At 42.3% G+C, this 288,358-nt stretch overlaps 2 protein-coding genes across 2 annotated transcripts; one reads left to right on the forward strand and one right to left on the reverse strand.

The window, feature by feature from the left end:
* Positions 1–18,978: 18,978 nt before the first annotated feature.
* Positions 18,979–199,890, reverse strand: ergic1 (endoplasmic reticulum-golgi intermediate compartment 1). The gene is made up of 10 exons (XM_028813127.2): positions 199,703–199,890; positions 162,424–162,485; positions 117,272–117,344; positions 101,494–101,588; positions 86,325–86,449; positions 77,667–77,771; positions 75,490–75,550; positions 62,865–62,965; positions 39,678–39,800; positions 18,979–21,753 (listed from the first exon to the last, which is right to left on the reverse strand). Exons 1-10 carry the CDS (start codon positions 199,720–199,722, stop codon positions 21,646–21,648), a joined length of 873 nt encoding a protein of 290 aa, XP_028668960.1. The 5' UTR covers positions 199,723–199,890; the 3' UTR covers positions 18,979–21,645.
* A 54,365-nt stretch (positions 199,891–254,255) lies between these two features.
* Positions 254,256–260,532, forward strand: dusp1 (dual specificity phosphatase 1). The gene is made up of 4 exons (XM_028813128.2): positions 254,256–254,900; positions 255,033–255,181; positions 258,304–258,523; positions 259,238–260,532. Exons 1-4 carry the CDS (start codon positions 254,531–254,533, stop codon positions 259,591–259,593), a joined length of 1,095 nt encoding a protein of 364 aa, XP_028668961.1. The 5' UTR covers positions 254,256–254,530; the 3' UTR covers positions 259,594–260,532.
* Positions 260,533–288,358: the final 27,826 nt, after the last annotated feature.

A 288,358-nucleotide genomic window follows, 5' to 3' on the forward strand; every position in this document is an offset into this window, starting at 1 on the left:
TCAATGGGGGGGGGGGGGTGCTTGAGTGCGAGGGTTGATTGGGGTGCTTGGCTGATCGCGTATACACACACAAAGTGTCTCATTCAGACCTCTGAGATAGCAACAATCAGGCCGATAAAAGAGGAGCCCACCTGACAGACAGGAGGGCCACAGAAATTGAAAGGAAGAACAGAGAGAGAGCCGAAGGAAAAGAGGAGCCCGCATGGCAGAGGGGAACGAGAAATGGGACAGAGGAGGAAAACAAAGGGAACAGAGAAATGGAAAAGCAAAAATGAGACAAAAAACGGAGAGAGAGAGAACAAGAAAAAGAGCCCATGGAATAGAAACAGAGGCAGGTGCTCGGGTGCGAGTCTCGGGGCTCCTAGTGAGCAATGCTGGGGAGTAGGAGCAGAGTCTCCTGTGAATGCCGATGGACTGGTGGCAGGAAACGTGTGTGCGGCTTGGCGTGGCGCCCCAGGAATGCCAACGGACCAGCAATGGGGACCCCAGGCAGGTACTGATGGCTGACTGTCTCCTCTGCCGCAGGGTAAAAGCCGAGGGGACGTCGCGTTTAAGAGGAAGCATTGGGACTGTCTCTGGATTTGCACTTTTCAACCTCAATTTTAAACGATGTATTTATCGAACTGTTTTTAACCTCCATGGTTTTGACCGATTTAGATAGATAGATAGATAGATAGATAGATAGATAGATAGATAGATAGATAGATAGATAGATAGATAGATAGATAGATAGATAGAATGGTGTGAAAAACTATTTGCCCCCTTCCTGATTTCTTATTCTTTTGCATGTTTGTCACACAAAATGTTTCTGATCATCAAACACATTTAACCATTAGTCAAATATAACACAAGTAAACACAAAATGCAGTTTGTAAATGGTGGTTTTTATTATTTAGGGAGAAAAAAAAATCCAAAACCTACATGGCCCTGTGTGAAAAAGTAATTGCCCCCTGAACCTAATAACTGGTTGGGCCACCCTTAGCAGCAATAACTGCAATCAAGCGTTTGCGATAACTTGCAATGAGTCTTTTACAGCGCTCTGGAGGAATTTTGGCCCACTCATCTTTGCAAAATTGTTGTAATTCAGCTTTATTTGAGGGTTTTTCTAGCATGAACCACCTTTTTAAGGTCATGCCATAGCATCTCAATTGGATTCAGGTCAGGACTTTGACTAGGCCACTCCAAAGTCTTCATTTTGTTTTTTCTTCAGCCATTCAGAGGTGGATTTGCTGGTGTGTTTTGGGTCATTGTCCTGTTGCAGCACCCAAGATCGCTTCAGCTTGAGTTGACGAACAGATGGCCGGACATTCTCCTTCAGGATTTTTTGGTAGACAGTACAATTCATGGTGCCATCTATCACAGCAAGCCTTCCAGGTCCTGAAGCAGCAAAACAACCCCAGACCATCACACTACCACCACCATATTTTACTGTTGGTATGATGTTCTTTTTCTGAAATGCTGTGTTCCTTTTACGCCAGATGTAACGGGACATTTGCCTTCCAAAAAGTTCACTTTTGTCTCATCAGTCCACAAGGTATTTTCCCAAAAGTCTTGGCAATCATTGAGATGTTTCTTAGCAAAATTGAGACGAGCCCTAATGTTCTTTTTGCTTAACAGTGGTTTGCGTCTTGGACATCTGCCATGCAGGCCGTTTTTGCCCAGTCTCTTTCTTATGGTGGAGTTGTGAACACTGACCTTAATTGAGGCAAGTGAGGCCTGCAGTTCTTTAGACGTTGTCCTGGGGTCTTTTGTGACCTCTCGGATGAGTCGTCTCTGCGCTCTTGGGGTAATTTTGGTCGGCCGGCCACTCCTGGGAAGGTTCACCACTGTTTCCATGTTTTTGCCATTTGTGGATAATGGCTCTCACTGTGGTTCGCTGGAGTCCCAAAGCTTTAGAAATGGCTTTATAACCTTTACCAGACTGATAGATCTCAATTACTTCTGTTCTCATTTGTTCCTGAATTTCTTTGGATCTTGGCATGATGTCTAGCTTTTGAGGTGCTTTTGGTCTACTTCTCTGTGTCAGGCAGCTCCTATTTAAGTGATTTCTTGATTGAAACAGGTGTGGCAGTAATCAGGCCTGGGGGGTGGCTACGGAAATTGAACTCAGGTGTGATACACCACAGTTAGGTTATTTTTTAACAAGGGGGCAATTACTTTTTCACACAGGGCCATGTAGGTTTGGATTTTTTTTCTCCCTAAATAATAAAAACCATCATTTAAAAACTGCATTTTGTGTTTACTTGTGTTATATTTGACTAATGGTTAAATGTGTTTGATGATCAGAAACATTTTGTGTGACAAACATGCAAAAGAATAGGAAATCAGGAAGGGGGCAAATAGTTTTTCACACCACTGTAGATAGATAGATAGATAGATAGATAGATAGATAGATAGATAGATAGATACTTTATTAATCCCAAGGGGAAATTCACAAATGGATTTAATGGATTATTTATTTATTAATTGGAATGATGTACTTCACTTTTTGATCACTGTTTGGTTTGTTTTTGAAGGACTGTGACTCCTCGCTGCATGTCCTCATTTGCCAGGCTCATCTCGGTTCATGACTATCGACGGTTCAGGTTCAAGAGGCTCCCAGACGTAACAGGGAACATGGTGCCAACCCGGACGGTCACTGTGGTCCATCAGGGGGGGCTGGAGTAAGTTGAGGGGTTTTTTGGAGTGCTCCGTTATTTGCTTCGGAACTGTTTTGGTACCGGTACTAAGTGAAAAGTACTGATCCAACATTACGACAGCATCGCACTCAGTAATGGCTCCTACTGGAAATATTTGTGTTTAAATTAGAATTGTGACGAGGCGGTGCCCTTATACTGCCAAGCAGCAAGCTAAGAAGGAGTCTGCCGGTGTGTTTGTGACTCAGGCGCCGCCGAGAGTGGCAGCCTTTTCAGCAGCTCTGTGTACGATTTTATTTTTCTACTTTTATTTTTCTGTTTTTTATTGATCACTCCTATCATTTTATTTTATCAATCTTTAATTTAATATTGTTTTTTTGTATCAGTATGCTGCTACTGGAGTATGTGAATTTCCCCTTGGGATTAAAAAAGTATCTATCTATCTATCTATCTATCTATCTATCTATCTATCTATCTATCTATCTATCTATCTATCTATCTATCTATCTATCTATCTATCTATCTATCTATCTATCAATCATATAGTGCCTCTCACTCTATCTATCTATCTATAATAATAAAAGGCAAAGCCCTCACTGACTGACTGACTGACTCACTCACTGACTGACTGACTGACTCACTCATCACTAATTCTCCAACTTCCCGTGTAGGTGGAAGGCTGAAATTTGGCAGGCTCATTCCTTACAGCTTACTTACAAAAGTTAGGCAGGTTTCATTTCGAAATTCAACGCGTAATGGTCATAACTGGAACCTCTTTTTTGACAATATACTGTAATGGACAGCAGCTCGATAGCCGTGGGAGGCGGAGTTGAGTGTCACGTCATCACGCCTCCCACGTAATCACGTGAAAAGACTGTGAACGCAGTAGGGAGAAATGAAGGAAGAGCCGCAAACAGAGAAGAACAAAAAATTCATTAAACAATTGAGAAGGGAGCGAAACAATAAGAAGCGAGCAACTGAAGCATACAAGCATCTTCATAAGGGAAACAAAGCACGGTGTAAAATGTAAGTTTAAATTAAGTTTATAGAAACGCTCCCGCTGCGGATTGCAATAATATATTCGCGAGATAAAAGTTTAATGAGAAGACACGAGGTATAAACGAACCACATGCCGTTGCGCAACGTTAGGGGCTTCACCTCTGGCGCTGACGTTCAAGATTCGATTCCCGAGAGGGGATGCAATGAGTGTGTACACATGAAGAGCACAGAATTAGATCGAAACATGTGTAGCATACTCTTTGCATAATTTGAAAGTAAACAATTTCAACCATTCTATGATCTGCTTCTCGCAACTGAAAGACGGCACATGGCGGATGTTAGCCGACTTGCTGACCGCAACGTTAGTGGCTTCAACTCTGGCGCTGACGATAGAGATTCGATTCCCGAGAGGGGATGCAGTGAGTGTGTACGCCTGATGAGCCCAGAATTAGGGCGAAACACGTGTTGCATAGTCTTTGCATTATTTGAAAGTAAACTATTAAAACCATTCTATGATCTGCTTCTGGGAACAGAAAGAGGGCACATGGCGGACGTAAGGCGACTTGCTCACCAACCACAAGCGTAATCTGGCAGGTAACCACCCATCCAATCAGATTGTGATTCAGAAAACGAATGCCATGAATGTAATTACCACGAACTACATACTGTCAAATAAACGAAACACACGGCGTAGCGCGACAGCTGTGAAAAGGGAGGTTCACAAAAAAAAACAGATCCTTAACAAATTGTTATTGGTATATTTTCGATCCGTTTAAAAAGGTTTTCTTTTCTTCTTAATAAAAAATTAAAAGCAGTACTTTGCCGCAACGAACCGCGAGAATTTGGCTATATATATCTGCTTCTCGCAATTAAAAGAGGGCACGTGGCGGATGTTAGACGACTTGATGACCAAGCATAAGCGTTACCTGCCAGGTAACCACCCATACAATCAGATTGTGATTCAGACTAGGAATGCAATGAATGTAATTACCCCGATCTACATACAAGGCGAAAGTCTTGCAACATTCAAAGATGATGGTTTGGGATAAGTACACCATAGAACATAAAAGAGCTTATGAAGCCTTGAACCGAAAAAAGCAAGATCTCAGAGATCGTAAAAAAATAAATAGGAGGTAATGTCGTTTTACTCGCTGTAGATTTTAGTGAAAAATTACCAGTTATTCCACGAGGGAGACCAGCAGATGAACTCAACGCGTGTTTAAAATCCATGCTTCTCCCACGCTCGGTTATATGTCGCGTGTTCTCGGGTGGGTACACCAAAAAATGTATACATTTAAGCATGTAATGGGCAAACAAAAAATGAGGTATACCCGAAGGCACTGCAGTAGTACTTAATGTAACTTTACTTCTTAAATGTTAATGTTTTACTGTTTAATAATTTATATTTATATGAAATGTGCTTCTTATATATTACTTCATATTCTCATAAGATAATGATGTTAATGTTGTTTATATTGATTTCTATGTTATTGTAAGTGCATGTATGTGTGTATATTATATATATATAAAAGACAGCAACACTCATAACAATGACAACACAATTACATTGACAATCATGTTACGTTATTTTTAAAATGTTTCCTTTACTTTTTCATAACCTCTTTAACACATTACACATATATATAGATATAGATAGAGATATAGATAGATAGAGATATATATATATATATATATATATATAGATAGATAGATAGATAGATAGATAGATAGATAGATAGATAGATAGATAGATAGATAGATAGATAGATATATAGATATATATATATAGATATATAATATAGATAGATATATGTGTATGTATGTAGATATGTATATATGTGTATATATATATATATATATATATATATATATATATATATATATATATATATATATAATGAATGCATATATGTGTGTGTATGTATGTGGATGTGTATATATATGTTTACATAACCTCTTTAACACACTACTTCTCCGCTGCGAAGCACGGGTATTTTGCTAGTCATTTATATAGTGCCTTTCATTATCTATCTATCTATCTATCTATCTATCTATCTATCTATCTATCTATCTATCTATCTATCTATCTATCTATCTATCTATCTATCATATAGTGCCTTTCACTCTATCTATCTGTCACCAGTCGTCACCTCACTCCTTGTACCACACTGACAGTTGTAATCTTCAGCATCGTCTGATTTCAGTCACGATTCACAATCTTACGTTTCTGTGGCACCGGCCTACAGGTTGGGCCCAAGTTTTGTTTTTTTTTTTTTTTTTGTGTGAGAGTCGTGCCAGTTGCATTGGCAGCTAATCTCAAAGCAAAGAAATCCAATCAGCTCTAGAAAGTGTGGGTGTTCTTTTTGCATGAGTTTTAAAAATGGATTTCAGTTGAATTGATTTTTCAGGCTGGCAGAAGCAGCACCCGAGGTTTCCTAGATTGGCAGGCAAAGTGGCTTTGAAATCTCAGAGAGTTAAAAAAAAACTGAAAAGGGGAGACAAGAAAGCCACCAGGATAGGAAAGATCAGGTCAGGGAAATGTGACACCCTGTAACCGCAGCAGCAACTCCTAATCGAGGAGCAGGGACACCAGAAAGACTCTGAAAGTCAGGGGGGCGGCTGATTGTTTCCATGTTTGTGAATCGACCCCTTGACTGGATCATAAAAGTGATACCAGAGAGAATCTCTGAGGATTACGGTGACAGCCCAGGAGATGAAAATGTGAGATAAAAAAAAAAAAAACAAACAAAATGGCCGTCAGTGCCTGGCATAAGTGACAAAACTAGAGCACAAAAAGAAGAGTGGGAGTGTTAACTGGAGGGTCTTTCGGTCGCTGGAAAGGGGTGTGTGGCACTCCCGATATCTGTAAAAGGACGAAGGTCCGAGTCTTTAGAGTCCTGGTGCTTCCTGTTTGTGAGACATGGCCGCTATCCAGTGACCTGAGACGAAGACTGGACTACTCAGTTCTGTGTCTCTTCAGAGAATCCTTGTGTCCCGCTGGTTTGACTTTGTGTTGCTCACGGAGCCCCGAATGAGGCGCATGACCTGCATTGTGAAGGAGCGTCAATTACGGCCATGTGGCGCCATTACCCGAGGGTGATCCTCGTTGTTGAGGACCCAAGCGGATGTACGAAGGCCCACATAACACCTGGCTGTGGCAGGTGGACGGTTATTTCCAGAGGGTGGGACTGGACTGGTGGGTTGCCAACCGGGATCCGGTGCTGTGTCATCACGTGGTGGGTGCGGTAACATGCTGTACCAGTGCACACTCCCCAACCTGACCTGATCTGGACTGTCTTACATTCGAGGACTACAATTTAAATGCCATTCTACACAAATGACTATACAGTGGAACCTCGGGTCACAACCGTAATTCGTTCCAAAACTCTGGTCGCAACCCGATTTGGTCGTGACCCGAACTAATTTCCCCCATAGAATTGTATGTAAATATATAGATACTGTATATATATATATATATATTTTTAAAGACTTTTAAGCACAAAAATAGTTAATTACTAGCAAAATACCTGCGCTTCGCAGCGGAGAAGTAGTGTGTTAAAGAGGTTATGTAAACATAGATATACATATACACATCCACATATATATACATATATATATATATACACATATCAACATATATATACACATACATATACACACATACATAGTGCGTTGTAACACGGGCTGTGATTGTTACATGGGAGGGAGACGACAAATCACAGCTTACCGCTTTCTAATCGGGCCTATGATTGGTGCTTTGACTGATGCCCAGATCCCACAGTATGTCCCCTTAGGAGAGGCGTTAGGCGAGTGTAATTGAATAGCGGTGCTGCAAGTTTAGCTTTACACCTGTTTTTAAGGCTTATTGACTGAAAGGGGCTTTCATGAAAAAACTTAGGGCTTTGCTACAGGATACACCCTCCACAAGTTAAGGAAGTAAAAATAAAGGTATATATTTCTGTTTTATTTATATTGACAATAAGCTACGCAAACCAACCAAGAAATGGAATTGTTTAAATCAAGGCGTGAGTTGAAAAACATCATCCCATACTACTGTATTAGATAACGATTAACACATTTCTATATGTATTGTAAGCATACAATACAACTGATAATATGTTGCGCTTATTTATGTGGTGTACCGACATTTTTGCGCGTTTAATGGCTGAAATCCAACGTGGTTTGTGCCCTTCAGAATGAAAACAGTTTGTATTTACCTTTTTAATAAAAGGCGAGCTTTTAAGCCTGAGAAATCACCCCGTAAATGCACACGTTTAATTGCACATGTGTTAATATGTATGCTTACACAGTATTAAAAGACACTCAACGTCATTTACCTTTGTTCCCGCGTTTGATAAAAGGCGAGCTTTTAAGCCAGAGAAATCACCCCATAAATGTATTAAAAGACACTCAACAATTAGCGTCATTTACCTTCGTTCCCGCATTTGACTCGTGCTGTAAATCTCTTCCTTGTTTTTAGTTCACGTGATTACGTAGGAGGCGTGATGACGCGATACGTAACTCCGCCTCCTCCATTACAGTATATGGACAAAAAACAGGTTCCAGTTATGACCATTACGCGTAGAATTTCGAAATGAAACCTGCCTAACTTTTGTAAGTAAGCTGTAAGGAATGAGCCTGCCAAATTTCAGCCTTCTACCTACACGGGAAGTTGGAGAATTAGTGATGAGTGAGTGAGTGAGTGAGTCAGTCAGTCAGTCAGTCAGTGAGGGCTTTGCCTTTTATTAGTATAGATACCGTAGAATGCACATTGTAATAGTAAACTAAATGTAAAAACATTGAATAACGCTGAGAAAACCTTGAACAACAGAGAAAACTTAACATTGCAAGAGTTCACGCTACAGCCACCACTCGCTGTAAACACTTTTTTTTTAATGAGTTTTAAGCACAGGGAAAAAATGAACATTTGAAAAATTCTTAATTTATACAAAAACTAAACAAGAAAACTAATCTTGCATGAGTCGAGTTCTGGCAGTCAGGAGGAAGAACTAGCCACTCGTAGAAGGAGAGTTTTGCAGCAAATCGCCGTGAATCTTCCTGGCTTGCACTATCCCCTGCAAGTTGCTTCTCGTTCAGCCACACTAGCAGCAGTTTTTCCACCTTTTCCAGCACTTGAGTCCTCTGCTTGGTTAACACTGTAACTCCTTTTGCAACATCAGCTGCTTTAATGGCCTCTTTCTGCTTTATCTACGATTTCGACTTCTTGTACTCGGCGGCAAGATCAGTAAGACGAACGCCACACTCATACTTTTCAATAGTTTCTTTCTTTAATTCGATTTCAATTTTCTTCGAACCTTTCTTCTCACCAACACTACCACTCTTCGCTTGCTTACAGGCCATGGTTAACTGCAAAATTAATGCAAAAGCACACGAAATAGAGTACAAAGAGTTCACAGCGTACGCACGCACGTCTGACCGAGAACAATGTACAACGAGAGACTGAACACGTGGGGAAATCATCGGCACGTACGAACCGGAAGGGAAACTGGCTTGTTCGTCACCCAAGTGTGTGGTCGTGAATAGATGCAAAAGTTTGGTGAATGTTTTTGGTCGTAACCCGATCTGTACGTGGTCCGAGACGTTTGTGACCCGATGTTCCACTGTACATCGTGTGAATTATCCACCACCTGACTGAAGTGAGTCAGAGAGAATGATGGGGAAAACGAGACACAATTTAAATTAAAAAACTGATTGAAAGATCAAGGAAGTTAAGATTGGTGAGGAGTCCTGAGGCTCATTTTAAGATTACGGTGATTAATGAGATGCAGTGCACTCGTCCCAACACGTCTCCCGCTCCCTTGTGATGGGTGGCCACAGCCATTACACGCCCGGGACGCCAACTGGATGGAAAGACCGGGTTAGAGAGCATCTTCAAGACACTACCTCTCCCAGAGTGCTAGAGGGCAGACTTCCTGGGTGGCTGTGGCACCATGGATTCCCGCAGGGTATGCTGGGAGTTGGAGTGTGGAACAGCCCTGTTGGGTTCCATGGGGGCCACCAGGGGGAGCTGTAGAGCCCTACATGAGGTTTTCCCCACACTTGTGATTCCAGGTCTGATTAATGAGCCACCTGGATCACTCCCAGGGTCTGTTTAAAAGGAGCCGCCTCACTCCATTTGGGGAGCCAGAGTCGGGAGGAAGAGGGGCGAAGCTTGCCAAGAGGAGGAGTGGTCTCAGCGCCCGTCGCTCTGCCACGGATGTCAAACTGTCCAGCTCCATGCCTACAATAGAGCCTGCCTTTCTCATGCACTGACTGGTCACATAAACGGCAGGCACCATGCTTCATAACTGGGCAGCAAATCTCTTCACTGCCAGTGTGCCAGACAGAAGGACAAGCCACCAATCCACGATGACGATTAACTTGCAGATGGCCCTCGTTAAAAACTGATCATGAGTGATGTGTCACATTTCAATGGCCGGGACACCTGCAGCAACACAAGCCCTCCGGCGTAGCATGGCGCAGCCCCCCAATGCAGTTCTGGGTCCCTCGGCCTCGCAAGATCAGTTTCCTATCTCGTGCCACTTAAGTTACTCTTACTCATGACGGTCACCGCCATTGCCCCCAGTGCCAATGCTATTGTTGCAGAAGAGCTCCTCCATCATGCAACTTTTATTGTATATAGCGCCTTTAACAATGAAGGCAATTACGATAAAAAAAAGAGCAATTTTCAAGCTCATTAATCAATTAACAGTATAGAGTGCCTTTGCACATACAGATTTAGCTGATATTTTTATCCAAAGTGATTTATAATCACATGGGTGTTCGTATTTCTGTCACATGCAATTCAAAGTCGTAGCCACTAAGCTTCTCTCATTTGATCAAACAGACAACATAACTTTATAGCGCCTTTCCATCGTGAGCATCATTGGCACTGATTTGGGGGGCTTTGAACTCTCTTAAAAAAAGGGCCTGAATATTTGTGTCAGTTTTGGTTATTTTTCCATAAAAATTCAAAAAATCTCTCAAATCCGGTTGTCGCTTTGTCATTCCAGGGTATTGACTGTTGGTTGACGAGGAAAGAAGTGAAGCGTTGTGTCTGCCTGCTGTTTCTGGCACACAAGATCTTTCCTTTAATTATTACTTGTTTTATTCTTGCTATGGGTTTTGTTTTCTTGTGTTTATAAGATTTCCTTCTGAATGTTTTCAAGTCACTTCCGTTTTTCTTTGGTCTGGTGCCTCCCGACTCATTGATACGAGAAAAACCCAACATCTGATGTGTCGTTGGACTCGTTTTGATGTCTACTTAGGCACGATATGGAGCAATGTTCTTTTGGGTTAACTCCATTTTTGGCCCTGTAGACCCTCGCTTTTAGCCACCCATCTTTATATTATTTCAAGAACAAGAAAATACAAAGACATAACTCCAGTTCTTAAATCCTTACACTGGCTCCCGGTTAAGTTTAGGGCAGATTTCAAAATCCTTCTTTTAACATATAAAGCATTAAATGGCCGAGGTCCGGCTTACTTGTCTGAACTTATCATGACTTACAAACCAGAGCGCACATTAAGATCTCAAGATGCCGGTCTGCTTAAGATTCCAAGGATTAATAAAATAACAGTGAGAGGTTGAGCTTTTAGTTACAGGACCCTAAACTGTGGAGTGGTCTGCCTGCTACTATAAGAGATGCCCCTTCGGTCTCAGCTTTTAAATCCCGGCTGAAGACTCACTACTTCAGTTTAGCACACCCTGACTAGAGCTGCTGATTAACTGTGCAGACTGCATGTCTGCTGCTAGTCATTAGCACTTAAACATAAGTAACATGAGAGTTAGAATTGGATACTAACCCTCACTTATTCTGTTTCTGTTCTCGGTACTCAAATGTGGCACTTGGTGCCCACGGCCCACCTGCCAAGTTGTTTTGCCAGCCTAAGGTAAAGTCATCTCTGATGGAAGATCACAGGAATCATCGGGTAGAGGGGTCCTTTCATCGGATTGGCTGGCCCAGCGCTGTTTCAGTTGTAGAATGGCCAAATGGGGGAGGCAGCTTGATGGCCGTTGTCTCCAGGACTCTAAATATATCCAAATCATATTATGGGATATCATCTACTGTTAAATTCTGCTCCGTACTTCTAAAATTTTTATTTTTATACTGTATTGAGGGTTTGTTCTGGTCTGTGTATTGTATTGACCCCCTTATTCTTTTTGACACCCACTGCATACCCAACCTACCTGGAAAGGGGTCTCTCTTTGAACTGCCATTCCCGAGGTTTCTTCCATTGTTTTGGGAGTTTTTCTTTGTCTTCTTAGAGAGTTGAGGCTGGGGGGCTGTCAAAAGTTAGGGCCTGTTAAAGCCCATTGCAGCACTTCCTGTGTGATTTTGGGCTATACAAATAAATTGTATCGTATTGTATTGTATATATGATATGCTACCGTGGCTGTCCGTTTGTCTGTCCAGGATTATAAATCACCTGTTAGCTCGCAAACCGTTTGACCAATTGACCTGAAATTTGGTACACATATACCATGTGACGTCTACTGTCCGCTTTTTTTTTTATTCGATTGTAGAATTAACTCTCGGCAGTGGGCAGCAGGGTGGCGCATGCGTATGGGTGCCATTCTCATCCCTACCACCTTTGCTGTCACTTCCCCTCCTTCTTCATATCTTAAATCATTCTTGAGGCAGATTGAAGACATACAGTGCATCCACAAAGTATTCCCAGCGCATCACTTTTTCCACATATTGTTATGTTACAGTCTTATTCCAAAATGGATTAAATTCATTTTTTTCCTCAGAATTCTACACACAACACCCCATAATGACAACATGAAAAAAGTTTACTTGAAGTTTTGCTAATTTATTAAAAATAAAAAAACTGCACCTTTGGCAGCAATTCCAGCCTCAAGTCTTTTTGAATATGATGCCACAAGCTTGGCACACCTATCCTTGGCCAGTTTGGCCCATTCCTCTTTGCAGCACCTCTCAAGCTCCATCAGGTTGGATGGGAAGCGTCGGTGCTCAGTCATTTTAAGATCTCTCCAGAGATGTTCAATGGGATTCAAGTCTGGGCTCTGGTTGGGCCACTCAAGGACATTCACAGAGTTGTCCTGAAGCCACTCCTTTGATATCTTGGCTGTGTGCTTAGGGTCGTTGTCCTGCTGAAAGATGAACCGTCACCCCAGTCTGAGGTCAAGAGCGCTCTGGAGCAGGTTTTCATCCAGGATGTCTCTGTACATTGCTGCAGTCATCTTTCCCTTTATCCTGACTAGTCTCCCAGTTCCCCACAGCATGATGCTGCCACCACCATGCTTCACTGTAGGATGGTATTGGTCTGGTGATGAGCGGTGCCTGGTTTCCTCCAAACGTGACGCCTGGCATTCACACCAAAGAGTTCAATCTTTGTCTCATCAGACCAGAGAATTTTCTTTCTCATGGTCTGACAGTCCTTCAGGTGCCTTTTGGCAAACTCCAGGTGGGCTGCCATGTGCCTTTTACTAAGGAGTGGCTTCTGTCTGGCCACTCTACCATACAGGCCTGATTGGTGGATTGCTGCAGAGATGGTTGTCTTTCTGGAAGGTTCTCCTCTCTCCACAGAGGAGCTCTGACAGAGTGACCATTGGGTTCTTGGTCACCTCCCTGACTAAGGCCCTTCTCCCCCGATCGCTCAGTTTAGATGGCCGGCCAGCTCTAGAAGAGTCCTGGTGGTTTTTGAACGTCTTCCACTTACGGATGATGGAGGCCACTGTGCTCATTGGGACCTTCAAAGCAGCAGAAGTTTTTCTGTAACCTTCCCCAGATTTGTGTCTCGAGACAATCCTGTCTCTGAGGTCTACAGACAATTCCTTTGACTTCATGGTTGGTTTGTGCTCTGACATGAACTGTCAACTGTAGGACCTTCTATAGACAGGTGTGTGTCTTTCCAAATCATGTCCAACCAACTGAATTTACCATAGGTGGACTCCAATGAAGCTGCAGAAACATCTCAAGGATGATCAGTGGAAACAGGAGGCACCTGAGCTCAATTTCGAGCTTCACGGCAAAGGCTGTGAATACTTATGTACATGTGCTTTCTCAGTTTTTTTATTTTTAATAAATTTGCAAAAAACCCTCAAGTAACCTTTTTTCACGTTGTCATTATGGGGTGTTGTGTGTAGAATTCTGAGGAAAAAAATGAATTTAATCCATTTTGGAATAAGGCTGTGACATAACAAAATGTGGAAAAAGTGATGCGCTGTGAATACTTTCCGGATGCACTGTATGTACTGTATATATAATACGCTACCATGGCTGTCCGTTTGCCTGTAAATGATTATAAATCACCTGTTAGCTCACAAACTGTTTGACCAATTGACCTGAAATTTGGTACACATATACCATGTGACATCTACTGTCCACTTTTTTTTATTCTATTGTAGAATTAACTCTCAGCAGTGGGCAGCAGGGTGGCACATGTGTACGGGTGCCGTTCTCATCCCTACCACCTTCGCCATCACTTCCCCTACCTCTTCATATCTTAAATCATTCTTGAGGCAGATTGAAGACTTAAGTGGCAGCTTAAGTGGAAAAATTAAGGAAAACGTACTAAGTAATTGCAACACAAACGCTGACTTAATCAGTTTTAATGCTAAAAGATGCCGACGAAAGAAGAGAAGCAGTGGGCCGCTAGGGTGGAGAAAACAAGAGCTGCTCAGGAAGTAGCAAGTGCATCAACCTCTGAGCAAACGAATGATAAACGTACAGAGAAAGAGGAGGAATACTATGAACGCTCAAGTCGAGTGTATCGTGCAGGGCGCCATTACTGATGGATTATATTTTGTGCAGGAAATGACAACCGTATGATAAGGAGTAAACCAATAGGGGGTCTTCATCAGAAACATTCAGAACAACTTGAAGTTGTGCATCAACCAACCCCAGGGCTTCACCACCTAATGGAATACGAGGGGTCACAGTTACTTTTTACAAAATTTAGAAAAATTGACATTAGTAATATTGGTGTGTGTTGTTTTATGGTTGCTGGTCATGAATAAAGTGACATTTTTGATATCTGATTCTTCACCGGTGGTCCTAGCCCTGTAACAACCAATTCCAGAATGTTACAAATGACAAACTTCAAACATAGACATGTGGGGTCTCGTTTTAGACTATTTCAAGGTTGGTGATTACAAATATGAGGTTACTTTTGATTTTTGACCCTTTACTAGGACTCTAGCCCCCTATGGGCCTTAATCAGAGGGGTACAAATTACAGGTTTCTATTACAATCAAGAATATTTAGACTTTAAACATTTAAACTGAAGCACATATTTTAATATTTCAAATATGATGCACAACTACCTCATGAAGTAAATTATGACATTTCTTATGAACTCCCCAGATTAGGGCAGCTTGCACTAATTCAGACTTTTAGTTGTCTGCTTCTGAAATAAAAAGTTTAAAAAAAGAGACAATTTTATAAACTTATGCTGCACAAGCACAAAGCAAAAAAAGGCTTTGAATTATTAAACTGATTGGAGCACAAATGGCGGTCCTACAAGAACTGATTAGTTGGTCACCTGCTGGCTCGATTTCCAGTGACTGCTGCTTAAAAGGAAAAAAGAAACAATTAAAGAGTTTACTAAACTGATGATTTGACTTGCAGATTTATTTTTTAATTTCTAATTTCAAAAACAAAATGCAACTCAATGAAGTGATGATGAACACCACCTCCTTGGTTTAACTCCCAAATGTGACTTGGGTCCATCCTGTTTGCTTTAATTTTCCTTGAGATGTTTCTAGAAGTTGGCTGGAGTCCTCCTGTGGCCACAAGAACTGATCAGACATCATTTTGACAGGGACACGTGAAACTGTGCATAGAAGGTCCCACAATTCAAACTGCACGGTAGGATAAAAACCAAGCCATGAAGTCCAAGGAACTCTCTGTAGACCTTCATGATCAAATTGTGGCGAGGTGTAGATCAGGACAAGAGGATCAAACCATTCCTAAATCTTTGTGTGTTCCCAGGAGCACCGTAGCCTCAAGAATTGTGAAATGGAAGTTTGGGACAAACAGGACTCTTCCAAGAGCCAAACTGAGTAACCGAGCAAGAAGACCCTTAGTCAGAGAAGTGGCTGAGAACCCAATGGTGACTCTAACAACTCTTCAAAAGTCATCTGCTAAGAGGGGAGAACCTTTTGGAAGAACAGCCACATCAGCAGCACTCCATCAATCAGGTGTTTATGGCAGAGTGGCCAGATGGAAGCCACTCTTGAGTAACTCCTTGGGAAGAACAGAGGTTGGGAGCCACCTGGACTGGGAACCGAGTGCAGAGAGTGACACCACACAGAACAGTGTGAGGTTTTTTTTTTTTACTGTGGCTGGAGTGCCAATCCTGCCACCAACTGCCAAGTTCTCCCTGTAAGTTGGTGCAGCTGCTTGCAGGGCTGGATGAACATTAACGTCACACCCAGGACGGAGCAATGGCAGGTTAAGGGTTCAACGGAGCAGAGTCACTTCTGGCATTTACGGGATTCAAACTGGCAAGCTTCTGATTGATCCCTAGCCTCAGAGCCACCTCTCCACCCAGGGAAGTATACTCCACCCAAAAATGACATTTTTTGATGTGTTACTTATCCATATAATTTGTAGTGACAGCCAAAAAAAAAGTTTCATTTCATGTTTTCGTGCAGAACAGAGGTAATAACAAAGTTTCTCATATAATAGGAGTTGTATGGTGACCAACAGGCAAACATAAAAAAATCACATATAGCTCCACATGTCAAGTTGTCCAGTCGTATGCTCACGATGTCTCAAACGCATGGATTTTTACTACAATATCCTTAAATAAACCACTTTTGGAAGGCGCTTTAGTGAATGGAAATGGAACACACTCAGACCCAGTCTAGCATCTGAATCGAAGACCCCAGCTCCCCGACTTATTCATTGGTCACGAGTCCAGCCCAGCAGCATATTCATTGGCTAACACTGCACTTCAGGCAATATCAACAAAAAAGTGTGCAATGAGGGTCAAGTACAACTCAAGATTAAATGTTAATGAAAGGTGAATGACAACGTCATCAGCCAAAGAGTCTGCCATGTCCTTGTGAGGGGCTTCAACAAGCAGAAGGCCGACTCACCCATGTAGTTCCACAAACTGACACTAAACAATCCAGAGGTACTCAACTTCTGGATAGGAATATAAATATGATGACGGGAGACGGGCCTGCAATTCAAATGCTCTTTCTTGTCTGAACGTCAACGTTGATCACCAGAGTCGATATTCAATCAGAAACTTTGTTATCTCCATTCAACGTGAAAATGTCTGAGCGTGTCTTATTTTCAACAAATAAGCCCACGATTAGCTAGCGAATTGGAAATCCAAGAATGGCAATCAGTTTCTGTTCCGTCCGATATCTGGATGAATGACATATCATGGAGGGTGGGTGCGTCTGGGGAAATGTCATGTAACTACATAAGCATATCTGTAGTAAAGCGGTCTCGTTTTGTGGAGACGTGATTCCGTTGCCTTTGCTGACACCGACCGCTGGCAGAGTGGAGCACAGCAAGTTTAGTTTACAGGTTGTGGTGTTTGTGTGCCAGCCACTGAGTCTGGGAAGCTGCTGGGTTTGAGTCTATGACCGTTATGTGATCTATATTACTGGCACAGTGGATTAGAGCAAGTGTAGTGAACAGGTTGCGTTGTTTGGGCGCCACGTACTGACTCTGGGGCGGGCACCACAGCACATTACGTTGTGTTATTTGGGCGCCACCTACTGACTCTGGGAAGCTGCTGCGTTTGACTCTGGGGCGGGCGCCACGGCGCATTACGTTGTGTTATTTGGGCAGCACCTACTGACTCTGGGAAGCCGCCGCGTTTTGGGAAGTCGCTGCATTTGACTCTGGGGCGGGCGCCACAGCGTTTTGGGACGCTGCTGCTGCGTTTGACTCTGGACTCTGGGGCAGGTGCCAAACTGTCAGAGGTGCAAGTCTAGATCTGGTTTACAACCTTTTTTGTTTTCTCTGTGGCGGGCTTGTTGCAGTGCGCGTGCGCCTCGATGCGCCCTGCGTCCATATCCGGTTTACAACCTTCGGTTGGTAATAGAACAGGTTTAAGAATATTTTATGAAAAATCCATCTGTTTGTGCATTTGTGAGCATACGACTGAATGGCTTGATGTGTGGATTGCACAACACAAGAAATGTGAGATTTTTTGATGGACAGTTCTGTACTGCAGATCATGTAAAAGTAGCTTTTAGTATAGCCATTTACAGCTTATTATCATATAGTAGACATAAAAGTCACCTGTTTTAGCACTCTAGTGAGGGAGAATGCAGTGGCCGGGCAAAGTCGCACCGGCGTTTGGTGACCCCTTGTGAGTCGCCTTACTGATCTGAAGGCTTCTCTGGCCTTGAACAGGCACTACTATTTGTTTTCCCCAAATGGGCTTTTGAATTGGAGTGGCCTGACAGTAATGCATCACTGCCGGTGTCTCCATTGTCCTATCCCCTGGTTGTCCGGTTAAGGGATGTCTAGGTGCCGGGAGTCTGAAACTGTACAACGGTGCCTTGGCATGGGGCACCACATTTTCTGACGCTGGTTTTTTTGTTGTCCAGCGTTGGTCACCAGGGCCACCGATTCAATCAGAAACTTTATCGCCGTTCTGCATGGAAACACAAGAGTAAGTTCTACAAACTACATAGGGGAACATAGAAAAAAATATCATTTTAAGTGGAGTACTACGTTAGCATAAAGTTAACTTTGTAAGAATTAAGTACAGGAGGTCCTTGGGTTACGACTCAGTTCTGTTCCTACAACAGTGATGTAACCCGAATTTTGGTGTAAGTTGAAACACACCCTCGCCTAAGTCACTTACCTATCCTAACACATTTGCAAAATCATAATCTAGAACATAAAAACACAACTAAGCCACAGGAAAAGGAAAAGGACATAAATATACTGTACACTGTACTGTAGTAACAGAAAAAATTTATTCCTTCTGATCTCTTTACAATGTCTAATTTCACTTCCATCGTGATGGCTTTCCTCTTCTTCTAAACAAGACTCTCTTTCATTTAAGAGTCATGATAAGGGACAAGAAGTCGGCAAACAAAGCAACACAAACGGAACACTCCTCCGCGCGCAACCAAACTAGTTCGCCAACTCCCTCACTCATACGCCACGTTACTGCGTATTCTTACGCTGCGCGCAACCAAACTAGTTCACCCACATAGTCTGTAAGTACAACGCTAATGGCATAAGCCGAAACACTAGCGTCTCAATTTTTTCAAGTTTTTTATGGAAGTGAGTGTTGTAAACTTGAAGCGTCGTATGTCGAGACGTTGTAACCCGAGGACCTCCTGTATAACACTGGAAAGAACAGAAACAAACAAATACATACATATATACAATTTCCAGTTGAAAACAGGTTTATTTTTCCTGAAAAATATAACAAGGACCTACATTTGTAACAAAACTCCTGCTAGAACCAGAACACTGGGGGTCTCACTGGCACCACAAACAGATTAATTAACAAGAACTGGGATGAACAAGAACCAGTTTATAAAGTACAGCATTCCCTTACCAGTCGTCAACTTGAGACAAATTATTGTTGCATATTTTCATTTCTTTTCTCGCTCCACATGCACTGCTGTGTTTGGCACAGTTTGGCTGTAAATTAGAAGTGAATTTCAACTGCAGTTTAAAATGACGCATTCCCTTGTAAAAGTGACTAGAAATAAAATGGGACAAAAAAGTGTCGTGTGTAAGCAGCCATAACCACCTGGCCATGTGCTGTTACTGCCACATACGGGACACATTTAAAAAATGATACCAACCCACCGGCACCAGCTTAAAACAGATTGTACATAATACAGTATTATTTATTTCACAAATGGACAAATTATTGAAGGAGGGTCTCGAATGTTTCTGACTTGTCACAAAAGGCAGCACGAGGAAACCGAAAAAACAACGGATTATGTGACTTGAGAAAACAGAGTTAATAAGGCAGGACGTGTCAATGCTTAGGCCATTAGGCATACCTTACAGAACAAGGATTAGACGCACGCTTTATGGACAGCAGTCCTAAAATACTAAAAACTGACAAAAGTGAGCGGAGCTGAAAAATGAGTCCATAAATTGACATTACAGTTACCCTTACCATCTACAAGACTGGACCTCTAACAGTCATCTTCCAGAGGGACCGTATTGCAGCAGCAGTCATCTTGACACGAAAAAACGAAACTAAGAGAAATCAGCACTGTAGGAAACAGTTAAGATGTTAACAGGCTGCAGTGCATCGGGATACTCAGCAGTTTGCAGGACTGAACAATGTAAGAGTAAATATTTGCATAACGTCATAAACAGATTTGATCATTTTAAATACTGGGTAACTTTTGCCGTTACTCTCTTACACATTCCCCATTCACCTCACAGGGTCCAGGAGCCTCATACTAGACATGTCTTAATCTGAGCACAGCGACGTGTCCTATACGTGACAAACAGTGTGTAGAGTTATTAATAATGCCAGTCATTCACAAAAAACGTTTTTTGATGATGCTGAATAAAACATAATGTATTTTGCAGTTCGTTAAATATGAACTCTGTCCCTTAAAGAAATTGTTTTAGCACTTAACATACAACACATGCCTTACTGCTGTGAAAAAATATTTGCTTTTAGGTTGCTGTCCTCTGCATTGGGAAAATGAAAAAGCCTCAGCTGTGATCTTTTTATACAAATGGAGTATTCATTTGAACACAAATGTTGCTTCTGAGAGACCCTGTAAGAGTCCTCACACCAAGTCAGCGTAGACGCCAGATTTTGGCCTACATGGATTACTTTTAAATTCTATCAAAAGTCTTAAGGAGACGTTTTTATTCTGCCTCTTTAACTGAACGCCATTTGGTTCCCAAACAAGCTTGCCCACTTTTGTGTTTTTATGAGAAATACCTAAAACGTGTTGTGTATTTTTCCAATATGTTCACACACAAGAGTTTTTTTTCCCTTCTTTTCTTCATTAATACTGTATAAAACACAGTTAAGATTATAATGAACACAGGCATATGGCATTACACACCATCCATCCAACCCACTATATCCTAACTATAGGGTCACGGGGGTCTGCTGGAGCCAATCCCAGCTAACACAGGGTGCAAGGCAGGAAACAAAACCCCAGGCACACCTTTTCTAAATATTCTGGAAAATGATCAAAAAATGCATAATATTTTGTTAGTGATCACCAGGGCAATGGAGAGCTCTAACAAAAAAAGCAGCACCAATAATTTCCAAATTTTGAATATATGTGCTATATATGAGACACACACCAAAACACCTTCACTCGTTAAAAAAAAAAAAAAAATTAATTTAATTGAATTTAACTTAACTTTTTCAACATAATGCTGCAATGTATTCATTTGTCATGGTGTTGCCACATTACTTGTGTGGAGTTAAATATTGAACTCCGTATGTTCTCTAAAACGACTTTGTCTACCATAGAGCACCCTCTGCTGTTCAGTCTGTGTACATGCCTATATTACAGGACTTCTTAGAAGGAGCTCAGCACCGTCCTTTGAAATGACATACGATTCCTAAAAGAAGACACAATGTTGATATTCCCTTCAATAAAAAAAAGAAAAAAAAAGTCACTTTTATTGGAAAATATGTCGAATCATAGAGGATTTCAGGCTTCAGTTTATGTTACCTTACCATATAATTAATACGATGAACAGACTGACACTATATAACTAACAAGGATACGACGGTGTGTCATGATTTGCATTTGTTCAGTGTAACTGCAGGGCACTCGCATAGGACTGGGAAACTGAACAGCGTGAGACACTTGACAAAGGCAATGTGAAGTGAAGTGAATTCTCAATTTGGGAATACATTTACCAATGGAATTATGGCTAAAGAACCTAAATATTTATTTCTTTTTGTAAAAAGGAATAGAACTATAGATTGTTTCATTCGGCCCCCTCTGCACAAATTGCCCAGGTTTAAAAAAAAAAAAAAAATCTCGTGCAACTGCTTAGGCACCAACTGTCCCCTTTTGGCAGAGCAGCATGTCACCGATGTGCTTTCAAGACATTTTGCCAAGCTGAATCTTTTTCCAGGCTTCAGAAGCAGTGAAGACGCAGGAGTCGATGATCCCCGCCACTGTGAATGTTCCTCCTATGATTGCGCAGACCTGTAAGGATATTATCATTAGTTACAGTATCAACAATGAAAGTTTGCCTTTACCTTTGAAGTCAAAATAGTAACATTTTTATCAGGCTGAAATAAACACTCTATAGTGCCAGGCAGCACTGCTGACATCTACTCTTAGCATGCAAGTAAGGGCTCGTTTATACTTCATGCTCAGAACGCGCACGTGCCCGCATTATGGCTGTCACACGTTCCCAGCGTTCGTTTGACGCGTCCTTTGAAAAGGTCATGACGCATGCGCGAGTTGCAGTACCAACAAAAAGTCGCGCGGCGCAGTGTGATAAAAAGTCGGAATGTGACGTCAGAGTCTCTGATTACTATCTACATGTGACAGAAAGCTGCTTTGTGGATCCTACGAGATCGAAGTGCGCGCTTCGATGTTTGATGAATGGTTCGATGTGGTGAATCAAAATGCTGACATATAAATGCATTCGGGGTGCTTTTATATTCAAGCGTTGCATATTCCCGATCATTTTAAAAGTCTCACATACCGTCTTTTTTTTCTAGGGCTTCCTCCGGACCTGACAGTAGTGGCAAACAGCAATAGATCACCACACAAAACACACTACATGTATGATATTCCAACTCTCTGCACATTTAGAATCCTAAGATTTATACTTGATATCACTTTCATGATGAAATGCATTAAAGTATGTATATTACATTTTACAGATCAATTGTTCATTTCATTTAAATAATGAATACTCTTAATTACACACATGGGGGTGACACGGTGGCGCAGCATTAGCACTGCTGTCTTACAGGGAGTCACGTCGCTGATATTCTCTGCCTGGAGTTTCCATGTTTTCCTGCTGGGTTTCCACAGTGGGCTCCGGTTTTCTTCCAAAGATATGCAGATTTGGTGACACTAAAATGACGCTAATATACTGTATGTGAGTGCTTGTATTCACCTTGTGATGAGCTGATGCCCATCCAGGGATTGTTTCAGCCTCGTGCCCAATGCTTGCTGGAATGGATAAATCCCTGGATTGATGGATTTAATCATTAAACCTCCTTTTCAGAGATATTGTGGTAAGGTGTCATCAGAATTTAATGGGTGTTCCAGGCAATTCATACCACAGCGAAGCCAAACCTGTTCTTACCATGATGATATCTCACACTGCCACCTGGTGGATTCCTCCAGATTTCCGTAACGTACGCGCGCAAGTATAAACAGTGAAATGCTTGCGTAGCAGGTGCGTCTGCTGCAGCATGCATCGCGTTGCGTGAAGTATAAACCCGGCCTAAGAATTTCACTGTGCTCTGTACACGTGAGAACCTGAATACGAATACTACGTCTACGACTTATTAAAGGTAACCAGCAACACAAGACAGGCAGAGGGCACCACAAAACCGACGTCTTTATGAATATTTTAAAGGAGAAGTTTAGTACTTTAAAGGTGTGGCATATTGCTTCACAATCATCACATATATTAATATAACACAGGAAAAGTTTTCTAAGGTGAAGCAGTTTTTATATTTTTTAATACCTTTTTTGTAATATCGTGTTTATGTATTTTACTGTCATTTTTGAGTTATGTTCCATATTTTTATGCATTTTCTATAATGTCTGTTACTTATTATGTACTGTCTTTTTAACTGAACCTCTGTTCTTTGTGGGTGGAGCCCACATCACCACTCCTGAGCCCTCTGGCAATGTAAGGCAGTGAGAAGGCTCAGGAGCAGGAGATCATTCCATCAGTTCTGCAGTCCTGCATGTATTACTGTTTCTGTTTAGTTTAAACTTTTTTTATTTATTTATTCTCACCTTGTCTTCTTGGATGATTCTTCTGGATGGAGTATTTAGACTTGTTTGCTGTGGATTGCCTTGTTAGGCAAATTGTTTTTGCCTTTGTTATTTTTCAGCCAGGAGTCCTCCCTCGCTTAGGTATAAGTATAAATCTTTTTTTTTTGCCTTTTTTGTTCAGTTTACCCATTAAATATTATCATTTATGTTTATTTGTGTAATTATGTATTGTTTGTTATCTTTGAGTATTATTTATTAATAATAAAAATAATACATTTTATTTATATAGCGCCTTTCCCATGCTCAAGGCACTTCATTTAGTTTCCCTGTTTGCAAGCATGTGCTGCAATGTTCCTTGTGAGTAGTTTGTGGTTCCCTAAGGGCAACCTATCACTGTCGAAGGACTGCTCCCAATTCTATAAAGGCTCATGGGAAATGCAGTCCCTCACAGTACTTTATATGAGCTTGGTGTTAGCGACTTCTCCTCTTTATGATTTTTTCTTTTCAGGCTAACATTTTAGGGCTCTGTTTAAGGATTTTAACTTCTGATTAATGTATTTGGACTTGACGACTGTGGATTTTCTTTTTAGGCTACTCCTTTGTGCCTTGTTTGGCCCTGCTGACCTTTTATACTTTACCTTTGTTTTGTAGTAAATCTTTTATTATTATATTAAGATAATCTGTTAATCTGACCTTTTATACTTTACCTTTGTTTTGTAGTAAATCTTTTATTATTATATTAAGATAATCTGTTTCCCCTTTTTGTGATCAAATTGTAGGTTTATGGTGAACCGCTTCCTTATGGGGCTTTGACTTTATTTTTGTGAGATTTATATTTGTTCTACCAGCTCTGTATTTTTGTGGCTTGCTCCAGCTGAAGTATTTAGTATTTAGGGCCTGGCTGGACTAATGGAGCCTCTACTGGGCAGACCGGTGAAGATCAGTGAAGATCCAAAGACATTCATTCTACCTTTGTGAAGAACCCAATTTCTTGACAATACCAAGCCTGTCCTTGCACTTTAAAATGGAGATAAAAATAAAATGGCCAAGATCCAAACATGAAGACAAAAGCTTTGTATTGTTCTCATAGACACTGATTTGGAGGTACATAGCAAATCGAAATGACTTTTGTTTTACGTGATCATCCATCCATCAGAGAAACAGGCTCTGCAACTTATTTAGGAACAATTATGTGAAGGTACCTTTTCCAGATGGGCTATCAAACTACAATTCTTGCCTTTGTGGTTATGTGCAGGTTATTTCTGATTTTTTTTTTTTTTACTTTAAACTCTCATTTACTGCTTTAGTTTTGCCTCTATGTTTAAACCACTTCCTTTGATTTTGAAACCCTTGGTGTAAAAAAAATTCTGTTCAATAAAGGTCAAATTTTTAACTTTCAGACTTCTAGTGTATGTGTTTGCATGCGAGGATTACAGGACTTTTCTTCCTCCGGTCGTATGCAGAATTGCTGTTTGTTATAATTAGACCATAAAGGAAGCAGAACGTTTGTTGGCTTATTTGGTTCCTAACCAGTCTGCATAAAAGGTGAAAAACATCACTATTTAGGAAATGACCAAATGTTTTATTATAAACAGACAGATTCTATTTCTTTGGATTTGTATTTCCTAGTCTAACCTTCCTGGTTGTACCAATTATTCATCTGGAAGAGAGAACACACATTGCTCAAAGCTCACTAACTGATTGGAATTGTGTAAGCTATAGCTGGCTACTTGCGATCTGGAGACTGGATGACTCCTCCATATCATTCAATGTTTCTAGTCTGTACCGTGGGGTAGGGATGGGAATTGAAAACCCACTGTTTCAATTCCTTGGAATTGTTTGCCATTTTTGCAAACGATTCCCCTATCGATTCCAGTCGCCTCGAATGACGTCACCACGTTGCGTAGCGTCATTTACCCAGCAGGAAACATGGCGCATAAGCGGCACAAATGCTCAGAAGTTTGGTTATACTTTACGAGAAAGGATGACAACAGGGCAACTTGCAATATTTGCAAAGTAGGTATTTCATCAAAGGGAGGAAACACTACGAATATGCAAAAGCATTTGCTCACAAAACACGCGACAACCTTAAATGAATGTCGTGTTTTTGATCCGCTCCGGACTAGTGAATCTCAACCCAGCAGCAGCAGTAACGTTTGCACGTCCTCTCCCGTTAATACGGCAGGTAACTAATCAACTAACATTGCACATTATGTTAGCGCGATTTGCCTTATTACAAAACCGGCTATTACTGTGCATTGCATTTAGATGACCACGACGAGAGAGACAGACAGAGTGTGGCTGTCTCAGATGCTGGCAGTTCTTGCTGCAGTCTACCGGTAGCTTCTCCTTTCACAGAGGTGGGGAAAAGTAAAATTTCCTTCCTGAAAAAGCAGATATGCTTATATTTCTGCAAAAGAATTGTTAATTCTCCATAGTTGATGGTTGCAGAATTGCACAGTGCACAGTTCCATTGGACTTGAGTTGATTGTATTTGTTTGCTGGCTGATGTAGTTTTATTTTTGAGTGCTCAGCTCATATATACTTTTAAAAAGGAGAGTGTAAATGTTACTGGACATTCTTGTGTAATTGCCACAGAATAATTTATGTTATACTTTGTTATTGCTACAGAAGAATATTTATTTTATTATTATTTTACATTTACAAATTTTTTTCTGGGGACCCCGTGGCACCCCATCGAGGAGCCGTAGGCTGTGGATCTCTTAAGATCTCACTGTTGGGTTTGTAAGGTCATGCTACTCCTAAATTTCTATCTTGTTCAAAGATAAGATATAAAACAAAGTTCTAAGCTAATCGACCTGTGTGTTCTCCTTTTTTAAAAAGAAGAATCGATAGGAGAATCGATAAAGAATCGAATTGTTAAACAGAATCGAAAATGGAATCGGAATCGTGAAAATCTTATCAATTCCCATCCCTACCGTGGGGATTATTATCTGCCAGAGGTTTATGTATTACTATCATGGAAAATCCTTGCAAATAATATGCTGATTTCCTTAGTGTTTCTAGTGCAAAATACAAAGCCAGATTCAAAAACATTGATAATGTCTTCATTAATAATAATAATAATTCTTTGCATTTATATAGCGCTTTTCTCACTACTTAAAGCGCTCAGCAATTGCAGGTTAAGCACCTTGCTCAAGGGCCCAACAGAGCAGAGTCCCTTTTGGCATTTTACGGGATTCGAACCGGCAACCTTCTGATTGCCAGTGCAGATCCCCATCCTCAGAGCCACCACTCCACCCATTGATGATACAGCTGTTGGCAAATGTGGAGGAAACACCCTTCACTCTTTAGCTGGCAGGTAAATCAGAGATTAGTTGTAAGCTTGCACTTGGAGAAATACAGAAGCGCAGTCACAATCTTGAGTTTTGTCAGCTTTTGTAGGAGATGCCTGGCTGACTACATCACAAGAACGGTGGCGTACAGATTTTTTACAGACCACACAGCTAAAGCCAAGTAATTTTATTTGTGGTGTGCTACCAGAATAGTTTTCTAAAATGAATTAACAGTCACCCTGCTCTGAAGAGGATGCTGATTCATACTTGCCTTGCTACTTGCCAGGCAGAAGTGGCAAATTTCAGCTTTGACTCAGCAGCAGTACTAGGAAAATCACTCAAATTCAAGGAATATGATTTGAGTATTAAATCATTTAAATTATTGCAATCATTTTATACACTATAAAGTTTTTTCAACACTGGGATCTTGAAATGATGCACTCTTCATGTCAGAGCTTTTGTGGGGCCAGCTTTCCTAATTTGAGGAAAATACATTAAAATATGACACTGCACTGACTTCATTATCACGGTGTACAACAACAGTGTTTGAAAACCTACAAATGACTTCACATCGCATTACCTACAGCCGTGGCCAAAGGTTTTGAGATTGACACAAGGTTTGCTGCTTCAGTGTTTTCAGATCTTTGTGTCAGATGTTTCTATGGTATACTGAAGTAGAATTACAAGCATTTCATGAGTTTCAAAGGATTTTATTGACAATTACATTATGTTTATGCACATGAGTCAATATTTGCAGTATTGGCCCTTCTTTCTTTTTCAAGACCTCTGCAATTCACCCTGGCATGCTGGCAATCAACGTCTGGGCCAAATCCTGACTGATGGCAGCCCGTTCTTACATAATCAAAGCTTGGAGTTTGTCAGAATTGGTGGGTTTTTGTTTGTCCACCCGTCTTTTGAGGATTCTCAATGGGATTAAGGTCTGGGGAGTTTCCTGACTTCAATGTTTTGTTTCCCGAGCCACTTAGTTGTCACTTTTGCCTTATGGCCTGATGCTCCATCATGCTGGATTGTTCATTGTTGGTCACCACACTGTTCTTGGATGGTTGGGAGAAGTTGTTCTCAGAGGATGTTTTGGTACCATTCATGGCTGTGTTCTTAGGTAAAATCGTGAATGAGCTCACGTATCCCAGTCCTCAGCAGCAGCAAACTCCCCAGACCTTAATCCCACTGAGAACTTGTGGGCAGTCCTCAAGAGGCTGACTGACTCTTTGCATAAAATTAATGTAATTATCAATAAAAGCCTTTGAAACTTATGAACTGCTGGTAATTCAACTTCAGTACACCATAAGAAACAGAGCTAAAAACACTGAAGCAGCAGACTTTGTGAAAATTAATATTTGTGTCATTCTCAAAACTTTTGGCCACGGCCGTACACTTAATACAAACTGAGCTTTCCATCAGGACCGAAGTCCTTAGGTGTTTCTTTCAACTTTATTTTGATTGTCCAGAAAAATATGTTCATTATGATGGGATGGATCTAAAAATCTTCACGATCTGTCCATCACATTTCTTTTGTCACTATTTTTGCCTTCTTTTTTTTTTAGGATCAGTGAGTGTCCACTCTTTTTGTCAGGCAGAATTCCTGTCTTGACGGGACTGCTCAGCATTTCCATAAATGCACTTCTATGTTCTCTAATTTCAAGAAGCTGCAGGAAATGTGTGTCTGTGAGCAGTGATGACAGGCGTCTTTATTTAGCAAACCTGCTTTCTCTTAATTCTTTCTTTGAGTCAAAAATATACTTCTGTGTCTCTTAGCAACACAGACTCTGCTCTTGTTGCTGTTCAAAATAACTACACTTGACCATCACTAATTCTAAGAAAACAACGTACTGAATTAAGTGGAGATGGAAAATGAGTGTGAATTCTGGTAACATGCACAGTACACCGTAAAGGTTTTCTGATCCTTTCTGCATATTATTACATTGTGTGGTAGGTTAATTTTAAATGGATACATTTTCCATTTTTGCCCATTAATCTACATTCAATAACCCATGACGACAAAGTGGAAACCCCCCTGACCAAGGTCCATCTTACAAGGTTACTCAGTCTGACCAAAGGGCTGATTTTCACAATTTTGAGCCCACTGTGCTCCTGTGAATGCTCAGAGGTTTAGAAATGGTTTGATCCTCTGGCATAGATCTACAGTGGGTATAGAAAAGAATCCGCCCTTCGAAATATTCCCATTTTTTTTTGCTTTACAGCCTCAAATGAAAACACACAAACTAATATTTTTTCCAGCTTTACTTACTCAATGCAACCTCTAACATCCAAGTGCAAGATATCACAGCTACAGTTCAGAAGAACTTTAAAAAATAAAAAACAAGAAATCCTGAGATTAATAAAGGACCCCCCCAAACTCCATCAGGTGTAAGTGCCCACCATTTCCATTGCGGTTACTGGCCGCCTTCCACCTGTGATCAATTGTAATGAATGTGATTAGTGAAGCAGTTCCTGGAGCATTCATTCCCTTGCCTGGTAGTGCAACTGACAGCACACAACTGACTACAGGTGGCAGGCCACTTTCAAAAGATCTCAGGGATAGAGTTGTGGACAGACATGAGGCAGGAGATGGAGACAAAAACATCTCAAAGGCTTTATCAACCCCAAGGAGCACAGTAAAGTCCATAATAAAGAAGTGGGAAGTGTTTGGTACTACTAGGACCCTCCCTGGATCTGGCTGTCCCTCCAAATTGGATGGAAGAGCAAGGAGGAAACTGTTAAGAGAGGCCACCAAGAGGCCAATGGTCACTTTGAAGGAGTTACAGGATTTTATGACAAAGAGTGGTCATTAATGGTGTGCATGTGTCAACAATTTCACAAGCGCTCCACAATTGTGGCTTGTTCGGGAGGGTCGCAAGGAAAAAGCCACTTCTCCAGAAAGGCCACATTAAGGCTCATTTGAGCTTTGCCAGAATGCACTGTGAAGATTCTGATGCCAAGTAGAAAAAGGTCAGACTAAAATCAAACTATTTGGCCTCAATACCAAAAGGTCCACCAGTGCAGCTCACCAGCCACAACACACCATACCTACAGTAAAGCATGGAGGGGGCAACATCCTGTTGTGAGGGGCCTGTGGCTCTCGTTAGGGTAGAAGGAAAAATGTATGGGGCAAAATACTGTCAAATTCTTGAGGAAAACCTGCTACTCTCTGCCAGAAAGATGAAGATGGGCAGAATGTTCACCTTTCAACACGACAACGACCCAAAGCACACAGCAAAATTGACCACACAGTGGCTGAAGGAGAAAAAAGTGAATATCCTCATGTGGACCAATCAGAGCCCAGACCTAAATCACATTGAAAATCTGTGGAAAGATCTGAAGATAGCAGACCACCAACGCTCACCATCCAAACTGACCGAACTTGAACAGTTCTGTAAAGAAGAGTGGGGGACAAATATTGAGTGGGCTCAATCTAGATGTGCAAAGCTGATAGAGAAGAATCAACAGACATTGACGTGGATGGGGGGGTGATCCTTTATTAATCTCAGTAGGTCTTGTTTTTGATTTTTTATAATTCTTCTGAACTGTAGCTGTGATATCTTTCACTTTGATGTTAGAGGTTGCATTGAGTAAGCAAAGCTGGGAAGAAATATTAGTTTGTGTGTTTTCATTTAGGGCTGAAAAGCAAAAAAAATGGGAATATTTTGAAGGGGGGGATTCTTTTCTATACCCACTGTATGCCTTTCTAAACGATGGCAAATCAATTCAGTTTGCCACAGGTGGATTCCAATTAAGCTCCAGAAACAGCTAAAGAATTAAAGCAAACAGGAGCCGCCTGAGCGTAATTTTTAGCGCCTCAGCAAAGGGTCTGAATACTTCTAGAAATGAGAGATCTCAGTTGTCGATTTTTAATAAATTTGCAGACATTCCTGAAAACATGTTTTCACTTTGTCGTTACGGGTAATTAAGTATATGGGCAAAAAAGGCAAATTTATCCATTTACAATGTAATTCACAATACAATAAAGTGTGCAGAAAAGGAAAGGGGTCTGAATACTTAAAACTAGAATTACCAGAGCCTACGAGCCCACCTTAAATCCCATCGCACCTCTCCGTCAGCGTCTTTTGTCCTGTAAATGTGCCGATAAAGACAAGCAGGAAGCAGCCTGCTATTCCATCCCCCCACCGCCGCAGAACGTGCGCAAAGTTCTCCCAGCTCATGCCTTGATTATCTAGGAGTGAAGTTCTGGAGTTTTAGAGTGAAAATAATACATCGTTATTTGGAACAAATGCATTTCATGTGTGTTCCGTTTCTATAATAATCTGTGTGAACACAATGTTAAAACATCCATCCATCCATCCATTTTCCAACCCGCTGAATCCGAACACAGGGTCACGCGGGTCTGCTGGAGCCAATCCCAGCCAACACAGGGCACAAGGCAGGAAACAATCCTGGGCAGGGTGCCAACCCACCGCAGGACACACACAAACACACCCACACACCAAGCACACACTAAGGCCAATTTAGAATCACCAATCCACCTAACCTGCATGTCTTTGGACTGTTGGAGGAAACCGGAGTGCCCGGAGGAAACCCACGCAGACATGGGGAGAACATGCAAACTCCACGCAGGCAGGACCCGGGAAGTGAACCCGGGTCCCCAGATCACCCAACTGCGAGGCAGCAGCGCTACCCACTGCGCCACCGTGCCGCCCCAATGTTAAAACAGAAACGTTTTTTATATTTTAGTAGTAAATGACAAAATGTTGGCACAAACTATATAATGTGTGAAGCCTGTGTGTTAATGAATCCACTGAATGCACAATGTATAAAAATAATTCAAATTTAATTATCATCATTTTTCTGTACTGCCCAATATTCAAATCCTTACTGAAGATCCATTTGTCCTCCGTGGGTTTTAAACTGTTGCCCCTGTACTCAGAAGTTCCAAAGGTCTCTCCAATTCTCAATCATAGTAATGATACCACCATACTAGTAATCTCTTTTAGATTGCTAAGTGTGAACACTGTACCCAAAGTTTATCTTTTACTACGACTTCGTATTTCTTTTATTATGTGTCTTTCTGTGTAATTTTATACAATGACTATGTTTCATTTGTAAATCTCATGTTGATGGTGGTGGCACGGTGGCACAGTGGGTAGCGCTGCTGCCTCGCAGTTGGGAGACCTGGGGACCCGGGTTCGCTTCCCGGGTCCTCCCTGCTTGGAGTTTGCATGTTCTCCCCGTGTCTGCGTGGGTTTCCTCCCACAGTCCAAAGACATGCAGGTTAGGTGGACTGACGATTCTAAATTGGCCCTAGTGTGTGCTTGGTGTGTGGGTGTGTTTGTGTGTGTCCTGCGGTGGGTTGGCACCCTGCCCGGGATTGGTTCCTGCCTTGTGCCCTGTGTTGGCTGGGATTGGCTCCAGCAGACCCCCGTGACCCTGTGTTCGGATTCAGCGGGTTGGAAAATGGATGGATGGATGGATGTTGATGATATCTGCAGTTAAAATTTGAAATTTATGGTTTCGCAATCCTCTTGTGTTCTGACACACATTTTTTTTTTTTTGCCATTTTTGTTTTTTTTATTTTATTGATTAATTTCAATAGTGAAGGTTTCAATTTTGTTTGTTCTGTAATGTACCTTTCGATGTCAATGGCTTTGTATTAAATAAAAACAGTACAACTGCTGAACTGTGGTACAAGGCTTCGACAGAGATGCCCTGAAGGAGATATCTGAAAAAGGCTCTGGTCCCTTTTTCTTAAGAGTGTGTGTTTAGCTTTTCAGAGACACCACACCCTTATTATACACAACACCAAAGAGGTGCATTAACTAAAGGTTGGGAGCACGTGCCGATTACAGCGTGTTGCCGCACCCACCATGCAACAAACCACCCAGATTGAGATCCGAGTTCAGCCGTGCAACGGGTGACACCTCAGCACCACACTGAAGAGGGTCAGGCTTTTTTTTTTTTTTTACAGTGACTGGAGTGCCAGGTTTTCTTTCCCTGCAAGTTGGAGGACTTGCTTGCAGGGCTGGTTGCAGATTAACGTCACACGCAGGACGGAGCAATTGCAGGTTAAGGGCCTTGCTCAGGGGCCCAACAGAGTAGAGTCACTTCTGTCGTTTTTTACAGGATTCGGACCGACAATCGCTAGCCTCAGAGCCACCACTCAGCCTAGTAGTGGGCAATAATTAACCCACCCCAATAACATCTTCAGCATTTTGACTCATTTCAAACATACACTAAGTGTTGACAGGACAATCTCCACATACTTTAGGTCTCCCAGTGATAACCAGTTGACACCTTGGTCATTTATGCCACCTCATCTGTAAATGGTGATGATCCCTTAACAGCTCACCAAATTACCCAGATGCATTTCCAAAAGCAAGTTCTCAGATTAAGATGGCTCAGTAACTAAACTGAAAACTGACCAGTAGCTCAAGGCACTCTGGAAACAGTTCCATGTACAGTGGGTACGGAAAGTATTCAGACCCCCTTCAATTTTTCACTCTTTGTCATATTGCAGCCATTTGCTAAAATCATTTAAATTAATTTTTTCCCTCATTAATGTGCACACAGCACCCCATATTGACAGACAAAAAAAGAATTTTTGAAATTGTTGCAGATTTATTAAAAAAGAAAAACTGAACTATCACATGGTCCTAAGTATTCAGACCCTTTGCTCAGTATTTAGTAGAAGCCCCCTTTTCAGCTAATACAGCCATGAGTCTTCTTGGGAAAGATGCAACAAGTTTTTCACACCTGGATTTGGGGATCCTCTGCCATTCCTCCTTGCAGATCCTCTCCAGTTCTGTCAAGTTGGATGGTAAACGTTGGTGGACAGCCATTTTTAGGTCTCTCCAGAGATGCTCAACTGGGTTTAAGTCAGGGCTCTGGCTGGGCCATTCAAGAACAGTCACAGAGTTGTTGTGAAGCCACTCCTTCGTTATTTTAGCTGTGTGCTTAGGGTCGTTGTCTTGTTGGAAGGTAAACCTTCAGCCCAGTCTGAGGTCCTTAGCACTCTGGAGAACGTTTTTGTCCAGGATATCCCTGTACTTGGCCGCATTCATCTTTCCCTCAATTGCAACCAGTCGTCCTGTCCCTGCAGCTGAAAAACACCCCCACAGCATGATGCTGCCACCGCCATGCTTCACTGTGGGGACTGTATTGGACAAGTGATGAGCAGTGCCTGGTTGTCTCCACACATACCGCTTAGAATTAAGGCCAAAAAGTTCTATCTTGGTCTCATCAGACCAGAGAATCTTATTTCTCAACATCTCAGAGTCCTTCAGGTGTCTTTTAGCAAACTCCATGCGGGCTGTCATGTGTCTTGCACTGAGGAGAGGCTTCCGACAGGCCACTCTGCCATAAAGCCCTGACTGGTGGAGGGCTGCAGTGATGGTTGACTTTCTACAACTTTCTCCCATCTCCTGACTGCATCTCTGGAGCTCAGCCAAAGTGATCTTTGGGTTCTTCTTTACCTCTCTCACCAAGGCTCTTCTCCCCCGGTAGCTCAGCTTGGCCGGACGGCCAGCTCTAGGAAGGGTTCTGGTCGTCCCAAACGTCTTCCATTTAAGGATTATGGAGGCCACTGTGCTCTTGGGAACCTTAAGTGCAGCAGAAATTTGTTTGTAACCTTGGCCAGATCTGTGCCTTGCCACAATTCTGTCTCTGAGCTCTTCAGGCAGTTCCTTTGACCTCATGATTCTCATTTGCTCTGACATGCATTGTGAGCTGTAAGGTCTTATATATACGGGTGTGTGGCTTTCCTAATCAAGTCCAATCAGTATCATCAAACACAGCTGGACTCAAATGAAGGTGATCTCAAGGATGATCAGAAGAAATGGAAAGCACCTGAGTTAAATATATGAGTGTCACAGCAAAGGGTCTGAATACTTAGGACCATGTGATATTTCAGTTTTTCTTTTTTAATAAATCTGCAACAATTTCAAAAATTCTTTTTTTTGTCTGTCAATATGGGGTACTGTGTGTACATTAATGAGGGAAAAAATTAATTTACATGATTTTAGCAAATGGCTGCAATATAACAAAGAGTGAAAAATTGAAGGGGGTCTGAATACTTTCCGTACCCACTGTATCAGTAATCTAGTGCTTGAAAGTGGGGGACTTGTAAGGGACAATCCAGAACTAATGAAGAATCCCAAAAAAACAATTTTACATTTTGCGTAACACTGAGCAGGCAGTTTAATCTGATCTGCAAAAATCACAGAATCAACAGCGGGTATTTATTTCATGACCTGCACCAACCATCTGTAAGAATTCAACTGCCCTGAATACAGTAACTAACTGTTAGACACTTACACAAAAGAAAGTTTTCCAGACTTCATAGTCAATTGTGCACAAGCACAAAGCCCGACTGCATGGCCCTCTGCTCAATGACCTCTTCCTAGGAGCAGGGCAGGGATCACACATGGAGAACAAATCTGGTGTCCAAGTGAGGTTGTGTGTAGTTCAACGTGCACAGGCGTCTCTTCAGTTGTACTGTGAATGTAGTGACTGACACTCCAGCACTTCCACTATCAAGGTCTGGGCTGTCTGGGTCTCTCACGTACATGCTTGTCATCACTCTGACCTCTGTTTTATTGGCCTTGCTTCTGGTGAGCTCTCTAAACAGCCATTCCAAATAATTCAGAAGAAGTAATGTGAGTCACCAGGCACTCACTGACAAACAGTTCTCGTTTTCGAAGATCGTTCTCTCATCTTAGACCATTTCACCAATGGTGACCCTTCCAGGGGCACAAAACATGTTGAAGATGTAAAATTGTTATCTGTTAATGTGTATTTAGTTGTTTTTTAATTATTTTTCACATTTTTATTTCTTTGGTCTGTCTAATATTTACTGAGTGCCCTGTAACTTTACTTATTCTGATAATTTGTGGGTGGAGACCCAGGAGGTGGGGCCACCCTGATGTCATTGTTCCAGAGCCCTCCGCATGGCTATTTAAGTCAGCTGAGAAGGTGTTAAAAAAATCATTCATTTTGTGTAGATTGTTTGTAAGTATTGCTATTTTTGTTAGATTCTCTAGGTTTTGAGTACTTTTTGCTGTTGTTCTTGTATATTGCTTTTGGACTGTGTTTTTTGGGGATTGTTCACTTAGGGTTGACATTTAGGCAATTCCATTTTTGCATTTCGCTGTATTTGTCTATTTTGTTAATATAATTCTTTCACTTACAACCAACTGTTCCACCTTTCTAAGACAAGCTGAAATCGTAGTATTCAATGTAGACCTCAGCATTAATGTTTGCAGCGCAGCATGCAATGTATATGTCTCTGTTATATGCCATTTGGTATAGGACTTGTAAAAGCAGTGTTAACGTTTGTAGTGCACCATCTGTTGGTTAATCGGCAAGAGAAAAAGAGTACAAATAAGAGGAGAATGCTCCACATGGAGCAAGGTCATCATTGAAGTCCCACAGGGGTCTGTCATTGGGACCCTTATTACTCTTTCTGATGTATAGTGGAACCTCGTTTTGCGAGTAACTTGGCTTACGAGTGTTTTGCAAGACGAGCAAAAATGTTTAATAAATTTTGACTTGATAAACGAGCGAGGTCTTGCAGTACGAGTAGTATGTATATGCTTTGTCTGCTGAGCGTCATGTGATTACAACTGAGCTGATGGTTCTTCTCTCTCTCTCGCTGCGGGATTATGGGCAATCGTCTCCTATTCTCTGTCTGAGTCGGCGTGACTCACTCATAGTAAACATCCATACGAGCGTATACTGTTTACTGCAGCATTAGCATTGTGACTGTGTGCGCGCGCGTGTGTGTGTGTGTGCTCGCTCGCGTGTGTACTGTGACATGCGAGTCCCCGTCTTGCACCCTAAAAACACAAAGCTGAGTCTCAGTACTTTAGCAACACCAGCTTTATTCAGCTTGAAACAGCGCGGTTATCTATTGTAGCGGGATCTGCCGCTCTCCTATACACAGACACAGCAGTCAGGCAGGGCCCTGTGCATTTATAATGTTCCTTGTTCCTTGTATTACCCAGTGACGGCAGGCGGTTATAGCATGTCCGCGTTCTTTTCGGATTCGCTTTTACGGCGAACTGCTACAGTGCTGGGAGACTGAGATTGCTTTGGGACGCTCTTCCACGTGTCGTACCGTTGGGTGCAATCCCACAAGAGTTTAGAAACTCACTCACACCAGCCATGATTCTTTTCAAAGGTGAAGTGCAGGTTAATTTGTTTGATGTATTTTTACTTTATATTTTGTATTAATCATTTTTATATGAATATTTTTGGGTTGTGGAACAAATCATCTGAGTTTTCATTACTTCTTATGGGGAAATTCGCTTTGATACACGAGTACTTTGGACTACGAGCACGTTTCCGGAACGAATTATGCTCGCAAACCGAGGTTCCACTGTATGTCTGGTGTAGTTAGTAAAATTGTGAAATTCACAGATGACACTAGAGTCGGAGGGATGGCAGACAGTGAAGAGGCAGCAAAAAGAATTCAAAAAGACTTGGACAACATTCAGAACTGGGTGAACACTTGGAAGATGAAGTGTAATGTAGAAAAGTACGAAGTTCTGCACATGGGCAAAAGGAACATCTAATATATAAAGCACAGTCTATGTATGTGTGTATGTATGTATGTATGTTTTTTTTTCCGCCATACAAATCTGCACCAGTCTTCCGATCGCCACCAAACTGGGGATGTGGCTCCTTTGTGACCAGGAGGAGGTCATGGGGTATGTTTGGTTGGGAAAAATGTTCGTGGTGAAGCGCATGGCACCTTTTCACCGACAAAACGTTCGGCACACGTCCCCGTACTTATCATCGACAAGATGGCCGCACATTGCAACAGATGTTAACAGCGGCACCATCTAGCGGCATGTTTGGTTCCTGTGCGTCGCTCTTTACCAATGTTTCTTTAAATTGCCAAGTGATGGCGGAAGTGTCCAAGTATGAGAAGGCCAACTGCTTTCATCAGGTGAAGGGGAATTGCCGTATGGATGTAAAACGTGAACGACCCAGTGTGTGTGACTGGCTTTCTGTATTTGTGGTGCTATTTGCTCGCTTTCCGACTCACAGTACGATTTCAGTCTTGGTCTTTCTGACTGACTGGTGCTATTTGTTCGCTTTCCGACATATTGTAAATAACGTACATTCACCTTACTGTGGTGCTTATTCCGTTCGTAATACAATATAACACATTATAATTGTCCTGCTTTTCGCTAATATACCCATGCCACCGAAAAAAAGACGTAAAATTAGAAAGTCCACTTCCGATGCCAGAAAAAAGTCTATTTCAAGGGCGTCTGAAAAACTGCACAAGACGGGAAGATGTTTTCATACCAGGAATTCCGCTAATTCCGAATGATTTGCCCTCTGATTTCAAACGGCTACAATTTCATGTTCGTTTGGCTTTTCCTATGTCAATTAATAAGGCTCAAGGGCAATCACTGCAAGTTAAACGCATCAATTTGGAAAATCCATGCTTTTCACATGGACAACTCTACGTAGCATGTTCTACAGTGGGCAAACCTCAGAATTTGTTCATTTTCGCACCACAAGGCAAAACAAAAAATACAGTGTATCCAAAGGCTCTGGAATGAGCACTTATATTACCTATGACAATAAAATGTCAATCAGAAAACTGTTTGTTCTATTTCTACAAGGGGGCTCCGCCCCCTGCTCGCTTCGCTCGCCTACGTGTGAGGATGACGGACGTTTAATACGAAGCGTTCGCCCGTGTCACTCTGGGGCCCCCCACTGTTAATACGGAGCTCCACCCATACTATTATGCGGTGCATTGTGGACTACTGCGGACCCCGTAGTGTTTCCCGTTTCAGTTTGTATCTTGGTTAGTCGAGCTTTTGTTTTTGAAGCTTTTGAATTCCGGTCTTCATTATCTGTAACCTGCTGTCCATGTGTTTGGCCCCCTCGTTTAACCTGTTTATGACGTTTTACTTTGCTTTCTACTCTGTCTTTCATTTCTGATCTCGCTTTATTCTGCTTTTGTTTCAATGACACCTGGTCCGTGGTGAATATATTTTCCCTTTTTCGAGTAATAATTTTCATTTGTTTGCGATACTGTGATGTTTATCGTACTGTTAATAATGCATCACTGTAATGTGATTCACCTGTGTTTGTCCCTGTTCTTTAACCTCTTTATGACGTTTTACTTTGTTTCCTACTCTGACGGTTCGTAGTCTCTCCCGTTTTGCTCTGGTGCTTTGGGTTTGTGTGGCGCCTGCGCACGTGCGTAGTCTCTCCTGTTTCACTCTGGAGGGGGGGCTTTGTGTGGCACTTGCGCACTTGTCTTTTGCATCCACGGGCAGGTCCCTGCGTCCATATCCGGTTTACCATTCTCGTTTAGTAATATGGATGTTCTGTTTCTTTCACTTAGGAAATTCACCGGTTATAGAATCCCGGGCAATGCCAGGTACTCCTGCTAGTAAATTATAAATATAAGATGGGAGACGCTGTCATGCAGGAAGCAGCCTCTGAAAAGGATGACGGGGTTTCATGTTGACACAACATTTTCATCGACTAAGCAATGCACAGAAGCAATTAAAAAGGCAAATAAAATGCTAGGTTATACTATAAAAACTGTTGAACTAAAGTCAAGGGAGATTATCCTTAAACTACATAATGCACTAGTAAGACCACATCTGGAGTACTGTGTGCAGTTCTGGTCACCACGGTACAAGAAAGACATAGCAGCACTTGAAGCTGTCCTGAAGAGAGCAACCAAGTGCACCCCAGGACTTAAGAACACGCCCTACTGTGACATTGTCTTAACTGCTTGTCCTGGTGAAGGTCACAGCATAATCTGAAATCTCACCTTTATTTATAAGGCTCGGCTTTCACTGTTTTTCCGCTTTTCTCATATTTAGTGTGAGACAATTGGACTTTGCAGAATAAACTTACCGTGGTAATGAAGCGGTACAGAGGCTGCCGTCTCTCAGTGTACTTTACAGTGATAGGACTCAGGTCATAGCGGAACCAGATGGCTGGGATAATTCGTCCTGTGTGACTATAGGCCACATATTCCTGTTAAAGTAACCCAGAGAACAGAACATGTCAGTTGTCCATGTATGACTAAATGATAAAAAAGACAGACTTTGGAATTTTATATGTGAACCCGCTGCTGTAGCAGGACTACAACAACAAAAAAAAAATATATTGTGACAATGTGGAAAACAAGACAAAAAAATAATCAGGTTATAAATGCTATATGGAAGCACAAATATTATTACAGAAAGGTTACAGTTAATTACTATATCACTAAATGCAAATACTTGAAAGCAGTAAGCAACTTTGGGGCTTTATGAAACACTAATAAACTAGAAAGGTTTATAGTTTCACTCTGCAAGGGAATATCGACCTTTGTATTATTTGTAATCTTGTGAGTGCATATTTATCATTTATGCAATATTCACACTCATAAGATGAGAAGCATGACTGAAATGAATATTTAGTGATAATCGAAAAAGAACCGCCAATACATTAGGGTCGTGTCAATAGGCAATATGATCAGGAATTGGCCACTGATTACTTACATCACTGATGCACGTTCTTTTGATCCTTTGGACGCTGATGGTTTGAACGACGTGATTAAAGGTCAGGTCAGTTTGGAGAACATACACTGGTACAGCACTTTGCTGCACCCACCGCACAACGAAACACCTCGGGATCCCAGTAGGCAACCTCCCAGGCAGACACGCGGTCCAGTCCCACCCTCCAGAAATGACCATCTATCTGCCGCAGCCAGGTGTTACGTGGGCGTCCCCTTGGCCTGGTCCAGCCACTCAAGTCTACAACAATAAGGATCTCCATTGCGCCTCATGGCTGGAGTGCTGTAACTGACGCTCCCTCACAATGCAGGTCACAGTACTGAAGGAGTCCAGTCTTCATCTCAGGTCACTGGATAGCGTCCATGTCACACTCTCACTCACTCTAAAGACTTGGACCTTTGTCCTTTAGCAGAGATATCAGGAGCGCCACACACCCCTTTCCCGCGACCTCATGACCCCCCCATGCCCTCCCAATCCGTCTATTGACTTCATAGGAAGAGTCACATGAATGTCACTGTTGAGGTAAGTAAACCTCTCGACGAGGACAACACTGTCTTTGCAGGCAGACACACTGCTGATGGCCGTGTGCAAGAGGTCATTAAAGGCCTGGATCTTGGTTTATATCAGGACCCTCACAAGTCCAGACACTCAGACTCCTCGCTCAGTCTCTCGAGACCCCCGATCACAGCCTTCATGACTCCACGAAGATAACAGCATCACTGGCAAAGTCAAGATTAATGAATCTCTCTCCACCAACAGAAGCCTCACAGCCACTGTACCCCTCGACCTTGTCCAGCACTCAGCCCATGCAAGCCCTGAACAGAGTAGGAGCAAAAACACATACCTGATGACGCAGAGGTTCTGCCTCCACTCTGCACAGCAGGCACAGTACCAGTGTACTGGGTGGCCATGACATTCAGCAATTTCTGGGGGATCTTGGGATGTCCCACAGTGCAACTCAATCAACTGAGTCGAATGCATTATGAAAATTGACAAAAGGCTGCAATGATACTCTGCAATTGCTCTAGCCAGAGTTGCAACTTTACTGCAGTCAGTCTGAATGCGTGGACCAAGACTGGTGAGATAAAATCCTGCTTAAAGTGTTTAATGACCACAATGGCTGTCTGTGTCCGCATGCATCATTCACGTGCTTCTATATTTTCAAAAGACTTGCACCTTTTAGGCTGCTTAGAAGACATTAGCTTTTGAAAATATAGAGTTGTCAGAAAGTGTGTTGCAGTTGATGGTTGGTATAATTGCTGCTGTTACTGGCTATAATGTCTTATCCAATCTTTTTGGAATAAATAAACCATCAGTGCGCCAATGCATTAGGAAGATGTTGGAAGTCTGATCTTCAGTTCTGCAGGAGACGAGTACATCAGGCTCCAACAGTGAAAGCGACTTAGTGCAGCAGTGCAATCCATAGCCTACATACAGTTAGGTCCATAAATATTTGGACAGAGACAACTTTTTTCTAATTTTGGTTCTGTATATTACCACAATGAATTTGAATTGAAACAACTCAGATGCAATTGAAGTGCAGACTTTCAGCTTTAATTCAGTGGGGTGAACAGAATGATTGTATAAAAATGTGAGGCAACTAAAGCATTTTTTGAACACAATCCCTTCATTTCAGGGGCTCAAAAGTAATTGGACAATTGACTCAAAGGCTATTTCATGGGCAGGTGTAGGCAAGTCTGTCGTTATGTCATATTGAATTAAGCAGATAAAAGGCCTGGAGTTGATTTGAGGTGTGGTGCTTGCATGTGGAAGATTTTGCTGTGAACAGACAACATGCGGTCAAAGGAGCTCTCCATGCAGGTGAAAGAAGCCATCCTTAAGCTGCGAAAACAGAAAACACCCATCGGAGAAATTGCTACAATATTACGAGTGGCAAAATCTACAGTTTGGTCCATCCTGAGAAAGAAAGCAAGCACTGGTGAACTCAGCAACGCAAAAAGACCTGGACGTCCACGGAAGACAACAGTGGTGGATGATCATAGAATCATTTCCATGGTGAAAAGAAAACCCCTTCACAACAGCCAACCAAGTGAACACCACTCTCCAGGGGGTAGGCGGGCGTATCGATATTCAAGTCTACCATAAAGAGAAGACTGCATGAAATTAAATACAGAGGGTGCACTGCAAGGTGCCAGCCACTCATAAGCCTCATGAATAGAAAGGCTAGATTGGACTTTGCTAAAGAACATCTAAAAAAGCCAACACAGTTCTGCAAAAACATTCTTTGGACAGATGAAACCAAGATCAACCTCTACCAGAATGATGGCAAGAAAAAAGTATGGAGAAGGCGTGGAACAGCTCATTATCCAAAGCATAGCACATCATCTGTACAACACGGTGGAGGCAGTGTGATGGCTTGGGCGTGCATGGCTGCCAGTGGCACTGGGACACTAGTGTTTATTGATGATGTGACACAGGACAGAAGCAGCCGAATGAATTCTGAGGTGTTCAGAGACATACTGTCTGCTCAAAGCCAGCTAAATACAGCAGTCAAATTGATTCATGATACAGATGGACAATGACCCAAAACATACAGCCAAAGCAACCCAGGAGTTTATTAAAGAAAAGAAGTGGAAAATTCTTGAATGGCCAAGTCAGTCACCTGATCTTAACCCAACTGAGCAGGCATTTCACTTGTTGAAGACTAAACTTCAGACAGAAAGGCCCACAAACAAACAGCAACTGAAAGCCGCTGCAGTAAAGGCCTGGCAGAGCATTAAAAAGGAGGAAACCCAACATCTGGTGATGTCTACGAGTTCAAGACTTCAGGCTGTCATTGCTAGCAAAGGGTTTTCAACCAAGTATTAGAAATGAACATTTTATTTCCAGTTATTTAATTTGTCCAATTACTTTTGAGCCCCTGAAATGAAGGGATTGTGTTCAAAAATGCTTTAGTTGCCTCACATTTTTTATGCAATCGTTTTGTTCACCCCACTGAATTAAAGCTGAAAGTCTGCACTTCAACTGCATCGGAGTTGTTTCATTTAAAATTCATTGTGGTAAATGTACAGAACCAAAATTAGACTAAAGTTGTCTCTGTCCAAATATTTATGGACCTAACTGTGTATACTGATCAAATGGTGGGTGTAAATGGGTGGGCGATGGAACACACAGAACGCACTTGGAGTTGGTCAGAAACAGATGGCAATCACTTGTAACATGAATAAAAATGAAAATGCGTTTTCTGTCGACAAACAATAATCAGGTCAGCAAAAAAAGGACAAAAGAATCATGTAGGGCAGTGGCAGCAGGCCAACCCCACCACTGGTGCAGCTTTAAAAAGTGAGCAGAGGTGTGTGTATGGTCGAGCTACCACTTCCTTCGTGAGACTGTCACATCTTTGGTATCATGCTAAAAAGCTCATGTTCTTTATAGAAGCGTTAAATGTTCCTTTCTTTTCATTTTTTCATGTTCAGTCATTGTGAGCTGTCAGTTTCCTATTCTTAACTTTACAGTATGTTAATTGCTGCAGTGCACTGTGCAGAAAACGTGAGCAGACACGAGAGACACTTTTAAAATACACGCAAGATGCAAATGTAATCCGGCTAAATTATATACGGATAACATCAAAACAAGAAAATGCGCATTAAAGGGATTCTTTGAGAAAACTAACAGTCATCATGGGTTGTATTTAACAGGCTTTGAATATTGGTGAGGCGGGCTGCTTTTAAAAAGTCCAAGGGCCAGATTGGGCTCACAGTCTTTGAGTCTGACAACCCTGCACTACAGTAATAAAAACACAAATCCAAATATTCTTTTTAGGTTGTAAAGGAAGATGCAGATGGACAGACTTCCTGGTGTGGTTGGTCAGTGGTACCTTTTTTCTGGTTGGGAGTCTGTTACAGTGGAAGGACAGTTAGAAACTGCCTCCCAGGGCCACGTGTTTCCCCCAATACGCTGGGTGGCAGCATTCCTCTGGTATGTCCTCAGAGGTGGCGCAGTGGTAGTGCTGCTACTTTGCAGTAAGGAGACTGTGGAAGATTGTGGGTTCGCTTCCCGGTTCCTCCCTGTGTGAATAGTGCTTTGAGTACTAAGAAAAGTGCTATATAAATGTAACTAGCAAAATACCCGCGCAGCGCAGAAGTAGTGTGTTAAAGAGGTTATGTAAACATATATATACATATATACAGTGGTGTGAAAAACTATTTGCCCCCTTCCTGATTTCTTATTCTTTTGCATGTTTGTCACACAAAATGTTTCTGATCATCAAACACATTTAACCATTAGTCAAATATAACACAAGTAAACACAAAATGCAGTTTGTAAATGGTGGTTTTTATTATTTAGGGAGAAAAAAAAATCCAAACCTACATGGCCCTGTGTAAAAAAGTAATTGCCCCCTGAACCTAATAACTGGTTGGGCCACCCTTAGCAGCAATAACTGCAATCAAGCGTTTGCAATAACTTGCAATGAGTCTTTTACAGCGCTCTGGAGGAATTTTGGCCCACTCATCTTTGCAAAATTGTTATAATTCAGCTTTATTTGAGGGTTTTCTAGCATGAACTGCCTTTTTAAGGTCATGCCATAGCATCTCAATTGGATTCAGGTCAGGACTTTGACTAGGCCACTCCAAAGTCTTCAGTTTGTTTTTCTTCAGCCATTCAGAGGTGGATTTGCTGGTGTGTTTTGGGTCATTGTCCTGTTGCAGCACCCAAGATCGCTTCAGCTTGAGTTGACAAACAGATGGCCGGACATTCTCCTTCAGGATTTTTTGGTAGACAGTAGAATTCATGGTTCCATCTATCACAGCAAGCCTTCCAGGTCCTGAAGCAGCAAAACAACCCCAGACCATCACACTACCACCACCATATTTTACTGTTGGTATGATGTTCTTTTTCTGAAATGCTGTGTTCCTTTTACGCCAGATGTAACGGGACATTTGCCTTCCAAAAAGTTCAACTTTTGTCTCATCAGTCCACAAGGTATTTTCCCAAAAGTCTTGGCAATCATTGAGATGTTTCTTAGCAAAACTGAGACGAGCCCTAATGTTCTTTTTGCTTAACAGTGGTTTGCGTCTTGGAAATCTGCCATGCAGGCCGTTTTTGCCCAGTCTCTTTCTTATGGTGGAGTCGTGAACACTGACCTTAATTGAGGCAAGTGAGGCCTGCAGTTCTTTAGACGTTGTCCTGGGGTCTTTTGTGACCTCTCGGATGAGTCGTCTCTGCACTCTTGTGGTAATTTTGGTCGGCCGGCCACTCCTGGGAAGGTTCACCACTGTTCCATGTTTTTGCCATTTGTGGATAATGGCTCTCACTGTGGTTCGCTGGAGTCCAAAGCTTTAGAAATGGCTTTATAACCTTTACCAGACTGATAGATCTCAATTACTTCTGTTCTCATTTGTTCCTGAATTTCTTTGGATCTTGGCATGATGTCTAGCTTTTGAGGTGCTTTTGGTCTACTTCTCTGTGTCAGGCAGCTCCTATTTAAGTGATTTCTTGATTGAAACAGGTGTGGCAGTAATCAGGCCTGGGGGTGGCTACGGAAATTGAACTCAGGTGTGATACACCACAGTTAGGTTATTTTTTAACAAGGGGGCAATTACTTTTTCACACAGGGCCATGTAGGTTTGGATTTTTTTTCTCCCTAAATAATAAAAACCATCATTTAAAAACTGCATTTTGTGTTTACTTGTGTTATATTTGACTAATGGTTAAATGTGTTTGATGATCAGAAACATTTTGTGTGACAAACATGCAAAAGAATAAGAAATCAGGAAGGGGGCAAATAGTTTTTCACACCACTGTATACACCACAATCTGATTGTATGGGTGGTTACCTACCAGGTAACGCTTATGGTTGGCCAGCAAGTCAGCTAACATCAGCAACGGTGCCCTCAGTTGTGAGAAGCCGATCATAGAATGGTTGAAAATAGTTTACTGTCAAATAATGCAAAGAGTACGCGACACGTGTTTCGCCCTAATTCTTGGCTCATCAGGCGTACACACTCACTGCACTCGCTTACGGGAATCGAACCTCGGACGTCAGCGCTAGAGGGGCTTCGCAGCGGTGAAGTATTGCTTTTAAATTTTAATTAAGAAGAAAAGAAAACCTTTTTAAATTGAGGAAAAATATACCAATAACAATTTGTTAAGGATGTTTTTTTGTGAAGCTGCCTTTACACAGCCTGTCCGCTATTTTATAAACGAACACCATATAAGGCCGTCCTTTCTCCTTCACAGTCAGTTCACGTGATTACGTGTGAGGCGTGATGACGCGATACGCAAACCCCGCTTCCCACGGCCAGCGAGCTGCAGTCCATTACTGTATATAGACAAAAAAAGAGGTTCCAGTTATGACCGTTACGCTTTGAATTTCGAAATGAAACCTGCCTAACTTTTGTAAGTAAGCTGTAAGGAATGAGCCTGCCAAATTTCAGCCTTTCACCTACACGGGAAGTTGGAGAATTAGTGATGAGTGAGTGAGTGAGTGAGTAAGTGAGTCAGTGAGGGATTTGCCTTTTATTAGTATAGATGAATGAATTATGGCTCCCATTTGGACTCCCACAGGGCTGCACGGGAGTGGAAGATCTGGTTGGCAGCCCTGCTTAGGTCCTTAGGTTCTTCCAGGTGGCAATCTTGTTGCACTGTAAGTACTCTCAGGTTGAGGTAGAAACCCACTCCAGACTGTCCCCCAGGCGAGTCGGAGTCAGGCAAAGCTCACCTGGGAGGTGTGAGGAGAAGTAAAGTAAATGAGGAGAAAATCATTCTTCTATATTTTGAAAAGAGATGGACCCTGTTTCAGGTATTTTTAACAAAAAAAAAAACTTTATCTTGAACCTGGGACTTGTCTGTGAAGTTGTGTCTGGAGTTTGGAGCTCAGTTGCGCCCCCTACAGGCCACAAGGCACCACATATCCATGCAACTCTGTCTAATTTCCAACTTTACATAAGCAACTGAAAAGCTCAGCATGAACAAAGGGGTCTAAATACTTTCTGAATCAACTGTACATATCTTATACAGTATATGTATTATAGATCTACTGCAACAATTCTGTTCAACATCTAAAAGCTTCTAGCATTTAAAACACTAGTAACGGTGCGGAGTTCCACTTGGGTCAAGTGATTTTTGAGTTACTGTTTTTATATGCTCTAGTACACAGACATTGCAAGTGGATAAACTGCCTAAACCATTTAAATCCAATCAGTTGAAATTTTGACCCCATCACAATACTTTCCTTGCATACATACAGTATCCATTAAAAAAATATATATATGTCCTTAACTTGTATACGTTGTCTTCCATAATGTTTGGTGCAAAGACATATTGTTCCCTGATTTACTCTGTTCCACAGTTTAAATTTATAAATGAATACAGACATCGTGATTAATGTACACATGGCAGACCTTCATTTCAGGGGATTTGTATACATTTTGGTCACACAACACTTTGTCTACATGACCCCCTCCCCATTTCAGGGAACCCTAATGTTTGGTACAAATTGGTGTCACAGGTGTTTGTGATTTCTCAGGTGAGTTTCATTTCTTTATTAGATACCTTGGCTTGCTTCTACCCTTTGGGGTCTGTAATTGCCATTGTTCAACATGAGAACCAGAGCTGTACCCATGAAAGTCAAAGGAGCCATTGTGAGGCTGAAAAATCAAATAATCAATCCATTTGAGACATCATTATAACCTTAGGGTGACCTACATGAACTGTATGGAATATCATGAAGAAGAAAGAATGCACTGGCGAGCTCATAATAGGCCATGGAAAACCTCCACTGCTGATGGTAGAAGAATCTTCACTATGGGAAAGAAAAAACCCTAAATGCCTGTCTGACAATTAAGATACAGTCTTCAGGAGACAGAGGTGGAGGTGTCAGAGACAACTATCCGCAGAAGACTTCATGAATAGAAACTGCAAGATCCGAACCACTAGTTAGCCACAAAAACAGGACGGCCAGATTACAGTTTGGGAAAAAGGACTGAAAAAATGTGTTTTTGTACCAAATATTATGTAGGGCACCGTATGTAGTGTTTACTGATCTTATAGCTGTAGGACAAAGTAAGCATTTGTTTGAAGGAGTTAGCTAAACACGTTAATAACCAAAACATTTCAGAAAGATTAATGTTTACAGTGCTAGAAATTGGAACGCTGCCAAAACCTCCCAATTTCTATACATAAAACAACATGGTCACAAAGAAAACAATTTTTCTTTACATTCCTTTTTGATTATACGCCTATGAGCAAAAAAGATGAGGTCACACTCCTTAATCTAAGAGAAATCACTCCAAGCAGAAGTGTGCGTCAGCATGCTCTCAGGTGCAAAGCATTTATGAGGCAGACATGTAGCGACTAGATTCTGGATTTCATTATCTTTTCTTGGAGAGATCCACATGCCTTTGTGTGATGGGTTTTGGCTGTACACACAGTTCCACAGCACATTCCACAGACATGGTTTCCTGACTACGCCACTGTGTATTTTAGCAGTTCTAGTCATAGGATGCTATAGTGGAGGATGACTTTTATATTATTTGTGTGAGAATGTTTCTATTGATGACAGACACTTGTGAGTAATGTGACTTTTGTTTCTCATTTTTGACTTGTCTATTCACTCACAACACTTCATTTAATAGGCATGGAAAATACTCTGGCAGAGACCTTTATGAAAGAGCACAAACATAAAAGAATGTCTAAATTACACCCTTATGGTTCAATTTAAGTGTGCATATCTGTCATTCCAGTACTGTTACTAACCACAAGCCTGTGTTTTTCTCAAGATGCCCATGAGCTTTCAGTTTTAAATTAGGGCATGGCTTGCTTGATCAAAGAGGATTTTCAAATGATTATCTTAGAGCAGGGGTCTCCAACATGTCGCTCGCAAGCTAACGGTAGCTCGCAACCCCTTTCCAAGTAGCTCGCCAAAGGGTTAATGAATCCTACATAACTTTGAAAACTTGATTAGTCATATTAGGAGTGAGTGATCTTTCCAAAAATCATATCACAATCCTTTTAACACAAAATCACGATCCACAATCTGAACTGCAATCTATCTTTTCAATGTAGCAGACACTTAAGAGAATATCCGGACTCAAACTCATCAAGACCTAAGTAACACTTGATTTTAAATATCAAACAAAGTTGAATTCAATTGTTCTCTCGTTCGCTAGCTAAGCGGAGTTAAGGCACGCGCCCCGAAGCTGGCGAGTGAGTGAGGAAGGCCCCGCCTCACTTCCCTTGGCCCGCAGTGTGTTTCTTGGATAAACGCTAATAAATCGTCACCGCAAGCGAACTCTGATACATAGCAAAATGAGAGAAGTCGCAAAATCATCCGGAATGTTCAAGCAAATTATAGAAAAAAACCTGATCTAAATCCGTTAAGTAGTTCTCTCGTGAAAAGCGGACAGACAGACATTGGATTTTATATATTATATATTAGTAAACCTTTAAAATAATGTGCAGTTCAAGTCTCAACAGCATTCTCAGAATTTCTGGAGTTTAGTAGAGCCAGATAACTAAAAGAATCTTCACCAAGCAGCTCTGAAAATGTCTGCTTTGTTTGGGTCTCCATACCTCTGTGAGTCTGACATGAATGTCATGAAATCAAAGTTCAGAACACGACTGACAGACGAACATTGAAATGACTCCAGAAGAGTGAACCTGAGGGGCACCACTCCACCATACACCTGCCTCTCTTGTTGACTCCATGCAGTGCCAGTCATCTCACTAACTAAAAACACATCACACATGCAACTGGACCTGTGAATACTCTTGTGAAGTGAAACAGTGACATGGAACACAATGACAAATGAATAAGTCATATCTGTATATTTGGAACTGCATTGTGTTTTTTTTTTGACAACATTCATGTTTTAATTCAATAGTGTGAGAGACACTAGAAAATGCATACAGACGTACAAAATGCATATTTTTTTTCTGATGTTTTAATGCAAAATGTGAGTTATGGACACCAACATTTTGTAAATGTTCAGGCAAAACAAGCATATTCAGTTTGTTAGGGTTGAAATAAGCGATGAGAATAAATGTTAGAAAACTTGAGCACCGCTGGCGCCCTACCCGGGGTTTGTTTCCTGCCTTGCACCCTGTGTTGGCTGGGATTGGCTCCAGCAGACCCCCCGTGACCCTGTAGTTAGGATATAGTGGGTTGGATAATGAATGGATGGATGAAGCATGAGGAGCTCTCGGCCATTTTCATTTTGTAAAAGTAGCTCTCAGGGGAAAAAAGGTTTAGAGGACTCTGAGTGTGTCTGGCTTGTCTGACTCCTTTTCTATAAGCTGGCCGTGGTTCTACAATGAGCAGATGGACAGATGTGGTTGTTTTTCTTTTATGTTAATTAGTTTCTACTTTGTTTTGATGTACATGAACAAATCTGTATCCTCATATGTGATAGTTTTGTATTTAGTGAGTGATTTCTATTCGTGCACTTTATCTTGGGAGTTATAGTGGTGCTCAGCACCTGTATGTGATGATGAGTGCTGTGCAAGAACAAAGTTGTTCATACTGTTGTGTTGCATTTCTGAGGCCATGACAGGATTACTTGCGTTCTGCTTTGTGTGTTGTAGTTACCTCATTGTTGACACAACTGCACACCTAACCTACCTGGATTTCTTCCATTTTATTTGCGATTTTTCTTGTCTTCTTAGAGAGTCAACAGGGTGGGGGGCTGTCAAAAAACAGGGCATGATAAAGCCCATTCAGGCATTCCTTGAGTGATTTTGGGCTATATAAGAAATAAATTGTTGTTTTGGATTGGAACTAAAATTGTGACTTTAATATCAATACCAGCTTTTTACACACAGTATCGGAACTGAAGGAAATAAGAGTCCCACAGCAGCCTCCCTGCCTTGCTGCATTTGGCAAATAAATACAATGAGATGGGAAAAGTGGTGGGGGAAATGGGTAGGGTTTCTCTTGGAGTCTCCAGTACATCTGAATTAATACAGACACTGAAGAGTGGACGGGGGACGCCCCTAGGTCAGTTGAGCAAGATGTAATAATACAAAATTAAGACAAATTATAAATAACTGAGGTGCTTGAAAACTATCATTTACTTGTAGTGACAAAATTAACTAAATACTGGTATGGTATCCTTTCCAAAATTGGATTTTTTGATACTTTTTCAGTAACGGTGCATCACACAACACTAGTGTCTACCCTTTGTCAACAGACCAAGTTAACCTGTTGAGCTTCGTTTATGATGAAGAAATGTGATTGCATTTATTCTCCATTAACAAATGTCATGATGCATAGAAGCAACTGATTAAAAAGAAAATGAAAAGAGAAAAAAAACAACACAACTTCATACTCTGAAGAGTGTCTTTGTGACGATGCGGGTTCTGCTCCATGCTTCCATCTGGCTTCTGGGGAACTCTCGAACCCGACACCGTCGGTAATGTCACTGATGAGCTAGACAGTGAAGACATCAACAACGAAGCAAGGGGATGATGAAAAAAGGGCAGAGTGCTTTCATTTAAAAACAAAACCAAAAACAGTGTCCAAATAAATAAGTGCAGTGTCTCAAATAGTTCTTAAATAAAACAAGTGAAATGTGGAGGTTAAAATCCAATAAATAAATCCTTTTTAAAACAAGTTTAAAACTCCGGTGCTTTCTTCTTTCTACTGGCAGCTCCCCTGCTTCTCCCCTACAGGCTCCGCAACAGGGGAGTCGTCCTACCAGCAAATGCAGCTCCTTCCTATACTGGTCCGGTAGCCTTACGATCCCCAGCTACGTAAGGCTACAGCCTGACCGAGACTTGGGTTCCCTCCCCAGCGGCCAGGGCGCTCACGCTGGGGCTCAACACGCCCAAAGCCTCCTCGACTGCCATTCCCTCCAACAGTACGTCATCTCCTCTGCCGGTCACTCCAGCTCCTCAAAACTGCTCAGCTGGAGCAAGCGCTTCAATCTGCCCCCACGAGAGTTGGCCAAACACTCCTCTGGGGTTCTCCTACATGCTGCATTCAAGCTTCAACAAGCCTGCTCTTGCTCGTGCTCCCACTCGCTTGCTTTCTCCTTTCTGCCGCCTTCTTCTCCTTTAACCTCCGTTCCCATTCTTTTCTTTTTTCTCACTCCTCCCCTTTCTGCCTTTTGCGCTTGTACTATATATTACGGGGATGTGGATCAGGTGTGGCGATTAGCAGCTCCCAGCTTCAATCATGGATGGGCCCAGGAACTGCTCCGGTCACAGTACTACGCCCCCTCTTTAAGGTGTATTATCTATTTAAAACTGGCCTTTTCAATTTGAGCTGTGGACCTGCTATACCACACTCTTCTTCTTCCTCTCCATCTTTTCCCACTTCTATGCGGGGTCAATGTGCTTGATCAATCTTCACCATACAGTTCAGTCCTGCACCTCCTCTCCACTCAGATCCTTTTCATTCAGGTGATCTTTTAATTTATCCATCCACCTGCCCTTTGGCCTCCTCCACTTTCTCTTCCCCTGAACTTCCATTCCCATCATTCTTTTGCCCACATATTCCTTGTCTCTCCTCATCACATGTCCATAATACTTCAATATAATTTTCTATCCTTTCTTAGATATCTCTCCCACTTGTGTTGTACCTCTGGTGGTCTAATTCTGTACTTTTTTGTAACTCCTGACATCCATTTCAACATTCTTATTTCTGCTGCATCCAAATTCTTCTTCTGTGCTCCCTTTCCTGCCCATGTCTCAGCTCAATACATCATTGCCGGTCTTAGCGCAGTCTTAAAAACCTAACCATTAACCTTCACCTTAATACTTCAGTCACACAATACTCCCGACACCTTCTTCCAATTGTTCCATCCACACTGCACTCTATGCGTCATCTTTGCATCTCATTTTAAATCTTGGGCTTGGAAAATTCAAATGTCTCAAAAAATGGATAGTAAAGATCACATTAGCACAAACAAACGGAATTTATTACTCGGTAAAATAATGGAACAGCGAAAAGAGATCAAATATATTGTTTCAGGGGGAAGGGGGGGGTGATTCTTTGAAAGTACAACTATGTATCATTCATTGTTAAATAAATGTGTTTGTTATCATTCTTTACTCTAATTCTGTGTGTGTGTCGGCCTTACAATCATGGTGCTTGTTACAGTGTTATTCTCGGTGTTGTTATGAACTGGCAACAATTTCATGCTGCTTAGTGCAACGTCCTACCTTATTACACTACTGGTCAAAAGTTTTAAAACACCCCCATTTTTCCAGGTCTTATTAAAATGCAAGCATTTCAAGTACAGTGAACAATCTGAAATGGTATAAAGGTAACAGTAAACCTGCTAGAGGTAAGAAAAAAAAAAGTTTAAGCAAACAAAAACTAAAGAAATGATACATTTCAGTTACACAAAAATGTCATCTTCAGAGAAGTAGAATTGGGTTAACAACTTACAGAATTTCTGCAGCAATGGAAGCCGATGCAGACAATTCCTACAGCTTCATGTTGATTACTTATAAACCTCTGTATAAAAGCAGGGCTAGAACAAACTGTGTTGCTACACCATCTGAAGTATTCTATTGCACTGTACATTGCTATCATAATGGGAAGAATAAAGCAGTTAACAAAGGTGTCTATCATGGAAGCTGTTGACTCTCAGAAACTTGCGGCTTTGGGTCTGCTAGACCTGTTCCTGTCAGTTTCCATGTCCCTTTTAAAGGTGTAGGACACTGTACCTGCTTGACATTTTGGCTTTCTTTGTACTTTTAAGGGATATACTGGTCTGCCTCTCTTCCTTTGTTAACTACTTTTTCCTTGCTTTCATGGAAACAATGTACACAGCAGTATTGTTCAAATACAGTGAATGCTTCGGAGGGTGTAGCAACACTGTTTGTTCTGTTACTGCTTTTTTCAGACAGAAGGTTTTGTAAGTAATTAACAAAAGTTGGGATACCTGAAGAAACTGTTTGCATCAACTTTCATGACTTAATTAACTTCCATTGCTGCAGAAAAGCTATATGTTGTTAACCCTGTAAGGCTTATGTATACTTCTGCGACAAGCCAACACTGTCTGTATACTTCTGTAACACACTGTGTTGCAGGCACATATCTGATTGCTAATTGGCAGAAAAGCAAATGATTTGCCCAATCAGAGTTGTAGGGATCTGTGTAGGGCCTATGTCAACGAAAAGTGCAGTCACATTTTTGAGGAGGTGTTTGTCAAGCTATGTAGGTTATGGCACGGGCTCAATGCAGAAATATAAATCAGCCACATTACTTGTTCTGTGAAATGGCATCATTGTATTACTCTGAAAATCACATTTGGTAACCTAAACTTTTTTTTTTTTTTTTTTTTATAAACTACTTGCAGTTTACCACTTACCTTTGTACCATTTCAGGTTGATTACTGGACTTGGAATGTTTAAATTTTAATAAAATCAGGAAAAATGAGGGTGTTCTAAAACATTTGACTTGTAGTGTATGTTTTCATCCTTCTTCTTCTTCTCCTACTAATATTTTGATTATTACTCTTCTTCTTATTATTACTTTTATATTTGTGTTGAAACTTTTAACGTTCATGAGTGCCATTTTGAGGCTTGGGGCACCATAAAATCGTGACTCTGTTCATTCTCAAACATGAAGGTAGGAGGTGTAGGATGCTTCATAACTACTGCTCATGACCTACACTATGACAGGACAAATTTTTATCCTAGACAAACGTTTAGTGAATTGCTAGGAGTAAATTTGAGATGGTTGTTAACTACGGACATGGATATTTAGTTAAAATGTAATATGCGCAAAGCATAGAATTATTCAACTAAAAATTATATATCGAGCTCATCTGTCTCGCTTAAAACTGTCCAAAATGTTTCCAGGGCAAGATCCAACCTGCGAACGCTGCAACCAAGCTCCTGCCTCACTGGGTCACATGTTCTGGGCCTGCACCAAACTAACATCATTTTGGACCAAAATTTTTAAGTGCCTTTCAGACAGCCTTGGGGTCACAATCCCTCCTAACCCATTAACAGCTGTGTTCGGTGTTCTTCCAGATGGACTTGAAGTGGAGAAGGACAAGCAAACGGTGATTGCATTCACTACACTTTTGGCACGCAGACTTATTCTGTTAAATTGGAAGAATCCTAACTCTCCTCTGATAAGTCCGTGGGAAACCGATGTTTTATATTATTTGAAATTGGAAAAAATTTTGGTACAAAATTTTTTAAAAACCTGGCAGGATCTAATCAATATTATTTTAGAATAAGAGATATAACTATTACCGCATTTAATTCCCTTCTCCATTTTTTTATTTACCTATATATATTTCTTCCTTTCTTCTGTTTATTGTTGCCTTATTAAAAAGCCCTAAGCAATTCTCCTTTGGCTAAGCTCTCCTTCTCAGGGGTGGGGTTTGATTTGTGTTCAATTTTTTTTTTGTTATAAATTGATCTATTTGTATGGAATGATTACAATAAAATGAATAAATAAATAAATAAATAAATTATAAGTGAAAACCCAGTACAGTTTCTACATCATTATTTTTTTTTTCCAAGGAACAAAGTTATCAAACACCTCTATCACCCATGTGAAAAAAGCAATACAGTGATCCCCTGCCTATCGCGAAAGTTACGTTCCAGACCGATCAGCGATAGGTGAAAATCCATGATATAGAAAGACCATATAAATAAACATCTTTTTATAGTTTAAGCCTTAAAATACCCCTCCCACACGCTTTAAACATATGTAAACTTATTAAAACACACTTTGTAAACACATATGATATGTGGATGTCGGGCTAATGATATGAGTAACATAATAATAATAATAACATGATGTACCGTCGATTCATTCAAGCCGTAATGGCGAGCGACGTCCGTGTAACGCTTTCCTTCCCTTCTTAGAAGATGCAGGATGCTTGGGAGCCATCATAGGGCTTAAAACAAAACGAAAAGTTTACTCACAACAATCGGACCACAAGCAAGGTACGCGATACACAGAGAACTGAGATGTGTCAGGGATCCACGCTTGCTGTTCTTGCAAGATTACACCACGCTAGCAGCAGCCAATCAGAGCTTGGTTGAGTCTCCTCTTTCAGCCAGTAACGGGCCTTGTAAGAAATCATCTGGGTACTTTAATGCAAAACTCTTTGTCTACTGTAGTGACTGCTGAAAACCGTATGATTTGTTATGAACTGGCTGCAAAGTACACTACAGGTAGGATGTACTTATTGAATTTTTCTGCAATATAGTGGGGGCGTGATAGCTGAATCGCGATATAGCAGGATCACTGTATAACACTACATAAATATTTCAAAAAGTTAGACTTTGTACTGAACTTCAGTTTGGATATTCATGGTACACAAATACAAATGACAAAAGAAAGAGGAACTCCACCACAAAACATGTGACTCAAGGCAAAAAAGGAAATAAAAACAACTATAAAATATGGATAAGCACAACAACCATCAGAGAATACTGTATATCACACCATATAATTCTCCAAACTGCTTACTGCAAATACAGGATTGCAGGAGGGCAGAGCCTATCCTGGCAATAATTGGAGCAAAACGGCAAGCGGTCCTGGAGAGGGCGCCAGTCCATCACAAGTCCAGCTCATACACACACTGACACAGGAGCGTGATTGGAGTGGCCAATTTATAATATAATAATAATAATGCATTTTATTTATAGGGGCACTTTACATTAGCAGTAAATCTCAAAGTGCAACATAAAAGATTAAACAAAGGCAAGGCAAGATAAAAACAGAGATAAAACAACAATAATTATAGCATTCTTGTTAATATGCTTTCCTAAATAGAAAAGTCGTTACCTGTTTTTTAAAACAGCCCACAATCTGCTGTGTAAACAAGTACCTGTATGAAGTCTGCCACTCTTGGTCTTGAACGGCCAGATAGAAAAAGAGCAAACAGACAGTGAATAGTGTGGAGAGGGTCAGTGAATAGTGTGGAGAAGGTCAGATAAGCTAATAACGTCTTTGTGACAGCCAAGGATTTTAGAAATGGTGTACACCATTCTCTCTGACTGCTCCCTGTCCTCTGTATTTTTGAAAAAGAGACCAATAGGAAAACCTAATTACTATCTATGCCACACTGGACTTCTTTAACTCACTTAAAGAACAGTACAGACTCTGTAGAAATCATTCATTACCTCTTCTCCCCCTCTTTAGCCCACAGAAAAGGGTGGTTGTTTTTTTTTTTCAAAAAAACTATTTGAATGGTTGACTCTTTAGACCACAAAATACAATTCCACCGTGCTACTTTCCACCACAGATGAGACCTAGGCCAGAGAAGTCAGTGGTGCTTCAGGACAGTGTTGAGGTATGGCTTCTGCTTTAGCATAATAAATCCACAACTTGTATTTGTAGGTGCCGTGAGCAAATGGAGTTGACTGACATATATATATACTGAAGTATATCCAAGCCCATGCCATGATACACATTACTGACACATGATGATTTTTAAGACCTTGACGTCTGAGGGATCAGAAATTACATGCTTTTGGAAGTGGTATTTGGCCTTGCCCTTTATGCACTGAGATCTGACCAGATTCCTTCAATCATTTAAGTACACTGTGCACTATAGAAGGTGAAATGCCCAAAATCCTACAGATATGTATTTGAGGAATGTTGTTGTCAAAGTGCTGGATTGTTCTCTGATGTATTTGTTGGCAAAGTAGCAAGCCTAGACCCATCCTTGCTCTTGAAGGCTCCAGTTTCATGTCACCTTGTTATTTCAACTTGTCATTTGCTCTACGTTACGCCTGTCTCAACTTTTTTGGAACATGATGCAGGCATTAACTTCAGAATAATTGTCGTCTTCAGTCATTTTCTAAACCGCTTAGTCTTGAACAGGGCAGCGGGGGGTGCTGGAGCCTATCCCAGGTAGCACAAGGCAGGAACAAACCCTGGATAGGGCACCAGACCATCTTCAGGCGAACACACTAACCACACACACCCACCCACGACACACTAGGGCCATAAATGTATATACAGGGAGTCCTCGGGTTACAACGTCTCGACATACAACGTTTCGAGTTTACAACACTCACTCCCATAAAACTTAAAAAAATGGAGACATGAGTGTTTCAGCTTACGCCGTTAGCGTCATACATACAGACTATGTGGGCAAACCAGTTTAGTTGCGCGCAGCGGAAGAATACGCAGTAACGTGGCGTATGAGTGAGGGAGTTGGCAAACTGGTTTTGTTGCATGTGGAGGAAGTGTTCTGTTTGTGTGGCTTTGTTTGGCGACTTTGTGGCCCTTATCATGGCTCCTACAGTGGGTATGGAAAGTATTCAGACCCCCTTCAATTTTTCACTCTTTGTCATATTGCAGCCATTTGCTAAAATCATTTAAATTAATTTTTTCCCTCATTAATGTACACACAGCACCCCATATTGACAGACAAAAAAAGAATTTTTGAAATTGTTGCAGATTTATTAAAAAAGAAAAATTGAACTATCACATGGTCCTAAGTATTCAGACCCTTTGCTCAGTATTTAGTAGAAGCACCCTTTTGAGCTAATACAGCCATGAGTCTTCTTGGGAAAGATGCAACAAGTTTTTCACACCTGGATTTGGGGATCCTCTGCCATTCCTCCTTGCAGATCCTCTCCAGTTCTGTCAGGTTGAATGGTAAACGTTGGTGGACAGCCATTTTTAGGTCTCTCCAGAGATGCTCAATTGGGTTTAAGTCAGGGCTCTGGCTGGGCCATTCAAGAACAGTCACAGAGTTGTTGTGAAGCCACTCCTTTGTTATTTTAGCTGTGTGATTAGGGTCATTGTCTTGTTGGAAGGTAAACCTTCGGCCCAGTCTGAGGTCCTTAGCACTCTGGAGAAGGTTTTTGTCCAGGATATCCCTGTACTTGGCCGCATTCATCTTTCCCTCGATTGCAACCAGTCGTCCTGTCCCTGCAGCTGAAAAACACCCCCACAGCATGATGCTGCCACCGCCATGCTTCACTGTGGGGACTGTATTGGACAAGTGATGAGCAGTGCCTGGTTGTCTCTGAATACTTAGGACCATGTGATATTTCAGTTTTTCTTTTTTAATAAATCTGCAACAATTTCAAAAATTCTTTTTTTTGTCTGTCAATATGGGGTGCTGTGTGTACATTAATGAGGGAAAAAATTAATTTAAATGATTTTAGCAAATGGCTGCAATATGTCAAAGAGTGAAAAATTGAAGGGGGTCTGAATACTTTCCGTACCCACTGTAAATGAAAGTCAGAGTATGAGTGAGGGCAGTGCTTTGAAGAAGAGGAAAGCCATCATGATGGAAGTGAAATTAGACATTATAAAGAGATCAGATCAAATTTTTTTGTCATTTTTTTCTGTTATATTACACTGTACAGTACAGTATATTTATGTCATTTTCCTTTTCCTGTGGCTTAGTTGTGTTTTTGTGTTCTAGATTATCCATCCATCCATCCATTCTCCAACCCGCTGAATCCGAACACAGGGTCACGGGGGTCCGCTGGAGCCAATCCCAGCCAACACAGGGCACAAGGCAGGAACCAATCCTGGGCAGGGTGCCAACCCACCGCAGTGTTCTAGATTATGATTTTGCAAATGTGTTAGGATAGGTAAGTGACTTAGGCTAAGGTGTGTTTCAACTTACACCAAAATTTGGGTTACATCACTGTTGTAGGAACAGAACTGTGTCGTAACCCGAGGACCCCCCGTATTTAAAAAAAAAAAAAAACAATGCATTTGATTAGGTCAAACATAAAACACCTTGTCTTTGCACTTTTTTGGTTTGAATGCAAGTCAAAATGAATTTACAAATAATTCCAGTTTGTTTTTATTAGCATTTCCCATATTTTCCAGGATTTTTTGGAATTCAGGTTGTATATAATTTTTTGCTGCTAGGTTTGAACAAATATATTTGGAGACTCTTCAGGTAAGGAAGACAGAGATGTATGAGGTAAGGTAGATGCACTCACTAATCATTCTGCTAGAAAGTGGCACATTTGTGTTTGCAGGTTGATTAGCACATGCAAGTAAAGATTTCACTACACTCCATACACTTGAAGGTGATGGCCCTATAACAAATATAAGGTACACCATTTGTATGTAGATCAGGGCTGTGTGGTTGTGGTGTAGTGGGTCCGCGACTCTGAATGAATGGCCAGTTTTTAAATAATCCATTTGGCCGTGTCAGTCTCCGTGGGCGCGATCGTGCACCTGTGGGGAGTTGATGAGGTAATTGGGGTGAGTCGCACCTGCTCGTGAGGGTACGATCATTCTCAATTGCTTAATCGGCTTCCTGCGGGGCGTGATTGAGGCGCTGTGCCCACAGAACTGTATAAGTACGCACAGGCACAGTAGATTGGAAGAAAAAAAGGGAAGAAAGGCTTGGAGGGTGAGAGTGCGGCACTGGGGCAGTGAGAGTGGACAAGCAAGCCAGCCAGCTTAAAGAGAGAGGTCAGTGTGTTCGGATGTCCCATGTAGAGCAAAGGATTGGCGCTCAAGGGACGGCTCGCACCCACTGAATGGGAGGAGTTGGTTCGATCGAGGTGGAGTCCTCCCCCTAGGGATCTGAGGGATAGCTAAGTGTGCGAGAAGGAAGATGGGAAGACGACCGACCTGAGCGGTCTGGCAGACGCCGGCAGAGGTAACCTAGACGGGGGTCGGTAGTGTGAGGCCTGTGGTGGCTGAAGTCTCATCAGCTGAGAAAACCTTAGGTGAGCTGGAGAGACTGGAAAGGAGCTGTGCTTGGCTGGTGTGGCCCCAATGACAGCTGCAGGTTTTAATTTTCATTTTAGCCTTGTTTTAAACATTTCAGATTTTTACCTGATTTTATGGATTATTTATTTATGGACATTTTGGAGCATTGCATTTTCTCTATGAACACTGTTTTGATTTTTTTTTTGGGGGGTTATGATTTTTAATAAAAGCACTTGCACCTTTTTCCATCATCCTCTTGCTCAGTTTGATTTGTCCCCATCAGACCAGCTCATTCGGTAACATTACCAATGGTCTTAAAAGGGAAGATGGAGGATGGAGCAGGACCCGCACCGTCACAGTGGTATACTGATACTTAAAATGCACCAAAAAACACAATTTTTAATATGGTATGATATCAGCAATTCTGTATTTTCAGTACCAGTAGTAAGTGGTAGTTTTCAAGCACCTCATGCTCAGTTGTTTATTTGTGCGGTCAAAACTCCAAGGGACACTCTGCTTTTCCATGATTAACTGGAATATATGTATTTCATCTCAAATCACCAAGTGGTACCACCCCACCCGTCTTCAAACATATATAAACGACCGAGACTTCAAGGAGCAGCCTCACCTCTGGAAAGTATTTATGTTATGCGGTGTTGTAAGGAGACATGCGAATGTGTGGTGGAGTAGAGAGATGTGCAGGTTTACAGGCTTGAGGAATGAAGCAGCTGTTAGACTGGGGAAGGGGCATCCACTATTTGCTTCTAAACTGTTTTGGGTACCAGTAGTCCAGTATGGAGGGGCAAAAGCTGGTATGGATACCCAAGTCAAAATTTTAGAATCAATTCAACACTTATACAGACTTATCTTCATTTTTGATAGAACCCACAAGAGTTACAAACACGCTGCTGGCCAAACATGTAGGCCACATAACACTCACTGCCTGCCTCCACATCTTCAGATTCTGGCATGAGATCAATTTTAAAATACTGATATTAAGGGCATACAAATATAGTTATTAACAACTTTCAGGACTTGGCTTCAACTCCTCTTTAGGTGGCATATTAACTTTACACTAAATATAACGCATCAATGCATGCCTACAATAAAATATAAAACAGTCACCAACCACATATGCCATCTTTAGTAGTGACAAGAACAGGAAAATGTTGCTGCAATCAGCAGACCATACAAGAGAGGATACACTAACGGTGACTGCTCTGGTTCAGTCCCCAAACAGACTACTATGGAATTCTCAACCTAACCTAGTGGACAGTGCTGCACACAGTGCTAAAGAAAACTTGAATATATATCTTAGAAACTAAAGAACAACATTAACACAAGCAAAAGATGTAGCCTGTGACAGGAAAAGAGGCTCAGACATGACATCAGAACATTTGAACAATCTAAACGAGAACAGGCCATTCATCCCAACAAAAGTCACCTGTCCTATCCATTTAATTCTTCCAAAAAAAACGTTGTCGAAATTGTCTACCACACTACTTGGTAGCTTATTTCAAGTGTCTATGGTTCTCTGTGTAAAGAAAAAGCCCTAATGTTTGTGCAAAATTTACCCTTAAGTTTCCAACTCTGTCCCCTTGTTCTTGATGAACTCATTTTAAAATAAAGATCCACAGGACTAATTCCCTTCATAATTTTAAACACTTCAGTCACGTCATCTCTTAATCTTCTTTTGCTTAAACTGTAAAGGCTCAGCTGTTTTAATCTTTCCTCATAACTCATCACCGGCAGCCCTTGAATGAGCCTAGTTGGACAATCCGGTCGGCAGACAATACCAAAGAATATGCACAGTTACTAAGTTAAGTCATTCCTTAAATTGATGTGCTCAATTGAATGTGTGTTACTTTTCTTAAAAAAAAAAAAAAAAAAAAAAGAACATTTATATATATAAAATTATACATAAAAGTAAATAACACTTTAGGGGAAAACACCCACCTTATTTGCAACAGTATATTGATAGGAGAATCTTTGCTTGCCCCCCATGTCTTCATAAACTGTAGGAACTATTTTTAAAATATAATCATGAGATGCCAGAGCTAAAGAAAAGAGACAAGAAAAAATAATTGGAAGTTATCCAAGTAAAGCGACCCCTTAACTTAGGTTTTTCTATTGTTAATATTTTACACTGTAAACAATACTCCAGCAACAATGAATTTATTTTAGTAGAAAATTACATCAATATTATAACACTGGTTATGCAGTGTCCAGCTTGTATAAGACACTTCAATAATAATAAATTTAAAAAAAACACCTCTCTACATATATACATATATATGTGTGTGTGTGTGTGTGTGTGTATATCGTGTATATTATATATATTAACAGATGGCCGGGATGCCAACTGCATGGAAGACCAGAGGAGAGAACATCAACAATGCAATACCTTCTCTGGGACGCTAGAGGGCAGCTCTCCTGGGCAGCTGTGGCACAATGGATTCCCAGAGGGTATGCTGGGACTTGGATATATATACAGTCATATGAAAAAGTTTGGAAACCCCTCTTAATTCTTTGGATTTTTGTTTCTCATTGGCTGAGCTTTCAAAGTAGCAACTTCCTTTTAATACATGACATGCCTTATGGAAACAGTAGGATTTCAGCAGTGTCATTAAGTTTATTGGATTAACAGAAAATAGATAGATAGATAGATAGATAGATAGATAGATAGATAGATAGATAGATAGATACTTTATTAATCCCGATGGGAAATTCACATTCTTCAGCAGCAGCATACTGATACAATAAATAATATTAAATTAAAGAATGATAATAATACAGGTGAAAAAAACAGACAATAACTATGTATAATGTTAAATATTAACGTTTACTCCCCCTGGTGGAATTAAAGAGTCGCATAGTTTGGGGGAGGAACAATCTCCTCAATCTGTCTGTGGAGCAGGACAGTGACAGCAGTCTGTCGCTGAAGCTGCTCTTCTGTCTGGAGATGACATTATTTAGTGGATGCAGTGGATTCTCCATAATTGATAGGAGCCTGCTGAGCGCCCTTCGCTCTGCCACAGATGTTAAACTGTCCAGCTCCATGCCAACAATAGAGCCTGCCTTCCTCACCAGTTTGTCCAGGCGTGAGGCGTCTTTCCTCTTAATGCTGCCTCCCCAGCACACCACTGCGTAGAAGAGGGCGCTCGCCACAACTGTTTGATAGAACATCTGCAGCATCTTATTGCAGATGTTGAAGGAAGCCAGCCTTCTAAGGAAGTATAACCGGCTTTGTCCTTTCTTGCACAGCGCATCAGTATTGGCAGTCCAGTCTAATTTATCATCCAGCTGCACTCCCAGATATTTATAGGTCTGCACCATCTGCACACAGTCACCTTTGATGATCACTGGGTCTATGAGGGGTCTGGGCCTCCTAAAATCCACCACCAGCTCCTTGGTTTTGCTGGTGTTCAGGTGTAGGTGGTTTGAGTCGGACCATTTAACAAAGTCATTGATTAGGTCCCTATACTCCTCCTCCAGCCCATTATTGATACAGCCCACGATAGCAGTGTCATCAGCGAACTTTTGCACATGGCAGGACTCCGAGTTGTATTGGAAGTCCGATGTATATAGGCTGAACAGGACCGGAGAAAGTACAGTCCCTTGTGGCACTCCTGTGTTGCTGACCACAATGTCAGACGTGCAGTTCCCAAGACGCACATACTGAGGTCTGTCTTTAAGATAGTCCACGATCCATGCCACTAGGTATGAATCTAATCCCATCTCTGTCAGCTTGTCCCTAAGGAGCAGAGGTTGGATTGTGTTGAAGGCGCTAGAGAAGTCTAGAAACATAATTCTTACAGCACCACTGCCTCTGTCCAAGTGAGAGAGGGATCGGTGTAGCATATAGATGATGGCATCTTCCGCTCCCACCTTCTCCTGATATGCAAACTGCAGAGGGTCAAGGGCGTGTTGAACCTGTGGCCTAAGGTGGTGAAGCAGCAGCCTCTCCATGGTCTTCATCACATGTGATGTCAGAGCAACAGGCCGAAAGTCATTCAGCTCACTAGGACGTGATACCTTTGGGACTGGGGTGATACAAGATGTTTTCCAAAGCCTCGGGACTCTCCCCTGTTCCAGGCTCAGGTTGAAGATGCGCTGTAGAGGACCCCCCAGCTCCGATGCACAGACCTTCAGCAGTCGTGGCGATACTCCATCTGGACCCGCTGCTTTGCTGGCACAAAGTCTCCTCAGCTCTCTGCTCACTTGCACTGTTGTTATTATGGGTGGGGATGTTTTTCCTATGCTGGTATCAGCAGAAGGATGTGTGGAGGGTGCAGTACTCCGAGGTGAGAGTGAGAGTGGGTTAGGGTGGTCAAACCTGTTAAAAAAGTTGTTCATTTGGTTTGCTCTCTTCACGTCTCTCTCAAAGGTGGTACCCCGCTTCGAGCTGCAGCCAGTGATGATCTTCATCCCATCCCACACTTCCTTCATGCTGTTATTCTGCAACTTCTGCTCCAGCTTTCTCCTGTACTGCTCCTTTGCCGCCCTGAGTTGGACTCGGAGTTCCTTCTGCACACGCTTGAGCTCATGCTGATCACCGTCTTTAAAAGCCCTTTTCTTCTGATTCAAAAGGCCCTTGATGTCACTTGTAATCCATGGCTTGTTGTTAGCATAGCAGCGTACTGTTCTTACTGGAACTACAATGTCCATACAGAAGTTGATGTAGTCAGTAGTGCAGTCAACAACTTCCTCAATGTTCTCATTATGAGATCCCTGCAGGATATCCCAGTCTGTAGTTCCAAAAAGTTCTCTCAGAGTATTCTCAGCCTCCAGGGTCCACTTCCTGAATGATCGTGTGGTTGTAGGTAGGACAAAGGAAAAATATGCAATGTGAATAATAATAAAATTAGACAGGAGCATAAATGTGGGCACCCCAACAGAGATATGACATTAATACTTAGTTGAGCCTCCTTTTCAAATCTAACAGCCTCTAGACGCTGTCCTCCTATAGCCTTTGATGAGTGTCTGATTCTGGATGGAGGTATTGTTCACCATTCTTCATACCAAATCTCTCCAGTTCAGTTCAATTTGATGGACAGCCTGCTTCAAATCATCCCATAGATTTTCGATGATATTCAAGTCAGGGGACTGTGACGGCCATTCCAGAACATTGTACTTCTCTGCATGAATGCCTTTGTAGATTTCAAACTGTGTTTTGGGTCATTGTCTTGTTGGAATATCCAACCTCAGCGAAACTTCAACTTTGTGACTGATGCTTGAACATTATCCTGAAGAATTTGTTGATATTGGGTTGAATTTATCCAACCCTCGACTTTAACAAGGGCCCCAGTCCCTGAACTAGCCACACAGCCCCACAGCATGATGGAACCTCCACCAAATGTGACAGTAGGTAGCAGGTGTTTTTCTTGGAATGCAGTGGAGTTCTTCTGCCATGCAAAGCGCTTTTTGTTCTGACCAAATAACTCAATTTTTGTCTCATCAGTCCAAAGCACTTTGTTCCAAAATGAATCTGGCTTGTCTAAATGAGCATTGGCACACAACAAGTGTTGTTTTTTAAATACTTGAGCATTGTTTTTGCTCCAATTCTTCTTTAAAGGACTCGGGTCCACAGTAGACATGTTTTCTATTGTATATGAATCATGTTACTTGGATACTTGGACGTTTTTTGTGGTATCCTCACATTAAAAAAGTTGTTTTAAACCTGCTTTGAAAAAAAAAAAAAAAAAAAAAAAAAGAAAGCATACAACAAGTGACTCTGTTTGTGGCGTGAGTGCAGAAAGGGCTTCTTTCTCATCACCCTGCCATACAGATGTTCTTTGTGCAAATTGCGCTGAATTGTAGAACGATGTACAGATACACCATCTTCAGCCAGATGTTCTTGCAGGTCTTTGGAGATGATCTGTGGGTTGTCTGTCACCATTTTCACAATCCTGCTCATATGCTGCTCTTGTATTTTTCTTGGCCTGCCAGACCTGCTGGGTTTAACAACAACTGTGCCTGTGGCCTTCCATTTCCTGATTCCATTCCTTACAGTTGACTGACAGTTTAAACCTCTGAGATGGCTTTTTGTAGCCTTCCCCTAAACCATGAGACTCAACAATCTCTGTTTTCAGATCTTTGGAGAGTTGCTTTGAGGATCCCATGCTGTCACTTATCAGAGGAGAGTCAAAGGGAAGGAAGCCCAACTTGTAATTGACCACCTTAAATACCTTTATATCTCATGACTGGACACACCTGTCTATGAAGTTCAAGGCTTAACGAGCTCATCAACCAAGTAATCAGCATTGAGCAGTGACAGGCATTCAAGTCAGCACAATGACAAGGGGACCCACATTTGTGCACAGCCAGTTTTTCACATTTGATTTAATTTCATACAACTAAATACTGCGTCACTAAAAATCTTTGTCCGGAAAACACCGCAGTACTCAGATGTTCCTAGGAAATGAAAGACATACCACTGTTATCTTTATTGTTGAAAGGAGAGTCAATTATTATGCAGGCTGAGAGGGGTTCACAAACCTTTTCATATGACTATATTTATATTTATATATATATATATATATATATATATATATATATATATATATATATATATATATATATATATATATCTCGCAACTGAAAGAGGGCACCGTGGTGGATTTTAGCCGACTTGCTGACTAACCACAAGCGTTACCTGGTAGGTAACCACCCATACAATCAGATTGTGATTCAGACTACGAATGCCATGAATATATATATATATATATATATATATATATATATATATATATATATATATATATATATATATATATATATACACAGATATATATTTTTGTGTGCGTCAGATTGTGTCCACTAGGTGGCAAAATTGCTTTTTTAGATTCTTTTTTAATGCAACTAAAAATTATATTTAAAACCTGAGAACAATATATTATAATATAATCCTGTTTTCTTTATATTGTATTGAAAGTGCAACTTGCCATTAATATCTGGATAATTCATAATTATTTTCTTCTCAGAAAAAGATCATTTGTAATTTTTTGTATGTGTTTTATACTCTATCATGAAGTTTCTTTTTAATTTAAAGTTATATTCACAGCCCAAAGCTGCAAAGTACAACATCATTGCTATGGTTTTACAGTTTAAATTAGCAGAATGTTCCTCCATCAAACCCACAGGCCCCCATGTTTTATGCAAAATTAGCCAAAACATGATCTGCAACCCGGGGTCCATCACGAAATATGTGAAAATAAAGAAAGGTGAAGGTCTCATGTTGATCTGCTCGGGTCCACAAAACATTGGTGGTGTTATTATAAAAAAAAAAAAGGAACACCAACAAGCCAAGGAATTAAATAACAGGTAATAATAAGAATCTGCTTCTAATTAAGAAACTGGTTGATGTTTGTGGAACCAACTTAGCTGATCATCTGCTGCCTCATTTCGCTTCACATTTCTGTTTGTCTGCTGTTTAAGGAACAAAAGAAGCAATTCAGGGGATTGAATCTTTAAAAAAAAAAAAACGAGTCAATTAAAATGAAAGGAAATGAAGTTAATGACTGGCAAAAACTGACGACTAATTAAGGGTTAGGATGAAAACCTGCACCTACAGTAGCGGTCCAGGGCTGGACTTGGAGACCCCTGACTTTAAACACTGAAATGTTAAGATGTGTGCTTCAATTTCAAATATCTGACGCAACTATTCTCGCTTATTATCTACTTCTACCTCATGAAGTAAATCATCACATTTCTTACGAACACCCTGAATTAGGGCAGCTAACGCTATTTCAGACTTTCATAAATTTAAATAAATACAGTAAATGAAAATGAAAAAAATATAAAAAAGGCTGGCAGTATTAGCATATATCTGAAAGGTCACTCTGCAATTCTGAATTAAAAAAAAGATCAGTACAAAATATGGTACTAATCAATCTTAGTATATCTACATCCATGGCATATCTTTATCTGTATTTTTCTTTTTAATTTTCTTCCTTTTTACTCAGTCTGGTGTACATTTGTGGCTAAGTGTGTTCTTTGTCATAATATAATGAAGTTTATTTTTGTTGAGAAGTTGTAAAAAGGCAAACTTCCCCCTGGGGAAAAATAAAGTGCTATCAATCAAAAGAAAATACATTCCATTTATAAAACAGAGTGCCATTTGGAATAATGCTGCACATCCTCTCTGTGACACACCAACACGGAGGATCATCAGCCAACAAATTTTTCAGCAGAAGTGTGTCAAGAAACGTGACGGGGGCTCCTTTATGCCACCACCAATGCGTCTGTATAGAGCAGGGGTGTCAAACTCCGGTCCTGGAGGACCAAGGTGGGTGCAGGTTTTCATTCTAACCATCTCCTTAATTAGTGATCAGCTTTTGCTGCTAATTAACTTCTTTTGCCTTTGTTTTGATTGACGTGACTCAGACCCCTTAGTTGTTTCTTTGTCCTCAATTAGCAGCCAAACAATAATGAGACACAAAACAAGCAGCCACATGACCAGCTAACCTGTGCCCATCACACAATATCTGAAAATAAAGAAGGGTGAAGGTCTTAGTACAACAGACAGTCAACAGTTTTGGAAATGTCTGCTGTGGCAGAATGAGAGCAGCAACAAGCCATGGAATTAAATGACGGGTTCAATTAACAGCAAGAATCAGCATCTCATTAAGAAACTGGTTGGAGTTTGAATCCCCAGTTTAATTGGTAATCTGTTGGCTCGTTTCACGTCTAATTTCTTTTTGGCTGTCATTTAATGAAGAAAAGAACCAATTCAGGGGACTGAATCCTTAAAACAGGGCTACAGAAAAGAAGTTAATTAGCAGTGAAAACTGGTCACTTATTATGAAAAAGGTTAGAATGAAAACCTGCAGTCACTGCGGTCCTCCAGGCCTGGAGTTTGACACCTGTGGTATAGAGCCTCACTGGGACTGCCAAGTCAGAAGTTTTCTTTCTTTTTAATGTTCTTCCTTTTAAGTCATTCTGGCGTGTGTTCATACCATTGTATGTGTTTATATATATTTATGTATTTATGGATTCATTTATTTAAAGAGCTTCTGTAAAAAGGCAAATAAACTGAATTCTTTCTATTTATCTTTTATTTAGTGCCTTTCACACCTATCTGTTGTGGCGGATGGCTGGGGATCCTGCCCAGCCAGGACGCCTGGAAGGAGGAAGGACCAGGAGAGGGACAATACCTACCCCGGGCAATGAGAGGGCAGCTGCCCTAGTCTGCATCGAGGCCATGGGATCAGAGCTTAGAAGCTCAACCCTGTTGGAGCCCGTGGCCACTGTCAGGGGGTGCCAGGAGGATGATTATAGAGCCCTGGACTGCAGCACTTCTGCCACACCCAGAAGTGCTGCCGGAAGAAAATCCAGGCACACCCGGAGTGCTACCAGGTGCTCATAGAGCACTTCCGCCACACCAGGAAGTGCTGCTGAAAGATCATTACGGAGCACCTGGAGCACATCCAGGGCATTATAAAAGGGGCTTCCTCACTCCAGTAGATGAGCCAGAGTCAGGAGAAAGAGGATGGAACTTGCGAGGAGAGGAGTAGAGGCGGAAAAAGAGTTGAGAAGAGCTGAAAGGAAAGAAGGGACTGTGAGGAATTGTGGCTGTTTACGGCATTGTGTGGTGTTGTAAAGGCAGAGGAAAAATAAACGTGTGTGTTTATGGACATTTAGACAGACAGACAGACAGACAGACAGACAGACAGACAGACAGACAGACAGACAGACAGACAGACAGACAGACAGACAGACAGACAGACAGACAGATAGATAGATAGATAGATAGATAGATAGATAGATAGATAGATAGATAGATAGATAGATAGATAGATAGATAGATAGATAGATAGATAGATAGATAGATAGATACTTTATTAATCCCAATGGGAAATTCACATTCTCCAGCAGCAGCATACTGATACAATAAATAATATTAAATTAAAGAATGATAATAATGCAGGTGAAAAACAGACAATAACTATGTATAATGTTGAATGTTAACGTTTACCCCCCCCGGGTGGAATTAAAGAGTCGCATAGTTTGGGGGGGGGTCTGTCTATCTGTGTTCGGGGGCTGAACTTCCACACTATCTTATCTATCTTACGTAGCACCTTTACATGCTTAAAGTGCTATATACACACACACACTTAATATGTTGCTACAAATAATTGAGGTTTAACTAACTTCAACAAACGACTAACAGTGAAATATACACAGATGTGTAATTTCAAAAGCAGTAAAATGATATTGAAGAAAGGCGATACTTGTTAGTACACCACTTACACTGAAGAGCACATGAATGAATAACAGAGTTAAACCTACACCTTCATGTTTGTATCAGAACTAAATTAGCATCCTTTCTATTTTTACCGAATCCACTTTCAGAGGCAGACAAAATGTGAAAGGTTTGACACTAGTTCAGCCCTGCACAGCTAAGATGGCAAATGCAACTCGGAAATATAAGGCTGTAAAAGCCTACTTTAAGCAATTATACTTAATAAACAACACATCTCTGGCAGAATACTCTTATTTGTGCTCAGTCGGTCTTACAAATCGCTCTACTCATACACCTGAATGTATTTTCTTTAGTTTACTTCATGGGATTATGGGAATGGCAAATCCAGGACTGGATCTCTTTCCTACTCTTTTTCAAAATGATAGAAATAAGCCTTGTGGCACGCGGCTGGGGGTGGCACCTAGCCGGGCCGCCCAAGAAGACAGGAGGAGGGCTCATGCCTCCTCCAGCCCACGAAGGGGCAACCGCCCTGGTTCCTTTGGGGGCCACGGGTGCAGGGTTTGGAAGCCCAACCCTGTAGGGGCCCGTGGTCTCCGCCAGGGGGCGCCCCCATGCCTGAAGGACCCGGAACCCCAACACTTCCGCCACACCAGGAAGTGCTGGGGGGAAGAAGACTGGGAACACCCGGAGGGCTTCCGGGAACACAGCCGGCACTTCTGCCACACAGGGGAGTGTCTAGGGAGTGTCGGGGATCACCTAGAGCCCATCCGGGTACTTATAAAAGGGGCCGCCTCCCTGCAAAGGAGGACTGGAGTCGGGTGAGGAGTGGACAAGGTTTCGAGGCAGGAGAGAGGAGGCGGCCTGACAAGTAGGCAAAGACTGAATGAGAGCCTGGACTTTGGGGACATTGGTGCTGGAGGCACTGGGTCTGTGCATTGGGACTTGTAAATATGGAAAATAAACGTGTGGTGAACTTTAAAAGGGTGTCCGTCTGTCTGTGTCCGGGCTACTTCTCACAGCCTTTAAAACACACTAAACAAACTACAAAATGAACTGAATGACCCAATGATTACTTTCTATTTATTAAAGAATAAACGTTTGAAAAGGTGGTGAGGAAAAAAAATCACTACCAAGTAATGTTTTGTTGGCTGATATTCAGCCTTATCTTAAGCCTTAGCCCAAGGATCAATAGGGTTTATGTCCAAAAACACACACTAGTTTGTTATTTAGATTTTTTTATTCTGTGTTGCTTTCCTCTCAGGATCTCATTAATAATAGGGCCTTGTTTTTAAACAGAGGTAACTTGCTATTTTTGGCCTTGTTGATTTTCATATTCAAATGTTTACCTTCATAAAAGTGTCAGCCTTTGAACTAACCGACCTAACATCTGTATGTATTTAAAACCACCAAATAATAAGACTGCCATTTATAATACCTCCCTTTGTCTTTACAGTTTGTTCTGTTAAACGCGTAGGTGGATATTATTGGTGGAGCGTTTGATGCCTGGACTAAATGGACAGACTCCAAGTAATTAATACAAATAAAATAAGTCACTGGGTATCATTTAAAACCCACCTGAACAAAAACACCATGTAAACTGAAAAAGGGCACCTGATTAGATAATCATGAGCCGCTCTTAAATATCTCCATCAATAATTAAAGAACTACACTTGATAATCTATTTTAATTACATTTTCAGTTCACATGAAAATGAAAGATAAATATTTAAAGACTGTTTAGTCTGTTAATTCTCAACCTTAAGTAGCTTTGAACCTAGAGTTAGAAAAATAAACCTCTATATATTAACCAGATACTAACTGCAGTGTTACTTTTAGAAAAAATGGATGGTAACTTATTAAATGACACATCTTGTATACCAGCTTGATGTCTTATTAAAACAATACTTTTGGGCTCTTGCTCAAAAAGCAGACGCCACTTGTTTTTTAAGATTAGACACCCTTACATTATTTTAAGATTAGGCACCTACTCTGAATTTTTAAGATTAGGGACTCTGGCCTTACCCCCACAAGCCTTAAGTTCAGGGTTTGTAGTAGGGGTAGGCCAGTCGAAAACAAACAAGAAGGAGATGACGTCCGCTTTTTGAACAAGACTCTACTTTTACTTTGATAAAATTAATTGCACCATGTTTGTCTTGCATAAAATGTTTTTTTTTGTTTTAATTGAAAGACTATACTGCATAATTTTCTTCTGTATAAAATATAATGAGACTACAGCTTTAACTTTACAAATCTTTTCATTATTTTTCTTCTTTAATATTGAGATTGTGACATTAACATTATCATGGATCAACTTGGGAACTGCAGGTCTGACATTGTGGTCAGCAACACAGGAGCGCCGCAGGGGACTGTACTTTCTCCGGTCTTGTTCAGCCTACTGTATATATATCGGACTTCCAATACAACTCGGAGTCCTGTCACATGCAAAAGTTCGCTGACGACACTGCTATTGTGGGCTGCATCAGGAGTGGGCAGGAGAAAGAGTATAGGAACCTCATCAAGGACTTTGTTAAATGGTGCGACTCAAACCACCTACAACTGAACACCAGCAAAACTAAAGAGCTGGTGGTGGATTTTAGGAGGCCCAGACCCCTCATGGACCCCGTGATCATCAGAGGTGACTGTGTGCAGAGGGTACAGACCTATAAATACCTGGGAGTGCAGCTGGATGATAAATTAGACTGGACTGCCAATACTGATGCTCTGTGCAAGAGAGGACAGAGCCGACTATACTTCTTTAGAAGGCTGGCGTCCTTCAACATCTGCAATAAGATGCTGCAGATGTTCTATCAGACGGTTGTGGCGAGCGCCCTCTTCTACGCGGTGGTGTGCTGGGGAGGCAGCATAAAGAAGAGGGACGCCTCACGCCTGGACAAACTGGTGAGGAAGGCAGGCTCTATTGTAGGCATGGAGCTGGACAGTTTGACTTCCGTGGCAGAGCGACGGGCACTGAGCAGACTCCTGTCAATCATGGAGGATCCACTGCATCCACTGAACAGGATCATCTCCAGACAGAGGAGCAGCTTCAGAGACAGACTGCTGTCACCGTCCTGCTCCACTGACAGACTGAGGAGATCGTTCCTCCATCACACTATGTGACTCTTCAATTTCACCCGGGGGGGGTAAACGTTAACATCACACAAAGTTACTGTCTGTTATACCTGCATTGTTATCACTCTTTAATTTAATATTGTTTTTTATCAGTATGCTGCTGCTGGAGTATGGGAATTTCCCCTTGGGATTAATAAAGTATCTATCTATCTATCTATCTATCTATCTATCTATCTATCTATCTATCTATCTATCTATCTATCTATCTATCTATCTATCTATCTATCTATCTATCTATCTATCTAGCCTAATAATTCAGGTTTACACATGATAGTCAAACAAATTAAAAAACATAATTTTAAACAAAGTACTGTACAATAAGTTGATGCAAAATTTCACTTAACAATTTTAGTGTTTTATTTACAGTTATTAACTAATGCAGGGAGATTCACTTGAAAGAGGTCCCATATACTCTGTAAGAACTCTTGCTAAGGACGAAGCAATCTGAACAAAACAACATGCAATGTGCTCCACCATATACAGAGCTTCAAACAAGCCGGGATGCCCCTGTGTCAGAGTGATGAGGTAGGCGCTGCACAGCCATCACAACGTTTAAGCTCCGTTTGCATCTTCTGGGTGCATACCGCTCATACCCCTTGACTGAGTCACTTGACTTCTCATCGGGATGGTGGCGTACAGTATTGAGCAGCGTGTCTTCATGGTGCAAACCGACTGGGTTACCAATTTGTTTAAGCAATGTCATAATCAACTGGATGATCGTGAGTTAACGGAAGGTTACTTTCAAGAAGATGGAGCAACGTGTCGCACATCGGCAAGAAGCACGGCAGAAATTGAGTCCTTCTTCGGCAACAGGGTAATTTCAAAAGGGCTTTGGCCACCACGGTCACCGGATCTGACACCACTAGACTTCTTCCTTTGGGGTATGCTCAAGTCTATCGGAACAAGCCTCGCACTGTGGAAGATTTGAAGGAAAACATCCAACAAGAAATTGCTGCTATTACCCCCCGAGATGCTTGCTGATATGTTCAAGAACATGGAGCGCCACGTCGAAATGTGTCTGCCAGAAAACGGAAACCACTTCCAGCATCGCATGTAATGCAATCGAATACACATATGTCAACGTATATAGTGTATTTTTCTTGGTTCAGATTGCATCATCCTAACAGGAGTTCCAACAGAATATTCGGTGCCTCTTTTGAGTAAATATCCCTGTACAAAGACTGATATAAGAGTAATCTGTTTGTTCACAGATACTTAAACACAACTGGATACAAAACACAATACGTACGGTTTGATGCTAGCCTGTCAGCTCCTGCTAAGGCATTGAAAGCTCCCTGAACATTATCAACCTGTTTAAAAATATAAACACATAAATAAAAAATGCTGACAAACAACAAGAAAACACAGACACACAAAAGCAATAATCTGTGCTACATTGTGAATTTTAGTGTTGTCCTATCTATGTCATCAAGTGTTTTCAAATAGTATCTGGAGATATTTGCTCTGTGTGTGTGTATATATATATATATATATATATATATATATATATATATATATATATATATATATATATATATATGTATACATACACACAGTGCATCCAGAAAGTATTCACAGTGCATCACTTTTTCCACATTTTGTTCTGTTACAGCCTTATTCCAAAATGGATTAAATTCATTTTTCCCCTCAGAATTCTGCACACAACACCCCATAATGACAATGTGAAAAATGTTTACTTGAGGTTTTTGCAAATTTATTAAAAATAAAAAAACTGAGAAATCCCATGTCCATAAGTATTCACAGCCTTTGCTCAATACTTTGTCGATGCCCCTTTGGCAGCAATTACAGCCTCAATTCTTTTTGAATATGATGCCACAAGCTTGGCACACCTATCCTTGGCCAGTTTCGCCCATTCCTCTTTGCAGCACCTCTCAAGCTCCATCAGGTTGGATGGGAAGCGTCGGTGCACAGCCATTTTAAGATCTCTCCAGAGATGTTCAATCAGATTCAAGTCTGGGCTCTGGCTGGGCCACTCAAGGACATTCACAGAGTTGTCCTGAAGCCACTCCTTTGATATCTTGGCTCTGTGCTTAGGGTCGTTGCCCTGCTGAAAGATGAACCGTCGCCCCAGTCTGAGGTCAAGAGCGCCCTGGAGCAGGTTTTCATCCAGGATGTCTCTGTACAATGCTGCAGTCATCTTTCCCTTTATCTTGACTAGTCTCCCAGTCCCTGCCGCTGAAAAACATCCCCACAGCATGATGCTGCCACCACCATGCTTCACTGTAGGGATGGTATTGGCCTGGTGATGAGCGGTGCCAGGTTTCCTCCAAACGTGACGCCTGGCATTCACACCAAAGAGTTCAATCTTTGTTTCATCAGACCAGAGAATTTTCTTTCTCATGGTCTGAGAGTCCTTCAGGTGCCTTTGGCAAACTCCAGGTGGGCTGCCATGTGCCTTTTACTAAGGAGTGGCTTCCGTCTGGCCACTATACCATACAGGCCTGATTGGTGGATTGCTACAGAGATGGTTGTCCTTCTGGAAGGTTCTCCTCTCTCCACAGAGGACGTCTGGAGCTCTGAGAGTGACCATCGGGTTCTTGGTCACCTCCCTGACTAAGGCCCTTCTCCCTCGATCGCTCAGTTTAGATGGCCGGCCAGCTCTAGGAAGAGTCCTGGTGGTTTTGAACTTCTTCCACTTACGGATGATGGAGGCCACTGTGCTCATTGGGACCTTCAAAGCAGCAGAAATGTTTCTGTAACCTTCCCCAGATTTGTGCCTCGAGACAATCCTGTCTCGGAGGTCTACAGACAATTCCTTTGACTTCATGCTTGGTTTGTGCTCTGACATGAACTGTCAACTGTGGGACCTTATATAGACAGGTGTGTGCCTTTCTAGATCATGTCCAATCAACTGAATTTACCACAGGTGGACTCCAATTAAGCTGCAGAAACATCTCAAGGATTATCAGGGGAAACAGGATGCACCTGAGCTCAATTTCCATCACGGTGTTATGTGTAGAATTCTGAGGAAAAAAATGAATTTAATTCATTTTGGAATAAGGCTGTAACATAACAAAATGTGGAAAAAGTGATGCGCTGTGAATACTTTCCGGATGCACTGTATATATATATATATATATATATATATATATATATATATATATATATATATATATATATATATATATATATAAGCGAGTTCTTTCCTCATTCCTTAGTTAAATTATGATGCTGGATGAGGTTCAGGTATAGAAAATGCATAAGTGCAATTCAAGGCACTCTACTGAATTTACTCTAATTAACAAGAAAGGTTTTTAAGACATTTACAGTAATTAACATACTTAATAAATCCCACCAATGTCTTTTGATCAAATATAAATTTGTTTGCCATAAAGGATGACTTTCAAGGACTTCTAAATTTATATATACAAACATGCCTCCTCATTCCAGAAAACAGGAGCGCACCTTCAGCTTGTCCCCAAATGTTAACTTGTGAATAATATGCGTCATATCAGGGTTTTGTGGCTGGGCAGTGGCACTGTGAGTTGATACATGGAAGTTCCCAGGTACCTACAAAGAACGAAAGCCAGAAAGATGTAAATTAGGAAAAAAATAAACAATTAAAATCTGTACTAATTCATTCAAGGTGAGAAAATCAATAAATTACTTTCATATGTTATTTTTTCCATTAAACAATTGCTGGGATCAGAGCAAGTTTTGGCAGCAAGGCAAATGTCAACAGAGGGTGGGATGCTAGCCCATCATGTAATACAGTTAAGCATACATCCACAAAGAGCTAATCTGTAGTCACTAATAAACCTAACATGCACATCTTCATAATGTAAGAGGATTCTGAGCAACTGAATTAAATCCACTCAAACAAGGGAAGAATGTTTTAAGGACATTTCCCAGTTTATGTAAACCTTCTGTATATTTCAGGATATTTTCCTGACAATTCAGCAATATTTTAAAATTATTATTAATGGGAATATTACAGAAAATCTTGTGTCAACTTGAACCAAATAAGCCTATCAGAAAAGTTTTTTTTTTTTGCTTTAATCAAAAACGAAACACGTGGTATAGTATGACAAAGAGCTACAGTGGGTATAGAAAAGAACCCCCCCCCCCCTTCGAAATAGTCCCATTTTTTTGCTTTACACCCTTAAATGAAAACACGCAAGCCAATATTTTTCTAGCTTTACTTACTCAATGCAATCTCTAACATCCAAGTGAAAGACATCACAGCTGCAGTTCAGAAGAATTTTAAAAAATCAAAAACAAGAAATACTGAGATTAATAAAGGACCCCCCGCCCCCATCCAAAACTCAATCAGGTGTCAGTGCCCACCATTTCCATTGCGGTTACTGGCTTCCTTCCACCGGTGATCAATTGTAATGAGTGTGATTAGTGAAGCTGCTCCTGGAGCATTCATTCCCTTCCTTGGTAGTGCAACTGACAGAACACAACTGACTACGGGTGGCAAGCCACTTTCAAAAGATCTCAGGGATAGAGTTGTGGACAGACATGAGGCAGGAGATGGAGACAAAAAAATCTCAAAGGCTTTATCAATCCCAAGGTGCGCAGTAAAGTCCATCATAAAGAAGTGGTAAGTGTTTGGTACTACTAGGACCCTCCCTGGATTCGGCCTGTGTAAACATGACTAAATAAAGAAACCTAACCTAACCTAACCTTCCCTCCAAACTGGATGGAACAGCAAGAAGGAAACTGGAATGGCCAATGGCCACTTTAAACAAGTTCCAGGATTTTATGGCAAAGAGTGGTCATTAATGGTGTGCATGTGACAACAATTTCACAAGCACTCCACAATTGTGGCTTGTTCGGGAGGGTCGCATGGAAAAAGCCACTTCTCAAGAAATGCCACATTAAGGCCTGTTTGAGCTTTGCCAGAATGCACCTTGAAGATTCTGATGCCAAGTGGAAAAAAGTCTTATGGTCAGATGAGACCAAGATCAAACGGTACACCTGGCAGAAATCCAATGCCGCTCACCATCCACAACACACCATACACACAGTAAAGCATGGAGGTGCCAGCATCCTGTTGTGTGGGTGTTTCTCTGCCACAGGGCCTGGGGCTCTCGTTAGGGTAGAAGTAAAAATGGATGGGGCAGAATACCATCAAATTCTTGAGGAAAACCTGCTACCCAATGCCAGAAAGTTGAAGATGGGCAGAACGTTTACCTTTCAACATGACAATGACCCGAAGCACACAGCAAAATTGACCACACAGTGGCTGAAGGAGAACAAAGTGAATGTCCTCATGTGGCCATTCAGAGCCCAGACCTAAATCACACTGAAAATCTGTGGAAAGATCTGAAGATAGCAAACCACCAACACTCACCATCCAAACTGACTGACTTGAACAGTTCTGTAAGGAAGAATGGGGGGGGACAAATTTTGAGTGGGCTCAATCTAGATGTGCAAAGCTGATAGAGAAGAATCCCAACAGACTCGAGGCTGTCATTAAAGTAAAAGGGGGGTCAACAAAATATTGACATTGGGGGGTGATCCTTTATTAATCTCAGTAGGTCTTGTGTTTGATTTTTTATAATTCTTCTGAACTGTAGCTGTGATATCTTTCACTTGGATGTTAGACGTGGCATTGAGTAAGTAAAGCTGGCAAGAAATATTTTTTGTGTGTGTTTTCATTTAAGGCTGTAAAGCAAACAAAAATGGGAATATTTTGAAGGGGGGATTCTTTTCTATACTCACTGTATGTCTCTTCATTTAATTTTTATGTTAAAGGAACTAAATTAAATGCATCATGAAAATTTTGCTATATTGATTTCACTTCATAAAATGAACTAAATTAAATGTTCAATCATCAAAATGACGTTATATTGATTAGACATTATATAGTAGGATCTACTTTACATCAGTAGCCATACTGCCTGCGCTTCAGAACAGGTCATCCAACCTAAAGTTAAGCATGGGAAAGAAACTATATAAACAAAATGTATTTTTCTTTTATTGTTATTTTCATTCCGACTAGTAGTTGAATGAGAGACCGTCCTGGAAATAGTTAGGATTGCTGCTGGAAGAGGTGTTGGCGAGGCCAGCAGGGGGTGCTTAACCTGTGGGCCGTGTGTGGAAGCCAATGTACCTGTGCAGTAATGGGGACACTGTGCTGTAAACATGGCATTACATGTCCATCAGATGACATGTAAAACCGAGGTCCTGACTCTCTGTGGTTATTAAAGATCCCTGGGAATCTTTCGAAAAGAGTAAGGTTTATCCAGATATCCTGGCTAAATTGCCCATCTCAGCCTGGTCATTCTGACCTCCGTATCATCCCTTGTTTCTAACTGGTTCTCTGTCTCATCACTTCACCACCTAATACCAATGTGTGGTGAGTGTGCTGGCGCAGCAATGGCTGCTGTCACATCATTCCGGTGATTGGTACATATTGGAGGTGGTTGTAATGGTTCCCCTCTGTCTACATAAAGCACTTTATATAGCAAGAGAAGCGCTATATAAATGTAGTTATTATTATTATTATTATGGGCCTTAATTCTGTTTATGTTAGCACTTGCAGCTGGGTGATACTCTTGACATCCACAAGGGGAAGCAAAGAGCCATCTGAAAAGATTTGCTCACATTTTGCAGACAGGACAGGCAAGCACTATTTCCTCACAGCTCCAATGTAAAGAACAGAGGACCCAAACCCTATGTGACCTGCACAAATATTGAACATGTCTGTAAAACAGATTGTGATCACTGACATTATACTATATACTTAATGTTCAGTAGTTACATTTGCATATAAGTGCGTGCAGAAGGAACTCCGAGTCCAGCTCAGGGAGGCAAAGGAGCAGCACAGGAGAAAGCTGGAGCAGAAGTTGCAGAATAACAGCATGAAGGAAGTGTGGGATGGGATGAAGATCATCACTGGCTGCAGCTCGAAGCAGGGTGCCACCATCGGGAGAGACGTGGAGAGAGCAAACCAGATGAACAACTTCTTTAACGGATTTGACCACCCTAACCCACTCTCACCTCAGAGTACTGCACCCTCCACCCATCCTTCTGCTGATACCAGCATAGCAGAAAGTTTCCCCCCACCCACAATTACAGCAGACCAGGTAAGCAGAGAGCTGATGAGACTTTGTGCTAGCAAAGCAGCAGGTCCAGATGGAGTATCGCCACCACTGCTGAAGGCCTGTGTGTTGGAGCTGGGGAGTCCTCTACAGCGCATCTTCAACCTGAGCCTGGAACAGGGGAGAGTCCCCAGGCTTTAGAAAACATCTTGCTTCACCCCAGTCCCAAAGGTATCACATCCTAGTGAGCTGAACAACTTCCGGCCTGTCGCTCTGACGTCACATGTGATGAAGACCATGGAGCGGCTGCTGCTTCACCACCTGAGGCCACAGGTCCGCCACGCCCTCGACCCTCTGCAGTTCGCATAGCAGGTGAAGGTGGGAGCGGAGGATGCCATCATCTATATGCTACACAGATCTCTCTCCCACTTGGACAGAGGCAGTGGTGCTGTAAGAATTATGTTTCTGGACTTCTCTAGCGCCTTCAACACCATCCAACCTCTGCTCCTCAGGGACAAGCTGACAGAGATGGGAGGAGATTCATACCTGGTGCCATGGATTGTGGACTGTCTTACAGACAGACCTCAGTATGTGCGTCTCGGGAACTGCAGGTCTGACATTGTGGTCAGCAACACAGGAGCGCCGCAGGGGACTGTACTTTCTCCGGTCCTGTTCAGCCTATATATATCGGACTTCCAATACAACTCAAAGTCCTGCCACGTGCAAATGTTCGCTGACGACACTGCTATCGTGGGCTGCATCAGGAGTGGCAGGAGGAGGAGTACAGGAACCAAATCAAGGACTTTATTAAATGGTGCAACTCAAACCACCTACAACTGAACACCAGCAAAACCAAGGAGCTGGTGGTGGATTTTAGGAGGACCAGACCCCTCATAGACCCAGTGATCATCAGAGGTGACTGTGTGCAGAGGGTACAGACCTATAAATACCTGGGAGTGCAGCTGGATGATAAACTGGACTGGACTGCCAATACTGATGCTCTGAGCAAGAGAGGACAGAGCCGACTATACTTCCTTAGAAGGCTGGCGTCCTTCAACATCTGCAATAAGATGCTGCAGATGTTCTATCAGACGGTTGTGGCGAGCGCCCTCTTCTACTCAGTGGTGTGCTGGGGAGGCAGCATAAAGAAGAGGGACGCCTCACGCCTGGACAAACTGGTGAGGAAGGCAGGCTCTGTTGTAGGCACGGAGCTGGACAGTTTGACATCTGTGGCAGAGCGACAGGCGCTGAGCAGACTCCTATCAGTCATGGAGAATCCACTGCATCCACTGAACAGGATCATCTCCAGACAGAGGAGCAGCTTCAGTGACAGACTGCTGTCACCATCCTGCTCCACTGACAGACTGAGGAGATCGTTCCTTCCCCACACTATGCGACTCTTCAATTCTACCCTGGGGGGTAAACATTAACATTCTACAAAGTTATTGTGTTATACCTGCATTGTTATCACTCTTTAATTTAATATTATTTTTTATCAGTATGCTGCTGCTGGAATAAGTGAATTTCCCCTTGGGATTAATAAAGTATCTATCTATCTATCTATCTATCTATCTATCTATCTATCTATCTATCTATCTATCTATCTATCTATCTATCTATCTATCTATCTATCTAATTTACACAAGAGAAACATAAAATTAAACAAAAAAAAAACACACATATACACAAACCACCACAGTGACGCAACAGCCTGTTTCTCTCAAAACACAGAACACGGAGAAACAGCGTGTTGTTTCTGTACTAAGCCTCTCCTGACTTATGTTGGTTTAATTGGAAAAACAAGCTAAAATGTCAGCAGCACAGATAGTTCTTATCCTCTTACTGAGTAGCAATAGATCACTATTCCTTGTATGGTCACAAGAACATTCACAGACCTAAAGCAAACATGCTAATCTAAAATTGGAAAGGTATACAAGTAACAAGAAATCAAACATGCATTCTAGCTTTTGACCATGGGCACTGTTATAAAACTCTCATGTACGTAAACAGTAAACTTTGGTCTTTAAAAGCATATACAATATGTAGCTTCCATGTATGTTTGTGAAAATTTAATTTTCCACATATTGTTCTATATTTTGAATAATTGATTAGAGCTTCAATTATGAAAAACCTTCCTCCACACTGCACACAAACCAAACTATCACATGTTGTCATTTTGAGTGTACGTGTGATCACTCCAGTGCAAATACTGGCAGGTTAGTCTTGCCAGAATTGTTACTAGCTAACTACTCTGTAGGCTAATTGCTATCACGATCCAGCCGCCTGGCAGTAAGTCACCAGAGCAAGGACAGCACCAGGCTGGCATAGGGCAGAACTAGATGCTGCAAGCAGTCTGCACGGAAAATAAATGATTCAAGAAACAGGCTGGAGCACCAACATATGAGGGAAAGAAAAACAAAATCAGCTTTGAGAGAAGCATTCAGTGTTCCCCGAGTACATCAGATGGTAGCCAACATAGCAGTTGTCAATAGAAGGTGAGATCAGGGAGGAAGTGACAGCACCTCTTGAGCCTATAAAGGAACACAGGGGACCATGATGCTTCACTAAAAGAGGAGACAGCTGGGCAGCAGCCATGAATTAGAATTCGGAGGTGGATAGAGTGCGGAGTGTGTTCTATCTTGAAATAAACCTGGAACAAACTGGGAGGTCTCCCCTGAAACTGAAAGATTTTCTGGCTCTTGCTCGATAGTGACCTATGTATATCGACTGAAAACATTTCCATACCAGGGGACAACTGAGTGCAGATGTGGCAGGATGGTAGTCTGAAGAGGAGGAAGACAAGTCAAGAGAGAGTCCTCCTCCTGTGTACTGCAGTGCATGTGTAAGGGCCTTGTCCTTTCACAATACTTTCACATCATTTGAACTGACAGTAGCTTTCTGGTTATTAAAATTTCATAAATATAGTATGTTAAATTAAAAAAAAATGATTAGAACATCTGTTGCTCATTTTGCAGTGTATGGTATGATTCAACCTATGACATTAGTTTGTATTAGGCCGGGTTTATACTTCATGCGACATGACGCAGGCACCAGCGGACGTTCCTGCTACGCAAGCATTTTACTGTTTATACTCGCGCACGTACTTCATGTAAATCTGGAGGAATCCACCAGGTGGCAGTGCGAGATATCATCACGGTGAGAACAGGTTCAGCTTTGCTGTGTTGTGAATTGCCTGGAACACCCATTAAGTTCTGATGACACCTTACCCCAGTATCTCTGAAAAGGATGTTTAATGCTTAAATCCATCAATCCAGGGATGCGTCCATTCCAGCAGGCATTGGGCATGAAGTTGAAACAATCCCTGGATGGGGCATCAGCTCATCGCAAGGTGAATACAAGCACACACACACACACTAGCATCATTTTAGTGTCACCAAATCTGCATATCTTTGGAAGGAAACCAGAGCACACTGTGGAAACCCAGCAGGAAAACATGCAAACTCCAGGCAGGGAATATCAGCGATGTGACTCCCTACTGTGAGACAGCAGTGCTACCGCTCTGCCACCGTGTCACCCCCATGTGTGTAATTATTAACAGTGCTCATTATTTAAACGAAATTAATGATTTATCTGTAACATACATACAGTAATCCCTCCTCCATCGCGGGGGTTGCGTTCCAGAGCCACCCGCGAAATAAGAAAATCCGCGAAGTAGAAACCATATGTTTATATGGTTATTTTTATATTGTCATGCTTGGGTCACAGATTTGCGCAGAAACACAGGAGGTTGTAGAGAGACAGGAACGTTATTCAAACACTGCAAACAAACATTTATCTCTTTTTCAAAAGTTTAAACTGTGCTCCATGACAAGGCAGAGATGACAGTTCCGTCTCACAATTAAAAGAATGCAAACATATCTTCCTCTTCAAAGGAGTGCTTGTCAGGAGCAGTGACTGTCACAGAGAGAGAGAAAAGCAAACAGATCAATAGGGCTGTTTTTCTTTTAAGTATGTGAAGCACCGCCGGTACAAAGCTGTTGAAGGCGGCAGCTCACACCCCCTCCGTCAGGAGCAGACAAAGTGAGACAGAGTTTGTTTTTCAATCAAAAATCAAATACGTGCCCTTCGAACTTTTAAGTATGCGAAGCTCCGTGCAGCATGTCGTTTCAGAAAGCAGCTGCACAAAAGATCACAACGTGAAGATAATCTTTCAGCATTTTCAGACGAGCGTCCGTATCGTCTAGGTGTGCGAACAGCCCCCCTGCTCAATCCCCCTACATCAGGATCAGAGAAAGTCAGCGCAAAAGAAAGAGAAATGTAAGCTGGGTAGCTTCTCAGCCATCTGCCAATAGCGTCCCTTGTATGAAATCAACTGGGCAAACCAACTGAGGAAGCATGTACCAGAAATTAAAAGACCCATTGTCCGCAGAAACCCGCGAAGCAGCGAAAAATCCGCGATATATATTTAAATATGCTTACATATAAAATCCGCGATGGAGTGAAGCCGCGAAAGGCGAAGTGCGATATAGCAAGGGATTACTGTACTTTAATGCATTTCATCATGAACGTGATATCAAGTATAAATCATAGGATTCTAAATGTGCAGAGAGTTGGAATATCATACATGTAATGTGTTCTGTGTGGCGATTGCTGCTGTCAGATCAGGAGGAAGCTCCAGAAAAAAAGACGGCACAAAAGATGGTATGTGAGACTTTTAAAATTTATCGTGTCATTGCAATCGGGAATATGTGACGCTTGAATATAAAAGCACCACTTTTTTTCATTTGTACAGTATGTCGGCATTTTGCTTACACCACATCGAACCATTCATCAAACATCAAAGTGCACACATCGAACCTACTAGGATCTGCATAGAGGCTTTCTGTCACATGTAGATAGTAAACAGAGACTCTGACGTCATGTTCTGACTTATTACACTGCACCCCCCAACTTTTTGCTGGTACAGCAACTTGCGCATGCATCGCATTAATTTCTGAAGACGCGTCAAATGAATGCTGGGAACGCGTGGCAGCCATGATGCATGCGCGTACGCGTTCTGAGCGTGAAGTATAAACAAGCCCTTAACCATGTAGACGTGCAAACATCTTACCTTGTTAATGCTGAATTTTCCTTCAAACCTGCAGCCATAGTCGTTGTTGAGTGGGATTTTCATGGAGTTGTCTATATGACCCACTTCATGCCTGCCCATTTCATCCTGAATATCTAATCCAACAACTAACAAACAAAATATAACAATTAAAAATTAATTAAAGTATCAGACACTACAAAGGATGTAGATTTCTTAAAAACAAAAGTCTGAGAAAAGAGAAAATGACATAAAGCCTTCAAGGTTGCTTTATTTAGTCAGGTTTACACAAGAAAACATGAAATTTGCCTTCTCAGTTGCATCTAATAACAAGAAATGAAACAAAACAAATCGAGACAAGGCAGGTTAAGGTAAGGCAGTTTGATGATGCATATTTAGACAAAAATTGTTACAGGATACATATCAAACCTTAATCATTTTCTCCGATATTCCTTATTAAAAAGTTGTATGGTACTAGGAAGAAAGGAATTTCTAAAGTGATTTGTGTGCGTTTTCAGAGCGACTCTCCTCCCTGATTTACTGAAGTTATGTTCAACATGTAATAATAATAATAATTCATTACATTTATATAGCGCTTTTCTCAGTACTCAAAGCGCTATCCACATGCATGTGTGTCGTCAGTTGAGATTATTTCTAGTTTCTTTAGCGCTGTCATCTGACACACACTTGCCAGATCATCTACGTCAGTCCCAATAACTTTAGCTGCACGCTAAGTAATTTGCTGGAGCTTTTTTAAATTTTGGTTTGTTAGATCACTAAACCAAGCAAAGAAACTGAAAGTGATAACAGACTGGGTCATACTGCGATAACAGGACAACATGAGGTCCTTGTCTACTTTAAATAGTTTGAGTTTACAGAGGAGAAATAAACGCTGATTACATTTACAGAATATTTTTTTTGTATTTGCATTCTAGTTAAGATTGTTTTCTAAGATAGTTCCTAAGTGTTTCTATTCATTTACTATTTCTACCTCCTCCCCCAAAACAACAATGGGTGAATATTGTCTCTTGAAATCAAATATCATTTCTTGGGTCTTTTTAACATTCAGAGTGAGAAAGTTTTTATTACACCAGTTTACCATACAGTCCACTTTATATTTAGATAGTGGCTTTCATCCTCCCCAGATATGTGTCCTATGAGCATGGTGCCATCCGTATATTTGAGAATGAAGCAGTGCTCATTGTTCTGGCTCAGGTCAAGCCTGTAGTATTTTATTGAGCTGTAAGCATTCAAAAGTGATCTGCTTTTGAGAAAAAAAATCAGATGAAGAATACACAACACAAAATTCTCAAACCCATTTCATTCGGCTTGGGAGTGCAGGGAGGCCACAGTCTATGCTAATAGCATCAGGCACATGGCAGGCATTGACAGTCCATCTAATGCCCAACTCACACACACCTATGCAAACTCTCACACAGGGCAAATATAAAAATGGGACATGCAAGAAGAAAAGAGGATTACCCAGCAGAAAATCCAGGTAGACACGGGCAAAATTTACAGACTTTACACAAACAATGATGGAACGTGGAGTTTGAACCTAAAACACTGACGCCCTGGGGCAGCTGCACTTTAGACCTGCACCACTGTGCCATCCTACTGAAGAACGAAAATGCTGTGAAATCCAGGACAGAGGATGATGTGCTATTTTTGACACATTATAGGCAAATTGTTTTTTTTTCTAATGTGCAAATACTTAGACTTTGATGCTCACTTCAACACAGTCCAAGAGAATTTTGTCAACATTGCCTTCACGGCTACTCGTTAAGATTTGGAGCACATTACCACAAAATACAGAATTTCTTCTGATAAACAGAGTAACCTTTCATGTGATCTACGGTATTATGTAAAAGATTTATAGCTGTATAACTGTTCACAGTGGACTCGGAACATATTCACACCTCTTCACTTTCTGTACACTTTATCGTATTGTAGATTTAAATGGATACATTTGCCATGTTTGGCCATCAATTTACACTCAATAAGCTGTGATAAAGTGAAAACAGGTTTTTGGAGAGGTCTGCAAATTTATTAAAAATCAAAAACAGAAATCTCTCATTCCTGGAAGTATGCAAACCCTTTTCTGTGGCACTCCAAATGGTGCTCCGGTGCATCTTGTTTGCTTGAATTCTCCTCAAGATGTGTCTAGGACTTGACTGGAGTCAAACCCGTTGCAAACTGAATTGATTGGACATTAATTAGAGAGGCTCTCATTTACTTGTCCCACAATTTATACTGGTGCCCTGCCTGGGATTTGTTCCTGCCTTGTGCCCTGTGCTGGCTGGGATTGGCTCCAGCAGACCCCCGTGACCCTGTGTTAGGATATAGCGGGTTGGATAATGACTGACTGACTGACAATTTATTCTTCATGTTAAGGACAAACACAAAGAAATGAAGTCCAAGGAACTCTAGGTAGACCTGAGATGAGACATAGATCAGCTAAAGCTTTGAGTATTTCCAGGAGCATAGTGGCCTCCATAATTCTGAAATGGAAGAAGTTTGGAACCACCAGGTGTCTTCCGAGAGTTGCATGTCCAGCCAAACTGAGTGACCAGATTAGAAAGACCTTGGTCAGGTAAGTAACCAAGAACCTCAATGGTCACTAACAGAGCCTTAGAAGTCCTCTGCGGAGATGGGAGGACCTGTTGGAAGGTTAACCATTTCAGCAGAACTCCATCAAATGGGCGTTTGTGGTAGAGTGGCCAGAGAGAAGTCACTCTTGATTAAGAATCATATGACAACTTGCTTGGAGTTTGCCAAAAAGAACAAGAATTTACTGGTCTGATGGGACAAAAACGTAACTCTTTGGGCAGAAATCCAAATACTATGTCTGGAGGAGATCAGGCACTTCATCACCTACCTAATATAAGCCTTACTGTGAAGTATGGTAATGGCAGCATTATGTTATGGGAGAGTATCTCAGCAGCAAGGATGGGAAGACTGGAGAATGGAAGGAAAGATGAATGCAGCCAAATACAGAGATGCCTTGAACAAAACCTGCTCCAGAGTGCACACCACCTTAGACTGGGGAGATGGTTTACTGTTTGGCATGATGATAACCAGAAGGATACAGCCAAGACAACGCTAGAGTGGCTTTGAGACAAATCTCTGATTATCATTAAGTGGCCCAGCCAAAGCTGAGACTTAAACCACATAGAACATGTGTGGGGAGACCTGAAGATGGCAGCTTACAGATATTTCCCATACAACATAGCGGAGCGTGAGAGGATCTGCCTGGAAGAATGGGATTAACTGTCCAAATCTAGGTGTGCAAAGCCTGTAGAGTCCTTAGTCAAGAGGACTGGAGGTTGGAATTGCTAAAAAAAAAAAAAAAGGGGGGCTTCTATGTAGTACTGAATTAAGACTCTGACTTCTTCTATGAATGAGAAGTTTCAATTTTTGATTTTTAAATAATTTGCAAACCTTTGTCATTATGGGTTATTGAGTGTAGACTTATAGGTAAAAATTGCTAATTTATCCACTTAAAATGAAATCTATAGCACAATAATGTGTGCAGAAAGTGAAGGTGTCTGAGCACTTTCTGAATCCACTGTCCGTCTTATTTCTGTGTGCCCAAAAATAACTTTTCTTATTTATTTCACCCTTCAAAACTACTGTATATACTCGCGTTTAACACTAGAATTACCAGAGCCTAAGCTACGAAAAAACTCGTAAATCCGTCCCACCTTAAATCGCGTCTTAAAGCCGTTTGCACATCTCCGCCAGAGTCTTTTGTCATCTAAATGTGCTGATAAACAAAAGCTACTAGCAGCCAGCTATTCCATCCCCCCACAGACTTAGAATGAACTCCTAGCTCATGCCTTGCCTTGATTTGATTATTTGGGATTGAAGTGGAGTTTTACAGTGGAAATAATTCGAGCATTATTTGGAATACACGCATTTCATGTGTGTTCCGTTTCTACAGTATAGTAGTAGTCTGTGCAAACACATTTTTAAAACAGAAACGTTTTTCATATTCTAATAGTAAATGACAAAATGTAGGCATAAACTGTATAACGTATGAAGCCTGAAGTCCATATATCAAAGAAACACTTTCACAAAAGGTACAAATAAGAGAACACGTGCGCTTTTCTTCAAAAGTATAACTGCACAAAAAAAAAAAAAGCCGCGTTAGCATGCCACATTGACACTCTTACTACAACCGCCGTGGTGGCGTAATGGTATCAGCTCCTGATTGGGGATCAGAGGGTGGCGAGTTCGATCCCGCATGACTCTTATTCTTACATTTTTAGAATAACAACATAAATTTCACTTCAGTCTGTAACAGCTGGTGTAACTTATGATACTGGTAAAGGTTAGCTTTTTTTTTTTTTTTTTTAATTCACCTTTCATTCTCGCAGTCGATGCATACTAACGCCCCCCCCCCCCCCCCCAAAAGGGTTCTGACACATAAATGCTGGCGAAGCTGCCTTCCTTCGTATCTCACCGTCACTTGATTTTCTTTTTATTCAGTGTTATTGAGTGTTCCTGCCAGTCCCCACATGTTGCTGTATGCTGTTTCTTTTGTACTCCAGGACATGCAGAGGAGAGAATGATTTCACATTATTTATGCTGTTTTCACATAAAGACTGCAGTATACTCGTGACTGCATTCTCGTACCAATGCACTTTTTCCATCACCTTTTCCTGTAACAAGCAATGTACTCACTTCTCTCTATGCTGTGGTTTCAATTACACACCTGAAAGAGACAATATATGTGAAAACTTCATCGCACTAATGCAATATTATTTGAAAACGAACAGCATCAGATCAGGTGTGAAAATTTTATGTGAGATACTGGTAAAGGTTAGCTTTTTTTTTTTTTTTGTTTAATTCACTTTTCATTCTCGCAGTCGATGCATACTAACGCCCCCCCCCCCCCCCCCCCCCCCCCAAAGGGTTCTGACACATAAACGCTGGCGAAGCTGCCTTCTTCGTATCTCACATAAAATTTTCACACCTGATCTGACGCTGTTCGTTTTCAAATAATATTGCATTAGTGCGATGAAGTTTTCACATATATTGTCTCTTTCAGGTGTGTAATAGAAACCACAGCATAGAGAGAAGTGAGTACATTGCTTCTTACAGGAAAAGGTGATGGAAAAAGTGCATTGGTACGAGAATGCAGTCACGAGTATACTGCAGTCTTTATGTGAAAACAGCATAAATAATGTGAAATCATTCTCTCCTCTGCATGTCTTGGAGTACAAAAGAAACAGCATACAGCAACATGTGGGGACTGGCAGGAACACTCAATAACACTGAATAAAAAGAAAATCAAGTGACGGTGAGATACGAAGGAAGGCAGCTTCGCCAGCATTTATGTGTCAGAACCCTTTTGGGGGGGGGGGGGGGCGTTAGTATGCATCGACTGCGAGAATGAAAAGTGAATTAAAAAAAAAAAAAAAAAAAAAGCTAACCTTTACCAGTATCATAAGTTACACCGGCTGTTACAGACTGAAATGAAATTTATGTTGTTATTCTAAAAATGTAAGAATAAGAGTCATGCGGGATCGAACTCGCTACCCTCTGATCCCCAATCAGGAGCTGATACCATTACGCCACCGCGGCGGTTGTAGTAAGAGTGTCAATGTGGCATGCTAACGCGGCTTTTTTTTTTTTTTGTGCAGTTATACTTTTGAAGAAAAGCGCACGTGTTCTCTTATTTGTACCTTTTGTGAAAGTGTTTCTTTGATATATGGACTTCAGGCTTCATACGTTATACAGTTTATGCCTACATTTTGTCATTTACTATTAGAATATGAAAAACGTTTCTGTTTTAAAAATGTGTTTGCACAGACTACTACTATACTGTAGAAACGGAACACACATGAAATGCGTGTATTCCAAATAATGCTCGAATTATTTCCACTGTAAAACTCCACTTCAATCCCAAATAATCAAATCAAGGCAAGGCATGAGCTAGGAGTTCATTCTAAGTCTGTGGGGGGATGGAATAGCTGGCTGCTAGTAGCTTTTGTTTATCAGCACATTTAGATGACAAAAGACTCTGGCGGAGATGTGCAAACGGCTTTAAGACGCGATTTAAGGTGGGACAGATTTACGAGTTTTTTCGTAGGCTCTGGTAATTCTAGTGTTAAGTTCTCCTGCAGGTAAGTCAGGGCTTGATTTTACCGTACAATTTCCGGTATTTTACAATGTTGGTCGTACAAGTCGAATGCGGAAAACTGACGCTATTGGTCCAAGAGATTCTGATATGCTAACGCCTGCCTGAGACAGTAACCACAGAGTACACAGCCTTTATTTCTATGTATTGTGCCTATGTGATCACACGGTAATAGCCGAAGTATTCCGAAGTGACGTTTGCACTGTTTTGTGTTTTTTGTATCTCACACCCTCATACACCTTTATTGTAAGAATATTGTGAATTTCCCCTTGGGATAAAGAAAGAAAGAAAGAAAGAAAGAAAGAAAGAAAGAAAGAAAGAAAGAAAGAAAGAAAGAAAGAAAGAAAGAAAGAAAGAAAGAAAGAAAGAAAGAAAGAAAGAAAGAAAGAAAGAAAGAATCTATCTATCTATCTATCTAATCTACGAAGGAGCATTCGATCAGAAGAAAATATGAAGCTGGTTTTAAATTAAAAGTTGTTGAAGTGGCGAAATTAACTGGTAACTGTGCTGCTGCAACAAAATCCGATTTGACTGAGAAACTGGTGAGAGATTGGAGGAGGCAAGAAAATGTAAAAAAAAAATAAAATAAAATAAATTAAGTGTCGTATTTTTGAACGGGCGTATAAGTCGGGGTCTGATTTTATGATCAATTTTTCAGGTTTCAAGACCTGACTTATACGTGAGTATATACGGTATCTTGTTTTATATGGCAGATCAGGACAGAATCACAACAACAACATTCCAGTTTTAAAATCTAAATTTATTGAAATAGCATACAGACAATACTGCTGATGAAAACAGTCAGGGATGACTCCAGCAGATCACTTACACGGAAAGAACAATTAATGGTCATGCGACTGCTGACTGCCCACAAAGACAGAGCCAGCCCATAATGGGAATGAGTGTTTAAGAGTGGTTGGTAATAAAAGTCTAATGGCTCAAAGTACCTGTGGGGGTTCATTATCAGCCTGGTCATTCTTCATGTGGAATTTTCACATTCTCTGCTTAGGCTTTGTCTTTTCCACATTCCAAAGACATCCAAGTTTGCCTAATTGGTGCCCCTATTTTGTATCTTTATGAATTAATAAGAATAATTACATTATATAGCGCTTTTTTAGTTACTCAAAGCTCTTAACATGGACAATGGGCAGCCACTTCGACCATCACATTCTTGCAATTGTACATTAGATGCACATTAGATATTAGGTGATGAAGGGGTGAGAGACATAGGATGATTGGGGGGTCATAATGGACAAGGCTGACATGGGCAGTTTAGCCAGGACATTGAGGGACACCTTTCTCTTTCTGAAGGATGCCCATGAATCCTTCATGACCACAGAGACTCAGGACTTTGGTTTTTACGTTTCATCCAAAGGATGGCACCAATTTATACAGCACAGTGTCCTCATCACTGCACTGGGGCATTGAGATCCAAACACAGACCACAGGGTAAGCAACACCTCTTCCAGAAGCAACCCAAGCTTTCCTGGTTGGTCTCCCATTCAGGAACGAACAAGTTGTTCTATCAGAGTAGTTGAAGAAGAATAAAAAAAAAAGGTTTTAGAATGGCCAAGTCAAAGTACTGACCGTAATCCAATAGAAATGTCGAGGAAGGAAATGAAGCATGCAGTTCATTTGAGAAAACCCAGCAACATCCCTGAGTTGAGGCAATTCTGTATGAAGGAATGGGCTAAAATTCCTCCGAGCCGATCTGCAGGAATGATCAAGACCAACCAGAAATGTTTAGTTGCAGCTATGTCTACAAAAGGGGGTCACACCAAACACTAAAAGCAAAGATTCACATACTTTTGCCACTCACAGATTTGTGACACTGGGTCATTTTTCTCAATAAATAAACAACCAAATATTATATTTTTGTCTCTTTTGTTCAGTTGTGTTCTCTTCACCTACTTTTAGGATAAGTGTGTAAATCTGATAATGTTCTTGGCCTCATTCATGAAGGAATATGGAAAATTCTGAAGGCTTCACTAACATTCGAGCACCACTGTTCATTTACAGAATAACAAGGTCAGCTCTCACCTGTCCAGTATGACCACGTAAGCAAGTGTTAGGGGCTAATATTGTATCAGGCAATAGCGAGGGACTCTAGATGTATAAATTGCTTTTCAAGTATTGGGAATGTCAGCCTCATATTTAAAGCGGACCACAAAATGGACTGTCTTACACCAAAATATAAAATGTTCCTATACTGAAATACACTTTTAAATTAATGTCTCCTATTGAATCTTCAACCCTGAATACTAGCACAAGCAATGCTTCAGCATGACCCACAAATTCCCAGCAAGTCTTTGTTTTCAGGTGATAACGGCTGCATGACGTCACACTGTTGTTTATGTTCCACTAAAGCAGCGCAGAAGAGTGAATGAGCAGCAAGTAAATAAGTATACGTTTTTATCAAAGCCAGCTTATCAGGGCATGACTCAATAGAGCTTGGATCAAATTCTGCTACATGACACTGCCTTAGACTTTCACCGCCTTACATAAAAGAAACATTTGATCCAGGTCTGAAGTAGTAGTGTAAAATACCACAACTAATGCTGGGTATTTCATCATTCTTATAAGAGTACTTCAATACACTGGTGATGTTCAGAGAGACACAGAAAAAGGAGGGTTGCTGTACATCTGTATTGTTATAGTAGTTGAAATGTGGCTTTTCAGTTCCATATGTTCAGAACAAACACAGCATGGGAGAGTTGTGATTGGAATAAAAGAATAAGCAGTTTAAAATAACTAACGTTTACCAAAAGAATTTTGATTTGAAGTTAAAAGTCTCTACTTTGTTATTCCGTCATTGTTATGATGGCATCTGTTAGTGTAAAATAATAGTTGAAGTGTGGCTTTCTAGTCATTTGTACCATATATATTCGCATTTAAGTTCTCCCGCGGATAAGTCTGGGCTTAATTTTACCGTATAATTTCTGGTATCTTATAATGTCGGCCGTACAAGTCAAATGCGGAAAACAGACGCTATTGGTCAAAGAGATTATGATATGCTAACACCCACCTGAGAGAGTAACCACGGAGCACACGGCCTTTCTTTTCTATGTATTGTGCCTACGTGACCACATGGTGATACCCAAACTATTCTGAAGTGACGTTTGCCCTGCTTTGTGTTTTTTGTATCACACACCTTTATCACAAGAGCATCCCTTATCTACGATGGAGCGTTCGATCAGAAGAAAATATGAAGCTGGTTTTAAATTAAGTCACTGAAGTGGCAAAAGAAATTGGGAACTGTGCTCCTGCAACAAAATTCGATGTGTCGTATTTTTTGAACGGGCGTATAAGTCGGGGTCTGATTTTATGATCGATTTTTCAGGTTTCAAGACCCGACGATACGGTAAATTATTTCTATATACCATCCTATATTAGCATGGGGAGTTGGGGTCTATCCCAACTGTACTGGATGTGAGGCAGGAGCCAACTCTAAATGACAGAAAAGTTTACTTTCGAGGAGCACAGCACCACTCAGGAGCTAGCATTGTGCCACTAATGAACCATCATGAATGTTTCTGAGCAGAGGAAATAAAAACATACAAAAGAGTAATGCAGGCAAGATCTTGCTTTTATTCCTCTGAGAATAAATTCAAATGCAAGATATAAAGTGAAAGGTCTGTTGGGCAGAGTGATAGAGTTTAGCTTCATTAAATCTCTAGTCCGTATTGTCATCTTAAACGTGCAGCTTACGTTCATTCTGGTGCTTTTAATTTGTATAATAACCAGGTCAGCACATAACTCTCACCACACCTGTATAACCATTTAAGCCTTGCACTCCATATCATGGGCCATTATTGAATATGGAAAGATCTAGGGACTGTAGATGTCTAAAGTATCAAATACAATACTAAAGCTGATCATGAAATGGACCACAGAGTCAGGAAATTTTGCCTAACCCAAAGTTTGCCTATCAGGCACATATAGGTGTGGAGGATCCTCTCATCCGCATGCTCCACAGAGTCTACTCCCATTTGGACAAATTCGGAACCACAGTCAGGATCGTGTTCTTTGACTTTTCCAGTGCTTCTAACACCATTCTGCCTCATCAACTGGGGAAATGATCAAGGCTTTGAATCTTGATGCCCCCACAATCTTCTTGATCATGGACACATGACCAACAGACAGCAGTTTGTGAGGCTGAGAGACTGTGTGTCAGAAATGGTGGTGTTTAATACTTGAGCAGCTCAGGAAACCGTCCTGTCTCCTTTCCTGTCCACCTTCAACAAAACAGACTTCCAGCACAATACAGAGATTTTCAGATGATTCGTCCATCATAGACTGCATTAATAATGGAGAGGAGTCAGAGTACAGGAAAGTCATGAAGAACTTTGTCTTGTGGTGTAGGAACAACAACCTTCAACTCAACATCAGCAAGAGAAAAGAGCTGGTGGTGGACATAAGACGTGCCAAGAAGCCTCTGAGACCAGTCATCATTGAGGGGGAGGACATGGAAGTAATGCAGAGCTACAAGTACCTGGGGGTTCACTTAAACAACAAACTGGACTGGTCTGACAACACAGTGGCTCTAAATAAGAAGGGCCAGAGCAGACTGAACTTGCTAAGGGAACTCCAGTCTTTTGACGTGTGTAGCAAGCTGCTGGAAATGTTCTACCACTTCATAGTATCCAGTGTGGTGTTCTACACTGTGGTCTCCTGGGGAAGCCACCTGAGCAGTCCTGAACAAACTTATCAAGAAGGTCTACTCCATCACAGGTCAAACCCTAGACACAAATTGTTGTGGAAAAGAGGATGGTGGCAAAATTGGATGCCATCATGAAAAATCCCCTCCAGGAGGCATTCTCTTGGAGTACTCTTAGCCACAGGCTCATCCCACTACAGTGTGCTATGAAGCGCCTCTGGGGGTCTTTTCTGCCCACTGCTATCAGACAATTCAATGTTTCCACCCATGTACGTCTTAAGTTTATTATTGATTGATTGATTAATTAATTGATTGGCTGTATGTTCTGTCCTATGAGTCTGTATCCTTGTGTTTTCTAATGTTTCTGCTGATGTACGCATATGAATTTCCCCTTGGGATTTATAAAGTTTATCTAATCTAATCTGAAATATAAAAAGTTCCTATACTGCAATACATTTTATTTCCTTAATGCCTCCTATTGAATCTTCTACCCACAACACTAGCACAAGCTAATTCATCAGCAAGAACGACACATACCCAGCGAGTCTTTGTCTTTTTGTGACAACAGCTGCATGACTTTAAACAATGTTAATATCTAGAGACTACAGATGTCTGAATTGCTCTTCAAGTATCGAATATGATACTACTATATTTAAGGCTGATCATGAAATGGACAACAAAGAGAGATGAAATTTAAAAAAAATTAAAAAGCAGATGCTCCTATACTGAGATATACTTTTTCCTTAATCCTTCTATTTTATCTTTGCCAATTAAATGTTCTGTTGAGTATTCAATCCAAATAGCCCACAGATTCTGGTTATAGTCAGAGATGACATTTGTGTTATACCAGATGGAGAGCAACTTCAGTGTGGAGTAATTAGACTGCAAAGGAAGCCTCAGAAAATAATTCCCTAAGAGCCCTTAAGGGAGAAGGAAAGAAGTTTTGAAAGCCTGCAGGACAGGCAGAAAATGGCCACCAGGTTTAGAGATAAAACATTTCAAGCTCTATAGGAGATAGTTTGTTTCATGGTATTTAAAAACTACGGGTGGTGGCCATAAAGGGAAGCTGGCCCTTTAAACGTATAGTAAGACTGAGTGGTATTGGGGGGGGGGTTACTTGAAAACGTCTCCCCAGCATTATCGAACAATCAGGAGGAGAATCTGGGGGCTCACCGTGCAGGCAGTGAAACAGACAGTGAGGGATGGGGAAGCAGAGAACGGGAGCTGGGAGTTCTCATACTTCTTTGTGTTGGGTAAGTGGCTGAGCTACTGTAACTTGACCAATAACTGGAAAAACCCTACTTGTGTAAGAAATACTGGTTAGGACAACAATATTTGTTAATGTACCCTCTGTTTCTTTAGTAATATGTGTTTTTTCTCAGATTGTTCCTCCCATTGATTATTGCTTTGATAAATCCAACTATCAACACTTTTGCCTCTCTTTGGAATTTTAAATCTGGTCAGGAGCAGACTGTTATACTGACACAGAATAGACAGTAAGTGTTACCTTATTACTTATAATATAATAATTAGGAATTCCTAATAATAGTGACTGGGATATAGACATGGTCAGGAGTGAGCCATGTTCAATAACAAAAATCACGCCAAGCTGTTATTAGAAGTATAATCAGTAACTAATATTTGAAGTAGCTAATAAACACACCAAAGTTCTAAACCAGGAAGATAATTATCCAAAGAATTTGCACACCAACACAAGAATTTAATCGCTAATCTTGGATGATCCAAAAACGCACCTGCCGACCTTTATATGGTCGCTCTGGTGACATCACACGCACCACACCTACTAAGCCATGCCGGGTAATATCATCATGGAAACTACTGATGCAACTGTTCCGCCATGGTGGTACCCTTAATTAAAACAAAGATGGACTTGCAGCATAAAGCTAACTAAGATATTTCATCTAGCAGCTAATGTGTGGTGTGCAACACTGGCTGCCATCGCATCACCCAGGTGGATGCTACACATTAGTGATGGCTGAAGTGGCTCCCCATTCCGGTGGCATGGATCATGAACTATCTTACAGACAGACCTCAGTATGTGCATCTCAGGAACTGCAGGTCCTGACATTGTGGTCAGCACAGGAGCGCCGCAGGGGACTGTACTTTCTCTGGTCCTGTTCAGCCTATATACATCAGACTTCCAATACAACTCGGAGTCCGCCACGTGCAAAAGTTCGCTGATGACACTGCTATCGTGGGCTGCATCAGAAGTGGGCAGGAGGAGGAGTATAGGAACCTAATCAAGGACTTTGTTAAATGGTGCGACTCAAACCACCTACAACTGAACACCAGCAAAACCAAGGAGCTGGTGGTGGATTTTAGGAGGACCAGGCCCCTCATGGACCTATAAATACCTGGGAGTGCAGCTGGATGATAAATTGGACTGGACTGCCAATACTGATGCTCTGAGCAAGAGAGGACAGAGCCGACTATACTTTCTTAGAAGGCTGGCATCCTTCAACATCTGCAATAAGATGCTACAGATGTTCTATCAGACGGTTGTGGCGAGCGCCATCTTCTACGCAGTGGTGTGCTGGGGATGCAGCATAAAGAAGAGGGACGCCTCACACCTGGACAAACTGGTGAGGAAGGCAGGCTCTATTGTAGGCACGGAGCTGGACAGTTTGACATCCATGGCAGAGCGACGGGCGCTGAGCAGACTCCTGTCAATCATGGAGAATCCACTGCATCCACTGGACAGGATCATCTCCAGACAGAGGAGCAGCTTCAGCGAGAGACTGCTGTCACCATCCTGCTCCACTGACAGACTGAGGAGATCGTTCCTCCCCCACACTATGCGACTCTTCAATTCCACCCTTTAAACGTTAACATTATACAAAGTTACTGTCTGTTATACCTGCATTGTTATCACTCTTTAATTTAATATTGTTTTTTGTATCAGTATGCTGCTGCTGGAGTATGGGAATTTCCCCTTGGGATTAATAAAGTATCCATCTATCATCTATCTATCATTCACTAAAGCACTTTTGGGCAGTGAGAAAAGTGCTATATAAATGTAAATAATAATAATAATAATAATGATAATTATTATTATTATTATTATCTATTTCAAAATGCCTTGTAGTGAAAAGCAGACATAATTTTTATAATCTTTGGGCACTAAATCCCCTAAATAGACATGCTCTAATGCTCTTAAAGAAAACAATTTTAAAAAACATATAAAATTGCTGAACATAACACATGCAGCTTGCATTCTATCATTTAATCAAAAGACAGTTGAAAACCCCAACACAATCTGATCAGAGCCTAGAGTATAGTTAAATTATCAAATTATATCCCCTTCAAAGTGGTTATTAGATGCCGAGTGCTAAAATGTTATAAATAATTAGTATCAAAATAATGAGAGTGATTACAACCCTATATAGCAGAGGTGTCCAACTCCAGGTCTGGTGGGCTGCAGTGGCTGCAGGTTTTCATTCTAACCCTTTTCCTAACCAGTGACCAGTTTTCACTGCTAATTAACTTCTTTTTCCTTCATTTTAATCCTGTTTTTAAGGATTCAGTCCTCTGATTTGATTCTTTTCTTCATTAAATGGCAGCCAAACATAAATGAGACATGAAATGAGCCAACAGATGACCAGCTAAACTGGGGCTTCAAACTCCAACCAATTTCACTCCAACCAGTTTCTTAATGAGGAGCTGATTCTTGTGGTTATTTAAACCCATTATTTAATTGTTGCTGCTCTCATTCTACCACAGCAGACATTTCCAAAACTGTTAATTTTTCTGTTTTTTCTACGGTGCAAAATGTTTTGGTGACCTGAGCAGATCACCCTTACTGAGACCTTCACCTTACTTTATTTTCAGATACTGTGGTTAGTTGGTCATGTGGCAGCTTGTTTTGTGTCTCATTATTGTTTGGCTGCTTATTAAGGAAAAAGGGACAACTAAGAGATCTGAGTCAAGTTAAATAAAACTGAGTAAAAAAAAACGAAATAGCAGCAAAACTGGTCACTAGTTAAGAAGATGGTTAGAATGAAAACCTGCAGCCACTACGGCCCACCAGGACTGGAGTTGGATATACCTACTATATGGACTGTTAGATTTTTTAAATGAAAAATACACTCATAAAGAATCACATTAAGTAAGAAATCATAAATTAACCATTGACTGACATGTAGAGTTTGCATATGTTGTGATATCTTTTGCAGTCCTCTTCATTTTTAGATTATCAAATGCATAAGATACACAAAAGTGAGTACCACAAAGTGCTGTCTTTACAGCAAACTAATGTCAAAGACAGTAACTTTGTGTAGATGTGCACAGTGACAAAGACTGTGGTCAATTCTGGTTAAGAAGTTTAAAATTAAACCTGCAAGCAAAATAGAAAAAAATACTGATATACTTACGATCGCAGTGCAAGTTCGGTAAGCTGATGTTCAGATTGACTTCTATCTTTCCTCCACTGTCTTTATCTGGGTCATCCACATAAAGTTCATTTACGCTGTAAACACAAATTAGCACGATCATGAAAAATGTCGGCACTCATGCCTACACAGTCCCCAGTTTTCCTATCTTCATGATAAAGATTATTACAGTTAAAAGTTATTAAAACAGTGTTGCATTTTTCCTGATAATATATTTTAAATAGGGATGGGAATTGATAAGATTTTCACGATTCAGATTCCGTTTTCGATTCTGTTTAACAATTCGATTCTTTATCGATTCTCCTATCGATTCTTATTTTTAAAAAAGGAGAACACACAGGTCGATTAGCTTAGAACTTTGTTTTATATCTTATCTTTGAACAAGATAGAAATTTAGGAGTAGCATGACCTTACAAACCCAACAGTGAGATCTTAAGAGATCCACAGCCTACGGCTCCTCGATGGGGTGCCACGGGGTCCCCAGAAAAAAATGTGTAAATGTAAAATAATAATAAAATAAATATTCGTCTGTAGCAATAACAAAGTATAACATAAATTATTCTGTGGCAATTACACAAGAATGTCCAGTAACATTTACACTCTCCTTTTTAAAAGTATATATGAGCTGAGCACTCAAAAATAAAACTACATCAGCCAGCAACAAATACAATCAACTCAAGTCCAACTCAACTCCAACTGTGCACTGTGCAATTCTGCAACCATCAACTATTTTGACAGCTACATCCATGTTGGCCGCATTATCAACAGTGGCTGCCACAACCTTGTCTTTGATACCATACTCCTCCAAGATCTCATCAGTCTCCTCTGCTACAGCTGTCCCTGTCTGTGCCTGGTACACTGGTTTGGTTTTGAGGACTTTTTCTTGAGCCTGGCCATTCCTGACATAATGCAGCGTTACTGTGAGGTAATGATCTTGACTAAAACTTGCCCATCCATCTGCAGTGACGGCTGCATTCAACACATGTTTCAGCTCAGAAATGGAAACGGATGAAACATCTGGTAAGAGGAGAACACGCAAATTTGACATTCCCTGACTTAGCCTACAATTAAACACATTCACTTACCGAAAATTGGGGGCATCTACTGTGGCAAATGGGTGCAAGCCTTTTACCACAAACTTAGTCACTGCTCGGTGACATTCGTCTATCCTGGCCTGTGTCATTTTACTTTTCCCCGCCTCTGTGAAAGGAGAAGCTACCGGTAGACTGCAGCGAGAACTGCCAGCATCTGAGACAGCCAGACTCTGTCTGTCTCTCTCGTCATGGTCATCTAAATGCAATGCACAGTAATAGCAGGTTTTGCAATAAGGCAAATCACGCTAACATAATGTGCAATGTTAGTTGATTAGTTACCTGCCGTATTAACGGGAGAGGACCTGCAAACGTTACCGCTGCTGCTGGGTTGAGATTCACTAGTCCGGAGCGGATCAAAACCATAACATTCATTTAAGGTTATCGCGTGTTTTATGTGCAAATGCTTTTGCATATTCATAGTGTTTCCTCCCTTTGATGAAATATCTACTTTGCAAGTATTGCAAGTTGCCCTGTTATCATCCTTTCTCGTAAAGTATAACCAAACTTTTGAGCATTTGTGTCGCTTAGGCGCCATGTTTCCTGCTGGGTAAATGACGCTACGCAACGCGGTGACGTCATTCGAGGCGACTGGAATCGATAGGGGAATCGTTTGCAAAAATGGCAAACAATTCCAAGGAATTGAAACAGTGGGAACCGGTTCTCAACAAGAACCGGTTTTCGATTCCCATCCCTAATTTTAAATGTGTTTGTTTAAGCCTGTTGTATGTTCATTGGGACAATTTCAAAAAACTAAAAACTCATATATTCAGTAACAATTTTATTAGGACCATCTCTCAATTACCAAATAGGACCCTTTTGCCTCCAGAAGAGCCTGAACTCTGAAAGGCATTGATTTATTCATTGTTTTCATGAAACCAGGGAGCCGATTTATGTTTTATGACAAGCTACATTGTCCATTTGAAAAAAGAGAGGACTGTGGCTATAAAAGGATGAAGCACATGGTCAACAATAATGTTTAATGTTTTGCTGCTGGAGTATGTGCATTTCCCCTTTATTAATAAAGTATCTATTTATCTATCTATCTAGATACACAACGGTATTCCAGAAGGAATTAAGAGGCCATCCCATTACAACACCAACACCAGCCTGTGCCAGTGACACCACTGTAGGATGGATTCATGTGGTGTGACCTTCTCATTTGCATGTTGTAGCAGAAACCAAGATTTGCCAGACCAGGTGAAACTCTTCCAATCTTTAATTTTGTGATTTTAGTGATCACATGCCTAGTGTTGGTTCACAAACATTAATAGAACCCAGTGGTGTCATCTACTTCTGCATTCCATCCGCTTCAAGGTCCAACTCGTCATGCATTCAGAGGTGCACTTCTGCACGTCACTGCTGTAAAGAGCTGTTATTTGAGTATCCGTGACCTTTCTGTTGGCGTGAATGAGTCTGGCTGTTTCCCCTTAAATCTATCATTACTTAGGTAATCCTGCCCACACAACTACTCTCACCTTCTTCTTCTGCTTCATCTTCACCCACTTCTATGTGGGGGTAGATGTGCCTGACCAACTTTCTCCATACAGCTCCATCCTGCACCTCCTCTCCAATCAGAACCTTTTTTTCCAAATCTTTTACTTTATCCATCCATCTCCACTTTGGCCACCTTCATTTTCTCTTCCCCTGTACATTCCATTCCCATCAGTCTTTTTCCCACATATCTGTTGTCTCTCCTCATCACATGTCCATACCACTTCAGCCTTCCTTCCAGGACTTTCTTAGAGATCTCTCCTGTTTTTGTTGTGCCCTGATTGTCTCATTTCTTATTCTATCCTTTTTTGAAACTCTACACATCCATCTCCACATGCTCATTTCTGCCAACAGCCATCTTCTTCTCTTGTGCCCCCTTTACTGCCCACGTCTTAGCTTCATACATCATTGCTGGTCCTAACACTGTCTTATAAACCTTACCTTTGACCTGCACCTTAATTCTTCAGTAACAATGCTCCTGATACTTTCTTCCAATTGTTCCATGCACACTGCACTCTGTGGGTTATCTCTGCATGTGGTTCTTTCTCCCTGGAGGATAACTTCTGAATCCTGATCATTGTTAAACATCAGATATTCTGCATTCTTCTTCCTATTTATTTTCAGTCTTCTATCTTACAAAGCACTTCTCCATTCTTCAAACTTCCTCACCACTTTGTCTTTTCTGCTGCCACAAAACACAATGTCATCTGCAAAAAGCCTGCACCAGGGAGAAACCATTGGTCTTTTATCCCAGGAGTCAACACACCCATAACCAGATCAAAGCAGTAAGTGCTTAAAGAAGACCCCTGGTGCAGACCTCCTCTAACTGGGATCTTGTCTGTTATTCCAACCCAAGTCCTCACTCCCTCATACATATCCTGGACAATCCTCACTCCTTCTCTGGTCCTCCCTTCTCTTTCATGCACTTTCAGACCTCTTGACGTGGCACTCTATCATAAGCCTTCTCCAAATCAAAGACCACCCTGTGCAAACCTGGTTTTCTTGATGCTTCTCTATCAGCTGTCTCAATGCAAAGTCGGCATTAGTTGTTCCTCCCCCTGACATAAAACCAAACTGCTCCTCTCCTATGGTGGCCACTTTCCTAAGCCATCTCTTCAGAACTATTCTCCCCATTCTCTGCACTGTACTGTGTTAATGGCAGGAGAGCAGCAGTTTCAGAGATACTGAAGTCGCCATGTTTAGCATAAACAATCATACAAAGAACAAAGTCTCTTCAAGTATCTTGTCTATTTTTATGCTCAGGTGAAAATACAACTAAATATAAATGGAGTCTCAGCCACATGGTTAGGCCTTTGGAGAAGCAGGCAGTTTGTCAATGAGCTGGTTTACCTAATCAAAACACACACAGCAGCCTCTCTATCATCTGTCCACTTAATTTTAAACTCACTTAATGTAGTTAAGGGACATGAATGTGTGTGTACACTACTGGTGAAAAGGTTCAGAACACTTCAGTGTCTCCAGCTTTTCCTACAAATTTAAACAAGTGAAATACAACAAATGACCTAAAATAGTGAAAAGGTAAGCAGTCAACTGCCAGAGGTTTAAATTTAAAGTTTAGGTTAGTACTAGGGTGTTGTACCGTGTTAGCCATTATGAATGTAGTGAGAAGTCAAGCAAAATGACACCTTTTATTAGCTAACTAAAAAGATTACAATATGCAAAGCTTTCGAGGCAACTCAGGCCCCTTCTTCAGGCGAGATGTAATACGGAAACTGGAGTTCCCTGTGTTTATATAGACTAGGGGTCCCCAACTCCGGTCCTGGAGGGCCGCAATGTCTGCAGGTTTTCATTCTAACCCTTTTCTTAATGAGTGACCTGTTTTTGCTGCTAATTAACGTCTTTTGAATTTTTTCTGATTGACTTTTTTTTAAGATCTGTTCCCCTGAATTTCTTCATCGTTCCTCTGAATTTCTTCATTTATTTTCTTAAACAGAAATGAAATATGAAGTGAGTGAGCCCAACAGAAGACCAACTAAGTCTGGGCCTCAAACTCCAGCCAATTTCACTTGAAGCAGATGCTTAATCAGCCTTGTTGTTAATTAAACCCGTTCTTTAATTCCATGGCTTGTTGCTGCTCTCTTTCTGCAATGGCAGACATTTACAAAATTGTTGATTTTCTCTTTACTATGGGCAGCACTGTTAAAATGTTTTGGGGACCTGAGCAGATCAACATTGCTGAACCATTCATCTTTCATTATTTTCAGATATTTTATGATGGACACGGTGTGCTGGTCATTTTGTATCTCGTTATTGTTTGGCTTCTCATTAAGGAAAAAGAAACAATTAAGGGGTCTGTGTCTTCAAGAGCAAGTCAAATAAAATGAATTCAAAACAAGTTAATTAGGAGGAAAAACAGGACACTCATAAACAAAACGGTTAGACTGAAAGCCTGCCGACATTGCATCCCTCCAGGACCGGAGTTGGAGACTCCAAGTCTATATAAACACAGAGAACTCCAGTTTTCGTATTATATCTCATTTGAAGAAGGGGCCAGAGTTGCCTCGAAAGCTTTGCATATTGTAATCTTTTTAGTTAGCCAATAAATGGGGTCATTTTGCTTGACTTCTCACTACATTCATAATGGCTAACACGGTACAACACCCTAGTACTAACCTAAACTTTAAATTTAAACCTCTGGCAGTTGACTGCTTACCTTTGCATAATGTAATCTTTTTAGTTAGCCAATAAAATGTGTAATTTTGCTTGAATTCTCACTAAGCTTAGGTTAGCAAAAAATGAAAAAAGGAAATATCAAATTATTGCAAATGGGCCTTCTTTGGGAAACAAGTAATAGGTTACAACCTACAGATGTTCTGCAGCAATTAAAGTAAATTAAGTGTTGTAAGTTGAGGCAAACAATTTGTACAGGTGTCCTAACTTCTATTGGTTACTTAAAAACCTTAAAGCAGAGTTGGAACAGACTATGTCACTACACCCTCTGAAGAACTACTTGGACAATAAGGTAATGGCAATTAACAAATAAAATGAGATAAAGCATTATTATTACCCTTGGAAGTATTGGCCTATCATTTAGAGAAAATGCAAAAAAAAAAAAAAAAAAATCAGTGTCCGTGAGTCCTACACAATCCGCATTTGGAAAATGGAAGAAACTCTGATAGGAAGAGATTTGACAGAGCCAAAGTCACAAGCCAATCAGAAGACAAGTTTCTGAGGGTCACCAGCTTGTGTGATGGGCGCCTCACAGAACAACAGCTTCCAGCATAGCTTAACAGTGCAGGTCAATAAAAGCAAGTCTCAGTTTCTACTATGAAGAAGAGTCTTTGTGCTGCAGGTTTGACAGGGTGAGTGGCAGGAAGAAAGCCATTCCTTAAAGGACAAAATAGAGACATGGAATACTGGCTGTGGAGTACTGCAGACTGGAAGAAAGTCTTAATGGACCAACGGATCAATATTTTAAATCCTTGGTTCATCACACAGGATGTTTGTATGTCACCGAGTTGGTGACAGGATGGTGTATGACACCAACTGTCAAGCATGGAGGAGGAAGTGTGATGGTCCGGGCTTCTTCTGCTGGAGGCAGAGTTGGTGATCTGTACTGAGTGACTGGTATTCTGAATCAAAAGGGTTACCACAGTTAGGCTGTTATATCAGCAAAAGGGGGCTAATTTGATGAATTAAAACTTATAATAAAATTCTGTACACTTAATGATTCCTTGACTTATTCTTTGTTATTTGCCATTGTTTATTTGTTCTATGACATGATATTAAGACATTAACCTATGTCTATTTCCATAAAAACTGAGGTGTTATAAAACTTTTCACCGGTAGTGTATATATATACACACACACACGCGCACACACACACACATAATGCTGCTTGAATGTTTGTAGTTCTAACACTAACATCTTTTTACTATTATTTTTTTAGATACTACTGTAAAATTTCTTTATTGTTTAAATTTATACAACGACTTTTTAAAAAGATGTCCACTAATTTTGCGTATTCCTAAGGAAAAAAATGGTGCATACAACAGAAACAGAAATAAATACATAAGAATTACATCATGTGAAAAAGTGAGGGAATCAATAAAAGCTGTCATAGCTTTTAACAACTACAAGAGCAACTCAATATTTTCTTTTGTTACTCATCAATATGTCACAGCTGAAGAATGTTTGCCTATTCTTCCTTAGAGAATTGCTTTAGCTGCTCCACATCATGAGGCTATCTTACGCCAGATCTTGCTGTAGCACATCTACTGGGCTGAAACTTAGATTTTGACTTGGGCACTCTGAAGCATAAAACTTTTTCCTCTTATTCCACTCTTTAGTTGATTTGCTGGAATTTTTACAGCCAGTGGCATTTTGGATAACTGATTTTAATTCAGACAGAGGCCCTTAGAATATTCTTGCATGACTTGGAGTTCATAATTCCTTGCTGAGACATCCAAGTTACAAAAGCAGAAGCGCACCTCTATATTATTACACCTCTTCTATGTGGTGGTGTGCTGGCGAGGCAGCATAAAGAAGAGAGACGCCTCATGCCTGGACAAACTGGTGAGGAAGGCATTATTGTACTATTATATTATATATTATATTATACTATTGTAGGCACAGAGCTGGACAGTTTGACATCTGTGGCAGAGCGACGGGCGCTGAGCAGACTCCTGTCAATCATGGAGAATCCACTGCATCCACTGAACAGGATCATCTCCAGACAGAGGAGCAGCTTCAGCGACAGACTGCTGTCACCGTCCTGGTCCACTGACAGACTGAGGAGATCGTTCCTCCACCACACTATGCGACTCTTCAATTCCACCCAGGGGGGTAAACGTTAACATTATACAAAGCTATTGTCTGTTATACCTGCATTGTTATCACTCTTTAATTTAATATTGTTTTTTATCAGTATGCTGCTGCTGGAGTATGTGAATTTCCCTTTGGGATTAATAAAGTATCTATCTATTTATCTATTATTATTATAAATATTAAATATTTGCCAAACATGACTATTTTTTGTTGGGGACAAAATGACCTATTTTACACTAAGTTGAGCAGATTATATTTTCCATTAATTTACATGATTATCAAGATGGCCTTCTGCAAACTTAATAATACCAGTGATGGATGATTGTATTGAGAGTAAAGGTTTTCTCTCAGCACTTGTGACTGTTACTGCAATCCATCTAGCATCATCTACATATATATAGTGTGGCAGGAGGCTGGGAGGCAGACCCAGCCAGGACACCTGGAAGGACTGGGAGGCGGTTTATTCGTTCCCCGAGCCACGAGGGGGCAACTGCCCTGGATAAAGAAGGGACCACGGGGACGAAGCCAGGAGGCTCAAACCCACTGGGGCCCATGGCCGCCACCAGGGGGTGCCCCGGGCGTCGTGGAGCCCGGGAAACCTGCACTTCCGCCACACCTGGGCAGGTGGAGGAAGAACCTTCTGGGGAGCACATCCGGCTGAACATAAAAGGGACCGCCTTCCCACCGTCTGGGAGCTATATTCGGGAGCGGGAGCAGGACAAAGCTCCCGTGAGGAGAGGAAAGGCGGCCCACGGACATTTGACAGGAAGGCCCTTGTTAAGGGTGATTGGTGCTAGGTGGGACTTTAGTATTCAAAATAAATGTGTGTTTTGATAAAGTGCTGGTGTTAGGACCCGTTCTCAAAACATATATATATCTCCAAGATCCATCTATCTGTCTGTCTGTCCACTTTTCATGAGAGAATTACTTAACGGACTTAGATAGTGTTTTTTTTCTAGAATTTGCTGGAACATTCCGGTTGATTTTGCGACTTCTCTCATCACTCTAAGAATCATAGTTCACTTGCAAGAGCGATACATTCGCGCTAATCCGACACAGAGGCTGCAGGCCGAGGGGAGAGGGGTGGAGCCCTCCTCACTCACGTGCCAGCCTAAGGGCGTACCTTACCTCCACTTAGCTAGCGAACGAGAGAACTACTTAACGGATTTAGATCATGTTTCTTTTCTAGAATTTGTTTGAACATTCCGGTTGATTTTGCGACTTCTCTCATCGCGCTAAGAATCATAGTTTGCTTGCAGGAGCGATATATTCACACTAATCTGAGACATAGGCTGCGGGCTGATGGGAGGCAGAAGCGTGATGTCAGGAACAGGGAGCTGGGCAGGGTCCTCCTCGCTGTCCTGTTTCACTAATACATGGGTAGAGCTGCGGGGGCCGGCTAGTTAGGTATAAATGTGTACATCAACTGCTGAAGTAATGTTCTTAACATCATTGGAAGTGGTCCTATGATTATTTTGAAGCAATTCAGTTTATCTGCTAGTTAATTTCCACAGATTTCCATATCTGAAGAGAAAGACTGTTTAGTCTTAAATATTCTTCTTTTGTGGATGAAGGACAGGACCAGAAAACCATAAGATCAAATAATACTTTATTAAGAGAAAGAACCAACTTCTAAATAAGGAATTAGTAACAGCACAGACTAGCAATCACTACAGTCCTCCAGGAAATGAGTCGGACACCTGGAAGTAGACTGATGAATTCTAAAATATTTTGCTATTGTTTAACCACCATTTTCAGACAGAGGAGCATTTCCAACACTTCCTGACGTCCATGGTCTCTTTAGATTGTGCTATGGTGCATTACATTAATCAATATAGTAGAGAATCACATTTTCAGACTTTGTCCAGTGATTGGATCTTCAACTGGCCAATTTAATATCTAATAATTTTAACATTTACTCTGATACGTAAGCTCAATGCTCACAGGTAAGCTGTTAGAAAGGCAATTGTTTTAAATACACAGGACACTCTATAGAGCCAGTAGCCATTCTGATGGTTATTCACCGTGGGGGTCATTCAAGTAAGTTGACATACCAGAGGAGTGACAGAGTGACTTACGGAAAAAGAATGCAGCAGAAAAACAATGAACCAAGAGATTTCATAGCTAATCACCTTTCAAAGACAGGTCAGAGCTTTTTTGGTGGCACGAGTGAAACTTAACACCGTATTAGGCAGGTTGTTTTAATGCTGTGGCTGATCTGTTGTGCGTGTGTGTGTGTGCATTTAAAAAGTATTCAGTCCCCTTCACTTTCTACACACTTTATTGTGCTGTAGATTAGGATTAGAAAGGAGTACATTAGAGGGTCAGCTCAAGTTGGACAGTTGGGAGAGAAAGTCAGAGAGGTGAGATTGCGTTGGTTTGACATGTGCAGAGGAGAGATGAGGGGTATAATGGGAGAAGGGTGCTAAGGATAGAGCTGCCAGACAAGAGGAGAAGAGGAAGGCCCAAGAGGAGGTTTATGGATGTGGTGAGAGAGGACATGCAGGTGATGGGTGTAACAGAACAAGATGACGAGGACAGGAAGATATGGAAGAAGATGATCTGCTGTGGCAAACCCTAACAGGAGTAGCCAAAAGAAGAAGAAGAAGATTTAATTTTAAATGGATAAATTTGCCATTTTTGCCTATTAATCTACATTTATATATTTTTATTTTATTAATTTTCATTGTAATCATTCCATACAAACAGATCAATTTATAACCCAACAAATTTGAAGACTAATCAAACCCCACCCCTGAGAAGGAGAGCTTAGCTAAAGGAAAATTGCTTAAGGCTTTTTAATAAGGCAACATTAAACAAAAGAAAGGGAGAAGTAAATATCTATGTAAATAAGAGATGGAGAACGGAGTTAAATGCGATAATAGTTATTTCTCTTATTCTAAAATAATACTGATTAAATCCTGCCATGTTTTGAAAAAATTTTGTACAGATCCTCTAACTGAAAATTTGATTTTTTCCAATTTCAAATAATATGAAACATCGGTTTCCCACTGACTTATAAGAGGAGAATTAGGATTCTTCCAATTTAACACAATAAGTCTGCGTGCCAAAAATGTAGTGAATGCAATAACAGTTTGCTTGCCCTTCTCCAATTCAAGTCCATCTGGAAGAACACCGAACACGGCTGTTAATGGGTTAGGAGGGATTGTGATACCAAGGCTGTCTGAGAGGCACTTAAAAATTTTTGTCCAAAATGATGTTAGTTTGGTGCAGGCCCAGAACATGTGACCCAGTGAGGCAGGAGCTTGGTTGCAGCGCTCACAGGTTGGATCCTGCCCTGGAAACATTTTGGACAGTTTTAAGCGAGACAGATGAGCTCGATATATAATTTTTAGTTGAATAATTCTATGCTTTGCGGATATAGAACTCAAGTGAATTCTCTGCTTTGCTACCTTCCACTCCTTTTCTGATATATTGATTAAGAGATCTTCCCAATGTCCTCTTGGATCTTTGAAAGGTAGGGACTCTAATAAGATTTTATATATTGCGGAAATAGTGTTTGTTTCCTCGAAATTGAGCAGTATTTTTTCCAGCATTGTGGAGGGTGCAAGGTGGGGGAAATCGGGCAATTTCTGTTTAACAAAATTTCTAATTTGAAGATAGTAAAAGAAATGTGTAGCTGGGAGGTTGAATTTTGAACGTAATTGTTCAAAAGATGTAAATATGTTGTCTATATAAAGATCTCTGAGCATTTTAATCCCAAAACTTTTCCAGGTATTAAAAACTGGATATACTTGCGAAGGTTGAAAGAGGTGGTTCTCTTGCAGAGGTGCCACTGATAAAAGATTTTCCATCTTAAAATGCTTTCTAATTTGGTTCCATATTCTGAGTGAGTAAAGCACAATTAGGTGGCACAGTGGTAGTGCTTCTGCTTTGCAGTAAGGAGACTGTGGAAGATTGTGGGTTCGCTTCCCGGTTCCTCCCTGTGTGGATAGCGCTTTGAGTACTGAGAAAAGCGCTATATAAATGTAATTTATTATTATTAATTGGGTTATTAGTATTTTTGCGATAGCTTTCATTTATTGGAGAGCAGAGCAGGGAATATAAAGAAGTACTACAGGATTTGACTTCTATTGCGGACCAAGCCTGTGTATGTTCATTTATTTGTGTCCAGGTTTTTATGGCTTGTATGTTTGCTGCCCAGTAATAAAACTGAAAATTAGGTAAAGCCATGCCACCTTCTGCCTGAGGTCTTTGTAGGGTCGCTCTTCGGATACGTGGGTGTTTTGAGTTCCAAATGAATGAGGTTATTATTGAATCTAACTGTTTAAAAAAACGATTTATTGATATATATTGGAATGTTTTGAAATAAAATGAGAAGTTTAAGAAGGATATTCATCTTAACAATGTTAATTCTTCCGGCTAGAGTGAGATGAAGGGTTGACCATCTATGCAAGTCTTGCTTAATTTTTTCCATACAGACGCCAAAATTCTGTTGATAAAGAGCTTTATGTTTACTTGTGATATTTACCCCTAGGTATTTAAACTGATCTGCTATGGTAAAAGGTAGGGTGTCTAATCTAATATTATATGCTTGTGAATTCACTGGAAAGAGTATACTTTTATTCAGATTAATTCTAAGACCAGATATCTTTTGAAATTCTGTTAGTGCTGTTAAAACAGCATTTAGTAACCCATTACAACAAAGTGGAAACATGGTTTTAGAAAGGTTTGCAAATTTATTAAAAATCAAAAACTGGAATCTCACATTCCTAGACGCATTCAGACACTTTGCTGTGGCACTCCACATTGTGCTCAGGTGTATCCTGTTTGCTTTAATTCTCCTTGACGTGTTTCTGAAATTTAACTGGAGTCCACCTGTGGCAAAAGGAACTGACTGGACATCATTTAGAAAGGCATGCATGTAACTGCATATATACAAGATCCCACAATTCACAGTGCATGTCAGGACAAAAACCAAGCCATGAAGCAAAAGAAACACTACGTAGACCTCTGCAATGACATTGTGGTGAAGCAGAGATCAGGGCAAGTGGATCAAACAATTTCTAAAGTTTTGAGCATTCACGAGAGCACAGTGGCCTCAAGAATTGTGAAATTTGCTAGAGTTGTCCATCCAGCCAAACTGAGTAACCGACAAGAAGGGCGTTGGTCAGAGAAGTGACCAACAACCCAATGGTCACTCTAACAGAGTTTCAGAAGTCCTCAGCAGCACTCTGTCAATCAGGCATTTTAGAAGCCAAACTTTAGTAAAAGCCCTCTTATATTCGGAGAGCATGTGGAAAAATATGCTCTGGTCTGATGAGACAAAAACTGAGCACTTCTGGACCAGGACTCTAGCTACTATGATTGGCGAAGGCCAGATATTGGTCATCACCTGCCTAACGCCGTCTCTACAACTGAAGCATGGTGGTAGCAGAATGAATAATTCTTTACATTTATATAGAGCTTTACTCGCTACTCAAAGTGCTTTGCATAGTGAATGGAGAGCCATTTGAACCACCACTCATGTGCACAATCCACCTGGATGATGCAATGGCAGCCAATTTGCACCAGTACGCTCACCACACATTAGCTGTTAGGTGGTGGAGATGTGAGAGATTGTTAGCCAATTAGAGACAGGGGATGATTAGGGGGCCCGGAGTTACTAGGCTGTGGTGGGCAATTTAGCCTGCACATTGGGATACACCCTACTCTTTACAAACGTTGCCCAGGGATCTTTTATGACCAAAGACAGTCAGGACTTCGATTTTCTCATCAGAAGGATGGTGCCATTTTTATAGCACAGTTAATTGCACTGTGGGGCATTGGGATTTACATTCAGACAACAGGGTAAGTACCCCCTGCATAGCCTCATCAACACCTCTTCTAGCAGCAACCCAAACGTTTCCTGGTTGGCCTTCCATTCAAGTACTAGCCGAGATAAACATGGTGAACTTCAGGTGGATGATCTATTTCTGAAATGCTTTTGTTGTGGCTGCCGAACAGGAAGACGAACAGAACTGAGGAAGTGTGAAATGTGTCCAAGTAAACAGAAAAGTTCATGAAACAAACCTGTTCCAGAGTGCACCCCACTTTAGACTGGGTTAATGGTTCACCTTTCAGCACGACAATGACCCAAAATACCTTTGCCATGACAGTGCTGGAGTGGCTTCAGGACAAGTCTGAGTGTCCTTCAGTAACCTAAGACTTAAAACCCATAGAACATGTGTTGAGAGACCTAAAGATGGCAGTTTACAGACACATCCCATCCAATCTAACAGAGTTTGAGGGGATCTGCCTGGAAGAATGAGATCATCTGTTCTAAATCCAGTTTGGGAAAGCTTGCAGAGTCCTACAATACATGTGAAGACTTAAAACTGGAATTACTGGAAAAAGAAGTCACCGTATATACTCACATATAAGTCGGGTCTTGAAACCCGAAAAATCGATCATAAAATCAGACCCCGACTTATAAGCCCGTTCAAAAATATGACACTTACATTTTTATCTTTATTTTTTTTTACATCTTCTTGCTTCCTCCAATCTCTCACATCAGTTTCTCAGACACATCGAATTTTGTTGCAGCAGCGCAGTTACCAAATTCTTTCGCCACGTCAACGACGTTTAATTTAAAACCAGCTTCATATTTTCTTCTGATTGAACGCTTTGTCATAGATAAGGGATGTTCTTACGATAAAGGTGTACGAGGGTGTGAGATACAAAAAACACAAAACAGTGCAAACGTCGCTTTGGAATAGTTTGGCTATTACCGTCTGGTCACTTTGGCACAATACATAGAAAAAAAAAAGCCTGTGTGCTCCGTGGTTACTCTCTCAGGTGGGTGGGCATTAGCATATCAGAATATCTTGGATCAATAGCGCAAGTTTTCCTGGCAAGGACAGGAGTTTAACTGAACAGTCAGCATGGCGTCAGAAGAAGGAGGTCGTGTTTTACTAACATGCTGGAGTTCTCTGAGGATGCAACAGCAGGATACGATCAAAGTGGAGCAGATGAGATTATTTATCTGGACTTTCAGAAAGCATTTGATAAGGTGCCACATGAGAGGCTGGGCATTAAATTAAAAGAAGTGGAAGTTCAGGGTGATGTTTTTAGATGGGGTGTGAAGAACCTCATCAGAATTGGCTGATGTTAAGAATGGTGACCAGCAGGGGTCAGTGCTAGGGCCCCTGCTATTATACAGAAATGATTTAGATAGGAATGTAAGTAACAAGCTGGTTAAGTTTGCAGATGATACCAAGATAGGTGGATTAGCAGATAATTTGGAATCCGTTATATCATTACAGAAGGACTTGGATAGCAGACAGGCTTGGGCAGATTTGTGGCAGATGAAATTTAATGTCAGTAAATGTAAAGAATTACACATAGGAAGTAAAAATGTGAGGTTTGAATACACAATGGGAGGTCGGAAAATCGAGAGTCCACCTTATGAGAAGGATTTAGGAGTCATAGTGGACTCTAAGCTATCGACTTCCAGCCAGTGTTCAGAAGCCATTAAGAAGGCTAACAGAATGTCAGGTTATATAGCACCTTGATGTGTGGAGTACAAGTCACAGGAGGTTGTGCTCAAGTCTTATAACACACTGGTGAGGCCTCATCTGGAGTACTGTGTGCAGTTTCAGTGTCCAGGCTACAAAAAGGACATAGCAGCACTAGAAAAGGTCCAGAGAACAGTGACTAGGCTGATTCCACGGCTACAGGGGATGAGTTATGAAGAAAGATTAAAAAATCTGAGCCTTTACAGTTTAAGCAAAAGAAGATTAAGAGGTGACATGATTGAAGTGTTTAATATTATGAAGGGAATTAGTCCAGTGGATCGAGACAGTGACTTTAAAACTAGTTCATCAAGAACACGAGGACACAGTTGGAAACTTGTGCAGGGTAAATTTCGCACAAACATTAGGAAGTTTTTCTTGACACACAAAACGACAGACACTTGGAATAAGCAACCAAGTAGAGTGGTAGACAGTAAGACTTTCAAAACTCGACTTGATGTTTTTTTGGAAGAAATAAGTGGACAGGTCTGGCGAGCTTTGTTGGGCTGAATGGCCTGTTCTCGTCTAGAGTGTTCTAATTTAACTCTGAGTGTCTTGCCTACAAGGTGACATTTTGGTAAAGTAGTTTATCACCACTGAAAATGCTTTACGCCAGAAAGCATGCAAAGCTAAACTTGTAAAAGAGTAACCTGAATACACTAAATGTGATATGCCAGAAGTGTGTATGCTTGGGTGTTTGCAGGTAACTCTTCACATAATAAATTACAGGAAAGAGCGCAGACAAATTTTAGGTGGAAAATTGCATTCACAGAGAATCAGCTTGCACCGCTTTAGCATTTTGTTCTTTGCTTTCAAACAATATACAAACTGCTGCAAATTTTAAGTAGAACTCAAAAAAATAATAGTACGTACATTTCTGTGGCAATGAATCCAGTGAGCTCTGACAAGAACAGGAAAAGAATAAAAAGACAGCAGCAAATGGAAACTAAAAGGGGGAAAAAAAACAAAAATTTGGTTAGAGGCTGAGCATACAAAAGAAAAAAAAGACAATGAAAAACACATTTTATATTTTACAGAAAGGGAACTTTCAAACACAGTATGTGCTCAGCTTTACTAATCTTGCCTGAGGTAAACAAAAATGCTAAATCTAGTACAATCTGGGGAGGAAAAAAAAAAACAACACTTAGGTTTAAATTTCAAACCAGTGAGCTGCCAATCTGTAATGAGATATGGGCAGTCTCATCTGGTTTGCCTTAGGCAAATATTTAAAAACGTCACGCTAAAGAAAGCATTTAGTTGGCTGTCCTCCTGCTCTGAGTCATGAGTCAGAAGAATGAAAGCAGCTCTGTTTAAATGTGCCTTTCCAGTTGTAAACATTCCACTAAGATGAATCTAAAAAGGGACAAAACACGTATTGCACATAAAGTACAACGTGTCCTAGCAGAAAAGCTGATGCAATGTGCAAAATGCACACTATATCAACATTGCGTTTTCTCTTTTCAAAACTCTTAATGCTCATTAAACTTGATTAAATAAATACATAACCTTTGCATATCAAGGTTTTAGCTTAACATCTTTTAATTTAAAATGAGTTTCAATACAACTTGCTGCAAGTGGCCTTCATTAAAGGAAATGCTTATAAACAGCAGATGCATTCAGGTTTGGTCTGGTTTGTAAAAGTGACACCCCACAATAACGGCTCCACTAACTAAAGAGGATGGAGCACCTCGGACTAAAAATATCAGTTAGTCAAACCACAAGTTTGTTTAGTAATTAAAAGGATGTCAGTCTTTTAAGCCATTGTTTTTACACATTGGAGTTATTGAATAGAGAGGTTGGGCACATGTGCTGATAGAGCATTGCTGCACCCACCACACGACGAACCACCTCGATTGGGACCCGAATGCAGTGGGTGACACTGTTTTTCTTTTTCTTTTTTTTTTTTTTTTTTTTACAGTGGCTGGAGTGCCAATCCTGCCATCAACCCTCAAGCTGGAGGACCTGCTTGCAGGTTAATGTCATACCCAGGAAAAAGCAATTGCAGGTGAATGCCCCATTATGCTCCAAAATCTCTTTAAAATGAAATTGCAATAAAACTGAACTCCTGCAAATTGGAACTAAAATGCAACTTAATAAAATGAGCTCCTTCCCAGTCTATCTTGGCGGTGATCTCATCAGACCTGCCTCTACTGTAAAGAATCTTGGTGTCATTTTTGATTCCTCCCTCTCTTATTCCGCCCACATAAATCACATTAAGAAACTTTCTTACTTTCACCTCCGTAACATATCCCGTGTCCGCTCCTTGTCCATGCTTTTATCACATCCCGCATCGATTATTGTAATTCCCTACTGGCAGGTGCCCCTTCTAATCTTCTATCACAGCTCCAGCTTATTCAAAACTCAGCTGCAAGAGTCCTTACTCGAACCAGCAGCAGCGAGCACATAACACCCATCCTGCTCCGTCTCCACTGGCTCCCTGTGTCTTACAGAATCAAATATAAAATCCTACTAATAACCTACAAAGCCTTAAATAACCTCGCACCAAACTACATCAGTGACCTAATCCATCACTATGTGCCTGCCCGCCCACTAAGGTCCTCTGATTCTGGTAGTCTTGTTGTGCCCCTCACTAATCTACACTCCGTGGGTGACAGCAGGGCCTTCAGCTGTATAGCGCCCAGACTCTGGAATGACCTACCGAAATTAATCAGGTCAGCTGACTCCATGAATTGTTTTAAAAAACAACTCAAAACTCATCTGTTCAGGAAGGCTTTTAGCTCTACTTGACTTTATTACCCTTCTCTCAGTTTACTTCTCTGTCAAGATGCTCATGTAACCTGTGTGTGTGTGTGTGTGTGACCATCAATTATGTTGTCTGTTTTTTTTTTCAGAATTCACTGTCTTAATCTTCTTTATTTATTTATCTGGTTTGTACAATGCTATATACTGTATACGCTGCCGTTCTTTATTATATTCTGTAAGTGCCTTGAGCATGGGAAAGGCGCTATATAAATAAAATATATTATTATTATTATTAAAGGATTGTCTTGATCCATTAGGATTAAAAGTCAAGACGGTGGTAAAGAATTTAGGGGTACCTATTGACTCTGACCTGAATTTTAAATCACATACGAGGGTTGTTTCATAAGTTTTGAGACTCGGTCACTTGCCATCATCGGAGGCAGACGAAATTTTTTTCTATTGTTCTACAATCCCTTTACATCTTCTAATAAATTTTTGGCCCACCCAGCTACAAATGGAGATGAGAAAAAGAGCTCGAAGTGGGGTCCAAAAGGTTGCCTTCCTCCACTGAAAGCTAGGCGCCAAAGGTCAGCCAAGAGGACCATGTTTGCCGTCTTTTTTGGCTACAAAAAAATTATTGCTTCAGTTCCACATCCTGAACGCACGACGATGAACTCTGATGTCTACACAACCCTGTGCCTTCCAGAAGTTTTCAAAAATCTCACTAGAGGTCACCCTAATCGCACCTTGAAAAACTTCATCCTTCACCATGACAACGCGCTGCCTCACAAGTCAAACAAAACTGTTGAGTTCCTCGCCAAATCTGGGATTGAAGTCCTTCATCCGCCCCCTTATTCACCAGATTTGGCACCCTGTGACTTCTGGCTGTTCCCAACGGTGAAGAAGGAGCTGAAAGGAATGGATTTTGAGGACAGGGACAGCCTCATTTCTGCGGTGGAAGAGCAGCTTGACCAACTGACTGAACCTGATTTTCGTCACTGTTTTGATCGTTGGATTTATCGCATGAAAAAGTGCATTGAAATCGGGGGAGAGTATGTTGAACAGCACTGAAGTGTTGCCAAATGACGAGGTTATGTGAGTAAAAATTTTCTTTGGAATTGACCAAACCATGTTGGATCTATTTAAAAAAGTCTCAAAACTTATGAAACAACCCACATATTAATCAGATTACCAGGACAGCATTTTTTCACTTAAGAAATATAACAAAAATTAGACCTCTTATAACACTTCAAGATGCTGAGAAATGAGTTCACGCTTTGGTTTTCAGTTGGCTAGATTACTGTAACGCACTCCTCTCAGGACCACCCAAAAAAAAGACATCAATCGATTGCAACGAGTGCAGAATGCAGCTGCTAGAATCTTAACTAGGAAAAGAAAATCTGAGCACATCACGCCAGTCTGAGCGTCACTACACTGGTTACCTGTGCCATTTAGAACTGACTTTAAAATACTGCCGATGGTTTACAAAGCCTTCAATAATTTGCTCTATGCTATATTTCAGAATGTCTGTCACCTTACACTCCAAATCGTAACCTTACATCTTCAAATGAGGGTCTGCTTAGATCTCCAAAAGCCAAACTTAAAAGAAGTGGTGAGGCGGCCACTGCTGTTATGCACCCAAAATCTGGAATAGCTGACTGATAGAAATTAGTCAGGCTAATACGGTAGAGCACTTTAAAAAACTCATAAAAAGTCATTACTGTAACATGGCTTTCTCATAGCGACATTTTAATTTAAACCTGATATTCTGTATATGCATTGAATTATCATTATCATTCATGATGGCTCTATAATCCGTACTAACCCCTACTCTCTTTTCTGTTCTTTATCTGTTGTTTTTGTGGTGGTGATCTGCGCCACCACTACCTGATGAAAGCACCGTTATGTCCCTTCATTGATGGATTAAAGGCCAGAAGTCCACATGACCATCATCATCAAGTTCTTCCATGACAACTGATTGAGTTCATTTATGTTAGGTAGAATGCCTAGAGGGGCCTGGCCGGGTGGTCTCGTGGCCTTGGAACCCCTGCAGATGTTTTTTTTTTTCCTGTCCTCCCTGGGCATTGGGCCTTACTTTTATTCTATGTTAATTTGTGTTGCCTAATTTTATTTTTCCTCTTTCTTCATCATGTAAAGCACTTTGAGCTCCATCATGTGTATGAAAATGTGCTATAGAAATACATGGTGTTGTCTCTGTGTGAAGTAACAAAATGTAATCAGTTTATAATAACAGACAGATCAATCTTTTTAAGGCATAACAAATGTTCTTTCAGTTTGACATCAATAGAAAACAAAATTCTGAGGCATAAAATAATGACTTGTATTTTTCTTTTATGCCTTTTAATCAATGGATTTTGTTTTTTGGTTAAACAAATTTCATAAGTACACAGGGTATAAGAGACAACTGCAGTTGACATCATCAATCTTCAGCATTGCTAGCGTCTTATTTTTATTTAAGTAGAGGGGTAGAAGAGGATTTGGAAAAATTAAGTCAATACACCCAATGTGTGGCTGCTACTCAAAAACATTTCTGAGCCTTTTTTTTTTTTTTTTTTTTTTACCCCAAAACTATTTTTTTAAGAGATATTGCCAGGTTGCATTCACCTCGGAAGTCAGAGCTGGGAAGGAAGTCACATCCGAGTTGAAGAAAAACATTCAGAAAACCAATATTGACGACCATAGGAAAACCATTATTGTGCTTGATCTTTCAGAATACAAACAACTACTGAAGAAACATGAGGTCCACCTCAAAAACATCAGATAAGGAGGAAAGCACAGAAAGGATGTTTGTTTTTATCATACTTCATTGTGTAATAAAACATTTTCACTGGGTTTTAAATCAGTCATTTTTTAACCAGTACATAAAGGGCAAGGGCTTGTCAGAATATGACGTTAACTACCAGTTGCATAACAATTACATGGTAGGATTGTGGTCTCACTTAACCAAGTTTACATCTTGCCTGAAGAAGGGGCCTGAGTTGCCTCAAAAGCTTGCATATTGTAATCTTTTTAGTTAGCCAATAAAAGGTGTCATTTTGCTTGGCTTTTCTTAACCAAGTTAAAAAGCCAGTCACGGAGATACTGTACACTGTAGCAACACATAGTCACCTATAGACTTTGGAGCTTACCACAATGAGTCTGACAATCCTTTGCTTTGAACTTTGAAAGTTTAATGTGAAGAACTGTCACCCTGTCCTCTATGCTAACTGGGACAGGCTCCAGCAACTCCAAACCCTCTCCTGGGTCCCTGTTCAGAACTAAGCGGGTTACAAACTGACATGACTTTTAAGTTTAAAATTGTAGTGAGATGTCAAGCAAAATGACAACTTTTATTGGCTAATTAAAAAAATTACCATATGCAAGCTTTCGAGATCATCAGGTCTGCGACCTTATGTCTTGGACCCTTGGGTGAAGAGATGGGCTGAGCTGTCAACTGATCACCACCTGGTGGTAAGTTGGATCAGATGGCGGGAGAGGCTGCCGGACAGACCAGGCAGACCCAAATGAATAATGAGGGTCTGCTGGGAACGTCTGGTGGAGGAACCAGTCAGAAAGATCTTTAACTGACACTTCCGGCAGAACTTCAACCTCATTCCGAGGGAGGCGAAGGACATTGAGTCTGAATGGGCCATATTCCGAGCCTCCATTGTCGAAGCAGCAGAACGGAGCTGTTGCCTCTCGTGGTGGCAATCCACGAACTCGGTGGTGGACACCTAAGGTTCGAGAGGCCATCAAGCTGAAGAATGGAGTCCCACTGGCCAACCAGACCTGATAGGACTCTGAGGCAGCTGAGGGGTACCAGCGGACCAAGCGTGTGGAGGCATCGGCTGTTGCAGAGGCAAAAACTCGGGCATGGGAGGAATTTGGGGAAGCCATGGAAAACGACTTTCAGTCGGCATCAAGAAGGTTCTGGCAAACAGTCAAGCTCCTCAGGAGGGGAAAGCGGTACTCCACCAACACTGTGTACAGTGGACATGGGGCCCTGCTGACTTCAACTGCAGACGTTATTGACCAGTGGAAGGAATACTTTGAGGATCTTCTCAATCCCACCAGCATGTCTTCCTTAGAGGAAGCAGAGCTGGAGGACTCCGGGGGGGGGGCCCGTCCATAACAGGGGCTGAGGTCGCCGAGGTAGTTAAAAAGTTCCGAGGGGCAGTGCCCCTGGGGTGGACGAGGTTCACCCTGGGTTCCTCAAGGCTCTGGATGTTGTGGGGCTGTCCTGGTTGACACGTCTCTGCAGCATCGCATGGACATCGGGGGCAGTGCCTCTGGATTGGCAAACCGGGGTGGTGGTTCCCCTTTTTAAGAAGGGTGATCGGAGGATGTGCTCCAACTATAGGGTGATCACACTCCTCTGCCTCCCCGGTAAGGTCTATTCAGAGTTCGGTCGATGGTCAAATCTCGGATTCAAGAGGAACAATGCGGACTCTGTCCCGGCCATGGAACACTGGACCAGCTCTACACCCTGGCCAGGATCATGGAGGAGGCATGGGAGTTTGCCTAACCAGTCCACATGTGTTTTGTGGATTTGGAGAAGGCATTCGACCGTGTCCCTCGAAGCATCCTGTGGGGTGTGCTCCAAGAGTACGGGGTACACTGCCCATTGTTATGAGCCATTCAGTCCCTGTACAGGAGGAGCAGGAGTTTGGTCCGCATTGCCGGTAATAAGTCAGATTCGTTTGCTGTTGAGGTTGGACTCCGCCAGGGCTGCCCTTTGTCACCAATTCTGTTCATAAGTTATATGGACAGAATTTCTAGGCACAGCCAAGGAGCAGAGGGGGTCCTGTTCGGTGACCTCAGAATCTCGTCTCTGCTATTTGTGGATGACGTGGTTCTGTTGGCTTCATCGGACAGTGACCTCCAGCTCCAGTAATGTGGGCTCTGCAATGGCCCATCATGGTGAAGAGAGAGCCGAGCCAAAAGGCGAGGCTGTCGATTTACCAGTCAATCTACGTTCCTACCCTCACCTATGGCCACGAGCTTTGGGTAGTGACCGAAAGAGCAAGATCACAGATACAAACGGCCAAAATTAGTTTTCTCCGCAGGGTGGCTGGACTTTCCCTTAGACATAGGATGAGGAGTTCAGTTATCCGGGAGAGACTCGGAGTAGAGTCGCTGCTCCTCCACATTGAGAGGAGTCAGTTGAGGTGGTTCAGGCATCTGGTTAGGATGCCCCCTGGACGCCGCCCTGGGGGGGTGTTCCGGGCATGCCCCACTGGGAGAAGGCCACGGGACAGGCCCAGGACACACTGGAGGGATTATATGGCCTTGGAACGCCTCGGGGTCCTCCCAAAGGAGCTGGAGGAGGTGGCTGGGGAGAGGGAGGTCTGGGCTTCCCTGCTTAGGCTGCTGCCCCCGCGACCCGATCTCGGATAAGCAGTGGATAATGGATGGATGGAGATTTCACGGGCTGAGGGAAGCGAGGTTTGATCACTAGCCAGGTTAGCCATTAAGCCATTGTTAGAAATACCAGTAACCACTGTAAGGAAAGCTGTTAATGTGGGGACAGAAGAATCTGGGCAGGAGCTTCAGGAATGCTGTCAGTGTATTCAGTGGGATATTTTTTAAGAACACTGCTATGAATGAGGACAGCACTGTTAACCTGGTGGAATAGAGTTTAGTGATTTCCAGGTACATAGGCACTTGCACTGATTTTATTGTGTCCCTCTAACACACGTGTGGACAAAATCAGTCCTGGAGGGCCGCAGTGGCTGCAGGGTTTTGTTCCAAACTCAGTTGCTTAATTAAAAAACAATCTTTGTCAATAATTAAATTTCACAGCTTCTTAGTGCTTTAACTTTGCCATGTCAAGTCATTCTCATATCCTAGCTTTTCTTCCCCTTTCTAAGGATATCATCCAAATGATTTGAAGTCTAAAACAGAGGAGTAAATTCTCAGTGCTTCACTATTTTCTCTTCACTTTCCTTCCAAGTATAGGGTGGTCCAGATCTAATTATGCAATTTTCATTACACTATAACTTAAGTTTATTACATAGAGAATTCATAGCACCTGCCCTGCACATAGAGAGTTCACTTAAAATTCTTTTTGTCGCCGATAGATGGCAGCACCTGCCCTGCATTCCAAAATGGCGGGGAGACGGTTGCCAGTCGAACAGTTGCAGCAGCCACTGCTTGCCCTCCAGGAATGCTTTGCCCACCCCTGCTCTAACACATCTGGTCATATCCAAACAATAAGCCACAGATTAATTCAGAGGACTGTTCCACGCTTTACACTTACTTCAAGGCATATGTGACAGACAATGCCAGCGAGTACAAAAATAAATAAATAAATAAATCAAGATACGATCTATGCAGAGCTATTAGCGAACTCAAGAAGAAAGAGACTTAAACTGGAAGGTCACTACACTACTGCTGACTCTCAGAGTATGTGGCAGAGATTGGGAAACAACAGACAAAAGTAGAGGGTTGACTACTGACAGTCATTTCTCTCTGGATAAGTTCAATGAATTCTATGCTCGCTACAAGGTCTACAACATAGAGTCCATGGTCAGGGAGGGAGAGAGCGAGTGAGGGTTCAAGGCCCCAGTTCACAATATCATCCGCAGATGTGGGAAAGTCTCTGAGGAGGATAAACTCCCGGAAGGCAGCCAGCTTAGATAACATCACTGGACATGCACTCAGAGCTTGTGCTTCAACCCTGGCTAATGTTCTGGCTGACATATTTAACCTTTCCCTTATACAAGCCACAATCCCCACCTACTACAAAACAACCACCATTACTCCATTGCCAAAAAAAGTGCAAAGCTAACTGTCTGAATGACTACCGGCCCATTGCGTTGACTCCTATAGTGATGAAATGCTTCAAAAGAATCATTATGAGCCACATTCAGACATTCATATCCCACCACAATGGAGCCCCTACAGTTTACATAAAGACCAAACAGGTTGACAGTGGATGCAATTAGCACAGCATTGCACACAGTTCTTACACACCTAGAGAATGAGGACTGCTACGTCCGATTGATATTTATTGATTATAGCTCGGCTTCTAATGCTGTGATACCAGCTTGGCCAGTGGTCTTCAATCACGGTCCTGGAGGGTCGCAGTGGCTACGGGTTTTCACTCCAGCCAGTGTCCTAATTAGAACTTAGTCCTTGCTGATAATGATAGTTGGTGTTTAACTCTATGCCTTGTTCGTGCCTTTATTCATCAAAGACAAATTTTAGTTACATTGTAGATTAGGGGTCCTCAATTACAGTCCTGGAGGTCTGCTATGGCTGCAGGGTTTCACTTTAACCAATTTCTTAATTAGAACCCTTTTATTTACTACTAAAGCAATACATATTTTGGGCTTAATTTTATTTCTCTTGCCTGTTACCATTCAGAACCCTTAATTGCCTATTTCAGCAGCTGCATTTAACTTTTAATTGTTGCCCGTTTCTTAACCAGACGTTAGGAAATAATGAGATGCAGATAACCAATAAATCAGCAGCTCAAGCTAATGTGCTTACCATGAAGTATCTGTGATAAAAATGTTTAGAAATGAATGAGAGGGGAATTGGAAGGACCGTCAAGTTTAAATCTATTCTAGTCCACAAAACACATGGATAATGTTCTCACTGAAGGAAACTCTACAGTGCAATTTTCTCTTGGATAAATTGCAAGCCAAACAGTTCAATACCAAGTTTCAATATCAGCATGAACTGTCTCCTAATTAGGAAAATAGTAAAAATTAAAAAACTGCAGCCACCATGACCCTCCAGGGCTGTGATTGAGGACCCCCTGAGCTAGGCTCACCAACAAGCTCTCCACTCTAGGTGTACCACCCACTCCCTGCAACTGGGTTCTGGATTTTTTTAACAGGCTGGGGAACAACATTTCCAAAACAATAACCACAAATGCAAGAATCTCACGAGGATGCGTTTTTGAGTCGCATGTTGTACAGTAGACGCTCTTCACTCAGTAAGTGTGTCGCTTCCCAGCATTATTAAATCTGCAGATGATACCACTGTCATTGCACGGATTTCTAGGGGTGACAACACATCAGTGTACAGGATGGAGGTGGCTGGCCTTGTGAAGTGATGTCAGGACGGTAATCTCTTTCTTAACACCAGCAAAATAAAGGAGATAATTATTGACACACACAACTCCATGTCTCGTAAGTTTGTTTCAGATTCCCACAACTCTTTTTGCGTAATGAAGTGCTTCCTGGCTTCAGTGTTAAATGCACTTCCCCTTCATTTCCACTGATGTCCTCGAGTACATGACTCACCCCTAAGCCGAAAGAATGTTGCTAGATCTACTTCATCAAAAAACTACCGTAGGCGGAGTGGTGGCTCTGAGGCTAGAGATCTGCACTGGCAATCAGAAGGTTGCCGGTTCGAATCCCGTAAATGCCAATAGGAACTCTGCTAACCCTAACCCTAACCCTAACCGTAACCCTTAACCTGCAATTGCTGAGCGCTTTGAGTAGTGAGAAAAGCACTATATAAATGCAAAGAAAAGAATTAATAAATAAATAAATAAATAAATAAATAACAATAATAATAAATAAATTAAGAATAAAAAAGTAGGAAATCCATCTTGTTGAAACTTCTTATCAGGAACTCAGAAATCGCAACTTCCCAGTTTGAATGCAATGCACCATAACTCACAGACACGGATTGCTGATGTTGACCTTGCTGTTAGTGTGGAAGCTGCTACCAAGATGTGAACATGGCTGTGCGACTACCAAATTACATCAATAAAGAACTAAACTGTGATATAGTGAAAGTAAACTGAGGCCCACTATTTGAATGAAAGTGAGAGGAAGTTCAACCACCCAGTTTACTGTCCAGACCTACCGCCTTCTAAGGATGAGCCGAGAGATTGTTCATTTGGAGGTGATGACAAACTGGTGCATAGCTGGCTTCACTCTTAGCCAAAAAAAAATTTAAATTAGGCTGAGTGTACTGAGGAGCACAGCAACAATAAAAAGCAGTAATAAGTTAAAAATCTAAAAGTAATACCGTATACACTCGCATATAAGTTGGGTCTTGAAACTCAAAAAAAATCGATCATAAAATCAGACCCCGACTTATACGCCCGTTCAAAAATTGCGACACTTACAATTTTTTTTTATACATGTCCTCGCCTCCTCCAATCTCACATCAGTTTCTCAGACACATCGAACTTTGTTGCGCCACTTCAACAACTTTTAATTTAAAACCAGCTTCGCATTTTCTTCTGATCGAACGCTCCATCGTAGATAAAGGATGCTCTTACGATAAAGGTGTATGAGGGTGTGAGATTCACAAAAAACACAAAACAGGGCAAACGTCGCTTCGGAATAGTTTGGGTATCACCGTGTGGTCACGTAGGCACAATACATAGAGAATAAAAAGGCCGTGTGCTCCGTGGTTACTCTCTCAGGTGGGCGTTAGCATATCGTAATCTCTTAGACCAATAGCGGTAGTTTTCTGCATTCGACTTATACGACTGACATTATAGAATACTGGAAATTATACTGTGAAATCAAGCCTTGACATATCTGCGGGAGAACTTAAACGTGAGTATATACGGTAGTTAAAAAAAAAATCAGACAATAAAAATGTGGAAACTTTTTAAAGAATCCTTAATAATAAAAAAGGTAAATCAACAAAAGAGCAGCCACAAGAAAAGAAATGGAGAGTTCTGTGACCCTCCAGATGGAAAATGCTATGGAATAAACGTAAGATGGTTGTGCTGTCTGTCCATTCAAGAAGCCAACAAAATGGAAACAACAAGCTGCTTTTGACTGCAGATGATGCCAAACTATGTGAGTGGGCTGATAATCGTGAATAAGACGAATCATTACAGAAGGGCCTGGACAGAATATCGGCTTTGGCAAATGAAATTTAATGCAAATAAATGTAAACTAAAGTAGTAAAAATGTCAGATTTGAATATGTAAAAGAAGACTTGTGTGAAGGAGCAAAGAGTATTTGTGAGCTCTTCACTATCAGCTTCCAGACAGTTTACAGAAACCATTAAAAAGGCCAAAAGGATACTGGGTTGTGCTTAAGCTATAGAACACACTGGTGAGGCCCTATATGGAGTATTATGAAGTCTCGGTCTCCATATTACAAAAAGATACAGCAGAGTTACAGAAAGTCCAGAGAAGAAGAACTAGGCTGACTCCTGGAATGCATGACATGAGCTGTGACCAAAGATTAAAGGAGCTAAACCTAATCCAAATAAGCAAACACGGTTTAAGGGGTGACATGAAGTGTTTAAAATGTTGAAAGGATTTAAATACAGAAAACTCCTGCTGTTACTTTAAAATTAATTCTTCAACCAGAACAAGGTAACACAGATAGAAGATTATTAAGGGCAAATCTCACACAAGCGTTAGAAATTTTTCTTCACATAAAGAACCAGAGACACATGGAATAAATTACCAAATAGTGCATTGGAGAGTAGGACTTCAAAGACCTTCCAAATACAACTCAAAGCTATTTTGGAGAAATTAGATGAACAGGAGCTGCCAGCTTGCTGGCCCCTAAATGGTCTGTTCTTTCTGAATGCCCATTTTGAAGAATGAAGGTTGTGTTCCTGAGGGTGTAATAGTAAACCTTGTTCTTAAAGAAAGCAAGCGTTCATGGAAGTGAAATCTCCAGGGGAGCCACAACACAGTGAAGTCCTGAAAGGAAATCAAGGAGATTCTCTCTGGAGGCCATGATGCATTCCAGCCGATGCCAGGAATGTGCTGTTGGGGAAAACGTTTTATTTTTTTTTTTTATAAAACACCTTAGCATTGTGGTCACATAGGCTTATAAGGTTTCTAACTTTGCTAAATTAGCAACTATTGTCCCAAAAGGATGGCAGCTGGCTTAAAGTTATCCTTGAAAGGATGCCACAGGATTATCAATATAACAAAGCACTTTACACTGGCTTTGGTGTGTCTGCTTGAAAGTGTGTAGGCACTTCTCTAGGAAGCAGCCTCTGACCTGAGGGCTTAGCACCAAGAATATATTCCTAATACATCACAGGTTTACTTTAGTCTTTCTTTACATTTTTAAGTAAATGTACTTGCCTATAATTTGCATGTTATAAGCTTCTCTCTCTTCTGTTTCCTTTTCCGATGTCTTGCGCCACCACCATCTACTCAAAGCACCATGATGTTCCAACAATGATGGATGGATTAAAAGCCAGAAGTCTGTATGACTATCAGCATCAAGTGACTCCGTGAGAACCCTAACTACAAAGAGGACTATTTCATTTATGTTAGGTAGAATGCCCAGAGGGGACTGGGTGGTCTCGTGGCCTGGAACCCCTACAGATTTTATTTTTTTTCTCCAGCTTTCTGGAGTTTTTTTTTTTTTTTTTCTGTCCACCCTGGCCATCGGACCTTACTCCTTTTCTATGTTAACTAATGTTGTCTTATTTTAATTTCTTATTTTGTCTTTTATTTTTCTTTTCTTCATTATGTAAAGCACTTTGAGCTACTTTTTGTATGAAAATGTGCTATATAAATAAATGTTGTTGTTGTTGTTGTACATGCTAAAGATGCTCTTCTATGTTGATATATATATATATATATATATATAAATAGATATATATATATATATATATATATAGAGAGAGAGATATATATAGATATATATATATATATATATATATATATATATATATATATAGAGATATATATAGATATATAGATATATATATATAGATATATAGATATATATAGATATATATATATATATATATATATATATATATATATATATATATATATATATATACAGTGGGTACGGAAAGTATTCAGACCCCCTTCAATTTTTCACTCTTTGTCATATTGCAGCCATTTGCTAAAATCATTTAAATTAATTTTTTCCCTCATTAATGTACACACAGTACCCCATATTGACAGACAAAAAAAGAATTTTTTAAATTGTTGCAGATTTATTAAAAAAGAAAAACTGAAGTATCCTAAGTATTCAGACCCTTTGCTCAGTATTTAGTAGAAGCTCCCTTTTCAGCTAATACAGCCATGAGTCTTCTTGGGAAAGATGCAACAAGTTTTTCACACCTGGATTTGGGGATCCTCTGCCATTCCTCCTTGCAGATCCTCTCCAGTTCTGTCAGGTTGGATGGTAAACGTTGGTGGACAGCCATTTTTAGGTCTCTCCAGAGATGCTCAATTGGGTTTAAGTCAGGGCTCTGGCTGGGCCATTCAAGAACAGTCACAGAGTTGTTGTGAAGCCACTCCTTCGTTATTTTAGCTGTGTGCTTAGGGTCATTGTCTTGTTGGAAGGTAAACCTTCGGCCCAGTCTGAGGTCCTTAGCACTCTGGAGAAGGTTTTTGTCCAGGATATCCCTGTACTTGGCCGCATTCATCTTTCCCTCGATTGCAACCAGTCGTCCTGTCCCTGCAGCTGAAAAACACCCCCACAGCATGATGCTGCCACCGCCATGCTTCACTGTGGGGACTGTATTGGACAAGTGATGAGCAGTGCCTGGTTGTCTCCACACATACCGCTTAGAATTAAGGCCAAAAAGTTCTATCTTGGTCTCATCAGACCAGAGAATCTTATTTCTCACCATCTCAGAGTCCTTCAGGTGTCTTTTAGCAAACTCCATGTGGGCTGTCATGTGTCTTGCACTGAGGTATGTGTGGAGACAACCAGGCACTGCTCATCACTTGTCCAATACAGTCCCCACAGTGAAGCATGGCGGTGGCAGCATCATGCTGTGGGGGTGTTTTTCAGCTGCAGGGACAGGACGACTGGTTTTCTTTCAGGGACATCCCGGCTGGACTGAACTACCGGCTGTCTATCACAACAATATTATATATATATATATATATATATATATATATATATATATATATATATATATATATATATATAAAAGCTTTGTCCAAGAAAAGAATTGTTAGCATATCTGTGATTACAAGGTAAGAATAACATCTTGTATGGTATGCTCCAGAGGTGTCGTTGATAAATAAGTTTCTTAAATAATAGATGCAGTCCGGAGAGCATTTGCCTACTATTGAAAATTGAACTGGAGATCAAAAGGAATTTCGGATTGAGCATTTTTCCCCCTATCACTGTCTAGCCAAGAAAGGTCTGACCATCTTTTATATATAAAAAAGTGAGAAGTAGGAAGGAAGGGAGAGAAGAAAAAAACAATTCTTCCTTTCACCATCCAGGGGGCAGTGCAATGTCCTTTACCAAACTGACACACAGAAGTGCCATTTTAAATACATATCTTCTGACTCAGAAGGCAGACATGGTCAGGATGTCAAAAAGCCTGATACTTCCTTAGCCACAAGCCACAAAATAATTTAATAGCCTTTCTGAACCACTTTAAGGCCAAATATATAAAGATTTACTGCTGAATGCAGTAAGAAAGGAGATAATGTACACAGTAATAAATTGTGTGTATATTATACACCATTAAGAGGGAGGACATGACAGTAGTGCAAAACTACCTGGGCATTCATATACACAACAAAAAGACTGGTATGACAACACACTGGCACTTTACAAGAAGAACCAGAGCAGACTGCTCTTCCTAAGTAGACTCTGTTCTTTTGATGTACGCAGCAACCTGTTGGAAATATTTTATCAGTAAGTAGTAGACAGCGTGATGTTTTATGCCGTGGTCTCCTGAGGAAGCAACTTGCGCTCAAAAGATGCAGAATGCCAGAACAGACTTATCAGGATACACTATTCCATGATAAGGTCAAACCTGGACACACTGTAAGACGGTGTGAAAAAGAGGATGGTGGCAAAACTGGATGTCACCATAAAAATCCCCTTCATGAGCCACGGGTCATTCCTTCATGTTCTGCTAAGAAGTGCCATTGTAGGTCTTTTCTACCCACCTTTGACGGCCTTTTGATTTCATGACATTGCCTTTGAGGCAATTCAATGCTTCTTCCCGATGTTCCAAACAAAATGCTGATACTCTGATTTCTGCAGAATATAAATTACTTCTTTATTTGACTGTACATATCCTGTGAGTCTGTTACTTTGCTTAACGCATTGTCACAGACGTGCGCATGGGAAACAGCTAAAGGGCCTAAATAATAATTCTACGCCAGACCAGGGGGTGGCGGAGTGTGCCAACTGTCCCTCTGAGTTTCTTACAGACCATTCTTGGGAAATCCTGCTTGGTTCCGGCGCCAATGAAGACGTCACATCCGGCCATGAAGATATCACTTTCCGTTTTTTTTCCCCCTGGCGCCGACGATGATATCACTTCCGGTCACGAAGACGTCACTCCCGGTTCTGGCGCTGATGATGTCATTTCCGATTCTATCTGTTAAAACCACCATCTTGTCTCAATGCAAGTCAGTTCTGCTTTGGACTCTGTTCTATGAACATCGCTCATTTAAAAATCAACTTTTGCAGCTGGGAAAACAATATACAGGTGGCTGCCCCAAAACTTCATCATATCTGTGACTCGTTTGTTTGATAGCATCTAAATTTACACTTGGGATTAATAAAGTTTACCTAAGGAGACCTAGGCCCCTCCTGGACCCCGTGATCATCAGAGGTGACTGTGTGCGGAGGGTGCAGACCTATAAATACCTGGGAGTGCAGTTGGATGATAAATTAGATTGGACTGCCAATACTGATGCTCTGTGCAAGAGAGGACAGAGCCGGCTATACTTCACTAGAAGACTGGCGTCCTTCAACATCTGCAATAAGATGCTGCAGATGTTCTATCAGACAGTTGTGGCGAGCGCCCTCTTCTACGCAGTGGTGTGCTGGGGAGGCAGCATAAAGAAGAAGGACGCCTCACGCCTGGATAAACTGGTGAGGAAGGCAGGCTCTATTGCAGGCATGGAGCTGGACAGTTTGACATCCGTGGCAGAGCGACGGGCGCTGAGCAGACTCCTGTCAATCATGGAGAATCCACTGCATCCACTGAACAGGATCATCTCCAGACAGAGGAGCAGCTTCAGTGACAGACTGCTGTCACCGTCCTGCTCCACTGACAGACTGAGGAGATCGTTCCTCCCCCAAACAATGCGACTCTTCCATTGTTTTTTTTTTGTATCAGTATGCTGCTGCTGGAGTATGTGAATTTCCCCTTGGGATTAATAAAGTATCTATCTATCTATCTATCTATCTATCTATCTATCTATCTATCTATCTATCTAATCTATTATATTGTGCCTTTCATATCTATCTATCTATCTATCTGTCTAATCTATTATACTGTGCCTTTCATATCTATCTATCTAATCTATTATACTGTGCCTTTCATATCTATCTATCTGTCTATCTATCTAATCTATTATATTGTGCCTTTCATATCTATCTATCTATCTAATCTATTATATTGTGCCTTTCATATCTTATCTATCTATCTATCTATCTATCTATCTATCTATCTATCTATCTATCTATCTATCTATCTAATCTAATGTAGACATATATCTGCTAAATAAAAGGGCTTTAGTTTTGGACTCAGCAGAAACTTGTATTCACTTCGACTCCTCTCCCTCAAATGCTGTAGCAGTGCTACTATGAGTTAAAACTGCATCTCCCAGCACTCCCTGCAGGGGCTGTTGGGGTCAAAGGTGGTCAGAGGGGTTTAAAAGGAGGGCAGGTGTCCAAGGGAAAGAAAAAGTGTCTTTTGTTGTTGTATTTTGTGTTGAGTTTACCTGTCAGACTGCCTTCTGTTAAGCCATATTTAATCGCTGTGTCCTGGACTGTATTCGTTGTTGGGGTCTGGATCGTCTGTCTACCTGTGGGCTGAGGACTGTTTGTGGATTCACGGCTTTCCTGCAAGTAAAGGAGCACTCCTGAACCATCCATCCATCTTCACCCTTACAGTGTCTACTGGTAGGACTGTTTTTTCATTCCCTTACAACATACAGATCTCTAGACGTCATCTCTCATTACATCCAGCGTGGTATTCCATGTGTGATGTTTGTGTTTATATGTTTATTGTAATATCGCCGTAGGGGTACAGGGGTGGTATTATTTATATTATTTCATTTCATTACATTCTTTAATTGTTGTTATTCCCCAGTGTGCTTTGTTTTGTCTCTGTTTTTGAGTGTGTGCGGGTGGGCGGGCCAAGGCTGGGAACGTCCCTGGGATCCTCTATAAAAAATAAATAAATCACTGTCATCTTGACGGTGTGAATCTTAGTGGCACCACACAGCTACAATGCAGTCCAATGGAACAAACATCTCAGACAAGAGAAGATGACGTCTTAAAAAAATAAACAAAAACTTAAGGAGAAATACTAAAAGGCCTGAAAGTTTTCACACTCTTTATTTTATTCATGAAATAATGCAGCAATGGTCCAGTATCTCTGCGGTGTTAATGCAAGGTCAACATTGGACTGGTAAAACTTGTCGACTCTGATAACGTGCTGTATGTTGGTCAGACATACAAGTAAGAATTTCAATCTGCTCTTTACATGACAAACTTAAATTGAATTATAAAATGGTGCTGAAAGGGGCTAGTTAATGTGATTCCATATTCTTATGGGAAAGCTACTAATTTTTCTCAGCTGAAGTTAATTGGAAAGGGCTGTACTGAAAATGTAAGTACTCATATCATCCATCCATCCATCTTCCAATCCGCTGAATCCGAACACAGGGTCACAGGGGTCTGCTGGAGCCAATCCCAGCCAACACAGGGCACAACGCAGGAACCAATCCCAGGCAGGGTGCCAACCTACCGAAGGGGACACACAAACACACCCACACACCAAGCACACACTAGGGCCAATTTAGGATCGCCAATGCATCTAACCTGCATGTCTTTGGACTGTGGGAGGAAACCCACGCAGACACGGGAAGAACATGCAAACTCCACGCAGGGAGGACCCGGGAAGCAAACCCAGATGGGTCTCTTAACTGTGAGGCAGCACCGCTACCAGCGCGCCACCATGCTGCCCGTACTCACATCAGTTTATCTTATTTATATAATAAAAATACTATTTGAACCTGTAAAGGGTACATGTTTGTAAAGTTAATCTTAGGCTTTAGCAAAAACAAAACCTCTAAATAAACTAAACTGGTATTCAGTACATTCTATAAAAATGTTCTTCATAGAGCCACACAGAGGTAAAGTAGTTAAGGAGGTGGGTGTCCTGGCATCTCACACAAATGCTTGGATTTTCCCAAAATAAGAGCATTTTGGTCAGGTAGGCTCATGTCATTAGAACAGATACACGTGAAAAGCTTGCTGGAAACTGATCTGGTTAATATTATACCAGCACCTCCAGGATTCACCCACTTAACAAAAGCCAACATCCATCCATCTACTAAACCCACTCTATCCTGAGCAGTGTCATGAGAAAGCTGTAGCCTATCCAAGCAAGCACTGGGGGGGCTGGCACTCGGGCACATGGCAGGAACAAACCCTGGACAGGGCACAAGTCCATTGTAGGGTGAACACACACATACACACACACACCCACACACAGGGCCAATTCATTATCACAAATCCACCCAACATTTTGGACTGTGGGAGAAAACCCACACAGATATGGTTTAAAGCATGGGTCTCCAACACGTCACTCTTGAGCTACCGGTAGCTCACCACCCCTTCCCAAGTAGCTCGTCAAAGGCTTAATGAACCCAACATAAATTTGAAAACTTGATTAGTCACATTAGGGGTGGGCGATCTTTCCAAAAAATCATATCACGATCCTTTTAACACAAAATCACAATCCGCAGTCTGAATTGCAATCTATATTTTCAATGTGACAGACACTTAAGAGAATATCCGGACTCAAACTCATCAAGATCTAAGTTACACTTTATTTTAAATATCAAACAAAGTTGAATTCAATTGTTCTCTTGTTCGCTAGCTAAGCGGAGTTAAGGCACGCGCCCTAAAGCTGGCGAGTGAGTGAGGAAGGCCAATCCCCTTGGCCCGCTGCGTGTTTCTCGGATTCGTGCAAATAAATCGTTACCGCAAGTGAACTCTGATACATAGCAAAATGAGACAAGCTGCGAAATCAACCGGAATGTTCAAGCAAATTATAAAAAAAAAACGATCTAAATCCGTGAAGTAGTTCTCTCGTGAAAAGCGGACAGACAGATAGACATTGGATTTTATATTTTATATATTAGTACACCTTTAAAATAATGTACAGTTAAAGTCTCAACAGCATTCTCAGCATTTCTGGAGCTTAGTAGAGCCAGATAACTATAAGAATCTTCACCAAGCAGCTCTGAAAATGTCTGCTTTGTTTGGGTCTCCATACCTCTGTGAGTCTGACGTGAATGTCATGAAGACTGACAGATGAACAATGAAATGACTCCATAAGAGTGAACCTCAGTGGCTCCACTCCACCACACACCTCAGTGCCAGTCTTCTGACTAACTAAAAGACACATCACACGTGCGACTGGACCTGTGAATAAACTGACACCGTGACATGTGACAAAATGACAAATGAATACGTCATATCTGTGGATTTGGAATTGCATTGTTTTGTTTTGACAGCATTCATGTTTTAATTCAATAGTGTGAGATACACTAGAAAATGCACACAGACGTACAAAATGTACTTGCAGGTGAACTCAATATTTTTTTGTGATGTTTTAATGCAAAATGTGAGCCGTGGACACCAACATTTTGTAAAAGTTCAGGCAAAAACAAGCGTATTCAGTTTGTTTGGATTGAAAGAAGCTATGAGAAGAAACGTTAGAAAACATGAGGAGCTCTTGGCCATTTTCATTTTGTAAAATTAGCTCTCAGGGGGAAAAAAAAGGTTGGAGACCCCTGGTTTAGAGCATGCAAACCTTTCCAACTCTGTGATGGCCAGTGCCATTTTCTAAGCTGTGTTCTGCCTGGTTGGTAACATCACTTCAAGAGAGGCCCACCAAATCAACAAGCTGAGTTGGAGGTCCGGCTCGGTTATGTTAAATGAAAAGAATGCTACATAGCTACGTGACAAACTGCTCCAGAATCAGGGCTGGCTCCTTTGAACCAGTAATGCCAGAATATGCTCCAGGCTTCCACGACCTTGAATTGGATTAAGTGGAGTTAAGAATGTTGTATTTGAAATTACTGTACAGTGTACTGGACTATTGGACAGAAGTGGAATATAGGAATAAACAATATTCAAAAACGTTTATAGTCTTGAGTAAGCCTAAATAAAGTAACATATCAGGATACGTAATTGTTTACTTCTAACAGACATAAATTATACACAATTAGTTGATTTCGCTTCACCTCCTGCTAATGGATCTTCGGGGCACAGTTCAAACAAAGCATGAAGCTGCATCACCGCAGGTGACCTCCGCAAGAAAGAGGAAAGAAAACATGACACTACGCATTACACACAAGTCTTAACGGCTGATCATTTCCTTAACAGCTTTGATTACATCTTATGTGTCAACAGCTCGCTGATTCACCAAAGCAGCCTTGTTTTTTAGCAGCATGCAGAATTGTTCAGGAATGCACTTTATTGACTTTAAATGAAGTCAGCTGAAATGCTGTGTTAGGTAGTACCACCTCACATCTGCATTTAAGGATAGACCACAGTGATGATTAACACAAGAAAAATGTAATTCAGCATTAGCTAGAAATTTGCTTATTCATATTCAATCATTATATTATAATATTAGGAAAATCATTTCACACACAGTACACAAGAGCAGGACAAGTTACAACATTCCTTTAGTATAACATGAACAAAGCCGAGTAGCAAGTGATGAGCTCATTTTAACCTAAAGGTGAAGAATTCAGCAAACCTCTTTGTTAAAGGATTGTCCTATTTGAGTAGTTGAGTAGTTGGGGGGATTAAAATATTTGGCTGAACTGACCTGAATTAAATGTTGACAGCCACTATGATCCAAGATTGTTCTAGTTTTTGTGAACACTGAAGAAGACGTCTCAGAGTGAGAAATCTTTACAGTTTATCACACATGTTCATATAAAGAATAAAACACTGCTTATGCTTTTAATGATATAACTAAGATACATTTTTAATACTGCCTTTAAAGTAGGTGCCAAATTATCAGCACAGTGTGATAGGAGTGGGTTCTCTCGGCAGCCCTCCACACTCGATACATAATTTTACAGCATGCCAAAACCAAACAAAAATGGCTTCTTTATCACAAAATTATAAACACAAAAGAGGAAGAAACAAAGTGCAAATTAAACACGTAGACAAGGGTTGCATTTTTTGCCTATCTATGCCCTAATGGCTACTGTGCCTTATTTATTAGGTGGGATAGTTTGTTCACCTGCTCACTACTTCATAGCTCCAGGTTCTCTCTTTCAGCCCTTGGCCTCTGTTCCTCTCACTAATTAAATCTCCACCACAACTCACCACTGTCTCTGGCAAGAGTTTGGGGTCACTTTTGGGAGCAGGGGTGGGTGGGCATGTTCTAACCCAGGGGTGGGAAAAGTCATTCCTGGAGGGCCGCAGTGGCTGCAGGTTTTTGTTCCAACCCAATTGCTTAATAAGAAGCACTTATTGCTCTAGAAACACTTCTGCTTCATTTTAGTTGTCTCCCTCATTAAGATTTTGAACCCTTATTGCTTATTTAAGTCTTAAACAGCTGCATTCTCGGTTTTTATTTGCTCCTTATTAGCAATAAGATGCAAATGACCAAAGAAACCAGCAGTTATCCATTTTGCTTGTTACCCTTTACACCTGTGTGTATTTATCCTGCACTATTTGGTTTAATTAAATACTTGGAAGGAAAGAGAAGAGAAAAAAGGATTGAGAATTACCCCTCCATTTTACACTTCAAAGTATTTGGATGATATCCTTAGAATGGAAAAAAAAATCTAGGATATGAGAATGACTTGACATAGCAGAGTTAAAGCACTAACAAGCCATGAAATGGAATTATTGGCAAGGATTGTTTTCTAATTAAGCAACTGGGTTGGAACAAAAACCCGCAGCCACTGCGGCCCTCCAGGAATGACTTTGCCCACCCCTGTTCTAACCTAATGTACTTCTGAATCTCAGTTGTCCTTAAATGGCCATGTCTCTCAAGAAGCCTCAAAGCTGCCCACTCCTGTTGACTAGGTGGTCTTGTAGCCTCTCCTCCGTCCTTTAAAAAAAAGAATCTGGAATACTTTACCTTTAGAATTATGTAGGAAAAACTATTTCCGCATTTCTTTTCCTTCTCCATTTATCTTTATTGCCCTATTAAACTCAATAATTTAGGTATGTTTACAAGCTTTACGTATTACTCCTTTGGCCATGCTCTCCTTCTCAGGGGCAGGGTTTGATTTGTTTTCAATCCTATTTTTTGTAAAAATTGATCTATTTGTACAGAATGATAACAATAAAATGAATTAAAAAAAGAATTATGTAGGAACAAGGTGCAGGCAAAATGACTGTAATACAAATCTAAGTAATTGCCAAATAGAAATAAATTTTAATAACACCAATGTGTTTTATTCTGGAATACTCCTGACTTCAGATCAAACACACACATAAACCATTACAATATGAGTGTATTGTTTTTGTGAAAACATAAAAAGATGTAATTGAACAAAATGTATGTGTGTATAGAAAATAGGACAGAGTGATGAAACTTGTTTGTGTTTTGCGTACGTGACAAGAAGCATGTATACTTTCTGGAAGTTTCTTTTGATGATGTGTGTGACAAGAAAATATACCTTTAGGGTAATGACTTTACAAAATTGGAAAAGTACAATGAGTCAGGATGCTATTTTTTGCTTACGTGGTCAACGATCAGGAGATTAGAAAGGTATAAAAGAACAAGGACATCTGCGCTCGAGGCAGATGAAGTGCGGTGTCCTAGGACTGTGTTTCTCTGACATTTTACCCTTGCCTGGTATGTATTAATAAAAGGTTTTGACTAATTTTAATTTTCTTCTCTGTCTTCAGTCACAAAAAGTGTCCACAGTTTTGGCGCCCGGACGTGGGGCAAGAGACGGCCGGTCGACTCCTCCAGCGAGACCATTTCAGTGATCCGTCTTACCAGCGGACTGCCGTTAACTTGAGATATCCGGCAGCAGAGCATGCAGCTCCGGCAAAAGTTAGGACTGCCCTGTCCTGAAACAGTTCTTGCGTGAGGAGCCCCTGGTCTCCTCTTTGCTACATCCACGGTGACTGAACGGATTTCCAGACAGAGCTTGCACATTTCCAGGCTGGGGTAAGCACCGGGGGATTTCCGAATATTTTTTATTTTCTAAATAACGGGAGGGCGAGTTTCCTGTTGACCGTCTAGTCATACTCATATCTCAACGGGTTGCTTAAGGTGATGGAGACTTGACCCAAGCAGTTTGACGCATACGAAAGGTCTGACGAAAGGATACTGGCCTCACCCATATCCTAGACTCGGCTGGACGTATTGATGTAGTATTCTGCTGAACCGAATCGGACACGAAGTCACCTGAGCTGGAATCCGGGGATGTGAGCGGACAGGCTAACGGGACGAGTAACGGGGTGGTATGGAAATATAAACCGAAAAGAGCACAGATTGCAGGATTGCTGTTAGGACGGGATAAATAAATCTACATACGAAATAAGCAACAAAACCGTGTTCTCCTGGGAACTGGGACAGGACCGATAGTTAGGTGTCTCCCCTTGAAACTAAGAAGGGAACAGTTTAGGTTTAGTGAGTGGCACACTTAATGCCTTGCTGATTCATACGTACAAGGGATTAGGCGAATCAGTATATAGTTGGAAAATTAAATACAGAACCCAGGAGAGCAAGGGGACATAATGGGAATTTATAACAGTAAGCCTGTTAATCGCCGCACAGGGGGATCAAAATCATTAGTGCTGGAGGGATTATTTTCGGAGGATCAACAGACGCCCCGTAAAAATGGGTCTCCTAGAAAATTTATAGAAAAGAAGACAGGTTTAGATTTATCCTATTATTTTTTTCCCCTCCTCAGAACCGACCTCAGGCACCTCTATTATCCCCTCCTCTATTCCCCATTCCGACTGTCCCCCCTGCACTACAACTAGCAGAAGTTTCCCCTGATGATTCCCCAGGCACAGATCACTATGACTCACCCTGTACTACACAAACCCCCGTCTCTAAATGCACTCGAAGTCACAAACCAGCTCCAACTTTTTTCTCCTCTGATCCTTCACCTTCACTTACTTGCCCTTTAATAGAAGTTCCCAATCCCCATTATAACCCTGCCCATCCAGCTGGACCCCAAAATCCCACAACAGTTATGATAAATCGGAATTGGGACATCCAAGAACTAAAAGATGTCGTGAATGCACTTCCAGATCCAAAGGAAGTAGGAGGACTAAAATTTGTTGAACAACTTGATCAATTAGATAGCATGTATAAGCCTAATGCTGCTGAATGGACCCAGGTACTTCGTCGAAAGTTTGGGACCACATGGGCCACTGTTAGCAGGGGTGTCCGCAATGACATTCCATGGGTATGGAACCCAGCTTTAACTCGAGGACAGGGGATAGGTGGAGAAGGCGAATTTAACTCACAATGGGAGGCGTTGAGACAAAATATTGCAGAAACATATAAAAAAGGAACGGACTGGTCCCTTATTTCTGCTGCAAAACAAAAGAGAGACGAAACAGTTGATGAATGGGCACATAGGATTCAAGACCTTATGGCTAATCACTCGGGCTTGGGAAATGCTGATGACCGCACCCGAGCTGCAGTTCCACCTTTTGTTTCCGGTTTGCGCTTTGATATACAAAACAAGGTCCGCACTTCCTGTATTGGGTGGGAAAGTGCCGCGTTTGATGAACTCAAACGACATGCTGAACATGCCGAATCGGACTCTCATGCCAAATTATTGGTAGCACAGATGAACTATTATACCAGGAATGCTCCTGACCAAGGTCGAGGATATGGCTTTAGAGGAAGGGGACGAGGACGAGGAAGAGGACGAGGTGGTTTTAGAGCTCCTCCTGTTGACCACACTAAGAATCCTTTTATTCCCTCTCCCTTTAATTCCAATGCTAATTCCTTCTCTTGCTACGCTTGTGGTGAAACTGGACATTTTCGTCGGGAGTGCCCTAACAGACAGCAACAGCCCCCACCTCCCCTTATTCCACCAGTTTCCTCTGACACCCCTGACTAACAATACTGGCCGTAGGAAAACGCTGGGACCTCCAGCCACTCTTTTCAACTACCTTTGCTCACCTATAATTCAGAGACTGATCCTTTACTGACATTGTTCGTTGATGGCACTGAGACTGTTTTCTTAATCGACACTGGTGCCACTTGATCTACTCGCTAGCTGGCAAAGGTCCCTGCTTCAAACGAAAACTGTTACTGTGCTTCCTGCTTCTGGACAACCTCACCTTCTTCAAGTATCAAAACCTCTTCAAGTCCAGTCACGTCCTGGCGGACATACTTTGTTCAACCCTAAAGTTGTTGTGTCAAATTACCCCTTACCCCAAACCCTCTTTTGCAGCATGGACTTTAGATATTTCCCCACACACTATTCTCCTCAAAGCCCTACATTTTTTTCCCTTGTCTTTTTCCCAATTTACAGGCCCCTGACATTTTACACTGTACTGCCCAATACTTCCCTATAGAAGTAGACACCACCTGGCTAGAATTTTTCCTTACTTCTGGTATTTGCCCCGAAACCCTTCACATCTACTGTGTTTTTATTTCATCCACAAAGGCAGCTGCTTCTGTTCATTTTACATGCTCACAGCACATATATTATCTTGGCAAAATAGTGCCTCATATTTTTCCTTAGCTAAATCACACACTGTTAAATGGGAGAAAATAGGACCATGGGTGGAAAAATGCCTTGAAAGAACAGACTGGTTACAAGTTACTCCGGGTATTTTTGATACTCCTGACCATTTAATAACTAAAGTAGTGTTTCAAAGGATAGCCCACTGTGAGCCTCTGGTGATCCACCCGAAGTCCTCCTTCCGCCCGCACCGTGCCCAATATCCTTTGTCTCCCGAAGCAGAGGCTGGCATCTCCGCCGTACATCCCGATCTCGTCAAACGCGGTACCGCCGATGGACATGGACCGTCATGCCTCAGGGATACAGAGAAGCCCTTTGTGTTTCTGGTTAAGCTCTTGCCCAAAAATTTAGAAGGCTTTTGGCCGGACGGGATACAGTATGTAGATAGAAGGCTTTTGGCCGGACGGGATACAGTAGCGCTACGAAAGAAAATTGTACAAAAGATACCCAGAAATTGTTGCTGTTTTTGGGGGACAATAGATACCCAGAATGTTTTTGGGGGACAATGGCCATAAAGTTTCTAAAAGTTAAGCTGCAGCTAATCAAAACAACTGTAAAATCGCATTACAGCCACTGCAGACAGTGGGTTCTAAATTTTACTGAAAGAGCACAGCCGTTGCAACAACTGGCTGAGAAGGCTCTGTAACCTCAAAGCTACTCTTTTATCTGCGCCCGCGCTAGGTTTGCCTGATCATTTCTCGTCCATTCACTTTGTTCGTGGACGAAAAGCAGGGATTTATGAATGCAGTACTGACGCAACAACATGGAGATAAACAAAGACCGGTGACTTATTTTTTTCTAAAAAAAACTGGATCCAGTGGCCGCAGCACTTCCTCCGTGTCTTCGTGCTGTGGCTGCAACAACAGAAGCTGTATTAGCAAGCACGGATGTAGTTCTCATGAAATTTCTTCTGTCCTTTTCTTTTTTCTTGTGACGTGTGTATTTAAAGTTGTGCATTGAGTTAATATTCTCTGTGACTGTAGCCTTTTTCTGGGAATGCGGTCTTGCTGTGGTATCGTACCGTGTGGTTTCTCGATAGTTGGATTTGTCCTTGTTGTCGTAATTGGATCGCCACGGAAGTTTTTTTCCTTGTTGTCGCTGACTCAGTTCGCCAACGAAGTCTCCTTGATCTGGAAACCGGCGCCGTTTAGCTGAGCAGGATTGTGTTAACACCAGCTAACATCATGAGAGGCTGTTTTATGTTTGTTTGTCCTGAAGAGTTGAACTTGCTTTTCTTCAGAGTCCATTTGTTTCTGTTTCCTTTGCTGCATTGTTTCCAAATATAGTGTAAATATAGAATAATACTGGGGTGAAGTGTGTTGAAAATGGTTTGGGTGATTTTGTGTGTTATAGAGTGTATTAAAGGGATCCCTATGAGTATCAGAATGTACTCTGTACTTTGTCAAATGTTACAATTGAAAAATGGAGCGCCCTCAACCAGTTACGCAGTGGTCCAAGGGGACCGCCTGCTGGAAGCAAATCAAATTTCATCAAGCTAAGTGCACAAAACAGCTGAACTCGTAGCACTCACTCAAGCATGTCAGCTGTCCGAAGGGAAGATCGTAACAATTTATACAGATTCCAGGTATGCTTTGGAGTCTGCCATGATCATGGAACACTATGGAAACTAAGGGAATTTAAGACCAGTCCTGGAGAGCTCTAACTAAAAACTGAAAAAGATAATTATCGATTTGTGTGATTGGTTTAGCGCAAATGAATGTCTCCACTTTTGTTTAAGGCTTGTAAATATACAAAAGTATTTTTCCTTTTAAACCCTGATCAAGTTTGAAGGGAAAATGCTCTTTTAATAATATTACATGAGAAGGGAGACAAGTTTTTTGGCGATAAGCGGAATGTGTCTAATTGTGATATGAATGTGTGTGTCTAATTGTGATATGAATGTGTGTCTAAATTGTGATATGAATGGAAGTTGTGTATTTTAGGTACTATAAAGGAAGAGCATGGTGACGCAGTGGTCAGCATACTTGATACGAATAAAGGTTCAAGCACGTATGTTTTCCTTGTTAATAATAAGCATGAAGGAAAAGACGCGTTTAAGTATGTTGCATAGATAACCTTTTAAGCACAACTTAAGACCAGTACTGGCAAACCCATCCAACATCAGAAATTGATCGAATCCCTTTTAGAAGTTATAACCAAACCATCGGAGCTAGCGATTGTTAAATGTCAAGCTCACACAGGAAAACAGGATCCTGCTAGCAAAGGGAATGAATTAGCTGACCACTTTGCTAAAGAGGCTGCATATAATAACACACCAATTTCTTTATTCCAACAGAGAAATGACCAGGACCCTGATAATCAAATTATTTCTTTACAGAATGCAGCCACGGATATCGAAAGGAGAAAATGGTCCAAAGAAGGGTCCCTCTCTGATGGAGTCTGGACTCATAAACACACTAACAAACCTTTTCTCCCAATGATTTTCTCTCTAGTCTTGCAGGTTTGCGAACCTTGTTGAAGGAAATCCACCAGCAGGTTGATCAAGCCTGGAGGACCAGCCCCCTTTCCAAGGATTTACCAATTCCTTTGGGCACCTGGATCCTGGTTCGAGATACTCGGAGGAAAACACTGGCATCAGCCTAGGTGGAGAGGACCATTCCAAATTCTTCTATCCACACCACACGCCGTGAAAGTTGAAGGATTGCCTGCCTGGATTCACGCCTCACATTACAAGAGATGGCACCCTTGATTGCTGTGCTACTATGTTTTTCTTTTCCCTTGTCTACTGCCCTGGTCACCTTGACTTTCCCGTTGGGAATTACCACATCAGTGCAGTTTGATTTCTGCTCTATTATCAACTGTGGGACTGGTCGACAAGCCCAGTGGACCGGATCTGACAAATACGTGTGTATGAGGGGAAGTGACTGCGACAACTGGCAATGGGTTTTTGCTAACACTGGAACTGAGGACTGGGGTTATCAACCTTTTGAGGCCCAAAACTACGGTTTGAAAAATCGGTTTTCTATCATAAAAGGACATGCCTCTCATTGTATGTGCTGACAACCATTGTAACTCAGGTATTTATGTATTAGGGGCATATGTATCTGGAACAGACCCTTTAGGGAGATTTCTAATTAAGATTGACAATCCTGTTACTAACACCCCTCATTCTCTGGCACAAACACCCATCTCCCCAACTTTTGGTTCAGATTTTTACCCCTATGTTTCAAACTCACGAAATCTTATGGAACGACATGGGTAGGAGAATTACCATTTTCTTTCTGTTCTCAAACTTTTCAGGTTAACTTTTCTCTGAACACCGTTCTGTCTTCCTTTCTTCTCTCCCAAACCACTCCTAGATCAGATATTTGGTGGATGTGTCGTAGGTCCAAATTATTTGCCACCCTTCCCCCTAATTGGTCTGGTACCTGTGCTCCAATCCAATTAGTTATGCCTTTTAGATTTCTATCCTTACCTCCCTCTCACTCCCCATATTATTCCACACCTCCTTTTTATTTCCGACATACCCGCTCCCTTTTCCATACGCCTACTGATATCTCCTTACATGGCCCTGGAGTATACATAGATGCTATTGGAGTCCCTAGGGGTGTCCCAGACAGATTTAAAGCTAGGGATCAAGTCGCAGCTGGTTTTGAATCTATCATACCCCAAATTACTATCAATAAGAATGTAGACTGGATTAATTACCTTTATTATAACCAACAACGTTTCCTTAACTTCACCAAAGACGCTATTGAAGGCATACATGAACAGCTTGATCGTACTTCTCTGATGACTTGGCAAAATCGTCTAGCCTTGGACATGTTACTTGCCGAAAAGGGAGGTGTTTGTGCTATGTTTGGTGATGCTTGTTGTACATATATTCCAAATAATACCGCGCCAGATGGATCAATAACTCGTGCATTGGCAGGCCTCACTGCTCTCTCTACAGAACTTTCCACTAATTCTGGCATTACAAATCCCTGGGATCAGTGGTTTGCATCCTCCTTCGGATCCTGGGGACAATGGATAAGATCTGTTTTTATTTCTTTGGTTGTGACATTTTGTCTCCTCATCCTGGTTGGTTGTTGTATTATCCCTTTGTTTCGCTATATAATATCTAAGTACTTTACCGCCTCTATGGAAAGGGCATATGTGCTACATGATGAGTGCATGTCTCGTATAGCTTCTTCCATTTTCTCTCCCCCTTCCCCTTCATCAACCATTTCAAGATAGAATTATATAGGCCCACATCATTTTTGTTCAAAAAGGGAGGAGTGTGAAAACATAAAAAGATGTAATTGAACAAAATGTATGTGTGTATAGAAAATAGGACAGAGTGATGAAACTTGTTTGTGTTTTGCGTACGTGACAAGAAGCATGTATACTTTCTGGAAGTTTCTTTTGATGATGTGTGTGACAAGAAAATATACCTTTAGGGTAATGACTTTACAAAATTGGAAAAGTACAATGAGTCAGGATGCTATTTTTTGCTTACGTGGTCAACGATCAGGAGATTAGAAAGGTATAAAAGAACAAGGACATCTGCGCTCGAGGCAGATGAAGTGCGGTGTCCTAGGACTGTGTTTCTCTGACATTTTACCCTTGCCTGGTATGTATTAATAAAAGGTTTTGACTAATTTTAATTTTCTTCTCTGTCTTCAGTCACAAAAAGTGTCCACAGTTTCCAGCATTAGGTGACGTCCTTTATTGTGCAATTTAATTAGCAGATTACTTCTGCCTGAGTAATCAATTGATCTTAAGGCACAATAAAACAAAACACAATGATCATGTGAGGCTACCTCTTTTACTCAACAGACCCAACATGTAAGAAGCTCACGAGCCTGTTGCGACACAACTTGAAATCTCAGCAAAAGATGAGAACATTATGATGCAAGAAGGATGTGAATAAGTGAGCTTATTAATCAATATGACTTCATTTACTAAGATTCAAGCGGTTATTTGTTTTGCAATGATTTTTGTCGTTAACCTTATGTACCTACTGCCTTTTGTTTTTTTTAAACAGGAAACAGAATTTTCTTCTAAAGTGTTGAGTTACTTATTATTCTCAAATTTCCTGTAAGGTAAAAATAAATACACATTAAAATGTTCCCATACTTGGCAATAAAGTTTCACCAACCATATTCAGAAATGTGGCAAGAAAAAAAAAAGTCCAGAATGGCCATCTATCTGTTCTCCCCCTCTACCAGCAAAGTACAAGCCAGCAACAATAAAGTCACAAATTAAAAACTACAATGTCAATATGAAAGCAGTCAGTGTCTTTGATTAACAAGTCTAGTTAGGTTGTGCTACAACTAATTCAATTCAATTTAATGTTAAATACAGTAGTCCTCCTGAAGCTGAGGGCGATGGTGCGAGGAACCTTATCAGAATTGGCTGATGTTCCAAAAGGGGGCAGTGTTAGGGCCGCTGCTATTTTTTTTTATATAAAAAAATTAAAGGAACACTCTGAAAACACATCAGACCTCAATGGGGAAAAAAATCCTGCTGGCTATCTCTGCTGATACTGGACTGGCAAATGTGTTAGGAACGAAAGGACGGCAGCCACATCGTTTGATGGAAATGAAAATGATCAACCTACAGAGGGCTGAACTCAAAGACACCCTGAAAATCAAAGGGAAAAAATGATGCGGCAGGCAGGCAGGCGAGTCCATTTGGCCGAAATTTCATTTCAGCAACTCCAAATCGTACTCAGTAGTTTGTAGTCCCCTCACAACCCTAACATGCTTGTATGCAGGCCTGACAACATCCTATTGAGATGACGGATGGTGTCCTGGGGGATCTCCCACATCTGGACCAGGGCGTCACTGAGCTCCTGGACGGTCTGAAGCGTTGGATGAACTGAAACATAATGTCACAGAGGTGTTCTGTTGGATTTAGGTCAGGTGAGCGTGGGGGGCCAGTCAATGGGATCAATTCCTTCATCCTCCAGGAACTGCCTGCATACTCTCACCACATTAGGCCAGGCATTGTCGTGCACCAAGAGGAACACAGGAGCCACTGCACCAGCATAGGGTCTGACAATGGGTCCAAGGATTTCATCCCGATACCTAATGGCAGTCAAGGTGCCGTTGTCTAGCCAGTAGAGGTTTGTGTGTCCCTACATGGATATGCCTCCCCAGACCATTACTGACCCCACCACCAAACTGCTCATGCTGCACGATGTTGCAGGCAGCATAACGTTCTCCACATCTTCCCCAGACCCTTTCACGTGTGTCATATGTGCTCAGGGTGAACCTGCTCTCATCTGCGAAAAGCACAGGGCGCCAGTGGTGGACCTGCCAGTTCTGGAATTCTATGGCAAATGCCAATCGAGCTCCACGGTGCTGGGTGGGCAGTGAGCCCAGGGCCCACTGGAGGACATCGGGCCCTCAGGCCACTCTCATGAAGTCTGTTTCTGATTGTTTGGTCAGAGACATTCACACCAGTGGCCTGTCGGCTGGAGGTCATTTTGTATGGCTCTGGCAGTGCTCACCCTGTTCCTCCTTGCCCAAAGGAGCAGATAGCAGTCCTTCTGATGGGTTAAAGACCTTCTACAGCCCTGTCCAGCTCTCCTAGAGTAACTGCCTGTTTCCTGGAATCTCCTCCATGCCCTTGAGACTGTGCTGGGAGACACAGCAAACCTTCTGACAATGGCACGTATTGATGTGCCATCCTGGAGAAGTTGGACTACCTGTGCCACCTCTGTAGGGTCTAGGTTTGGCCTCATGCTACTAGTAGTGACACTGACCGTAGCCAAATGCAAAATGGGTGACAAAACAGATGAGGAGGGAAAAATGTCAGTGGCCTCCCTCCACCTGTTAAACCATTCATTCCTGTTTTGGGGGTCATCTCATTGTTGCCCCCCCCAGTGCACCAAAGCAGCTGAAACTGATGAACAGGCCCCTCTGCTACTTCACTGAGCAGATCAGTAGCCCACAAGTGTCATTGACTTGATGCTATACTCTCATTAAAAAGAGTTCCTTTAATTTTTTTTGAGCAGTATATATAAATGATTTCGATAGGAATATAAGTAACAAGCTGATTAAGTTTGCAGATGATACCAAGATAAGTGGATTGGCAGATAATTTGGAATCCGTTAAATCATTACAGAATCAAAAATCCAATAAATCATCAACATTTATTTAAATTATAAAATTTGACTTGGACATACAGGCTTGGCTAGATTTGTGGCAGATGAAATTTTATGTCAGTAAATGTAAAGAATTACAGATAGAAAGTAAAAATGTGGGGTTTAAATACACAGTGGGAGGTTTGAAAATCGGAGTCATATTAGACTGTACGCTATCAACTTCCCAACAGTGTTCAGAAACTGTTAAGAAGGTTAACAGAAAGTGAGGTTATATAGCGCCTTGATGTGTGGAGTACAAGTCCCAGGAGGTTCTGCTTTATAACACACTGGTGAGGCTTCATCTCGAGTCCTGGGTGCAGTTTTGGTCTGCAGGCTACAAAAAGGACATAGCAGCACTAGAAAAGGTCCAGAGAAGAGCGACTAGGCTGATTCCAGGGGATACAGGGGATGAACTATGAAGAAAGACTGAAAGAGCTGAACCTATAATTAAGAACAGTAGATTAACAGGAGACATGATGGAAGTGTTCAGAATGATAAAGCGAGTTAGTCCAGTGGATACGAGACGGTGACTTTAAAATGAGTTTATCAAGAACACGGGGACACAGTTGGAAACTGAAGGGGAAATTTCACACACAAACATTAGGAAGTTTTTCTTCACACAGAGAACCACAGACACTTGGAATAAGACCAAGGAGTGTGGTAGTCAACAAGACTTTAGGGATTTTCAAAACTCAACTTGATGTGTTTTTTTTTTTTTTGAAGAATTAAGCTTTGTTGGGCTGAATGGCCAGTTCTCATCTAGATTGGTCAAATGTTCTTTCAAGACAAGCTCAGAGGGTTTCTGAAGATTTATATGAGGGTAAATCATAAAGAAAAGTCAATATGAAAATTACACAGTAATCTCAATGGATAGAAGCGGATGCAGTAAAACAAGTTTGCAGTGGTTAATGGATAGTTTGAACATGCAGAGTGTAATCCAACGATCTGCCGTTGATAATTACAGAAGTAACTATTCAGCCAAAAATGTAGCAAAACAAGCATTAATTTTGCATATTGTGAGCAAGCAAATGAATAACAGAAATATGACACATGAGTAATCCAAAATGTTTTTTCCTTTTTCCCCTCATGCATGTTTTTTATATTCTTTATGTTGTACAGCACTGACCACCACTGAGTTCTGTTGTCATTTTTTACATATATATATATATATATATATATATATATATATATATATATATATATATATATACATATATACACACACACACACACACACACACACACACACACACACACACACACACACACATTAGGGAGCTTTGCTCGCCATCCCCCATGCTTGCGCTACCCGTTAGCCTCTTTGCGGTTCTGCCACTCGTGTATTGGGATGCGGATGTACAATTTAAGCAGATTATTATTTTCATGGGAATTGTTACATATGCATAATAGAATTATTTTATATTACAGTGAGTAATGAACCATTTTAAAAAATAGTAAAAAATAATAATTTGAAAGTAAATTATGTTTCATGTTGCATTAGAGTTATTTGTTGCGTAATACAGGTAAGACAAGTACACTCACAGGTGGCACAATGGCGCAGTGGTAGTGGTGCTGCTTTGCAGTAAGGAGATTGTGGGTTCGCTTCCCAGGTCCTCCCTGTGTGGAGAGCGTGTTGAGTAGTGAGAAAAGCGCTATATAACTGTAAAGAATTATTATTAATACGATTTTGATCTGTTTGGCTTTGTAATTAACCCTCAAATACTTTTTAAACTTACACTTTTACTGTAAATTTTCATCAATATTGCACTGAATTGTGATTCTGTGTTTGGACTTTCATCATGACAATGCAACATATAACTGCCCGTGATTGAATTTCATTTCTTTCTCTCTATTAAATAAAACAACTTTTTCAAAAGTTTGGCTCTGAGATTTGTTAATTGTCTTTGCAAAAGCTATTCTAACTGGAAACTGTTAACATTTTAATACAAATGGCATATCAAGATCTCCTTTGTTGTCTAATGTTATCCGCAGAAGATTTACTACATTATCTTTCTTGGATACATCCTTCCTTCTACAGTAATTTGTGCGGTGTAAGACCAGACAGTGTTAATGGTTTTAGATTTTCTTCATGATATTGTAAGTTGATGTTTTCATCTTCCGCGCCATCAACACCAACTGTTTCAGCAGAGTCTATTGACACACATTTAACCAATTTGCTGTGTAACCGATTGACACTTTTGACGTTATTTCATTTGATTCCATCGTTTCTCATGCTAGGATTTCCCGTGTACTCATTTCTTCTGTTAATAACTCTTCATGATGAAATTCTTCAATAAGATTTAGACAAAATACATCTTCGTTAATTGGGAACTTAAAGTGAGGAAAACGTTAAAATTTATAAGAGCTGCAAGAGCAGGAACTGTGTCTGTCAAAAGCATTCACATGAATGACAGGTGAGATTACCGTATGTGTGGTTGGATACGGTTGAGAGGACGGCGGGACATGAAACAATCTTACGGCTAAAGTCTCGTCTCGCAGGACTTGAAAAAAATCTCTTGAAAAAAGTCTCGGCTCATCCCAGGATTTTTTTTACATAATAGAGAGACATTCTGCATTAAAACATGAGATTAAAAATTTCTCTCGGGCACCATTTAAAGTACATGGGGTAAGTAACACAATAAAAAAATATATTGTTTTTGGGTGGCGTATTCCTTTAAAAATGTCTGGATGTGTCATACATAGTCATAAAATACATTACAAATATATTTTAATCAATATTTATTTAAATTATTAAGACTGAAGATAAGGTGGCTGTATTAGATATAAATTAGTAAAGCAACAATGCTCCAATGCTGCGTTCACACTCTATCAGTCTATTCAGAACAATATTTCAGCATTCAGCCCATTTTGAGCAAGAGACTGGATAACAGACATGTGGATTATGCAGCACGGTGTGCTCACATGAGTTTTCCATCGGACTCATTGGAGAAATGCAAGGTTGCTGTTTTATTAATTGGTCTGTTAAAAAAAAAAAATTTAAAAATTCAGGATTAACTGTATTTTTTCATGGAAAAAAAGCAAACTAAAATGTCTTAAAACATGTGTATCACTTCACTCCAAATGCAATTTGATGAATACATGTAGTGACATTTCTGGCTGACCAGGCTGTACTTTTTGTTTATTACAACTGACATAGTCGAAATGCCTGTGTTACGTCACAACTCTGAGAAGTCCGGTAGCTTTGTTTTCTCTGAATTTTCTGACTTGTACCTCCGTGTTCATAGGGCATTCATGTGGAATTCCAGACTTGGAAGCTAACATTTATCTTCTGCCTGACAGCAAGTGAATGCAACATTTGACCACATTCTGCAATTCAGTGAACTGTACTAGGCATCTCAGCGCTTAAATAACAGAACCAATCAAAACACTGATTAATAAAAGAATGAATAAATAAGGTTTCTAAAGTGTCTATCCATTGTATAATACTTTATAAGAGATTTTATTTTCAAACTCAGCATAAACTGTACGAGTTGCAGCAGGTCTTAGACTGGAACAAATGCACAATGGGAGGTTAGTAAATGCATCTATCTGCGTTTAGTGTATCCATTGTTTATTTTCTTAAATATTTAACCAAAACCCAACAAACAGTATAATGGCCAACACCTGGATTTACCAAGCTGCAACAAAAGCAACGGCAGTATATAGGAATATCTTAAGTGGATTATTAAATTGGGCACTATAATGTTTACTGACTGGTACTTTTAAAGTGAGGACACGTAGCCATAACTCACAGAAGATCAGATGTGTCCCCATTAACATTCTTTTTTTGTCTCTGAACCTATTGAGGAGAGTGTGTGTGTTTAACTGAGTTCTGCTCACACAGGTGGCACTCTCTGTCCATGAATTACTCCCAACGGGCATCCGGGATGGGAACTCGGGTTCTTCAGCATGAACAGTGAAAAACAACCACCTTTGTTAGCTGAGCCTAAGGAGAACTCGGTCAGCTCAAGTCACGAATTTGGTTGGGTGGCGTTTTCCATTGCACATTTCATATTAAAAGCAAGGCCTTCTCCGACCTGTTATACTGCAGAACTAAGAATACAGAGAATTGTTATATGCCGTTCTTCACATTATTACATAGCAATGAACTGGCACTGCCAATAAAAGTAACCCTCTCACTTACAAGACTGTTTGCTTAGTAGGCACGCTATACTGTCAGGAGATGATGCTTCTGTCATTTTATTGTATTATTTGGCAACGTAACTTTTATGGAGATCAGTAGTCATGAGAAGCCAGTCGCTTTCTTTACCATTTCACAGAAAATATAAAGTTCCGTGTACCATCGGCCATTGCCCTTTGTTTAGGATGACTGGAATCCTGTCTGTTACTTTATGCGATATATAAAAAAAAAATATATAAATAAAACTTGTTCAAGCAAAATATTGTAACTGTTGTAATTTATTCAGTGATTAAAATCTCAGTTAAAAAATTATTCAGTTAGCTATAGTGAATGGATGTAGCACTGAGTCCCCTTGACATGTTGTTTAATATGGATACATTTTAATCAAATTAAAATCTCCCAATATGCTTTTAAAATATTTGTTAAAGTAAATAGTACAGTGTGGCATCTTTACTTGTTTACAATTTTTAAGATCACAGAAAAAAACAACTAATAAAAAATGTTTTTTTGAAGTAGACTGTTAGACTAAAATTGCATTAATTGCAAATTTAAACAGATACAGATTTTTTTGCAGTAGACTTGGAGCGTAGTTTGACCCCCACCAACTATGGCACACCTAAATGTGTATTCCAACCAATGCAGAAATCACATTACATGACCTCCAGTGGCAGAGGGTGTCAAACTTGACGACTGCAGTTGCTGATCTCGTCACCTCAGAAAGTCAGATTACAGGGGATGACAAAGTAGATGACACTGTGATGGCTTTCATATTTACAAAATATTGTGAGCCCATCCCTTTTACTAGCAATGAATAATAACATGCTGCCCCTGACAGAGCTGGTGCTGTATGATTGTTCTGCAGGTTGAGCGTGTTCAGCCATAATCCTACCCCCCCCCCCACCCATTTCAAAATCTGTCATCATATACAACATACAAAATGCTGCTGCAAGAATTATTACAAGAACAAGAAAATACGAACACATAACTCCAGTTCTTAAATCCTTACATTGGCTCCCGGTTAAGTTTAGAGCAGATTTCAAAATACTTCTTTTAACATATAAAGCATTAAATGGCCGAGGTCTGGCTTACTTGTCTGAACTTATCATGACTTACAAACCAGAGCGCACATTAAGATCTCAAGATGCCGGTCTACTTAGAATTCCAAGAATTAATAAAATAACAATGGGAGGTTGAGCTTTTAGTTACATGGCCCCTAAACTGTGGTCTGCCTGCTACTATAAGAGATGCCCCTTCGGTCTCAGCTTTTAAATCCCAGCTGAAGACTCACTACTTCAGTTTAGCACACCCTGACTAGAGCTGCTGATTAACTGTACAGACTGCATCTCTGCTGTTAGTCATTAGCACTAAAACATAAGTAACATGATAGTTAGAATTTGTTACTAACCCTCACCTATTCTGTTTCTCTTCTCGGTACTCAAATGTGGCCCACCTATCAAGTTGTTTTGCCTGACTAAGCTAAAGTCATCCCTGATGGAGGATCGTAGGAATCGTGGGAAAGACGGGTGCTTTCATCGGATTGGCTGGCCCAGCGCTGTTTCAGCTGTGGACTGGCCAAATGGGGGGGGGGGGTCAGCTTGTTGGCTGAGGTCTCCAGGACTCTGAACAAATGCAAATCATATTATGTGATATCATCTACTGTTAAATTCTGCTTCATACTTGTAATATTTTTATTTTTATACTGTATTGAGGATTTGTTCTGTTCTGTATATTGTATTGACCCCCATCTTTTTGACACCCACTGCACGCCCAGCCTACCTGGAAATGGGTCTCTTTTTGAACTCCCTTTCCCGAGGTTTCTTCCATTTTTTCCCTACAAGGGTTTTTTTTGGGAGTTTTTCCTTGCCTTCTTAGAGAGTCAAGGCTGGGGGGCTGTCAAAAGACGGGGCCTGTTAAAGCACACTGCGGTACTTCTTGTGTGATTTTGGGCTATACGAAAATAAATAGTATTGAATTGAATTGTATTGTATACAACACACGAGATAGCAAACAAAGAAGTCTTTCTTATACAGTATTTGCGAGGTACCAGAGTTCGTGATTTTTTGTAGTTGCATTACACATATTGTACTTCTGCTCATTGGTCGTCTGCTCTCGCATGCACACATGCCCACCCCTTAAGACCTACTTGATTGTGTTAAAGCGAGTTACAGACTAGTTTAACTGTGTTGTCGGGGACATCAGACTACACAGCTGGCGATCACGGGAGCACACTGCGACTGCTTCCGACTCGCTAAGATAATGCAATTCTGTGCCCTAAAATCACTGATAAAATCATATCATGTGATAGGCTGAAACAATGAAAGAACCGTAGGGCTCTATCTCAGGGGTACTCAACTCCAATGCTGATGTGTGCAGTGGCTTCAGGTTTTACTTTAACCAAATTTGTAATTAGAACCTATTAATTTACTACTAAAGAACTGTTTCTGGGGCTTAGTTTTAGTTAACCAATTTGTTACAAATTAAAATTGTTTTGAATCCTAACAGGTTTTACTATAATTCTTGTCTGTTTTCTTGACCAGCAGTCAGGCCAACATGCTTCCAATTTCAACCTGTGTACATACATCATGAATTATCTGTGTTAATGAAACATTTTGAAATAAATTGGGGAGAAAGGAAGAACCAAAAGGTATAAACTTATTCCACACCACAAAACATTAATGATAATGCTCTCAGAAAATGAAAAGCTACAATGTGATAAAGATTTGTCTTGGAAGAATGAAAGCACTAACCGGCCATAGAATTAAATACCAAGTTTCCTGGCTTCTAATTATAAGACTGGTTGGAGTAAAAACCTGCACCAGGACCGGTGTTGAGTATCACAAGCCATTACCTTAAGGGAAAAAGACAGGAATACTAGTGGACAACCAGTGGACAGACCAGAATTAACAGGATATAGGCAGTGTGTTGAAGAGGTTAAGGCTTTGGACTTGAAACCCTGAGGTTGTGGGTTCAAATCTGGCTACTGACACAATGTGACCATGAGCGGGTCATTTGACCAGTCTGTACTCCAATGGGAAAAACAAAATATATGGAACCAATTGTATGTCAAATGTCATAAGTCGCTACAGTGGGGGTAATAGGTATTTGATCCCCTGCTGAACCTATAAGTTTGCTCACTTACAAAGAAATGAACAGTCTGTAATTTTTATGGTAGTTTCATTTTAAAGGAGAGAGAGACAGAATATCAACCAAAAATCCAGGAAAAAACATGTCACATAAAAGTTATAAATCGGTTTGCATATCATTGAGAGACATGCGTATTTGATCTCCTACAACCCAGCCAGAATTCTGGCTCGTATAGATTGGCTGTGTGCCATTACAATCAATCAATCGATCGATCGATCAATTACAGATACTCCTGATCTCAACTTGTTATGTGTTGTGGGATATGGCCGGCCATTCATCCCGGCCAATACCCCCAGGCCGCTAGATGGAGCCCTCCCTGCAGCGTGGAAGTGTCCCGAATGCCAGCAGGGAATCATGGACAATGGAGTGTTTATTCACAGCCCTGCTGGATACCATGGGGGCCGCCAGAGGACGCTGCTGGGAGGATCAAGGACAATTTCCCCTACACCCTGGAAGTACGTCCCAGTCACATGGACAGAAGAAATGACGTACTTCCGGGCTGAAAAAGAAGAGTTTTGATCTGACCCCGGAAGTACTAGGAAGTCACATGGACTGAGGGGTCAGAAGCACTTCCGGGTCAAGGACTATAAAAGAATGTGAGAGATCCCAGACAGGGGAGCTGAGTCGGGAGGAAGGGTGGCAACGCGTCTGGGAGTGGAGGATTGTTTATTGAGAATTGCATTGTGTATATTTATGAGTGTAGTGGAGTAGAGGGTGCTTTGTGCACTGTATTGTCCAAATAAAGTCAATTATTGGACTTTTACCTGGTGTCTGGTGTCTGATCTGAGGGTTCAAGGGAGCGATAGCACCCCCTATCTGTCACAGTGTACAAAGCACACCTGTCCACAGAATCAGTTTCTTCCATTCCACCACTTCTCCACCACCATGGAAAACACTGAAGAGCTGTCAAAGGACGTCAGGGACAAGGCTGGAATGGGCTACAGGACCACCAGCAAGAAGCTCGGTGAAAAGGTGACAACTGTTGGTATGATTATTTGGAAATGGAAGAAATATAAAATGATGTTCATTGGCACACTTAAGACAGGCCTGTATATGTGCCTTCTTGAGCTGGGGCACTGCAAGATGTCAATCCTTTATGGCATAGTGTGTTACCAATGGTGTTCTTGGCAACTGTGGTCACAACTACCTTCAGATCATTAGAACACTCTAGACAAGAACATGCCATTCAGCCCAACAAAGCTCGCCAGTCCTGTCCACTTATTTCTTACAAAAAAACATCAAGTCGAGTTTTAAAAGTCCCCAAAGTCTTACTGTCTACCACACTACTTGGTCACTTATTCCAAGTGTCTATCATTCTTTGTGTAAAGAAAAACTTCCTAATGTTTGTGTGAAATTTCCCCTTAACAAGTTTCCAACTGTGTCCCCGTGTTCTTGATGAACTCATTTTAAAATAACAGTCTTGGTCCTTTGACTAATTCCCTTCATAATTTTAAACACTTCAATCATGTCACCTCTTAATCTTCTTTTGCTTAAACTGTAAAGGCTCAGCTCATTTAATCTTTCCACATAATTCAACCCCTGTAACAAGACTGTAGTTTTGGGCTGATCCCTCACCTTTCTCATGATCATCCTCACCCCATGAGGCAAGATCATGCATGGAGCTCCAGACCGAGGGCGATTGATGGTCATTTTACATTTCTTCCTTTTCTGAATAATCACACCAACAGTTGTCACCTTCTCACCAAGCTTTTTGCTTAGAGTCTCGTAGTGTATTCCAGCCTTGTCCCTGATGTCCTTTGACAGCTATATGGTCTTGTCCATGGTGGTGGAGAGGTTGGAATGGAAGAAATGGATTCTGTGGACAGGTGTGTTTTATGCACATAATGAGTTGAGATCAGGAGTATCTGTGATTGATTGAGTGACTGACTGATTTGATTGCAATCACAGCCAATCTGTGGGAGCTAGAATTCTGGTTCAAATCCTTATTTCTCTCAATGATAGGCAAATAAATTTATCTTTTATGTGATGTGTTTTTTTCTGGATTTCTGGTTGATATTCTATCTCTCTCCATTAAAATGAAGCTACCATAAAAATGAGAGACTGTTCATTTCTTTGTAAGTGAACAAACTTACAAATTCAGCAGGGGATCAAATATTTATTTTGCCCACTGTATGGATAAAGGTGTCAACTAAATACAGTGCATCCGGAAAGTATTCACAGCGCATCACTTTTTCCACATTTTGTTCTGTTACAGCCTTATTCCAAAATGGATTAAATTCATTTTTTTCCTCAGAATTCTACACACAACACCCCATAATGACAACGTGAAAAAAGTTTACTTGAGATTTTTGCAAATTTATTAAAAATAAAAAAATTGAGAAAGCACATGTACATAAGTATTCACAGCCTTTGCCATGAAGCTCAAAATTGAGCTCAGGTGCATCCTGTTTCCCCTGATCATCCTTGAGATGTTTCTGCAGCTTAATTGGAGTCCACCTGTGGTAAATTCAGTTGACTGGACCTGATTTGGAAAGGCACACACCTGTCTATATAAGGTCCCACAGTTGACAGTTCATGTCAGAGCACAAACCAAGCATGAAGTCAAAGGAATTGTCTGTAGACCTCTGAGACAGGATTGTCTCGAGGCACAAATCTGGGGAAGGTTACAGAAAAATTTCTGCTGCTTTGAAGGTCCCAATGAGCACAGTGGCCTCCATCATTCGTAAGTGGAAGAAGTTCAAAACCACCAGGACTCTTCCTAGACCTGGCCGGCCATCTAAACTGAGCGATCGGGGAAGAAGGGCCTTAGTCAGGGAGGTGACCAAGAACCCGATGGTCATTCTGTCAGAGCTCCAGAGGTCCTCTGTGGAGAGAGGAGAACCTTCCAGAAGGACAACCATCTCTGCAGCAATCCACCAATCAGGCCTGTATGGTAGAGTGGCCAGACGGAAGCCACTCCTTAGTAAAAGGCACATGGCAGCCCACCTGGAGTTTGCCAAAAGGCACCTGAAGGACTCTCAGACCATGAGAAAGAAAATTCTCTGGTCTGATGGGACAAAGATTGAACTCTTTGGTGTGAATGCCAGGCGTCACGTTTGGAGGAAACCAGGCACCATCCCTACAGTGAAGCATGGTGGTGGCAGCATCATGCTGTGGGGATGTTTTTCAGTGGCAGGGACTGGGAGACTAGTCAGGATAAAGGGAAAGATGACTGCAGCAATGTACAGAGACATCCTGGATGAAAACCTGCTCCAGAGCGCTCTTGACCTCAGACTGGGGTGACGGTTCATCTTTCAGCAGGACAACAACCCTAAGCACACAGCCAAGATATCAAAGCAGTGGCTTCAGGACAACTCTGTGAATGTCCTTGAGAGGCCCAGCCAGAGCCCAGACTTGAATCCGATTGAACATCTCTGGAGAGATCTTAAAATGGCTGTGCATCGACGTTTCCCATCCAACCTGATGGAGCTTGAGAGGGCGAAACTGGCCAAGGATAGGTGTGCCAAGCTTGTGGCATCATATTCAAAAAGACTTGAGGCTGTAATTGCTGCCAAAGGTGCATCGACAAAGTATTGAGCAAAGGCTGTGAATACTTATGGACATGGGATTTCTCATTTTTTTTATTTTTAATAAATTTGCAACAACCTCAAGTAAACTTTTTTTCACGTTGTCATTATGGGGTGTTGTGTGTAGAATTCTGAGGAAAAAAATGAATTTAATCCATTTTGGAATAAGGCTGTAACATAACAAAATGTGGAAAAAGTGATGCGCTGCTGAATACTTTCTGGATGCACTGTAAGTAACTAAAAAAGGTAACTTAATAACATCTGATTTGCCACCCAAACAAACAAAAAAAACTATGTAAATTTAAATTCAACATATTGAGTTCTTCCGTAATCCACTTCTGGGTTATTTCAGTTGAGACTTATTAACTGAATGAAGAATGTTACTATTGCTCAGTTTATGAGATAAACTGAACACACTACAACTAAAAATAACTAGTGCCCTTCAGCTGTGAAACACACGTCTCCCGAGACTGAGCTTAAAATATACACGGCAGAAACATGTCAATGAAAGGCTGCATTACGTTATGAGAAAAAAAGAATATGTATGCTTACACACAACATGCTGTGCTTTGTAGTGGGGTGTAGGCATTGTTTTTTTTTTTAGTAAGGGAGCAAAATAGACAGCACTCATGGGAAAATAAAATAAGAAAAAGGAAATGTAATTGAACTAAGAGAAAAAAAACAAAAAATAAAGTAGTAAAGCTGCTTTTCTCTCTCATGAACTGCTGGGTCATATTGAATACATCAAAGTGGCGATTGATAGCCCCAATAAGAAGAAAGACATTAAATACTCACTGAAGGCTCCGGTATAAGTTGGCTGTGTCAGGTCTTTTGGAACTTTTCTGTAGATATCAAATCTAATAAAAAAAAAACACAAAAAACAGAATAAAGGTAAGTGGATGAAATAAAGAGAACTTTGTAAGTATCCTGTATCCGTCTAGATTATAAGCAGCTCCAAATTTACCAAGTCAAATTCCTGTATGTTAAGTAGTGGCTAATAAAAGCGATTCTAATTATGATAACATCAGAAGGCTGCTTTTAGTGAAACAAAAGGCCTTCTGTTCAGATCTTGAAGCACAAGAAGGGGGGCCGGGGTGTCATGGCAGGTATTTCTTCATTACTGGGATCGCACAAAGTCGCAGTGTCACCTGAGGAAGGCTACACAGAGCTGAAACATTGTGTCTCAAATTTTTCACAAAAGGGGGTAACCTTCATCTGATACAATGAGGGAGTTTTATGTAACAATCAAAGACACAAGTATGGAAAATAAGAAATTATTTTATTCATGTATTAACATAAATAAATATAGAAAAATGTATAAGCATTAACCTTAGTGCAAATATTAATGCAAGTCAGCTCTGCTAAGCGAATGGTTAAATAAAAGGCACATGCCATATTTTTAATTAAAGCTTAGCTCTAGCCACCAATATCTTGTTAAACTCAAGGATCAAGGAAGGGGGAATGATAAGATAAGACAGCCCAAGGGTGGAAGAGGGGAAACATCTGCAAGCTCAAGGCCGACCAAAAAATAAGCAAAGCAGAAAAGTAAAGACGAATAACAGAAAATAAAAATACCGGTGGTTCCCATAAAAAAAGTTAATTAGGCCAGCTGCAGAAAGAGAGTCAGAATAAGCAGCGAATAAGCAGTTTCGAGCGAGGTCAGAATGATAAGAAATGATTATATAAACTGCGATTCTTGGCCTGTTCGGGGCTCAGCTCGATTTGGCCTAATTGGGTTGAGTCCGTGTTATTGTTTATTGCAATATATCTAATTACTCTGTTCGCCTATCCTTCGACTTCTAGAGCCTTCATTTAAAGTGAGAATCTTTAGCGTATTTTTCGCTTCCACATAAGCAATTTGAAATGAATTTGCTGAATGAGGTATGAGAGAATTAAAAAATACAAAAAAAAAACTTAAAAATGCAACTTTATCCAAATATATAAAATCAAGGCATGGACAAACTAAACAGGAAAACACCTCACTGTTAATTTAGAGGTGTCAAATATAACATTCAGGGATGGAAAGAAAAAAAAAATCAATCGATCATCCCTCAGATCTCGGCTTGCAAGATTGTGTTTGATTATCAAAAAAATGAGTGCATCATTGGCAGCTCTCTACCCAGTCTGCAGGAGATCTACCCCTCACGCTGCCTTCATAAAGCCACTAGCATCATGGCTGACCCCCACCACCCCTCCCACCAACTGTTTACTCCTCTTCCATCTGGAAGACGACTCTGCAGCATCAGGAGCAGGTCTGCGAGATTGTGCAATAGTTTCTTTCCACCAAGCAGTCCGGCTCCTGAACACCATGCTGCCCTCCTCCACACTGGACTCTTTACTCCACACATTCTCTGGATTACATAATACTACTTAATACTGTATATGTTTTTTAGTTATATATATCTTGTGTACTGCACCTTTTGACTCTGGAGGACGATATTTCGTCCCACTGTGTACTGTAAGTATATTGTTAGGATGACAATAAAGCTCTACTTGACTTGACTTGACTTGACAAAGTTTATATTCAATATGGAGGTGAATAGGGAGCCAATGAAGTGACCGAAGGATTGATGAAATGTGTTCATATTTCCGCACCCTCATCAGGATCCTGGCAGCACTATATAAAGCTGAACAGAGCAAAGTACAGAGATATCCTTAATGAAAACCTGCTCCAGAGCGCACCTTCTAAAAGGACAATGACCCAAAGCACAGAGCTATGGCACAACAGGGGAGGCTAAAGGGCAACTCCAGGAATATTGTTGAGTGGCCAAACCAGAGTCTGGACTTGAATTCAGTTTGTACATCTCTGGACAGACCTGTTCACTGACAGTCTGCATCTGACCTGACAGAACTTGAGAGGATCTGCAGAGAAGAATAGCAGAAAATCTCTGAATCCAGGTGTGCAATGCTTGTCACTGTAAATCCAGGAAGCCTTCATGAAGGAATTTCTGATAAAAGGGGCTTCAACTAAGTAGTGAATAAAGGGTCTGAATACTTGTGTCAATGGGATATTTAGTTTTTCTTTTACTAAATTGGCAAAAGCTTCTAAAATCCTGTTTTCATTTTGTCATTCTGATGTATTGAGTGTTTGATGCAAGAAAATGTAAATGATTTTAGCACAAGACCGTCTGAAGGCACTCACTGTATGTTATACTGTTAATGAGTCATTCTGACCATTCTAATAATGTCCCTGCCTAGCCAGGAAGTGCACATCTAAATCTCCCAGTACAGCCTTAATATTACATCTGCCATGATGCAACAATGTTAAAATTGCTACATTTACAACCTTTTGGTATTTGGTACACTGTATTAATCCCAGAGGGGAAGCCGTCTTTTCACATGACCTTTGAAGGTAAGAGCACAGTGTCAGCCATTGTACAGGAACCATGGAGCAATTTTCTGGTTAAGTGCCTTGCACAAGGGCCCAACAGAGTTGGATCTCTTCTGGCAGTAACAGCATTTAAATCAGTAATCCTCCAGATACAAGTGTTGATCCTTAGCCTCAGACTTTTAATCATGTCCCCTTAATCTCCATTTGCATAAACTCAAAAGGTTCAGCTCCTTCAATCTCTCTTCGAAGTTCAGACTTCTCAGTCCTGGAATCAGCTTCTCTAGTGCTGCTACAGTATATCTATTTGATAATATGGTGAGCAAATAGAACACAGTACTCCAGCTGATAACTCACGAGTGTGCTATATAACTTAAGTACAACCTCCATTGATTTGTACTCCACAACTGGTGATAATAAAACCTAACACGTTATTAGTAACGGGAAGGTTGGTGGTTCAAATCTTGTTACTGCCAGAAGGTATTCTGCTCGGTTTGGGCCCTTGAGCAAGACCCTTAACCTGCAATTGCTCCAGGGGCACTGTACAATAGCTAACTTTGTGCTCTGACCCCAAGGGGTATGTGATAAAGATATTTTGTTGTAACTATGCGATGACAATAAAGTTGAAAGTCTGAAAGAAATTGGTAAAGTGAATCCCAGTTTTTAATCTAAAATAAATTCTATGACAAAAACAGGGGGACACAATTGGAAACTTCTTAAGGGCAACAACAACAGAAACAATTTATTTCTTCTGTAGTTTAAAATCTTTGACAGTCCCTCAGCCTTGACTATCTAAGACAGCGAAAGGCAACCTTTTTCGAGTTGCGGCGCACTAAGTCCAAAAATTTTCTTTCATGGTGCACCTGAGGGACTGCTCATAAATAAAGTCGTGATGACACAATCTATGGACAATCGCCAATAAAAACAGTTAATTTTACAAGTTTGAAAGACATTTTGTTAATACAGGAATCAAAGGATAAATCTTAAATTTAATTAATGTGAACGTTGAGATTGTTTTTCAGCACATATGAGATTGATGCGAGGATCAATTTTCGAAAGACAGACGCGCATTTCCTTGTCGATCACTTGAAGTCTCTCGCGTTTCTTAGACTTCATTTCCGTAAATGGTAAACAGCGAAAATTTTAACTGGCATTCAAAATAAACACATTAGTTTATTCAACAATCTGATTAACCGTTATCTGTTGTGATGGATGACCGGCTACAGACTCCGGTCGCCACCCCCAGGCCGCTAGGAGGAGCCCTCCGGACAGCATGATGGTGCCCCGAGTTCCAGCAGGGCCTCATGGACTTTGTAGTTTCTATACACAGCCCTGCTGGATACCTTGGGGACCACCGTTACAGAAACGATGTGCTCCCGGGGTGAAGAAGAGGACTGTTTACCCTGACCCGGAAGGAAATGGACTTGTGGGTTGTGCCAGGAACCACTTCTGGGTCAGGGGATATAAAATGACTGTGGGAAGCCCAGTACACTGAGCTGAACTGGGAGGTAGGGTGGCGAAGTGTCTGGGCGAGGAGGATTTGTGATTATTGTAGTTATTGTGATTTATGAGTGTGGAGTGGAGGGTGCTTGGTGCACTGTGTTATAACAAAATAAAGAAGTCTTGGACTTTTATCCAGTGTTCACCTGAGTAGTACCTGAGGGTGTTAGAGGTGGCTCCACGCCTCTACTGCTACACTGTTTTTCCAACATAACATATTTTTTTTAAACATTATCTTTTTAATCAACCAAAAGTTCAAAAACACTAGCAATTTTAAATATTTTACAAAAGTTTTCGCGGCGGCCCTAGAAGGCGCACCGGTTGCTCGACAGTGATCTAAGACGACAAGAAAAACCTCCCAAAAGTAACCCTGAAGGGAGGAAAAAAAAAAAGGAAGGGCAGATATCACGCAAATGTTTTATCTTGAAGCAAAGAACCACAGACTCATGGAATAAATGACCAAGTAGTGAGGTAAAGGGTAGAACTTTAGGGGGCTTCAAAGATTCAGGTTTTCTGCATTTTCAGTACATGGCCAAAATTTTGTGGATACCAGACTATCACACAAATATGAGCTCCCCGGATAATCCATACCAAAGCCATTAGCATTAATGCAGAGTTCCTATAACAGCCTCCACTTTTCTTTCCACAAGATTTTGGAGTGTTCTTCTAAGGGCATGGGGCTGGGGCCAGGGCTCTTTGCAGGCTACTTGAGTTCCTTTAGGCCTTTATGGACCTGGCTTTTTTTTTTTGTTCTTTATTTCGCCTTATACAATTTCTTGTATTAGGAATTTGTTAGTTTTCGCATACCCCTTGGGGTCAGAGCGCAGGGTCAGCCATTGTACAGCGCCCCTGGAGCAATTGAAGCTTAAGGGCCTTGCTCAAGGGCCCAGCAGAGTAGGATCTCTTTTGGTAATGACGGGGATTTGAACCGGCAACCTTCGGGATGCCAGCGCAGATCCTTAGCCTCAGAGCCACCACTCTGCCCTAATTGTGCACAGGGACACAATCATGCTGGATAGAAAAGGACCTTCTCCAAACTGGAAGTGCACAATTGTCAAAAATGTCATTGCATGCTGCAACATTAACAGGACCCTTCAATGGAACCAAGGGATCCTAGTCCAAACCCTGGCATTATTTCTCTTCCATCCAACTTGCATGGACTGGGTGTTGGGCAAGGTTGTGGGATCCAACAGCTGTGAGGCATCTATTGGTGAAGAAGGATTCACTGATCTTGACTTTGCCAACGATGCTGTGATTTTCGCGGAGTCATGGATGCTCTGTTCAGGGCTCTTGAGAGACTGAGCGAGGGGTCCGAGTGTCTGGGCTTGTGAGGTTCCTGAATAAAAACCAACAGCCAGGCCTTTAATGACCTCTTGGGCACGGCCATCAGCAGTGTGTCTGTCTGATGGAGAGAGTGTCGACCTCGTCGAGAGGTTTACTTACCTCGACAGCGACATTCATGTCTCTGGTGACTCTTCCTACGAAGTCAGAAGATGGATTGGGACATCATGGGGGGTCATAAGGTTGCTGGAAAGGGGTGTGGGGCGCTCCTGATATCTACAAAACGATGAAGGTCCAAGTCTTTTGAGTCCTGGTGCTCCCTGTTTGTGAGACATGGACGCTATCCAGTGACCTGAGAAGAAGACTGGACTCCTTTGGTACTGTGTCTCTTCAGAGAGTCCTTGGGTCCAGCTGGTTTGACTTTGTGTTTGTCATTGAGTCCCGAATGAGGAATGACAGGCATTGTGAGGGAGTGTCAGTTATGGCACTACGGCCATGTGGCGTGATCACATGAGGGTGATCTGGCTCACAGGACCCTCATTGTTGAGGACACGAGGGGCTGGACCAGGCCAAGGGGACGCCCATGTAACACCTGGCTGTGGCAGATAGATGGTCATTTCTGGAGGGTGGGAATGGACCGCATGTCTGCCTTGGGGGTTGCCAACCAGGATCCCAAACTGTTTTGTCGTGTGGTGGGTGAGGAAACGCGCTGTACCAGTGCATACTCCCCAACCTAATCTGACCTGAAACTTTACAGTAGGTACTATGAAACCTTGTAGTGGGAATGAAAAATGAAGGGCAGATTTCATTAAAGTGTGATAGATAGATAGATAGATAGATAGATAGATAGATAGATAGATAGATAGATAGATAGATAGATAGATAGATAGATAGATAGATAGATAGATAGATAGATAGATAGATAGATAGATAGATAGATAGATAGATAGATAGATAGATAGATAGATAGATAGATAGATAGATAGATAGATAGATAGATAGATAGATAGATAGCTTTATTAATCCCAAGGGGAAGTTCACATTTTATCTTCATGCAAAGAACCACAGACCCTTAGAATAGATGACCAAATAGTCAGGTGGAGAGTACAACTTTAGGGAGCACCAAATCTGAACTTGATGTTATTTTGGCCAATCTAAATAAACAGGATGGAGGAGTTTGTCAGGATGAATGGCCTGATTTCATCATAACTTTAATAATAATTCTTTGCATTTATATAGCGCTTTTTCTCACTACTCAAAGCACTCAGCAATTGCAAGTTAAGGGCCTTGCTCACGGGTCCAACAGAGCAGAGTCCCTTTTGGCATTTGTGGGATTCGAACCGGCAACCTTCCAATTCCCAGTGCAGATCTCTAGCCTCAGAGCCACCACTCCGCCTCAATGTAACATTCCTAATGTTACAACAAAAAGATCTCTGCAGCACTCATGTTTCAGAGTCTTCCTCGATCAAATTACATATTGCTGCAGTGAAGGTTCAATATGAACGCCAGTACCTCGAGGTCTGAACCAATTAAGTCTGCAGATTGGAATAATACATTTTATTTGCTCTATTAAATAAATGGCTAGGAAATATCTATGGCTGTCCCCTCAGTTTAAGGCCAAGCAAACACTTTTTGTTTTTCCTGGCCAGCTCTTTCACATGGGTAACATACTAATATGCTAACAATCTGATATATATTTTATTAGCTGCATTTTCTATGATGCATAATTTCATTTTGCAATAAATTCTGAAACAAAATGTCAACCTGAAAAAAAGCAGCTATGTCAGTCTTATTTTAATGACTAATAAAATACATCATATGCCAGAGTACAGCTCTTCTTGGTAATTTTACATAATTCTCTCCTCTGGGAAATTTATATTTGTATGGTGTCCAACCAAGTTATTTTGGCATTCTGTGCTTACACTTGCTGAAATCTCTTTCCTTTTTTGGCCTGGAGTTTTTTTTTCCCTGAAAAGTAAAATAAATGGAAATAGTAACCCTACGCATCAGCTGAAATTCCTTCCACTGCGCAATGCCAGTTGATGTAATCACAGGCATTAGAGCAAGCTGCTGAGAGACTTCCTGCTCTAACGCAGAGTCAACTGTGATTTCTTTAACACAAACAGTCGCCTCTGGGCTGTTTAAACAGATGTGAATAGCAAAGCTCCAAATATAGATGGGAATGTGGAAAGAAGGAGGCGAAGATTGTTGCTAACTGCTCCAATTAGGACATTTACGACAGGGAAACAAACAGGCAAATATGTGACTGTTAAGTTATATCAAGGTGTGCGGTGAGCCGTTCCAGAATGAAATTACGACAACTGGAAGAATAAGGCAGAAAACAAATCTAAATATAAAGTTCTTATTACAGGACTTCTTTTCAAGAATAGAGAATTTGTGAATTTCCCCTTGGGATTAATAAAGTATCTATCTATCTATCTATCTATCTATCTATCTATCTATCTATCTAGAAAGCAGTTGTTCTTTGTTTTATGAAAATTAGACATGAGGCAAAATTAAAAAAAAATCCTTCTTAAGAGAGAGAGTGTGTGTGTGTGTGTGTGTGTGTGTGTGTGTTATTTTCTTGTTCTTTCCTAACAAAAAAAAAAGGAAGAAATGGCAAATTGCAACATCAAATCCTCTTCACTGGCAGATCACTTATGAGAAACTCCTTCTACATAAGAGGAACCAGTATGGGAGTTTCTTCTGGGGACTCTTAAATTTAAACACATTTTGTGTACCCTTAGAAGGGTCTCTATGTTTGGTTGAATCATCAGATGAACTGGATTCCCCTCTTGGTAGTGTCCCCGACATCCATTGTACCTACATTAATAATAATAACTAGCCCCTTTTCTTGCTAGTCGAAATGCTTAGACAGAGGAGAACCACTTCATCCCCAACCAAAGTGTAGCACCCACCTAAATGATGTAACGACAGCCATTATTGCTCCAGTAATTAAATCCTGGTTTTCTTCAAATTTTCTCCTTATTGGCTCAAAACCATCATTATCCAAAGCCAACAATCTTTCACTTGCTATTGATAACTCCGTTGTTTCCCCATCACCTCAGGTCAAGAGTCTGGGTGTCATCCTCAACAGTACTCTGTCTTTCCAACCTCACATTATTAACATCACCCAGTCTGCTTACTACCACCTATGTAATATTAATCGCATCCGCCCCTCCCTCACTCCCCATACCACTGCCATTCTTGTTCACGGTCTTGTTACTTCTTGTGTGGAATATTGCAATTCTCTCCTCTTTGGTCTCTCTAATAAATCTCTCCATAAGCTTCAGCTAGTCGAGAATTCTGCAGCTTGCATCATTACTTGAACCCCATCTATTCACCATATTTCTCATTACTTCATTGGCTCCCAATTAAGTTTTGAACTGATTTTAAAATTCTGCTGTTAACATTTAAGGCCATTCATAACCTTGCCTCTCCATATCTGTCCAACCTTCTTCATGTTGCCATTCCCTCCCGTAACTTTAGATCCTCTTCCTCCATCCATCTGACTGTCTCTCATGCCCATCTAACCACCATGGGGAGCAGAGCATTCAATCGCTCTGGAACTCACTACCTACTGAGCTTAGAAATATCAAATCATTTTCAACCTTCAAACGTAAACTTAAAACCCATCTGTTTAAAATGGCTTTTTCTCTATGATTATAGTGGCTTTGTTTGGTTTTAATTTTTATATTTTTTGTATTTTCTGTTTTAAGTTGTTTATAATGTGTTTTTTTATTTATTTATTGTTTGTTCGGTGTCCTTGAGTTCTTAGACAGGTGCCTTGTATGAATACAATGTATTATTATTTTAGTATGCACACCACACATTAGCTATTAGGAGGAGAAGGGGTGAGAGAGAGATAGCCAATCAGAGATTGGGGATGATTAGGGGGCAAGAATGGATGAGGACTTGGTGGGCAATTTAGCCAGGACACTGGGATAAACCTTCTCTTTACGAAAGAGGCCCAGGGATCTTTAATGATTAATGATGTTTGGGCTAACCCAGAAATATTCAAGTTTTTGACTGAACTTGACACCTTTTATTATCAAGATACCATTACATTGATTTAAAAATATAGCCGAGGCATTACTAGTTATGGGACACACTCTGGACCCACTGGAGGTCGCAGCAAAGGAGCGAATGAACACAAAACTGAGTGCCACTATGAACAACGCTGCACATCCTCTCTGTGACACGCCAACACTGAGGACTTTTAGCCAACGAATCATTCAGCAGAAGTGTGTCAAGAAACACAACTGGGGTCCTTTACACCCAAAGGAGTACAGTTGTATAGTGCCTCACTGGGACTGGGACTGCCAAATCAGATGTTCTCTTTACTTTCTTTTTAAAAATTTTCCTTCCTTTTAAGTCATTGAGGTGTGTGTTTGGGCCAAAAACACCCTAACAGTTTTGCTATATTTGTGAACTTGGAGAGGAGTCAGCTAACTCTTAAAAATTACCCAGAGCAGAGGATGTGAACCCACCTGTGCTTGCTGCCCCACTAGCTTTCGTAAGAAGACACTGGCAATACCATTTCTTAGCCATATCATTGGATTACGAGTCCTATTAATCTTTGTCTGAAGCAAATGCCTAGAGATAGACAATGTTTTTAGTAAAAACTTCAAGCTTGCCCTCTGATGCCGAGGTGTTTCCCCGTCACGTTGTTGAGCCATGGCATTTGCTTTGTTTCTCCGTTTGGTCTCTTTATCTGTGTCATTAGCACAACATCGTTGTTACGTGGCAGCGTTTGCTGCACACAGGTCTTTCGTTTTTAGATATACAGATATACTAGCCATGCCCTGTGGCTCCACCCACATATTAGTAAAAAAGGAAAGTGAGGAGGGCCCTGCCCAGCTCCCCACTCCTGACGTCACACTCCCCCCGCCCCCCAAGCCCGCAGCCTCTGTCTCAGATTAGTGTGAATATATCGCTCCTGCAAGCAAACTCTGATTCTTACAACAATGAGAGAAGTCACAAAATCAACAGAAATGTTCAAGCAAATTATAGAAAAAAAACCCGATCTAAATCCGTGAAGTAGTTCTCTCGTTCACTAGCTAAGTGGAGGGAAGTTACGCTCTGAGGCTGGCAGGTGAGTGAGGAGGGCCCTGCCCGGCTCTCCGCCCTCCCCTATGCCCGCAGCCGCTCTCTCGGATTAGAGAATAAATAAATCTCTCCTGCAAGCGAACTAGGATTCTAAGAGCGATAAGAGAAGTCGCAAAATCAACCGGAATGTTCAAGCAAATTATAGGAAAAAAAAGATCTAAATCCATTAAGTAGTTCTCTCATTCACTAACTAAGCAGAGGTAAAGAACACCCTGAAGTGGGTGAATGAGTGAGGAGGGCCCGAGCCCCCTCTGGGTCTCTCGGATTCATGCAAATAAATTGGTACCACAAGCGAACTATGATACATAACCGGAATGTTCAAGCAAATTATATAAAAAAATCAGATTGAAATCCGTTAAGTAGTTCTCTTGTGAAAGGCGGACAGACATACAGACAGACAGATGTTGGATTATACACACACACACACAATATATATATATATATGTATATATGGAAGAGAATTCATACAATATCTTCTGATATAATACGCTACCATGGCTGTCCGTTTGTCTGTCCAGGATTTTAAATCACCTATTGACCTGAAATTTCGTATACTTATACCACATGACATCTACTATCCGCTTTGGGGATAGTATATACACACATATATACTGTATATATACACACACACACATATATATATATTATATATTATATATACAGCATACAGTATATACACACACAATTTTCTGGTGGTGCTTCATGCCCTATGGCCACCACTGTAAAGTGTCACCCTAGGCAAGATATTTTTTTTTGTTTGTGGAGAAATAACTTTGACGTGAAACATACCATACCAAAAAAAACCCAGAAGCAGAACTGGGCAGCAGTGAAGCACACTCAGCCTTCAGTAAACATCAACTTGAAGCCATTTGTGAGTTTATTATTCTCTTTCTATTTCGACTCTTTAATGGCATTTAATGGTTCTTTATTGGGTTGTGTGGTTCCTTGTAGAACCATTGCTTGACAAAGCACCATTTCGTTCTGGGAAAGGTTCTTTACACATGAATTTGGTTCTTTGTGCTTTGAAACTCTTTCTAGTATATAGAAACAAACTGAAATGTTCCATGTATGGTAGGTAGTCTACTAAGTATGACATAGCAGATTAAGAAAGCCCAAACTTTGCTGGTGTTACTGTATGCAGCAGGAATCCTTTCCTTTTAAAATTATGAGCCATTCATATTTCACAAATCTGTTACCATCTATTCATGGTTATTTACTATATGGGTCCTGTTATGGGTCTAAATAAGTAAAAGGTTCTTTATGGAACCTTCATGTGGACAGGTCTTTTGGGAACCAAAAACTGTTCCTCTACAGCAGGGGTGGCCAACTCCAGTCCTAGAGGACCACTGTGGCTGCAGGTTTTCATTCTAACCCTTTTCTTAAAGAGTGACCTGTTTTTGCTGCTAATTGCCTTCTTTTGAACTAAGTTTAATTAACTTGCTCTTGAAGACTCAGACCCCTTAATTGTTTCTTTTTCCTTAATTAGCAGCCAAACAATAATGAGATGCAAAATGAGCCAAAACAACTGGTGTCCATCATACAATATCTTCTTATATATTACGCTACCATGGCTGTCCGTTTGTCTGTCCAGGATTTTAAATCACCTGTTAGCTCACAAACCATTTGACCTCTTGACCTGAAATTTGGTACACTTATACCACGTGACATCTACTATCCGCTTTTGGGGTGATGATTGACCTCCAAGGTTATTCCTCTTTTTATTTTTATTTTATTTTATTGTAGAATCAACTCTCGGCAGCAGCAAGCAAGCATACCAGTGCCATTCTCATTCCCTTCCACCTTCGCTGTCACTTACATATCTTAAATTATTCTTGAGGCAGATTGAAGACTTAAGTGCCAGCTTAAGTGAAAAATTAAGGAAAACATACTAAGTAATTGTAACACAAACACTGACTTAATCAGTTTAAACGTGAAAAGATGCCCAATGAAAGAAGAGAAGAAGTGGGCCGCTAGGGTGGAGAAAAGAAGAGCTGCTCAGGAAGCAACAAGCGCATCAACCTCTGAGCAAACGAATAGAAAACATACAGAGAAAGAGGAGAAAAACTAGGAATGCTCAAGTCAAGTGTATTCACTGCACGTTATCGTGCAATGCGCCATTACTGGTCTGAAAATAAAGAAAGATGAAGGTCTCAGAAATGTCAATCTGCTCAGGTCCCAAAAGCATTTTACCAGAGCTCTTAGAAAAGAGAAAATCAACCATTTCAGAAATATCTGCTAATGCATCACGAGACAAGCAACAAGCCATGGATTTAAAGAATGGGTTTAATTAACAAGACTCTGTGCCTAATTAAGTAGCTGGTTGGAGTGAAACTGGTTGGAGTTTGAGGCCCTGACTTAGTTGGTCTTCTGTTGGCTCCCTCACTTCACATTTCAGTTCTGTTTTGGGTGCCACTTGAGGAAAGAAATGAAGCAATTCAGAGGAACAAATCTTTAAAAAGCAATTCAATTACAATGAATTCACAAGAAGTTAATTAGCAGCACAAACAGGGCACTCATTTTAAAAAGGGGTTAGAATGAAAACCTGTAGCCACGGTGGTCCTCCGGGACCGGAGTTGCCGATCCCTGCTCTATGGCACCTTCATTTTTAAAGATTGGATGTAACCTCTGGGCAGTGATGAGTGAGCCCTGCTGAATTTGCTTTGCCTTAAATTTGCATTGAATTCAAAGTGGAAGTAGGAACTGAACCATTTTTAGGTGGATTATAATGGTGCTAGGGCAGCACAGTGACGCAGTGGATAGTGCTGCTGCCTCGCAGTTAGGAGACCCGGGTTCGCTTCCCGGGTCCTTCCCTGCATGGAGTTAGCATGTTCTCCCCGTGTACTCCGGTTTTCTCCCACAGTCCAAAGACATGCAGGTTAGGTGCACTGGCGATTCTAAATTGCCCCTAGTGTGTGCTTGGTATGTGTGTGTGTGTGTGTGCCCTGCGGTGGGCTGGCAACCTGCCTGGGGTTTGTTTCCTGCCTTGCGCCCTGTGTTGGCTGGGATTGGCTCCAGCGGACCCCCGTGACCCTGTAGTTAGAATATAGCGGGTTGGATAATTGATGGATGGATGGATAATGGTACTATGGTCTTTTAAGTGTCCCTGAGGGCTAGAGAAGTGTCTACCAACTACACTGGATTGATTATTGCAGCCAAAAATGGGACCTGTGAGGCAGCAGTGCTAATCCAATGCACCACCATAGCTCACCGAAATAAAATGAATAGAAATAAATATCATTACTGAACATTTTTTTTTCCTTAAAACAGAGAGTGGTAGATATTTCAAATTCATATAACAAACCAGGTCACCAGTGATCATAGCATATTTGCCCAGTCTTGCAGATCAGCACAACTTATGAGTTCCTTTTCTCATACTTTTGATCTGAATTCCAATGTAATTGCATATTTTTTGTAAATAAAGAGTATTGAAATGCCTTTTTTTATTCCATATCAAATCACGCTAATGTTTTTACAATAGCAAATTAAAAATCACTTGGCATACATATAGAAAATTAACAAACAGACACACACTCAAATGATTAAAACAGAGGTGAGGAGTTTGTTTTAAAGAAATATCACTTTTAGTTTTGTGTGTCACGCATGCACATCAGTGGGTCACCCTCCGGGTTCTTCCCAGGTGTGGGCTACCATCTTGAGCCAACAGGGGGTGTTGCTGCTAACTGTCTTGTCTTCTTCTTCCTCTCCGGTGCAGAGAAACCACCCAGCGAGGGCGAATGAACCTGCCCCTTCCGGCCCCTGGACCATAAAACCAAGACCTGTCACTTCTGGTTCATCGACCAAAGGGGAAGAGCTCCACAGCTTGGTCATAACTGCTTTGACTGAACTAGCCTGAGTGTTTATGGGGTAGCCCTTTTGATTCATTTTTGAATGCCATTGTGCATTGGTAAACGAGGACAGCCAGGTTGGCACCCCAATAATTGTTGCAGTATCGGCCTCTCATGCCTTCAGTACTTAACAATTTAAGAATAAATGATGGTACTTAAAAACATGTCTATACCTGAAAATGGACAGACAAGGATACAGATTGAAAACACAATGGCCTGGGATTAATCACGTGACATTTGATCACATAATTATCAATAGTCTGCTAAAGCCGAGCATTCGCTTTGAATTATTCTGCTACTGTCTACAATCATGCAGTTAGCAGAAATCAAGTTCCAAAATAAAACCCATTGGGTTTATATTAGTGGGGACCTTGACCAAGTAGTACAACATTTGGCCGGTGAGGGGTTTGGGGGTCCATGCATTAAAAAAAAATTAGGAACCCCTGCCCTAAGTCACTGAAAAGCAAAACCAGGACCTGACATTGGACGGAGGTTTATTTTTAGAGCACTTTGGAATATTACTGATTCAGAAGCCAACTTTTGATAAAAAGCAAAAGGCGGAAAGATTCATCCTCTGCCAAGGATTTCTTATTTTTTATGTTCTCTTCTCACATTTATTTTGGATAACTTTACTACTTCTATACAGAATGACAATATTTCATAAGAATCACTGCAAGTGTCCTATTTCAAGCCTTTTAAAGTTATATTGAAAACTGTTCAAAATCAGGAACATTCCATTCTGGAAACAAGTACAAGTTCTGCGGCGTGTTGAAGGAAAATAACAGATATATCCACATTAAAAATAAATTAACATTTTCTAAAGATTAAAGTGTGTCAGAAAACTTATGAAACATCTTGCAAAAAGGCTTAGGCTACGTCAACACTAGTGCATTTTAGTAGCAATACGCAGATATTAGTCTCCCTTTTTGCCTTTCATCCTCGCTACCCTGGCCTTTTTAACCCACGAAAAACAGAGACTTTTGAAAACGCTTTCCAGGACCACAAACTTCTGAAAATGCCAGTGCAGTAGTGCAACATGGATGAGTGAAAAGGTAGAGTTTTGAAAACGTAAACTCTAATCACCCGTCAATTAGTTCATATTTATTACGCGGCCTTCCCCTGCTTGGATCCTGCTCATTACATCGTCTCATTGCCCTGATTGAATCTGATGGTCACTGTAACGGCTTCAGGAGTCCTCTGCTGAGATGGGAGAGCCTGTTGGAAGGATGGCCATCTAAGCAGCACTTCATCAATCAGGTGTTTACAGTAGGGTGGTGAAATTGAAGCCAATCTGAAGTATACGGCATATGACAGTTTAGATAGATAGATAGATAGATAGATAGATAGATAGATAGATAGATAGATAGATAGATAGATAGATAGATAGATAGATAGATAGATAGATAGATAGATAGATAGATAGATAGATAGATAGATAGATAGATAGATAGATAGAGTGGTGTGAAAAACTATTTGCCCCCTTCCTGATTTCTTATTCTTTTGCATGTTTGTCTCACAAAATGTTTCTGATCATCAAACACATTTAACCATTAGTCAAATATAACACAAGTAAACACAAAATGCAGTTTTTAAATGATGGTTTTTATTATTTAGGGAGAAAAAAAATCCAAACCTACATGGCCCTGTGTGAAAAAGTAATTGCCCCCTTGTTAAAAAATAACCTAACTGTGGTGTATCACACCTGAGTTCAATTTCCGTAGCCACCCCCAGGCCTGATTACTGCCACACCTGTTTCAATCAAGAAATCACTTAAATAGGAGCTGCCTGACACAGAGAAGTAGACCAAAAGCACCTCAAAAGCTAGACATCATGCCAAGATCCAAAGAAATTCAGGAACAAATGAGAACAGAAGTAATTGAGATCTATCAGTCTGGTAAAGGTTATAAAGCCATTTCTAAAGCTTTGGGACTCCAGCGAACCACAGTGAGAGCCATTATCCACAAATGGCAAAAACATGGAACAGTGGTGAACCTTCCCAGGAGTGGCCGGCCGACCAAAATTACCCCAAGAGCGCAGAGACGACTCATCCGAGAGGTCACAAAAGACCCCAGGACAACGTCTAAAGAACTGCAGGCCTCACTTGCCTCAATTAAGGTCAGTGTTCACGACTCCACCATAAGAAAGAGACTGGGCAAAAACGGCCTGCATGGCAGATTTCCAAGACGCAAACCACTGTTAAGCAAAAAGAACATTAGGGCTCGTCTCAATTTTGCTAAGAAACATCTCAATGATTGCCAAGACTTTTGGGAAAATACCTTGTGGACTGATGAGTCAAAAGTTGAACTTTTTGGAAGGCAAATGTCCCGTTACATCTGGCGTAAAAGGAACACAGCATTTCAGAAAAAGAACATCATACCAACAGTAAAATATGGTGGTGGTAGTGTGATGGTCTGGGGTTGTTTTGCTGCTTCAGGACCTGGAAGGCTTGCTGTGATAGATGGAACCATGAATTCTACTGTCTACCAAAAAATCCTGAAGGAGAATGTCCGGCCATCTGTTCGTCAACTCAAGCTGAAGCGATCTTGGGTGCTGCAACAGGACAATGACCCAAAACACACCAGCAAATCCACCTCTGAATGGCTGAAGAAAAACAAAATGAAGACTTTGGAGTGGCCTAGTCAAAGTCCTGACCTGAATCCAATTGAGATGCTATGGCATGACCTTAAAAAGGCGGTTCATGCTAGAAAACCCTCAAATAAAGCTGAATTACAACAATTTTGCAAAGATGAGTGGGCCAGAATTCCTCCAGAGCACTGTAAAAGACTCATTGCAAGTTATCGCAAACGCTTGATTGCAGTTATTGCTGCTAAGGGTGGCCCAACCAGTTATTAGGTTCAGGGGGCAATTACTTTTTCACACAGGGCCATGTTGGTTTGGATTTTTTTTTCTCCCTAAATAATAAAAACCACCATTTACAAACTGCATTTTGTGTTTACTTGTGTTATATTTGACTAATGGTTAAATGTGTTTGATGATCAGAAACATTTTGTGTGACAAACATGCAAAAGAATAAGAAATCAGGAAGGGGGCAAATAGTTTTTCACACCACTGTAGATAGATAGATAGATAGATAGATAGATAGATAGATAGATAGATAGATAGATAGATAGATAGATAGATAGATAGATACTTTATTAATCCCAAGGGGAAATTCACTAACAGCGCAAGTGCAAGAAGACACTTGAGAGACAACTGGTCGAGATGTCAGCTGGTGAAGGAGATGCAGAGAGCAACAGCGAACCACAAGAGAAAAAGATTTGCACTCAGAAAGATGTTGCTACTTCATTGCTGGAGATGTATGAAGAAATTCTTGAAGAAAATTCGTATGGGGCTGCAAAACCACATTTAACTGCTGCCGAGTAACAGAATCATAAAATTATTAAAAACTAGGGGGCTTTGCTCGCCAACTCCACAGCCTGCGCTACGCACTAGCCTCTATGCGGTTCTGCCGCTCGCGTGTGGGGATGCGGATGTACAATTTAAACATATTTTTATTTTCATGGGAATTGTTACATATGCATCAACGTGACATATAACTGCCCGTGATTGAATTTCATTTCTTTCTCTCTATTAAATAAAACAACTTTTTCGAATGTTTGGCTCTGAGATTTGTTAATTGTCTTTGCAAAAGCTATTCTAATGGGAAACTGTTAACGTTTTAATACGAATGGCATATCAAGATCTCCTTTGGTGTCTAATGTTATCCGCAGAAGATATACTCCATTACCTTTCTTGGATAGATCCTTCTTTCTACAGTAATTTGTGTGTTGTAAGACTAGACGGTGTTAACGGCTGTAGATATTCTTTGGGATGCTGTAAGTTGATATTTTCATTTTCTACACAATCACTACCAACTGTTTCAGCATAGTCTATTGATACGCATTTAACCAATTTGCTGTGTAACCATTCCACATTTTTGGATGCATTTAACCAATCTGATGTGTAACCGATCGACATTTTTGACATTAATTCGATCGACTTCCTCGTTTCTCGGTGCTACGATTGCCCGTGTACTCATTTCTACTGTTGATAACCCTTCGTGATGAAATTCTTCGATAAGATTTGGACATAATATGTCTTCTTTAATTGGGAACTTCAAGTGAGGAAAATGTTAAAATGTATAAGAGCTGAGAGCACAGGAAGTGCGCCTGACAAAAACATTCACATGAATGAGAGGTGAGAGGACCGTGGGCGTGGTTGAATATTGTTGAGAGGATGGCGGGACTTGGAAAAAATCTCATGGCAAAAGTTTTGTCAAGTCTCGTCTCACAGGACTTGAAAAAATCTCTTGGAAATAATCTTGTCTCGTCTCAAGACTTTTTTATGTAATAGGGAGACATAAATAGTAGATAAAGATGAAAAACAGTGAGAAATATTAAAGTATTCAGGCTCTTACTTTCTACACATTTTGTGTTACAGATTTAATTTTAAACTAGCTGTCCCCTGCGGCTCCGCTCGTGTAGTAGTGAAACAGGTATCACTAACTAAGCAGAGGCAAGTTACACTCCAAAACGTGGCGAGAGGTACACCGACTCGAACGGAGGTTGGCGAGTGAGTGAGGAGGGCCCTGCCCGGCTCCCCACTCCTGATGTCATGCTGCCCCTTCCCTTTGGTGCACAGCCGCTCTCTTGGATTTGCACAAATAAATCACTCTTGCAAGTCAACTATGATACTTAGCACAATGAGAGAAGCCGCAAAATCAACCGGAATGTTCAAGCAACTTATAGAAAAAAAACCCCTGAATCCGGTCTTCCACCGGCCGAATTACTGTTGAAAGAAGCATCTATCCAAGAAAGGTAATGTAGTACCATCTTCCGACGATAAAATTGGACACCAAAGGAGATGTTGATATGCCATTTGTATTAAAACATTTACAGTTTCCCGTTAGAATAGCTTTTGCAAAGACAATTAACAAATCACAGAGACAAACATTCGAAAAAGTCGGTTTATTTATTAGAGAGAAAGAAATGAAATTCACTCACGGGCAGTTATACATTGTGTTGTCACAATGAAAGTCCAAACACGGAATCAAAATTCAATGCGATATTGACGAAAAGTTAATTCAAAAAATTGTTTTTACTGAAGTTTTATAGTAAAAGCATGAGTTTAAAAAGTAATTGCGTGTTAATTTCAAATCCAAACAGAACGAAAGTGTATAATGCAATGAATAACGGAACATGAAACATAATTTACTTCAAAATATTACGTTTTACTATTTTTTAATATGGTTAATTACTCACTGTAATGTTAAATAGTTCTATTATGCATATATAACATTTCCCATGACAATAAAAAATCTTTTTAATTTGTACATCCTCTTCCCCATAAGTGAGTGGTAGAACCGCTAAGTGGCCAGCGCAGCAAGCAGGGGTCAAAATCCCCTAATATTTATTTATTAAAAGAACTTCTATAAAAAGCCAAATATCCCCCTGGGGGACAAATAAAGTTCTATCTATCCACTGTTAGGTTGAAATATTTTCAGATCACCTGTTAAATACAAATTGTAATATCTGGAGTAGCCAATTAGCAGGTCATGCATTATCAAAACATTTGGTACAGGACATTGTTAAGTAAATATTTCAGATCAGCCAATTTTTACTTACAATGTGAAAAATGCAAATTAATACCACATTTTAAAAATCTCCCTCGATTACCCTGATGAACTACAATATGTTCAATCACATAATGGTAGGACAGACCTGACTTTCAAGTCTGACGCTCATCACTCATTACTCATTGTGTGGTAATTTGGACAAGGGTCAATGACTCATAACAATGACACCTTTCTCCAGGTTCAGGGCCACGTCATGCAGACTTGATGCTTTTGTAATCGTCACCAGCTGGTAATACGACACTTTTGATTCAGCAATTGTCAGTGTAGCTTTCAACTTATAAATATTGCCCATTAGTACAGTGCCCTCCATAACGTTTGGGAAAAAGACACATTTTCTCCTTGTTTTCGCCCTCTGCTCCACAGTTTAAAATTATACATCAAACATTTCAGTTGCAATTAAAGTGCACATTACAGACTTTCAGTTAAAGGGATTTGCAGACATTTCACTCACACAACACTTTTCTACATGGTCCCCCAATTTCAGGGCATCGTAATGTTTGGACAATTGGCGTCCCAGGTGTTCGTGATTCCTCAGGTGGGTTTTGTGGCTTGATAAGATACCTCAGCTTGCTTCTACTCTTTTGAATCCGTAGTTGCTATTGTTCAACAAGAAGACAACAGCTGTGCCAATGAAAGTCAAAGAAGCCATTATGAGGCCGATAAACAAGAATAAAACTATTGGAGACATCGGTAAAACCTTAGAATGATCAAAATCAACTGCCGGGAATATCATGAAGAAGAAAGAACACACTGGTGAGTTCAGTAACCACAAAGGGACTGGTAGGCCAAGGAAGACCACTACTGCTGATGACAGAAGAATCCTCACTGTGGTCAAGAAAAAGCCCTCAATGCCTGTCCGACAGACCAGAAACAGTCCTCAGGGGGCCGATGTGTGAGTGTGTTAGAGACAATAATTACCAAAAGACCTCATGAACAGAAACACAGAGGACACACTGCAAGATGCACACCACAAAAACAGGATGGCCAGATTATAGTTTGTGGAAAAGGACATCAGAGAGCTTGCAGAATTCTGGGAAACGTTCTTGTGGACAGACGAGACAAAGATGAACTTGACAAGAGCAAGGTGTGGAGACCAAAAGGAACTGCCCAAGATCCAAAGCAGACCACCTCATCTGTTAAACATGGTAGTGGGGGTATTACGGCTTGGGCATGTATGGCTGCAACAGGTCATGGCACACTTCTTTTTTAATGGAACTGCTGATGGTAGTGACACAATGAATTCTGAGGTGTACAGAAACATCTGATCTGCTAAAGCTCCAAGACAATGCCTACAAACTGAGACGGAACTTCATCCAACAATAAGATGATGATCCAAACACACTGCTGAGGCAATACAGGAGTTTATCAAAGCTAAAAAATGGAAAATTCTTGAATGGCCAAGCCAGTCACCTCATTTAAACCCGATTGAGCAGACCTTCTATATGCTGAATAGAAAACGTACAGGGACAAGCCGCCCAGAACAAGCAGGAGATGAAGATGGCTGCATTAGAGGCTTGGCAGAGCATCACCAGAGAAGACCCTCAGCACCTGGTGATGTCTATGAATCGCAGAATTCAAGTCCTAAATGTGACCACGGCTTTAGCAGACCTGCCATTGCTGTGTGCCAAACATTATGGTGCTGTGTGACCAAAATGTCTGCAAATCCCCTTAAATGAAAGCCTGCAATGTGCACTTTAATCACAATGATTTGTAATGTATAAACTGTGGAGCAGAGGGGCAAGTCAAAGAAAAATGTGTCTTTGTCCCAAAAATTATGGAGGGCCCTGTGGATTATAATTAACAGAACATAAATTAGAAATAGTGTCCTGCATTTTCTTAAGGCTTATAAAACAAAAATACATAAGTTTTGCTTATGAATGAATTCACATTAATAAAAGATTACATCTCGCCAGAAGAATGGGCCGAGTTGCCTCGAAAGCTTGCATGCTGTTAGTTAGCCAATAAAAGGCGTCATTTTGTTTGACCAATCACTACTATTCACATCAATAAAGAAATCAAACAGAAATGTTTTTGGCTTTTTGTAGGGAGGTCCAGAAAAACCAACAGTTCACATAACAGACATCAGCAACATGCATTAACTTTGTATTCCAAACACTAGGTGGCTCTGGGTTGGTGTTAGGGGGTGGGCTTGGGGGGATCTGTTTGCATTTTCCATCCAGAATAACAGAAAGACTCGAATTAACACATCCTGAAAATGAAAAGTGTCAAGAGAGGCGAGAAGAAAAAAAGTCCATGTCAGCTCAGCTTGTTCAAACAGGAGAACTCACAGAAAGCTTTATACTGTCTGCAAATATTGATCCTGTCCCACTTCCATGAAAAGTCTGAAAAGGTGTTCTTCTGTTTAAGAAGCACATTTAATTTGGCAACAATTTCTGAAGTTTCACAGGAGAGGTAACTACAAATTTAATAATTGTACCAACCGCATCAGAATATTAGAGCATTATTCAGCCCAGCAAAGCCTGCCAATCCTACCCAGCCTGTAATATACTGAAAACACTAGAAAATATTATTTGATGACTGACCTCATCAATTTTATTTATTTATTTTTAATATACACTCATGTCATATCTGATGATGGCTCCAAAAAAAGTTGGGACAGTTAAGCGCTTGCCATGATTTCACATCTTCTAATAACATATATTTTAGGGAGGAGTGGTGGCTCTGAGGCTAAGGATCTGCGCTGGTATCCAGAAGGTTGCCGGTTCAAATCCCCGTCACTGCCAAAAGAGATCCTACTCTGCTGGGTCCTTGAGCAAGACCCTTAACCTGTAATTGCTCCAGGGGTGCTGTACAATGGCTGACCCTGCGCTCTGACCCCAAGGGGTATGCGAAAACTAACAAATTCCTAATACAAGAAATTGTATAAGGCAAAATAAAGAACAAAAAAAAAAAAAAAAAGAACATATAAGCGTTTCGGCACTGAAAACACAAGTTAGTAAAGTGTAGTTAAGTCACATAAGTCTGGACTGCCAATCACGTACACACATTCTCGGCCTACGTAGCCATGCAGTTGTAACCTAGCCTGAATGTGCTTGGGCGTTGTCCTGCTGGAAAATGCAGGGATGGTAGGGTTGCATGGTATGCTGGTACTGGAAAAGTAGTGAAAAACCCAATTTTAAAAACAGTACAGTAACCAGCATTTCTGGATTTTCTGTACTGGAAATAAACGTCAGTTTTCCTCTTCATCCACAGACACTCGCTATTGTACATCTGTTTTGTGAAGTGAAAACTTCATGCTTCAACATGCTTCTTCATGGGGGCTGTCCCCTTTACTGCTTCTACACGATTGGGACTCCATGGGGGAACCCCCACCCACCATGTCTCTACTCTTATTGCATTAATGGTGCTGTCACAGATGCCATGGGCATTAATACACCCCCATACAATGACAGGCACTGGCATTTTGGACCTGATGCAGGTAACAGCTTAAGGTGGTCCTTTTCAATCGCTCTGTTGTTTGTTTTCATTATTATTATTATGTTGTTTATTTATTACTAGCTGTCCCCTGCGGCTCCGCCTGCATAGAAGTGAAACAGGACAAATTTTAAAAATCAATAAACAAACAGGTATCGTTGGCTAAGCGGAGGCAGATACACTCCAAAACTTGGCCAGAGGTACAGCGACTCGAACGGAGGCTGGCACATGAGTGTGGAGGGCCCTACCCGGCTCCCCACTCCTGCCATCATGCTTCCCCCTCCCCTCGGCCCACAGCATCTCTCTCGGATTAGCGCAAATATATCGCTCCTGCTAGCGAACTATGATACTGTACTTAGCACACTGACAGAATTCACAAAATCAATCAGAATGCTCATGCAAATTATAGAAAAAAACCCGATCTAAATCCTTTAAGTCACGGGTGTCGAACTCCAGACCTGGAGGGCCACAGTGGCTGCAGGTTTTCATTCTAACCCTTTTCATAATCAGTGAATCAGCTAATTAACTCCTTTTCCTTTCCTTTTAATAGCCCAGTTGTTAAGGATTCTGGCCTCTGGATTGATTCATTTCTTCATTAAATGGCAGCCAAACAGAAATGAGACATGAAACGAGCCAACAGATGACCAGCTAAACTGGAACATCAAACTCCAACCAGTTTCTTAATAAGAAGCCAATTCTTGCTGTTAATTAAACCCGTCACTTAATTCCATAGCTTGCTGCTGCTCTCATTCTGCTACAGCAGACATTTCTCAAAGTGTTGATTTTCTGTTTCTGATTATTGACCTGAGAAATCAACCTTACCGAGACCCTCATCTTTCTTGATGTTCAGATAATGTGGTGAGCTGGTCACCTGTTTTCTCATTTTGTGTCTCATTATTGTTTGGCTGCTAATTAAGGAAATAGAAAGAACTAAGGGGTCTGAGTTGAGTTAATTAAATCTAAGGCAAAAGAAGTTAATTAGCAGGAAAAACAGGTCACTAATTAAGAAGGTGGTTAGAATGAAATCCTGCAGTCATTGCGGCCCTCCAGGACTGGAGTTCGACACCCCTGCTTTAAGTAGTTCTCTCGTTTGCTAGCTATGCAGAGGGAAGTTACGCTCCGAGGCTGGCGCATGAGTGAGGAGGGCCCTGCCCGGCTCTCCACACCTGACGTCATGCTTCCCCCTCCCCTCGGCCTGCAGCATCTCTCTCGGATTAGCGCAAATATATCGTTCCTGCTAGTGAACTATGATACCTAGCTCACTGAGAGAAATCGCAAAATCAGCCGGAATGTTCCAGCTAATTCTAGAAAAAAGCCTTATCTAAATCCGTTAAGTCGTTCTCTCATTTCCTAGCTAAGCGGATGTAAGATATGCCGCCCACCCCCAAGGCTGGCGCGTGTGTGAGGACGGCCCTGCCCCCCTCTCGGATTTGCGCAAACAAATCGCTAGAGCAAGCGAACTATAATGCTTACCACAATGAGAGAAGTCGCAAAATCAACCAGAATCTTCAAGCAAATTATAGAAAAAAATCTGATCTAAATCCGTTAAGTAATTCTCTCATGAAAAGTGGACAGATAGACAGACAGACGCTTTATATAGAGAGAGATTTAAGGCATTTAATTGTATTATTTTTACCTTAAATTTTTACCTTAAATTAAGTATTTGCTGTTTAAGTTTATCAAAATATGTATTGTTTAATGTCTGGGAATGGATGAATTCACTTTCCATTATTTCTAATGGGAAAAATTGATTTGGACTTCGAAGTTCAGAGTTCAAACGGTCTCCTGAAATGAATTAAGTTTGAATTACAAAGCACCACTGTACTAACTATGGTACAAGTCGAAGACAGGTACTGTAATTCTTTTTTTTTTTTTGTTCTTTATTTCGCCTTACACAACTTCTTGTATTAGGAATTTGGTAGTTTTCGCATACCCCTTGGGGTTAGAGCGCAGGGTCAGCCATTGTACTGCGCCCCTGGAGCAATTACAGGTTAAGGGCCTTGCTCAAGGGCCCAGCAGAGCAGTGGCCTTTTTGGCAGTGACGGGGATTTGAACCGGCAACCTTCGGGATACCACCTCTTGCCCTACGTGTACCCTTAACACCTTTCCTCAGTATTTGTGTGTGTGTGTGTGTGTGTGTGAATGTCTCTTCACAGGCGCGTTCCTGTAAAGACTGCTTCTCAGACTCTTGTCATTTTTGTTGCCTCCTGTCCAGTTTTATACTTGCTATTTTTGAAGGCGACTTTCTCAGTGTGCCTTGTACGCCTTCGCTCCTCCTCATGTGTCTCACAGTGGCACTTCCTTTCGTTGTGTTTCCAAAGCCAAACTGACCAATCAGACTGCTTAGAGGGACAGATACCTTAGTGTTTTAATATATAGTAGACATTTAAATGGCCTTAACTATAAAATCAAGCCTGAAGATCCTCTATTTAAGAATACAATATTTCAGTTAAAGCTGCTGGCATATTTGCTCAACCTTACAGCACCTCATACTCTTCTGTGAAGACTGAAGGTTTATTTTCCTCGTCCCCATTCCCAGATGGTATTACTTTAACAATTTTAGACATGGCCATTTACTGTCATCAATTCAAAGTAGGAGGCGGTGCGGCAGGTGGTAGCTGCACAGCTGGCACAGTACAGAAGGAACTAATAGCCTGGAGACAAACAATGCATTTTAAATAACACTACATGCAGCTGAGTATTCAACTGCGTATTCTAAATTCAAAGTGGATCCAATCAACTTACAATTTATTGATAATAAAAACTCATTCACAGTGCATACTGCATTGTGTTTTACAATGCAATAATTGCTGTATTCAGTGAACATTACTTAGTGTTTCATTTATTTTATGCATTTTGAAGATGGCGCAGTGGTGCTTCAACCTCATCCAGCATGTTGGGTTTAAATCCATCGCTGGTGCATAGTGTGTGTGTGTGGAGTTTGCACATTCTCATGCATCAGAGGTAAATTTATGGAAGGAATTATTAAGGAAAAGATTGAGCAACAAATATCAATGGACAGGAGTTTTAGTGAACAGTCAGCATGGGTTCAAGTGAGGGAGGTCATGTTTTACTAAGATGCTAGAATTCTATGAGGAAGCAACAAAAGGATACAACCAGAGTGAAGTATATGATATTATTTATCAGGACGTTCCGAAACCATTTGATAAGGTGCTGCATTAGAGGTTGGGTGTCAAACTAAAAGAGGTGTGAGTCCAGGGTGTAGTGCATACAAGGGTGCAAAATTGGGAAAAACATGGGAAGCAGAGGGTGATGATGCATGAAGCCTTATTAGAACTGGTCAGTGCTAGGAGGTTGCTGCTATTTTTAATAGATATAAATGAACACAAGTTTGCAGATGATACCAAGTTAGGTGGATTGGCAGATAATCGAATATCCAATGAATCATCACAGAGGGACTTGGACAGCATACAGGCTTGGGGCAGATTTGTGGATGATGAAATTTAATGTAATTGCACGTAGGAAGTATGTGAGGTCTGAAAATACAATGGGAGGTCTGAAAATTGAGAGTCCGCCTTACGAGAAGGATTTAGGAGTCATAGTGGACTCAATACTATCAACTGGCAGACAGTGTTCAGAAACAATAAGGCTAGCAGAATGTCAGGTTATATAGCGCCTTGATATGTGGAGTACAAGTCACAGGAGATCCTGCTCAAACGTTATAACATATTAGTGAGGCCTAATCTGGAGTCCTGGGTGCAGTTTTGGTCTCCAGGCTACAAAAAGGACATAGCAGTGTTAGATAAAGCCCAGAGGAGAGCGACTAGGTTGAGTCCAGGACTACAGGGGATGAGTTATGAGGAAAGATTAAAACAGTCGAGTCTTTTCAGCTTAACTAAAAGAAAATAAAGAGGAGACCTGAGTGAAGTGTTTAAAATGATGAAGGGAATCGGTCCAGTGGATCGAGACGGTGACTTTAAAATAAGTTCATCAAGAACATGGGGACACAGCTGGAAACTTGTTAATTTCACATAAACATGAGGAAGTTTGTCTTTACATAGACAGCGACAGACACATGGAATAAGTGAACCAAGGAGTGTGTTAGACAGTAGCACTTTAGGGACCTGCGAAACTCCACTTGATGTTATTTTAATTAAGTTGGAAGGACTGGTGAGCTTTATTGGGCTGAATGGCCTATTCGCATCTGAATCTTTCCAATGTTCTAATAAACAAGATTATTATCTGCTCCAGAAATTAAAAAAATAAATATCAAAATATAAAAAGAAAACAACATTCAATGAATTTTGAGTGTCACCAATGTACCTCCAAAAAAAAAAAAGGAAAAAAGAAAAAACTTTTTTTAAAATAAAAGGAACTTGTATACAATTACAAGGCAATACATATGGACACTTTTGACACGGATTTGAGAGTAATTTGCTAAGGAACAACATATGAATTACTTTTATTTTATTTTGCAACACAGTGTAGGTCTCACCTACCAGAAGTTAATCATATAAAAATGATGACAGTCTTCTGTGACAAGTAATGAGAAAGGCATAATAAAACGTGTTGATTGCTTTTGTGAGTTATGGCACTGACCAGGAAGCTGGAGACAGAGCTGGAGGTGGCAGAGTTAAAGATGTTCAGATTTGCATTGGGTGTGACGAGGACGGACAGGATTAGAAATGAGGACATTAGAGGGTCAGCTCAGGTGGGACGGGTGGGAGACAAAGTCAGAGAGGCGAGATTGTGTTGGTTTGGACATGTGCAGAGGAGAGATGAGGGGTATAATGAGAGAAGGGTGCTAAGGACAGAGCTGCCAGGCAAGAGGAAGGCCTAAGAGAAGGTTTATGGATGTGGTGAGAGAGGACATGCAGGTGATGGGTGTAACAGAGCAAGATGAGGACAGGAAGGTATGGAAGAAGATGATCCGCTGTGGCAACCCCTAACGGAAGCAGCCGAAAGAAGAAGAAGAAAACAACAATTTAAAAATTGTATCCCATAGCTACAATATATTTACCCTGTAAAATAAATACCTACGGTTATCTCAGTAGAACACAATGTATTAAAAGTGTTGATCAAAAACCAACGGGCGTCTAGCATTTTACAAGTCTAACACTCAGATTTAGTGCTTTCATTTTTGAGTTATTATATTCATGGGTTCACTTCCTGATACACACACTCTCATCTTACCAAGAAAGGGAGCCGTAGATCAGTTTAAAGTCTCCTGTAGAAATTTTGACTCCATCAGTATACAGGTGCTGGTCATAAAATTAGAATATCATGACAAAGTTGATTTATTTCAGTAATTCCATTCAAAAAGTGAAACTTGCATATTAGTTTCATTCATTACACACAGACTGATGTATTTCAAATGTTTATTTCTTTTAATGTTGATGATTATAACTGACAACTAATTAAAGTCCCAAATTCAGTATCTCTGAAAATTAGAATATCAATTAAGACCAATGCAAAAAAAGGATTTTTAGAAATGTTGGCCAAACTGAAAGGTATGAACATGTACAGCACTCAATGTTTAGTTGGGGCTCCTTTGGCCTGGATTACTGCAGCAATGCGGCGTGGCATGGAGTCGATCAGTCTGTGGCACTGCTCAGGTGTTATGAGAGCCCATGTTGCTCTGATAGTGGCCTTCAGCTCTTCTGAATTGTTGGGTCTGGCGTATTGCATCTTCCTCTTCACAATACCCCATAGACTTTCTATGGGGTTAAGGTCAGGCAAGTTTGCTGGCCAATCAAGAACAGGGATACCATGGTCCTTAAACCAGGTACTGGTAGCTTTGGCACTGTGTGCAGGTGCCAGGTCCTGTTGGAAAATGAAATCTGCATCTCCATAAAGTTCGTCAGCAGCAAGAAGCATGAAGTGCTCTAAAACTTCCTGGTAGATGGCTGCATTGACCTTGGACCTCAGAAAACACAATGGACCAACACCAGCACATGACATGGCACCCCAAACCATCACTGACTGTGGAACTTTACACTGGACCTCAAGCAATGTGGATTCTGTGCCTCTCCTCTCTTCCTCCAGACTCTGGGACCTTGATTTCCAAAGGAAATGCAAAATTTACTTTCATCAGAGAACATAACTTTGGACCACTCAGCAGCAGTCCAAAGGCGAGACGCTTCTGACGCTGTCTCTTGTTCAAGAGTGGCTTGACACAAGGAATGCGACAGCTGAAACCCATGTCTTGCATACGTCTGTGCCTGGTGGTTCTTGAAGCACTGACTCCAGCTGCAGTCCACTCTTTGTGAATCTCCCCCACATTTTTGAATGGGTTTTGTTTCACAATCCTCTCCAGGGTGCGGTTATCCCTATTGCTTGTCCACTTTTTTCTACCACATCTTGTCCTTCCCTTCGCCTCTCTATTAATGTGCTTGGACACAGAGCTCTGTGAACAGCCAGCCTCTTTAGCAATGACCTTTTGTGTCTTGCCCTCCTTGTGCAAGGTGTCAATGGTCGTCTTTTGGACAACCGTCAAGTCAGCAGTCGTCCCATGATTGTGTAGCCTACAGAACTAGACTGAGAGACCATTTAAAGGCTTTTGCAGGTGTTTTAATAATAATAATAATAATTCTTTGCATTTATATAGCGTTTTGAGTTAATTAGCTGATTAGAGTGTGGCACCAGGTGTCTTCAATATTGAACCTTTTCACAATATTCTAATTTTCCGAGATACTGAATTTGGGACTTTCATTAGTTGTCAGTTATAATCATCAAAATTAAAAGAAATAAACATTTGATTAAACATCAGTCTGTGTGTAATGAATGAATCTAATACACAAGTTTCACTTTTTGAATGGAATTACTGAAATAAATCAACTCTGTCATGATATTCTAATTTTATGACCAGCACCTGTACTTTATCTATAAAACGCCAATGGTGCTTAGTTTTCTACAGAACAAATATACAAAACACTCAGGGTACTGAAATTGCCAAGTGTAAGAGAAGCTCCATGGTGTAATTTGAGAATCTGTTTCAGGCTGTACAACAGGTTTTGTATGTTGGACTAGAAGAATCCCTTCTTTCATGCCCCACCTTCACATTTTCACTTGCCAAACCCTATACGTTTGAAAAGGAACAATAAAATGTGTTAAAGGAATACTCCACACACACAGAAAAAGTTACTTTTATATGTTGCTTACCCCACCTAGCTTGTAGTGTTGGCACAGAGAAAATTTTAATCTGATGCTTCCATTGAAAAAAGACCAAGTTTCTGACAGAACAGGACCCAATTGTGACCAATGCTGGACAACAGCAAACAATATTAAAAATATCCATGAAAAAAAATTCTCTCACCAGTATTGCATAATCCACAAATTAAGTCATCTAGTCGTATGCTCACAACAAGAAAAATGCATGCTATTGTTACTTTCTCGTATATACGAAGTATAGGGAAAGTATTGCAATCGTCCAAAAATTCATCCTCAAGATTTTGATGAATCTCGACATTTTAGACCTCCCCGAGTCAGATTTAATTTCTTGTAGGGAAAGTATTCCTATCGTCCAAACATCTGATTTTGAAATTTCGATGAATCCCCACGTTTTACACCTCCCAGAGTCTGAAAATACCATTTTTGGAATTATGTCTGTGTGTCTGTCTGTGTGTGTGTATAAACACAATAACTTGAATACACTTTCACTTAGGTCAACCAAATTCTGCATACAAGTATTGGGTACAAAACGTAGATTTCCATCAACTTTTGAGCTATTTCCGCTAACCGGAAGTGGTACTTTACCTTATTCATGCAGTTGCAGAGTCCGATTTATTCAACTTTACTTTTATAATAATTGTTCAATATATTATTCATTTGATTTGATTTCTTGTTGATGGTTCTTTAATGTACAGAATATAAAAATATAATCATTGTCTTGTGGTTTTCGCCTCAAATATCCATCCCCACGTCTGAGTAAACGAGATAGTCCAGGGGAGACCACTCCCAAAGGGAAGGTCTACAGGACGGTAGTGAGACCAGCTTTGTTATATGGGCTGGAGACGGTGGCACAGCAGATAGAGCTGGAGGTGGCAGAGTTAAAGATGCTAAGATTTACATTGGGTGTGACGAGGATGGACAGGATTAGAAATGAGGACATTAGAGAGTCAGCTCAAGATGGATGGTTGGGAGACAAAGTCAGAGAGGCGAGATTGCATTGGTTTGTGCAGAGGAGAGATGAGGGGTATAATGGGAGAAGGGTACTAAGGATAGAGCTGCCAGGCAAGAGGAAAAGAGGAAGGCCTAAGAGAAGGTTTATGGATGTGGTGAGAGAAGACCTGCAGGTGATGGGTGTAACAGAACAAGATGCAGAGGACAGAAAGATATGGAACAAGATGATCCCCTGTGGCAATCCCTGACAGCTGATTGAAGAAGATCGTTAAATAAATAACCCCGGAAAATGAAAGTAGTCCAAAAACAGGAAGACCCTTCACACAGGGTCACTCTTGTGAACTGAAGACAGGACTTGACCAATGAATGAGGAGTAGAGGCGTGTGAAGATTATTTCATGGACATTTGTTGCTGTCCAGTGTTTGGCACCATTTGGTCATGTTCTATCAGAAATTCTCTTATGTCCGTTATCCACAAAAACATAAGACTAAAAATTTGTCTTGGCCATCACCCAAACAAACTACAATACATAGGAGTAACAAACATTAAAACAAATTTTGTGGAGGATTCCATTGTGCTCAAAGTTCGGAGAAATGAAGTTACCACATAATGCTTTACAACTTAAAAACACTTCTGAATTCCTGCATGTGTGTAATTTTGATTTCTGTCAGGGGAATTTCTATTTAAAATGTTTCCCTTTTTCCAATGCTATGTAAAAGTTTGGGCCCCCCTCTGAGGTTGCATGATAATTTGCTCTGTCTTCATATGAGAAGATCACAGCAATATGCAATTTTTTTTTTTTTTTAACTAGAGAAATGTAGACAATGATCCAAAGCACCGTTCAAAATCCACCAAGGAATTTATGCAGAGACACAAGTCCAGTGTTCTAGAATGGCCATCCCAGTCCCCACACCTGAACAGCATTGAAAATGTATGGATTGATTTGAAGCAGACTGTCCACGCTCAGAAGCCATCAAACCTGACTGAACTGGAGACATTTTGTATGGAAGAAGGTCCAAAATACCACCAGCCAGAATTCAGAGACTTGGCTACAGGAGGGGCGGCACAGTGGCGCAGTGGGTAGCGCTGCTGCCTCGCAGTTGGGTGATCTGGGGACCCGGGTTCGCTTCCCGGGCCCTCCCTGCGTGGAGTTTGCATGTTCTCTCCGTGTCTGCGTGGGTTTCCTCCGGGCACTCCGGTTTCCTCCCACAGTCCAAAGACATGCAGGTTAGGTGGATTGGCGATTCTAAATTGGCCCTAGTGTGTGCTTGGTGTGTGGGTGTGTTTGTGTGTGTCCTGCGGTGGGTTGGCACCCTGCCCAGGACTGTTTCCTGCCTTGTGCCCTGTGTTGGCTGGGATTGGCTCCAGCAGACCCCCGTGACCCTGTGTTCGGATTCAGCGGGTTGGAAAATGGATGGATGGATGGCTACAGGAGGGAGGCGTCTGCAGGCTGTTATTTCAGCAATACTAAATATTGATGGGATTATTCCTTTTGGGGCGCCCAAATTTATGCACCTGACGATTTTTGTTCAGATGCACATTAAATTGGTTCTGTTGGTCCAATAAAAAATATCTCACTACTGAAATGTTGCTGTTTCCATAAGGTATAAAATATGTTAAAATGAAGTTGCTGCCTGAAAAGCTTAGTGAGTTATACATTGATACAGTACAGTGTTTTTTATCAGGGGTGCCCAAACTTTTACATAGCACTGTATAAGCACTATGGTTATAAAACTTACCCTCAAGATTAAGCCTGGCCATTACTTAGCCAGAGATCACATATAAGCAACAAACAAAACTCAGATAACTTGAACAAACTAAACTGGAAATATGAACAGAACAGCATACCATTGTGTACACTGTGATTAATATAAAATCCAATTGCAAGGTGTGTATTTGTCAAAAACCAAACAAAAGTAGCCACCTTACTATAAAATTCATCAGTATTTCCACAGAAAAGATCATTCAGGTGTACCTGGGCAGGACTCTCTAACCTTGTGTACACAGCTAAACTGAAATCCTGCTTCCTATTTGAATCCTGGTCTGCAATCTGTTTGTCAAAGGACTGGCAAATGGCAAGTGGTCTGTATTAACTGTGAATTACAGAAGGATTTGTTGTTTGCTAATGCCACTATCATTTCTGTTTTAGTTCATTATAACCAGGCTACTGGTAAAAGAAAAAAAAAGTTGAATATTAAAAATAAATACATTTAATAAATGCCTTATCAAATATCTTCCATGTCTAGAAAAGGCGAACGATAAACCATCCACTAATTTTCAAAACACTCTTTATTCTCAACTGGGCTTTATTTTAAACTGACATTTTCACTGAATAACTGCAAAAGGATTTCATACATCACTATAAAATTACTAGATGATATAAAATCCTCCAAAATGGAGCAGAATATCCTGAAATCTGACGACGAGTCCGTCACACAGTGAGTTTACATGCTCTTCAATAAATAACCCAATTATTCGCAGAAATCCAATTTCTAAAATGCACCCTCATTCCAATTGGAGAAATCGAGTTATTGGCCACTGAGGTAGATTTCTCTGTGAATAACCCGATTATGTGGCCATGTAAAGCGGTTAAGGATTTTGTATCTGCACCTGTCTGTTGTACTCTGTCAGCCTGCACATGTATTTGCTTCACACTCTCTTTCAGCAGCCACAGGTAGAAGAATCATTCAGAAAATACATTTCCAGAGGAAAACATTCAGGCGAGCGCATCGTTTCTTCTCCTGGCTTAAATAATCCATCTCAATATTTCAGAATTGATAAATTTATGTTGATCAGCTGAACGTGCAGAGCTAAACTCAGCAACACATTCTCAAGAGCAGCAGAGTAGTCTGATTACTTTTTAAAGTAACAAATAGCCTAATGCATAGCTTATCGAAGTAAAGACACCTGCATTATTATTATTACAGCAGTACTGATGTAAGGCAAGAAGCACACGTATCGATATCCCAATCCTTTGCAGGGCCCACTCACATAGCCAAGCAGAAAAGAACTTGCTGCATGCAATCCGATAACAGAAACCTATAAATAAACATTCAATTTGACTAAACATATTTATAAAACACAAATGATCTCAGGCATCATGCTTGTTTTCTGATTCCCGATGGCTGATGATGATGATGTTTAACCTTTTTTTTTTTTGTGCGGTTTAATGATGCCAGAGTGTTTCGCCAAAGGAGAACTCCAGGAAGAGACTTAATTATTAACAAACCAGTTTTCTGTCTTAACTGGGTTATTCACCTTAACCTGATTATGCGCATGCATGTAAACTGGCCCTAGTGTGTGCTTGGTGTGTTTGTGTGTGTCCTGCGGTGGGTTGGCACCCTGCCTGGGATTGGTTCCTGCCTTGTGCCCTGTGTTGGCTGGGATTGGCTCCAGCAGACCCCCGTGACCCTGTGTTCGGATTCAGCGGGTTGGAAAATGGATGGATGGATGGATGTAAACACACAGATTGTGAGTCTTTTACACGATAAGGAAGAGAGCCATGGACCTCTTGTCAATGAGTTTGTATACTTGTGTGAACATCAAAGTAGGCTGAACTGGCAATGCTACACTGGCCCTGCTGTGTATGTGGCGTGTGTTCGCTCTGCGATGAACTGGCACCTTGTCCAAGGTTTGTTACTGCTTTGCGCTCTATGCTAGCTGGGATAGGCTCCAACCCCACCACATGACCCTGGTCAGGATTAAGTGGGTTTGAAACTGACATCACATAAAGAAGATAGATAGATAGATAGATAGATAGATAGATAGATAGATAGATAGATAGATAGATAGATAGATAGATAGATAGATAGATAGATAGATAGATAGATAGATAGATAGATAGATAGAGTAGTAGGCAGGATTAGTTAGATAGATAGATAGATAGATAGATAGATAGATAGATAGATAGATAGATAGATAGATAGATAGATAGATAGATAGATAGATAGAGTAGTAGGCAGGATTAGATAGATAGATAGATAGATAGACAGATAGATAGATAGATAGATAGATAGATAGATAGATAGATAGATAGATAGATAGATAGATAGATAGATAGATAGATCCATCCTTTATTAAGCCCAAGGGGAAATAAGCAACAAAAATGTATTTCATAACACAATGAATTATTTATACTTACTTGTAATTTTATTTATTGTCACATTTCACTGTACTTTTATTTCATTGCATATTTGTTTAGTTTTGTCCAAAATATTCCACCATAGTGAATACATGTAGCATATAAACAGAATTGAAAAAGAACGCACACATACTGCATTTTTTAAAATTCAAATTGTGGTTATATCAAGAAAACATTAAGCTAAGCTGGGCCATTTCAACACAGAACATTAAAATCAGGATAGTATTTTGACTACATCAACAACAGCTGATGAGATCTACATTAACACAAATTACAGAACTCCGGACAATTCGGACACAAGCTGTAAGCACCTTTATGGTTTCACTGACCAAAGCAGTACTAGGGTGTTGTACCGTGTTAGCCATTATGAATGTAGAGAAAAGCCAAGCAATTACATCTCGCCTGAATAAGGGGCCTGAGTTGCCTCGAAAGCTTGCATATTGTAATCTTTTTAGTTAGCCAATAAAAGGGGTCATTTTGCTTGGCTTTTCTCTACTGACCAAAGCACAAACCCTGATCTTTAGAAACAGTTCCTAACACCACACGTGACAAAAAAGCTAAAGCACATTCACCGCCGGATTGCTCCCTACGATCAACACAACTATTAAAGTCACATTTATATTTTATATATATATACTGTATGTGGAAGATTGTGGGTTTGCTTCCTGGTTCCTCCCTGTGTGGATAGCGCTTTGAGTACTGAGAAAAATTCCACCCGGGGGGGTAAACGTTAACATTTAACATTATACAAAGTTATTGTCTGTTTTTCACCTGCATTATTATCATTCTTTAATTTAATATAATTTATTGTATCAGTATGCTGCAGCTGGAGAATGTGAATTTCCCATTGGGATTAATAAAGTATCTATCTATATATATTATATATATACAGTATACTGTAAGATCTGTGCTGTATGAGTTACCATTCTGTTACTAAGAAAACAAGTGTGAATACAAATTCAGCAACACTGACAAAAATACAACATTGGATTTCAGCATTTGTGTTCCCAAACCTTGCTGGCCAGCTTCAAAACTGAGCCCAATTCCTTTTTGGCCATTTTCCATCCCATAATAAAACATATGAATCAATCATCAAGATGTCTGGCTTTGGATAAAGGGGAAAAGCGCTGCAGTTCTAAGGGACAGCACCATGGATACCACCTCCAAACCTGCAGTTGAAGTATTATATGGTGAAGTCCTTACTCCTCTTTATCAAGATGTGGTTAATTAAGAGCTGTGTTCATCAGAAGCCCATAAAGCACCAGACTACCTGAAAGGTGACTGACTCTGGAGATGCATATCAATAAATGAATGTGGCCCCTACTGTCCCATACAGCACCAAATGTCACCTTGATACCGTGCGCACCAAAAAGACGATGCAAAACTGAAGGGCTGTGCTAGTAAGGCCAGCTCCTGCCTGCCCAGCCAAAAGTCCCAAACCCACCTAGAAAGTGGCAGTGCATCGGCTGCCCACACTGAATTAACTTTTCCTGCTGGCGTCCTGCTTAAAACACGCCCCCTTCACTATTTTACACCCTGATTAAAAATCACATTGTTTCTGTTGTCACGATTGCTAATGCCAAACCTTTACAAATTCTGATGACACGTTTCACGTTAACGGATGCTCAGCCGTGGGCTCCCCTCCACTACTGATAATGACCACTGACCCGCCAGTTTCGGCCCCATTCACAGTGTGCACGGGAAGCACGCTTACTCACCTCCGCACATCGAAGGCCATGTTGACTTGGGGTTTTTTTTTACTTTTTCTGTAGGGAATTGAGTGGGATATCAGAAAGATGAAGGTCCCCGAAGGTAAACGTTAAAGGGACAGCAGCTTCAGTTTCGTACTTCAACGCTGCCGGCAGCTCACCGGCGTGACGTCAGCTTAGGACGCTTTGCAAAATCTGATTGGCTGGCCAAGGGCTCGAGGCAATGATTCTACTTCCTGTCCCGCCTCTTAAAGAGCAACAACGGCCTTTTTGTGTTCTTGAACCGGACATAGCGTTCTGCAGGTGGGTGTGCGGCTCGATTTCGTGTGCCTGGCATCTTTGCTGAGATTTAGGTGAGCGTTCCCTCATTTTAGATTTGGGAATCTGGAGAAATCCGTGAGTTTAGGCGCCAGTTTCAAATGTTTTGTCATATTCATAAAACTGCTTTCATGGACTGCACTCCCCTTCTTCGCTGTGAACTATTATTTTTACTGATAATGTAATGTAAAAATAGTCAAAAACAACGCGCGAGCGCACATATGTATAAACTACAAGTTAAAAGTCTGGATACGCACAGAAATTGATGTTTTTCATAGAAAATGTTTTTTTTTAATTAAGATACCATTAAACTGATTTAAAAATACAGCCAAGACATTCCTAGTGTCTACTGCTGCTGGAAATGAATCATTTTAATTTATTATTCATGTTCGACTGCAAAGCCCAATTTTCAACAGCCATTCCTTCAGTGTCCAAATGGTAAATTCCTTATCATTAATTAGTCATGAATGCATGCTAATTGGTTACTAGAGAAACCTTTGTAATTGCATTAGCAACGCTGAAACCTGTTATTCCGTTCACTTGAGCCGCAAGGTTCTGGCATTCCTAAAGTTCAATTCTGGGTTCAAAAATGGCCAAAATGGAAAAGCTTTCTCAAGACTTGTATAGCAGTGTTTTTTGGGTTTTTTTTGAAGAATGAAGAGCATTCCATGTGAGTATGCCATGGCATGTGACAGACTGCCAAGAAAATTATGATTTCATAAAAGGTGTCCATTACTGCCTTGAGAGAAGAGGGCATACTTGATATGACCAGCAGAGCCAGCCCTAGACAATTTCGGGCCGGAAGCAAACGGGGCCCGACCCCTGCAGCTAGGGGGTCCTGGGCAGAGCCCCGTCCACCAAGCGATTTCCTGCATTCTGAGCTGCAGAAATGCATTTTCCCGGCATCTACAACCATCACTTTTTGACAATTTCCATTTGACACTGACAACCGTAACCGTAACACACTGATAGGAGCCAAATTCGCAGGCTGTCAGCGCAGACTGTCATACAAGGCCCTGAGTGAAGGGTATGAGTGATGGAGGTCGGAGTGGGCCCGCATAAAGACAGAGGCACAGATGAGCCATGGAGGCGGCAACAGGCGCGCGGGCCTGAGTGAAGCGTAATGAAGATTTGAGTGCCAAGTGGAGATGGAGTAATTAGGTGATGGAATATGTTGCCTGTGAATTATATATATAAGAAAATTAGTAATTGAGGTTGGAGTGAAGGAGTCTGTTGCTTCATTGGGCCCTCCGCAGCAGCGTCACATCACAGGAAAAAAAAACCTTGGGTGCTGTGGGCCTGAAGCGGTCGCTTCGTTCGCTTCACCCTAAAGCCGGCTCTGTGACCAGGATAGAATAACAACAGCAGTTTATTTCTTGTATAGCCTAAAATCACACAGGGAGTGCCACAATGGGCTTAAACAGGCCCTATTTTTTGACAAGGTCTTGACTCCCTAAGAAAACAAGAAAAAAAATGGAAGAAATCTTGGGAAAGGCAATTCAGAGAGAGACCCTAGTCCAGGTAGGATTGGGCATGCAATGAGTGTCAAAAAATGGGGTAAACAGATTACAATGCAAAGAATAGAACACAATTCTGTTCACAGAAATCGATGGCCAGTCTGTCATTGCCACCCCAGTAACACAATTCAATAGTACAATAGTAATAGTACAAACTACAAAGCAAAATTCAAGAATAGATTATATCACTCACTAAATACAGAATCAATAGTACAATAGTAATAGTACAAACTACAAAACAAGATTCAAGAATAGATTATATCACTCACTAAATACAAAACTATCTCATCCAAATGTGTTTAGAGTCCTGGAGACCTCAGCCAACAAACTGCCTTCCCACTACTGGCCATTCCTCAGCTGAGTCAGTGCTGGGCCGGCCAATTCTTACGAAGGGAACCTTCCACCCAATGATTCCAATGTTTCTTTGTCAGAGATGACTTTTCCATAGGAAGGCAAGCAGACATGGCAGTAGAACAGTGGCACCCAGTGCCACATAGATAGATAGATAGATACTTTATTACTCCTCAAGGGGAAATTCACATACTCCAGCAGCAGCATACTGATAAAAACCAATATTAATTAAAGAGCAATAAAAACGCAGTGCAAGTTAAAAAGAAAAATGCGAGGTGGAGAGTGCAAGGCAGGTATAACAGACAGTAACTTTGTATAATGTTAACGTTTATCCCCCTGGGTGGAATTGAAGAGTCGCATAGTGTGGGGGAGGAACGATCTCCTCAGTCTGTCAGTGGAGCAGGACAGTGACAGCAGTCTGTCTCTGAAGCTGCTCCTCTGTCTGGAGATGATCCTGTTCAGTGGATGCAGTGGATTCTCCATGATTGACAGGAGTCTGCTCAGCGCCCGTCGCTCTGCCACGGATGTCAAACTGTCCAGCTCCGTGCCTACAACAGAGCCTGCCTTCCTCACCAGTTTGTCCAGGCGTGAGGCATCCCTCTTCTTTATGCTGCCTCCCCAGCACACCACCGCGTAGAAGAGGGCGCTCGCCACAACCGTCTGATAGAACATCTGCAGCATCTTATTGAAGTTTAGTCCTCTCTTACACAGAGCATCAGTATTGGCAGTCCAGTCCAGTTTATCATCCAGCTGCACTCCCAGGTTTTTATAGGTCTGTACCCTCTGCACACAGTCACCTCTGATGATCATGGGGTCCATGAGGGGCCTGGGCCTCCTAAAATCCACCACCAGCTCCTTGGTTTTGCTGATGTTCAGGTGTAGGTGGTTTGAGTCGCACCATTTAACAAAGTCCTTGATGAGATTCCTATACTCCTCCTCCTGCCCACACCTGATGCAGCCCACAATAGCAGTGTCGTCAGCGAAACTTTTGCACGTGGCAGGACTCCAATTTATAGTAGAAGTCTGATGTATATAGGCTGAACAGGACCAGAGAAAGTACAGGCCCCCGCGGTGCTCCTGTGCTGCTGACCGCAATGTCAGACCTGCAGTTCCTGAGACGCACATACTGAGGTCTGTCTGTAAGATAGTCCACGATCCATGCCAGTACATGTGAGTACTGAGAAGAGAAAAAGAATAGGAGAGTGCTATTAACAGATTATAAATACAGTGAGACCTCTGTTCATGAGTGCCTCTCTTCCTGAGTAATCCAGTATACAAGCATTTTTCCGTCATGAAATTTGTCTCCATACACGAATAGTTTTCGAACATGATTAAAGATGTATGGTTTTTGCACGGCGTCGGTTAGACAAAGGAATCTTGAGTCAATTTGAGCCCGTCCTTCTCCGAATTAATACGTGAGTTATTTTATTGCAAACACGTTAGCAGTTTTTTGTGTATTTTATTGTTGAGTCACGAAAGTGTATGACCAGTGTGGAGCCAAAGAAAACATTAAAGGATGCACCTATGAAATTGGTGAAAATAACCATAGAACTGAAGAAAGAGATCATCAAAAAACACAAAGACAGTGTTCGTGTGGCTGATCTGACACGCCAATACAGCAAAGCAACGTTGACAGTATGTACCATTCTTAAAGAGAAAGAAAGATTCAAGAGTGCTGATGTGGCAGAAGGTATTAAAGTGTTAACAAAACAAAAACCTAAAGCAATTGATGATGTTGAAAAGTTGTTGCTAGTGTGGAAAAACCCGAAACAGTTAGCAGGTGAGAGCATATCTGAGGCGATCATATGTGAAAAAGCAAGGGAGTTACATGCTGATCTCATTAAGAAAACCCCTGGAACAAGCGGTTAGAAGCGGAATCTTTTTTTCTTTTCTTTTTTTTATCATCCATCCATCCATTTTCCAACCCGCTGAATCCGAACACAGGGTCACGGGGGTCTGCTGGAGCCAATCCCAGCCAACACAGGGCACAAGGCAGGAACCAATCCCGGGCAGGGTGCCAACCCACCACAGGACACACACAAACACACCCACACACCAAGCACACACTAGGGCCAATTTAGAATCGCCAATCCATCTAACCTGCATGTCTTTGGACTGTGGGAGGAAACCCACGCAGACACTGGGAGAACAAGCAAACTCCATGCAGGGAGGACCCGGGAAGCGAACCCAGGTCCCCAGATCTCCCAACTGCAAGGCAGCAGCACTACCCACTGCGCCACCATGCCGCCCTCTTTTTTTATATTTTATTGATTTTATTATAATCATTCCATACAAATAGATCAATTTTTACAAAACATAGGATTGAAAACAAATCAACACCCACCCCTGAGAAAGAGAGCATGGCCAACAGAGTAAAACGTAGAGCTAGTAAAAATAAGTAAATTGATGAGTTTTATAACCAGATAAAGATAATTAGAGAAGAAAAAGAAATGGGAAGAGAATCTGCTTCCTCTGTGTTTTAAGAGCTTAATCTAAAATATTATTGATTAGATCCTGCCAGGTTTTGAAAAAATTCTGCACAGATCCTCTAAGTGAGAATTTGACTTTTTCCAATTTCAAATAGTATTAAACATCAGTTACCCACTGACTTAAAAGAGGAGAATTAGGATTCTTCCAGTTGTGCAAAATAAGTCTACATGCCAATAATGTAGTAAAGGCAATCACAGTTTGTTTGTCCTTCTCCACTTTAAGCCCACCAAACACAGCTGTTAATGGGTTAGAAAGTATTGTGACACCAACGCTGTCTGAAAGGCATTTAAAGATTTTGGTCCAGAATGATGTTAATTTGGTGCCGGCCCAAAACATGTGACCCAGTGAGGCTGGAACTTGATTGCAGCGTTCACAGGTTGGATCTTGCCCTGGAAACATTTTGGACAGTTTTAAACGAGACAGATGTGCTCGATATATAATTTTGAGTTGAATAATTGTATGCTTTCCACATTGTGAGGGATGGCCGGCAGTTTATCCCAGCCAACACCCCCAGGCCGCTAGAGGGAGTCGCAGGGCATTACGGACAATGGAGTTCAGCTACACAGCCCTGCTGGATGTCATGGGGGCCGCCAGGGGACGCTGCAGGGAGACATAACTGTTTTTATTATAGCTTGGAAGTACTACCTCATCACGGGGACGGAAGAAATGAAGTACTTCCGGGCTGAAGAAAAAAGAAGAGTTCATCTGACCCAGAAGTGAAGGACAGAAGCACTTCCGGGTCAAGGACTATAAGAAGGACTGTGGGAAACCCAGCAGACTGAACCCAGTTGGGAGGGAGTGGAATGGAGCTGCTGAGAGTGGAGGATTGTTGTTGATTAGTGTAATTGTGATTATAGATTTAATTGAGAGTATAGTGGAGGTGAAGGTGTTTTGTGCACAGTATTATTATAATAAATTCATCTTTGGACTTTTACTTGGTGTCTGGAAGTGTTGTCTGCGGGTTCGGGGTCGACAGTGCCCCCTATCTGTCACAGCATATAGAGCTCAAGTGAATTCTCTGCATTGCTACCTTCCACTCCTTTTCTGATATGTTGAGTGAGAGATCCTTTTCCCATTGTTCTCTTGGATCTTTGAAAGGGAGGGACTGTAAAATGGTTTCATATATTGTAGAAATGCTGTCTGAGTCCTCGAAACAGAGCAATATTTTTTCCAGCATAGAGGAAGGTGGGAGTTGAGGAAAATCGGGCAGGTTCTGTTTAACAAAGTTTCTGATTTGAAGGTAGTGAAAGAAATGTGTTGCTGGAAAGTTAAATTTGGATTGTAAACGTTCATAGGATGGAATGATGTTGTCTATGTACAGATCTCTATGTGATTAAATCCAAAATGTTTTCCAGATATTAAAAACTGCATATGTTTGCAAGGGTTGAAAAAGGTGGTTCTCGTGCAGATAAAACATTCTCTATCTTAAAATGCTTCCTACATTGGTTCCATATTCTGAGTGAGTGAAGCACAATTGGGTTGTTAGTATATTGGCGATGACTTGTGCTTATTGGGGCACAAAGCAGGGAATATAAAGAAGTACTGCAGGATTTTATTTCTATTCAGACCAATCAAAATCATTTAAAGCAAGTAGGGGATGGTTTGAGAAGTTTAAAAAAAAAAGTGGTATTCACCGTGTCATAAGGCATGGCGAAAGACGCAAGCTCAGATAAAGCAGCCGCCAAGAGACACATCAGGGAGTTCCAGGAATTTATCGAGAGTAAGGGGTACCTGCCACTATGTACAATGTGCTGTATGTTCATCAACAGGTCTGGGTTGTGGAATGGATTAATAACATTTGTATTATTTCTTATGGGAAAATTCAATTTGCAATATGAGCATTTCTGTTCATGAGTCACTTTCTGCAACAAATTAATCTCGTGAACCGAGGTTCCACTGTATCATATTATTTATGTTGTAGTACTAATGACTAACAGTAGAGATTCAGTTTGCACAACTAATCAGCAGCTCTAGTCAGGGTGTGCTAAACTGAAGTTGTGAGTCTTCAGCTGGGATTTAAAAGCTGAGACTGAAAGGGCACATCTTATAGTAGCAGGCAGATCATTCCAAAGCTTTGTGGCCCTGTAACTAAAAGCTCGACCTCTCACTGTTATTTTAGTAATCCATTGAATCAAAAGCAGACCAGCATCTTGAGAACTTAATGTGTGTTTTGGTTTGCAAGTCATGATAAGTTCAGATACGTAAGCAGGACATTGGCCATTTAAGACTTTATATGTTACGAGGAGGATTTTGAAATGTGCCCTAAACTTAACTGGGAGCCAGTGTAGAGACTTAAGATCTGGAGTTAATCCGGAGTGAAGACAGGAAAAGCCCAGATATACAACTACATAAGAAGAGAAGAACAACAGGGTTTGTGGTTTCAGAAACAAAACATTTTGAAGGTTCTCAGTTGGCTTGTTCCTTCAAAATATCCCATTTAGCAATATCATCTGCAAGAAAAGATGGATCTGTGTGCGGCAGGGTGCATTATCCTGCTGAAAAAGGCCACTGCTATCAAGGAATACTGTGGCAGTAAAGGGGTATATGTGATCTGCAACAATCTTTAGGTGCAGACCTGGACAAATGTATTAGTTCCCTTACAGTTCATTGAAAAAGTGCTGAATGCCTCCTGAAAAGTGATGAAATGACAAGCAATTGTCCCCTGTGCACCCTGCATGTCTTTGATATGTCGTTGAGTAAAGCAAAGCAAGTGTGAAAAGAGATTAAGTCTTGCTTATTCTACAACTAGACAAAGAGCCCGTTTCGACAACGTAAGATGAAACGGGCACGAGTGGAATAGTATAATATATAATAAGTATAAGCACCACAAACCTGATACAGGTGTATTGAATGAATGCGTAATTAGGCCTTGAGCTGTAGTCGAAATCGCCTTTCAGGCCTCTAGAGCTTTAATCGAAGTCGCCTTTCTCTTTGAATTTTTGTGGCCGTAAATCCGACGCCTCCCGCGATGTTGGGGTTGGATGTTGGTCAAAGTCGCCTTTCTCTTTGAATTTTCGCGGCCGTAGTCGCCTTTCTCTTTGAATTTTCGCGGCCGTAAATCCGCTGCCTGCCGCGATGTTGGTCTCGTAAGGTTTTTCGGGCAGCTGCGCAAAAGGCGACTGCGCATTCGGCTTCAGACGGACGTGAGTGAGTGAGGAGACTGGCAAATTATGTATTAAGATGATGTTCTAAAATGGCCTATTGGTACCCCTAGAAAACATACTAAATGATGGTGTTTTTCAGCTCCTCCATTGGTGTCTATGGTGGTAATTGCATTGCTAACAAGTAAATATGGGAATAATTAATTCATTTGATTGATGCCTTTATCCAAAGCAACTTACAATATCTGAGATGCAATTAGTTACATTTCTTTTGTTTTTACAACTAGAGCACAGGCAGGTGAAGCAACTTGCTCAAGGTCACATGGTGTCACTAGCAGGATTTGAACCTTCAGCCTCAAATTTTGAAGTCCTAGGCCTAAAACCTTAATCATTACATTGCACTGCCTGCTGATTTATATTTCCCACTTTGTGTTCCTCATAGTCTCTTATATTCTCTGATGTTGTAGATGTGAAGTTGTAATGCAAGTTTTAAGTAAGTCCGTTTGGAAGACACGTAATTATACTTTGAGTTTAATCAGCCTTTAGCAATGAATTCAAGGAGTGCAGTCCTGTTGTCATTTTGATCTTGTATCTCCAGTGCCTGCCAGTTTGAGAATTACTGTTTTTATCATTATCAATATTGTTACTGTTATTGTTGGATTATTATCTCTGTTGTATCCTGAGATATTTGCCCTCCTCCCACCATGTTTATGGCAAGTTGGCGCCCATGAAAATAAAACCAAAACTATGAGCAAGCTCAAGGAAAAGAAAAAAAAAACAATCCATATAAACAGAACCTCTGAAAAGCTGGGTGGGATTTAGAAGACCACTTGTAATAAGCTTGTGTAGGTTGTCAAATGACAAGAGTGAACTTCTCTTACTTAGACATAGACTTAGTTCCTTCCGCGCCAGGCGGTGCATTGGGCACCAAGTGATTGGGCACCAGCGACCTCAGTTTAATCTCATGCCAAGTTGACTGCACGAAGGTCTTTGAGAAAGGTGCACTGCTACGTTTGCCCCAGCCGTTCTTGCTTCCATTTCCCATGCACTGGTGTGCACAGCAAGACCACCTTTGGTAGGCATTCTGGGGACATGTGGAGAATGTTGCCCAGCCATGAACTGATACTGGAGTTCAGTGACGGTGTCAGCTACAGAGTGAGTGGTGGTTCAACGATATACTTCTTCATTTCTGACGTGGCATCACAGTCATCATCATCATATCTTATCACTCCACTGCTGTATCCAGGTAAGAGTGGCATCATTAGCATCCTTAAAATCGGTGTATGTAGGGCCTCGGGAACATACATGGAGAATGTGGTCCTTTGTTTGGGTGGGCTCACCACAGGGACATTCAACGCTTGTTGTGAGGCCCCATCTAAATAGGTTGTCCCTTGTTTTGCCCACCTTTGACCTAGCTCGGTTAAGCGCAACCCAGTCTTTGCTAGAGAGGGATGTTCCATTGGGTAGCCACCTCTCGAGTCTATGTGTTGTGGACTGCCTTGGATTGAGTGGTTCCACTGTAGCGAAGCTCCGACGAGGAGGTAGTAGGTGATTTACTTCCTGGTAGTGGTGGAGTGGGTGTCCGGAGTCCATCAGTTGCTTGAACCTTTTTACTGTTGAACTGGTTCCTCGTCGTATATGGGGAGGTGCGATCCCGGCCAGCCTGTATAAAGCAGGAAGGCATGTTGTTCGCCATGTGCCGGTGATGATTCAGCATGCAGTATTTAGCTGAGGGTCAACCTTGTTGGCATGGATTGACCTAGCCCACACTGGTGCACAATACTCTGCAGTTGAATAACAGAGTGCCATGGCTGTTGATCGCAGGGTCTTAGGGTCCACTCCCCAGGATGTGTTTGCTTTCTTGCTAAGGAGATTATTCCTGCTGGATATCTTCTTTTTGAGTTTAAGAATATGTTCTTTAAAAGAGGGTGTTCTGTCCAGGGTGATGCCTAAGTAAACAGGATGTTTGGTGTTCTTCAATAATTCGTTGTTCCATCTGATCTCTAGAGTTGTGTTTGCTCGTCTGTTGTTAAAATGGAAGGTACAGACCTGTGTCTTCCCTGGGTTGGCATTAAGGAACCATTTAATGTAATACTCTGTGAGGATGCTGAGGGCATTGGTAAGTCTCTTTTGGATATCTTAGAAGGAAACAGACTGGGAGGCTAAGCAGAGATCATCTGCGTAAATGAACCTCCAAATGTTGGTGAACACAGCCTGGTCGTTGGTATAGATATTGAACAGAATGGAAGCCAGCACTGAACCTTGAGGAAGTCTGTTTTTCTGATTCCTCCAACGACTCTTTTTACCGTCCATTTCTACGTAGGACCTTCTCTTGACAAGTCCTGACTCGATTATATGGACCAATGGAGTCTTTTGTATGGTTGTATGGCATCGCAGTATGAGATATGAAGCATTCATTGGAGGCACCGTTGCTGGAACATGTGGAGGCGTTTCACAATGGTTGCAGTCACTTTCCATGTTTCACTAGCATATATAGCAGTAGGAATTACAATCGATTTCAGAAGGTGAATTTTAGTTGGACTGCGGTGGGCTGGTGCCCTGCCCGGGGTTTGTTTCATGCCTTGTGCCCTGTGTTGGCTGGGATTGGCTCCAGCAGACCCCCGTGACCCTGTAGTTAGGAAATAGCAGGTTGGATAATGGATGGATGGATGGAATTTTAGTTGGATTTCCAGATAGGGCCTCAGTGTCAAATAACAGCCATTGCCTTCCCAATCTGACAATGGGTGCCTTGGTAGGATCCACCGTCTGTCGTCACAATGCCACTGGGGTAGGTGAAGTGGTCCACTTTCTTGAGGCGCTGTTGACAGATGTAGACAGGGTGCCAGCATTGGTATGCCCTACATGTAGAATCTTGCTTTTCAACACACTGATTTCCAACCCAGCTTTTGTCACCTTATGCTGCAATGCTGCTGTGTACCCACTAAGCACTCGCTGAGTGGCTCCGAGCAAATTGATATCATCGGTAAAATCCAAGTCCACTAGCTTCAGCCCATCTCGTCTCAGCAAGCCAAAGTCGCCGTGACCAATAGAGCATTGCATGGTGAAGTCCATGGCCAGGAGGAAGAAGAATGACAATAGCACACACTTTTGGCACATGCCTTCAGATCTGGAGGAAATTGGAGATATCTTGGTCAGTGCGAACACAGTAGCTCAACTGGCAGTAGAATTTCCAGAATATGTTGACAAATCGTTAAGGGACACCATACAAGCATGCAGTCTTCCACAGTGTTCCTCGATGAATACTATCAAATATTTCCAGTATGTGAAAATAATAGAAAACAATACAGGGAGATTCACTCGAAAGAGGCCCTGAATATTCTGTTGTAACTCCCGTTAGGATGAAGCAATGTGAACCAAAAAAATACACTCTGTACCTTGACGTGTGTGTAATCGATTGCATTACATGCAATACTGGAAGTGGTTTCCGTTTTCTGCCAGACACATTTTGACGTCCATGTTCCTGAACGTATTGGCAAACGTCTTGCAGGGAATAGCAGCAATTTCACGTTGGATGTTTTCCTTCAAATCTTCCACGGTGCGAAGCTTGTTCCGATAGACTTTTCCTTTTGAGTAGACCCCAAAGGAAGAAGTCTGATAGTGTCAGATCTGGCAACCATGGTGGCCAAAGCCCCATTGAAATAACCCTGCTGCCAAAGAATGACTCCGTTTCTGCCGTGCTCTTTGCTGAGGTGTGACACATCGCTGCATCTTGCTGGAAGTAACCTTCCGTTAACTCACGATCATCCAGTTGATTCACGAACTGTTCAAAGATGTCCAGGTACACTTCGGTGTTCACGGTGGCGTCAAAGAAAATGGGACCTATGATGCTCAACTGAGACATTCCACACCATACACCGAGTTTTTGATCATGGAGTGGTTTTTGGCGAGTGGCAACTGGATTTTCAGCGGCCATACGGGTGTTTTGCGATTTAACATAACCTGACAAATGGAACCACGCCTCTGAGAACCATGTGATGTCCAATATTCCTTCGTTATCCCTCATAAACGCCTGGAAGCAGTGACAGTATCTTACTCTTTTCTCCATATCACTTGATTTGAGCTCCTGAACGACAGTGACACAATACGCATGACATTTTGCTCTTTTTGCAGCTCTCTGACATGTTGAATAAGACCTCCCAGTCTCCTCTGCTAGGCATCTCAGAGGTTTCGTCTGAGATTTTGTAGGCAGTTGATTGTGTCCTGTGACATTTTTATACGGCCTCTGCTATGAGAAGGGATCAATGATCCTGTCATTTCCAGTTTCCGTACCATCTTCTGAATAACACTCTTTGAGGGTACGTCATGAACACCATATTTCTTCCTAAATTCACTCTGACATCGCTTAAACGAATTGGTGACCCAAAAGGTCCGCACCTTGAAGATGCTCTGCTCAATACTGTACACCACCATCCTGATGAGAAGTCGAGTGACTGAGTTAAGGGGTACAGGTGGTAGGCACCCAAACGTTGCAAACGGAGGTTAAACGTCACAATGGCTGTCCGGCGCCTACATCATCACTCTGACACGGGGACATCCCAGCTTGTTCGAAGCTCCATATCCTGAGGCGCATATTGCACGTTTTTTTGTTTTAGATTGCTTCGTCCTAGCAACAGTTATTACAGAATATTCGGGGCCTCTTTCGAGTGAATCTCCCTGTATAAATGTGTTAATGGGAATTGGAAAGTCGTATTGATTCTAAGTGTTTATAAATCACTCTGTTTTTATATTGTTTAAAAGTTGTGCCCCCACCCCTCCCCAATCTCACCACCCTAGGAGACGGCCTAATTCACCTAAATGGTAGAGCCAGTCCATTACATGCCAATTTTCTTCCATCCACCAATTTTCTAAACCCGCTTTATGCTGAGCAGGGTCACTTGAGCCACCCCAGCAAGCACAGAGCATAAGGCAGGAACAATACCCGGACAGGGTGAACACCTACACACACCAACACATACACACACACCGGGGCCAAATCGCCTACCTACTGGACTGTGTGAGAAAACCGGGGCACAGGAAGCACCCAAGTCTCTCAGTTTACTCCAATACCCGGCACATTCCCCATTCTCAATCGAAAACAGCACCTTTGGGACGAGGCCAAATGAGAACTTCACTGGCAAGTCATCTACAGAAAGTTTGTGACTTTAAAGAGTTAGCATTGCCTAAAATCTCTGACGAATGTTTGCAGCAGCATGTTGAATCTGTACTTCGAAGAACTCGGTGTGTTCAGGCTTTATGGCTGCTGCGTCCTTTATCAATTATCTGTGCTGTAGGATTTCTGTAAAACATCTTTACTCTAAATTTTAATGCATGGGTAAAATTCCACAAGGTATTTCCGAACAGCAGTCGACATTTTGGCCACACGTGGCTTCTTTAACAGTACATGTGCAGTGGGACCGTCCCTTAAGAATGATGACAGGAAATTACTTAAGATTTTTTTTCGATTCACTAAGTAATAACTCTTCCTTTGCTTTTTGATAAAAAGAAACCATCAGTTTCACAAGGTATTAGCTGTCATGGATGAAAACATTCACACTGTACAACGTGATTACGTAAACACTTGAGAAACTAAACATTTCTATGGCTTTCAAGTGTTCCCAGGAGCTCAGTGACCTCGATATTTGTGAAATGGAGGAAGTTTGGAACCACTGGGGACTCTTCCTAGAGATGGCCACCCTGAGTAACCAGCCAAAAGACCCCAAACAACCATTTAAAGTAACCCAGTTAGAAGAATGACAGCCTGGTTTGGGAATAGCACCCAGCAGGACCACAAGGCTCTACAGAGAGTGGTGCGATCAGCTGAAGACATCACTGGGAGTGCACTCCGTAATGTCAAGGACATCTACACCAAATGATGTCGGACCAGAGCAAAGGAAATGATCGATGATACCAGCCATCTCAACAACGGCCTCTTCTCAGGCAGACGTGATGGATATCTGAAGTCCAGTTCAGGGAGACTGAGGTGGAGCTTCTGACCAAAGACAATCCACATCTTGAGTTTGGAGAGTGAATTATACCCTCTTCTTAAGTCTGTTACATTAAGTTACTAAGCTATTTAATTAGTTCTTATTACTTATGTATCACATACAGTATATCAAATTCTATTAATGATTTTTGATATTTAGAAAGTCATGCATTATTGTTGTTATCCTTTTATATTCCTCTTAAAGACACAGTCATTGGAATTGAGAAACAAAGCAATTCACTAAATGTTGTTCTGTAGGTGTAATTATAATGTGACAAGTACAATTTGATCTGGACACAGCATCAGAAAACCTCCACTGAGATGGGAGAACTTGTCAAAAGGATGACTAGAAAGCAAACATTTATGATAGAGTGGCTAGATGGAGACCACTCTTGTGCCTTACATATCTCTATCTATCTATTATATAGTGCCTTTTTGTCACACTTAAAAGAACTCTGAGAGCTTGAGGACAAACATGATCTGGTCTCACCAGACAAAAACTGAACTCTTTGGGGAAAACTCTTAGCACCATGTCTGCTCATCACCTGCAGTGAGATAGATAGATAGATAGATAGATAGATAGATAGATAGATAGATAGATAGATAGATAGATAGATAGATAGATAGATAGATAGATAGATAGATAGATAGATAGATAGATAGATAGATAGATAGATACTTTATTAATCCCAAGGGGAAATTCACATACTCCAGCAGCAGCATACTGATACAAAAAACAATATTAAATTAAAGATTGATAACAATGCAGGTAAAAACAGACAATAACTTTGTATAATGTTAACGTTTACCCCCATGGGTGGAACTGAAGCGTCGCATAGTTTAGGGGAGGAACGATCTCCTCAGTCTGTCAGTGGAGCAGGACGGTGACAGCAGTCTGTCGCTGAAGCTGCTCCTCTGTCTGGAGATGATCCTGTTTAGTGGATGCAGTGGATTCTCCATAATTGATAGGAGCCTGCTGAGCGCCCGTCGCTCTGCCACAGATGTCAAGCTGTCCAGCTCCATGCCTACAATAGAGCCTGCCTTCCTCACCAGTTTGTCCAGGCGTGAGGCGTCTTTCTTCTTAATGCTGCCTCCCCAGCACACCACCGTGTAGAAGAGGGCGCTCGCCACAACCGTCTGATAGAACATCTGCAGCATCTTATTGCAGATGTTGAAGGATGCCAGTCTTCTAAGGAAGTATAGCCGGCTCTGTCCTTTCTTACACAGAGCATCAGTATTGGCAGTCCAGTCCAATTTATCATCCAGCTGCACTCCCAGGTATTTATAGGTCTGCACCCTCTGCACACAGTCACCTCTGATGATCACGGGGTCCATGAGGGGCCCGGACCTCTTTAAATCCACCACCAGCTCCTTGGTTTTGCTGGTGTTCAGTTGTAGGTGGTTTGAGTCGCACCATTTAACAAACTCCTTGATGAGGTTCCTATACTCCTCCTTCTGCCCACTCCTGATGCAGCCCACGATAGCAGTGTTGTCAGCGAACTTTTGCACGTGGCAGGACTCCGAGTTGTATCGGAAGTCCGATGTATATAGGCTGAACAGGACTGGAGAAAGTACAGTCCCCTGCAGCGCTCCTGTGCTGCTGACCACAATGTCAGACCTGCAGTTCCCGAGACGCACATACTGAGGTCTGTCTTTAAGATAGTCCACGATCCATGCCACCAGGTATGAATCTACTCCCATCTCTGTCAGCTTGTCCCTGAAGAGCAGAGGTTGGATGGTGTTGAAGGCGCTAGAGAAGTCCAGAAACATAATTCTTGCAGCACCACTGCCTCTGTCCAAGTGGGAGAGTGATCAGTGTAGCATATAGATGATGGCATCCTCCGCTCCCACCTTCTCCTGGTATGCGAACTGCAGAGGGTTGAGGGCGTGGCAGACCTGTGGCCTCAGGTGGTGAAGCAGCAGCCACTTCATTGTCTTCATCACATGTGACGTCAGAGCGACACGCCGGAAGTCATTCAGCTCATTAGGACATGATACCTTTGGGACTGGGGTGATGGAAGATGTTTTCCAAAGCCTCGAGACTCTCCCCTGTTCCAGGCTCAGGCTGAAGATGCGCTGTAGAGGACTCCCCAGCTCCAATGCACAGGCCTTCAGCAGTTGTGGCAATACTCCATCTGGACCCACTGCTTTGCTGGCACGAAACATGTTGGTGACATTGTCATGCTATGGGGACAGGGAGGCTGGTCAGAACTGAGGGAAAGATGAATCTATCTATCTATTATCATTATATAGTGCCTTACATATCTATCTGCCTATGTATTATATAGTGCCTTACATATCTACTGTATCTATGTATTATATAGTGCCTTACATATCTATATCTATTATATAGTGCCTTTTATCTACAGTATCTATCTATTATATAGCACCTTTCACATCTATCTATCTATCTATTATATATTGCCTTTCACATCTATTATATAGTGCCTTTCACATACTATCTATCTATAAAGTTAAGCGAGTAAACTACACAGAAGCAATAAACTAAGAAGAAAATGAGACAGTTAAGCACTGAAAGATACAAAAACAGAAATACTTCTTCATTTTGTATAAATATACATTTAACACTTCTTCACTTTACTGAATACAAAACAAGACAAACTAAACAATGGCTATTTAAAGAATTAATTCAATAGAGGTGACGATGACATACTCCGTGTGCAGCTGGTTGGAACAAAACCCCTGCAGCCACAGGGGGCCCCAGGACTGAACTTGAGAAGTTCTGTTCTAGAATATTCTAATTATTTTGAGACCCTTTTCTTTTTTGGACACCATGTTGAATTCTGTTCTCTGATGGTATTTTGTTGAGTTCCATTATGGTGTTGGTAGACAGTTGGCTTCAATGTTAGGAATTATTCCTTTTTTGATTTTTTGCAGGATATCTTCTTATATGCACATCAATTTTCGTGATCTATCACTCATTTTGGGGGGTTTTAGAGCCCCCGAATTTATTTCTGACATTTTCTCTTATCCATATTACTAACCGAGAATAAACCGGATATGGATGCAGGGACACGGCGATGGGACCATGAGACGTACTGCGCAGGTGCGCGTCTCATACACCGCAAGCGAAGTCTTATCCACCGCGAACGAAGGAGTCACGGCCCAAGAACGAAAGAGCTCAACTAACGTGAATGAGAAATGAAGCAACAACGCGCCCATAGCTAACGACTAACGACACAGCCACACACAAAAGAGGATTCTGCGCTACACCCCAGAGTCAAACGTGAGAGGCTACGGAGGCTGCACAGGTCCACAAAGCGCAGGTGTCACCGCCATAATGTGAGTGGCACTACTGCAGAGTGAAGGCGCAGGTGTCACCGCCATATTGTGAGTGGCACTACTGCGGAGTGAAGTTAGGAATAATGTGCTGCTTGGGATTGTACAAACCGCTGAACGCTTTACACCAAATTCAAACACAATACAGCTCAACGATACAAACACGAGCCCACCTGGATAAGATCAATGAACGCAGACGCCTACAATGCGCGTCTGAAACTGCGGAAGCAAAGCAGGCACGGGTTCAAAACGAACGACCTTGACTGACGGATATACAAACACGAGCCCGCCTGGATAGAATCAATGAACGCAGGCGCGTACAACGCGTGTCTGAAATGCCGCGGGCAAAGCGGGCACGGCTCCAAAACGAACGAGCTCGACTAATGTATTTCAGGATACCCAACGCTGGGGGTAGGCGAGCGAAGCGAGCAGGGGGCAGAGCCCCCTTGTCTATTCTTATCTGTATGGAATGGAAATTATAGTTTGGGTCATTTTGGTCACCATTTTGGGCATACATTGTTAGGATATGCAGTGGTTGTTATGACTGTACCCTTGGAGGTCATGATCTGGGTATAACAACAAAACTGAATAAAAGGTCTTCTGTGTAAATTCTTCCCTGTCCAAGCCATGGATTAAAAGAACTATTTAAAAAAATCATAAATCTGACAAACAAGAAGAGGCTGTTCCGTCCGTTTGTTACTCATTTGTTTAGCTGTCCCAACATCTAATCCAGAACTTCTTAAAGGTTATCAAGGTTTGCTTCAGCTCCATGGCTTGATAGTTTGTTCCCGATTTCCCACAACTCTTTGCGTACAGAAGTGCTTCCTGGCTTCAGTCCTAAATAAACGTCCCCTAAATTTACACTGACGTCCTCCATTCATGATTTACTATTAACTTGAAAGAATTCTGCTGGATCTTCTTCAGCAGTGCCTTTGAGAATTTTGAAGATCTAGATGAGGTGCACACAGTCCCCTCTGTTCAGACTAAACAGGTTTAATTCTCTTAGTCTGTCCAGGTAAGACATGTCCTTAAGTTCCTAATGTTTGTGTGAAATTTCCCCTTAACAAGTTTCCAACTGTGTCCCCATGTTCTTGATGACCTCTTTTTAAAGTCACCATCTCGATCCACTGGACTAATTCCCTTCGTAATTTTAAACACTTCACTCAGGTCTCCTCTTCATCTCTGTAAAGGCTCAGCTCTTTTAATCTTTCCTCATAACTCATCCGCTGTAGCCCTGGAATCAGCCTAGTTGCTCTTCTCTGGACCTTTTCTTGTGCTGCTTTGTCCTTTTTGTAGCCTGGACACCAAAACTGCACCCAGGACTCCAGATGAGGCCTCACCAGTGTGTTATAAAGCTTGAGCAGAACCTCCTGTGACTTGTACTCCACACATCAAGGCGCTATATAAACTGACATTCTGGTAGCCTTCTCAATGGGTTCTGAACACGGCCTGGCAGTTGATAGTGTCAAGTCGGAGTGGTGGCTCTGAGGCTAGGGATCTGCACTGGCAATCGGAAGGTTGCTGGTTCGAATCCCGTAAATGCCAATAGAGACTCTGCTCTGTTGGGCCCTTCAGCAAGGCCCTTAACCTGCAATTGCTGAGCGCTTTGAGTAGTGAGAAAAGCGCTATATAAATGCAACGAATTATTATTATTTTAAGTCCTCTACGACTCCTAAATCCTTCTCATGAGGTGGGCTCTCAATTTTCAGAACTCCCTTACATTTTGGCTTCCTATGTGTCATACTTAATGTCATTTACTGACATTAAACTTCATCATCCACAAATCTGCCCAAGCCTGTTTGCTGTCCAAGTCCCTCTGTGATGATTCTGTGGATTATCTGCCATTCCACCTCTCTTGGTATCATCTCCACATTTCACCAGCTCACTATTTTTATATTCCTATCCAAACTGTTCACATATCATTCCTTGTGCTGCTGCCGCCACGTGATTGCCTGGCATGGATAGGCAAGTGAACATTCATTCCTAATAATTTGCCCAGTGAGTGTTCATAGCACCCCTAACTTGACAGTTGGTCTTTTAGTTAGCAGCCAGGACTACAGTTGGTCATTTCCTTCTCTTCAGACTGGAAATGACCGACTCACAGGAGGGACTGCTGCCAGCCTCGGAGTAATGGGTGTGTGACAGGGATTAAAATGAGAAGCTTTCTGGAACATTCTATGATCTGCTGAACTGCTTCACTCAGAAATTTGCATGGCATACCTTTTTTATATGGTATGATCATCAATCTGTGTCGTGTTAAATTGGACACATTTCTATTATTTTGGACCCCCATCATTCAGAGTTTATGATTTTCTTTTTGGGTTTCAGTGATGTCTCATCAGATGTGTGTTTTATTTTTTTTTTTCTTTTTCATCAGACCAGCCTCACCCAGAGAGTGTTTTGTCAGTGATTCATCAAACAAGCACAATTAGCTCCATTAGCCACTCCTGTGTTAGGGAATTCACTTTGGTTTTGTGTTGGACGAGCCTCGTGGCTTCTGGGTTATCAAAGTCAAGGTCTGGATGATCGTTGATTACTGGTCAAGGAAAAGACAGAAACAGCAACACTGATGGGCTGTGTGGTCAAGAAAGGGAGTACAAGTCGCCACTGGAAAGATCTAGGGACGCCAACCCGGTCACCAACCCCTCACCCCATCCCTGTATAATTCCAACCAAAATATGTGGAAACTGTTGATGAAAAATTACGGCGCCAACAGAACATATCTATCTATCTGTCTATTATATAGTGCCTTACATATCTATCTGTTTATCTATTATATAGTGCCTTACATATCTATCTGTTATATAGTGCCTTACATATCTGTCTCTGTTATATAGTGCCTTACATATCTATTATATAGTTCCTTACATATCTGTCTCTATCTGTTATATAGTGCTTTACATATATATCTATTATATAGTGCCTTACATATCTATCATCTGTGTATCATATAGTGCATTACATATCTATCTATCTGTTATATAGTGCCTTACATATCTATTATATAGTGCCTTACATATCTATCTGTTTATCTATTATATAGTGCCTTACATATGTATCTGTTATATAGTGCCTTACATATCTGTCTCTGTTATATAGTGCCTTACATATCTATTATATAGTTCCTTACATATCTGTCTCTATCTGTTATATAGTGCTTTACATATATATCTATTATATAGTGCCTTACATATCTATCATCTGTGTATCATATAGTGCATTACATATCTATCTATCTGTTATATAGTGCCTTACATATCTATTATATAGTGCCTTACATATCTGTCTCTATCTGTTATATAGTGCTTTACATATATATCTATTATATAGTGCCTTACATATCTATCATCTGTGTATCATATAGTGCATTACATATCTATCTATCTGTTATATAGTGCCTTACATATCTATTATATAGTGCCTTAAATATCTATTGTGGAAATCCAGCCCCCGGAAACAGACAGAAAGACACCAGAATGTCCAGAACACACACGTTTATTATTCTTTAAGCACCACAAAGCCTTATCACCAACAACTGGTACATCTGAAGGACGGTGCCATATTTATAGCACAGTGTCCCCCCATTACTGCACTGGGGGTATTGGGATCCAAATTTAGACCACAGGGTAAGCGCCCACCTGCTGGCTTCACCAACACCTCTTCCAGCAGCCACTCAAGGTTTTCCTACTGTAGATGGTCTCCCATCCACATACTGGCCGGGCCTGAACATGCCAAACTTCAGGTGGATGACCTCTTCTGAAGTGTTTGTGGTGTGGCTGTGGTCTCTGACCGTTTTCTTAATTATTGACCAGTTTTAGCTGCTTATTATCATCTTTTGCCATCATTTTGATTGACTTACTATTAGAGACTCAGACCCCATAATTGTGGGCGACAGGGTGGCACCGTGTCGGAGCTGCAGACTCACACAAAGGAGACTCAGGTTTATGTGTCGGGTCCTCTCTGTATGAAGTTTGCATGTTGTCCACATATCTTGCTTTGGCTTTCTCCCACTGGCCAAAGACATGCAGGCTGGGTGAAGTTGGCAATGCTGAAATTGCCCTAGCGTGTGTTTGGTGTGTGTGTTGTGTGTGTTTGCCCTGTCCAGGGTTTGTACCTGCTTTGTGTGAAATGCTGTTTGGGATAGGCTCCAAAACCTGACCCCTGTGACCCTGGTTTGGATTAAGCCATGTAAGCATAAGGGGGTGCCACTGAGCTCTAAACCACCTCTTCTTCGTCTTTCATCTGCTCCCGTTAGGGGTTGCCACAGCGGATCATATTCTTCCATATCTTTCTGTCCTCGTCATCTTGCTCTGTCATCCCCATCACCTGCATGTCCTCTTTCACCACATCCATAAACCTCCTCTTAGGCCTTCCTCTTCTCCTCTTACCTGGCAGCTCTATCCTTCACATCCTTCTCCCAATATACCCCTCATCTCTCCTCTGCACATGTCCAAACCAACGCAATCTTGCCTCTCTGACTTTGTCTCACAACCGTCCAACTTGAGCTGACCCTCTAATGTCCTCATTTCTAATCCTGTCCATCCTCGTCACGCCCAATGCAAATCTTAGCATCTTTAACTCTGCCACCTCCAGCTCTGTCTCCTGTGCCACCGTCTCCAACCCATATAACATAGCTGGTCTCACTACCGTCCTGTAGACCTTCCCTTTCACTCTTGCTGATATCCGTCTTTCACAAATCACTCCTGACACTCTTCTCCAGCCACTCCACTCTGCCTGCACTCGCTTCTTCACTTCTTGTCCACAATCCCCATTACTCTGAATTGTTGATCCCAAGTATTTAAACTCATCCACCTTCGCCTACTCTCCTCATCCTCACCGTTCCACTGACTTCCCTCTCATTCACACACATGTATTCTGTCTTGGTGGTCCTACTGACCTTCATTCCTCTCCTTTCCTCTCATATCTCCACCTCCCCAGGGTCTCCTCAACCTGCTCCCTACTATCGCTACAGATCACAAACATCACAGTCCATGGGGGCTCCTGTCTAATCTTGTCTGTCAACCTGCCCATCACCATTGCAAACAAGAAAGGGCAGTCACACACGTGTGAGTAGGAAGGAGCTACATGGACCAAGAGAAGGTAATTTACCTTGTGAATTTCCCCTTGGGATTAATAAAGTATCTATCTATCTATCTATCTATCTATCTATCTATCTATCTATCTATCTATCTATCTATCTATCTATCTATCTATCTATCTATCTATCTATCTATCTATCTATAGTGCCTTTCATTTCTATCTATCTATCTATCTATCTATCTATCTATCTATCTATCTATCTATCTATCTATCTATCTATTCCACGCCAGGCCAGGGGGTTGTGGGGTGCACTAAAGCTTCTTCTGTTGTTTCTGCAGTCCAAACACGGGAACACTTGCCTGATTGACCCTTGATGACATCACTTTCCGGTTTCGGTACCCTGAAGAAAGTCACTTCCGGTTGTGGCCTTTAAAGCCGCCATATTTTCACTGAGACATCAGTTCAGTTGTGGATTCCAACCTATGCACATCAGTGCCATTTTCATACCTTTTTTGCAGCCAGGAATATTATATGGATGGCTGCCCCGAACCTTTTTGAGTGTGTCGAGTCTGTTTATTTCACAGGGCTCAGAGCCAATCTCCGATGTAATCCCACCTCTGTCACTCCTACTGCAGACCTCACCACTGTCACACTTCCCTCGTACATACAGTAATATCCAAGAACAATAGGAACACCAGAAAAATACACAATACACAAAATCTCCTTCCTCCTTCAAGAGTGTGCTGCCCCACTGCCCCCTTGACTCTGACTCATTTAAGTGCAGCACCGGGCTTTCTTTTAAAGTCAACCTGGGAACTGCTTCCATCTGGTCTCACCGTCGAGTCCTCTCCCGGCAGAACCCTCTGGTGGTCCCCAAAGACCCCAACAGGGCTGCATTTTCAGACATCCAACTCCCATGTCACCCTGATCAGGTTCAGCCCTGGGCAACACTTTGATGTTAACCATTGATGACTCAGGCGCCACTGCGAGTGGCAGCCTTTCCAGCAGCTCCGTGTACGACTTTATCTTTCTTATGTGAATTTCCCCTTGGGATTAATAAAGTATCTATCTATCTATCTATCTATCTATCTATCTATCTATCTATCTATCTATCTATCTATCTATCTATCTATCTATCTATCTATCTATCTATCTATGTAATTCATGATCCTGCCGACTACACAAAAATTAGAATCTATCTATCTATCTATCTATCTATCTATCTATCTATCTATCTATCTATCTATCTATCTATCTATCTATCTATCTATCTATCTATCTATCTATCTATCTATCTATCTATCACTGCCACTTATCGTGAGGGGGAATGAATTGCTCCCGCTATGCCTGTTCACCCAATCCATCCATTGTGGCCCCTGGCTGGACAAGAATCCTTTTTTATCCCCACTGGGATGCCTGCCCTCTTTCCTGGCACCTCCAGCAGGTTAGAAGATAACCTGACGTACCAAAGAATCAAAAAAGGTGACTTTATGAAACTGAGGAACCCTGACTGCGATCTAACAAATGTCTCTTGAGCTGATGTTGATGAGGCCCACAAAAGCAGGCCTGCTCCTTTGGTTTAGGGCCCTGTCCTGTCTTTATTGGGTCTCTTGCGCTTTAAAGAACTTAAACTGTCTGCGTGTTGAGTAAAGCTCATGGATTTCTCTTCTGGGTGACCTGTTAGTTTTCCATGTATATGGCCGGTGCTTTTTTTACTGACAACTACAGTAAATCTATCTATGTATTTATTTGTACATACTGGAAAGAATCTGAAAAACCTGCTTCTGGAGATCCTGGACATCCCCTTTTGTTGTAGATGAAAATGTCTTGGTGTCGACTGCAGCTCTTGTATTGACTGGAAATCTTCAAACATCTCCGCGTTTGACTCACCCTGCCTTCTTGAGATGATGTTTCAGTTTCACAATGGAGACGCTTGTGAAAAGAACTCGGTGAGTCACACGGCTTATCTCGTTTAGAGCTCCCTGCTTTCAGATTCCCACTTATGTCAGGCTGTTTTGATTGCTGTTATTTTGCACCTAAGCGCTTGATTACCGGGTTCAATGTACAGCACTGTTTACCACAGCGTAGGGCAAAACCGGCCTCCCATCGGCAGCTGATGTAGCCAAACCAATTGCCACCCTCTGTAAACAATTAACGCTGTTAAACTGTCCTGTCATGTTATATAAAAGTGCAGGAGCAGTGGGTGCACATCTAGAAGTGATGTAATGGCCTTTAGGGAGTGGGCAGTAATTTCCATGTTGATGGCAGGGTAAACATTTGCATGTGGAAACGTTTACTCGTTTGTATATGTTTAAAGGTTTTTGTTTGTCAGAAATGTGTGAGCAGCACCAGAGGAACACAATGCAAGAAGTTTATGTTTCAGTTGCCCACTAAAAGAGAAAAAGGAGGTCAAAGGAAAGTTGGGGGACCACCCCATTTACTGCAAGGGTCCAAAAAAACAGAACACAATCAGAAAAAAAGGTGTAATAATTGCCTTCTGTTGGCCTATCCAAGGGTTCGGCTCCATCATGCGGAGTTGCAGTCCTGAGAATGAGACGCCATTTTCCGGGAGCTGTTGGCTTTATATGGTCCTGACCAGAAGAGGCGGGGCTTCAGAGGTAGTGGGTGTGGTTTAGGTGCCCTCAGTGGGAGTCTTCTCAGTACTGCAGAGGTAATCAGAGACAGTATTGTTAACGCGCTGGGCGATCAAATGTCCTCAATAACTAGTACCCCCCCCCCCAGGCCGTCCATAATATGATCGCCCCAACCTGGGATGAGCCATACCACCTGCACCAAGCTGACATTGAGCCCAAGCTGACATTGAGCCCAAAGCATTCAGACCCCCCTTACCTTCTGCCATAGCAGCGGCACTTTGAAAGCGGTCATCCACCTGAAGCTAAGTGTGTTCAGGCCCGGCCAGTACTGGGATGGGAGACCATCTAGGACAGGGGTGTCCAACTCCGGTTCTGGTGGGCCGCAGTGGCTGCAGGTTTTCATTCTCACCCTTTTCCTAATCAGTTTTCACTGCTAATTAACTTCTTTTCCCTTCATTTTAAGGAGTCAGTCCTCTGAATTGATTTGTTTCTTTATTAAATGACAGCCAAACACAAATGAGACGTGAAACGAGCTGACAGATGACCAGCAAAATGTGGGCCTCAAACTCCAACCAATTTCATTCCAACCAGTTTCTTAATGAGAAGCCGATTCTTGCTGGTAATTAAACTTATTTAATTCCATGGCTTGTTGCTGTTCTCCTTCTGCCACAGCAGACATTTCCTAAACTGTTCATTTTCTGTTTTTTTCTAAGAACACCGTCAAAATGTTTCGGTGACCTGAGAGATCAACCTCACTGAGACCCTCACCTTTCTTTATTTTCACATATTGTATGAGGGGCACAGGTGAGCTGGTCACATGGCGACTTGTTTTGTGTCTCATTATTGTTTGGCTGCTAATTAAGAAAAAAGAAACAATGAAGGGTCCTGAGTCAACCTAATTGAAACTAAAGAAAAAGAAGCTAATTAGCAGCAAAAAATGGTCACTAATGAAGAAGATTAGAACAGTTAGGGTTAGAAGAGAATGAAGAGATTTAGCCATAAAGGCGTGCTCTGGCACACTTAGCTTCTCTAGAGAAAGTATTTAATATCTTAGTGTCCATGCAGTTGTATAAAATACCTTTTACACAATAAAATCTACAGAATAAATAGATTGATTAATTAATAATTAATGCCCTAAAATATCCCTTATCAGGAGAAAAATACTGTTTCTGTATTCTAAAAATACTGTTTTTTAAGATCTCTTCAATAATTAAAACTACTCAGTATGTCAGTCATTCTTCAACCCGCTATATCATAACACAGGGTCACTGAGGTCTGCTGGAGCCAATCCCAGCCAGCACAGGGCGCAAGGCAGGAACAAATCCCCGGGCAGGGCGCCAACCCACCGCAGTAAAACTACTCAGATCTATAAAAACTTTAAAAATAAATGAATTAAAAGCTATCCCATCCTCCTTTATCGGGATATATAGCATCAAGCATCTATTTCATCATACTAGTGTATGGCAATGACCAGAAAGACAGAGATGGAGGTGGCAGAGTTAAAGATGCTAAGATTTGCATTGGGTGTGACGAGGATGGACAGGATTAGAAATGAGGACATTAGAGGGTCAGCTCAAGTGGGACAGTTGGGAGACAAAGTCAGAGAGGCGAGATTGTGTTGGTTTGGACATGTGCAGAGGAGAGATGCTGGTTATAATGGGAGAAGGGTGCTAAGGATAGAGCTGTCAGGGAAGAGGAGAAGAGGAAGGCCTAAGAGAAGGTTTATGGATGTGGTGAGAGAGGACATGCAGGTGATGGGTGTGACAGAACAAGGTGAGGAGGACAGAAGGATATGGAAGAAGATGATCCGCTGTGGCAACCCCTAACAGGAGCAGCCGAAAGAAGAAGAAGAGAGTGCAGGCAGGGTGGAGTGGCTGGAGAAAAGTGTCAGGAGTGATTTGTGACAGACGGGTATCCACGAGAGGGAAAGGGAAGGTCTACAGGACGGTAGTGAGACCAGCTATGTTATATGGGTTGGAGACAATGGCACTGACCAAAAAGTAAAAGACAGAGCTGGAGGTGGCAGAGTTAAAGATGTTAAGATTTGCATTGGGTGTGATGAGGATGGACAGGATTAGAAATGAGGACATTAGAGAGTCTGCTCAGGATGGACGATTGGGAGACAAAGTCAGAGAGGTGAGATTGCGTTGGTTTGGACATGTGGAGAGGAGAGATGAGGGGTATATTGGGAGTAGGATGCTAAGGATAGAGCTGTCAGGTAAGAGGAGAAGAGGAAAGTCTAAGAGGAGGTTTATGGATGTGGTGAGAGAGGACATGCTGGTGACGGGTGCAACAGAACAAGATGACGAGGAAAGAGAGATATGGAAGAAGATGATCCGCTGTGGCAACCCCTAATGGGAGCAGCCGAAAGAAGAAAAAGTGTAAGGTACTATATAAAAGATTTTTTTTATATAAAAAGTTTTTTGGGGTTTCTAGGGATAATTTTAGGCCCCCAATATTAAATTAATATTAGGGTTATTTTAGGATTAGGACTAGGGTAAGTGATTTTAAGTTTAGGGTAGGGGTAGGTATAAAAGAATATGACCTAAAGCACTAATTAACACCAGGGCCTCCTATTACATTTTTAAGATTAGGGTTGCTGTTTATGGACCTTAAGGTTAGAGTAACGGTAGGGGTAGCCTGTCTATAAGTTTTTAATCCAGTCATGTCTTTGGTTACAAAGAGCCCAGGCTTCAAATATTAACATCAGGGCCCTCACCACAATCTTAACTTTAGGGCTGGTATGATCATTTTTAATAGAGTGAAAACCTGCAGCCAATGCGGCCCTCCAGAACCGGAGTTTGACACCCCTGATCTAGGAAACGCTTAGGTTGCTGCTGGAAGAGGTGATGGTGAGGCCAGCAGGGGGCGCTTACCCTGTGGTCTGAAGGTGACTCCTAATGCCCCAGTGTAGTGACAGGGGGACACTGTGCTGTTAAAATGGTGCCATCCTTCTGATGAGATTTAAAATCGAGGTCCTGTCTCTCTGGGGTCATAAAAGATCCCTGGGTTTCCTTCATAAAGAGCAGGGTGTATCCTGATGTCCTGGCTAAATTACCCACCATGGCCTTGTCCATTCTGGGCCCCTAATCATCCCCTGCTTCTAACTGGCCATCTCTCTCACCCCTTCAGCACCTATCAGGTAATTTGTGGTGGACGGACTGGCACAAAAATGGCTGTCGTCACATCATCCAAGTGGGTGCTGCACATTAGTCGTGGTTGAAGTGGCTCCCCATTCACTGAATATATGGCTCACTGCTATAGAAATATAAAGAATTATTATTATTATTATGTAGTCCATCTCAGCAGGGTAACACATCACTCTCCAATTGCAGTCGGGATGCCAATCTGTAAATTCAGGTTTTTTCACCTGGTAGCCACTCCTAAAGGCAGAACATCAAAACCCCAGCAGAGTCACACTTGTACTAAACAGAAAGGGTCCGCACTGCAGGGTCGGGTGGTGTCAGATGTACAAAATCGTTTAAGTTCATAGTTTTCCCTCCTCAGCAAACAACACTCAATACCCAATAATGAGAAAATGAAAACAAACATTTAGAAACTTTTGCAAATTCATTAAAAAAATCGGTAGTGGTCTCCCCTCAACTTTCTCGTATACTCAGATATAGGGATGGATATTTGAGGCGTAAACCACAAGACAAGGATTATATTTTTATATTGTGTACATTAAAGAACCATCAACAACAAATCAAATTAATAATATACTGAACAATTATTATAAAAGTAAAGTTGAATAAATCAGACTCTGCAGCTGCACAAATAAAAGGTAAAGTACCACTTCCAGTTAACGGAAAGAGCCCAAAAGTTGGTAGAAATCTACATTTTGTACCTTAATACTTGTATGCAAAATTTGGTTGACCAAAGTGAAAGCGAACTCAAGTTATTACGTTTACACACACACAGACATAATTCCGAAAATGGTGTTTTCGGATTTGGGAGATCTAAAACATCGAGATTCGTCAAAATCTCGAAAATGGAATATTTGGACGATTCCAATATTTTCCCTATACTTCGTATATGAAAAAGTCAAGGAGGTCTAAAACATCGAGATTCATCAAAATCTCAACATCGACGTTCTGGACAATTGCAACTTTCCCTATACTTTGTATATGAGAAAGTAAAAATGAAAAACTGAACTATAGACGTTGTCACACGTGTGTGAATGGGAAACAGTTGAAGGGCTTGCGTGACTGTAATTCTCCACCGAGACATGAGGTGGCGCTGCGTAATAACAATCTCTCTTCTCCTCCCTCTGCAGAAAGGAAGATTGACGCCGTCCCATCTATGATGTCACTTCCAGGGCCAGCATCCGAGTTTCACCCATAGGCTGAATGCCTGAGGGTAGGTTGACCGCTCTGGGTCAAACTTCCCCAGTAATATTTTCCTGGGGCTCCCCCACCTTTTCCAAAGGGCTTTGCCTTTGTGGGGCTTGGAGGGGCAAACTCGTCCTCGAGAGCCAGTAGCAAATCTCCTGTACTTCCCCTGTCCAGCATGGCTCTATTCTGTAGTGCCCCCTTCACACTCTCCCTGTGGACTGTATTATATACTGACCCCTGGGATGGAGCTTGTGCCTTGTCCTCCTGTCCAGCAACCCATACCCCATACTCGGCCACTCAGGTTTGGTACTCTCCAACTGGACCCCGAAGGGCTGGAGTTCAGTTGTCAGGTCCTGCAACTGATTCATCCTGGAGTCAATCATCCTGCTGACTACGCCACTGTGAAAGGATTTAGACGGACACAGAAAGAGGTTTGGGGGCAGCCGCCCGTATACGTGAAAACTGGCTGCCTAAAGATGATGGTTAGTTCGGAGTTTTACAGACTTTTCTCCAAACAAGAACAAACAGGCAGGGAAACATGGCGGCTTTAAAGTCAGGCAGGGGAAGCGATGTCATCAGGGACAGGAACCGGAAGTGACGTCGTTGGAACTGGAAGTGACGTCATCGGAGCCAGAAACCGGACGTGATGTCATCAGATCCAGGTGAAATTTCCCATTGTCGGTCAGTCTGATAACAAGTATGAATCAGTGCGCTCTGCCTTCTCCTGCTCTGGCATGGAATTACCTCCCTTTGAGCCTTTTAGCTGCCTCCCAGGAGCACATGTGTGACAGCTGGGAAGATGGAGATGAGAAAAGGAAGAGCCTTGCACAACTCCACAAGTAAGTGCTGCACTCTCAGCCTTAAAGCCCTACGCTTGAACAAACTGTCACCTGTCAGTGAGGTAGGAAGAAAACCATTGATGGCCAAAGACTCCAAAACTAGCGAGACGTTTCAAAAGTATCTGATGGGATACTCGGTGTCAAATGTGGAACTGAGGTCAAGAGGTGCAAGAATTGCTCAGAGTCGGCTCTATGCCTTCGCCTAAAGTAAAACGTCGTTAACGTAAAACATTTCAGAATTTGTCAATGCTGGCCGACTATCGATGGACTCTGAGATGAGGAGCAGCAGATTTCAAGCTCAAATGAAGTCCTGCAACGTGTCCGCTAATGAGGCAACCAATTATAAAAAAAATTCAATAGAAGTTCATTTCACTAAATTCCTACTTGACACAGTTGACCAGAAATGATATTTGTGCTCGCCCCCAAGCTGCCCACCATAATCGCCAGATAGTTTTTCAGACGCAAAACTCTTGAAGAAGTGTGTTGTTAATCTTTAAGATTGTTAAGGTGCCTGAATATTCTCGCATTTCCTTCTGTCACCTTTTCCTGTTTGGTTTGCAGTGTGTCACTTCTACGCAATGTCAGCTGTGTTGTCATACGTCGCAAGGCCAATTTCTGAACCACAAACAAGGTGTGTTTTGTTTCTGTGTTTGCGGAAATGACACGAAAGCTGATTTGACTCGACTCGCCGTGAAGGGCCCAGGGTGGGGGCTGGCTGGGTGAGCAAGATGCCAGCCAACATTTAGTCTATTATGGCTACGTTCACTTCGCCTCATACCACCTACTTCTTAATCTCTTGGTGGGCATTCTGGAAAAAATCCACTCAACCCGTGCACTTGAGCCTGGTGCTTTACAAAGGATGGCAGCCTTTCTTGAATGAAGCTGCACCTCTGCGGTGATCCGTCTGTGCTCATCTGAATTGTGTAACAACTCTAGGGGACGTGCCAGCCACCCAACCCGGCACAGACAGATGCTAGAGGCACACTTATAAAAATCAAAGATGTTTTTATCTTTTTTCTTCACCGTGTGGGAAACGCCTTCCCCGTTTCCCACAGGCACAATAACACAATACCAATAAATTCTCTTCTTCTCTTTTCTCCTCCGCTCCTCCTCGGCAAGCTTCATCCACCTTCCACCCGACTCTGGCTCACCGAGTACTGTCCACTGGTCCCTTATCTAAGGCACCCGGAAGTGCTTCAGGTGCTCGTTGCTCTATTTCCGGCAGCACTTCCGGGTGTGGTGAAAGAACCACCCACAGGGCTGTATCGGACTCCATCTCCCATGAAGCCCTGCAGGAGTCTGAGGTACTGCTGCCACTCAGGGGGGCTGCCATCATAATGTTTTGGGGGAGGCAGTGTTCTGTCCACATTGGCTGCCCCGGTCCTTCCATAGCAGAGGGCCCTGGCCATCTATGACAATTGTCTAGGACAATGTGGGCTGGAAGGGGTTGGGGGGGGGGGGGGGTGGAACAGAAGAACTGCAAAATATTTTGTTGTATATTAATGTTCAAATTTGAAGAGGATTCAGACAGTCTTCACATTCTGCACACTTGATTAGATCGATAGATATATTTAAATGGAAACATTTGCTAACCCTAACCCTAACCCTAATTTTGCCCATTTGTCTACACTGATAACCCATAATGACAAAGTGGAAACATGTGACCGGAAAGGTTTGCAAATTCATTAAAAATCAAATCTTTCACTCCTAGAAGTATTCAGATCCCTTATCCAGTACTTTGTAGGGGTCCATATTTGAGTCTTCTTGGCTACCGTATATACTTGCGTATAAGTCGGGTCTTGAAACCCAAAAAATCGATCATAAAATCAGACCCCGACTTATACGCCCGTTCAAAAAGTTTTACATCTTCTTGCCTCCTCCAATCTCACATCAGTTTCTCAGACTCATCGAATTTTGTTGCAGCAGCGCAGTTACCAATTTCTTTCTCTACTTCGACTTTTAATTTAAAACCAGCTTTTCTTCTGATCGAACGCTCCATTGTAGATAAGGGATGCTCTTACGATAAAGGTGTATGAGGGTGTGAGATACAAAAAAAACACAGAACAGTGCAAACGTCGCTTCGGAATAAGTTCGGGTATTACCATGTGGTGACGTAGCCACGACAGAGAGAGAGGAGGGTTAGGAGCACACGCTGGTACAGTGAATTGCCGCACCCACATAGAAAACAAACGGCGTGTGCTCTTTGGTTCTTCTCTCAGGTGGACGTTAGCATATCATAATCTTTTGGACCAATAGCGTGAGTTTTCCGTATTCGACTTGTACAACCGACATTATAAAATACCAGAAATTATACGGTAAAATCAAGTCCCGACTTATCTGCGGGAGAACTTCTCCGTGAGTATATACGGTAAGTCTCTACAAGATTTAGTCTCTACACCCGAATTTGAGCAGTTGATCCCATTCTTCCTGGTAGATCCTCCCAAGCTCCATTAGATTGGATAAGAAGCGCCTGTGCAGAGGCAGCCTTAGGGGTGTGCAAGGTCTAAGGCTGACCAACCCCACGTAGGGCCGATTACATCAAGAGCTGTTACCGGTATGTGTGGATTGTATAAACTTGCGTGCGATTTTAATAAAAATAATGTTAACATACACAGGATTTTCTAATTACAGCATCCAGCTAAATTTTTGCAAGATAACACGCGGTCGTATATATATATATATATATAAAGAATATAATATATATAATATAACAATATAATCTATTTAAAAAGTGCACCACAATCTCTTCCACTGATGATGTCAACAGCGATACGGCTAAAGCAGTAATCAAACGTTGCTGCGCGTTCCTCTACCAAACACTTCCCGCACTGTTTCAACGAGGCCTACTGTAGCAAACTGAACCAAACACTCGACTAAGAAACGATGGCAGGTTCTCCGGACACAAAGGGGTCCTAAGCGACAAGCCATCAGTTGTTCCCAAGTCAAAACATAAGCCCACCCAGCAACTAATGGGCTCTATCTATTTTAGGAAGGGATTATACTGGCGAACCTTTTCGGGCGATGAAGGTGGACGATGGAATGTTTCCAAAGACGTCCATGTACGGAATTTGACCTTGAAGAGGGATTTTAAAAGGGTTCCTCTTAGAAGCATCTCAATTATATATATATATAATCCCTTGCTATATCGCGCTTCGACTTTCTCGGCTTCACTCTATCATGGATTTTATATGTAAGCATATCTAAAAATATAACGCAGATTTTTCTGCGGACAATGGGTCTTTTTACTTCTGGTACTTGCTTCCTCAGTTGGTTTGCCCAGTTGATTTCATACAAGGGACGCTATTGGTGGATGGCTGAGAAGCTACCCAATCAGAGCACGCAGTTAAGTTCCTGTGTGCTGATTGGCTCAGCGACGGAGCGCAGAATTCGATTCCGCTGCGTTAACCAGGAAGTCTCATCTCGCTCATTCAGCATCAACGTGTTTCACTGTGTAAAGAGTTAACTTTTGTGCTCTTTTGTGTTTATCTTCCCTTCATTATGGCTCCAAATCGATCTGCTCCTGCTACTGCTTCAGGGGCCGTGCCCAAGTGCCAATGGAAGATGGTAACGATTGCTGAAAAGGTAAAAGGTTTGGATGTGTTTTATTTAAAAAGGAGGAAAAGAATATAAGATCTACAGCCACAGTGTGCTTCAACCAGGGCGCAAAACGAGTTGTAAGTGGACATAATAAGGCGATAAGGTTTATAAGAGTGTGGGAAGGGTTTATAAAGCCTTAAAATCTATATAAATAATAAAATAAATATAAGGTCGCTACTTCGCGGATTTTCACCTATCACGGGGGACTCTGGAACGTAACCCCCACGATAGGTGAGGGATGACTGTATACACTTGACAAATCTGGTCGAACGGGACACATGGACCTTAAAAGTGTGGCCCCCTTAGTGTGTGGCCAGGGGTGGTCGCCCCCAAACACCTCTCTTATGTCTGTGACCTGCCATCTTCAGGTCCTTTGGGATTTCGGTGTTCTTACAGTTTTGACGTAGTGTTTTTATTCGTCCCCTCGACTTTTTGATGGTTTCGTTTTTTGGTGTTTCTGTTTTGTTCTTGTCTCTTTGTCTTGCCCTTGTCACCTCCTTTACGTTGTCACAATAACCCATGCTCAGTGGTAGTGCTGCTGCTTTGCAGTAAGGAGACTGTGGAAGATTGTGGGTTCGCTTCCCGGTTCCTCCCTGTGTGGATAGCGCTTTGAGTACTGAGAAAAGCGCTATATAAATGTAATGAATTATTATTATTTGATTACAGCAGATAAGAATTTGCTACCAACAGCAGAATAAGACCGACTTCATCTACAGGGTGATGGGCTACGTCTACCGAAGACCCCATGTGTTTGATTTTTAATAGTGGCACTCCATCAATGTGAGGTCCTCTTGAAGTTTCTTACGTTAATGGAGACAAAGGGATTCTGTTCATGGCTATGTGTTAATCAATGACAGAACATCCCTTGGCGAGTTGTTTGTCGTACTAAATTTAGCACGGCGGGCTTTTGTTTTCCTGCCTTGAGGTGGAGGTTTGTTCCTGAAAAATGACACACAGTTTTTTATGGTGTGTGCTTCAAAGGTGATAACATTTAATGACGGAAATAAAGTTTAGTTTTGTAATCGTTACGTTGCCCTGAGCAGATACGTCACGCCGAGCTACTGGAGTTCAAGAAGAAGGCGCAGCGTGGTTGTAGACCTTTGACTTTTAACGTAAAGTGAGCATTCTGCAAATGACAAAACCTATTCAGTTGACATCAGGGTCTTATTCTGGCAGCATTGGGCATGAGGCATGAATGAGGCCTGGCCGGGGCACCCACACAGACACAGGGAGAACATGCAGACGCCACACAAGGAGCCACTGCCTGGCACAGGAGTCGAAAATGGCAGTACTATGGGATTTGGTGATCGCTGCCTTAAGTTTCAGGTGGCACCAGTTGGGATGGAGCACCACACAAAATGGAAAAGTGGTGCGACGCATTGTTAGAAGCTGCAGGTCAGGCGAAGGTTCCTTGAAGTAGGGATGATTTGTCCCTGCAGCTCCCTCTGGCGGCACCGATGGAACACCACAGGGCTGAGCAACCCGACTACAACTGCCAGCCAGCCCTGTGGGCATCTATGTAGGCAAAGTGGTCCAGGAGGACTGCCACCTGTTGTGTTAGGGGAAGCAAATAGTCCATGTAGTTAGCCGCAGCTTATTTAATGTTTTTGGGTGATTTCCTTTATCGCAAGGTTTTGGGCTCGTTTTGGTGTTTTACTGTAACAGTCCGATATGTGATTGGTGGATTAATTTTGTCACGTCATGTCATTGTCTAACCCGTTAAATCTCGGAGAGGGTTTCTAACCCAGCGAGCTTAGGAACAAACTTCCCTGTAAACATTTTCTGTAGAGCAGGGGTCTCCAACCTTTTATCCCCTGAGAGCTACTTTTGCAAAATGAAAATGGCAGAGAGCTCCTCATGTTTTCTAATGTTTCTTCTCATCGCTTATTTCAACCCAGTAACTCAGTAATAACAGCAGGCAGGTTTGGCAGGGAGTCCAGCACTTCAACAACAACAACAACATTTATTTCTAGAGCACATTTTCATACAAATAATGGAGCTCAAAGTGCTTTACATGATGAAGAAAAGAGAAAACAAGACAAAGTAAGAATTAAAATAAGACAACACTCATTAACATAGAATAAGAGTAAGGTCCGATGGCCAGGGGGGTCAGAAAAAACAAAAAAACTCTAGAAGGCTGGAGAAAAAAAAAATACAATCTGCAGGGGTACCAGACCATGAGACCACCCAGTCCCCTCTGGGCATTCTACCTAACATAAATGATCAGTCCTCTTTGTGTTTAGGGTTCTCATGGAAGGACTTGATGATGATGGTCATGTAGACTTCTGGCTTTTACCGTACATCCCGGAATATAAGCCGACTCGGTATATAAGCCGACCCCCTTTTCTACCTACTAAACTACATGTATTTGCCGATGACCGGTATATAAGCCGACCCCCTTCTCCAAGCAACATTTTCTAAATTTCCTTAAAAGTGTCTTTTCAGGTATATTTATCATGTTTATCGGCGAGAATTTGAGACTGCCGGCATTTTTGATGGAAACCAGGAAGTGATTGCGGAGAAATGAAAACTTTGTGTTGAAACTATATACGCAAATACGGTACATCGGCGGGTGGATTCCCGGAGACTCGTTATAAATTTGATTAACTTAAATACGCAATATATAAGGCGTCGAGATCCTGGTGCACTCGTTTCATGAATCGCCACAGTCTAGTCCTGCGAACAAAAACGAAGATGGCTCAACGGCTTCCTCGAGATTTAGATGATAAAATTACTGCCTTCCAAAGCTTCGTCATTAAGCTGTACGGCAGCGGTACGAGGACTGGCGATTTCTTCATTCAAGGATTTTTTATAGTGACATTTACAGTCGGTATTTTATTTTAAACTTCCCGATAATTTATTATAAATTTTATTAATAAAATCAACAACTAAAACACTTTTTTGAATAAATTCTTTATTTAATTTAAAGTACCGGCATGCAAAGTTACTTCTTCATCTGAAAGATGGCGTTGTGGTTTCATCATTAATTACTTCCGTATTCATCGGCAAAACCGGCATTGCGCTGGAAATCTTGAATCTGAAACGATACTCGTTGTATAAGCTGACCCCCAAACTCCAAGCCAAAAATCTAGGACAAAATTTTCGGCTTATATTCCGGAATCTTCAGTAATCCATTAATGTAGGAACATTATGGTGCTTTGATTACGTGGTGGCAGCCACCACAGAAAACTGGGGAAAAAAAAAACCAGAAGAGAGAGTAGGGCTAAGTATGGATTTTAGAGCCACCATGAATAGTTATTATAATGAATTAAATATACAGAGCATCAAGATTAAACTAAAATGAAGTTATGAGAAGGCCATGTTAAGGTAATGAGTTTTTAGCAGTTTGTTAAAGTGCTCCACTGTATCAGCCTGGCGAATTCCTGCTGGCAGGGTATTCCAGATTTTAGGTGCATAACAGCAGAAGGCCCCCCGCCTCACCACTTCTTTTAAGTTTAGCTCTTGGAATTCTAAGCAGACACTCATTTGAAGATCTAAGGTTATGATTTGTAATATAAGGTGTCAGACATTCCGATATATAAGATGGAGTGAGATTATTGAAGGCTTTGTAAACCATCAGCAGAATTTTAAAGTCAATTCTGAATGACACGGGTAACCAGTGTAGTGACGCTCAGACTGGTGTGATGTGTTCGGATTTTCTTTTCCTAGTTAGGATTCTAGCAGCTCCATTCTGCACTCGTTGCAATCGATTGATGTCTTTTTTGGGTGGTCCTGAGAGGAGTGCATTACAGTAATCTAGTCGACTGAAAACAAAAGCATAATCTCATTTCTCAGCATCTTTCAATGTTATAAGAGGTCTAACTTTTGTTATATTTCTTAAGTGAAAAAATGCTGTCCTAGTAATCTGATTGATATGTGATTTAAAATTCAGGTTACAGTCAACAGTTACCCCTAAATTCTTCATCGCATCCCGGCCAGGTAATGACCGCAGTCACCTGTGACAAGGCGAAATTCCACAAGTCACCGAGAAGTCGAGGAAGAGAAAACAGCTCAGTGCCATTGGGCTTCAGTTCAGAAGGTCAGAATCGTTTTGACTGGCGTGAAGATCAGCCGGCTAGATTGTGACACACATCTTCAACGATTTGGAAAACACGAAAACAATAAATAAATTGCATAACTTTACACTGAATCATTCACAGATACTGATAAAAGGTTGGCAAAAATAAATAATAAATGCAAATAATCATCACAAGCAATATTGAGGCAAGCAAAAGAATCAAAAAGGAACACAACAAAAATGGGATCCCCAGCCACGGAAGAAATCCTGGGCTGAAACCCAACAATACAATGACATGGGGACAATGAGAACGTGACACACATCTTCAACGATTTGAACGACCTGAATATCATCGAAAATCTATGGGATGATTTGAAGCAGGCTGTCCATCAAATTGAACTGAACTGGAGAGATTTGGTATGAAGAATGGTGAACAATACCTCCATCCAGAATCAGACACTCATCAGAGGCTATAGGAGGACAGCGTCTAGAGGCCAAAAGGCCTCATATCTCTGTTGGGTGCCCACATTTATGCACCTGTCTAATTTTGCTATGATGCATATTGCATATTTTCTGTTAATCCAATAAACTTAACTAGCCAACCCACAGCGTAGCATACGCCGCCTAATTATTTATTGATGGATAAACACTTCCTGAACGACACAGTTGTCCAAATGGGGTGGGTTTGTGGATACCACTGTGAGTGAATGAAAAGATGGACCTCTGGAGAGAGCAACATACAATTGTCTGTGACTGAAAGCGGGATCGTCTGTGACAATAGAGGCCACGCTGGTGAAAGTTACTTCGTCGGTAGGGATAAGTGTCAGCACTTGTTCATTAAGGTGTAGCGAGTCTTTGTTGTTGACGCTTAATATAGCTTGCGTACTGAGTTGTTCTGGAGTCACAGCTGAGAAACACGTTTTTAATGTCTTTTAAGCACAGTGAAAAAATGAACATGTGAAACATCCGTAATGTAATAAGCCACCAAGAAAAGTAACATTGCAACAATGCACGCTACGATCCGATCGCTGTAAACAGAAGTGAAAACAAATTCGAGCCCGGCGTATTCTTTAACTGCCTTGTGGCGCTGTAGTAGTGCTGCTGCTTTGCAGTAAGGAGACTGTGGAAGATTGTGGGTTCGCTTCCCAGTTCCTCCCTATGTGGATAGCGCTTTGAATACTGAGAAAACCGCTATATCAATGTAATGAAGTATTAACAGGAAATTGTCTTCGTGTAATAGTAAAAGGCAAATTATCCGCGACAAACAAACTGTTTTACACGCTGCATACCAACCCGCGACTTAGAATACGCCGCTTTTTAAATGTTTTTTAAGCAGAGGGAAAAAAATGAACATTTGCAAAATTCATAACGCTGCATTCAGTAAGTACAATGGACACGTGTTTAATTTGTCAGCCACTTTTTGCCAGCCGTCTTTTCTGGTTTGGGCTGCTTTTGCAGTGTTACCGCTTGTGCATATTAAATCTTGAAATCCTTCGAGTAACTAATTAACTAACTAATACCCACACACACACACAGCTTGTGTGAAACAAATGCGCCCGTACTTTCATAATTTTGTTGCAGCCTATAGTGGAGTCAGGCACAGAAAAGGTCAGCTGCTGAGAGAGCGTCTCGACTGTTGCAGGGCCTGAAGCAGGTGAGACGCTAATGAAACAGAGGCACGGGGCTTATTGGTTTTTAAAGACTGCTTCCTTCATTGTGTTTTAACCTCAGTTTTAAAGGATTGTTTTAAGGATCCCATGGGATACCCCTCGCAAACTGTTTTAGACGCGGGCCGGGGAATAAGGAGTGTTGGTGGGCAGGGAAACGTTTTCCGTGTTCCTGCAGGACCATCTAAGAAGACGCATGTTTGTCGCGGATGCGAATTGCTGTATGTAGCGTGTAAAACAGTTTGCGATGTTGCACGCGGTCGTACATCGTAACCGAAAAGTCAACGTGGCTCAGAGCTGCATGTGGACTGTAGCACAGACAAACGGGAATGACGGCGTGTTTTCCGAGGCGTCGCGTCCGAGTTGGTGGGCGTGGCTCTGCGAGTTTTCATCGTATGGATGATGTGACGTCAGCCATTATTGCGCCAGTACGCTTAACACACATGAACTGTTAGGTGGTGAAGTGGTGACAGAGATAACCAATCAGATGATTAAGGGGCCAGAATGACCAGGTCGTGGTGGGCAGTTTAGCCAGGACATTGGGGTTCACCCAACTCTTTACAAAGGATCTCTAATGACCACAGAGAGTCAGGACCTCGGTTTAATGTCTCTGCTAAAGGACAATGCCATTTTTACAGCCCAGTGCACTGGGGCATTAGGAGTCACATTCAGACCACAGGGACCAGCAGTAATCCAAGCTTTTTTTTGCATACCCCAACTAACTCAGAGTTTTAGGGGCAGAGCACAGGGTCAGGTATTTTGTGGAGCAATCGCAGGTTAAGGGCCTTCCTCAACAGCCCAACAGAGTAGCATTCCTTCTGTCACTGTGGGCCTTTGAGTTACCAGCCCAGATCCTTCAGCCACAGAGCTACCGTTGGTCTCCCATCCCAGTACAGGCCGGGCCCAAACACCCTTAGCTTCAGGTGGATGACCTCCTCTGAAGTGCATTTGGTCTGCTCAGACTCAGGACACCATGTCACTGTGAGGTTGGCTTTTCTAATTGTTGCGATTCACTTTGTCCTATGGCAGTATAGGGAGTGCCAGAGAAGAGGCTGGATGTAGCAGAAATGAGGATGTTGGAATGGATGTGTGGAGTTACAAAGATGGACAGAATAAGGAATGAAACCATCAGAGGGCCAACAAAAGTCAGGGAGAGACATCTAAGAAAAGTCTTGGAAAGGAGCTTCAGGTGGTTCTGGGCATGTGATGAGGAGAGACACAGAATATGTGGGCACCCAAGTGATGGGAACTGGGAAGAGAAAGCAGGAGAGAAGCTGAAGCTGAGGTGGGTGTGTGGAGTAAAAGGAAGACTTGAAGGAAAAGGGGCTGCCCGGGGAGACCTGAGCTGTATGGAAAAGGTTGATGATCAAACACCATGACCCTCAACACAGAAGTGGGTTGAGATGAAGATAAAATGGATACATGGATGAGTGAATGCGCCTTCTCACCTTTCTCATCCTAACCAATGCAGCTGTAATAGAACCCCTAGCTCTCGTCAGATTCTATATTGGAATATATGAGTTCACCACAATGGACGATGTATGACCGATCTTCACGTGACCAGGGATGTTTACATTAATTTGGGCACTAAATGATCTGTAATAACACGCTTCCTGTGTGATGAGCTGTTCACTCAACGTTTCAGGGCCTAATTGACGGGAAAGCCCTGAGAGGGCCGCGGCTCCGCACAAGCCGTAAAGGAAAAGGAGAAGTGAACGTGTGACTCACGTCTTACAGTGTGCCTTGTACTGTGAAGAGCGGGTGCGTCCCTCTGACACGTGGGTCATGTGACACTGAGCTGGCAACATTTTTGGAAGTTTTGCAAGTCATCGGGGGCCTGTGGGCACATGCAAAAGCAACAACAACAAAAAAAAAAAATAACAATGTCGACCAGCATTTCAGGGTTAGGTAAACAAAGCCACGCTGATCCAGGCGTGTGTCACTACCGTCCCTCACTTCCTCGTTACATTTGGCAACACTCAGCCACCTTTAGCCACAGTGACGGTTTGTCTCCTATAGAAGATCATATCACAGCTGATGCCAGGCAAAGCTGTGTGTGTGCGTGAGTTCAGACGTGTCACCTCCTTCTATTTACTAATCCCACTGCTGCCTCACAGTTCCAAGCGCTGGGCCTCAATCCTTGACGTAATCGTAGTCCGTCGGGCCTTGAGTTCTGCTGGCAGCATCTCATTGACCCGTGAGAGTGTAAGAGACTGTAATGGGACTGGCGGGGCATCTGAGGTGGGTTTCTGACTTTCTTCAGGGAAGGGTGGCAGCTCCCCTTGACCATAGATGGGAAGGAAAACAGTTTGAGGTTTGGTCACCTGAGGAAGAACAGGCTGGGACAATTGGGTGCCAGGTGTCCCTGTTCACTTGTCAAAATGTACAAATAAAAGGACTTGCAATGGCAGTTATAATATAAACAAATATATAAATATATTATTTTACATACTATAATAATATCTCTCTATTATAATTAAAAGTCGTGATCTTCTCGGAAAGACACTTTGACGTCCCACGAGACTAGACTTTATAACCTTTGGAAGCAAGACCCATGAGACGGTCACTTTGGCACGTCACGCCCTACTTAAAATTTAAAACAACATCTAACCTCGCAGTTGTTGGAATGCTTTGGGTAGAGACACTTCATTTGCACCCAGCTCTCAAAAATGTTATATGTTCTAGATGGCACGTCAGCGACTAAGCAAAAAAGAAAGAGCAGCTATGTGCAATTTCTGAAAATAAGGAAAGTAATAATCAGTGGGATTGAAAACCTCGTAGGTCCAATCGGGGTCAGAAATAAAAGACTTCATAAAGACGTTCAAAAACATTGGTGCAATACACATGCAGAGCAAGTTAGAGATTATGAAAGTAGGAAAATTTGAAAGTATCAAAAAAAAACAAAGTAAAGATCACATTAACACAAACAAATGGAAATTATTACTCGGTGAAATAACGGAACAGCGAAAAGAGATCAAATATATGGGCATTGGTGAGATAGATAGATAGATAGATAGATAGATAGACTAGATAGATAGATAGTAGATAGATAGATAGATAGATAGATAGATAGATAGATAGATAGATAGATAGATAGATAGATAGATAGATAGATAGATACTTTATTAATCCCAAGGGGAAATTCCCATACCCAGCAGCAGCATACTGATAAAGAAAATATTAAATTAAAGAGTGATAACAATGCAGGTATAACAGACAATAACTTTATATAATGTTAACGTTTACACCCCCGGGTGGAATTGAAGAGTCGCATAGTTTGGGGGGGAACGATCTCCTCAGTCTGTCAGTGGAGCAGGACGGTGACAGCAGTCTGTCACTGAAGCTGCTCCTCTGTCTGGAGATGATCCTGTTCAGTGGATGCAGTGGACTCTCCATGATTGACAGGAGTCTGCTCAGCGCCCATCGCTCTGCCACAGATGTTAAACTGTCCAGCTCCATGCCAACAATAGAGCCTGCCTCCTCACCAGTTTGTCCAGGCGTAAGGCGTCCCTCTTCTTATGCTACCTCCCCAGCACACCACCGCGTAGAAGAGGGCGCTCGCCACAACCGTCTGATAGAACATCTGCAGCATCTTATTGCAGATGTTGAAGGACGCCAGCCTTCTAATGAAGTATAGTCAGCTCTGTCCTCTCTTGCACAGAGCATCAGTATTGGCAGTCCAGTCCAATTTATCATCAGCTGCACTCCCAGGTATTTATAGGTCTGCACCATCTGCACACAGTCACCTCTGATGATCACGGGGTCCATGAGGGGCCTGGGCCTCCTAAAATCCACCACCAGCTCTTGGTTTTGCTGGTGTTCAGGTGTAGGTGGTTTGAGTCGCACCATTTAACAAAGTCCTTGATTAGGTCCCTATACTCCTCCTCCAGCCCATTCCTGATGCAGCCCACGATAGCAGTGTCGTCAGCAAACTTTTGCACGTGGCAGGACTCTGAGTTGTATTGGAAGTCCGATGTATATAGGTTGAATAGGACCGGAGAAAGTACAGTCCCCTGTGGCGCTCCTGTGTTGCTGACCACAATGTCAGACGTGCAGTTCCCAAGACGCACATACTGAGGTCTGTCTGTAAGATAGTCCACGATCCATGCCACTAGGTATGAATCTAATCCCATCTCTGTCAGCTTGTCCCTGAAGAGCAGAGGTTGGATTGTGTTGAAGGTGCTAGAGAAGTCTAGAAACATAATTCTTACTGCACCACTGCCTCTGTCCAAGATCGGTGTAGCATGTAGATGATGGCATCCTCCACTGCCACCTTCTCCTGATATGTCAGAAGTATGGAGATATTGTAAGGCTCGTAAACTTGTAGATCGTCTAATTCGTGTTGCCATCAGGGAAATGTAGTGCTGCCTCCCAATGAAGAGGCGTATCTGGTAGAATTAAAAGATTTGTCGTTTGGTGAAAGTGAAATCCCGCGGGAGAAAATTTCAAGCCCCGCGAGACAAGACTTTATGCAAAGAGATTTGGAAAAGCCCCGCCCACATCTAAAACGTTTACAACCACACACACACGGCTCAGTCATTTCTCATTTGTGTGAATGCTATTGTCAGACACAGTTCGTGTAGAGAGAAAGAAACGAGGTTCACTCACGGGCAGTTATACGTGGCGTTGTCACGATGTCATTCCAAACATGGAATCAAAATTCAATGCAATAGACGAAAAGGTAAAAGCGTAAAGAGATCGAATGTATGGACAGAGGTGATATGACAGAAGGATGTAGATATTGTTCAGCTTTAAGCTTTAAGTCGGAGACTTGTAGATCGTCTAATTCGTGTTGCCATCAGGGACAAGTCGTGTTTCTTACCAATGAAGAGGCGAATCCGCGAGAATTAAAAGATTTGTTGTTTAGTGAAAGTGAAGTCAGTGAGTTTCTAACATGCTGAGTCCTGAACAGGGTATCCGTGGGGTCTGTTGGAACCATCACAGCCAGCACAGGGAGCAAGGCAGGACCAAACAGTCACCCCACCAAAGCTCATGTGAGGACAGGACCACAGATCGGCCAGTAGATCGAGAGCTTTCTCTTTACCATAACATCTGCATGTCAATCCACGACCCCAAGATACTTAAACTTCCTTCACTTGAAGGGAGCACCTCATCCCCAGCCTGGTGAGGACATTCCATCTTTTTCCAGTTGAGCAGCAACACCTCAGACTTGGAGGTGCTCTTCAAGACCTTAATTTATAATCCAGCCGTGACTCTGACATGGAAATGCAGAAGTAAGAATTTCACTGAGCGCCACACATGTGGTCAGATTTGCTTGTGTGTGAACTTTGTGTTTTTCACACCGTGTGGTTGCCTGGGTGACCTCCAAAGGGAACTGACATTTTTATTTTGTAAATGCTTTATTGCCATAGCAACATCCTTTGGTGACACTCGTACAAATAAAACATCAATACAAGAATTCGACATGAGGACCACCACAAAGACCACTGATCTTAGCACAGACAGGGACACGTTCATCAGACTCCCACACAGTGGCATAGGAATAGGTGGGCTTTAGAGGCCTAAGGCCCTGTTCAGTTATGCCAAGCCCCAGTCCTTTTATAATGCATCCCACACCACGAGGGGAACACCCCCCCCCCTTGATCTTTGATGTTCTATACATGGTCGTGGGTGGAGTTTGCATGTTCTCCTTGTGTCTGTGTGGTGCTTCGGTTTCCCGCCACTGTCCAGAGGCATGCAGGGAAGGAGAATGTGCTGACGCTAGATTGGCCCTTCTGTGTGTGTGGTGTGATGCGGACTGGCGCCCTCTCCAGGATTTGTTCCTGCCTTGCGCGCCTATGCTGGCTGATAAGGACACAGTCCCGAAGATTACTGTGAGCACCTGACCTGGGGGGACGTTAACGTGAGAACGCAAGAACCAGAAATGAATGGAACAAAAACTCAAAATGTAACTCTAACTGAACCAACGTTCACCCAATTTACGCCACTAACCGTAACACAAACAGAGAGAATCTTTTACTTGAAATTATCCACCAAGGGATACTCAATTTCAGCAGTGCAGCCAAATTTAACCCAAAGGTAATAGGACTGACCCCCCACCCCCTGGATTAACTTGTGACCAATCAGCACCAAGGCACTGCTGAAACCAATAATCATATAACAGCCCCACCGTGGCTGAGAGCCCTCGTGGTCACATGATGATCACTTGACGAATCCGGTGAGGAAGAAAAACCAAACTAAAATACACAACACACAACCCTAGCTGGGACAGGCTCCAGCATCTCCCACCCTCCTGCCACCCTGGCCTGGATTGAGTGGGCTAGAAAAGAACATGACTAGTGGTATTCACAGCTAATCAGCAGCTCTAGTCAGGGTGTACCGGACTGAGACTAAAGAGGCATCTCTTATATTAGCAGGCACATCGGTCCACAGCTTTGGGGTCCTGTCACTAAAAGCTCGACCTCCCGCTGTTATTTTGTTAATCTTTGCTGGCGGCATTTTGAGATCTTTGGTTTGCATGTAATGCCAACGCATTGTGAGATGGCACCACTGCGCACCCTAGACCAGTGTTTCTCAACCACTTTTGGGATGTGGGCTGCCTCCAGTGGGTCACACTTTGCTACTGTTTATTGTCGGGGTGGGTCGTTGCTCCAATGATCTCACTCAGGACACCACCCCTGGTCTGACATTTACGCTCAATTTACCACCAAGGGCAGGCACTACGAATTCACGATGTTTGATTCACCAAGGAGGACGCCCCCATCTCCCTGCTATGACATTCGTGTCAGTTCACCAAGGGGGACACAAAGACACTGTAAGTGCCATGGTGAATGGACTGGCATCCCGAGTGGGGTGGAAGGTGGATGGATGGCTTGATTATTATCCCAGTCAGGGTGAAAATTAATGAATGGACGGCGGGAGGGTGTTTGACAAGTGCAGTTCCTCCTCCAGTACAATAGATGGCAGTGCTGCTCTGTTGTGGACACCTGCTGACATCTGTTGGGTTCCTTGGGTGCCACCAGAGGGTGCTGTTTTTTTGGGGGGGGGGGGGGTGGAATGGCATTGGAAGTACACCCTGGTTTGATATAAAAGGAAGTCATCCAGCCTCCTCCAGTTGAGTCAGAATCAGGAGGCAGAGGGAAGGTGAAGCTCACCTGGAGGAGAAGAAGGAGTATTGTGAATTGAAGATGGTGGTGTGGACTGTGAAGGAGGCATTTTGTGAATAAAAAACGTTTATATGAACACAGGGCTGTCTTGGTATGGTTTGTGTCTGGAGTTTAGGGCCTCAGTGGTACCCCCTGGAGGTCACAACTCTTACATGGGTAAAAGTAGACCACCCGAGACCAGTGTCTTTCAACCACTGTGGTGTCATGACCCAGTTTTTCATACACCAGTGTGTTCGTGATCCACCACGGAAAGGACCTCTCTTCATAAATTTTGCACAATCATCTGAGCAGGGGTGGAGTGCGGTGGTCCTGCGTGAACACCAGGTTGTCAGAGTGTTAGAGGAATCAACCGCAGTCATCAATGGTGAATCGAGCACAACCATCAGAACGATGAAGGTCATCCAGGATGGGCTGAGGTCCACCTGTGATGCTGCCGCTGGAGAGTTGGCTTCTTCTGGGGTTGGCTACCTGCAATGCCACCATGGTCCACAAGTTGGGAAATGCTGCCAAGAATCCTTCACTGTGCCAGCTGGAAATGGAAAAGGGAGAACCTGGGAGCGAGACTTGAACCACTGAGCCACCGGGCCCCCCTGTCGGTGTAAATATTGAACTGGAATTCTCATCGAGGGGTGGAGCGCGGTGACATTCCATTAGCATAAGCGCTATGCGACTGTACAGATTTTCAAATAGGAAATGCTGATTTATGGACAGTGTGGGAATGTATTGGCAACCATAAAGTGTTGCGTGTTCCTCATCATTTTGTGTGACCCCATTTTGGAATCAGAAATCCAGACTGACTCATGGCCGTTTGTGCTTTTCTAATTTTCGCCAGCGCTGTGTGACTCATGTCGTTTTCGGAGAATTTGCTGCTTTCCATTATAGAGTTAGAAGTTGGCTTCACTGCTCACATGCTACGTCTCGAATTACGTTAAATCTTGAAACAAAATAAGAGCGCCCTGCTGTCGTATCTGTGCTTAAATTGAAACATCTGAACTGAACATTTCAAGCCTGCATTGCAGTCTTTCATAACTTCTTCTGCAATCCTTGTTAGATTTCATTGCTATCTTTTAACACCCACTGAGGTTATTGATATCGGTGGCCAGCAGGATCCCAGATTCCTGACACAACTGCACAAACTCCAGTCACGGGTTCAACACACCTTTCATTTGACGTTTATACCTTCAATACGCAGGTCACAAATCCTTTCTCTTCTGAACCTCCCAAGCAGGCCCAGCCATACAAACACAAATATCGGCAGAGTTTCTTTGCAGCCTTTGTCGATTTTCGTAAAGTTGATCGAGCTGCCCTGTGGGACATCCTGAGACTTGGTGGGATCCCCTCGAGGTTGCTGGATGTCATGGCCGGCCTGTCCACTGGTAGTGCTGGGTAGAGTGGAGGCAGACCCTCTGCGTTTTTCCCAGTTGTTTCTGGGGTCCGTCAGTGGTGTTGTTCTGCTCCTACTCTGTTCAATGTTGGCATGGACTGGGTGTTGGGTAAAGTCGTGGGGGACATCTTGGTGAAGAGAGATTCACTGATCTTGACTTGGCCAACGACACTCAGTGGAGGCTCTGATCGGGGGTCTGAGTGAGGAGTCTGAGTGTCTGGGCTTGCGAGGGTCCGGAATAAAAACCAACATCCTGGCCTTTAATGACCTCTTGGGCACGGCCATCAGCAGTGTGTCTGTCTGTGGACAGGGTGTTGACCTCGTCACTGAGAGGTTTACTTACTTTAAAATTACAATGAGGACCTAAAATTCTTTATTTTTTACATTTTTCTTCTCTAGCGCCTTCAACACAATCCAACATCTGCTCCTCAGGGACAAGCTGACAGAGATGGGAGTTGATTCATACCTGGTGGCATGGATTGTGGACTATCTTACAGACAGACCTCAGTATGTGCGTCTTGGGAACTGCACGTCTGACATTGTGGTCAGCAACACAGGAGCGCCACAGGGGACTGTACTTTTTCCGATCCTGTTCAGCCTATATACATCAGACTTCCAATACAACTCAGAGTCCTGCCACATACAAAAGTTCGCTGATGACACTGCTATGGTGGGCTGCATCAGGAGTGGGCAGGAGGAGGAGTATAGGGACCTAATCAATGACTTTGTTAAATGGTGCACTCAAACCACCTACAACTGAACACCAGCAAAACCAAGAGCTGGTGGTGGATTTTAGGAGGCCCAGACCCCTCAGAGACCCCGTGATCATCAGAGGTGACTGTGTGCAGATGGTGCAGACCTATAAATACCTGGGAGTGCAGCTGGATGATAAATTAGACTGGACTGCCAATACTGATGCTCTGTGCAAGACAGGAGAGAGACAACTATACTTCCTTAGAAGACTGGCGTCCTTCAACATCTGCAATAAGATGCTGTAGATGTTCTATCAGATGGTTGTGGCGATCGCCCTCTTCTACGCGGTGGTGTGCTGGGGAGGCAGCATTAAGAAGAAAGACACCTCATGCCTGGACAAACTGGTGAGGAAGGCAGGCTCTATTGTAGGCATGGAGCTGGACAGTTTAACATCTGTGGCAGAGCGACGGGCGCTGAGCAGACTCCTGTCAATCATGGAGAATCCACTGCATCCACTGAACAGGATCATCTCCAGACAGAGGAGCAGCTTCAGTGACAGACTGAGGAGATCGTTCCTCCCCCAAACTATGCGACTCTTCAATTCCACCGGGGGGTAAACATTATCATTTAACATTATACAAAGTTATTGTCTGTTTTTCACCTGCATTATTATTATTATCAATCTTTAACTTAATATTATTTATTGTATCAGTATGCTGCTGCTGAATAATGTGAATTTCCCATTGGGATTAATAAAGTATCTATCTATCTATCTAAAATGGCGTTCAAGACACTGCAAAACAAAGCGCAACATCTGAATTATTACAAAACTCAAGCAAATAATAAACGGAAACCGAATCCTTGACCGCGATAACCCCCAATACAAGTACAAAATATACTAAATAATTAGCGTCAAATTGAATCATGTCATAGGTGAAATACAAAAAGGGCCACATAGGGTTGTTATATCACAGAAATGCTCTGTAGAACACCCAAGGCACAATGGAGTCCAAAGTGGACATGTCCCAGTCTGCAATCAAAAGGGAAAATGGCTGAAAAATCCAATGAATCAACTCCCTAGCATGTAAGTTCTTAAACTATGGGCCGCAAGGCATTTTGGGTCGCGCAAAGTCGAGAATCACAGTAGACCCCAATGGGAAAGGGTCACACATGGTGTGCAGAGCGTCTTGCAATGGGTCCCTATGTGAAGTTAAACCAGATGGCATCACCTCGTTATGACTGGGTGGTGGCATTTCTCCTCTCCTGGGAACAATGGAAGGTGGCGATTCTCCAAGGGGGACAAATCGGATGACAGTCAATGATGATTGTGGGTCTCAAAAGCAAAAATAAGACAAGATTGGGACACAAGAACGTTTGAGAACTTCCACCCTAGCGCATTTGAGATGAACAGCCAGAGGGCAGTTGTTGGTAATGATTGGCAGGTGGCTCCGTCTCTTGGAGGACCACCCACAAAACATGTGGAACGTAATACAATGTCACACACGTGCACATGGGAGGCAGCTAAGGGGCCTGAATGACAGTAATTCCATACCAGACCAGAGGGTGGCGGAGTCCACCAACTCCTTCTCGCACTTCCCTCCAGACCAGTTACGGGAAATTCTGCCAGGCCCCGAAGATGTCACTTTCTGTACCAGGCCCAATGACATCACTTCTGGTTCCAGGCCTACTGATAACGTCACTTCCGGTCCTGCCCCTGATGACACCACTGTTGGTTCCGGGCCTACTGATGATGTCACTTCTGGCCCCGCCCCAATGATGATGTCACTTCCGGTCCCAGCCCCAATGACATCACTTCTGGTTCCAGGCCTACTGATGATGTTACGTCCGGTCTTGCCCCCGATGATGACGTCACTTCCTGTCCCGGCCCCAATGACACCACGTTCTGTTTCTGACCCCAATGATGACGTCACTTCCTCCGCTCTTCTTTAAAGCCGCCATGTTTGTGCCAGCAAGTCAGTTTTGTACTCCCGCTATTCAACCAATTCTGCAGCCAGGAAAACAACATATGGATGGCTGCCCCAAATCTTTTTGTGTCTTTTTGCCACGTTTGTGACAACAGGCATAGAAAACAAAGCAGATAATAAAGAGAAGTAACAATACCAGGACAGAAGACGAGACTCTGAACCCCAGCCAGGCAGAAGAACCCAGTCTGAGACCGGACAGCGTAGGCCTTCCTGAAATGTCACCACTCGTCTCTTTCGTCTTGTCCACATTAGGAGACATTTTGTCAGGGCGAGTCGCTGAGTCACTGGGGATGTCAGACTACATGACTGCCTCCGATTCGCTGAGATTATGTGAGACTGGAAATCGCTGGTAGAATTGTGAGGTGGGACGAGACCTCACCACAGAACAGCTGCTTTCCTTCCTCCTTACATATTTGTTCAGCACTGAGATCAAAGGTCAGCCTGTCCCTAAATATTTCATTGACGGCAGCCGTTCTCCTACGCAACGTTACAAGGCAGCAAAGATCTCCGCAGGTGAGACCACCAGACCTCTGAAGCCATTTCTGTTTTTTTTTTTTTTTTGTGAAAAGCCTTCTGTTCACTGAAGTTCAGCCAGAAACGGCCACACTTTGTTTGGATGGTCATAAAGCGAGCAGGAGTCTCCCGTCCAGTCCGAGGACAGGCGTCAAACAACACGGAATCTCAAGCCAACAGGGTCACATGAGGGACGCCTGCGTGACAAGCTCTCTGTTTATACGAGTAAAACTAAAAGATCAGAGGAGTTTGGAAGCCCGTGTGGTTTGTTTAGCCTCTAAACTTGACAAGCTGGCAGGCTGATAAACTGGCCGGACGATGTGCGTGTCGTCGGCGTGAATCACCAAGCTGGAAAACGTTTGTTTATTTTTTCATTTTGGACACGCCCTTCCACCCAGGGGCCAATCAGAGAGATGGAAGGGGAGAAAACAATTTTTTCTAGGCACCCCAGGCCAGGCGCCCTTTGGCATAGACTGTGAATATCACATCAAACGTGTCCACGCAGTGGCTGATGGGAGTTACAAACACTTCACGGAATTGTCAGGTCGACACGGACAGCTTGTTTTGTCTCCTCTTTAATTCTGCATGATGAAGCACCTGAGACGGGGACTCCCTGTGCAGTGGGGCTGTGTTTCCAGAACATTCTGTTATTTACCTTTGTGACTAGACTGGGATTTGTTCTTGCCGTCTCTTCCTTGTCCAGGGTAAAAGGAGTCACGGTGAGCTGCTTCAATGAGAAGGGCAGCCTTTGTAATAATAATAATAATTCACTACATTTATATAGCACTTTTCTCAGTACTCAAAGCGCTATCCACACAGGGAGGAACCAGGAAGCGAACCCACAATCTTCCACAGTCTCCTTACTGCAAAGCAGCAGCACTACCACTGTGCCACCTATGAGGATCATGGTGGTCCCTGCTGATGCCTCCCATTTCTGAAATTCACTACTGCTGTGGAGTAACCCTAACGCCTAACCCTAAGCCTGTTCTCATACCGTCGTGTCAGCTCGACAACTCAAATCGTACCAGCAGAACTCAGTGTGGATGTGTGGTATGCAAAATGGGCCCAACCCTGCTCTGAACTGGCATCCTGTCGCCCAGGCCTGCCCGTGTTGGCTCTGCCACACCATCATCCTGTATTGTAGTGGAATCAGAAAGTCTTCAGAGCCCTTCATTGTCTGCACACTTTACGTGGAGACATTTGATATTTGTGCCCACCAATCTACCCTCGATAACCCACCAGAGGAGTGACCAGAAATACTGGTGAATGTATTCATCCTGTCTTCTGAAAGTGTATATTTTTAATTATGGTGTGATGTTTGAACATTAAATGCCAAAACTTCATTTTGGGCCTGTGTAGCCTGAAGCCTGCCATTTCACTTTGAGGACAGGCTGCCTGGAGCGAGGCCTGCGTTTGTGAGTGCAAGTCTGGTGTTATATGTTTCAAGGCTTTCACCTTTTCACTGCATTTTGTGAGGAGCTTTGTGACAGTGTCCAGGTCAAAGATATGGGATAGCGGCTGTTAGATGGTGACTAATCCATCTGTCATGATTGGACTTGAATTTCTGATGTTCACACATATTTCCCCTGGACTCGATTAAAACTTCATTTAGGGGGTTTGGAGGTCAATGACATTCATGGTCACATTTGGTTTTGGCATTTTAACACTTCTAGAAATGATTAACATTCTTATTCACATGGATACACACTCAGTAACCCATAATAACAAAGGAAAAGCTGGCTGTCAGAACGGCGTCCAAAATGTGTTAAAAGTCAGACAGTCACACTCTCATTCATAGAGGAATTCATTGACATCCACTGTAGATAGATAGATAGATGTGTAAGGCACTATATAATAGATAGATAGATAGATAGATGTGTAAGGCACTATATAATAGATAGATAGATAGACAGATAGATAGATAGATAGATGTGTAGGGCACTATATAATAGATAGATAGATAGATAGATAGATAGATAGATAGATAGATAGATAGATGTGTAAGGCACTATATAATAGATAGATAGATAGACAGACAGATAGATAGATAGATAGATAGATAGATAGATAGATAGATAGATAGATAGATAGATAGATAGATGTGTAAGGCACTATATAATAGATAGATAGATAGATAGATAGATAGATAGATAGATAGATGTGAGAGGCACTATATAATAGATAGATAGATAGATAGATAGATAGATAGATAGATAGATGTGAAAGGCACTATATAATAGATAGATAGATGTGAAAGGCACTATATAATAGATAGATAGATAGATAGAAAGATAGATAGATAGATGTGTAAGGCACTATATAATAGATAGATAGATGTGAGAGGCACTATATAATAGATAGATAGATAGATAGATGTGAAAGGCACTATATAATAGATAGATAGATGTGTAAGGCACTATATAATAGATAGATAGATGTGAAAGGCACTATATTAGACAGATAGATAGATAGATGTGTAAGGCACTATATAATAGATAGATAGATGTGTAAGGCACTATATAATAGATAGATAGATGTGAAAGGCACTATATTAGACAGATAGATAGATGTGTAAGGCACTATATAATAGATAGATGTGAAAGGCACTATATTAGACAGATAGATAGATGTGTAAGGCACTATATAATAGATAGATAGATGTGTAAGGCACTATATAATAGATAGATCGATGTGTAAGGCACTATATAATAGATAGATAGATGTGTAAGGCACTATATAATAGATAGATAGATGTGTAAGGCACTATATAATAGATAGATAGATAGATAGATCCCCACGTTTTCACAGATTTTTCCTTTTCTTTTTCTTATCTTTGACCCCCGCACTGCCTTTCCAAGCTGGTGCTCGGTGTCCATTTAAAGCCCGTTATTTCCAGCGTATCGACTGTTCAGACATGAAGTTAAACGTGTAAGGCCATTCGGTTTGAGTTGGACTGGAGTTGAGGATCTGGGCTGCCAAACAAATGACTGAAGCCCCCTTCTTTTAGCCCACCACCCAGGACCGGCTTTCAGTTTGAGTGCCCAGGGCACACCGTGTCCTCTTTTGATTATTCATCCTGTTTTTGTGTCGCACGTGCACGTGTCGTGTCATACAGTATGTGCGGGTGTGACTTTTGCTCGCAGTGCCGGTATCTGACAGACGAGATTAAAGCGCCTCTCGGTGTAATCTCAGCTGTTATTACAGTCATAAACAGGACGATCCAATCAGGACGACGAGAATGAACTGTAAATAGTTTTATTGCCGCTGAGTTTGCACCGATCCCGCTTTTATTGCACTCTGTTTAAGACGATGTGTTCGTTACTTTTCCTAACACGCCCCCATGAGCTCTCCAGAGGTAGCAGTTCCAAGGACAACGAGAAACGCCCCCCAGCCCACCTCTCTCTTGGTCCTAGTGCTCGTCTCCGTGATCCGGGAGCGCGCTCCACTCGATCTCCATGGAGACTTGCGTTCAACACACCAGCCTCGTTCCCCTGGAGCGCCGCCAACTTGCCAGAGGCTGACATCAGCATCGTCATCACTTCGAGGAGCGCGGCGATCTCCAGTTTATCTCCCCCTCCACCCCACCCTACTGAAGTGATGACGTTTGTGAAATTTTCAGGGCCGGCAGCCAAAATGGGCGGAGCTTTTTGACGTCAGTTAAAAAACTCATTCACACACAAAAAAAAGATCCCTGCCGCAAGTATATAAAGTAAAGCTGAGTGTGGCGGGCAGAGAAGGTTAAAGAATAAAGAGGTCTGGACGTTCGCTGACCGGCCGGACACTAACGGATAGGTCAAGACAAAGGAATACCACACTTCAGCGCGTCATTAAGAACGATCTGCTCCTGTTGTGGAAGGACAGTATTTATTTTTTTTTACACTGCAAATCAGGAGCCTCATTTTTTAAATATTTATTCGCATTCCTTTTATTTTGTTGAGATTCTTAACGCTCCTCTCCACAGCCGCCTTTTTTTTCTACCGCCTACTATGGTCAAAATGGAAGTACAGAGCCTTGATTGCGCCTCTTTTCGAAGTCTGCTTCAGGGGGACGGCTCCGCCTGCCTAGTGCTGGACTGCCGATCTTTCTTCTCGTATAACTCGTCGCACATCCCCGGCTCGACCAACGTCCGCTTCAGCACGATCGTGCGCCGGCGAGCTCGTGGCGGGCTCGGGCTCGAACACATTGTACCCAACGAAGAGGCGCGCGGCAGGCTGCTGGCCGGTGGCTTTGCCGCCGTGGTGTTCCTGGACGAACGCAGCGCCGAGCTGGAGCAAGTGAAGAAGGAGAGCACTTTGATGCTGGCCGTGTCCGCCTTGTGCCGGGAGCCTTGCGGGGCCAGCGTCTTCTTGCTTCGAGGTAAGTCGTCCTGAGGACCCTGACATCGCTGAACTTTTTCACTTCAGACTTCCATTCTGATCGCGTTGTACGGTCACCCCTTTAAAAGCCCCCTTTATTCACTTTTATTTTCTCACTCTGAATTTGTTTCAGGGGGCTTCGAGGCGTTCTCTTCTCAGTTTCCCGAGATGTGTACCAAGCCATCACCGCCCCAAGGACTGTGCCTCCCGCTGAGCGCCGGATGCCCGCCTGGAAGCGCCGAGTCGGGATGCAGCTCGTGCGGGACACCGCTTTACGATCAGGTGAGAAACGGTGGGGGGGATAAGAGATTGACATATTCCTAAATAATTGGGGGTGGGGGGGGGGGGTCTCCTAACTTCAAAGGGATAAATGGGTGGGAATTGCGCTGGCCGGGACTCCGGTGGTGTAAACCGACCTTTACCCACGAGACGTAGCGGCAGTGCGTGAAAGTGGCCATCAGTCTGTACAGCTGACAGCACAGCGACAAAAACAAGACCACGAGTGCGATCCGCGTTTGACACGTCGGTGTCGTCGAAAGTCTGAAAGACACAAACTTTTTTTTTTCTTTTTTTTTTTATAGCGCCTTGACTGTTAAGAGGTTTGGGATCAGAATTTACAGACGTGTAGATGGAGTCCGAGCTCGGGGGCACACAAGGGCGGAACGGAGGGTTTCACGTTTAGGGATTCCCAGTCTAACTGGATCTTCTCATTACTCTTCATTAAAGCATTATTAGAATAGAATAAAAGAAACCTCTCCTATAAGCACTAGATCTGAATCCTCAATCCATCCATTTTAAAATCTGCTTATCCTAAGCAGGAGATAAGAAGAGCCTGATGTGGAGAAGATGATAATAATACTTAATGGATGGAGTTTGTGCTCAAGGGTCGCCAGTGGGGCCTCCATAGAAGAACATAAGACATCTGACAAAGGAGAGGAGACCACTCGGTCCAGCCAGCCCATTTGTTTTAGCTAGATGTCCCATTAAAGTTCTTCTTATGGGGCACATTTGAACTGCTGTCCTGTCTGAGGTCTCCACTTCCAGGCATTCCCAGTGTAGCTGGATCTTCTCATTACTGCCCATTAATTAATTAATTTATACAATTTTTAAAAGGTCTGTTATATATGTTGCCGGCAGTATGTAGAATGACTGTATAGATCTCCTAGGCATTCTGTACACATTGCTGGTGTCCTATATAATAGACTTTTTAATTTGTATAAATGATTTAATGGACAGTAATGAGAAGATCCAGCTACACTGGGAATGCCTGGAGGTGGAGACCTCAGACAGGACAGCAGTTCAAATGTGCCCCATAAGAAGTACCTTAATGGGACATCTAGCTGGACTGAGTGGTCTCCTCTCCTTTGTCAGATTTCTTCTGTTGGAGGCTGATATAAATTTTAAAATACAGAATCCTTCTAGCATCTGCATACATTAATAGATGGAGTCCGAGCGCCAGGGGCACACAAAGGAGCTAAAGGGGCTGATTGAAGGAGAACTCCACCTCGGCTGTAGCTGAATCTTCTCATTACTGCCCATTAAATTGTTTATGGGATTTTTAAAAAGTCCCTCTTGTATACACAGGTGATTCTGTCTGAGCCTTGTCACCCTTTTTAAGAAGTAGCTGGATGTGACATTGGGACAAGTTAGCCTCACGAGCGAGCTGGGTGGACTGAATGGTCTTCTGACGTTTTCTCATATTTCTTATAAAAAGGCGGATGTAGAGAACCGAATACGTTACCCTAATAGATGAAGTCTGGACTCTGGGTAGTTGAAAAGAGGCAAGCTATCTTACCCAAGGATGCCACCTCCTTGGATCTTGTAATTTATTGCCCATTAAATAATCAAAAGGATAAAAATGATTCGATACCAGAACTTAGCGATATGTCTAGGAGAGAGATTGGCATCAATAACGGAACTGTAAGGCACAATAAACTCAGCTGGACGTGGCCTGTCATGAACTGGCATCCTGTCCAGGATTTACTCCTACCTTGTACCCAGTGCTGCCAGTATACCCCTACTACTGCCAGTTATGCTTCTTTGGCATGTAGGGCAGAAACAAACGTTTTCCACTGCTGCCCCAACTGTGTTTCATGCCAGTATGGACTCTGGCATATGCTGTTGATACTTTTTTATATTGGTATGAAGGGTTACATAAATCAGTTTTCTGCCCTGTCGTGGAATGGCACGTCATGTAGGATGATTTCTTCTGCTGTTTCCAATTCTGCCAGGATAGCACCCAGCCTTCCAGACCCCCTAAGAGTGGGTTAAGTCATGGAATGGCTTCACGACTCGCGTGTCCTACTTTCTGTTGGAAGCCTTCTCGCTGTACCAGCAGTTTAGTGCCCACATCATTGACTTTTCGGCTTCTTGCTAAATAAATCTTCCTTGACACGTCTTCATTAACGTCCCAGACGTCAACTGGAGTTTCTGGTCTTTCAACATCAGACTCCCTCACCTGGATGGACCAACAGGGGTGGATGAAGCCCTGACGCGTGCCCAAGTTGTGCCAAATCCCCATTGCTGTCTTTACTACCCTATAGATGCCAAGGATGGTAAACGTTTGGCAGGACTGGGCAGCAAACCTTCTGCAGCCTACTCGGTCTACCAATGCACGATTGATTTCTTGATTTTAATTGCCTTAAATAAATTTGGACATAAATGTTAGGATGTGATGTGCCAGTCATAGCTGGTGCCTGCTTTGTGCCCATCTCTCTCCCCTTTAAGCAGGTGCAGAAAAAGGCCAGATGGCAAGCCTAAATGTGCAGGATGAGATGGGTGACATTGGGTCACCTCTGTAAACTCTCAGATGTCACGTGATAGGTGCCCTATATGTGGCATGGCCATTTTTGGTAAGCATTGTGCCACTGTGGTTAAAGCTTTAGACTTCAAATCCTGCTTGTGACCACAACCTGCCTGAGCTCCAATTGGATGAGCAGAAGTAACCGTAACCAATCATATCCCACATATCGTAAGTCACCGTTCAGGGGAAATGTGCCCGCCATATAATATAAAAGCATAGAGAATTATGGGTTTTAAGATTTTCTGGACAGTAATGAGAAGAATCCTCGTTCAATGCACCACTTCACCTCCTTTGTGTGCCCCCCAGAGCCCACAAATGTACGTAGAGCTCTATACCAGTCAAGGCGCTATATAAGAAGTTTTTGTCCTTCACACTTGTGTGCCCGCAGTGAAATGTGCCAAACATATTATTGCGGACTCTCTTCGTATGGCGTAAAGGTTAATCGATTTAAATGAATGTCAACGTGAGCTGAGCTCTCTGAAATTTCATACACGCGGGTTCTTCCTCATTTTCTGCTTTTCCACTTCACAATTTGACATTTCTTGTGCCATCTTGGGTGTGATAACTAAATTTTTTTTTTCTTCTTCTTTCTTTTTGGCAGGGTGGACCTGTGGAAATCCTTCCATTTCTCTATCTGGGCAGTGCCTATCATGCCTCCAGGAAGGACATGCTGGACGCCTTGGGCATCACTGCCCTGATTAACGTCTCTGCCAACTGCCCGAATCACTTTGAAGGCCACTACCAGTACAAGAGTATTCCGGTGGAGGACAACCACAAAGCCGACATCAGCTCCTGGTTCAACGAGGCCATTGACTTTATCGGTGAGTGCCAGTCACGTGATGGCGCCTTTTTCTTTTGCCCCTTTTGTACTTGCCGTCTCTGGTGGGTCTCCTTTCTTCTTCTTCTGTTATTTTTAATTCTGCGTCTTTCCCTCCATTTTCTGCCGACAGCTGGTTAGCCTGCCTATGAGGTAATCGTGTCGGCTGATGTCACCCCCACCCCCCCCCCCCCCCCCCCCCCCCCACATCAAGTGAACAAAACCGCCCTGTTCCCACCCCGCTTCAAAAACGTGCACACACACACACACACACACTCTTTGTGCCCGTCTCTGAGGGTCTCCTCTTGTGTTAACCACAAGGTCATGCCCCCGCGTCGCCTTTGAGCGCCGTAGCGGATGTCTAACTGGTGTCAAACTGATCGGGGTCTATTGTTGAAGCGGAACAAAAGGTGGCTGCGCCGACTTGCCGCTGGCCTTCCTCGCAGATGGCAGCTCCCAGCGGGGAGGCGGGCAGACCCCTTTGTGCGGCCAAAGCACTCCCGATGGGCTTTTGTTGGCCGTTTCCTTGGATGATTACACCGCGGCGCTCGCGGCCCCCTTTTGTTTGCCTGCTGTTTTATTTGTTTGTTTATTGTGGTGCCCCAAACTCCCCTGTTTTCTAACATTTCTTGTTCAAAAAGAGATGCCAGGCTTTTGGGTGTTTTTTTTGAAAAACTTTTCTTTTCAACTAATTTGCTATGTCATCTTTTGTTCACAGATTCTGTAAAAAGCACAGGAGGCCGTGTCTTTGTGCACTGCCAGGCTGGCATCTCCCGTTCTGCCACCATCTGCCTGGCATACTTGATGAGGACTAACCGGGTCAAACTGGATGAAGCTTTCGAGTTTGTCAAGCAGCGGCGCAGCATCATCTCGCCCAACTTCAGCTTCATGGGGCAGCTGCTGCAGTTCGAGTCGCAGGTCTTGGCGCCTTCCTCCTGCTCCGCGGAGGCTGGCAGTCCGGCCCGAGGAAAGACTGGCACCGTGTTCACCTTCCCCGTCTCCATCCCAGTCCACTCCACCGCCAGCCCCCTTACCTTCCTCCACAGCCCCATCACCACCTCGCCAAGCTGCTGAGCCCACTGACTGCCCGAGTCGTCGTTTTCTAACGTCTGCAAGCAAGTGGCGCTTAGGACTTGGTGAAGGCATCACCTGACTTGGCCCCCCAGTGGTGGGGCAGCAGAAGCCGAGGGGCGTTTGGGAGACACCCACCCCCCCTCCGTCCACCAGTGGTCTTCAAATTCCTAAGGACTGAACAAAGAGAGAGTATGGCGAGCATTCGAGAGGACGCCTGCATGTGGCTGTGTGGAGACGCGCCAACTCGGCCTTGATGGGACAGCAAAGCTGTGAATTCCTGCCTGGGCCTCGGCCCTCTTGTTTAAGACTCTCACACACTGACATTAACCCCACCGCCCTTTTCTGTTCACTCCATAGTGCAATAATGTTATATAGCGCCCCGTCCTCCTTATGCCGAAAGTACAGAGACTGAGCAGGTGGGCGATGGCCGGCAGAGCTACATGGCCACAGAGATCCACGACTGGGCAGCAGTGGCCGGCTGTCTGTTACGTGAGGTGAACTGGCATAAGAGAACGCGGGCGCTGGTCTGATAAGCTAGCACATGTGGACCCCCCCCAAATAAGGCACATGTCACTGTGTCATTGCTTGTGGCCTTTGATTATTCTCAGGAAGACTTTTAGAAATCCTGCACTGTGAGTGTTGTGTCATGGGGTGGGAAAGCGTGGCCTTCTGGACTCAAATGTCATGCTGCAGTATTCCTACAAGGACGGGGGGGGGGGGGGGCAGGCAGGGGCAAAATAGAAATACCTCAGAATATTGTAAAGTACCGTAAAGTTTGGTACCGTCCTGACAAAGCACTGCGCGAGCTGCTCTCGCTATTTATGAACCAAAGTAATATATAAATATCTATAATCCATAGCTATATTTTCTATATGTTTTGATATGTTAACTCAAAAGTGGTTTTCTATGACAATAATAAACCTATTGTTTTTATTTTTATCTTGTGTATTTCATCCACTTGTTTTATCCTCAAAAGTGCGGATAAGTAAATGCAGAATATTATTAAAGTTCACTGATCTCCAAGAAGAAGTTTAGGCATTGAAGAAAAAAGCAGCAAGAGACCCCCCAGTACCCCCAAAAATCTCACAAAGGCAAAGTGAGGCCTTCTATCTGTGTAATATATAGTGCCCCTCACAACCACAGCCTCCCTGTCAGTTACTTCATAGAGTGCCTTTCATATCCGTGCTACAGTGTCCTTCATAGTCCTCCACCTATTAGAATACGGCGCTTTTCAGATTCATCTACTGTACCAGTTATATAGTGCCCATTTATATCCATAAACCTTTGGTATGGGGCTCTTCATATCCACATACCTGTCTGTTATATAGTGCCTTTCATATCTGTCTGTGCATTTATCTTGTCATTTTTCATATTTATGTCTTTTATATAGTTAGATGGGAAAGGCACTAACGAAATAAAAGATGAATCTACCATTATAATATCTACAGTATATATTAGATAGTTACAGAGACAGGAAAGGTACTGGATAACAGAGAGGGCCTGCATATCCACTCACCTCTCTATCAGTCTGCCACGCTGTGCTCTTCAGATCCACTGACCCTTCTGTTATACAGCGGCTGTCCTGCTGATATCTCTGTGTCTGTCGCTTTTCATGTCCATGCTGTAAATCTGTTACATTGCGTCCACCTATGTGTTATATAGTGCCTTTCATATCTATATATTGACTGATTTTCATGAATATATATCTGTTATGTATGTAGGCAGTGTGGTGTATGAGTTTGTGAGTTCAAATCCCACTGCTGACACAAGTGAGACCAGGAGCGGGTCACGTCACCAACTGGCAAAACAAAAGAAATGGAACCAGTTACATCTCATATGACGTCAATCACCTTGGATAAAGGCATCAGGCAAATAATCCATCCATTCATCCATTTTCCAACCCGCTGAATCCAAACACAGGGTCACAGGGGTCAGCTGGAGCCAATCCCAGCCAACACAGGGCACAAGGCAGGGAACCAATCCAGGGCAGGGTGCCAACCAGGCATATAATAAGGAAATAATATTGTGCCTTTCATAGTTACTATTCTATCAGTGACGCTGTGCTCTTCACTTCCAACTACCTACCTGTTATATGGTGCGTTATCTCTACATGTCATCTTACCGACTACGCCAAATTCTATCCATCTGTCTACCCAGTTATTATCTATCTATCTATCTATTATATAGTGCCTTCTATCTATCTATCTATCTATCTATCTATCTATCTATCTATCTATCTATCTATCTATCTATTATATAATGCCTTCTATTTATTATATAGTGCCATCTATCTATCTATCTATCTATCTATCTATCTATCTATCTATCTATCTATCTATCTATCTATCTATTATATAGTGCCTTTCACATCTATCTATCTGTCTATTATATAGTGCCTTTCACATCTATCTATCTATCTATCTATCTATCTATCTATCTATCTATCTATCTATCTATCTGTCTATTATATAGTGCCTTTCACATCTATCTATCTATCTATCTATCTATCTATCTATCTATCTATCTATCTATCTATATATTATATAGTGCCTTTCACATCTATCTATCTATCTATCTATCTATCTATCTATCTATCTATCTATCTATCTATCTATCTATCTATTATATAATGCCTTCTATTTATTATATAGTGCCTTCTATCTAACTATCTATCTATCTATCTATCTATTATATAGTGCCGTTCACATCTATCTATCTGTCTATTATATAGTGCCTTTCACATCTATCTATCTATCTATTATATAGTGCCTTCTATCTATCTATCTATCTATCTATCTATCTATCTATCTATCTATCTATCTATCTATCTATCTATCTATCTATCTATCTATCTCTGTTGACTGTAAGGTATGACATGACTCCATTACCTCAATGTCCATAGAAAGTAGATTTGTAACTTTGGTCCGATGACACGTCACAGACAGGACTCTGTCACATTTGTCATGTCCGTTGTTGCTCCTCAGTATGATAAATGTGCTCTAAGAGGCTCCAGCTAAGCAAGGTGGACATGCTGAGGTCAGCTTGCTATAGAAGGTAAAGAATACAGACATGCGGATGCAGGCACACTGGTGCCGGAGCTGTGCTTGGTGACATTTCTGTGTGATTCGATGGCTACAAGTCTTCAGTGTGGAGCTGGAACGCCCATCACTTTTCTTCATCCTTTCTTCCACCACTACTTCCACTACATGAGTCGGCCTCCACCTCCCTCCAGTCTAAGATTGTCACGTGTGCGCAGCACATTGAAGTTTTACTTGCATGTCTCAGTAAAATATCAGTGTCACACACACAATGACAAGGCTACACAGAATGTGACCTGCAGCTCACAGCGTATCGAATTTCACATGTCGTACTGTTTGTTGTATTTGAAGGTTTTTCTTGATTTGCTGATTCGTTGGGTCCACCCAGCACAGCCCAGCAGCCATCCCAGAATTAGAACACGTTAAGAATGTCACCCCACACGTTTAGGAAACACGGCCTGCGGTGCCCTGTCTTATATAAGCATAAGTGCAGGGACACGTCACAGCAGGCCAGCGTCATCAGAGACTGTCCAGGTCACTTCAGTGCTATTTCAAGTGGGCGCAGTGGTGCTGTAGCTTAGAGCTCTGGCACACAGGGTACAAATCCTGCACCAGTCACTGTCAGTGTTGTGTTTGTGTGTTCTCACTGAATCTCATGAGAGTTTTCCACGGATTCAAGTCCAGGTCTCTCCCCACCTACATCAATGGAGTTTGTGTGCTCTCCACATGCCTCATGGATTTGTTCCACAGGTTTAAATCCAAGTCTACTTACTAACTTGGTGGAGGTTGTGTGTTCTCCATGTGTCTCATGAAGGTTTTCCACAGGTTCAAAACAAGCCCTGGTTACTCTCTGTATGTTCTCCACTAATTTCCATAAAGGGTTCCCACAATTCAAATCCAGGCCTGGTTATTCCCTGTATGGCCTTTGTATGTTCTTCTTGTGTCTCTCGGAGTTTTCTATTGGTTCAGATAGAGGCCTGCTTGGTGTCTTGATGGAGTCTTTACTATTTATGTGAACAGCAAAATTAAACGTTTGGTGACTTATGAACATTTAGACTGGATAAGACTGTCTGATTCTCACTTACCCAAGCTATACTGTTTTTATACTGTTTGACCAAAGCAACAAGAATTGTGCGGTCGCTTGTTTGTGAATGAAATGAACGAGAATCGAGACTCATTCTTGGGTAATGATTCAGTTCACAAATCAAATAAACGAGAAATGTGTGAATCATTAGCGGATCAAATGAATAAGAACTGAATGACTCGCTCTTGGGTAATGATGCAGTTCATGAATCAAATGAACGAGAATTGTGTGACTTGTTTGTGAATCAAATTCTATAAGCAAGAATTATGTGACTCATTCTTGGGTAATGATTTAGTTCACAAATCAGATAAACGAGAAATGTGTGAATCATTCATGGATCAAAGGAATGAGAATCTTATGACTCGCTCCTGACTAATGATTCGGTTCACACATGAAATGAATGAGAGTCGTGTGACTTGTTTGCAAATCAAATGAATGAAAATCATGTGGTTTGTTTGCAAATAAAATGAATACGTATTGTGAGACTCGTTTGTGAATCAAATGAATGAGAATTGTGTGACTACATAGGTAATGATTCAGTTCACAAATGAAATAAACGAGAAATGTGTGAGTCATTTGCAAATTAAATGAGCAAGAATCATGTGACTCATTTGTCAAATCAAATGATTGAGAGTCATGTGACTTGTTTGCAAATCATATGAATGAGAATCGTGTGACTCATTCTTAAAGCAAATGACTGAGAAATGTATGACTTGTTTGTGAATCAGATGAACGAGAATTGTGTAACTTGTTCTTGGGTAATGATTCACCTCACAAATCAAATAAACGAGAAATGTGTGAATCGTTCGCGGATCAAATGAATAAGAGCTGAATGACTTGCTCTTGGGTAATGATGCAGTTCATGAATCAAATGAACGAGAATTGTGTGACTTGTTTGAAAATCAAATTCTATAAGCAAGAATTATGTGACTCATTCTCGGGTAACGATTTAGTTCACAAATCATATAAATGAGAAATGTGTGAATCGTTCGTGGATCAGATGAATGAGAATTTTATGACTTGCTCTTGGGTAATGATTCACCTCACAAATCAAATTAACAAGAATTATGTGAGTTGTTTGCAAATTAAAAGCAAGAATCTTGTGACTCATTCTTGGGTAATGATTCAGTTCACAAATCGAATGTACGAGAACTGTGCGACTTACTTGCGGATCAGATAAGCAAGACTCATGTGACTCATTCTTGGGTAATGATTCAATCCGCAAATCAAATAAACGAGAAATGTGTGAATCTTCCGCGGATCAAATGAATGAGAGTCTTATGACTCACTCTTGGGTAATGATTCAGTTCACGCATCAAATGAACGAGAATCGTGTGACTTGTTTGCAAATCAACTCAGCGAAAATCATGTGGTTTGTTTGCAAGTAAAACGAATAACTAGTGTGAGACTCGTTTGTGAATCAAATGAACGGGAATTGTGTGACTTGTTCTTGGGTAATGATTCAGTTCATAAATCAAATTAGCAAGATTTGTGTGAGTCGTTTGCAAATTAAATTAGCAAGAATCTTGCGACTCATTCTTGGGTAATGATTCATTTCACAAATTGAATGATTGAGAGTCACGTGACTTGTTTGTAAGTCAAATGAGTGAAAATCATCTGAATCATTTGCAAATCAAATGAACGAGAGCTGTGTGAGTCGTTCGTGAATCAAATGAACGAGAATCATGAGACTGCTTGCAAATCATAGGAAAGAGAATCGTGTGACTCATTCTTAAAGCAAATGACTGAGAATCGTATGACTCGTTTCTGAATCAAATGAACAAGAATTGTGCGACTTGTTCTTGGGTAATGATTCAGTTCACAAATCAAATTAACAAGAATTATGTGAGTTGTTTGCAAATTAAATGAGCAAGAATCTTGTGACTCATTCTTGGGTAATGATTCAGTTCACAAATCGAATGTACGAGAACTGTGTGACTTACTTGCGGATCAAATAAGCAAGAATCATGTGACTCTTTCTTGGGTAATGTTTCCATTTACAAATCAAATGAATGAGAAATGCGTGAATCATTTCAGAATCAAATGTATGAGAATTGTATGACTCATTCTTGGGTAAGGATTCGGCTCACAAATCAAATGAGGGAAAATCATGTGGCTTGTTCTCGGGTAATGATTCATTTCATAATTTGTTTTTGTCTGGCACCTCTTGACTCACTGGTTACGAGAAAACCTCCACATATGATACATCATTTGAATTGTCTTGATGTCTAGTTATGCAATACATAGACTTTTTTGGGGTACCACACTATTATCCCCCCCCCCATTTTGAAAACATAACATAATACATTCCTTATGATGAACACTAAATCAAAAGGTGTCTTCAGCTAGAATGATCAGAAGGACTTGAAATTGTGCCGGCCGCCTCAACCAACTGCATAATGGGATACAAGGGGTCAAAGTTACTTCTTTTCAGAGTAATAAACGTTAACATTATATAAAGTTATTGTCTGTTTTTACCTGCATTATTATCACTCTTTAATTTAATATTGTTTTTTGTATCAGTAAGGTGCTGCTGGAGTATGTGAATTTCCCCTTGGGATTAATAAAGTATCTATCTATCTATCTATCTATCTATCTATCTATCTATCTATCTATCTATCTATCTATCTATCTATCTATCTATCTATCTATCTATCTATCTATCTATCTATCTATCTATCTAAATACTGGATATCAGTAATAATGGCATGTGTTGTGTTGTTTCATGCTATTTTGCAGGTTGCTGATCCCGAATATGATCATCTTTTTGATATTTGATTCTTCACTGGTGGTCCTAGCCCTCTAAGATTGAGTCCTGGAAGGTTAAAAACGACAAATTTCAAACACCTGCATGTGGGGTATCGTTTTAGACTATTTCAAGGTCAGGATTAGGAATACGATGTTATTTTTGGATTTTCTCACTTTACTAGCCCTCTATGGGCATCTATCAGAGTGTACAAAAATGACAAATTAGGTGCTATGCCTCCGACTGCCTGCAACTGTAAACAGAGTAAGAGATACTGTTAACAACAGCGTCCCCCTCTCACCCCGAGTTTTATGAACTAAGAGCTCCAAAGCACATAAATCCCATCCATCCATCCATTGTCCAACCCGCTATATCCTAACTACAGGGTCACGGGGGTCTGCTGGAGCCAATCCCAGCCAACAGAGGGCGCAAGGCAGGAAACAAACCCCGGGTAGGGCGCGAGCCATACGTCCCAAAGCCACTTCCAAAAATCTCCACTTGCTTGGGGGGTGGTTTCTTGTCAAACAAACAGCTAGATATGAGGGTCTTGTTGCTCTGTTACAATGAGAATCTCCGAGGACCACAGAAGCCATAGAGAAGTTGCCAGCAACAAAAGGCATTCCGAGTGAACAAAGTCCTGATATGGAATCCAAGGATTAGTCAAAACACAGAGCACAGCTTCAAAGTATCCCAAAAATTAGAAAATACCAATTAGAAACATCACAGAAACTCAGCAAAACACTCCCAACAGACTCATAATGAACCACCAGAAACTGTGGGAGACCCTCAGGATTTATAAGGCGAAAGGCAGTCCCCTGCTGGTGATTGGCAGGTGGCCCCGCCTCTTGGGAGGACCACCCACAACATACATGAAACAGTAAAAAAGAAACACAATCAATAGCAAATAAACATAAATGAATCAAACATAAACCATGAAGTTGAACCCTGTAACACCAAGGTGGCATTTGTCGACGTACCAGGGCTTACCATGTGGCTGACAACCTGCTAATACAAACTAATTCCTGCATTCCTGTTTTCTGAAATGGCGCCCCTGGGACAATCTCATACGCAGATAAGTAATCGCACGTCCCCCCTGGACGTTCACAAATTGTCAGTTCACTGCTTTGTATCCGGACCCTCCATATTTCGCTCTCCCCAGTCTTCCTCCCTTCTCGTATCTCCAGGTTTTCTTCATACAGCTCTGGCAGTGATGTGGGTGACGGGATGCCATTTACAATGTCGCTGAGGTCCACAAACATGGCAGAGCCAACTCTGCATTGGTAGTGAAATGACAGGAGGCATCGGTGTGGGAGGCCTGAGGAGTTCAGCCGGTGTGGGCCACCTGCCTTTGTGTCGTAAAACCAGGGGTCCCAAAGCGCATAAATCCCGTGAAGTTCCAAAGCACGTAGTCCCACAACACTTCCAGTAATGTCCACTAGAGGGGGATAAACAGTCAAACCCCAGCTAGTAATAAGGGCAAGCACTGAATCTTAATGAAAGAGAAAGTTCTGGAAACGCAGGCAACTCCATAAAGCACACAAGGAAGAAAAGGGGTTGCCAGCAAGTACGAGTCTCAAAACGAAATCCCAAGAAAAGTCGGAATATGGCGCAAATAATTCAAATTCTAATTCCAATTCTAAACTAGAAAACACTCACCAAACTCTCGAGCAAATTCGAAATAAACTGTGGGAGACCCTCTGGATGTATAGGGTCCTGGAGGTGACTGGCAGGTGGGGGAACCACCCACAAAACACATGGAATAAAACTCAGGCAGAAACAAAGAATAACACACAAAGGCGACGAAAGTCAATGGCACAAAATTGGACAAGAACGACGTGACACAAGGCTATGAAACATGGCAGACTGTGTTTGAGATGCCACTTGGTCTACCAGTGGGAGCAAAACTTGAAAACGGCACACAAGTTATTTGAACCCGGAGTCGTAATACCCATAATACACATTTGAACTCGATTCAGTCAATGCCGTTCAAGTCTACTCAGCCAGGGCCTGGAGACAGAAAGTCGCCACCCTGACTGAAGACCCTCATTTGGCCCACTTGGAGTGCCTTCTGCTGGACTGGCATCCCATTTCCTGCCCTGCACCCAGAGCTGTTCTGCATTGAAACAATCATCTTTGGCAAACAAATGAATAGTGGCTGGCACGATGGGTGAGGATGCTGCCTCCTGGCGAGGGTGACAGTTGTTCAAATGCCAGTCTGATCTTCCAATGGGAGGACATTGTCACACATCTCCTTCAGAACTGGTCCCTGTCTTGTGCCCAGTGTGGCCTTGTATTAAAATGACCATCATTAGAAAATAAATGAATTAATTTTATACATTTGATTAACTGGTGGGTGGTGTAGTGGGTAGCGCTGCTGCCTCGCAGTTGGGAGACCTGGGTTTCGCTTCCCGGGTCCTCCCTGCGTGGAGTTTGCATGTTCTCCCTGTGTCTGCGTGGGTTTCCTCCGGGCGCTCCGGTTTCCTCCCACAGTCCAAAGACATGCAGGTTAGGTGGATTGGCGATTCTAAATTGGCCCTGGTGTGTGCTTGGTGTGTGGGTGTGTTTGTGTGTGTCCTGCGGTGGGTTGGCACCCTGCCCAGGATTAGTTCCTGCCTTGTGCCCTGTGTTGGCTGGGATTGGCTCCAGCAGAACCCCGTGACCCTGTGTTTGGATTCAGCGGGTTGGAAAATGGACGGATGGATGGATGGATTAACTGGTGGCACAAAGGTTAATGCCACTACCTGGCAGCTGCAGTGACCTTGGTTCAAATGCCAGCCCACTTCCTGAGTGTTCAGTCGGTGGTGTAGTATAGCGCCTTTCCAAAAACAGAGGACAGAGAGGAGCACACAAATCATTACGCTTGGACACATTCGTATGAAGGCAGCGTGGTGGCACAGAGCTCCAGGTACCTAAGCAGGTGTGCATGTTCTCTCCGTGCCTGGGTGGAGTTTCAAGGCACAGCTCAGTGACTGGAGACCCTCACTTGGCCCACTTGGAGTGCCATCTGCTGGACTGGCATCCCGTTTCTTCCTCTGCATTGAAACAATCATCTGTGGCAAAGAAATGCACAGGTTTTAAAAGTATGACGGCGGGTGGCACGATGGCTAAGGATGCTGCATCCTGGCGAGGGGGATATTGGTTCAAATGCCAGTCTGATCTTTCTCTGAGAGGGCTCTGCACATTTTCCCTGGACTGGCATCACTTCAAATACTGTGTCCCACCTTGTGCCTAGTGCTGCCTTGCATTGAAATGATCAGGAAATGGCACCAAGTGCAAGGATGGCATCAACTACCTGGAAGAGGCGCCAGGTCTGTGCCAGGGGACCCTTACACCAATACTTGTTATTTAAGCTTAAAATAACTGTGGAAAGGGTGGCACGGTGGCACAGTGATAGCACTGCTGCCTCTCAGTTAGGAGACCCAGGTTCGCTTCCTGGGTCCACCCTGCGTGGAGTTTGCATGTTCTCTCCGTGTCTGCGTGGGTTTCCTCCCACAGTCCAAAGACATGCAGGTTAGGTGGATTGGCGATTCTAAATTGCCCCTAGTATGTGCTTGGTTTGTTTGTGTGTGTCCTGCGGTGGGATGGCACCCTGCCCAGGATTGGTTCCTGCCTTGTGCCCTGTGTTGGCTAGGATTGGCTCCAGCAGACCCCCGTAACCCTGTGTTTGGATTCAGCAGGTTGGAAGATGGATGGATAACTGTGGAAATGCCAAGCGGACATGGGCAGAACATGCAAACTCCCTGCAGGCAGGACTGGCATTTGAACTAAGCAAGCTGACACTATTAAGGAACACGCTAACCATTTGACCTGCTTCAAGTTCTTTCAGATGTAAACCAACCGCAGAACGGACGCCAGTCCATCGCAGGGCATGCTTACACCCGTTTTCATTTCTCAGGCACCGTTTATGCCAACCTTAAGAGCAGGAGGCAGTGATAACAGACTTGAATGGGGCAGAACATGTAAATTGCCCAGAGAGGGACAGGGCTGGCACTAACTATTTAACCTGCTTCACTTTCAAACATGGCAGATGGTGTTAGAGATGCCACTTGGTCTACCAGCACATCTTACTCTTGTGGAAGCAGAACAAAGATGGCATATGGCACACAAGTTATTGAACCCGGAGCCGTTATACCCACAATACACATCTGAACCCGATTCAAGCTCATACACTGAGCCGGGGACCTGGAGTTGGAGAGCCCACCCATGTCAGCTGCAGCCCCCCCAGACGCTCCCAGTTCATTGCTCCTTCTTTTACTGAGACTATGGTGAGCAGATTCGGGGACCCTCGGTTAGGACGGCGTTAAGGGGGTTAATCGGCCACTCAGGGAAGGCCGACAATAGTAACAGCTGCTGACCGCCATGGCCAGTGGGGCGGTTTGGGGGGGGGGGAACGTGCTTTCACATGCAAAACATTCTGCCAGGCTCTTTTTTGGGGGGCCATTGGCTGTTTTTGGCCTTGAGAAGAAGCAGAAAGAAAAAGCGGAGATGGTCGTGCGTGAAGCGCATTAGCATAACAGTGGAAGACCCTCGTCGTGCAGCCCACATTTCATCACAGGAACAGATTGCTTCTCAGGCTCCGGCAGATTCCCACCAAAACGTGGGGGGAAAAAAAAGGAATAATTTAGGATTTCAAAAAAGAGAAAAAAATCCCACAGGCGGAGTGTCCAGTCGGTGGCGCAGTATAGCGCCTTTCCAAAAACAGGACAGAGAGGAGTGCACAAATCATTACACTTGGACACATTCGTATGAAGGCAGCGTGGTGGCACAGAGCTTAGCGCCTCATAGTACCTGAGCAGGTGTGCATGTTCTCTCTGTGCCTGAGTGGAGTTTCAAGGCACATCTCAGTGACTGGAGACCCTCACCTGGCCCACTTGGAGTGCCATCTGCTGGACTGGCATCCCATTTCTTGCTCTGCACCCAGAGCTGCTCTGCATTGAAACAATCATCTTTGGCAAACAAATGAATGGGTTTTAAAAGTATGATGACAGGTGGCACGATGGGTAAGGATGCTGCCTCCTGGCGAGGCTGACATTGGTTCAAATGCCAGTCTGGTCTTCCAATGGGAGGATATTGTCACACACCTCCTTCAGAATTGGTTCCTGTCTTGTGCCCAGTGTGGCCTTGTATTAAAATGACCATCATTAGAAAATAAATTAATTAATTTTATACATTTGATTAACTGGTGGCACAAAGGTTAATGCCACTGCCTGGTTCAAATGCCAGCCCACTTCCTGCCTGTCCTCCCAGAGTCTTCCTCTGGAATCCCCTCACAATCCAATGATGTGCAGGTTGGCCCACTTCAAGTGCCTTGTGCTTAACTGGCATTCCATTTCCTGCCCTGCACCCAAAGCTGTTCTGCATTGAAACAATCACCTGTGGCAAACAAATGCATGGGTTTTAAAAGTCTTGACAGCAGGTGGCACAAAGGATGCGGACTCCTGTCGAGGGGGACATCGGTTAAAATGCCAGTCTGATCTTTCTCTGAGAGGGCTCTGCACATTTTCCCTGGACTGGCATCACTTCAAGCGCTGGGTCCCACCTTGTGCCTAGTGCTGCCTTGCATTGAAATGATCAGGAAATGGCACAGAGTGCAAGGATGGCTTCAGCTACCTGAAAGAGGTGCCAGGTCTGTGCCAGGGGACCCTTACACTAATGTTCATTATTTAAGCTTAAAATAACTGTGGAGATGCCAAGCAGACATGGGCAGAACATGTAAACTCCATGCAGGCGGGACTGGCGGACTGGCACTATGAAGGAACACACTTACCATCTGACCTGCTTCAAGTTCATTCAGACAGAAACTAACTGTGGAACAGACACCAGTCTATTGCAGGGCATGCTTTCACCCGTTTTCAATTCTGAGGCACCGTTTATGCCAACCATGAGAGGAGCAGGCAGTGAAAATGGACTTGGATGGGGCAGAACATGTAAACTGCCCAAAGAGAGGGACAGGGTTTGTATTTGAACTCGGATTATGGGAGCAACGAGGCAGCCACACTAACTGCTGTGCCACCCTGATGTATAACCTGCTTATTCTAATACGGAGGGTCTCAGGAAACAGCAATGAGTACAAGGATGGTATCAGCCCTGAATGGGATGCCAGTTCACATTAGGGGACCCTTGCACCAAAGCTGACAATTGAAGCTGAAATTAATTGATGAGAGGCTACACACACACGTGGGCAGAACATATAAACTTCACCCAGACAGAGACTGGATTGGCATTTGAACTCGGATCACTGAAGCAATAACTGCGGTGCCACCCTGACATATTTTTTTAACTTGCTTAATCTAATATGGTGGGGGGAGGGGTGTCTCAGAAAGCAGCACTGAGTACTGTACAAGGATGGCATCAGTCCTGAATGGGATGCCAGTTCTGCAGTAGGACTCCCTTACACCAATGTACCCCATTTAAGATACCACACAGACATGGGCATGGATACACAGGCATGGGTATGCCCATATCTCCATGCCATGGAACAGATATGACCACCCATCAATCCATTAGGTGATCTGCCCATTCCAGTGCCCCCACTCACTCATAATGGGAACACTTTAAAGCTGTTAGTTTTTTTTTTCTTTTTCCTAATTTTAATCTGAATAACTGAAAGAAACTAGAATGTGATGCCAGGTCTCTGATGTGAAAGGCGCTATATAAACATCTAGAGTGACTGACTCGATATAAAGACTGCCTGCCTGACTGGGCCCAGTGTGCAGATGCTCATTTATAGCGCCCCTCAGTCCACACGACTCAGCTGGCAGGTCCTTGTTTATAGTGCCCCTCAGTCCCCATGGCTCAGCTGGCAGGTCCTTGTTTATAGCGCCCCTCAGTCCTTATGGCTCAGCTGGCAGGTCCTTGTTTATAGCGCCCCTCAGTCCCAATGGCTCAGCTGGCAGGTCCTTGTTTATAGCGCCCCTCAGTCCTTATGGCTCAGCTGGCAGGTCCTCGTTTATAGTGCCCCTCAGTCCCCATGGTTCAGCTGGCAGGTCCTCATTTATAGCGCCCCTCAGTCCCCATGGCTCAGCTGGCAGGTCCTCATTTATAGCGCCCCTCAGTCCCCATGGCTCAGCTGGCAGGTCCTTGTTTATAGTGCCCCTCAGTCCTTATCGCTCAGCTGGCAGGTCCTCATTTATAGCGCCCCTCAGTCCACACGGCTCAGCTGGCAGGTCCTTGTTTATAGCGCCCCTCAGTCCTTATGGCTCAGCTGGTAGGTCCTCGTTTATAGTGCCCCTCAGTCCCCATGGTTCAGCTGGCAGGTCCTCATTTATAGCGCCCCTCAGTCCCCATGGCTCAGCTGGCAGGTCCTCATTTATAGCGCCCCTCAGTCCCCATGGCTCAGCTGGCAGGTCCTTGTTTATAGTGCCCCTCAGTCCTTATGGCTCAGCTGGCAGGTCCTCATTTATAGCGCCCCTCAGTCCACACGGCTCAGCTGGCAGGTCCTTGTTTATAGCGCCCCTCAGTCCTTATGGCTCAGCTGGCAGGTCCTCGTTTATAGCGCCCCTTAGTCCCCATGGCTATCACAGCTGGCACATCTTGTCATTTCTGTTTATTTTTTTCTTACTGGATTTCCTCCGCGCCTGGCGTGCTCGCCCAGGCTGTTATTTCAGCCACAAGTAAAGCCGCGGTTGCCTGGTGATCTCATGTTCATTGTCTGTGAAGAGCCGCTATTGCCATGGAGACAGCCCTAAACGCCCCGCCTGCCGCCATCGGCCCGCGTCAGTTAAGCTTCCTGTTGCGGTTCGAGTGTGTGACTCGGCTCCAGCACAGAGGAAGGGGGGTTGGGAGAAGAGGAGAAGGCGAGGAGTTTGAGCTCGAGTGGCTCCAGGCGCGGCCCACCCGGCACCCGTCAACCAACCTGTCTTCCTCCTCAGAACAATGGCCTTGAGGCCTTGTGTGCCGCTCACCCTGTCAGACAGGAAGCAGGCCTCTGAACGCCTAGCAGGAGCAGACATCCCATAAAGCGGCAGACAAGCGGCCCTCGAGAAGTTCACACGGCTACCAGGCACCTGCCGACTTCAAAACTCACGTCACTTTAACTTGTCACCGTCACCTCCGAGCCTCACAAAGGTTCAACAGAATGTTTGAGAGTACAGAGGTTAGGAATATCAGCCTCCCTCCTCCAGGGCCCCGAGTTCAATCCCTACACCCAGCTTACATGTTCTTATCATGGCCTTGGGAGTCAGCGATGTGGAGGTCAGTTGACTGACCCACCTTGTAATGGACTGGCAACCCCTGTAGGGTGTTTTATATATATATATATATATATATATATATATATAAAAAAAAAACAACCTCCATGGAGAAAAGAGGAATGGAGCAAATACACGCTTGACGATCAATGTCAGCTCTCATCAGTGTGGCCCCCTAGTGGTCAAGGAGTTAAATGGTCAGCTTTCACCAGTGCGGCCCCCTAGAGGCCAAGGAGTTAAATTGCAATGTGCAATGTTGACTGTTCTGTCCCCTTGAAGGACCCCCTGTGTCTTCTGGTGCTGGTGTTACAGTATGACCAGCTGTATGTCCACATTACCCTTAGAAAAGTGTCCCCATTCATCACCTGAATACAACAGCAACAACATGTATTTCTATAGCACATTTTCATACAAAAAAGTATGCAAAAAATACTGCACCTATCATTCAGCTGCCACTTGTAGTCGAAGTTTACAAGGACTGTGTCTGCTCTATGCTCCCTCCATGACCCCTCACTCATCATCAGCTGGCTGTCCACACAAGAAAATGGAGGAAGTTGGCGGCACTCATTCTGCAATTAATAGTGGGTGCTGGCTAAGAGTGTGGATAATTATCATTAGCATAGACCACCCCATGTTCTCCTAAGACGTTATAAGGCAAAACAACTTACAAATTAGGCAACAGGAGGACGGAGGGGTTGTGGTCAACCTCTAGCCCCCCCCCCCCCCCAACTTACATTTTCCACTGGCACCACTCACAGCACAGGCAACATGGAAGTCGCTTGAACCCGTGACTGGGATCTGCTCAGGAAACTGAACGTCTTTGAGAGGGTCCAGTGAAGGGCTGGTGGTCTTGTCTACACTGCTATGTGCCTGTGACTGATTGGGCAGGAACCTGCTGCCTGCATTCTTCATGTGGCCTGAAGAGAGGAAAGCTGGACAGACAGAAGGAGTCCGGGAGTTAATTAAACTGACATGAAAGGCACTATATAATAAATAAATAGATACATACAAACATAGATATAAAAAACAATAAATATAAAAGGACAGATATGTGTGAAAGACACTATATAATAAATATATAATAAGTAAAAAGATATAAGAAAAACAGATAGATAGATAGATAGATAGATAGATAGATAGATGTGAAAGGCACTATATAATAGATAGATAGAGATGAAAGGCACTATATAATAGATAGATAGATAGATAGAGATGAAAGGCACTATATAATAGATAGATAGAGATGAAAGGCACTATATAATAGATAGAGATGAAAGGCACTATATAATAGATAGATAGATGTGAAAGGCACTATATAATAGACAGGCAGATAGATAGATAGATAGATAGATAGATAGATAGATAGATAGATAGATAGATAGATAGATAGAGATGAAAGGCAATACATAATAGACAGATATATGGAGATGAAAGACACTATATAATAGATAGATAGATAGATAGATAGATAGATAGATAGATAGATAGATAGATAGATAGATAGATAAGAAATCATATCAATAGCGTATATGAGAAGTGCTATATAATAAATGAAAAGCTATGTGAAAGGTACTATAGGTATATAGAAAGATACATTATATAGGAAAGGCACTACAGAATAAGTAGAAACAGATATGAAAGGCACTATATATATATATATATATGGATAGCTAAATATGAAAGGCACTATATAATAAGTAAAAAGGTAAATGGAAGGCCCTGTAGATTGATATCTCGATGAATGACACTGTATATATTTCACATATAATGACAGATGTGAAAGGCACTACAGATAAGTGGGCTCATATGATACATGGCCACTTGACTCTGCAGGTGGTCTTTGCTGATTTAACCCTTTACAACCTCTTAGGTTTCCTTGGTAATTCTTCTCCTGGACTTACTATTTTTTTATCTCGTTTTACATTCATTTTCCTTTTTTCATTATTTCCTGGCAAGCTGCACCCTAAACTAGGAAGTTCATAAATGTTGATAAGAGTGTCGTGCAATAAACTGATTAGCATGAAAATGTTAAATCATCCGTGGCTCGGGCCCACCCTACTGCTATCAGAATTCCTCTCGAAGGAGATCTGCGCACATCCGGGCTGGAGAGCCGTGAAATCCCACAATCCCCACACCACTGTCTTTAGTTTTCCATGAGTATTCAGTATGGCACATGACAGAGACCGCCAGCTCAGCCGCACCTGTGGTTTTTATGACGGTGAATTAGTGGGCCGATTAAAAGGCTTCGTTAAGGAGGTCGTCAGTTTAGTGGCTCTAAATAACACAAGCGTAAAGCTGTTTACCGGATGCTCCCTAAACAGATTGATTAGAGCATCATCTCGGATTTGCTGACCTGGGCAGAGAGCCATCAAAGTGTTGTGCCCATCTATTGTGTGGTGCTGACACCTAACGTGCAGGCTGTTGTGACCCTGTCACACAAAGGCTCCAAAACTGAGCACAAGAGGCCGGAGCCGCCTGCTCGTCTGGTCTGAAATGACTGAATGAGCCTCACCCCAGGCAGCCTCACCCCAAACTCAAAGGGCAGGCTTGAGGCCTGTACCAGCCCCTAAAATGAGGCAAAGGCTTTCCAAGTTCAGAAAAAAAACTGCTATGGTAAGTTCTTTTATGTTGCTCTTTTGTCATCTGTCCATGGAATTGTCTTCTTATTATATGTTTTCAGGTCTTTTAAATCATTTCTAATATTCAATTCTGAATTTATGATCATTTAAAAGGATGCATTTGTTGGAATTTGTTTGACATGTTGCTGTGCATTTGCTACCAGCAACATCAGGGGTCTCAAGCAGAGTGACATTAGGGGTCACAGGGTATAAAGGTCAGATCCAGGGGTCACTTGATCCCGTATGCTGAAAGCCTGTTACGTGAGATTGGGGGCCAGGCTGCCTGAAGTGGTGAGGCCTTTGATTTTGAGGCTTGTCACCATTTTTGAGTTTTAAGAGCAGGCAGAATCGTAACCCCAAACGTCTGGATAAGCCTCGACACTGCCCCCTTAGAAGCACAGAAAGAGCCACCAGGAGATGAGACGCTTGGGCCAAAGGAATGGTCCAAAATAGAAGCAGAAGTCGTTACCAAAAAGTCACAAGGATTAAAACAACAAAACCCAAAATGCTGCGCAAATGTCAAAAAGAAGAAATCAAACAAATCTGTTAGAAACATCCCAGTACAGTCCTAGGAGAGCCAGAGTGGAGATCCGCCACCCCTCATATGGCTGCTGCGGTGACATCACGAGTCATGAGATCCAAAAGGAGTGGCACACCCAGCCTCCTGCCACCCAGACATCTCAGCCTGCCCAGGCTGATGCCACTCAAGCATGTAGCCACACCCAGCCTGTCCCTAACCACTCACCCAACCCTACCCCTAAAAAAATAACAAGCCCACCCTCGCCCAAGCTTTAAACAACTCCCCTCCTCAACCCTAATGCTAAGCCCCTAACCCACGCCTGTCAAATACCCCCCTGGCTAACTTACACGGTTTCTCCCAAATCTCAGCCTTAGGACACTTTCACGGCCCACTACCCTGAACGCCACCTTCTCATCTATTTCTCGAAAACATGGCCGAATGAAAGTCCAAACTTCACAGCAACCACAACAGGTCTTTTTTTTCCACCAATGGAGAACAGACCCCCTCTAGAAATGGGCGCCTCTCCCTTTCCTCAAGGAAGGACATTTTTCTGGAGTTGAATTCTTAAACCTCCACCCAGCTCACTGCCACTCAAACATTTAGCCCTGCCCAGGTTTCTGCCACTCAAACTTCTCAACCTACCCAGGCTGCTGCTATGTAAACACTTAGCTCCGCCCAGCCTGCTGCCAGTCAAACATCTGGCCCTGCCCAGCTTGTAGCCACTCAGACATTTGTTCCTGTCCAACATGCTGCCTCTGAAACATTTAGAACTCTCCAGGCTGCTGCTGCTTAAATATCTGACCCCATCCTGACAACTACGACTCAAATGTCCAGCCCATCCAGGCTACTGGGACACAAACATCTAGTTCCGTCCAGGGTCCTTCCACTCAGACATCTAATACCACCCATTTGGCCACCACTTAAACATCTTGCCCTACCCGGACTGTTACCTCTCAGGCATTTAGTCCCACACAGTCAGCTGCCATTCAAACATCTGGCCACACCCAGCCTGCTGTCACATGTGCATCTGGTCCTGTGCAGTTTGTTGCCGTTCAATTATCTAAGCCACTTAGGCTACAGACACCCAAACACTTAACCCCCTCCCAGACTGCTGCCACATAAGCTTTTAGCCTTGCACAGCCTGTTGTCAGTCAACCATCTGGCTCCGCCCAGCCTAATGTCACTCAACTATTTGGCCCCACCCAGCCTGATGTCACTTAAGTTTTAGCCTTACATAGCCTGTTGTCAGTCAACCATCTGGCTCCGCCCAGCCTAATGTCACTCAACTATTTGGCCCCACCCAGCCTGCTGTCACATGTGCATCTGGTCCTGTGCAGTTTGTTGCCGTTCAATTATCTAAGCCCACTTAGGCTACAGACACCCAAACACTTAACCCCCTCCCAGACTGCTGCCACATAAGCTTTTAGCCTTGCACAGCCTGTTGTCAGTCAACCATCTGGCTCCGCCCAGCCTAATGTCACTCAACTATTTGGCCCCACCCAGCCTGATGTCACTTAAGTTTTAGCCTTACATAGCCTGTTGTCAGTCAACCATCTGGCTCCGCCCAGCCTAATGTCACTCAACTATTTGGCCCCACCCAGCCTGCTGTCACATGTGCATCTGGTCCTGTGCAGTTTGTTGCCGTTCAATTATCTAAGCCACTTAGGCTACAGACACCCAAACACTTAACCCCCTCCCAGACTGCTGCCACATAAGCTTTTAGCCTTGCACAGCCTGTTGCCAGTCAACCATCTCGCTCCGCCCAGCCTAATGTCACTCAACTATTTGGCCCCACCCAGCCTGATGTTACTTAAGTTTTTAGCCTTACACAGCCTGTTGTCATTCAAGTATCTGGCCCCATTCAGCCTAATGCCACTCAAACATGTGACCCTGCACAGCTTAATGCAACTGCCTCCTAAAAATTTAACCCTTTCCAGCTTGCTGCTGTTCAATCATCTAGGCCTTCCCAGCCTTCTGCCATTCAAACACTAGGCTCCGCCCAGCCTGTTGCCACACAAACATCTGACCCCGCCCAGCCTGATGCCATTCAAGCATATGGCCCCACCTAGCCTGCTGTCACATGTGCATCTGGTCCTGTGCAGTTTGTTACTGTTCAATTATCTAAGCCCACTTAGGCTACAGACACCCAAACATCTAACCCCCTCCCAGGCTGCTGCCACATAAGCTTTTAGACTTGCACAGTCTGTTGTCACTCAAACATCTTGCTCTGCCCAGCCTAATGCCACTCAACTATTTGGCCCCACCCAGGCTGATTCCATTCAAATATCTATCAACTAACCCAGCCTGTTGCCACCTAAAAATTGAACCCTGTACAGCTGCTGCCGTTCAGTCATCTAGGCCGTCCCAGCCTTCTGCCATTCAAGCACTAGGCCCCGCCCAGCTTGTTGCCAATCAAACATATGACCCCGCCCAGCCTAATGCCATTCAAGCACCTGGCCCCACCTAGCCTGATGCCACTTAAACCTTTCTCTTTGCACAGCCTGTTGCCTCTCAAGCCTACAAGCCCACCCAGCCTGCTGCCACTTATGCACCTGGCTCTGCTTCACCTGTCAACAGGGCCGTCTGCCACAATTTTCTCCTTTAAACTTATTAAAGGGCACTGACTAATTTATAGCAACAAAATATGGTGAAAGGTATATTCAGGCTGGGTGGCACGGTGGCGCAGTGGGTAGCGCTGCTGCCTCGCAGTTAGGAGACCCGGGTTTGCTTCCCAGGTCCTCCCTGCGTGGAGTCTGCATGTTCTCCCCATGTCTGCGTGGGTTTCCTCCCACAGTCCAAAAACATGCAGGTTAGGTTGATTGGCGATTCTAAATTGGCTCTGGTGTGTGCTTTGTGTGTGTGTCCTGCGGTGGGTTGGTGCCCTGCCCGGGATTGGTTCCCTGCCTTGCGCCCTGTGTTGGCTGAGATTGACTCCAGCAGACCCCCGTGACTCTGTGTTTGGATTCAGCGGGTTGGAGAATGGATGGATGGATATTCAGGCTTTCAGCCCAATCAAGGGGTTCTAGGCCCCCCCCATCCGAGGACCACCCCTGCCTAGGTCCCTGCTATATTTCTCACCATGATTGTACATTACTTTCCAGATTATATCAGAACCAGATCCTAGAGTCCACAGGAATTTCTCCAGTAAACCCGAGAATGGCCTTATGACAGATCGGTGTCACAGTGTCATGGCAGGACTGCCTTTTTTTTGCTCCAGTTGGTTATCATGGAGGTTATCAGACTTTTCTCGAGGCCGCAGAGTGAGTCACTGGATAAGCTGGGATTTGTACCCCTTAAGTCTCAGCCTGCTTGGAGGAGTAAGGTCAAAGTTCCAGAGATGGTAAGAAGATTACTGACGGTGAGAGCAGCAGCAGCGTCACGGATTATAAACTACGTTTTCCAAGAGAAGATAATGGCTCATGGAGTGAGCATGGAGTCAAATTCAAAAAGAAAACCGCCTGGTCGATGTGCGCCACCTCAGTTTACAGACCTGGGCACGGGGTAGCATGAAAAACACAGAATCGGCCTGTCACAAGTCGTGCTCATGCCGGCTGGGGACACTGGGTGAGAGGAGCACTCCTGACCCAGTTATGTGTACGACACCAGAGTCATCCCAGACTTGAAACAAGCGACATAAAAAATGAGACCCTTTGATATTAAATTGACAACAGGAAAAAAATGAGGGGAGGCTCACTGATTCCAAGGCTGGCATGGTGGGGCAGCAGTTAACAGGCCTGGTCACTACCGGTGTGGAGTTTGCATGTTCTCCCCAGGCCATCTTTGCTCACACACCCTAAAAGACACACAGATCGGGTTTTTTGTTGTCCCTAAGCTGTCCCTGTGGGTGTGAGTGTGCACCCCATCTATGGTTCATCCCTGCGTTGTGCCCAATGCTGCCTGGATGGATTCCAACCTATTTGACCCCAAACTAGACTAATTGGACTTGAAGATGGATGGACTGCGATGATTACCTGCAACTGTTAAACATGGCATCCATCCAGTGGTGGCTTCTATGCTATAGCCGGGACCAGTCACTCCATTAGATGACCAACCTTAGGCAGCCGCCGTTTATGAAAGTTAAAGAGTCCGAGCTACAGACACCGACGGGCACCATTTTGGTAACTCAAGGGGTACGTGCTCCGAACACCAAAGGGGGACTCTCCTGCTCGGTCATCTAAGCCTAAAAATACAGAATACGTGCTATGGACACCGAAGGGTGATATTTCTATAAGTCAAGGGGCACGCACTCTGGACACCGAGGAGAAACCCCCAAGTCTAACAATACTGAAGGCGCACTATGGACACCGACGGGTGCCATTTTGGTAACTCAAAGGGCACACACTTCAGACACTGAGAGGAACCCTGACCCCTCAACCCCCCAATCCACTGTATCTAATAATACTTAGTGTGCTATGGACCCTGAGAGGACCCTAACCCTAACCCTAAGCCTAACCCTGAGGGGTGCCATTGCCACTTTATGACACCCCCTCCAGGTTTGGTTCCCCCATTGCACCTGATGCTGCCCAATAACCTCCTACCCCAAACTGGAATAGGCCGGTTAAATAATAGAGTGTTTCTCTACTGCACTCCACCCCTTCAAAAAGATGAACTGGAATAGGCCACTTTTGTATTACTGACATCCCCTCCAAGGTTGGCTCCTGCCTTGTATCCGATGCTGCCTGGATAACCCTCAACCCTAAACTGGCATAAACCCATTTGAAAAGTTGCATTACCTCCATTTTAACTATCCATCCATCCATTTTCCAACCCACTGAATCTGAACACAGGGTCACGGGGGTTTGCTGGAGCCAATCCCAGCCAACACAGGGCGCAAGGCAGGAACCAATCCCGGGCAGGGTGCCAACCCACCACAGTCCATTTTAACTAAATAATTGTTTCATATACTGGCGTCCCATTCAGGGTTGGTCCCTGCCTGCACCTCATGGTGTCAGGATAACCCAGAATAATCTGGTTTGGAAATTGGGGGGGGTCTGCTTCACAATAGCTGTTATAAGCAATGAATGGAAATAGGCAGCTTTTTCAAGGTGGGCTCCCCTTTTGCTACCATTATATATAAATCGCTACCCTAAAGAAGAATAAACCGGCTTGAAAATGGAGGGCTCTTCTGCTCCGCTCCATCCTTTTTTTAAATACAGGTATCCCCTCCAAAGGTGGCTCCTGCCTTGTACCCAAATGCTGCCAGGATAACCTTCTACCCTAAACCAGATTGAACTGGCTTAAAAGTTGAGGGCTTTTCAACTTCACACGAAATGATGAAAGGCTTCTTCTTAACGCTGGTGTCCCATCCAGGTTTGGTTCTTGTCCTACAGCCGATGGCTTCCGGAAAACCCTAACCTAAACTGGGCTAAGCTGTTTAAAATGGAGGGCTTTCCTGCTTCACACCATCCATTATCAATGATGAATTGAAACAGGCAGCTTTATCAATACCATCATCCCATCAAAGGTGGGTTCCCATGCTGAATCTGATGCTGCCATAATAACTCCCTACTCTAAAACGGACTAAGCCAGTTTGAAAATGGAGGGGTTTGTAGCTGCACATCATTCCTTATAATGCTGGCGTCCCATGCAGGGTTGGTTCCCCATTTTGCAACTGATGCTGCCGGGAATACCCACCATCCTAAACCAGAATAAGCAGGTTTGAAACATGAAGGCTTTCTTAGTTCACACCATTCATTCTACACACTCACCGGCCACTTTATTAGGTACACCTGGCTATTCTCCGGTTGGACCCCCGTTTGCCTTCAGAGCTGCCGTAATGGTTGGTGGCACAGAGTCAACAAGGCGATAGAAACATTGCTCGAGGATTCTGGTCTATATTGATATGATAGCATCACGCAGATGCTCCACCACATCCCAAAGATGGTCTACTGGATTGAGATCTGCTGACTGTGGGGGCCCATTGGAGTCCAGTGAGCTCATCGTCATGTTCAAGAAACCAGTCTGAGATGATCTGAGCTTTGTGACATGGCACGTTATCCTGCTGGAAGGAGCCATCAAAAGATGGGGACACTGAGGTCATAAAGGGATGGACATGGTCAGTCACAATACTCAGGTAGGCTGTGGCATTTAAATGAAGCTCACTTGGTACTAAGGGGCCCAAAGTGTGCCACGATAACATCCCCCACACCATTAGACCACCAGCATGAACCGTTGATACAAGGCAGAATGGATCCCTGCTTTCATGTTGTTGACCCGACCATCCAAATGTTGCAGCCGAAATCGAGACCCATCTGACCAGATGACATTCTTCCAGTCTTCTGTTGTCCAATGCTGGTGAACCCGTGTGAATTGTAGCCTCAGTTGCCTGTTCTTAGCTGACAGGAGTGTCACCCGCTGCAGTAGCCCATCTGCTTCAAGGTTTGACGTGTTGTGTGCTCAGAGATGCTCTTCTGCACTCCTCACTTGTAACGAGTGCTGATTTGAGTTCCTGTTGCCCTTCTATCAGCTCATACCAGTCTGGCCATTCTCCTCTGACATCATTAAGGCATTTCCGCCCAGAGAACTGCCACTCACTGGATATTTTCCTTTTTTCTGACCACTCTCTGTAAACCTGACAGATGGTTGATCTCGGTAGATCTCAAATACTCAGAGTGGCCCATCTGGCACCAACAACTATGCCACATTCAGAGTCACCTCAGTCGCCTTTCTTCCTCTCCATTCTGATGCTCGGTTTGAACTTCAGCAGGTTGTCATGACAATGTCTACAGGCTGAAATGCATTGAGCTGCTGCCCTGTGATTGGCTGATTAGATATTTGTCCTAACAAGCAGTTGAACAGGTGTACCTAATAAAGTGGCCAGTGGGTGATGAAAGGCTTGCGCTCAGTGCTGGCATCCCACCCAGGGTTGGTTCTTTTCTTACCCCAGCCTAAACTGGGATAAACTTTTAAGAATTGGGGGATTACTGGCACTCTGCTTTTTGGTACTGATGCCCCCTCCAGGGTTTGTGCCCTTGTTTTACCCGATGCTGCCCAATAGCCTCCTACCCTAAACTGGAATAAGCCGGTTTGATAATCAAGGCTCCCTCCACTCATACCATAATATTTGATTAATTGCAGTAGCTCACCTTTTTAATACCAGCCCCCCATGCAGGGTTGATTCCTCTGTTGAACCTGATGCTGCCATGATAACCACCTACTCTAAACCGGAATAAACTGGTCTGAGATCTGAGCGTTTTCTGCTCCATTTCCCCTCACTGTACTTAAATAATCGCAACAGGCTGTGTTTTTAGTTCTGGCGTGCCATCCACAGTTGGGGTCCTGCCTTCCACGGAATGCTACCAGGATATGCCGTTCTGCCCTGTACCCTGTGCCATCTAGACAGGCCTACCACAAACCTGAGCTGCTTTGGTGAATAGTGGGTTTCAACTCACTTAAAAGTAAAGTCAGAACGTGCAATGAACTGCGACTACGTGCAGGACGAGGGAATGTGAGACACTCAAGAGCGGCGTAGTCGAGCCGGGGTGTGTAATGGAAAGTTCTCTCACCTTGCACGCTCTGTGAATGCCTAATCGCGGCTCTCATGCCCTACGTCACCTCCACGTGTTCAGCCTTTCATTACCTTATCGTGCTGCCAGCGCCGCGGACATCTGATAAGACGGCTGGTGAGGTTGCAGTGCCGCATGGTTAACACCTTAGTGCCCGGCTCTCCCTCAGCCAGCAGGCTCTTTTGTATGCCATGCATTTGAATTTGCTCAAATGGTGAAGGTCCAAATCGGAAAACTTGAGTTCCACAGGACACACTTGGGGCCAAAGCCACCATGCTATGGTAAAAGATGGAAATCTGACTTCTCCGTCATTTATAATAAATTCAATTACATGCAGAAATACCTTGGGACATTTAGATAGATAGATAGATAGATAGATAGATAGATAGATAGATAGATAGATAGATAGATAGATAGATAGATAGATAGATAGATAGATAGATAGATACTTTATTAATCCCAATGGGAAATTCATACTCTGGGTTCTCAGGTTTTATCCTTTCACACCCCACCAATGTGGAGGTTATGGTTGGCATGGCATATGTGAGAGGGCATCCAGGCTGGGGTGGGGTCCTGATGTGCCCCCAAACCTATTGGGGTAGGCTGTGACCCCTGCAACGGGGCCATGCAGTGGTCAGTAGTGACTGTCGGTGTGCAGTTGGCGTGTTCTCCCTGTGTCCACGTGGCACTCTGCTGTCTTCGCACATGCATGGACGTGTATGTTAGGTTCTGCTCAGTCAGTCCAATCTTGGCACCTGCCTTGTGCCCCACGCAGCTGGAAGAAGTGAATTTGAGAATCAATTCTTCATTGTTCATTCATTTCTGGAACCACTTTTTCCAGTTCAGGTTCTGGGAGCTGAAGCCTAGCCCAGTAGCACTGGGAACACATCAGGAACCACCCCCAGATGGGAAAGCCATACCTGTGATCATTGAAAGCAGGACAGTTTACAGTCACAGCTGACCTGCTTCTCCATAGGACACAGGCTCTTAAAACCATAGGCCGTGACCCATTTTGTGTCACGCAGAGTCGTGATTCACAATTGGACTCCATGGGAAAGAATCACGTACAGTTTACAGACTGGCTCTTCAACGACATTGCTCCATCATGACCTGCGCCGGTAAAACTCCTAGGCCACGTGATGACTGTGGGTGACAATTCTCCAAGAACCCCAGTGGAGATTCTCCAAAAGGGGGCGTAATGACAGTTGGCGAAGATTCCAGGTAAGTTACAACTGGGTGATGAGAAAAAATCTTTAATAAATACTGCCATAGGATACTGGAGGAAAGCCCACTGCAACACAGGGAGAATATTCAAGTGGCACAGAGAAGGTATCATGGCTCTGTTGGGGTTCATTTCCTGGCTCAAGTGTTTTTTTTATTTAATTTTTGTTGTATTATTCTGTGTTATACACTTATTGGACAAATTATTAGGAACACCTGTCCACCAGGTACAGGCCAGCCATGATATCCAGCAACGTTGAGGGGATACTACAAAGTCTCAGGATGTCCCACAGGGCAGGTCGAACACTTTACGAAAATCGACAATGGCTGCAAAGAAACTCTGCCGATATTCGTTTTTGCACTCCATGAGAATCTTCAGTGCCAGGAGAAAGGGACTCGCCTGAATGCACTGTGCCAAGTGTTAAGTTTGGTGGAGGGGGGATTATGGTGTGGGGTTGGGCTTGGCCCCTTAGTTCCAGTGAAAGAAACTCTTAATGCTTCAGCATACAAAGCCATTTTGGACAATTTCATGCTGCCAACTTTGTGCAAACAGTTTGGGGATGGCAACATGACTGGGCACACACACACCAGTGCACAAAGCAAAGGTGTATAAAGAAATGGAGAGGCAAGTTTGGTGGGGCTGCACAGAGCCCTGACCTCAACCCGATAGACCACCTTTGGGTGACTGTGAGCGAGCCAGGCCTTCTCATCCAACATCACCAATGTTCTCCTGGTCACAAATTCCCTTAAACGCACTCACCCTACACCTTGTGGAAAGCCTTCTCAGAAGAGTTAGAACTGCAAAGGGTGGGCCGACTCCATATTAAAGCCTACGTATTAAGAATGGGATGTCATTAAAGTTTATGGGTGCATAAAGGCAGGCGTCCCAATACTTTTGCAATACCTTGTATAGAAAGATGTTGCTTTTTAGTGAAGTTGCCAGGTGTTGCCAGTCTGCTTTCAGCTGAAGGGAAGGACCAATTGGCCCTGCAGTGTCCTCTATGCCCTTTGTTGTGTGGGCGCATATCCAGAACGGACTGTCTAATTTAGTAATAGGGTGTGAAGGTCATCACCCATCTTAACATGAGGACTGCCTGTCAGGTTAAACTATTAAGGATGACATTGCCAGTCTAGATGGGGTGCCAGTCCGTCACATGGCACACTCACACAACCACTTAAGGTCAGTTGGGAGTTGACTGTTAAGCTAACATCCACGTCTCTGTGATGCAGAAGAAGAAAGTGAGGTGAGTGGGTCACAATTTGAACCCGGGACTCTAAAGCTGTGAGACAGCCTGCCACTTTCAGGACGACTGCACTTTGACAAGGTGAATTCTGGGCGAGGTTTATCTTTCTGATTTCAGCTTGGCAGGGGCGAGGACGTCCTTTTGCGCTGCTTTGTTTTCTGTTCCTGAAAAGCGGATTTCCTTTTCCCCTCTAAGTCTGGATGTGAAGTTGCCAACTTTTTGGACATTCGGTGCTTGTCGTCTCAGGGCCTTTCGGGTTTACGGCGCAGGCCCGTTTTGTGATGTACGTAATCTGTGTGTTTGGTTAGGACCCCCTTAGACCGAAAAAGAGCAAAGGAAGGAGGAGGACCCCAAAACATTTATACTGCTCAATTATGCAGCTCCTTGTCCATCATTCCCATTGCTGGTGTGTTTCAATGCCAGGTAGGCTCAGTTACGGGGTACACTTGGGACTCCCTGAAGTTCACAGATGAGGCAAACACTAAATAGAAACTGAGTGCCATTATGAACCACTTGGCTAATGGACAACGACTGGAGTGGAAGACATCTGTCTGCTCCACAAGGCTGTCTGCACTGTGAATATTCTCATTGTGATGTCTC

Source organism: Erpetoichthys calabaricus, chromosome 11, assembly GCF_900747795.2.
Source record: "Erpetoichthys calabaricus chromosome 11, fErpCal1.3, whole genome shotgun sequence".
Classification (NCBI taxonomy): domain Eukaryota; kingdom Metazoa; phylum Chordata; class Cladistia; order Polypteriformes; family Polypteridae; genus Erpetoichthys; species Erpetoichthys calabaricus.

Coding starts and splice junctions, on each gene's coding strand:
- ergic1 (XM_028813127.2), bottom strand. CDS start 199,722: ATGGCCTTCGATGTGCGGAG. Junction 86,450..101,493: donor ACCGAACTTGCACTGCGATC/GTAAGTATATCA, acceptor TTTGTTTGTTAG/TTGTTGGATTAGATATTCAG. Junction 75,551..77,666: donor CATTTGGGGACAAGCTGAAG/GTGCGCTCCTGT, acceptor ATTTTTAAACAG/GTTGATAATGTTCAGGGAGC.
- dusp1 (XM_028813128.2), top strand. CDS start 254,531: ATGGTCAAAATGGAAGTACAGAGCCTTGATTGCGCCTCTTTTCGAAGT. Junction 255,182..258,303: donor GGACACCGCTTTACGATCAG/GTGAGAAACGGT, acceptor TCTTTTTGGCAG/GGTGGACCTGTGGAAATCCT. Junction 258,524..259,237: donor CGAGGCCATTGACTTTATCG/GTGAGTGCCAGT, acceptor TTTTGTTCACAG/ATTCTGTAAAAAGCACAGGA.